At 39.7% G+C, this 286,343-nt stretch overlaps 18 protein-coding genes and 1 non-coding gene across 40 annotated transcripts in view; 7 read left to right on the top strand and 12 right to left on the bottom strand.

The window, feature by feature from the left end:
• The first annotated feature begins 7,063 nt into the window (after positions 1-7,063).
• On the top strand, positions 7,064-15,709 carry mex3a (mex-3 RNA binding family member A). Its single transcript, XM_077527412.1, has 2 exons — positions 7,064-7,645; positions 13,695-15,709. The coding sequence occupies exons 1-2, from the start codon at positions 7,138-7,140 to the stop codon at positions 14,804-14,806; spliced, it is 1,620 nt and encodes a 539-aa protein (XP_077383538.1). The 5' UTR covers positions 7,064-7,137; the 3' UTR covers positions 14,807-15,709.
• A 7,778-nt stretch (positions 15,710-23,487) lies between these two features.
• On the bottom strand, positions 23,488-31,455 carry rab11al (RAB11a, member RAS oncogene family, like). The gene is made up of 5 exons (XM_077527180.1): positions 31,178-31,455; positions 26,928-27,123; positions 26,634-26,827; positions 26,448-26,528; positions 23,488-24,971 (listed from the first exon to the last, which is right to left on the bottom strand). Exons 1-5 carry the CDS (start codon positions 31,215-31,217, stop codon positions 24,832-24,834), a joined length of 651 nt encoding a protein of 216 aa, XP_077383306.1. The 5' UTR covers positions 31,218-31,455; the 3' UTR covers positions 23,488-24,831.
• Positions 31,456-32,693: 1,238 nt separating this feature from the next.
• rab25b (RAB25, member RAS oncogene family b) lies at positions 32,694-39,528 on the bottom strand. The gene is made up of 5 exons (XM_077527181.1): positions 38,939-39,528; positions 35,853-36,048; positions 34,244-34,437; positions 33,371-33,451; positions 32,694-33,085 (listed from the first exon to the last, which is right to left on the bottom strand). Exons 1-5 carry the CDS (start codon positions 38,973-38,975, stop codon positions 32,967-32,969), a joined length of 627 nt encoding a protein of 208 aa, XP_077383307.1. The 5' UTR covers positions 38,976-39,528; the 3' UTR covers positions 32,694-32,966.
• A 765-nt stretch (positions 39,529-40,293) lies between these two features.
• On the bottom strand, positions 40,294-42,170 carry lamtor2 (late endosomal/lysosomal adaptor, MAPK and MTOR activator 2). Its single transcript, XM_077527186.1, has 4 exons — positions 41,962-42,170; positions 40,857-41,019; positions 40,698-40,787; positions 40,294-40,631 (listed from the first exon to the last, which is right to left on the bottom strand). The coding sequence occupies exons 1-4, from the start codon at positions 42,027-42,029 to the stop codon at positions 40,575-40,577; spliced, it is 378 nt and encodes a 125-aa protein (XP_077383312.1). The 5' UTR covers positions 42,030-42,170; the 3' UTR covers positions 40,294-40,574.
• A 729-nt stretch (positions 42,171-42,899) lies between these two features.
• rnf115a (ring finger protein 115a) lies at positions 42,900-50,324 on the top strand. The gene is given in 10 exon segments (XM_077527179.1): positions 42,900-42,968; positions 42,970-43,056; positions 46,599-46,657; positions 46,734-46,791; positions 46,879-47,162; positions 47,294-47,362; positions 47,438-47,510; positions 47,601-47,694; positions 49,217-49,332; positions 49,405-50,324. Coding segments are annotated over 10 exon segments (1,029 nt in total). The 3' UTR covers positions 49,525-50,324.
• Positions 44,428-57,620, bottom strand: gba1 (glucosylceramidase beta 1). Of its 6 annotated transcripts, none has more exons than XM_077527169.1 (15): positions 57,365-57,620; positions 57,100-57,291; positions 56,523-56,669; positions 56,315-56,448; positions 54,562-54,734; positions 54,399-54,488; positions 54,177-54,324; positions 52,391-52,615; positions 52,127-52,290; positions 51,939-52,055; positions 50,569-50,704; positions 48,962-49,084; positions 47,605-47,731; positions 46,859-47,496; positions 44,428-44,656 (listed from the first exon to the last, which is right to left on the bottom strand). In XM_077527169.1, the coding sequence occupies exons 1-11, from the start codon at positions 57,435-57,437 to the stop codon at positions 50,596-50,598; spliced, it is 1,572 nt and encodes a 523-aa protein (XP_077383295.1). In that variant the 5' UTR covers positions 57,438-57,620; the 3' UTR covers positions 44,428-44,656; positions 46,859-47,496; positions 47,605-47,731; positions 48,962-49,084; positions 50,569-50,595. The 6 variants fall into 6 exon arrangements, with proteins under 6 accessions (XP_077383295.1, XP_077383294.1, XP_077383293.1 ...); XM_077527168.1 differs by having other exon boundaries at positions 46,859-47,177; positions 47,267-47,496; positions 48,962-50,704; XM_077527167.1 differs by having other exon boundaries at positions 46,859-47,177; positions 47,249-47,496; positions 48,962-50,704.
• A 292-nt stretch (positions 57,621-57,912) lies between these two features.
• Positions 57,913-75,188, bottom strand: dap3 (death associated protein 3). Of its 5 annotated transcripts, XM_077527170.1 has the most exons (15): positions 74,368-75,188; positions 72,860-73,026; positions 72,567-72,680; positions 70,815-70,902; positions 63,669-63,782; positions 63,444-63,545; positions 63,236-63,344; positions 63,052-63,144; positions 62,245-62,375; positions 61,167-61,247; positions 60,034-60,198; positions 59,899-59,958; positions 59,735-59,821; positions 58,190-58,307; positions 57,913-58,108 (listed from the first exon to the last, which is right to left on the bottom strand). In XM_077527170.1, exons 4-15 carry the CDS (start codon positions 70,854-70,856, stop codon positions 58,023-58,025), a joined length of 1,188 nt encoding a protein of 395 aa, XP_077383296.1. In that variant the 5' UTR covers positions 70,857-70,902; positions 72,567-72,680; positions 72,860-73,026; positions 74,368-75,188; the 3' UTR covers positions 57,913-58,022. The 5 variants fall into 5 exon arrangements, with proteins under 5 accessions (XP_077383296.1, XP_077383297.1, XP_077383301.1 ...); XM_077527171.1 differs by lacking the exons at positions 72,860-73,026; positions 74,368-75,188 and having other exon boundaries at positions 72,567-72,688; XM_077527175.1 differs by lacking the exons at positions 70,815-70,902; positions 72,567-72,680; positions 72,860-73,026; positions 74,368-75,188 and adding exons at positions 64,312-64,353; positions 64,601-64,711.
• On the top strand, positions 68,272-95,260 carry LOC144022403 (uncharacterized). 4 transcript variants are annotated; one of them, XM_077527157.1, is made up of 14 exons: positions 68,276-68,670; positions 74,642-75,417; positions 77,283-81,006; positions 84,021-84,312; positions 84,497-84,673; positions 85,634-85,728; positions 85,811-85,884; positions 88,088-88,133; positions 88,208-88,248; positions 88,325-88,395; positions 88,498-88,673; positions 91,078-91,172; positions 91,306-91,453; positions 93,755-95,260. In XM_077527157.1, exons 2-13 carry the CDS (start codon positions 74,815-74,817, stop codon positions 91,429-91,431), a joined length of 5,520 nt encoding a protein of 1,839 aa, XP_077383283.1. In that variant the 5' UTR covers positions 68,276-68,670; positions 74,642-74,814; the 3' UTR covers positions 91,432-91,453; positions 93,755-95,260. The 4 variants fall into 4 exon arrangements, 3 of the variants coding, with proteins under 3 accessions (XP_077383286.1, XP_077383283.1, XP_077383284.1); XM_077527158.1 differs by lacking the exon at positions 68,276-68,670 and adding an exon at positions 68,737-69,098; XR_013284324.1 differs by lacking the exon at positions 93,755-95,260 and having other exon boundaries at positions 68,274-68,670; positions 88,498-88,688; positions 91,306-91,359.
• Positions 95,261-96,350: 1,090 nt separating this feature from the next.
• Positions 96,351-115,044, bottom strand: rusc1 (RUN and SH3 domain containing 1). Of its 2 annotated transcripts, XM_077527161.1 has the most exons (12): positions 114,888-115,044; positions 110,015-113,196; positions 106,406-107,149; positions 104,322-104,444; positions 104,161-104,237; positions 102,518-102,692; positions 102,205-102,310; positions 102,076-102,122; positions 100,524-100,972; positions 100,225-100,454; positions 99,995-100,156; positions 96,351-98,616 (listed from the first exon to the last, which is right to left on the bottom strand). In XM_077527161.1, the coding sequence occupies exons 2-12, from the start codon at positions 113,067-113,069 to the stop codon at positions 98,451-98,453; spliced, it is 5,334 nt and encodes a 1,777-aa protein (XP_077383287.1). In that variant the 5' UTR covers positions 113,070-113,196; positions 114,888-115,044; the 3' UTR covers positions 96,351-98,450. The 2 variants fall into 2 exon arrangements, with proteins under 2 accessions (XP_077383287.1, XP_077383288.1); XM_077527162.1 differs by lacking the exon at positions 106,406-107,149.
• A 725-nt stretch (positions 115,045-115,769) lies between these two features.
• Positions 115,770-119,498, bottom strand: fdps (farnesyl diphosphate synthase (farnesyl pyrophosphate synthetase, dimethylallyltranstransferase, geranyltranstransferase)). 2 transcript variants are annotated; one of them, XM_077527177.1, is made up of 10 exons: positions 119,332-119,498; positions 118,780-118,932; positions 118,553-118,693; positions 117,951-118,031; positions 117,726-117,848; positions 117,568-117,656; positions 117,418-117,490; positions 117,251-117,328; positions 117,042-117,176; positions 115,770-116,325 (listed from the first exon to the last, which is right to left on the bottom strand). In XM_077527177.1, exons 1-10 carry the CDS (start codon positions 119,332-119,334, stop codon positions 116,125-116,127), a joined length of 1,077 nt encoding a protein of 358 aa, XP_077383303.1. In that variant the 5' UTR covers positions 119,335-119,498; the 3' UTR covers positions 115,770-116,124. The 2 variants fall into 2 exon arrangements, with proteins under 2 accessions (XP_077383303.1, XP_077383302.1); XM_077527176.1 differs by lacking the exon at positions 119,332-119,498 and having other exon boundaries at positions 118,780-119,287.
• Positions 119,499-119,965: 467 nt separating this feature from the next.
• On the bottom strand, positions 119,966-133,827 carry fam189b (family with sequence similarity 189 member B). Its single transcript, XM_077527163.1, has 14 exons — positions 132,639-133,827; positions 131,438-131,494; positions 128,682-128,789; positions 128,449-128,565; positions 128,267-128,374; positions 126,778-126,938; positions 126,525-126,624; positions 126,365-126,437; positions 125,178-125,478; positions 123,721-124,043; positions 123,539-123,580; positions 123,198-123,373; positions 121,773-121,919; positions 119,966-121,404 (listed from the first exon to the last, which is right to left on the bottom strand). The coding sequence occupies exons 1-14, from the start codon at positions 132,870-132,872 to the stop codon at positions 121,159-121,161; spliced, it is 2,193 nt and encodes a 730-aa protein (XP_077383289.1). The 5' UTR covers positions 132,873-133,827; the 3' UTR covers positions 119,966-121,158.
• Positions 133,828-134,566: 739 nt separating this feature from the next.
• On the bottom strand, positions 134,567-140,409 carry rab13 (RAB13, member RAS oncogene family). Of its 3 annotated transcripts, none has more exons than XM_077527184.1 (9): positions 140,063-140,409; positions 139,614-139,929; positions 139,212-139,272; positions 138,335-138,395; positions 138,180-138,257; positions 136,623-136,712; positions 136,332-136,397; positions 136,184-136,234; positions 134,567-135,397 (listed from the first exon to the last, which is right to left on the bottom strand). In XM_077527184.1, exons 2-9 carry the CDS (start codon positions 139,735-139,737, stop codon positions 135,326-135,328), a joined length of 603 nt encoding a protein of 200 aa, XP_077383310.1. In that variant the 5' UTR covers positions 139,738-139,929; positions 140,063-140,409; the 3' UTR covers positions 134,567-135,325. The 3 variants fall into 3 exon arrangements, with proteins under 3 accessions (XP_077383310.1, XP_077383308.1, XP_077383309.1); XM_077527182.1 differs by having other exon boundaries at positions 139,614-139,942; XM_077527183.1 differs by having other exon boundaries at positions 139,614-139,945.
• Positions 140,410-140,517: 108 nt separating this feature from the next.
• Positions 140,518-144,066, top strand: rps27.2 (ribosomal protein S27, isoform 2). Its single transcript, XM_077527187.1, has 4 exons — positions 140,518-140,580; positions 141,050-141,158; positions 141,757-141,867; positions 143,301-144,066. Exons 1-4 carry the CDS (start codon positions 140,575-140,577, stop codon positions 143,327-143,329), a joined length of 255 nt encoding a protein of 84 aa, XP_077383313.1. The 5' UTR covers positions 140,518-140,574; the 3' UTR covers positions 143,330-144,066.
• On the top strand, positions 142,541-142,673 carry LOC144023085 (small nucleolar RNA SNORA13). Its single transcript, XR_013284494.1, has one exon. It is a non-coding gene; the product is annotated as a small nucleolar RNA SNORA13 (small nucleolar RNA).
• A 15,328-nt stretch (positions 144,067-159,394) lies between the features above and the next one.
• kcnn3 (potassium intermediate/small conductance calcium-activated channel, subfamily N, member 3) lies at positions 159,395-240,461 on the bottom strand. Of its 3 annotated transcripts, none has more exons than XM_077527097.1 (10): positions 240,192-240,461; positions 240,008-240,082; positions 209,920-210,015; positions 187,571-187,867; positions 183,131-183,252; positions 181,460-181,601; positions 174,583-174,693; positions 164,237-164,364; positions 162,380-162,449; positions 159,395-160,545 (listed from the first exon to the last, which is right to left on the bottom strand). In XM_077527097.1, the coding sequence occupies exons 3-10, from the start codon at positions 210,007-210,009 to the stop codon at positions 160,159-160,161; spliced, it is 1,347 nt and encodes a 448-aa protein (XP_077383223.1). In that variant the 5' UTR covers positions 210,010-210,015; positions 240,008-240,082; positions 240,192-240,461; the 3' UTR covers positions 159,395-160,158. The 3 variants fall into 3 exon arrangements, with proteins under 3 accessions (XP_077383223.1, XP_077383221.1, XP_077383222.1); XM_077527095.1 differs by lacking the exons at positions 240,008-240,082; positions 240,192-240,461 and adding exons at positions 228,995-230,082; positions 230,359-230,939; XM_077527096.1 differs by lacking the exons at positions 240,008-240,082; positions 240,192-240,461 and adding exons at positions 228,995-230,159; positions 230,359-230,939.
• A 1,397-nt stretch (positions 240,462-241,858) lies between these two features.
• adar (adenosine deaminase RNA specific) lies at positions 241,859-256,418 on the bottom strand. 2 transcript variants are annotated; one of them, XM_077527357.1, is made up of 16 exons: positions 256,293-256,418; positions 251,623-253,037; positions 250,492-250,820; positions 250,168-250,360; positions 249,893-250,095; positions 248,287-248,422; positions 247,976-248,205; positions 247,702-247,858; positions 246,092-246,260; positions 245,895-245,988; positions 245,702-245,818; positions 245,485-245,612; positions 245,220-245,402; positions 244,923-245,035; positions 244,542-244,669; positions 241,859-242,920 (listed from the first exon to the last, which is right to left on the bottom strand). In XM_077527357.1, the coding sequence occupies exons 2-16, from the start codon at positions 252,949-252,951 to the stop codon at positions 242,605-242,607; spliced, it is 3,825 nt and encodes a 1,274-aa protein (XP_077383483.1). In that variant the 5' UTR covers positions 252,952-253,037; positions 256,293-256,418; the 3' UTR covers positions 241,859-242,604. The 2 variants fall into 2 exon arrangements, with proteins under 2 accessions (XP_077383483.1, XP_077383484.1); XM_077527358.1 differs by lacking the exon at positions 256,293-256,418 and adding an exon at positions 255,082-255,390.
• Positions 256,419-257,448: 1,030 nt separating this feature from the next.
• On the top strand, positions 257,449-267,440 carry LOC144022905 (neuronal acetylcholine receptor subunit alpha-7-like). 2 transcript variants are annotated; one of them, XM_077528101.1, is made up of 10 exons: positions 257,449-257,588; positions 259,879-260,018; positions 261,394-261,438; positions 261,640-261,749; positions 261,890-261,969; positions 262,195-262,362; positions 263,849-264,043; positions 266,116-266,202; positions 266,278-266,387; positions 266,464-267,440. In XM_077528101.1, exons 1-10 carry the CDS (start codon positions 257,537-257,539, stop codon positions 267,277-267,279), a joined length of 1,803 nt encoding a protein of 600 aa, XP_077384227.1. In that variant the 5' UTR covers positions 257,449-257,536; the 3' UTR covers positions 267,280-267,440. The 2 variants fall into 2 exon arrangements, with proteins under 2 accessions (XP_077384227.1, XP_077384228.1); XM_077528102.1 differs by having other exon boundaries at positions 261,643-261,749.
• Positions 267,441-270,026: 2,586 nt separating this feature from the next.
• Positions 270,027-274,313, top strand: LOC144022907 (uncharacterized). Its single transcript, XM_077528103.1, has 6 exons — positions 270,027-270,555; positions 270,883-270,976; positions 271,063-271,175; positions 272,433-272,487; positions 273,450-273,551; positions 273,630-274,313. Exons 1-6 carry the CDS (start codon positions 270,533-270,535, stop codon positions 274,206-274,208), a joined length of 966 nt encoding a protein of 321 aa, XP_077384229.1. The 5' UTR covers positions 270,027-270,532; the 3' UTR covers positions 274,209-274,313.
• Positions 274,314-276,796: 2,483 nt separating this feature from the next.
• The window catches only part of snx27b (sorting nexin 27b), a 12,981-nt gene continuing 3,434 nt past the window's right edge, over positions 276,797-286,343 (bottom strand). The window contains exons 3-13 of one of the 2 annotated variants that reach the window (XM_077527691.1): positions 286,043-286,235; positions 285,804-285,868; positions 285,595-285,699; positions 285,419-285,497; positions 284,357-284,520; positions 284,196-284,285; positions 282,837-282,986; positions 281,696-281,824; positions 281,548-281,607; positions 280,376-280,424; positions 276,797-280,259 (exon numbers count right to left, since the gene is read on the bottom strand). In XM_077527691.1, coding sequence (XP_077383817.1) covers positions 280,192-280,259; positions 280,376-280,424; positions 281,548-281,607; positions 281,696-281,824; positions 282,837-282,986; positions 284,196-284,285; positions 284,357-284,520; positions 285,419-285,497; positions 285,595-285,699; positions 285,804-285,868; positions 286,043-286,235 — 1,152 coding nt within the window. In that variant the 3' untranslated portion in view covers positions 276,797-280,191. Of the gene's footprint in view, positions 280,295-280,375; positions 280,425-281,547; positions 281,608-281,695; positions 281,825-282,836; positions 282,987-284,195; positions 284,286-284,356; positions 284,521-285,418; positions 285,498-285,594; positions 285,700-285,803; positions 285,869-286,042; positions 286,236-286,343 lie in introns of both variants that reach the window. The other variant, XM_077527690.1, reaches the window with a different exon arrangement.

The following is a 286,343-nucleotide window of genomic DNA, read 5'->3' on the forward strand; positions in this document are numbered from 1 at the left end:
AAGTTATATTTTGAGTTTAATCATCCTTGACCGCTTATTCCTCACAAGGGTCGCGGGGGGTGCTGGAGCCTATTATCAGCTGGCTTTGGGCAGTAGGTGGGGGGACACCCTGGGCTGGTTGCCGGCCAATCGCAGAGTTTAATCATTTTATATAAAAAATAAATAAATCAATCAATATTATTCATTGTAGGTTTGTTGGCTATTTTTTTTTTACATTTTATAAAGTATAGATTTTGTAAAAGGTGTTTAGAGTATTTCTTTATTCACAAAGTAGTTTTTTTATTGTAAATATTAATATTTATTTAGGTTTTTATTTTTTTTTATTTTTGTACTATAGGTTGTATTCCCCACCCAAAACAAGCAAGATATTTTTATCATTGTGTGATTTTCTCTTATAGACGGAGAGTGAATACATATGTTACATCCCGTCACTTTGAAGCAGTTTGTATTGAATAATATTCTTTTTTTTTTTTTTTTTTTTTTTTTTTTTTAATAGCACATGATTCGCACTCTTCAAACTGCTGCTGTTAAAACTAGAAAGTAGAAAAGCTATTGATGGTGAACTTTTGTTAAAAAAAACATTTGTTTTTTTTTTACATTATATTACATTATTGAGAATCATAGACGGTGCATTATTTTAATGGTGTGTTGTTTTATTAGTGTTGTTCCTGTCAACTTTTCTTTTCAATTGGAATCTAATTTTGACTTTGATTTTGATGTTAATTTAAATGTGAACGATAAGGTCACCCAAGGTCATCTTGGGAGTAAAAAAAAAATGAGCATAAACAATGGTAATTTTATTTAATAGAATTTTAATTTGATTATTTTTAATGTGAAATAAAATGAAAAATGTGGGGATAATTATTTAAAATAATTATTTTGGGGATAATTATTTAAAATAATTATTTTTGGACAGTAATAAATATAATGATCATCATCAATTTCTAAAATTATCCATCATATGTCCTATCCTTCTCATGTGTTGCATACAAGCAAAAATCCCCAAAAATAATTTTGCAACCATCAAAGGGAGCATGATTTGACATTTTCACCACATTGCAAATGTGTGGGTGTACCTAATCAAATGTCCGTGGGTGTATTTCCCACACCACATCCAGCATGTCCGGCCTACTCAACTGCAGCTCGTTACCACGCAGAAAACAAACATCTGCAAAAAAAATAAAAATGTTGCAAGAAAAGCTGATCTGGAATCTTGACGACGAGCAAGCCGAGTTCTTTGTTGCAGGGATCCTGCCATGACATCATCGGCCTGTTGAGCACGTGCTGCTGGCCGGGCGAGTCCCTTTGTGCACAACACGCGCCTTTTTACAAGGAAAAAAAAAAAAAAAAAAAGAGGGGGACATCTGCTGATGGACATTCAAAAGGGACACTCGTCTGGGACTCGGCGACACGTCTTTCGATGCGGCTGGCGTCCGCGTGGACGGACGGACGGCCAACAAAAGCGTACAAAGGAAGGCCTCGCGTGTGTAAATGTGGGGAGGCACAGTAACCCAAAGATGCCTTTCATCATCAGAGAGGGGGGGAGGAAAGGACAGTGGGGACCACTCTGACGGCCAGATGGTCCCAATCAGTAACATGACCTCACTTGTACTTTCACAAGTATCCTGTAACACACACACACAAAACCCTTTGAGCATTTATTCCATATCCTTGATATAGATCGAGGATTGAGTACACTAGTACAACAACTAGAGCACACTAATAAAATCTATGACTAACATTTTCCCACCACTAATGTCACTTTTGGCCGACTAGTGCTCACTCAAAACTTACTAGGCCCAACCAGGAGGTTACTAGTAGCCACAAAAATGCCTACAAGTAGTTTTGCCTCACTAGTAATGTCGGGCTCCATTTTCATAGACAGCGCATCTGCGCCGGGGTCCATTGCCGGTGGATCATGACTTTGAATATGTGAACAGCAGGCATCAAAACTTCTAAATCACTATTATATTTTTGACATCATGTCACTTGTCTTGCTAGTATGGCAAAGTTGTCCTAGTAGTTTGCAGAAGTGACATATGGTAGTGGTAAAAACGACTAGGCTACTAGTGTATTCGGTTTGCGCTACTAGTGTGATGAATTGTCTTACTGGTGAGTACAAAGTGTAGTAGCACAAGGAAAGTTATTGAGGGAAAAAATGATTCAGTGCCTTTCTTAGTTATGCTCGCACTAGTAGCAAGAAAAATGCTCCAGAAACCCGATCATGGGTCTTCATAACGATCGGGTCCCAGTAGATACCCCCCCACTTCTAATGAGGTCACGCAACCTCTCGGACAAACGGCACTAGTACACTCACGTCCAGTCGCATAGTTTGAGGAATGGGGGCAGAACGATGGGATTTCCCCCCTCCCTGCCCTCGCGATTGCATGCATCACGCCATTCTGCTCTCCTCCTGCTACTGTTTTTTTTTTTTTTTTTGAAGGAGGGGGTCATGGGGTAAGGGGGGGGGGGGGGGGGGGTGCTTTAATCCTGGCCTCACACCAACACACGCAACACACACGCCTTCCTGGAGAAGCCTTTCCCCGATTAGCTCCGCCCACTTGGCCCCCGTCTAGACTGTGATTATACACCTGCTCCATACTGACACGTTTTCGTTTCTTGCCACAATGCAACCGCAGTTAAACATTCTTTAACTATATTTATTTTAAACTTCATTCGTGAGTTGTCCGCCATTTGACATGACCATTTTTTTCTAACATTAACTGGCACACAAGTGTAAAAAGTCATTTTCACAACAGTAGTACAGTATAAGTAGTAGGGTTGTAAATTGTATTTACACAACCGTCACTTGCCTTCGGTGCTGGTTGGCGCGGGTTCGCTCTCCGCCTGGGAGACCCATGTGGCTTACATGAAGTAAGCTTCTGTGTGGGTGTGTGAGTGGGTGGTTAAGAAAAAAAAAAAAAAAAAAGTTGCATTTACACATGCTAACTAGAACATGTTATACTGCTTGAAGTACAGTGGCCCAAAAGGGTAAAAAAGAAAAAAAGAAAAGGTACTCAAAGGTTTTATCAGTAACTGACCCAAGATTAACGAACTTTAACGACTTAATGCAGAGTTTACTAATTAGCTGATCATTTGAAACACCTGTGTTGGCTGTGGGAAACATGGAAAACAGGATGGATAGGGGTACTCGAGGACCGGGATTGAGAAACAGTGCTATAGGGTAAGTATTATTAGAGATATTCACATAAAAGAAAATGGCTGCCATGTCCGCTTGAATTCGATTTATAGAGGGAAAATAATAATAATCATAATAGTAAAAAAAATAGAGTATTCAAATGTTGTTTTTCCGAGTGAAAACCTTTATGATTAACCGTCACTCAAGAATAAAAATATGTTTACCTCTAGCAATTTCCTCTAGCAGGGCCACCAAAATGCCAACAAAAAAGCAACATGTGCAGAGCCATAAAAATAGGTGACTTATACTTTGACTCATTTCTTGAAGTATGGTGGTAGCCCAAAAGAACTTAAAGTATTTTTAAAAATGCTAACAAGAATTTTGTTAATAGTGAAAAACAGCACATTTTTAAACTGTAACTTATTTCAATTTTATTTTTGTATTATTATACAATTAAAAAAAAAATCTAAAATTTTTTTTTTTTAAAAATGTTGGTGACTTTCCAGTGTAACGTTTCTTGAAATGCAAAAAAATATATATATTAAAAATTCACAAAACTTTTGAATTCCAGCAACCACTGCACAAGAGAAGTGAACATTATTATTTTTTTTTCCTTTTGATCAGCCTAGCACAACAGCTCACAGGAGTACAAATGTGTTTACAACTAAAAAGAAATGTTTACAAAAGGGCTGTAGGGGAACTTTTTTCTCAGCTCAACTTTATTTCTAGTGCACTTTAACAACCGCAGTTGTAACAGAGTGCTCTAAATAAAATGTGATTTTGTAATTCAACTATACAAGTGCTTCCTTTATATTAACATTTTTTATAGAGGAGATGCATAGTTTTCTACCCTCTTGTTGCACTCGTGTGAAGCTGTAGATGAGAAACAAGACTGAAGTCTCCAGCAACCAGTATGAGGGTACCGGGATCATATACTGTAGCTGTCTATGGCCGAGATATAACATTTTAATCTTACAATCAGAGCATGCTTGACATCACTCACATTTAAAACATGAGTTTGAATGTAAACAAACAACTGCCGTTTTCTGACAGATGATATACTTCGAGCGTTGATGAGTTACACACATAAATAAGGTTCAATTCTAGAATCCCGTATCTCTTCCAGGGTGCATTATTTGTTGAATGGATGTTACAGTTGTACTGCTGTAGACAAGTGGCGAAAGTCCAATGGCGCTGAAATTCTCCGCCCAATAAGTCTGCAAATGGCTCAATGTGACAAGGGAGAACGGAACAGAGCTGGCACAACTAGTTCTCTGCCAAAGAATATCACGGCCAGAAATGCTGAAACAGTCCAAAACTGGTTACAAGTGCAAACTGGGGAGAAAATTAGCAGGTGCCTCGTTCCCCATTAAATCTTTCATCTTTTGACAGTTTTTTTTAAATGTACGGTGCCCGAAATTGTAGAAAAGTTTGGCTATTTCTATTTGTTTTAAATTTACGTTTTAAATGTAGGGTATATTTTTTTTTCAAGGATTACAAATAATATTGTGCGCAACTGCAGTTCCTAAATTTCCACAAGTGTTTGCCATTTCCATAGTAGGGTGGCCCAAAAGGGTCAAATAAGTTATTAAAACATGTTTAAAAAAAAAAAAAAATTGTAATTTTTTTTTTTAAAGTGTGGATTTTTTTAAACCATTTTTTGACACAGGTTTTTTTTTTTAACATGATTTTTTTTTTTTTTTAAATGTACATGAAATATGCTAAAAATCTAATTTGGGATGGCAGTTCTGAAATTTGCGCATTTTTTCCAAGATATTTTCCCTTAACATTTAGATGACTTTCCAAATTAAATGACATTTTAGGGGCTTTTTTTTTTTTTTTTTTTTAACATATTAACATGTAAACAAGCAGCAGAAGAAAAAAAAAAAAAAAAAAAGAACCCCATACAATCATCAATCAATCACAGTTTTCATGTTAAAAAGGGAGTAGGAAGAAGTTAAAAGTTTATCTACTCCTACCCCTTATACATTGTATATTTAGACTTATATCATTATTAATACAATACTAGGTTGATATTTAAAAAAAAAAAATGTTAAAAACCTGGTCATGTATACAAGTGCACATTTCTGTCTTTCTCTGAAGGGTCAACTGGAATTTTGTGTTTCGGCTGCAAAATTTCAAAAGTCAATCACCGTGTGGCAAAACAAAAGTGAAATTTAATGGCGGTGCAAAGAAAAAAAAAATCCTCCTGATGAAATTTTCTCCCAACGTGGGAACACACCATCACACATTCTCACCATGGAGAATTGTTCATCATCCTTTTTTTTTTTTTTTTTTTTTTTAAAACATCATGCTGCGCTGAGAGGAAAACCTTTTTTATTTAACGCGCGTGGAGATGGAAAACATTTTAGGGAAGAGGAGGAGGAGGAGGATGAAGAGGGAGGGAGCAAGGCTTGCTCGAGTGTCATATTCCTCATGCAGTTTGCCTTGTCATTCACATCCTTGTGCACACACATGGCCAACCTTGACTTTGACTCTGAGGAATAAAACAAAAAAAAAAGGTGGGGGAGCTAGCAAGAAAAGCACATGTGCGCCTACTTTTAATAGAAAAACTAGACGTGGAAAGTCTTGTTTGTGTGTCTATGTTAAAGGGGGGTGATGGGTGGTGGTGGTGGGGGGTCTTTTGTGTGCTCCCACTAACATGCCGTCAGGCGTGGCTTGTGTGCGAGGACATCTTGTTGGGGAGTCTGAAGCAACGGGTGCGCTTCTTTTGTTCACCGGCACGGCTGCTTCTGCTGCTGCTGCAAAGCGTTTTTTTTTTTTTTTTTTTTTTTTGAGGGAACTGGATGCACGGATGGCTGTATACGACCCCCTACTCGCCCCCGCCTCCTACATAGGGTCTGCAGTCTGCCAACTCCCTTCCCCCTCGTATATATTATATAAATATATAAATATATACAGACGCCGCCCACCCCCCTCTCTCCTCAATCCCTCCCCCTCGTCCTGTGCCAGACACCCTGTAGTCTATACATAACATCCTCATGCGGAGACGACAACGTGGTGCCGCAAAGCGTGGCTACACGAGGTGGGCGTACACCCCCATCTCCTCAACAAACCCAGCATCCATCCTCACCAATTATTCATATTAATAAAAAATAGTCCAAACGCGAGGACTAAAGTTGACGTCATCTTTTCACATGAACATGGAAGCTGACTTCGTTATTCTTCTTTAAAAAAAAAAAAAATAGTGGATTAGCCAAATTAATAGTGTGCATGGTTCTGTCAGTAATTTTATATTTACATTGTTTTTAATCCTAATATGGGGGGTGGGGGGTGGGGGTGATTTAAGTAGACGTAAAAATCAGATTACCTCTATAAGTAAATAAATAAATAAAAAAGTGGTGGGGAAATGGAATGATTACCCAAATAACACATGGTTGTTTTGGGCGTAGGCCTATACCCCCCAGCCCCCTCTCCCCCCTTTCCCCATTCATCCTCACTCATTTTTATTATTAATGAAAAATAATAATAGTCAAAACATGACGTCAGTCTGACCCAGCACCATGATTCTCTTGTTTTAGAGTACAAAACGCTGATTATCCATAAAATAATACAGTACATGGTTCTTTTGAAGCATGAGGATGAAGAGGGGAGCGGCTTGAAGGAGCCAGACTGGGTGGAGCGTCGCGCCCCCCCCCATCCTCGCATCCGCCCATCCGCCCATCCACCGGCAAGTCCAGGCCGGGAAGAGCACGCAGACGCCGGCCTTGTTTGCCTCGCGTGTGCCGGTCGCCCCTGGAGCTCTTCGGCGAGCGTACTGGAAGTAGTAGTGTGGGGTCCAAGAGGCGACGAGGGGGGAGGGTCGAGGGGGATGGGAGGAAGGGGGCGGCTGGGTGGCTGGTGGGTCGGTCCATGGGAGGGACTAGCGCAGAAAAAGAGGAGGGGGGGCCGGTGGAAGGAGGCGGCTGCGAGGAGGCTGTTTCTCTCTCCAGTCTCTTTCCCGTCGTCTTTGTCTCGCGCCACTCTTTTGTTTAGCCATGCCGAGCCTGCTGGTGCTCGCAGGGATCATGGAGAAAAACGGGGGCTACGGCGCCGATCTGGCCGGCTCCGGCTTCGGGGGCGAGGCGGGTCTGCTGGGGCCCCCCGACGACGACGAGGACGACTCCCGCGCCCTGAGGGTCGCGCTCGGCCAGCTGTCGCTCCTGGGGCTCGGCGAGGGCGAGGACGGTGGAGGAGGAGGAGGAGGTGGAGGTGGAGGAGGTGGCGGAGGTAGTGTTGTTATCGGCGGCGGCGGAGCTCCGACGAGCGGAGTGCAAGACCGGAGCAACAACAACAACAACAACCACCACAATAGTGGAGGAGGAGGAATTGGGGGAATCGGTGGAATCGGAGGCGGAGGGGACGCGTCGATCCTCCAAGGCAAGAGCAAGTTGTGCGCCCTGTACGAGAGCTCGTCCGGGGAGCCCAAAGGACGCGGCTGCAACATCACCGAATGCGTCCCGGTGCCCAGCTCCGAGCATGTGGCCGAGATAGTGGGCAGGCAAGGTAAATTCCCCCCACCGAAAAAAACAAACAAAAAAAATCAAAAAGAAGCATGCTTTCCTTTCAAACTTTTCTTGTTCCAATGTTACCTTTAACAAAGAAAAGGGAGTGGTGGTGTTTTTTTTGTTTTTTTTTGTACCCCCTCCCCTTATTCCTCCTTTTCCATGAGGCATCAGCCTCCCACTTTTCCTGCCTCACAAGTTCCATCATCACCCTGCAGGAGCTTTTTTTTTTTTTTTCTTTTTACATTATATGATAATTTGATGTGATTCCCTTTTCTAAGCACTCCTTTATTGAAGCCCCGAGTGTGATGCACGATCCCCCAATCCAACGCCATCAATGTCACCGTAGCGTTTGGCTTCCTTTGTCGTCTGGGACGCGCCAGACTGTTCAAAAGGCAACGTGCTGTTGTGAGCAAGGCGGTGGGGAGGGTGGCTGAAGGTTGGGTTGGGGGTGGGGGGGGGTCTGGGGTGAGGGGGTTCAAGTGTAATGTAGAGAAAGGAGGTCTGGCTTCCACCAGGTTCTGGCGGGGCTGATGTTTGGGGGAGCTTGTTTATCTGGCCCACTGACACATTTGGACAATGGAAGTGAGCCATGCAGTCGATTAGCCAGCGTAGACTCCCCCAACCTCACCCTTTTCTCATATTGTACTTGGAAAAGCGGCAATCACATCACATGGCATATATTAGTGCTATTTTCTAAGAGGATTTTTGACAGTTTCTGATTGGGGTACATTTATGGGATTTGGGTTTTCAGGGATGACACAATGAGCAGGACTCATTTCATTAAGTATGGGTCGCTCAAAACATAGCAAAATGTGGTTAATAGAAACAAAAATGGCAGTTGGAATTCTGAAGTTGGATGATATTCAGGCTAATGCATGCAACAAACAGACCTTAAGTGGACCTCACGAGGATGTTTTTTATAAATAATAATAATAAAAATCCGAAACTTATTTTCTCACACCCTTTTTACAATTTTGTCTGGTAGCCCAAAAGGTGAGATAAAAAAACAAAAGTGAGAATTTTGGTCTGTTTACACGGTTTAAAATTTCTATCATTTTATGACGTACAGTTACTCAAAGAGTTTTAAAAAAAGAACTGTACAACATTTTGTCAAATGACAAATTTTTTGAAGTACAGTACAGTGGTGCTAAATATATTTTTAAAAACATTAAAAATCTGGTGTGTGCTTGAAACTGTAAATCCGATGTTTTGTACAAGGAACATTTTTCCGTAATATTTTGTTGGCCTTGTACAAAATTTAGTCGAACTGAATTCCTTTAACTAATCCCACATTAGCTAACCTGACTTGGTGTTCTTCTTCAGATAGCAAACTAGTTTTCCCTCAACAGTGCCTCTTCTGGTCACGACCTTGAAGTGCACAATGCTCAGCGATTACTTATGCATTATCACATCCTCTGTCCATTCTGAAAGCAACAAAAAAAATCTCAGGAACAAATTCCCATAAAATTCCAACATGCATTGCACACATTTATAATGCTTTTAAAAAATGTTTTTTTTTCTCCACAACTTTCCCCTACACACATTTTTGGGCCTCCATACGTCAAGCAAATAGTAAAAAAAAAAAAAAAAAGTCGACAGTAGGAAAAAAAATAATCCCAATATAGTGGTAAGACAATTTGAGAATGAGTGAATAATTAGCAACATACTGTAGCCAAAGATTGTTACAATCAAAAGATGAGAGAAATAGTGTGAGCGTTTCTTTACATTGCCAACTAGTGGCCGTGCATGCACATTACATCTTCAATCGTCGTACGATGAAAAATAAAAATCACGCAATAATTGTCTCAACCAAAACAATAATGGTAGAACATACATTTTTTATTTACAACTAATTTGTTTATAGAATTGTAAACTAAGTTAAACTCAAAGTTTATTCATTGGATTTATTTACATGGCCATCTACTGGCCTGGCTTGCATATTGCAGCGTTTTCAATTATTGTTGTCATCGTCACGTGAATGTTTTGTCGTTACTAGAGTTACAAAATGGGTGGACACATTTTTGGTGAATTTCCAAAAAAGCTTGGATATTTCGGAACTATTCGAAACTGGATTTTTTTTGTGTTTTTTTTGTTTGTCAATTATGCTAAGATAGGTTTCGTCCAATGAGTGTATATGTTATTATGCGACAATATGCAAGTTGTAAATTCCTGGTTTCAAACAATTCATTCATATACATTCTTGTAATTCCCACATCAAATTTCCAAGTGAAAATTTCATACAATTTTGCAACCTTGCTAGTATGTTGCACGTACGTAGCAGTTTAGTGTACTTCCTCCTTTTTCCCAGTTGCATTGTTAGGAACGGTCCCACCGTTGCAAATGGAGCATCCCGGGCGACTGTAAATTCTTGTTGTGTGTTTGATTAATCTCTGCCCCTGTAATTGTCTAATTGGGACACTCATTTGTACTGATTAAAAGGCGGCGCGCAGGAATGTGTTGCTCCGTGATCCTCTGCGACACCGCCGCATCTATTAGCCTCGTTAAAGAACCAGCGCGGCCGGCTGGGCTGCCTCCGCGTGTGTTTGCAGATGTCGGGTTCAAATGAGCAAAAACAAACAAACAAACAAACCCCCAAAGCGTTCCCTTCCCTTCTGGCGTATGAAAAGTGCTGCCGACTCGTGCTCATGGTCCCTTTAAGAAAAGGCCTGAGCGACTGGTCAATAACCAGGGCGCTGGCTCCATTTGTTTCTCAATGGCCAGCTGAGAGGATGCATGAAAAACATCCGGCCGGCCTCACCACAGTTTCACAAAATAGGTGTGAATAGAAAAAAAAAAAAAAAAGAAGAAGCGGAGCTCGAGCAACAATTGGGCTAAAAAAGCGATCTGCGAGTAGCCGGGTTGCAAGTTCAAGGAGAGGTCAAAGCTGGGAAAGATGGGCGTGATGCTGCAAATAGATCTGCGGTGGTTCCTCCGGCCCACCACATCAGTACACAAGGAAGTGTTGGCTTTAAAAGTGCTAAAATGAACACTACCGTTTTCAATAATCATACACTAACAAGGGTTTGAGCTGGAAATCATAAAGTTGGCTTGTTTATTGACAGTAAAAGTACAAAACTGTTCAGGGCAACCTGGAGTCTATCCTAGATGAGTTTTGTGTGACAAGCAAAGAACGATACAGGGTACTGTTGAGGTGAAAATCCACAACATAGACACCAGTTTTACCCCTTCCACATATAACATTTTAGGAGACACTAACCTATTAAAAGACACTTTAAAAACTATTCCTGAGTGCCTGTTAGGAGACCATCGTATAACATCACTGAGAAAAAGAAGACTCTCGCTCACACAAACAAGAATCAATGCTTTTGTTTGTTTGTCACTCCCAGTTCAAGTTGACTGTAAAACTGACACTTAAAAGGCAATGTATATTTATGTGTTGTGTGAGGAGTAAGTGGTTATTAAGAGAATGGATGGATATTCACACACCAAAATGTTAAACGTCTAACAAAAATCGTATAGCTTAATGCTAACATAGCATGCGAACTGCCATACATCGGCTAACGGAAATTAGCATAGATGAAACATTAATTGTAAACTTTCAAAGAACTGCTTCTTAACACACACGCAGCAGCAACACACAAGAACATAAAATTAAACTGCCCAGTTAAAAACGACTAAATAAACAAACAAACAAACAAAAAACAGGGTTCCAGCCTCAAAAAAACGTACCCAACCCTCTAGGGGTGTGAATTGCCTAGTACCTGACGATTCGATTCGTATCACGATTCACAGGTCACGATTCGATTCGATACCGATTAATCCCGATAAGAATGGTCACGATTCGATACCGATTAATCCCGATACGAATTTATAAGTCGATTGTTGCGATTTTTTTTCATTCATATTTAGAAAATACTAATCAGTAAGCTTGTAGAGTGTAAGATTTATATGAAAATGTATTATTTATTTATCTGAAATGTCAGTCTTATAGAGGTTGTAATCTGTTTCATGTTTGAACAGCATTAAAATAAAAATATTAAGGCTTAATGTGCCGTTCATATAACATTCTTCCATGCTCAAGGTGTGAATCCTATTTAAAAAAAAAAAAAAAAAAAAAAAAAAAAAAAAAAATCGATTCTGCCGATTATTGAATCGATTCGAGAATCGCGCGATGTAGTATCGCGATATATCGCCGAATCGATTTTTTTTAACACCCCTACAACCCTCATAAATTGAGGACACATCACCATCGGCTACTACTTAACTCTCAAGTCATATCCAAAGTCAGGATTTTTTTTTTTTAACTTTATTTTTTGTTTCTTTTTAATGTATTCTCATGACCACATTTTTTTCCTTACACACTGGATCCTTGCTATGTGCGAAAATCTGCAAATATTGTATTTGCCATTTACCAAAAGGTGATATTTGCCTGTATCAATAGTTGACACCATAAATATACCACAAACTTGAGAGGAAGCTCACAGCATTTCAAATGCTAACAAACATACTTTAGAACAGTCTATCTCAAAGTGTGGCGCAAGTACCACTCCAAGTGGGTACGTGTGCGCCCACTAGTGGTAAGTAAAACACTCACTGAATGAAATCACATGAATTATGGTGCAATCAAAGGTATTAAAATCAAGCTTGTAACAACCACATTTTAATTGTGTGATTTAATCCGGAAAATAAAAACAGTTTGCATGGGTTTCAATTGTCCAAAAGGTGCAATTTGATGTGAAACATCTGAAGCACAAAAAAAAAAAAAAAAAATCGCAAAATCAGCTAAAAATGCCCTTGTTAAGTTTCATTGAAAAGGAAGTGAGGTGGGCACAAATTGCCAGCATAGAGTTCAGGAGGTTAACTCTGTGATGGGGTGAGTCATAAAGCATCGGGGTTTTTTCCTGTGAACAAAATACAGAGGCGGCCACCTCCACCTAATTTGCTCGCCACTCCAGCCCGAGTCACTGATAGCGCTCAAAACGGCGCTCCAGCAGTGTTGATTGAGCTCGGCAGGAATACATTTTAATTGCAGTTACAATGTTGCGCCATTATGGAGGCACTATATTGACAACAGTGTACTGGGAAGACCTGAAGTAACTGCTAAAGAAGAAACTGATTTTTTATTTTTTTATTTTATTTTTTTAAACCTTAATGTAGCGAAGAAGAAACGGATTGTGGAGCAACCGTTGTGCACGCCCATTTCCTGGTTGCGAAGCACAGGTGGTGCGCTCCAGCCATCGCCAAAGTCATAAAAACACAAATATGTACTAGTGGATGCATTTTTAATGATTGTAGTTTAAAAAATTGCAAAATATTAATAGCAACTTCGTATTCATCTAACTTCTAATTTCTAGTCCCTCATAAAATGGCTGCAGGAGGGCGGCCCATAAACGGTATCAGTCACCGCTGCGAGTAAGACTGGTATTGGGTCACCCAGTGTTATTATTGTTTGAATTTTTCATTTTAGTTTGTTTTTATTTTAGTTTTAGTAGAGTTTTGTTTTATAAATTGAGTTAGTTTTAATTAGTTTTCAGATTGGTTCTATTAGTTTCAGTATTAGTTTTAGTTTTTTTGTATGCATATTGTGGGTAGTCAAAAAACACCATGGGAGCAACGTCATCTGAAGGTGCTTTTCTATTGGCTGATGCTAGGTGACATCACTTCTGTGTGGCACACTTTCCAACGTCCTTATTCCAGTTAATATCAAAATAAATCTACTTAAATTACATATAAAATCATCCCCAAAGTCTCATGCATTAAATTCATTACCAAAGACTAGAACATTTTTGCAATAATTAGTTAGGTTTGTAAACACAAAATGTAGTTTGTTAGTTTTTGTTTTTAAAAAGCATTTTGTTTTTATTTTATTTCCTGAACAAAATTGTTTTTTGAATATTAGTTTTTTTTTGTTAGTTTTAGTTAACTAAAATAACCTTGGTCACCCATCATAGTCAGGGTGATACCACCTCTGTATAAATAAAGATGACTTGGCTTGACTTGACTTGACTTGGTTGTCTGAATAGTTGACCTCGATGAAAGAGAATATCCACAAGCAGTTTTTAACCAGTTTGTCGGTTCGTCTGCAGGTTGCAAGATAAAAGCCTTGCGGGCCAAGACCAACACCTACATCAAGACCCCCGTGCGAGGCGAGGAGCCCGTGTTCCTGATCACGGGCCGCAAGGAGGACGTGGCCCTGGCCCGCCGCGAGATCATCTCCGCCGCCGAGCACTTCTCCATGCTGCGTGCGTCGCGCAACAAACTGGGCGTGTCCTTCAGCGGCTCCCCGCCCACCCCGCTCCCAGGCCAGACCACCATCCAGGTGCGGGTGCCGTACCGCGTGGTGGGCCTGGTGGTGGGCCCCAAGGGCTCCACCATCAAGCGCATCCAGCAGCAGACCTGCACGTACATCGTCACCCCCAGCCGGGACCGGGACCCGGTCTTCGAGATCACCGGCTCGCCCGGCAACGCCGAGCGGGCCCGCGAGGAGATCGAGGCGCACATCGCCTTCCGGACGGGGGGGCTGCACGACCACAACAACGAGAACGACTGCCTGGGGGGCCCCAACGGGGGCGGCAGCCCGGCGGGGAGCGGCGGGAGCGGGGGCGGCGGCCTGGAGAGCCGACTCCAGCAAGTGTGGGGCCTCCAAGGGGGGCAGCGGAAACCTCTCACCAGCAGCTACCGCCAGAACTTCTCCGACGCGCTCGGGGGCGGCGAGGGCGTCGGGGTCTACAGCAAGGGCAACTTCGCCAGCCCCGGAGAGAAGCCCTGCCCCTTTTTCGCCTCGGAGGGCTGGGGCGAGCCCGACTACCCCAAGCAGATGGCGTTCTACGCCCAGCAGCGGTCCAAGAGCTTCGGCGGGCTGCCGCTGCCGCTCACCAGACTCTCGCCGGGGCTGCCGGAGCCGCCCGTCGGCGGCGGCCTGGCGTCGGGTTCGCCCCACGCGCAGGCCCGCCGCGCCCACAGCGAGCCCACCTCGGCGGGCGAGGGCGGCTTCCCCGGGCGGCTCCCCGTGCCGGACTCGCCGCCGGCCGTGCGGGATTGCATGACCTGCTTTGAGAGCAAAGTGACGGCCGCCCTGGTGCCGTGCGGCCACAACCTCTTCTGCATGGAGTGCGCCATCCGAATCTGTGAGCTCAACCACCCCGAGTGTCCCGTGTGCCACACGCAGGTCTCGCAGGCCATCCGAATATTCTCCTAAGGGTCCGCGCGTCCCTTTTTAGCCCCGTTTTGTGTGTTTTTTTTTTGTTTTTTTTTGGTCTCTCGTTTGTCGGCCGGCTAATTAGTTGCTATTATTATTCTTATTCTTGCGATACATTTTTCATTTTTCAGAAAAATTTTAAAACGATCAAGCAGCTATTTTACAAGGCACTGCTTGCTTTACTAAAAAGTATAAGAAATATTTTTCAGTTTTTCTTTTATATACATATATATGCATATATATTTTATAAAAGTTTTGTTTATAAGAGAAGTATAGTACCTTTTCAGGTTTTAGTTGTTTTTTTTTCTTCTGTTTTTTGTTTTTTTTACGATGGGACTGCTGCTGTTATTCCTAAACGCAGAATCACAGTGTAGGCCGACATAATGTGAACATTTTATTATGATTCCACTTTTTTTTAATATGATCACATTACCATGAAGTGGGTTTATATGGAAGGATACCATATAATCATCTCGGGTCCAAAGTAGGGTTCTCAATCACACTTTTTGATGCTTAAATGAATCATTTTATTATGCTTTGACAATAGAAAATGTGAATGGATTTTAGTCAAAGCACTTCTACTCTTGATTTATCGTTTTATTTTTTTATTATTACATGAATTATTCGCCATTTTATCGGTGCTATTCTTCAGTTCCCAAAATGAGCGAATTTCATTGGGGGTGGCCATTGATCACGCATGGCTCGCTGAAATCTGCTGAAAAGATTCGGCGATGCTTGCTTGCCTTCCCCTCGTAGCTTGAAGGCCTGATTCTATTTGCCTAATTTACCCCCCAAAAAAGCCCCCTCCAAGCTCCCTTCTTTTTTTATTCTTACTATTATATTCGTGACTAGACAATGTGAGCAAACCTCATGCAAATAAGACGAGATTTTTTTTTTTGGGGGGGGGGGGGGGGGGGGTAATCGCGTGTCTGGCTGGAGCAGGTGTGTGGATATCTTGTCTGGACCCCCAACACCCTCCCCAAACCCCCTTTCCTACAGTGTGACCCTCCCTCGGACCGTTATTGTCTGCGGGCGCTCGGACAGCGGGGCCTTGCGAGCGCTCTTTTGATAATTAGGCAAATGGGCCGGTCCAGGTGCGGAGCGGAGGGCGGAATTCAACCCCCGTTGCCCCCCACTCCCCCACCCCCAAAATACCCATCTTTTGCCCCCTTTCCTACATACAAGATTTGAAAGCCACAGCATTGATGGAAAAACGTGGCCATGTTTAAAAAAAAAAAAAAAAAAAAGGCCCTATCACATGAGATGTAGTGTGACCCCCCCCTCCCCTCCCCTCCTCACTCTCTTACACACACACCAACTGTGAAATTCAAAACAGGGTTTACGTGACAGATCCAAATAGGCCGACCCCCTCCCCGGCCAGCTACTGTAAGCGACCTCCAGCAGCTGCCCCTTCACTATGGACACTGGGGCCCCCCAACCAACGGGAGACCACCGACCTCCCTCCCCACCCTAGCTTGAATGAAATCAGAGAATTGCAATTGACAGAAAAGCGGAGGAAACGCCCCATTTAACCAGCACTCACTGAATCAAATTATCCTCAGGCCCGAGCTCGAGGGGGAGGGGCAAACGGTTAAGGGTAAGGAGGTGGGGGCTTAAGCTGTTGAATAAAGGGGAAGGTAGGGGGGGTGGGGGTGGGGTCTAGGGGTGGGAATGGTGGATTAACTCCATATTATGCCAAACCAAACAATGTATTGATAGCTACAACACAAGCTGATATTTACAGCACAATAAAGCTAATTTAAAAAAAAAAAATACTTCCAACTTTTGCTTACTATCGGTGTCCAATCAGATTGCTCGCTGTAGTACCACAATGAGTCAAAGTATCGATAACCGACGTTGGTGTCTCCATACTGTGATAATGGCGCAATGTATCATGATATCAATACGTTATCCGATCCCAAGATAACATGCATCGACTTCAAACTGTTTAACGGTATCAATGTTGACGTATCGATACTGAGATGAATGTGTTGCAATATCACTTCAGCTTGAGCCGTCAAACTGTTTTGAAAGTATCAGCTATCAATACTAAATAGTTGTCGACTGATACAGTGATAATGATGTGAAGTATCGCGATAATCGATATTTCATCTTACCCCAGAGAAGACAGTTTTAAATTGTGTCCCAGCCTCAAGAGGCCCTCCCCCCCCCTCAACCCCTCCGTGGCCCCCCTCTTAAGAGCCAAACAAAGCAAAGCACGTGGAACACTTACAAAATAAAAGTACCTTAAATTTTATGAAGACAGAGTAGAAATAAAGTATCATTCTATGGAAAAATTGCACAGCACAGTCATTAAAAAAAAAAAATCTTAGTATTTTTGTTTTATGCCTTAATACTACTTTTTTTTTTTTTTTTTTTTTAATTCCAATAATGCCATTTAAGCTGACAAGTTGGCCTTTCGTTGCACCACCCGCTTAACACAACTTTTCAAAAGTGAAAGAATGTGAATCACACATAGTTTAGGAGGGGATTCAGGAACTCACACAGTTAACCAGCCTGTTATGTCGCGGGTCAAATTGACCCGTTTTCACATGAAAGAAAAAAAAAAAACAATTAAAAGTAGTTTTGGGGTTATGAATGGTCACATATTGGCTATGAAATGTTCATAATGGAGCTAATAATGAGACTCTACCCCCCCACCCCATTTCTGACCGTTTTTTTTTTATTTATTTATTTTAGCTGAATTACGTCACGAGTCAAACTGACCCAAGAACATTGTTGAGGTTCCTGAGAAACAAACCTAACAGCAGGGTTAAAAACACTTATCTACACACACACACAAAAATAACTATCAACAGTAAAGCACCTTATTTACTAAGAACAAAAGCGCATTTGACGAATACCAAACCGACCACTGATGGTGAAATATTTGCTAGAATTTAAGACATGCACATAAGGATTCCCTATCATTTATTTTTATGTTGTATTTCTTGTTGCTATCACGACGAGAGAGGGCTGCCTCTTTATATACTGAGTATTCAAAAACTCTTTGTAAATAACAAACATTTATTTGTGCATCGGACGTCCTGCTTCCACAAAGCTTTTGAATTACTACGCCAATTTAGCACAGACAAAAAAAAAAAGAAAATCTTTTATTATTATTATGCGTGTTACCCATCACTTTTTTTTTACTTGAATAGTAGCTTTTATGAGATAGATCATACGTTTAACAAATATTATTTCAAGGGATTAACTTAGTATTTGATCTAAATATATAAATAATCAGACACTACTATATCCTTTATGAAGCCTCTACTGTATAAATCCGAAATACGTAAAAGTTCCGATGAATTGTATGTGTAATAATAATAATGATGATAATAATAACCCCTGAATGAAGACACATTTCTATGTACATTAAGGTGAAGCAATAAACGGTAATATTCTATTCAGACTACTTTGACTATTAGCATATTAGCATTTGGTAGCTCGTCGCAGCTGTTTGATTAATAAAAATAAAAATACAAAAAACCTTTCAGGATAATTGCTGTGCTCTTCAGGGTCTTTTTTTGCGTGATATGTTGAATATTAAGCACTCGTTTCAGGATTTCTGAACGGCACTGAGAAGACGAACGTGGATGCTAACAAATGCTAATGGCGCTAACGGGCGTCTTAGCTTTTAGCGTAGCTTCCAGACTTCGCCTCTGCTTTGTATTACGGTCACATGTAGCCAAAGACCAACGTACGACCAGAGCCAACTTAGTAGTGTTATAAACACGTTATCGTACATTGTGAACGCAAATCTGTGAAACATATCAGGTTTGGGACGCCCCACAGTCGGGTCATGGATGGGTCACAATCCCCAAAAGAGGGGTGATGTAAAACGAGGACAATTTTGAGAGTTGACTTTGGAGTTTTCCACTGCATGTTAGCAAGATATCGTACCGTATAGCTAAGAGTTACCCGCATACAAAAAGCTTTACGACCTCAAGGCAAATGTGGGTTTTTCCAAATGGTATAAAAGTATTTGCAGCGTAGTTTAATCGATAAACAAAAAAATAGGATTGTTAAGAAATGTGCGTAAGTTTCATTTGTGCAGCTCGGGCTGGTATGAAATACTTTGGATCGAGACACGAGCGACTTGAAAGGGGCGGCGGAGACGACTCGCTGCGACGGAGTCGTTAATTTTTTCTTAGTATTATTTTTTACGATATTGTATTACGATTTTTCTGTTTTAGTCGAAATAGAAACTGTTGGTGTTTTTTCTTGCTATGAAAATGGACTTATGCATTTATGTAGAATCTCTTTGAAGGAGTGATAGGAAATCCTTATTCTCAATGGATGTACTTAAGCAATTGTAACCAACTTTTTACGAAAATCGAGCAAGTAATGCATTTGAATGTACGGAGAAAACACTCAACCTAATGCACTCCTTATTTTTTATTTTTTTTAATTACAAGCTTTAAGTTTTTGTTGCTTTTTGGGGGTAGTTTAGGGGAAAGAATTTGTGACAAGTTTTCAATATATTTGAGTTCTTCCGCATACATTTATACAAAGTAACTTAAAATGACAAAGAAAAAAAAACATTACAGTTTTGTCAGATCTATTTTGCTAACATTGGTTTTTATTTCTTAGAACACAGAGTGGGGAGAAGGAAAAGAAGTCAGTATCTGGATGTTATTTAAGAAAACAAACCTATTTAAAGACCTTTTGTTTTTTAATTCAAATGACAAGAAGTTAATATATTTCTAAACAAGATTGGGGGAAGTCAGTTTCTACGTAATAAAAAAAAAAAAAAAAAAAAAAAAAAAGTTTTATTTATGACAGTTATGGACGCTGGACAACATGTGCCGCGTCCACAACAGAATAGACTATTTTTTAAGAATTTGGAGATATTTTAGTCACAGAGCATCAATCTTGTGCCTCGATTATATTATTATTATTATTATTACTATTATTGTTATTATTCATGTCCTGCATTAGTAAATCCCCCTTGCCGCTCCCCCCCATACACACATATGCCTTCAACTGTCAACCCATGGTACTGACTTACTGCATTACACATTTCCTCTGTGATTCCAAATCCAAAATCAAGGTCTAGGTTTTGACTGTGTACAACTTTTCATTTTGGACATCTACAACTCTGCTTTTGTTTCTTTGATCGACAGCGACAGAGCAGCTTGACGAAGACCGAATTTTAGCGGGTTAGGCGGGCCCTCGAAGGCAAAACAAAGCCTGGTGGTGTTCAAGAGGGCGCACTGCGTTAGTAGATCAATGTACTGTAACTAGATAGCACACACAACAGGCTCATTACTGTACTAGTTTGCATGTATGTCACGTGGTCACTTAGGCTAGATTTTCATAGTTGGGAGCGTTTTCGGAGGTCAAAAGGTGGCGAGTTTTGTTGCCGGTCAGTCCCCACATTGGATGGATGAACAGTGAGGAAACTTCCTTCTGGTTTGCTGAAAACTCATCACAAATAACGCTACGTTGTTAAATATCTTGAAATAATAGCTAATACATCAGACCAAAAATTGAGGGAAACTCAAAGGTTGTGATCACAAATCCAAGTCAATGCAACGCTGCCATCTACAGGCATCTATTAGTCATTACAGCGAGTTACAAACTTTAATTTCATAGACAAAAAAAATACTAGATGTATTTGTAAAAAGTGAAAAAATTGCTAAAAGTTGATTCACTTTATGTACTTGAGAAGGAAACAAAAAACTGACGTTCCCTGCCTTGTATTTTACGGTCGGAGGCCCCCTAAGGTAACATGGTAAGGAAAAAAAAAAAAATGCGTTCCCTCGTAAAAACGTTTGCGTTCCCTTGCAAAGATTGCGAGATAACGCAACCTTTGCGAGGGAACGCAAAGTTATTTTTTCCCCCCTGCCATGTCACCTACACTTAGGGGCTCCGTAAACACTTCCGGGTTATCTTCCATGTGACCAAAAGCGACGAGGATGAAGTGTGTAAACAAAGCAGTGGGAAAATACACGCTCCATCCTCGTCGCTTTTGGTCACATGGAAGATGACCCGGAAGTACATTAACTCGTATCTCGCAAAGATCTCGTAAACTTTGCGTTCTCGCAATCTTTGCGAGGGAACGCAAAGTTTTGTTTTTTTCCTACCATGTTGTCGCCTTAGGGGCTCCATGGTTATGCGCCAAGGAATTATCCTCACTGTTCCAATACTTTTGAATGGCAAGTATCCAGTATTTGCATTCGCCTCACAGCAAATCGACTTGAACTTCCTGTAGTTTGTTTATTTATTGGTCAAAACTTGACAAAATTTCCTGCTGCAACGTGACGGGGCCAAAGGTGAAAACTCGCAATCTTCCTCCGAAGACGGCCGATCGACAGTTTGTCTCTTGGTAGCGTTTTCCAATATTTGCAGCACAAAGTAGTGTGTGCGTGAGTGTTTCATGCCGGTCTAATAGTGGTGGTCGTGCGTTAGTTTACGGGCCAGCGTCATCGGGCTGGCGTTAGTTTCTGGTTTCTCTGTAAACGGTGAAAAGAGGGTCGCCCCACCCCCCCTACCCCCTCACGCGCGTGTGTGGCGCTCTGTGGCTGACCGTCAACTTTTTTTGATGGATGGGAACAAAAATGACAAAAGAAAAAAAAACAACAACTTTGAACTCTGTTACAGTGTGTCATGCCCTCGACGAGGCATGTGATATTGCAGGTTTATTTCTTATAGCACAGGTTTTTTTTTTGTGAATTACATTTTTTGGAAGACATTTTTATGATTAATTATTATTATTATTAATGTATCTGCTCCATGTTAGTTCTGGTTCTTTGTTATTTTTCCAAGATACAAAATGTATTGTAAATGTTTCTAATAAAAAGAAAATGAAAATGATTGCGGAAATGGAAATGAGTTGTGCTTTTTTTGAGAGTTGCAAAAAGTGGTACAGTATTAAAAAAAATAATAAAATAGCACGGGTTAATATGTATAACTTAATACATGTTTAATCATTAAAAAAAGATTACATTGGGGCAAATATTAGAAAATACAATAGATAAGTAAATGCATGATAAATTGGGGCAAAGTTGTGATGACAGATGAAATATAATAGGAACGGGTTTTTAAATACCCATTTTTTTCCCAGTATAATTAAAGGGGCTGTTTGCCGGTTTCATTCAGGAAAATGCACTTTTTAAATACAGGATTTAAACAAACAAACTACTTCTCAATTTACAGCTATGGGCTTCTCAATGTCTGGTGGTGATTTATTTATATTTATATATATATATATATATATATATATATATATATATATATACACACACACACACACATATATACATATATACATATATATATACACACACATACATATACATATATATATATATACATACACATATATATATATATATATATATATATATATATATATATATATATATATATATATATATATATATATATATATACACATATACATATATATATATATGTGTGTTTGTGTGTGCGTATAATTATAATAATAATAATCTGTAATTGGCTGGCAACCAGTTCAGGGTGTACCCTGCATACTGCCCGAAGCCAGCTGGGTTAGGCTCCCTCGTGACCCTTGTGAGGAGTTCGCAGTCAAGAAAATGGATGGATGGATAATAATAATAAAAAGTAAGCTGATGAGTCTTCTTCACCTGAAGACTTCCGCCCATTTCCCCGCCACTCTTATTAGGCGCTCCCCGTAGTGGCCCGCAAAATAATTGCTTAATAAGTAATGAACGATCAGGACGTTATAGTGGGTGTATATTAACGACAAATATCGCGATACTTGCGTAGATGTATCGATGATCTATCCGGAGACAAAGTATCACGATATCAATATATCGTCACACTCCTAATATATATACACTGTAACACATTAAATTATATGGCCAACATAAACAATATAATAATTTTTTCCCCTTTTAATTCATTCTCTGCTAGCAGTTTTAAAAGCAAAATTTCCTATATTGCCAGTGGTTTGAGAGCATTTTGATTGATCGATCGCCAACAACAGATTGTGTCGTCCTTTTTTTCCACCAGGAAATAGAAATAAAGGGCTTTTGATGTCAAAATAATAATTTACCAATATATCACTATGAAAAGCACCATAACTGACTTGGACTTTTCTGCACAGTGTTCCTCATTCACTACATCAATTGCGTAAACTTATGACAATCACAACAAAAACTTTCTGCTACCTACTGTGACGTGCTCATAACATACATACATTGTGAGATGCTTTAAAACGTCCTGTAAATTCCTCATAATCGACATGACGAGATTCACCACCTAAAAGCTGTTGATCTTAAATCCAAATGCTGCCATCTACTGGCATCCGTTTGCCATTACAGTTATAAGGCAACTTGGATTTCACAAACAAGTATCCGTGCCTACCCAATATTGCACCTGAAGATGATATTCGTCAATGGCAGTAAACGGTTGGATTCCACTTGAAAATATATAATACCACAGCAATGATCAGTCCATAAAAAAAAGAAAGAACAATCTTTTAAAGCTGGTCAATTTGACCCACAAGGTTAAAATTGTGTGTACGCCTCTCAGCGATCAAATTAAATTAGGAGAAGACATGAAGTGAAATTGCCTGGCTAGGAAGTTAATATTCTCTTATTAGTGTACATAAGAAATTTCATTCAATTATACCAAATGAAAGACTGTGCTTTGTTTAAAAGCTCGTCAAAAAGACATTAGAGACACTCTATTACAAATCAGATTTATTTGTACATATGTAGGCCAATATACATATTAGAATAATTGTTTGCTTTTTCTTTTTGTAAAAAAAAAAGAAAAGAAAAAAAAAGCCTTATCCTACACCACCCAGTTTAAAGGCCACACAGTAAACACACACTTGCAGATTGTGTGCAATTTAAATCAAACCCTTACTAACACACATTAAAAACCTGTCTGCCTTTATTTAAAAAACAAACAAACAAAAATCCCTCCCACAGGAAAGACATGCAAGCGAGAGGATTGACCTCCCGAAGGCAAACAAAAAACAAAAAACAAAAAAAAAAAAAGATGAATTCCTGGTCCAGTTAAAACAGAAAGCAGTTAAAAACTTCTCCAGTATTTACATGAAAATGAGACAAGGCTGTTCAACCCATTTGTCTAACGAGAAGGCGGAGCTGTCTTTGAGCCCCCAACTCCCACCAGAAGAATCTGAAAACGTCAGACCAGGATCCAGTGTGCGCATTTATGAAAATCAATGCACTTAAAAAGATAAAACCTAGTGTTCAATAAATATTTCTGGACGAAACATTTAGCAATTGATTCAAGTGTGGACAGTCTTTGGGAAGGTTTGAGCGACGGTGGCGGGAAATTCCAATGTCTTTTTAGGGGGATTATTAATCACGTAATCTTAATTTTGACAAAACTGGGATTGCGAAACTTCACGTGCACCAACATTTCCTCAACTTCTCCATTTAACCCTCCTCTTATGTCATATCAACATTGTGAAGATGAATTAATAAGTAGTAAGTGTAGTGATTATAAATATTGATGGCAACGGTGCATAATCAATCATGAGATACAAATAGGGTTGCAAAATTCTGAGAATTTTCAAACTTGGAAACTTTGAAGGTTGGCTCAAAATGGGACACTTAAACATATTCACGTAGGCAAGGAGCGATTATTTATTTTGCATGGATGTCCGTTTATGACAAAACAAAATGAGCAACATGACTTTGCCGCCATCTTGTGGAATTTTGATGCCAAGTATTGACATAAATGGAGGAGAATCATTTAGCCCCAATTTGCAATTCATTCCCATGTAAACTTTGGAAAAGTCCCCACAGAAACTTTCCGGAAATTTACCAGGAATTTTGCAACCCTAGTTTTTTTTTTTTTTTTTTTTTTTTTGTAACGCGTCAGAATGACCCAGGAACCTTTTCCTGAGAATGTAACAGGAGGGTTAAACATGGACACATGCACATACGCCGCCTCCCTACAATAGTCCTTGTGAAGAAGCGAAGTGGTTATCTACCCACCTCTTTGGTCTTCCCACCTGTCTGTCTGTCTGTCTTTCTGTATGTCTGCATCTATATTCAGTTGTTCTGGCAGCACATGCCCTTGCTGGACGCGTTCTGGGTGGGCTCCACCGTGATGGGCACCACGTTGGAGGCGGGCGAGAAGTCCGAGTCGCTACGTCCCGACATCTGCCGCTGGGACACGATGCGGTAGATGGCTGAGCGAGGACAAAGAGAGAGAGAGGGAGAGCATTATGCAATGTATGTAAAACGCTTTTGCCACTAAATAAATACACACACTTTCTTTTTTCCATCTCCTGGTGAGCCCATTAGCTGCTGCATTGATGTCATTTCTACATCCAAGACTGGATGCGGAGACATCACAAAGTTGTCTAACGGCAGGTGCAAAACCGTCAGACGGAAGTGAAGCAAGGTGGTCATTAACTCAATTGCAAATCAGCTACACGTCACATGTATCCATTGATGTGAACTAATACAAAGCAGGTGCAGGAAGGCCGACAGAGAAAATAATTGTGAGACGCTTAGAGGTAAGATGACATGGATGTTGCTGCCATCTACAGGCAGATGATAGAATTGATCCTTGAGACTTTTTCATGCATCTTATGTTCACTAGTGCTGGGTTTAAAAAAAAATAATAATAATCCATAGAATAGATTTTCCTTTACAAGCCCTATATCAATTTCTAAAACCATGAAACAATTATTTTAATATCTCCTTTTCCCATAAATCCTAAAGAAAATAGATTTTTTTTAAAGGCCAATTTTTAATGTTAATTTTCTTGAAATGTACTGTTCACATGAACTTGAAACTATTTTAGAGTATTGTATATTTCTTATATTTAGGTAAGACCTGACTTATTGCACTTTTAGACAATTCAGAATCTTTTCAAATTTATATTTATAATTATTGAATTAGAATTATGAAAATATTTTGATCTCATCCTTGCTGATTTCAACGTTTGTGTAGCACAAGTGATTATAACGTGCTAAAATGTACTTCAGAATTTAATATTTGTGGAGTTTTTATCATGTTCTTGACATTTAAGTGAATCGATGTTCTCTAATTGAAGGGAGACTTCACTCATTGAAAAATTTTCAGCTGTGAAAAGTTAATATTTTGCTCAGAATGAATTTGATAACTTCGTTATTTTTCATGTACAATTAATACTTTTAAAAAGTATTTTTTTTCTACTTGCTGTCGACTGATGATGACATCACCTGTGCTGAGGAAGTAGTTAACGGCCAATCATGGCTCACCTGTTGTCTGGGTGTAATTTTTTTTTTTTTTTTATTGCAGAAAATGGCTCAATGAGTCAATATTCCTTTAACCTATATCAGATTGAAGTGAATCAAGTTGGGGGGGGGAGGGGGGGCGGGGGGGGGGATCGAAACTGAAATGAACTCTTGTGACTCGAAATCAAATTTATTGAGGAAATTAGAATTGACATGCAGGGAAAAAAACATTGCAATTTCGACCATCTGTCTTGGATACTTGCTTCCAATCAGGGCTCATTTGTGAAAATTCCCCGGTCAGAGTTTGTCAAAATAAAAGCCCTGGAATTCACCCATAATGGCTGCATGAAGCCAAAATGGCCAACTTCTTACTCAAATTTGGGCAAAATTCCTTGGCACTTTTTTTGTGAGTTCTGTTATGATGATAGCGCCAAAAGTTACCTGTGAGGATAGTTTGGAAGGCGTTCTCCACATTGGATGAGTCTAAGGCAGACGTCTCCAGGAAAGACAGGTCATGTTTTTCTATTTACAAAAAAAAAAAAGCACATATTGCCATCAGAAGCCTGGAATAAAAAAAAAATGGAGAAGTTGAAATGGTTTGGCATGTTAATCATCTGGTGTGGTCACCTGCAAAAGCCTTGGCCTCGTCGGTGGGCACAGCTCTCAGGTGGCGCAGGTCGCTTTTGTTGCCCACCAGCATGATGACGATGTTACTGTCGGCGTGATCCTGCAGCTCCTTCAGCCAGCGCTCGGCGTTTTCGTACGTCAGGTGCTTGGCGATGTCGTAGACAAGCAGCGCTCCCACAGCGCCCCGGTAGTACCTGGACAAAAAAGCAACAGGAAGACAATCACTGAAAATGACGTCTATAACCGTCAATGGCAGTGAATGAGTGAAATATCAAATATGTGCAGCGGACTGACGCAGAAGTGATGGCCCGGTATCGCTCCTGTCCCGCAGTGTCCCAGATCTGAGCCTTGATGGTTTTGCCCTCCACTTGGATGCTGCGTGTGGCAAACTCGACGCCGATGGTGCTCTTGCTCTCCAGGTTGAACTCATTGCGGGTGAAGCGGGACAGAAGGTTGCTCTTCCCGACGCCCGAGTCGCCGATCAGCACCACTAATGGCGGGAGAAAAAAAAAAAAAAAAAAAAACAAAGGAGGAATAATAGAGTTAGTCTCTGCATCAAAATAGACCGCCATTGTTCACTGCTATGAATTCAAACAATTACATTTCTTAAAATATTCAAGAATGAATCATGATTTTATTTGGTGCTACCAAGTTCCTCATAGTCTGATTTTTTTTTCCAAGTGAGTCAGCCTGACGCCATCCCACCTTTACGAAATAGGAAGTTTAACGCTCCGGCTTACAGCAACGACATTGACAAACAAACCAAGTCATATTTCAACACCGCTGCAACGTGTTAGTTAGACCAAATATGGCGTAAAAAGTCATGGGCAGTCTGTTTTATCATACTAAGTTGAAGCAGGTTTGTAGCAATATTTCTTGCTTTGATTTGTTATACTTAGAACTGAACTTCTATAAACATTTTAATTAAACAAAAAATCATTTAGGGGATTCCATAGGGCTGGCTCTGATCTAATCTGACCAAACAGGTTCATCCTCCCAGGATTGTCTTCATACCTTATGTGAGGATCCACGTAATAAGAAATGTGGGTTGAGGTTTTGACATTAGCGCTGTCAGGAAAGCCTGATGATGTCTTTTGTCGGCAGAAATGCCAACAATGTGCTTGTGAGTAGGCGTGTATAAGTGACATTGTATCGATGACTGCTCGATTATGAAGAAAATATTAATCATGATTAATTTAGTAATTTGCAATAGCATGATTAGGAGAAGCATTTTTTGGGGGGTACACAACAAGAAAATGTTTAAAATATTAACACATAAATTTCTTTGAAACACTATAATTATGAAAGTTCCTTTTGGACCAAACAATATTTATTAAATTACTCATTTTAAAATAAGAAATGGTGCAAATATATCAATTTAAACAACTCAAAATTAGTCTTAAAGGGATACTTGACTCATTGAGCCATCTTCGGTCGTAAAAAGTTAACATTTTGTCCAGAATTAACTCATTTGCTCCCAAAAACGTATAAATATGTTCTATTTTAAATGCAATAAGTGTCCCAAAGACATATTTGTATGCTCTAGCAGCTAGAGCATACAGAAGGCTTTGATGCGGCTTCTCAACTGCAGAGAATGGATGAAAACAATGGTAGTAATTAAAAAAACGGCCAGCAGGTGGTAACAGAGTGCAATAGATCAACCAGGGCCATGGTTAAAACAAGCTTTTTCCCAACAATTCTAAGCAGATTTATGAATAATGATGAAACTTAGCTACATTCTAATGCTAATTGCTGAAAAACGGAAACAGACAGAACTATACTTTTTTTTCTGATGAAAGAAGATACTTTAATCTTTCTTTTGGCAGGTTCCACAATATTCTGTGGGCCTTGCAAAATCAGTCAAAATCCAATAAAATAGCCGGGAGAGAAGGGGATTGCTACAGTGAAAATGGCTGGGAGTGAATGAGGTATAAATGACTCAAGCAAAGGCAGCAAAATGCTGTAAATGAACAGAAGCAGTTGTACTGTACTTGTGAAGCATTTAGATGGACTTCAAGGTTCTAGTATTGAACCCTGTGGGACACCGTCATTTTTCATTGTAAAATGACTTTTTACTTTTTATGGACCTGTGCTGAGGAAGTAGTTTAGTTTATTCATTTTTTCCTTTCGGACACATTACAGCTTACATCAATCACATCACATCATTTGCAACATTGACATCCGAAAGAAGGGCTGACGGGTAGAAGCCGAAGCTTATTCGAGACCCGTCCCCATCGACCCATTACTATAACGCATCAATCATATCCATTATTTAGAATAGTCATTAATTTTTATCGTTATCCATCCCATACTATCCCAGACACTGCTCGCTCAGTTCATCTTGAATGTCCGTGGAGTAGGAGTAGGAAGCAGTGAGCCATGATTGGTCGTTACCTACTTCCTTAGCACAGGTGATGTCATCTTTAAATCGACAAGAAGTGGAAAAATGTGTTTTTAAAAGTATTAAATCTATATGGAAAAATAATGAAGTTACCAAATTCATTCTGAACAAAATATTAATAGCAAGAAATATTTTTACTAAACTGCTTCAACTGAGTATAAATGACTCAATCAAAGGCTGCAAAATGATGTAAATGAACAGATTTACAGCATTTATATTTACAGATTTATAGCTGTTGTATTGTATTTGTGAAGTATTTAGAAGATGGACTTCTCAAGGCTCTAGTATTGATCCCTGTGGGATACCGTCTTTTTATTGTCATTTAAACGCATACTTATATGCAAATAAACAAATGCTTCGGATGATATTTCTGGCTTGTAAAGTGTAAAGACGCAATGAAGGAAGCCTCGGAACGGACAGCTGTGGACGACTTCCTGTGCTGACGATGCCCAAATGGGGGGTGGAAGTGTGACTCAGTGAGTGCAGCTCGTCCGGCTTGACTTGCAGCAAACAGCAGAGGCGCAAAACAGGGGACAAAAGGAGAGGCGGAAAAAGTTCAAACGCAATAAAACCCAAGGCACCTGACTGTCAACCGCACTTTGTCACTATCATTTTTTTGCTGATGCCACCCGGCCCGGAATCAAATCTCATCTTCTCTTTGCTCTGCGACAAAGCTTTTGTATGGCTTTACGTGAACACGCACACTCACATTCACACACACTTCATGCAGGTATTTCCAGTTTGACAACGCTGCCTTGTTTAAGGCTCTAAAGTTCCTCTTATTCACGTCAAGGTACAAATATGAACGACTGTTTGCACCAGGTGATGCCAGCCTGTTCCTTTTGACAATTTGTTTTTTTGTGTGTGTCGTAAGCCACGTAGCAGCTGCAGTTGTGCTAGTGTTGAACAAAAGGCATTAAGACACCTATCTTATCTGGAAAGAAAAAAACATTCAGCTCATTCTCAATGTTCTGAGAGTGAAATAGGATAGGGGCCAAAAGTTAAAGATAGTGCTGTGTGTCGTGGTGATAGTATGACCTCCTTGTTTCAGGAGATATCGCTCAAAAGTTTGGGGGACTTAGAAATGTCATTATTTGAAAGAAAAACAGTTTGGTTTTTTTACGGCATTAACATTGTCTTAGACCAGTGATTCCCAACCAGTGTCCCTTAAGAAATCATTTGGGATGAGATTAACAAATGTATCCCAAAAAAATGTTTATTAATTTCAAATATATCTATACCGGTGACAAAGTGAAAGGCAGATTTGTTTTAACTAAATTAATAAATATGTTTTAATTACAAAAAAGAACGTTTTCTTCATTACTTTACTGGACTTCATTTTGTACAACATTTTGTTACAGCTGGTATTGTCTTTTTTTTTTAAGTGCTATGTAAATGAAGTCGAGTTATTGTCAAATAATAATAATAATAATAATAATAATAATAAAGGGGGCTTCCTTAAAATGAAATTGGACATTTCTATGCAATTCTAAACCTTTAAACATTATGTACTTTTACATCTACCTGTACATATTACTGACACGTGTTATTCTTGGGGTGAAAAAAATAAAATAAAATCGAGGCTACCCAAACTTTACAATGGTTTATACGCAGAATATGTCGATATCTGGTCCTTTCTTTTATAATAATAAATGGCCAAAATAAATCACATGTCTGCATGACCCCAAACTTTAGAACGGTACTGTTTATCATCTTGGGTCTTGAAACAGAGCACAGACGCCCTTTATGGTTGTTTTTCTGGTTGTCAAACTTGTCACATGATATTTGTCTTACCCCAGTAAATAGACCGGGCAAATTTTGGTTATATTCTTTTTCGTTGCGTTTTGGGAGCCTTACGTGACCGTCACCTTGTCCAAAGATGATGACGTCGTCACCAGCTTGTGCAAGATGACTCCTCGCCACATCATATGCCGGTTGGCTTAGCTTCACAGAAGTGAGGTTATGTTTGGAGTAATGGCCAGGGGAGTGCTTTAAAAAGTGCTTACATGTGTCGCAACAGGTGTCGTCTCCGACAGATGTAAAGTCGTCCGAGTAGACGTGTTCGTCATCATGCGAACGCAGGTAAATCTAAGCGTAGCCAAATAAAATGATGGGGGCGGGGGGACAAAATGGTGCGACTCACCTTTGAAGAGATAATCATATTCATCTTCTCGGCCCGTCATAGTTTCGCCTCACTCCACACGCTTTGTCCAAGTCGAGCGAACTTGTATCAGCACAGAAACGATGACACGGCAGCGGGAGGCGAACGTCAACACGTCGTCAGAGGGATGTCGTCTCCTCTTCCCCTTGGAAAAAGGCAAAAGTGAGCCAAAGTTTCTCGTCGTCGTCTTCCTCGTTCTGTCTCTGCTTTCTTGTCACTAGTTGCCGCAAACCGGAGCGGCGGCAGCGTCGTGACGTCACCTGATTGTCACGCCTCCACTCGGCTCCCATTGGTCGGGTGCCGGCAGACACCTGTCACGCGCCTAGACGCGATTGGTCCGTCGGCGTGTCACTTATGATTTGGGTTTCTGTGGATGACGTAGACGGCTCACAGCCTCAACAGGTGATACTAAGGGAGAAGACTCAAGTGAGCACATAAACAAGTACTCGAGCACAGTTTGCAGCTCGTGTTTGCGCTTTACTTGACTTCGGTATTTTTTTTCTGTGACTTTTTTTTTTTTTTAACTTTTACTCCCTGTAGTACATTAACTTACGAGTTTAATTAGTGCTGTGACTAACCTAAGTAGTAGTTGTATGTATGTACTTGTACATATCCCCAAAAAATACCCTCTAAAAAAAAAAACACAATTTTTTTTTTGGTACGTCTTTTTAAATAAATACTGCATTAAATAATACATTTTGTATTTAAATATAACTACAGCTGAAGCAAAGCGTTGTACATAAAATTTGACATTCAACATAAGTAGACTGAAAGTAACATAAATAAAATAAAACAAAAACAATCACATACAAAAACTAGGGCAGAGTCTCATGCTGTGTTGAAAGCCAAGGAACAAAAATTGCTTTTAAAATAATATTAATAGCAATCATACTAAATACCACCAATAAATCACAATACAAATTATATCTATTATTTAATTACAGTTTACACAATGATTGGAAAACCTAATATAAAAAATAAACCCATAAGTGACGCCCCCAAAACGGTTTATCATTACCTACATATGCCACAAGGTGGTAAATGAAGCTTCTCAACTCATTTCAACATAGTTCCTTGGCACCAGGATGCCACAAGATGGCGCCAAAGCAATACTGTACTTTTGTTTATTCACTCCCACCATAGCACCCCCTGCAGGGTCATTGCTGGCTACATGAATGGTCTGTGGCAAAAATTCTTGGTCTAATCTGCTGAAATTTTTTTAAGTCTAATATGATGCTATGCTAATTTGATTAGCTACTTTAGCATTTTTTTGTTTATCAGTTCATAATGATAGCATAAAAGTCAAGCCAATGTTAGCTAGCGCTTAAACAACATTCTACATGTGATTTTTCTTTCTATATGAGGACTATGTAATCCAATAAAATATGGAAATTATATTGTGTGCAGATGTTTTTTTTTCCAGTATGCTTAAATGGGTATAGTGTATAATTGACAGATAGATGGATAATGATGCACAGTTAACATGTCGTAGCCAACATTTTGATCACAAATCATTTATTTCAGCAAGAACACACGCACCTCACATTCGCCACCGAGCAAAGCTTCCCCTCTTAAAACGAGTACCTTAAAAAAACAGAACGCCTTCCAGTTGTGTTATTTAAATTACAGCTAACCCAGGATGTAATAATACAACAGGCGGAATATGTTATTCATTCACATTGCACCCGCCTGCGCAGGTTCGAATCAGTCAGTTTTGAAGAGGAGGCCATGCGTTTCATGACCCGGATCTGCACCGTCCCCTCGGACTCCTTCAGATGTTCTTGCAGCAAGGTTTCTTCTCCTCGGTGGGCTCCACTCTGGGGGGGCTCAAGGTGACGGCGCTGATGGAGCCTCGAGACACTTCCTTACTGCTCACCTTCTTGTGGATATCTGCATCAGTATACATATATAAGTATCAATGGATTGATTTTGTCCTTTTGCACCATCAACGTCGTCGTGATGAGATGAGATTGAAATAAGATTGCTGTGGGTGGCAATTGGCAAACACTTTTTAAAGTCAATTACCACCACCTACAGGACTGGAGTGGAACAACACTTCCCAGCAAGTCAATGATTTAGCATGCTTGGGATTTCTTCCGCCTTGGTGGAGGTAACTATTGATATAGATTAGATGTTTTACATATACCAAGATAAAATGAAAAATACTGGAATTACCTGTTAGGACAGTGTTGAACGCAGCCTCCACGTTAGTTGACGACAAAGCGGAGGTCTCCAGAAACAACAGACCATGTTTCTCTACACAAATAAGAAAAAATATATATTTTTAAACATATACAGTATCTAGCTAACTCTTTAGATTTCAGTAACGTTTTACCATTTTGAACAGGACCTTTTATTTAAAGGGTTACCCATTTAACCATTTTCAGGAGTAAGAAGTTCATATTTTTTCTACAATTAATCTCATAACTTCTTTATTTTTCATGCACAATTGCTACATTTAAAAACATATTTTGCCACTTGCTGTCAACTGAAAATTACATCACAAGTGCTCAGAGTTCAGGTAGCTACCAATCACGGCTCACCTGTTTTCTGTGATGTCATTTTCAGTCGAAAGCAAGCAGCAAAATGTGTTTTTGAAGGTATTAATTGTACATGAAAAGTAATAAAGTTGTCATATTAATTATACACAAAATATTAACTTCTTACTGCTGCAAATGGCTAAATGCGTCAAGTATTAAATACCCAAATTGGATTATTGGATAATTTCAACTACAACTAAGATGCTGATTAATAAACGTACTAGAGTATGCCGATTGCTACACATGTGTTTTGCTAGGCAAACTGACCAACTCTGGTCTGACCAACCAATCAGGACGGAAAAATTCTGCCATCATTCAGGGCCAATTTGCTTGTGCTGTGAATCTCAAAACATGATAGGTTCAAAAAATAGTTTCAATTACATCAGCCAGTATTGCTGATTCTGAAGGAGGTGGGCAGATTAGACTGACATGGCAACACAGAGGCTGAAATGTGATTGGACAAAACAAAACAAAACGAAAAAAGAAGACATCATTATGGAGAACGAACCTGCAAAGTCCTTGGCATCCTCCGTGGGCACCGACCTCTCCGACTCCAGGTCGGACTTGTTGCCCACCAGCATGACCACAATGTTGGGGTCGGCGTGGTCGAAGAGCTCCTTCAACCAGCGCTCAACGCTCTCGTAGGTCAGGTGCTTGGTGATGTCGTACACCAGGAGGGCTCCCACCGCACCTCGGTAGTATCTGTTGAAAAAGACATGCTAACGCCGAAGTCATCATTTTGTTGTGAGGGTAAGTGGAAATATTGCGGTTTATCGTTCGCTGATTTTTAGTTAATTGTTTTTCCGATAGTGCAAATCCATGAGAAAATGATAAAAAAAAAAGATTTGTAACTGCTTTTAGTTGCCACAAGATGGTAGAAAAGCATGACTTTTGTTCAAATGAACCTCCTCAACTCACTTCAACAAGGCTGCTTAGCAACACGATGCCACAAGATGGTGGGAAAACACTTCTCTAATTGAACTTTCTCAACTCACTTTAAAAATGTTCCATGGTGCCAAGATGCTACAAGATGGTGGCAAAGCACTACTTTTTTTTTCTACATAAATTTGAGCTTACTTAAGATGGTAGCAAAACACTACTTTTGTCTCAATGAAGCTTCTCAGTTCACTTAAACGTAGTTCTCTGGTACAAATGCCACAAGATGCTGGCAAAGCACTACTTTTGTCCAAATAAAGCTCCTTTACTCACTTCAACATAGTTCCTTGGCATCAAAATGGCAGCAAATCACTGCTTTTGTCTCAATGAAGCGCCTCATTTCACGTCAACAAAGTTCCTTGGTACAAAAATAGCAGAAAAACTTCTTTTTTTTTTACAAGATGGTGGCAAAGCACTACTTTTGTCTAAATGCAGCTCAACTCACTTCAGCATAGTTGCTGGATATCAAGGTGCCACACGATGACAGCAAAGCACTACTTTTGTCCAAATAAAGCTCTTTACTCACTTCAACATAGTTCCTTGGCATCAAAATGGCCGCAAATCACTACTTTTGTCTCAATGCAGCTCCTCAACTCACTTCAACATAGTTCCTGGGCACCAAGGTGCCACACGATGATAGCAAAGCACTACTTTTGTCTAAATTAATCACCTCAGCTCTCTTTAATGTAATTGTAAGCACTTAAATGCCATACAATTGTGGCAAAGCACTACTTTCTAAATGAAGCTCATCACCTCACTTCAACATAGTTCTTTGGCACAAAGATGCCACAGGATGGCGGCAAAGCACTACTTTTGTCTGAATGAAGCTCATCAACTCATTTGAGCATAGCTCTTGGACAACAAAGCACTAGTTATGTCTAAATGAATCTCCTCAGCTCTCTTCAACATAGTTCTTTTGTACCAAGATGCCAAATAATTGTGCAAAGCACTACTTTTATCCAAATGATGCTCGTCACCTCACTTCAACATAGTTCCTTGGTACAAAGACGCCACAGGATGGCAGCAAATCCCTACTTTTGTCTAAATGAGGCTCCTCGCTCGGCTCACAATAGAAAACACATCCCAGTCGCGTGGACAGCCACGGACAATGCGGGTTGTTTTGCAGGTAACGCGGTGTCCATGTTTGTGGTGCAAACACCACGATGTCAGCAGTGACTCACGCCGACGTGATGGCCCGGTAGCGCTCCAGTCCGGCCGTGTCCCAGATCTGCGCCTTGATGGTGAAGCCGTTGAGCTGCACGGTGCGCGTGCTGAACTCCACACCGATGGTGGTGCGGCTGTCGTGGTTGAACTCGTTCTTAGTGAAGCGGGACAGCAGGTTGCTCTTGCCCACGCCCGACTCGCCGATCAGGACAACTGAGGAACACCACACCAAGAGAATGGTCATGATTCGATGTATACATTATCATTTTTTGCCGCTTTTAAATCAATGTAGTATTTATACAGTTAAACATATTTTTATGATAGCATAAAAACAATTCAAGTTACATGACTTGACTTGAGTCTGATTGAAATAAAGAACAACACTGAGTTTTCCTTTTTTTTTTTTTTTTTGACACTCTTGTCTCTCAAATATTTACCCTGAGGAATAATCAACTTTATCTGGTTTGGAGGTCACTGTAGTGTTCACTCTGCGGTATCCATGTTGCCTCCCCCCCGCCTGCTGAAATGATAATAATGCCACTTTTTCCACTGGCATCCTCCACTACTCAGTAACCACTTGTACAAACAAAAGCAACAATCCCCAGTTGTGTGGGCAAGCGTGAATCTTTCAGCCACAATGGACTGTTGATTACCAGGATTTTTATTTTTTTATTTTTTTTAACACTTGACAATATTACCACACATTTTTTCCTTTGTTTTGTTGTTCTTGCAGGAAATGCAACAATTGCGCAGTTTGCCATGATCTCCGGGGTATTATTGAATAGATGAAATATCACTTTGAACGAGTGATTCATTGAGTTTTGTCTGGTTAAATATTTAAAGAATGACTTAACTCTCAGGCATTGTTGGATTTTACTACCCTTTTTGCTTGTTTTGGGCCATTGTCAGCTTGGAACATACATAATGTGTAATTTCATGTAGTTTTTAAGTTTATTATTTATGTTTTTAATTTGTAGTATTTATTTTGAGTATTTATTATTATTATTATTATTATTATTATTATTATTATTATTATGTATTTAGTTTTTAGTATTTTTTATTGCTTTTTTACTGCATAACCTTTTTAACTACAGTTAGTGCTTGTCATTAGCATACAATATTTCCATTTTATAACTATTTATATATATTGTCAGTATCACCTTTAATCAAACGCACCCTTCTAACATTCTGAATACGACGTGAAATTTTACCCTTTGTCAAAAAACGGAAAAATAATAAATGGCAATTTGGTAGAAAACAATCAATTACAATGTTTACATTATGATTTTGAAATGAAAGGCACTTTGCAAAAAGCGCAAGATGGAGCAAAATATATATATTTATATATATTTCATTATGTTTTTATCAACATGGTTAAAATGTAAAAAATAGGGTGGACACAAATGGACAGCATAGAGCCCCAGAAGATGCAAGATAAAAGCCTCTGATATGTTTACATATTTTCCAGATGATCCTATTTGTTATATTTTGTGCTATCTTAAAGCCAACGCCCTGCAGCTGGTCTGCTCCGATGGATGCAAACACTTCCTGGAGTCAGTGGGAACAATACATTTCACAAGGGCTACACCAAATGATTGCTTTCCTTTGTATGTACTTTGAACAGCCTGACATGTAACTCAATAACTGTAATAACCATTTAATGAGAATGGCATAACGCCACTAATGAATATTTTGACAAATCATACAGTGAATGAATGAAAAGTAATACGAACTAAACACTCAGTAAATAACACTACAGCAATAAATGTACTATGTAATAACTGTGTAATTATGCTAATGATTGTTTTATGTGTCAAAAAGCTAAATGCTAAAGTCTTTAGCTTACATATTTATGATGTTCTTCCAATGTGTTCAACGTTTTCCAGTCTTTCGAGTCCCACCACGCCACTTAAAACGACATAGCACACAGTATTGTTCTGTATGGGATAAGGCCTAATTACCATGCTAGTCTGGTTTCAACTGCGGTTTACCTTTTTTTAGCAAGACGCTCATACAGAATTAGATGAGGAAGTTGCTCCGTCTAATCTGAAATTTTTTATTATTGTATATTTTCATTTTAGGGTTCATTACTTTTACTTTTGTTGAAGGTTGAGTAGGGTTAGGGTGTTATGATTGGGGATAGGGTAAATCAAAGGTTTGTTACTTTTACAATGTTCCCGCTAATTTACAACTGCCTACACATGCCACAAGATGGCAGTGAAGGACTTTTGTCGTATTAGACCAGGCTATGGCCTGACGAAACGAAACTCCTCCCCTCACTTCAACATAGTTCCTTCGCATCAAGATGAGATGTCGTAAGTTGGCGCCAAAGCAACACTTTTATATTAGACATGGGACCTGAGCACCAAAAGGTAAATCAGCTCATGGGTGAACTATTGTACTTTTAGTTGAGTTAGAGTTCATTATTTTCCCTATATTTAAACCACAGTCAGTGTATGGGGATTAGAGTTCTGGTTAGTTTTATTTGAGCTAAGGTTAGGTTTAGTGTTAGTTTATTTACTCTTATTTTGACAATGTTAGCTACTTTTATTTTAGCTCAGAGTTAGAGGGATTTACATTTAATTTAAGAAGGGATATGGAGTTACATTTAGTGGATTGGTTACTATTACTTTTAGAATTTTATTGTAATACTTTTACATTGTTTTGTTAGGGTTAGCTACTTTTATTTTAGGTAGAGTTAGGATTAGTAGGTTAGGGTTAGTTTAGTTACTTTCACATTAAATTTAGGTGGAGTGAAATTGGGCATTTAATTTTAGCCAAATTGGGACCATGGTTAATAGCTTTTATGTTAGCTATAGCCAATGTTATTTAATTTGAGCTCAATTTGTTTTTTTGTGATTGACACTTTGCAGTCAATTTAAAGGTCATTTTGAGGCTAATATATGGCCTGGAGGCGCAACAATGTCCCATTTTTCAACATGGAAGGCACAGTGCAAATGTATCATGCAGATAGATGGCACCCGCCAAGCTTATCATAAACAAGGAAGTGTGCATGGACAGATACGGTTGTCCTAAAAAGTTGTACAATACAGTAATGCTTTTGGAATGCTCACTCGTGTACCAGAAGAACAAATGGACTCACCCTTGAAGACAAAATTGTACACCTCATCCGAGCCCATGTTGTGTCCATCCACCGCTTTCCAGAGTCTCCACTGAGTCAGTCGGCAACCGGCAGCCGCCTCACGACTGACAGCTCCTCGTCAGGCCCGAGAACGGAAACCATCCGGTTTTGGCACACCAACGGCCGTCCAGACTTTCTGCTTTCCTGCCTGCTGGCTTAGTTTACAGGCTCGCTGGGGTGAGACATGTTGAGCGCATATTCAGGTCAGGGAGTGGCCAGGCTGCGGTGGTGGGGGTGTGGCACTATCAGGTGGAATTCCCAGTTTCAGTCAGATGCCTCCTGCTGGGGGAGACTAGAAGCAATAATCACTATACAACTCTTTTTCAGCGCTTTTTCTCATTATATTGATTTTTTATTTTATGGGAAAAGAGTGGCAATTACATGAATTTTTGTTTTAGTTTTATGTAAAAAGTGTGGCAATATTACAAGAGGTTTTTTTTCATGAAAAAACATTGCAATCTTACAAGAAGAAGAAATAATTTGTATAACAAAAATAGAGAGAAAAAAAGTTGGAATCCTAAGACAAAATAGTGTTGTATAGATATGTATTTTTCAAGAAAGTAGTCATTTGGGGGGGATCAATCTTATGTGGGGAAAAAAAGTTTTTGCTTTTTTTTTTAGGTTAAAAAAAAAAAAAGAAGTTATTTTTTGTTAGCTAAAAATTTGTTTTTTTAGTTGACCAGTCATAATGTAAACAAAAGATTTGTTGCTAATAATTGTAATAATAATTGTATTTGTAATGGATTTTACCTGCTAATTTGCCATTCATCAAATTTCTATAGTACTTTTTTCCTCATGAGGGTCCAGGATAATCGGAGCTTATGGACTTATGTTATAAAAGATATATAAATGAAACTGATTTTTTTTTTTCTTAAGAAAAATGGTATACTCCAGAGAATAAAGTCTGTTTTTTTGTTGGTTTTTTTCACCAAGAAAAGTCAGGGGGGAATTTATTCGAAAGTAGCTGTATTTTGGGAAAATTAGATTTAGAAGCAATATTGTTAGAATAAAATTACACTTAAAAAAAAAAAAAAAAAAGTTGGAATCTTGAGAGAATATTCCCATTTATTATAATGTAAAAAGCTGTATTTTTGGATAACATTTTATTTTTTTTAATGTCAGACTTTTGCCTCCATTGTCAGAACTATATAGAGAGAGAGAGTGAGAGAGAGCGAGAGAAATTGTTTTGAGTTAAAATAAACACTGCAATGTTCAGATAAAAATATATATATGAAAGTCATACAGGACCTCAATCTGCAAGTTTTTCCTCACTGCTTTCCATCTTGACAAGTCCAAGAAAAAAAAATTACAAGATCTGTAATCAGATATTGTTTATTGTACACATTTGAACGCAAACATAAAAATTTCAACTTAATTGCATTTCAACAGGATTTAAGAAATGAACATAAATGCTTTCTTGAACCTTCCTTAATGTCATAATGAGACAAAATCTAACATAAATTCTAACCAAACAGACAAAATGATTATTAACATCAACACGTTTACATGATTACCGTAAATTAAAAAAACAAACAAAAAGGTATGATCAGTTAGGAGTTAAAAGCCACACAACAAATTGTCCTGAGCCACACTCCCACTAGGATGCAGCGACTTGGGTCAGGGGTTCTTCCAGGTATTGCACCAGCGCCTCGGCCTGCACAGAAAAGCGCACGTCAGCCACAAATTGACAAGGATGAGGAAATTGTTTCTGTTGCCTCACCTTGGCTTTGAGCATTCCGAAGCCGACCGTCTCTTTGGCGTACATGCATAGGAGCAGGTTGGCCACTCGCGTGATGGCCACTCTTCCCTCCTGTTACAAAAATGTGTTTGTGTATTTGACAACAACTGCAACACTTGCAAAGAGAAACTCATGTCTTACCATGCAGTCCATGAGTATGAATTTAAGTTTGTCCTCATTGAAGGCCTGGTGGCCATTCTTGTCATAGGCCGCCCAGATGTTGCTGGCGATAGCGGCGGTGACCCGAGCGTCCGTGTCCCCGTAGCCAGAGTAGGCCAGGAGAGAGCCTTCATTGTTTAGCAATCTGACAGCCAAACGGCAAAATACACAAGGAAGCCACGCTTGAATGGTTTGGAATCATCCAGAATCCACAGACGGTGTGTGATTCAGGGAAAAAAATGCCATGAAAGGAGTATTTGAGTGTACTGTCCTTTGCTTTTTCTTTGACTTTGTTTGGAGTAAAAGATGCAGCTTCAACAGTGTTTTATGAGAAGAATACATACTAGGAAAAAAATGAACCAAGTAGAAATCTGAAAGTAATTAAAATAAAACATTTTTTTAAAATATCATTTGCACTTACAAAATGTTAGCATATGAGTCATTATATTGGAGTACGACTTTGGCAACAACATGTATTTTCATGAAACAAATGTTATATAAAATTTGATTCATTCAATTCAACCATCATATCAAATATTTTGCTGTTTGGTGCATCTGTTACTAAATGCATTCTTTACATTTAAATTCCATTTTATTTGAGTACTTATTTAAAATTTGCATTATTCAAAATAAAGTAACTTACGACACAAACTTAAAAATGTGTTTTCTTATAACTTAAGTTACGTAATTGAGTGACACGCCATTGTTAAGACGCAATTAAATCTATGCAATAAAACATGCGTCATCAATTCCATGGAAAACATAAAGCATACAAAAAAATGCTTCCTTAAAACTTTTAAATTGGTACAATATTAAAGAGTCACTTTTATTACAGCTGTGTTTACATTTGGTCTAAGGGCAGCCATTATCTACACAAACAAATGCGCATGTTTCAAATTTCAAAAAAGTCATTTTGCGGCAGTGGCAACCATTACAAAATCCTTTGATAGGAGAACAGAAGGTTTAATAGTGGACACACTCAAAAACAATCGTTCACCAAGTCGGTATTGGCCACTTAAAGTTTTCAAAACAACTGACAGTTTAGCATCCGGTTAGGCTAAGCTAGGCTAGGCTTAGCAGTACTCACAATGTGCTCTGGACTCCGTTCGTGTTGGCTTGGCTCAAAACCTGCGTCAAAGCCTTCGGTCGTAACATGTCTACTCTCGTTCTCAGACGATAGACTGTTGTCTTAAATCAAATACGGAAGGGAAACAGTGGCAAATCACTAGTAAGCTAACGCATTTTAAGCAGTGGCATGTCGTCACACCACCTCCTGTGACAGTAAGAGATGCCGTAGGAAGGTGCGACGTGTGCTCTTTTGAGTAGCGTGCCCACGGTGAGGTTAAGCTAGTGGGGGCTAAGTGTCAGTGGTGTCAGCGCATTCAAAAAACAGACTGCAATTTAGTCTGTTTTTGTTTTACCTTTTATTTTTCATTAATCACATTTCTGTATTACTACAACTTTTACACTGACAGAAAGGAAAATCTCATGAAAATCAGTTAAGAACCAAGCAAGTTAACCCAATTTACCCAAACCCACCCAATTTAACAGAGGTGTGTAGACGTTTTATATCCACTGAACGCTTGCCTTGGTGAGCATATTGTGCCCATTAACACGTGAAAAAAATAGTTTAAGTCCATGTTTTAGTGTTGAATTTGACTTAATATATTATTTTATAAATAGTTTTGAATCGTTTATTTTATTAAAATTTCATTTATTACTGTTTCAGGTTAAGTGGTAGTCACTATTCAGTAATATCTGAATTTGCACATAAATATTTTTGTTTCTTTATTCTTATTTTTATTTTACGCTCATGCTCTGATATAAAAAGCCAATCAGAAGTTACTCACTTTATATATTTCTTAACTACACAACAAATTAATCAATTCTCTGCTCTTTAGAAAACAAATATATTTCTAAACTACACTGACCAGAAACGATGCGCTGATCTACACATGTCAACAAACAAGCATTTCCGCAATCGGGTTATACCTTGCTGTGATTGGCCGGTCCGCGACGAGGTGCATGCCGGGAAGGAGGCGGGCCCGCGTGGTGACTTTTTGGAGGACCGACGTCACTGTTTGTGTGCTCGTTTGGGGAAAAGATGGCGGAGGCTGCGGCTGTTCCCCCGCATCGGTTTTTCTGTCACTGTTGTAAGGGTGAAGTAAACCCCAAACTCCCGGTAAGACGTTTGTTTTTCCACTCTCGGCTTTATGTCGTCTTATTTGCTCCGTTGACAAGTTGGCGTCGAGGCCGATTACCGTGTGTTCTGCTTGCCTTCCTTAGCTAAAAGGCTAGCTAGCCTGCTAGCAGTCAGCGGTGTTTGTTGTTGCAGTTGTAAACGCGTTAAATACACCGGTACCAACTGTATATGTATTTGACAAATAAGGATCATTTAAAGCAGATGGATGGTATATTTTATTTGTAACGATCGTGGAAGACACTCGTGTCGAAGTTAGCCTTAAGCCTTGGTTGGTCTATTGTGATTGTGTGTTGCACTAAAATACATAAAGCTAAGTGAAATAAGGATATTTAAAATCGTATTCCAACTGCCTTCACATCTAGTTTCCCCACCCTGTTATAGTCTGATCCAAAGTCACCCTCATTTTCCAAGCAGGGGAATTTTGCATTCATATATACTTTTACTTTCCATTTGAAATGGAAACACGGGAGTAGAATGGTGAGCAATAAATGTTGACTTAAGTTTTACGGTTTACACCACGATCAGTTACACAAACAAAAACGTCAGAGGAACACTCCAAAATAGTGCAGTTTAGTTTCTTTTAATCACATTGTAATGGTCACTGTATGTTACAGTGGATTACAATATGTTTAAATAGGTTTTATTCCAGAAATTAACAACCTGTCTCGTTTTGGAAGAAGACTTAGGCCTAGTATGCTATTACATTTGAATGTAGGCAATATTGATGGTTTAACTGCTTAGTGCTTCAGACTACCAATGTGGTTGTACTATGTGTACTTGGTTTGGGGGGGATCCCGATAAGACAAAGGTTCCCCAATGGCGCTGTAACATTAATCAGTTCAGTTATCCAAAAAGTAATTTTATTAATTACTTTAATTGAATTCTCTATGACCCACTGTGAATGTCCTGTCCTTAATGCCTATATTAAAACCAGTAATAATAACTCAGTAATAATGGCATTAAAATACAATAATTTTTTTTCACAAACCTCTCATTACCAGTATTAACCACTGGGATCCTTTCTTGACATACATAAAACAAAAACAATTTTGCTCATGTTGACTAATTTTTAGCGTGAATTATTCTTATTCTTATTATTTATTTTTTAATCAGTTGCAGAAAATAATGAAAATGTGGCAACACTGCTCTTGAGACATTCTACTCTATTCATGCCTGGAAATACAGAAGCCACAAAAGAAGATTGTGATGATAAATAATTGCCACTTGATTATGACTGATTAATCGCCCAGCCACAATTCAATTTAGGTGCAAATGAATGGGGCAAGAGTGTTTATGAGTAAGCGAAGCACAGGTGAAGGCAGACCAAGGCGCTATGAAATAAAAATGCCATGCAAGTGACCGTTTTTATTGCTTTATAGAGCTTTTGATTAAATTTATATGTGGAGCAAAACACCTTCCGAATGCCGCAAGTTTCACTCATGGTGGTACTGGGGAAAGAATAGGACACCCATGTGCTCGTGTTGTTGCTCAACCAGCATCAGCTGCCGCCCCCGCCGCCTACATTTGCATAATGACTTCATTTGACTGCCGCAGAGGTATTAGGGGACTCCGCTTACACCTGGTGGGAAGAAAGAAGCTTACAAATGCAGAGCAAAAATAATTGAATCAATTCAATATAGACTCATAACAGGAATTATGTCCTCTTACTAATATGCACACATGGTTTGGCATAAAAATTCGCCTGAAATAAAATGATTTAAAGAAAACAATTCTCGCATAAAATATTTCTGCATTTATTTTTTTATTGAACAGAAGGACCTCTATTTATTTATTTATTTATTTTATCCCCAGGGCTCATTAGGTATGCTGATTAATTCTATCTAATTCTGCAGAGATTTCACTGTGTGATCGACACACAAAATCTAATCATTTGTCTTGATGGCGTTATGTATTTTGGACTGGTGGAGGCCTATAGAGCAATTCCAGCCTGCTTGCCTCACTACTGGATCCTGTGGCATTTCTTCCTTTCCGAGCCAAGTGCCATCCACATCTCCACGTCATTGTTCAATAATAGCGTAGATGGTTTTATTATGAGGACATCGTAACCATCTCGGATCCTGTAGCTGACTTTTACGTGTCAAAAAAAATAAATAAATCACATGAGCTCTGTCAGTCATTAGTGTTGAACTCGCGTTAGGTGTGGTTGGCAGACCAGCTCAACCTCTTAGGTTGCTTTCATTTATCGTAATAGTCCACCTTTTCATGTCACAACATATTTTAATGGAAGTTAAGAAAAGAAAAGAAAATGCATTTGAGGAAAATTTGCCTTTGAAAAGCAGGTGGGAACATTTTGCACTGGATTTTTAAAAGAGACAGGCCAAATTATTTGTTGATTGGGGGGGGGGGGGGGGTTAAATGATAAAAATATAAAAGGTTAAAAGTAGGGTTATTATTATTATCCTCGAATATGCATCTCCGATTAAAAAAAGAAAAATGGGGGATTTAAAAAAAAATTTAAGTCGTGTAGTGCAGTGTCTATCCGTGTTCTAAAATGCTCATGACACGCAGAGGTCACCTGACTCAGACTGGCGTCAACATCATGGCTAACAGCAACATCATGGAATCTTTGTCAGGCTCGCTGGCTAACACAAAAACTCGAGCTCTGTATGCAATACAAACACGGACTGGTCACAACAATAAGTACACCTGCACAATCCAGTGTCAGTGAGATCCAATAGCAGCAGGAAAAAACAAACAAACACTAACAATGAATGATGTCTTAATATTCCAATCTTAAGTGTTCACCTGTGAGGATCATAACAAACGTCTTACCTAGTTTCTCAATAATGACACATGCTGAAATGGTCATCAAACAGAACAAATATTAACTCATTTGCTCCCAAAAACTTATAAATACGTTCTATTTTTAATTTTTAAGTGTCCCAAAGATTTATTAATACGTTGTTTTTGTTTTTGTTTTTTTAAATGCTAGAGCATACTTTGATGCATATTTGATGTAGTCTCTCTACTGCAGAGAACGGTTGAAGCAATGGTAGTTATTACAAAAAAGGCCAGCAGGTGGCAGCAGAGTATAAGAGCTAAACCAGGGCCATGTTAAAACAAGCTGATTTCCCCACAGTTCTAAGCAGATTTGTGAATAATGAAACTTAGTTATATTCTAATGCTAATTGCTTTCTTGATGAAAGAAGAGACTAATCTTTCTTTTGATTATTGATTGAAATCCAGTAAAACAGCCGGGAGCGAAGGGGGTTGCTTCAGTGAAAATGGCTGCGAGTGAATGAGTTAAAATGTCTCTAGAGACAAACATTGACTGCTCGTGTTTTAGCATTCTTCATTGTCATAATATTGAAACTTTTTTTTTTTTTTTTAAATAATAGTTTACTTGCAATGATTATTCTGGTCATTGGTCAGCATGAATGTGTGGAGGTCTTTATGGACAGTTGCGATTCAATATCTAATTATAGTTCGCTTATTTCAATCTGGATTGTTTAGTCAATGTCTGAATGACATGTGTGCTCTCACTTTTTTTTTTTTTCAAGGAGTATATTTGTCCTCGCTGTGACTCAGGCTTCATCGAGGAAGTGACAGAAGATTCCAGGTAAGAACCGTGACTCATTTGATGGGTTTCATTTCATCTTATGACGAGGTGTAATTTCTTTTGTCTGCAATTCCAGCAGTCTCTTAGAGGGCGGCGCCAATGGACTAGATGACACAACCACTCAGTTTGCAGATGTACCTTACTTAATAATTCAGTCACAAATAAAGTCAAAGCAAAATCTAAAAATAAATAAATACTAACCTTCTGTGTTGTCCTTGCAGCTATGGCACCTGCTGCTACTGGAGCGGCCATTTTCCTTCGACGGCGACAACTCCGACTCGGAACCTCGGCTGTCCAGGGGCCGCTTGGGTGGTCTCAGTGACTTTGGGGGGTTCGGAAGCGCACCCATCGGGGGCTCGGTCCCCGCCGGCCTCGGGGGGGCCATGGCGGGTTCGCTGGGCACCGGCGACCACTGGGGACCGGCGCGCCCCCCACGCCTTCACACCCAGAGGCGGTACAGGTCCAGAGTCAGCAGCAGGCCCGACCGCTCGCCCGCTGTCGAAGGGTGGGTTGGCGGCACCTGAATATAGAAACGAATGACACCCAGTTTTTTGTTGTTTTTTTTCCATTCATACGACATATCTTTGTTACTATGTGCTTTGGCGCTACAAATGGCTTTCGATGTCCGTCAATCAGGATTGTACAACAGTTCCTCGCAGGCCTCTTCGCCAACTCTGGAGTCTCTGGCTCGCCGCCGCTGTCATGGTGAGATGCCCTCACAGAATGTCATTTGCTGTTACGATATGACCATCATCAACCGTTGCTTCGTTGTTTCCCCAGGACAGGGATGCTACATTCAAATCCAGGAGACTATGCCTGGGGACAAGGAGGCCTGGATGCTGTCATAACACAAGTAAAGCAAAAAAAACGCCAATACCTGTTAATTATTATTTTTTTTTTAAATCACCTCATTGTTGATCATTTCGTGTGCTTGTGTGTGTAGTTACTCGGTCAGCTGGAGAACACGGGGCCTCCTCCAGCTGAGAAAGAGAGGATTTCTTCTCTACCCTTTGTGAATATTTCTCAGGAACAAGCAGGTCAGAGTTGCACAGTGTTCATTGCAAATGCACAAATCTGTGGAAATTATTACAAAATGAGTAGATAATAGTAGATAGTTTAGTTGCACCTTGTTAGTTCCTAGTAAATTATAAAGAGACTCTGAAGGCACCTTGTACATTTGACACACAATTAGTAGTCTATTACCATATGATTCAATACGACTCGGACACTATTTACATTTCTGTCACTACTGATTTGCGCAACTTAATATCCACCGAATGATAGTGAAAACAAGTGCTTACGTAATTAAAAACATTGGCCGGAGTTAAATGGGAAGTCAACCCCAAAAATTATGTTGTATGCAGTGGAATATTATTAGTGGAATATGACATGAACAGCAAGATCCAGTCATTTTTATCCATCTCGGGGCGGCCATTTTGCCACTTGCTGTCGACTGAAGATGACATCAATGTTGCTTAGGTCTCAGGCAACGACCAATCACAGCTCACCTGCTTTCTGAAGCTGAGCTGTTATTGGTTGCTGCCTGAGACCTGAGCAACTGTGATGTCATCGTCAGTCGACAGGAAGTGGCAAAATGGCTGGATTTTACTTCATAGCTCATATTCTACAAATGCAATATTAATCAGAATGTCATGTTTAGATTAGTGAGGTCACATATAACATTGTCAAAAAATGTTTAAGGTTGACTTCCACTTTAAGGTTTCTATCAGAAAATTGTACCTACTTAAATGAAATGAACTCAAAACATTTCTTTACAATAATGTTCTGTGTAGCCCCACTAGTCAAAACATGGTATTCTGGTTAATATTCTGATTGCGGAATATGAATTAAGTGGCAAAATGGCACCCATATGTATCCATCTCAGGGGGCGGCCATTTTGCCACTTGCTGTTGACCTGAAGACGACCTCACAGTTGCTAAGGACTCCATTAACTACCAATCACGGCTCAGTTTGCTAATGTCACATGACCACACTCAGAACACAGGTGAGCTGTGATTGGTCGTAAGGACTCGTAACCTGAGCAACTGTGATGTAATTTTCAGTCGACAGCAAGTGGCAAAATGGTCGCCCCGAGATGTATAAAACCAAGTGCATTTTGCTGCTTGTTTCATACTCCATAAAAGCAATAGCAACTAGTGGCAGCGCATACAACATATTATAAATAGTTTTTGTTGTTGAATACCATTAACATTGCAGCTAACAAAAAAAATCATGTTAAAATCTGTTAACATAAACATAGTTTATGTTAAAAGCTTAAGTGCCAGTGGATGCTAATGAGCTCACCTTGAACAGCTGCAATATAAAAGTGAAGCTTCAAGACCCCCACTTGCTGTTGATCCACGACTGATCTTCATTTTGATGGATTATTCCAACCAGATTCAGAGGGAGGGTACTCGAATGCAAACCCTAAAGGGCCACAAGAGACATTTTTTCAATCACATTGTCACAGTTTAATCTATAATCAATCGATCATTGACTAATTGATCATGTCCATTCCAAAGTAATGAATTGAGTGTTAATTAAACTTGGTGTGCGCAGACTGTTGTATGGAATGTCCCGTGTGCAAAGAAGACTTTGAGGTGGGCGAGGCCGTCCGACAGCTCCCCTGTAACCACTTCTTCCATTCAGCCTGTATAGTACCATGGCTGGAGATGGTGAGTCACAACAACACGACACAAGCGGCCATTGTCGTCACGTTACAGCTGAGTGGCGTGTTGTCTCCGCAGCACGACACGTGTCCAGTTTGTCGGAAGAGTTTGAACGGCGAAGACAGCAGCAGCCAGCCCCCGTCAGAGCCCCCCTCCCTCTCCATGGACCCCCGCACACAGGAGCGATGGTCCTTCTGAAGACAGACCGGCGGGAAGAAAAGAAAAATAACACGGCGAGAAGACACTTCTCGCTACCCCTCGCCTCCGTTGCTGTCATAATCACTTCTTTTTTTTTTTTTGTTATTCTATGTCTATTTTTTTCCTGAACCATGTACACACATACGCATCTTAAAGGAGACATATTATACATGTTTTCACAAATTCTGTTAAGTCTAAACTCCTGGACACAGATTTGGGAGGTCTGTTGTACACGTTTGTATACAAGCAATTAGTTACTCAATTTCCATAATATGTCTCCTCTAAGGTCTCCTTTCCACTCCAGATGAGGCCCATCCATGTTTAAAACCCTTCAAGCTACTTCCCATTTTAAACACTATTTTGGCCAGATGCCCGGTTTTTTGTTTTTTTGTTTTTATCTCAGTCGCCCCCTTGCTGTAAACATACTATTGAACTCTTATTTATTGTTTGACGGCCCATGAGCGTATTTCTTTGGTTTAACGTTTAAGCATTCCTATAAGGGATATTCCAGCTTAAAACCCTCACATCAATGGAATCAAATCATGAGCGCTTACCCCGCTGGTGTACATATTATAATCTGATGTCATCCCTGTCATTTTAGTCCTCTGTGTATGACCACATTTTTACCACTTGTTTTTTTTTTAATGTAAATAATAGTAGTCCACAAACTTAAAAGGTTTGCAAAGAAAAACATTGAGAATGGAGACGCAAATGTGAATGACATACATGGTTAACAAACTGTATATTATATAAATGAAAAAATGTCTATGATGTATTAATAAAGTGACAAAAAAAATGGGTTTCCTTCTCGATTTGTCTCAGAACAGTACTCGTTTTTATTTGAAATTAAATAGCAACACATTTCATTATTTTCATTATATACAAAGTGAGTGTGTCAAATGTGAAAGAAATATTAGTCATCCATGCAAAAGTGTATTTGCATGGCAAAGAAATCCTTGTACATTCACAAATTAGGCAAAAAGCTCAAATAGCCTCAGTGCACCTCTAATATACCAACACTTCTGTAAGAACTGAACTTCTTACCTGCATGTCAACAACAAATTACAAAATTTATCCCATTGTGTGCCAAGCGAGCGTGAGTAAGGAATGTGGCGGCGCTGTGGAGGGGATGTAGCCCACCACTGGGTCCCACACCTCAAACGCCATATCTGATGATGACCTAAACAACACACACAGTTCATTAGTTCCACTCACACATGCATAGTGAAACCACCAAAGTTGAATACAAGCCGTTCCGTGACACTTGTTGACTTCCAAGTTGTTCTAGAAACCAAAACGCCAGTGCGAATGCCAAGCCACATTCCAAACATGTTAAAACAGCGTGGCTTTGTAAAAAAAGAATTACTAGATGGGCCTGCCAGCAGTCCAGACCTGTCTTCCATTGAAAACATGAGGCGCATTATGAAGCATAAAATAGGACAATGGGGACCTCAGCATTATCTTAAGGCCATCAATTACGTAAAATATACCTTTTATTGTGATATAAAACCAAAATAAAGTTACAAAAAAATACCTAACAAACTCACAATGAGAAAATGAAATGTTTGTGGGGGAATGTAACTAAGCTCTAAAATGTGCAAATAATTACACCAATGCTATCAGTTAGCCCATCTATAGCATTTTACATTGTTAGCATTGAGCTAAACATAAACAAGGCTTTTTTCATACATAATGTGTCGTTTTGTTTGTTTTATGTTTAATTCATTCACTTTGGCAGTCAAACATTAATATTTTGCCTATAATAAATTTAATATTTTCATTATTTTCCATGTCTAATTAGTACCTTTAAAAATACATTTTGCAACTTGCTATCAACTGAAAATGACATCACAAAGGCTCAGGTAACCAATCACAGCTCAGCTTATGAATGTCACATGAACAAACTTAGAAAACAGGTGAGCTGTGATTGGTTATCTGAGCCCTTGTGCCCTTGTGATGTCATTTTCAGTCAACAGCAGGTTGCAAAATGTGTTTTGAAGGTACTAATTGTACATGGAAACATTTATTACCGGCAAAATATTAACGTTTGACTGCCAAAACTGACTAAATAAGTAAAGTATCCCTTTAAAGTAATGGTAGTTATTACAAAAAAAAAAAACGGCCAGCAGGTGGCAGCAGAGTATAAGAGCTCAACCGGCGCCAATCTTATAGACAAAATATTAACTTTTTATTGCTATATTGGGCTAAATAAGTGAAGTATCTCTTTAAGTGCATTAAATTAAGTGCATTAAGTAGCATTAAAAAAAAAACAACAACAACAACAAATCGTACATGTATGTTTTTGGGACCATGGCAATATTTAAAATAGAACGTTTTTATACGTTTTTGGGATCCAATGAGTTAAACATGAATGCAAAGGTGCGAATATACGTGCGTTCACTGCATCATACAACCTGTTGAGGACGATGAGCACGGCTAAACCGTCTGGTCGGATGAAGGCGGAGAATTCCAGTTTTGTTTCCCCACTGGCGGCCACGCCGACTCTCTGAGAGCCCTCACACAGGAACTTACTATGTCCAAATAAAAATCAAAAGATGATTTTGACTACTATCTCCAAAATCTACAATGATGAAATTCCTACCTGAAGTGGGCCAATGCGTAGAAGGTCGGCTGCTTGAAGAAGACGTCACGCCCGGCGTCAACGATGACGGGGCTGTCCACAAAGTTCTTCACCCAGTTGGGCCCGCCGGTCTGATCCAGCGCCAGGTTCCAGTCGGTCCAACCCGTCACGTAATGATTTAAATCCTGAACACGAAGAAATAAAAAAAAAAAACAACTAGTCCCAGCTTGCGTTGACAGCCTACGGGTCCGCTGACTCACCCTCCCGGGACATCCGCCATCTTACCTCTAAGATATCGTGCGCGTACTGTTCGGCCCTCTGCCAGCTACCCAGTTTCACCCCCCGCTCCGGCGATGTCCAGCCTGCGCAGGCCTCAGTGCCAAATAGGTAATATTCCGGGTACAGCTCGTGGGTGGTTCCCAGGGTGAGCCCGGCGGGAATCAGGTTGTCCAGGTACCAGTGCACCGCCACCCCGTGGATGTATCGGCCGGCGTGGATGTCACCGAGCACCTGGTGGGAGTCGCATCAAGTCTTGGGATTGAAAATACATTTTGCTGTGCTAGATATACTTTTTTTTCTATACAGTACTGTATTGTATGTCAGTTTTTTTCCTCTCAATTTTAACTTCCTGAAGTTTGAATGTTACACCATGTAGGGATCGGCCTTAGGCATGAACATGCTACTCTGTAGAACTAAAATAAACATATTATTATCCATTATTATGCAATTTCCTCATACAGTGGTGCTTTCAGATCAAGTTTAAATCGCCCCATGACCAAAATCTTAACTTAAAATAATTGTATCTCAAATAAAATAATTGCAGTTTTTTCAGTCTTGCTGCATCGAGGATTTTTTTTTTTTAGTGCATACAATCTTTTTACAGTAATGTACCTATTTTTAAAAATTTATGAAGGTTTGAACATTGAGAATGTTTAAACAAAAGAGAAATGTGAGAAACTGTAAATGTGTCAATGAGAAAAAGTGTATACACTGTGTGGTAGGTGGTTTTAAAGCCTTAAAACATTTATAATAAATGTAAAACTAAAACTATAAATCTAACTACTTCGTCGATTTCATTTATTGCGGGTATTTTTTTTTAACCTAACCAGGGAACACTGTATCTCAAATTACCTTTCTCAATTAAAAGGAATGTTCCAACCTACACCAAAAAAAAAGAAAAAAAGAAAAGAAAAACTAAATTTGTGGAACCAGTAATAATAATAATAATAATAATAATAAAATAGCACTCTCTTATATTTTTATGTTATAAAAACATACAGTAATGTAATCATGTAAATAGAATGTAACGGACGAAACAATTTGTGCATCATGAGGTACACGTTGTGGCCACCAGGTGGCAGAAAATACATACATACATACATACATACATACATACATACATACTGTAACATACAAACATGGACAAAATTGTTTAAAGAAAAACCCACAATATTAACAGAAATAATTAGAATCTGACAAAATAATAATAAATTAAAATATAATGTAAATTAACCAGTGAAACTGAGACATTGCTTTTGAATTGTGGTTCAACAGAATTATTTAAAAAAACAAAAAAACAAACAAACCTTGAAACAGGCCTGAACAAAAATGAAAGCTCTTCTAGAAAAGATTAAAAATAATTTGAGACAGTAGGGTCAGCAACAATCACAGAACATAAGAGCCTCCATCATATTTATGTTTCTTTTCTTGGTATGCTTCATTCTTGAATATGTGAACGTAGAGCTGATGTGCCTTGCCAAAAAGTTCATTAGTTTGAGGACATTATCCCAGAATCTTAACAGCTTGTCAACATGCTGTTTGTCAAATTGAAGTTTCTTTTTTTATGAGTTATTATGACCATGCTTTTATGATTCACCACGTGAAATTCTGTTTCATGTTTCGTCTTCAGTAATCTTCAACTGGGAGTGGCAAGCTTGGCCCCCTTTTCGAAGGCTTGTTCTGCCAAACAGTTGCTACGACAGCTAGCACTTGTAACACAGATTTTATCACTATGCATCATAAGGAAGGGAAAAAAAAAAAAAAAAAAAAGTGTCCGCCATGTCGCACTCACCACTTTGGCCCAGTGAGGCAGCAGCAGCCGGTTGTCGTCCAGAATGAGGACATGAGTGTGCGGGAAAGATGAACCTTGGAGTGCGGGGCCCAGGTCCAACGCCACCCAGTCCCTCTGCTGCTCGGGAGTGAAACCCAGCGCCTGGAAACTGCAGGAAGACAAACGCACCGTCTCTCAATCTGCTGATATTAGAACTTTAATATCCCGTGTGCAAAAGGACACCTGTAGTTTGTTATTTGTCCTGCTGTTGGTTCATTCCCCGTCGTCACGGCCCAAAATGTCAAATTATACTTGGCGTACTCCTCAAGGAATCTGACAAAATAGCAACGACAACCACAATAAGATCAAACACGCTTTCATAACATACTGCATGTACACGAATCACCTGATGTAGTACTGAGCCCAACTTTGATGCTCCTTTCCACCAGGTTGCCCCTTCAGGGAGCCTTTTCCGATGAGTGCGTCGTTTGTCTTCATCCAGGCGGGGGCGCTCCAGGCACTGGCCAGCAGAGACAAGGGTTGAGGAGCCATGGCTTGGGCTCTCTGCAGCAGAGGGATCTGGCAAACAATACAAGTCAAAGGACATACAATATTCTGTCTGTGTGTCTCTGTCTCCGTATAGTTATAAAAAGTCTACACACCCCTGTCCAAATACCAGGTTTACGGTATTTAATAAAATAAATTAATTAATTTAAAAAAAAACTCAAAAGCTTTTCCACCATTGCTCTGACCGATAAGTTGTTAAATAAATAAATAAATAAATAAATAAATAAATAAATAAATAAATGCATCTATAAAGGAGGGGAAATAAATACTAACTAAGGTTTAATTGCATAAGTGTGCACACCCTTTTATAACTTACATATGCCTGTGTTCAGAATTGACCAGTCATATTTCTCATCTAAAATGAAGTCGGCACATACCTGCCACCATTGTAAGTGCCTCTGACAAACCCTTAAGTAAAGCTCAGATGTTCTAGGAGGCTTTTCCTGACATCTGTGTAGCCAAAACTTAAAGGCATACTTGACTCACTGAGCATATTTCAACAGTAAAAAGTAAATATTTTGTCCAGAATTAAATTGATAACATCCTTATTTTTCATGCGCAATTAATACCTTTAAAACAGGGGTGGCGAGATCCGGTCCCCGAGGGCCGCAGTCCTGCAGGTTTTGGATATTTCCCTTCTTCAATAGAGCTGATTCGTGATCAGCTGTTCAGCAAGCTCTGCATAAGCCTGATAACGATCCTGTTAATTGTAATCAGCTGCACTTCGAGTAGGGAAATCTCTAAAACCTGCAGGACTCCGGCCCTCGAGGATCGCAGTTTGCCACCCCTGCTTTAAAAACACATTTTTCCATGATTGGTCGTTAGCTAGTTCCTCAGCACAGGTGATGTCATCATCAGTCGACAGCATGTAGAATAATTACTTTAAAGGTATTAATTGTACATGAACAATAATTAAGTTACCACATTAATTATAAACAAAATATTAACATTTTAATGCTGAAAATGGCTCAATGTGTCAAGCATCCCTCTAAGTAAAGCTCAGATGTTCTTGGAGGCTTTTCCTGACATTTGTGCAGTCAAAACTTCAAGGCATACTTGACTTATTGAGCCATTTTCAACAGTAAAAAGTAAATATTTTGTACAGAATTAATTTGATAACTTCCTTATTTTTCATGTGCAATTGATTCCTTTAAAAACACATTTTTCCACGATTGGTCGTTACTTACTTCCTCAGCACAGGTGATGTCATCTTCAGGCAAAAGCAAGTTGAAAAAATGTGTTTTTAAAGATATTAATTGTACGTGAAAAATAATGAAGTTATCAAATTCGTTCTGGACAAAATATTAACTTTTTACTGCTGAAAATAGCTCAATGAGTCAAGTATCCCTTTAAAGCACAACAACACAGAGTTACCACATTATAGAGATGTCTATGTTCAAAGGCATTAGTTAGGAGAAAGGTTACAAAATTTCCAAGACATTACAGAATGAAGACAGTCACCACGTGGAGAAAATATGACACGACAGTGAGATTACCATAACTTGAAAGTCCCTCCAAAATTGATAAACAAGACAAAAATAGTTCAGAAAGGATGCCAAGTACTTTCTGTGCATGTGTCTGTGCGTCCCAACCTTCATGTGTACATCTTCAGGGGCCAGAGTGAAATTGAGCAGGCTGTAGTCGCCGCACGTATCAGCGTATGTGTACAGACGTGTGGAGAAGTCGCAACTGGCCATGGGCACACGCACCACGGTGTAACCGATACCTGAAAAATACAAAATAATCACATTAGATGTGTGCAGGGCAGGTATACCTAATAAAGAGTTATGGAGCATGTACCTTCCTTGGAGAAGTATTGTCTCAACAGTTGGTCTTGTGCTTCAGCAGAAAGAGACAGAATGTTGATTGCTGCTGCGTCTGTCATCGCGCCACCAAATCCTCTCATCTTCTGGTACTTCTTGTGTTGAAGGAGAGTCAGTCTGAGGCCTAAGGGAGACACGTGACAAGACAGTATGATCAACACAACACCTGCCTATTGTAAGATGCTGAACAGGCATTGAAAAATAATTAAAATCAGTCTCCACTTTCACTCAGGTATGTGCACATGTTAAAACATACAGTATAACATATTACATGATTATTATTTTCTGTTTTTATTTTTTAGGGCCAGATGATTAAAATTATTAGGACAAAACACTGTTTTATTTATGTATTTTTGTTTGGTGTACACACACATATTAAAAGAATTTTTATTTTTTTTTCTTTAAGGTACACCAATTTTGTACTACTTTGAAGAAGAGAGATGCATATTTACAATAAATAGTTACTTTCAGATAAAACATATATACAGAATTGTGGACACACTGTTTATGACATTTTAGAACTTAGTAACTTGCCCACACTGTATAAAACTCACCAGCACCAGTTCCGTTGGGTCGGATTGGACCTTGGCTGTCTTCTAGCCGGCTTCCAGCCATGCTGCTCAGGTAGGAGATGTACTGACCCGACGGGGGAAGAGACACAGTGCCCAAGGTGTCGCAGTACGTGGAGTTACACTCACACACCACCGAATCATGGCCGAAGCTTCTGGCGACACACTTGCTGCGTTCTTGTCGTGAAAAGACACATAATTTATTTTCATTTGTGACATTTGCCAGAGCGTAATGGAGACTGTTTGTTACCTGTTGAGAAGCTCGTTGATGTTGTGTGGAGAACTGCTGCTAGCAAAACAGCGCAGTGCAACGACAGAAACATTTTGTCGAGGGAAACTTTCTACTTCCCCTCGGGCATCAAGAGTAAGGAAATGACATTCAAGCGCGAGTATATAAGTCAATACGACAGCATATTCATTACTGTGTCATTCAGCGAACTTTAGACACGCTTGGTTCCCTTTACATGGTTTAAACTTTGCCCCGCCTACCATTCGGGTGGTTCAAAAGCAGCTTTCAGTTTGTTTTGGGGAGCAAGTCATGTGACCTTTCACGTGGTGTGCAATTACCAGGATGTGCCACTCGGGGGTGCTGTTATACACCACGTGAAGTAACAAATGTGTGCCAGTTGAGGGTGCCGTTTGACCAAGAATTAAAGTAAACCATTAGCTGGTTCTGGTGTAAAATATATGTAAATATTTTCTTTTTTCATTTTTTGTTGCGTAATAAAATATAATCACGTTCACGTTTGAAAAGCAAAAGCAACACACTTTCAATTTTTTAAAAAAGAAGGCTTTTTTTTTCAACCTTTATTAGTAAACATGGTGAATGAATAATTTACAGGTACACATTACAGACATGATGAATATTGCGCACAGATATTTGGGTGACATGATAGGTTAGTGAGACTTCAAAGGAACGCGCAAATTCTGTCCATTAACACGGGACTCCGATTAGTCATAAAGATGAGCTCTTTCTTGCCTTCTTCTGTTCGGCCTGAGGAGGAAAAGTCAGATAGGCATTACATACACATGTTTGAATTACAGAGGACACATCCAGCACAGGAGTGACTCTTACTCATTGGATGCTGCAGCCAGTTGCGGTCCATGTAGTAGAGATAGCAGCTCTCAAACTCCTTCTCGCTGTAGAAGGGCACCGACACTGGGATAAATGGGTCCATGTTGTCAAAGCCCCTCTAAATGACAAACGAGCACAATTTAGCATCACTCAGTCTTTATTTTCTATCAGCAGCTAACCCTCTTGAACTAAATGTTGAAATTTTCATATAAGTGTAAATACAAAAAGGTTTGAGACATACATCAGCATGTACAATCATTAAATGTTGGTTAAAAACACAGGACACACATTGGGACAATTACATATGTTAACGGTGTGAGGAATGTACAACTTGAAACATCCTCAACAATCCCTTTAATGCAGGTACACATTTGTGATTATAATAATGTGAGTTAATTTTGCAGCTTGTTTTTCCATATTATGACATTGTTCTTGTAAAATTTAAACTATTTTATTTTAGAATGTTTTTAACTTTCTTGTAAAATTAAATCCTTTTTCTCGTAACTTTACAAATTTAGTCTCATTATTTATTACTCCTAGAGAATAAAAACATTTCTGACTTTATACCCTTAATACCATAAAATTATCTTTTTTCTTGCAATATCTTGCAAAATTAAAACATTTTGATTATTTTCCCTGTCATACAATTTTAATCTTATAGAAATGTAACTTTTGTCTTACATTTTTCTGACTTTTTTTTTTATAGTAAAGTAAAAAAAAAAACATATATACAAATTTCCAACATTATTCTGGCATTTTTTTCCCTGTAAATTAGTAATTACTTCCCATTATCCTATATTTTATTCTCATGAATGTATACCTCTTTTTTTCCCCCCCGATATCATCACTTTTATCAAAAAATGAAAAGAACAATCTGAATAGTAGAACTAAAAATATCGTGCCTATGTTTTCAACGTAAGTTTCATAAAAATATCAACTTCACCATGTACATTATATATTCTTGGAATATAATATACAACTATTTTCACAGTATTGTTTCTCGCTCCTTTTAACTGATTCATTCCCAGCCATTTTCACCGAAGCAACCCCCTTTGCTCCCAGCTGTTTTACTGTTTAATCATTATTCACAAATTTGCTTTAAACTGTGGGGGAAAATAGCTTGTTTGCAACATGGTTCATTCCTTATACTCTGCTGCCACCCGCTGGCCGTTTTTGTAATAACTACCATTGCTTCAACCGTTCTCTGCAGTTCAGAGGCTGCATGAAAGCTTTGCCCTTCTGTAAGCTCAGCATAAAAACAAACAAAAAACAAAAAAAAACTTAAAAATACGTCTTTGCAAAACTGGTAATATTTAAAATAGAACGTATTTATACATTTTGGGACCAAATGAGCTCACTATGGCCCTAGTATTCCTTGATACTGAAAAACATGGATGTATAGTCCAAGCCCACATGTACATGTTACAGTACAGCATTTTCGCACTGCACTTAGCAAAGCATGCTAATCAACTCAATCAATAGCACAGCCAACACTGTGCTACAGAGGCTGGAAGAACATGAGGCGGGTGCCTAGTGAGCTCTGACCTCTCCCAGCAGCTCCTGGGGCAAGTAAGACTTGGGCGGGTACATAGCTCCCGTTTGAGACAGAGTGGTGATGATGGCTCCTCCCATCTGAAACCAAACGTCAGTTACATGTGGAAAAAGTGGGGAAATACAAGTAAGCAACACGTTTTGCATGTCGTTCTCACCCAGTCGTTCCTCATCATCTTCCTCAGGTTATACACCAGCGTGAGCTCATCTGGATCCACCTGGTGACAAACACAAACGCGTGAGAACGTACCCAACTGCAAAGATTGGCGTGAAAATGAGATGGATTGACTCACTGTGCTTTTGTCCTCCTTTTTCATAATGGACCTGCCCCACAGGGCGTTGACGCCGTCAACGGCGACAGCCAGGCGGAAGTCGCAGCCCGGCTGCTCGCTCTGCTGCCTCAGCTCCTTCATCAGCGCTCCCACCACGTCGCTGCTGCTTTTTACGCGAGTGATACCCTGACATGGAAACATGCAACATTTCAGTACATTTATCCCCAGCTACAGTGGATAAAAATAGTAATAAACAAATAAAACTATGCGCCCCTGTTGAACTGCAATTTTTTTCCTGATATAAACACAAGACTAGAATACAGCATTAAAAGAAATTCCACCATTAACTCTTTGACCACTGAAAACGTTTAATGACGTATGCTAAAATCCTAATGCATGCTGCCATGAACGTTAATTGATGTCATCTACGTTTTTTTTATTTTTTTTATTTTTTTAAATCAATGAGCAGTGCAATGCCTTGTGGAGCACTGCCTGGTCAATGGCGTTGTGAAATAAAAAACACCCACTAACTTTGGTCAAGCAGATGGCACCATTGTATCTCTTTTCAATGGGCTGCCGGTGTATGAAATTACAATGAAACATGAGGAATCTGATGAAATAGAACGTTTTCAAGGATGACGTGAATGATCAAAGCCTTTGTCACTAAACAAAAAATATTAGTGTCAAAGTCACTGTTGTGCAGAAAAAAGTATCTTTTCACAAAAAGCTTGTTTTCTCATCTTTTTCTATTTTCGCTTATGTCACTCAAATTACCCTATTTTCAAATGGTGATAACTAAAGAATGGAATAAGGAAGAAACATACTTTTTTTCTATTGAAAGAATGGAATTCAATCTTTCATATGGTATCAATCATGTTTACGTAGTCAATATTCTGTTTGCCTTGAAAAATGAGTGACGATGCTCAAAATCGTCTGGCACTGTCGGGGTTGTTTTTTGGATAACGTTTTGCAGTTAAAGAGTTAATTTGACCTATAAGGTCTTATCATTAATTTCCACCTATCATAAGCATGGCTGAAGCATAACTCCAGCAATTAATTGGGGTTCATCGTACTTCTTTTGTAAAAGGCTTCATGCATGAGATCAGTTCAAGCACTCATGTGACGAAAAAAATCTGAGGCTGAAAAATAACAACCTGATCCACCAGCTCGCCAAGAGGGCTTCCCTCCTCTGTGAGCTCTCGCTTCGTCCACACGTAGCGCTGCTTTGTCTTTATCTGCAGACGAAAGAGTAAAAAATTTGTTTTAATCTGACTTGCACAAGTAAGACTTTTGTGTAGTTTGTGTAGCTTTAAAAAAAAAAAAAAAAAAAAAAAAAAAAAAAAAAAAAAAAAAAAACTATGCCTGTACCATTGCTATCCCTTGAAAAGCATTTGGCTACTTTTACAAGAATTTCAGTTTCTGTTGAAAAACTAATGCCTTTTCTTTGCTTTTTAACTTAAAAAAATACATTTAAAATACAAATTTAGAGAGTTAAAGGGAACTGGAATGCCGCCTATCTTTTAGCAGCAAAAGCAGAATGTAATAAGCTATTTTCATTTTTTGGGGGGTTTGTTTGTTTGTTTGTTTTTACAGTAAAAGTCCAATGTTAAAAATGATTTGATTCCTCAAACCTAATTTAAAAAAGAAAAAAAATATGACTGTAAAACAAATGTCATGACTGTCATTTCCCGATAGAAGAAAAATGTAATTATTCATACATTAAGAAATAAAAATAATATTGTATACCATTTTAAGTCTAAACGTCAAGAATGCACTGGGCACTGTTAAATTAATACCTTAATCAAGAATGAGCATTTTAAAGGTAGAATTTTTGACACAGCTCCTACGTTGAATTCAATTAGATATCACAATTTATCTAATGAAAGTGCGTGCTGAGTATTCCTGTGCTGTCCAACTGTACATTTCATATTTCTGACAAAAAGACCTCATTGTCTGCACGTCAATGATTATATTTTAATTTAGCCAAGCAGATTATAACGTGCCAAAGCATAATGACTTGCATTAATGCCTCATTAAATAATTAAGCCCATCGTGCCTTGCAGCTGCCGGCAAGCGCCTGCTGCTTTATGAGCATCGGCATGTAACCCGACCTGCTGTGATGACATGATGAAGCCTCAATTTACTGTCTAGATGTGTCTTGTTAGTTACTGCTTGATGCGAATGCAGACTTATTTAATCACGCGGCTACTTAATGTGACATTTCGCTTCTACCTTGGACAGGAAGGGTTCGTTGGTGATCTTGAAGTTACGTAACCACTCGGTGGCTTGTAAAGGCTGGTCGAGGCGAGAGGGGTTGAAGGACGAAGGGATCAGCTCCTTGCAGTTCTTCACCCACCTGTGAGCTACGTGGAGAGAATATTTCAAAACTCTTATTTGATTGGCAATCAATAGATGACTTTGCTATACTGTATATTTTTCTCTGATATGCAATCCTGTTTTCATGCAAGGGGTCATACTGAGCAGAATATATGCTGGAGGTGTTGTGACATAGCTAGCTTTAACTACAAGGCATTATTGGTAAGGCCACCCTGAAAAGAAAAAATAATAATTACATGCCGAGGATAAAAAAAAAAAAAAAAATAATAATAATAAAAAAAATAATAATAATAATAATAATAATAATAATAATTATATATATATATATATATATATATATATATATATATATATATATATATATATATATATTTTAGCAAATTGTACATCTTCACAACTAAAGTTGTAATTTACTAGGAAAAAAAAATCATATTTTAGATAAAACTAGTATATTTTTAGAAAAATATAGTATACGATTTTAAAAAGTCTGCAAGAAAATAATAGTACATTTTTAAAAGACAGCCATCCAATTTGAGACATTTTTTACTATCTGTCCCTTTTTTTTCCCTTGTAAAATTTGTCAACAGAGTGATCAAAACTCTAATAAGGAACAATCACTATGATACTGTAAATTCCTATTGCTGGTATTTGCAACATCCTCTCTAACTCTGAATCATCTGCAATTTTTGTTTTTAATCTCACCATCAGGTATATGCAGCACCAACCATCCCTGCGTGTAGCAAAAGTGGATGGCGTGACAGAGAGACAATGTCTTGCCGCTGCCCTTTAATCCATCTGAACAAATCAATAAGGTTCATATACGGATGGAGATTGTCTTTTGCTGCGTATTGTCTTTCAGACTGTGTGACGAATTTGTCAAGGATACAGAACATATATCGCTGTGTGGGTTTGCTTCTATCCGTTTCCTTCAGGTAGGAGATGACCTCCAGGGCGGGCTGCCTCACCATCACGGCCGCTTCGTTAAACGTCTTCAGCTACACACAAGGTAAGCTCTTAGTTAAGTTATACTTTTTTTTTCTTTTTTTATTTAAAGAAATAATCAGATAATTGTGTGGATGTGTTAAAGAACCAACCTGCTTCTGATATCGTCGAGGGAGGCCATGAGGGAAGAGGGTGCGGATGTGTGCAGACGGTATAGTGTAAAACTGTCCAATGTGCTTTTCTGATTGACAAGCCTAACAAAGGGCAGAAAAGTGAACAAATCAAAATCGTGCAAATTCACAGACAACTAATGATGTTACACTTACTGTACGCCACACATTCATGTTGATTTGTGGATGAGCAGAAGCTTTACTTACTGGATCATTCTCCTGCGTTCTAAAGACCGAGAAAGGCTGAGGTTCTGGCTCAACCACCAAGGCCTCCTGCTGCTGTCCTGATCCACTTGTATGAAGCCACCGAACATGTCTGACCTTCAAAAAAATATAAATACAGAAACATTAGATACCTAGATAAGTCCTACTAACGTGTTTTAATGAGTCCAGAAGAGTACATTGTTTACTCTCATGTAGAATGGTTTTTTTATTTCTTTGCAAGTGTATTTAACTTTTGCATGTAATGATTTAAAGTTTGTTTAAACATTCATTTTCATACAATTTATGTAGCATTGTGTGTAACATATTTTAGTTTAATGTTTGGGTGCAGTTTTTACATTTCCAATATTTAAGGATAGTGTTATGCTCAAACAAACAGAAAGTACCTAACTTTACTGTGGCTTACAATGATAAATCTCCCTTTGAGGAATAAAACCGCTGCCTCTTTTTTTTTTTTTTTTTTTTGACCAACACGGGGGCCTACTATGCTACTGTATATTAATGCTGGCCATTGTGACTGAAAATAGAGATAAGGTTGGATGGATAGAGAGATCGGTGAAATTGATGGATGGATCTCTGACTGCGTAAATTGAAGATTTGTGCATTATAAAATTCCTTCCAAGCTTACCGTTTGCCGAAGCCTTAAGGACATTCTGTGAAGAGCCATCTTCTGTAATACAAAGCGTTTTACCCAAATGTGCCTAAAATGAAATGTTTTTACAGCACTGTCCTGTCACCTTATGTAAACACGTTGCAGCTAGCTAGCTAGCAGGCTAGTAAGTTACAGACGCTATTACTTCAGCAATTACAAGCATACAGATACATTTACCAACACGCCCGGTCTTGAATTATTGTTTATAAAAATGCCCTCCTCAGGTTTACATTCCAGGACAACGTGGAGGAGAACTCGCACGCACGACTGCGGCAGAAGTCAATGTGCCAGATACGTCATGGGCGCCGCCATCACGGAGCCTGCCTGACAGGAAGTGACGCTAGTACAACCGCCAATCAGGTTGCACGACTCGCACAAGGCAAAACAACAGTAAAATGGAGTTTCATGACTCTTCTCAACATGTGTAATTCAAGACAGTGTCTAGATACAGATATAAAAAAAAGAATATTTTCAGTATCTTTATTTAAAGAAGACGTGATGTTTTTGTTTTTTAACATTCTCAGCTGTCTTATGTAATAAGCTTGCTTTCGTTAAAAAAAACAACAACCTCAAGTATGAAGAATTACAGACATATTTCTACATAGCATATTTCTTGCCATGCTATAATTGCCTCGTTTTAGAGGTGGCTCTGTTTCATGCAGTGAGCCGGCCCCCATCCTGCTGCACCCAGCTGCTTCTTTCTAAATTACTAGCTGAAGCAGAACTCAGAGCATGCAAGTGAAACAAGTGAGTGCCCAAGTCAATGAAAATATTTTTGTGGTGCAAGGCAACCACAAACACCAGCCCCCACCCTCCCACAACTTCTTTGAGTAATCAAGTACAGTACCACATGCCTTAAATAAAAAATAAATAAATAAATAAATGTTATTTCATAGTCATGTGCTTTTTGTTTGCCACTACTATATATCTTCTTCTTGACCTGGATTTTCACATTCCACAATCTCACTTTCTTCTATATTTTAAATTAGCAGGGCACTACCCTTCTATGCCTGACTTAAAAATCATCTTCACTTATCACCCATCAATGCGGCCTTCATGTCCCTTTGCCTGCAGGACTGTACTTGAAACCACTCGCCCATGGCTGCTCCATATGGCCCGTATGATACTGAACATAATCTTCCCATCTTGCTACAAGACACTACTCGCTTACTTTTTTTTTTTTTGGCTTTCTTCCCAAATTCTTGTGCTTTTATGAGTCGTAATATGTCTGTCTTCCCTTATTAATTGCCCCTCTTCCTCTTTAATTTGCCTTTTTAATGTCAAATGACTTCCTGCGGTCAAATAATGCTGCATGCTCTATCATTGCGTTTATGCTTGCAAGCAGATTGTTACATCCCAAAAAAATTGGGGCGCTTAACAACCCACAAAGTTGGGTTGATTGATCCAAATCGGGGGTCTGTTGACCTAAATTGGATTATTTTGGATCCAAGTGCATCGTGGGCCTTTGGGTCAGCGTTATTGCAAACCATTCAAGCTTCTGCTTGATAGAAAAAATGTAAAGAAAGCAAACTAGAACAGCTGAAAATTAATATGGGTTAATCAGGGGTATCATTTTTTTATAGCACAAAAATATAGCATTTGAACAAGGGTGTGTAGACTTTTTATAGCACTATACTATTTATTATACACGGTTAAAGTTGAACAAATGAGCACCAATCATTTATAAAAGGTTAAAATTTCATAAGTAATTTAGACATTATTGTGTGCTGGATGTTTTGGGGTCAGTGTACGTGAACTGAAAGTGTAGCAAGCACACAAAAGATGGGAGGCGAGGCGACGGATGAAGATAAAACATTAAAAAATAAAATAAAAAAAAATGTTGCTCCAGGGCCTCCTGAAGCGTTAGTTAATCCTCTATGCAAAACTTGATTACCAACCAGGCCAAGCAGGGAAAACTGCCCCAGATACCAGAGCCCCGAGTCGGCATCTTTTGCAGTCATCAAATTAATACATATCCCCCCCACAAGAGCACAATATCACCATCAGTGATAACAGTTGAGCGATAATGTCCTTCATTGTCTGCCTGGAGGTCGGGGAGGCTTTCGGCTCTGATTACTTACTTTTATGATTATAAACAATAATTGCATCGTATTACTCTGAATGAGATAGGCTTTATTGATCCCCGAAGAAAAATTGTTGCACAGCACTAGTTAAACTGATGATTTGGGTTTTGCTTTACCGTTAGGCCTGTTCAATTTGGAATTTGACCGCAATATGAATGAAAATTAAGTATTATGCAAGCTTCACACAGGATGGCCTGAGCTTAGATTTGAACCTCTGAATTGTGAGGTAGTTTACCAATATTGTCATTACTAAAATGAATGAGTCATATTCAACTGTTGAGGTGGGAAAGCTAGCCACAACTCGAGTCAAATCATCACCATTTTAATACAATTGAAACACACATCATCCTTTTCCATCTCTTCTACATCCTCCTCACTAGCACCAACTGCCCTCATAATCCCTTGCTACAGCTATCAAGCTTCTCTTCGCTCTCCTCTCTAGCTTTGCACCATCCTCATCATCTTTTCTTCAAATATACAGTACGCGCTATCCCTCCCTCCGATGAGCTCATTTCTAATCCTATCTAAGCAAGTCACTCCGAAAGAGAATCTGAACATCTTCATTTCCGCCACCTCCAGCACTGCCTGCTGTCGTCACTTCTGTGCCGCCGTCTCTAAGCCGTACATCATGGCTGACCTCACCACGGTCGTATAAACCTTTACCTTCATCCTAGCAGAGGCTCTTTTATCACAGAATACACCTGTTTTTTTTCCATAAAAAGGGAGTTAGCAGTTTCTTTTTTCCCCTAAGAAACCTCAGTGCAAGAATCAAATCAACCTATCTAAAAATGAGCTCATACTAAAAAATAAAATAAAATCACACAATATTGTGCTTTTGTACATTACAGCACTGCATATAAACAACCTACAATCTCTCATAACACTTAATACTGAGGGACTTACTTGCTAATGCAAGCACACTTTGAGTTCCTCCACACATTGACTCGGTTCACATGCGTATTACGTGCCCCTTCAGCTGACCATTAACGTGGATTTTGAACATAGAAGGGCAAAAACATGCCTTGTGAAAATTAAACTGGACTAAAATACTAGCCACCAGAGGGTGCTAGAACTGCACAAATAGAAATGAAGCTGACCTTTTTTTAAACAGATATGCTGCTTTTAATATTGTGACATGACGACGATATATTGTGGCAGTTTTAATACAGCAGTATCACGATATTGCCGTTATTGTTAAATCCTTAATAGTAACATCAACCAACGTCGGCTTGTTTATAGCGCTAATGCTAGCTTAGTATTGATTGCCCTGCTATAGTGGTGAAAGTTGTCTCTTCCGAAACGCAGATCACGCACTATAATAGGGCCCCATCCTCTGTGAGGGGCCCATTTTGTGCAGGGGAACCCACTGCAACCTGCAAACATCTGATCAATGTGAAGGTAGGAACGATCAGACATGAACTAAAATGTGGACCAAAATTCATTGCAATCACAATAAAAAAATAAATAAATAAATAAATAAATAAATAAATAAATAAATAAATAACCTGCAGCTTGTAGCCAACTAGAGACCAGCCTGTGTAGCATCCCTTAATTATAAATAATAATAATAATAAAAAATAGAAAACACTAGTAGTAAAATTGAATACATTTCACATATTTTTTATTTGGTTTATTTACATATTTTACATACATTTGCATTTGAACCTTTTTTTTTATTTTTATTATTTTGTCCCTTTTAAAAATCCAATGAGGTTTTCCCACCCCTGAGCTAACGTGTAATAACACTCTCTCCCCCCTGTCGTCTCTTATGAAGGGCAATGCTGTTGTGTTCACTGCCTCCTTCCTTGCTCTCCCCCGCACACAAGGCAGTGATGAGTTCAGGGCCCGTGGGACACAACGCGACTCATTCTGACTGGCGGGAAACGACGCAACTTTTTCAGCCCGGGAAGTAACCATGAGAAAAAAAAATTGACATTACAGCTGAGCGCAACCAGCGCGCCCCCTAACGGCGGACGGAGAACTGCTTACTCTATGATTATGAAAACACTCCCGCCAATGTACCGAAGCTCGCTCCTTTAGGAGCTGTGTTTTTATAACCTTTTTACTCGTCTGATCCACGCCACGTCAGTTCACGCGCGAGGAGCAGTACAGTCGTCACACGGGTGGGCGGAGGTGGCGGTGCTGCACGGTACGACGGAGGCGGGAAAAGGCTCCGGACAGCAACACCTTATCCCGCGTCTTAAACGCAGTTTGCTACGGGACGCGCTCGCTGCTTTTTCGGGCTTGTTAGGTAAGTAGCCTGCGTAGCTTTTATTCCGGATTGTCACGGCCATGCCGCGTGGGCCTGTTAGCGCCACGCAGCATTGCTAGTGTGCACTTTGCGCTAATTTTATCCCTTGTTGCCGAGTATGTCCTGCGTGTGCACGCTGCTGTCTTTTCCCGCCAGTGAGAGGAGGGGGGTGAAAACAACAAGGTGGCGCATTTTAGCTTTCATTTCCGAGTGTGTGCGTGTTGGCATTAAAACTACACACGTTTGTGTGTTGTTGTTTTTGTTGTTGTTGTGCGCCAGCCAGGCGTTGATGTGTTGTGATTTTAGTGCGTGGACGTTCTCCTGTGACACTGACAGGAGTGCGGCAACACCCCCGCTGCTGCCCATACTGGAAGTAGCTCCACTGGAAATGTCAGCGAGCCTACGCAGCTGCCATCTGGGTACACAATGTACGCCTGACACACTCACGAGGATACACCGTTGTGCGTGTGTGTAACATATTCAGACAACAAGTAGAGGATGGCACTTCAACTGAGAGAGTGCCGAGACTATGTTAGGGGTTTAGAAACTGAGGCCCGGGAACCCAAACAGGTCCCAGGGCAGTTTTTGGTATGGATGTATCAACATCGATACACTTTATCTGCTTTATTCGTGCCTTAAAAAAAAAAAAAGTTTCAATACTATGTCACTGATACCACTTTACCAGCTTGACAGTGGTGCCTTGAGATATGAGCGGTGTTTGGATGATTTCTTCGCTTTGACTTACGATGCTTAAAATGCTGTATGGTGGCAGATAACACAACTCACTTGACAGTAAGCAGCAGTTCAGCAGATTGTGAACAATTCCAAAAAGAGGCTTCAAGTTGTTTAGTTAATGCCAATTACATTATAGTGGCCGTTATAGTGGCTATATATTAACTACAAATATCGCAATACTTGCATAGCCGTATCAATAATCTATCGGGAGACAAAGTATCACGATTTATCGCGATACCAATATATTGTCACACTCCTAATGTAAAACGTCATAGAAGGGCAAATAAATATGAGTATTTGAATACAACTGGTGCATTAGTACATGTAGACAGGAATATATTCTTTATCCTCTGTGAAAAATGACTAATATTAATAATGTAGCTTGAGTCACTTACACTAGTGGTGAAACTCTTCATTTGTGTTTGCATGACAGTATTATACTGCCCTATTGTGGAACGTATCCATCATGGCTATGTTTACACTTTACACACACACACAAAAAAACATTTATGCATCCAAAATAAACATAAATAACTCGGTAAATGTCAACACAGAAATAAAAAACAATACATCAAAAAAATCAAAAGCTACAGGTTACATTGTATTTAGCTGACCACAATGCTATACTGACAACTGTTGGCAATCATTATGGTTATGTCATGATGAACACACGTCAAATAAAAAAAATAAATAAAAATAGATCATATTAAATGTCGATTCAAATGTAAGCAAATTGTATTTAAACCATCTTCAATTGTCTATGCTTTCCCTGTAGTTTAGATTTACAGCTGGTGTTTTAAATTATGTGTTGTATGAGCATTCGTAGGCATTTATACGTCAAACTAGTGACCAAAAGAAAAACAGTAAGTAGGTTGCTAGCTGAATGTGCTTGTGCTTCATGAGGACGTATTCTTATGAGGCTTTGCAAACTAGTTAATAAACTTCAAAATGCTGTATGTCAGTGGAGACGTTTAGTGAGGACCCCCTGTTGATTAATGTTTTACCTTTAGGGGTAAAACGGCTTTTAAAGGTTCGGCTTTTTTAACCCCTGAAACTTGACCCTGGATTTGGGTACCTTGGGCTATAATAAACCAAATGGGGGTCAATGGGCTCGGGCCCATAAAGTCTAAAATGGGCTATTTTTAAATTTCCTTTATTCTCTATGGGAAAAATTAATGACCAAACCAGTCACTGAATCACTTTAAAAAAAATTGGTGAGTACATCAATTCCTTTCATGTCATATTGCTTAATTGTTGTTTAGTTGTTTTGTTTTTTGTACTAAATGATACTAAATATGACCGGAGATAGCAAAATGACATTGTGAAGTGTTCAAAAAACGCATTAGGTGAAAGGAACGTGCCAAAGATGTCATCTCAAAATAGTGTAAAGCAGAACAATCGGTCATTACCTTGCTGTTGTCGTAGATATTCATGCAGGGAATCCCCAACATGCAAATATTAGGAGGATTGAGCCAAAAGCTGACGCAGAATCTTACCCTAAACATAAAAAAAACTTGTTGAGAAGATGCCATGTATCCAGTTTATATTCAATACTTTTCATTTTACTGAAATGCACAACTTTCTATGTAAACTTTTTTCAGCGTGTTCTAACTTCTTATGTTGAATTTGTATACTTTTGGCAGATATTTTTATGCAGAGCAGCATATCTGAAGTTATTACCATGATACAAAGGAATTACTTTTTCCACCGTTGTCACAATGTTACGGAATACAGGTGGGCACATTAATCCATGGTTTCTATTGATTCGGTGGAATTGATTGTTGATTAGCTGCAACTTGACGCAAAATGAAGTGCATTAGTTGGCGACAACAAGCAGAGATGCCGTTGATTAAATCTTGAGTAGATTGCTTTGATGTGGAGATACGTCCAAACGTTGACAATTTCCCCTGGGCAGTTTTCATTTTTTTTCAACCTTTTTTTGTACTGGTCAATGAGACATATGTTTCACATGTTAAAAAAAAACACACACAAAAAACACTCAATTTTCAAATTAAAATGCAATGCACATTAAAGTTAAAAAATGGTATTGAAGATTAAATGTAAATATATTAAACTTTCAAGTTAAATACAACGAAACTGTACTTGGGTTGTGATTCTTTTCTGGACCACTAGAGGGACAGTAAACCCCAACCCATCACAACAATAAGTGAAATCTGTGATCGAAATAACCTAGTTAAATGCCCTTAAATCTTTCTACGGTCTTTAAACACACTTAAAAATATACCTGTAAATAAACACATATAATATATTCAGCAAGAGCGATGGATAATACAAAAATATTGGACAAATAGGAAAAAATAAAATAATTACTATCAAATTTAATTTAATCAATTAAATATTATTAAAATAATAATTACAAATAAAATTAACATGATCATTTACTGCAAATTATTTTGTGGACTCTCAAGCTACGGCTCACGGAATCTGGAGTCCTGGTGACCCCAGTTTTGAGAACCACTGTTTAAAAGCACCGCTCCTGTTCCATAAACAGTTTTACAAATTCCAGAGGAAATCGAAAAATTAGCCAAGTGCGGTGTGAAAATGAACTCTTGTCGTCTCCCCTTTTCTGCTTTTCGTAATCAACTTGCACGCGTCGGTGGCGCGCCCGAGGCTTTTTAACACTGCATCCTGACACCCAGCTGAGCTCCCGCGCCGGTGCTGTTGTCAGGCAGATGCTTGCAGTTATTGATGATGATAACGCCGCCGCCGCCATTGGACGCCGGAAAGACGGCGGGGGCCATTATCATGATTTAATCGTCGCCTCAGCGCTGCTGAGGAGCCCGAGCTCACTCTCTGTGTCAGGTCCACCCATCATCCTGTCACGGGAAATAGCTGCCGGTCCAATGTTGGGATAATTTAGAGTTATGTTTGGGCGGAATGGTCCAGGGGGTATAAAAGACTGTTAATACGCATGCAGAATGGACTTCTCTTAAGTTGTAGGACTTGTCACATTTATGTATGAGGGTAAAATGTAAAGTATGCTGTGTGGAGGTATGCTATTTTACAGTGAACCTTTTTCACAAGTTAAAGACACCATATAAAACCTACTCCCACAAGCTTAAAACACTTTGCAAACATGTTCTAAAAAAAACAAAAATGTATCGGAAATACAGTACATACTGTACTGTCTGTTTATGTACCTTTAAAAGCCGGGTGTGTGATGTTGGTAGGTCGCATCACGCATGTGAGGGTCTGGGCTTGAGTTGTGGCCAACAGCAGCAGCAGCAGTATGAGTGTGCGATATTACTTTTCTCCTGGGGTTCAATAAAAAAAAAAAAAAAAAAAAGCTGAAAAGTGCATCTGTGACTTTTTCACTTGTTAAAAAATATTGTGATATAGTAGGGGAGCATAGTGATAAACAACAATATAGCGAGGGACAGCTGTATTCACGTTTTTTCTTTCAAATCTATCACCTATTCGTGGAAAAACTCACCACAAGATGACACCAAAGCCCAGGCTACTTGGAAAGTAACAATTGGTGTCAAGGAAGTATCTTGAAGTGATGCAACTCGACTGTTCTGAGATCTTTGAACGTCAGGGAGGAGTTAAGTTTAGCCTGACTGGTAGGAGAGTCCGCCACGTGTGTTTTTCCTCAGCTGACTGGCGATTAAAAAAATCAAACGTAACAAATGAGTTAAAGTATGGTATTATTATTTTTATGGCTTTTGACAATCAGGGTTTCCCCCAGTGCATGATAGGCCAGGCGGGCCGCCAGGCTTTTTATATAAATCAAATCATCTGTAAGATATTTATTTCTAAGGGTAATGTATTAATTTAAAATGATATTGACGTGTTTAGGGATCAGAGTTTGTGGTATAGTTTTTTGTTTTTTTTCGGCAATCATAAACAAGATAAACATAGGGACCGGTGTCAGTTCCTCAGGTTTTCTTTTTGCTATTTTGGGGCAAGGCTCGGTCCCTATTGCCCTGCGAATAATGTACTTCCTTATGATTTACGAGATGGCCATTAATGAAGATGTTCAACAGCGTGCTTTATTCTAATTTCACAGAAGGGTTTGGCGGTGGAAATACTTTCCAAAGGTCTTACGTAACGTCTCTTACTGGAACTGATGTTGATTTGAGCTCCTCTGTCTGATTCGAGCGAATGGTTTTTGGGGATGTGTGTGTGTGTGTAAAAGGGGGGGGGGGGTGGTTTTAAATGAAAACATTATCTAGAATGCTCCTGAGGCACTTGAGTGGATGTCATAAGAGGCGCAAGAATGCTTCGCAAGGTGTGTTTTTTATTGTGAAATGAATGCCTCCCTTGATGCGAGGAAGGACGGTCGAAGGCTGCGTCCATTTGCTGTGCCGGGGTCCAAATTTGGGCTGAACCAAGAGCGAGTTTGTTTTGGTGGGGAGAATGTTATTTTAGGGCGTGTTACTAGCTGTAATGTCACATTAGACGTTCATTTACAATGGGGGTCAATGAAAAGCTTACTTGACTCAGAGGAAGCAATGGGAGGAGAAGGAATTTGCGCTCCTTTCCAAAAATAAGTTTCCCCCCTTTTCCCGACGCGGTGTTACCATGACTGAGAGGGAAGGGGGGGGGTGTTGTTGAGTACCGTGAATGGAGGGATTTAGGTAGAAAAGGAGGAAAAGAAAGAAGTGTAGGAAGAAATATGGTTGTCATTAACAGGAATATAATGTTTGAGTTGACCATTCAGCTGTGTGGTTGACTCAGAGCGAGAGAGCGAGCGAGAAAGAGAGAGGGGAGGGGGCTAATAGAGAATGCATGCGAAAGCTTACTGCCAAAAATGAGACGGGGAGTTTTTCGGAGAGAAAAGAAAGTACAGCCCAGCGCCAGGAAGGGAAGAAGGAGTAGCTGAGAACAGAAGGCGCAAAGATGGCGGCGAGAGGGGGGACTGGAGTGTGGAGCTTGGGTCAGAATCAGTGAGGTATCTCATATCGACGGGCTTAAAAGTGAAAGTTTTTGTAAGTTCACCGTTTTTCAATTATGTGACTAAGTCTTGCTTCCAGTCAGTTGAGTGCAGGCATTCTGGGAATCGGCCCGTGTTGATTAGCCCCCCGGGTCTTCCGTGTGATGAGATCATCTCTGTGGACACACACTGTAACGCCGCTCTGCAGCTGCCCGCTTGGAAGGGGACTTTCCTCCCCGTTCCCGTGCTGCTGCTGCTGTTGCTGCTGCTGCTCAGCATCTGTGCTCACTGACGTGACTAATCACTGGATTCTATTTTCCTCTCTCGCTGTCTTAACAGGCGTTTTGTCAGCTCAAGCCCAAAGGATAAGATCTGCCTTTGCCGGATGAGCAAGCTCAACTGAGTGTTGTTGTTTTTTTTCCATCAAAACCTCACCTCCACCTGCAGGAAAACTCCTTCAGTGGTATACTGGGAACTATTCAGTCCTCTTCTCCTCCCCCCTGACTTCTCTGATGGATCAGAGAATGAAGGGGGGCACCCCTTTACTGACAGACACACTGGATGCTACCTCTGTACCCGTGGACTTTGAGCAGGACCAAGAGAAAAGAAAGCGCGTAGAGACGGCGGATTCGGACGTGGGGAAGAAGGAAGAGAGGCGAGGGAAGAAGAGGGAAGGGGACAAGGGGGCGGTGCTGGAGTTGCTTATTGAGGGGCGCTGTGGGGGCGCGGGGCAGCAGCAGCTTCAGATATGTGGCAGAGAGACCAGCTGCCCTGACGGGAACGTGCGACTCCGCATCGGAGTGCAAGCCAAGCGCACCAAGAAGCCGCCCAAGATCTTGGAGAGCTACGTCTGCAAGCCCACCATCAGAAGCTACCAGAGGCAGCAGGGTCGAGGGGGTGCATTGCCCTCCAGGACCGCCACCGATCCGGATGACGCGAGCAGGGAGAACTGCTCGGCCACTGATGGCGTCCAGACTGCATGCAAACAAACGGCTTCTGCCACTTCGCCGTCATTATCAACACCATCATCATCAGCAGCAGCACAGTCTTTAACACCAGCAAATGCTACTGTTTCCACCATAGCCTCGGCCATCGCCAACCCGGGGACCAAACAGGTGAGTTAAACCTGCTTTAATGGTGTAAACAAACAACGAAGAAAATCTTTACTGTTTACAATATGCTGACCTTATGTGCAAACTGTTGCTTATTTACACATCCAGCATTCATGGGAAACATTCATTCATGCGTCTCCTCAGCAGTGAGACAGGGCTGTTAAAACTGCGCCATAAGAGCAGGGACAATAAAACTGTTGTCGCTAGACCAAAACAATGAGTTGTAACTCACTATTAAAGCTCCGTAAAGCTGATGGGAGCCACAGAGACGGCTGATAATTCTCTGTAGTTTCAGCTCTACGAGAGACGCTTGCTTCTGCAAGTGCACATACATACAAGCCTGGCAGCTGCTGGCATTCAAACTATTATTGTGTATGAATGCTAAGAATCAAGCCTCAAAACAACTCCCTTATATTTTAATAGAAAGTATAAAGTTGGAGTGTCATTTCTCAACTGATAGGAAAGAAAAGAACAAAATGTGCAGCTTGTTTTTTTTTTTTTTTTTTACTGGGATTAAGGATACGATTAAAAGAGCAGAGGCCCCAGAATTGAACCCTGTGGTACACCATACGTTCCGTTATACATGTGAGTTCGTATCGCACATATTCGTCTGACCACTTTCTTTTTTTGCCCGACATAGTAAGTATGAAAGAATTACAATAATAAAGAAATAAACAACATAATGCACCATCACAACTGCTGCAAGTCGACTACTGATCACACCAAATTCCCTGCAGCACCGATAGGCCAAGCAATGTAGCATGATCACCTGCAGCCAATGATGGCCAAGCGGGTCGGGTATCTGTCTTGATCTCCACCGAACCCCTTGGGTTCAATCGAAGCCAGTTTAAGAACCACCTCACTGATGATGACTACGGTGTATTCCACCGTGCGTACAAATTCGGATTACATCATTGCTGTAGCAATGGAATTCTGGTCAGGGTAAACAGAAGCCTCCCTCTATGTATTATATTTCAGCTAAATGAGGAGATCAGTCTTTTTCTGAGGGAATAGCAGTTTGTCCTTCTAAGGATAAGTGGCACAGAAAATGGATGGATGGATGGATGAATGGATTGTTAGCTGAAGCTAGTTCCAAAAGTGTACTCATACATTATTAATGGCACTTATGCACAGTAGCTGTGCATTGGTCTTTTTTGTTGCGAACCACCAGGCGTGCTCAAATCACTGAGCTGTGTGGTGCGCCATCATAAGGTCAAATGAGCAATTGTCTCAATACTTATAAGCAAGCGGCACATTTAACTAAACGGGGCCTATAAATAGGACAGTGGCACAGCAACCACTTAGCCATTACAGGCATTGGTCCATCAGTCCTTCTGACGATGGCCTGAGGGGAAGCTTATTGCTTTAGCTGCACAAATGCCACTCAAGTTGCCGCCTACCAAAATTAAAGGACAAGTACAAAATGTCAGACCTCATCATCTGTATTAGTGGCAATTTATAGCGACCAATAGCGCAGCTTTCTCTCGCTGCCCGACACTCTATATCGGTCCCTCTCTTCTATTTTTGCATCCCCTGGTTTCTCTACCTGCTCTCATTTATCTTTCACTCCCTTTCTGTCCCGCTTTACCACCCTTTTCCGCTGTCTCTAGCATTGTGTCTCTCCTTTCTGTGTCACCCCCTCCATTCTCATTTCCGTCACCTCGCTCCCTGTGCCCTCCTTTCTCTGCCTGATTGAGTCACTTTGTCCTTAGTCTGGACGTTAATGGGCGGACAAAAACAAAAGCAGTTCTGTTATTGTCTCCCCCCGCCAACGTTGTCAGTTAAACTGTTGTCAACAGCAGACGTATTGGATCTGCCTATCGTACTGGAACAGTGCATGACATATATTGCATATTTATACTTCCCAGGTTCCTCTCAAACTGGCGGGTAACACAGAAGTGACTACTGCTGGTTCGCCGGAGAGAGGGAAAAAAGAAAAGACTTCAGGCATCCATGAGCAGCAGCCCCCTGCAGTGCTCAAACCGTATTCGTCCACCTCAAACCAGGACGCTTCCGCTACACTCTCCAGGTCGTGCACTGAAACGCTGCCCGGAAGGGAAATCATCAAGAAACACAATGGTGCGGTTCAGAGCAAGAAAGGACTTTCGAACGGGAGATGCTCTGAAGACAAACTTGGAGATGCCATATCAATCAAAACTGCAAAACACAGCAGCTCCATTTCATCTGTGGATGCCACACCTCCAGGTTCTTCAAAGAAAGAGATTTGCTTGCCGCAAAAGAGTAACTCCCCCTCGGTTACCGCTAAATCAAAATCCACCCCCACTCTGGATATGTCTCCTGCCCAGTCACAAGTTCAGGAAGCTTCACTGAAGCGCTCAAATGACAAAAAGAGAGATAAAGAGCGAAAGGTAAAGAAAGACAAACGAAAAGAAAAAAAGCCAAAGGGAGATGGACTGGAAGCAGAGGGAGTAAAGAGTGATTATAGAAAGGAAGAAATCAAAAAGAAAAAGAAAGACAAAGGAAAAGATGGCAAATTGAGACAGGGTAAAGACCATAAAAGTAGTGAGGAACCGAAGACTGGAGAAAAGGCTGAGAAAAGCAAGACCAGCCTAGAAAAACACAGAAAAGAGGACACACGCTCAGGCGAAATGGCTAAATTTGATAACCCATATAAAGTTGCAGACCAAGGGAGATCTGATGAAGGGAGCATGAGAGATCATATGAAACAAGCTGAGCTACAAGCAATGACTGCTGACAGCAGTCAAAAGTCAAAAGAGAATGACATGGTCAAGTATTCAACAGTGCCTCCAAAGCATCCAGTGTCATCTTCTGTCCTACCCCTTCTTTCTCCACCATCCTCCTGCCAAGAGCAAGACAGCAGACCACTGAAGAAACGTAAAGCCCGAAGGCCCAGCTGGACGAAACTGGTACACCGGGCTCAGAGGGGGGAAAATCATGAAGCAGATCCTCAACAGAGCTTCTCTCAGAAGTTGCCTACTCACTTGAGTCCCTCTTGCTCCCCAACCTCCTCCACAGCAAAACCATCATCCCCGAAACACAACCCCACCGTAGCCGATCCTAAAGAGTCTGCTTCCAAAAGCCCTACCACCCCAGTCCGAAAACGGATCCGATCCAAATCCCGCACCATGATCTTTAATGAATCTCCTCTAAGACTTTCCCCTGAGGAGGTCGCCTTTCTGGAGTGTGATGACATTCAGAAAAGCCCCGTGCTGGACTCGAGCCCAAAGAAGCGCGGCCGTCCTCGCAAACAACCCCTAAATAAAACAGACGTCACAGATAAGAAAAGAGAACCTCCTTCTCCTCCTCCCGATAAGGGAAACAGGCAGCTAAAAATCAGGAGGCTGATTAATGAGATGAAGAAAAGGAAGAAGAAGAAACTTCACAAGGTACTGACGTCTGGCAACGCAACAAAGGAGAGTAATAACGTTAAAGACGTCGCAAATTCTCAGAAAACATACAAAAAGATTGAACCTCTGACAGTGCCCACGCTCTCCGACTTGTCCTCCTCCTTTGGGACCAAGCTGGGCCCTCAAATCAATGTGAGCAAGAGAGGAACCATCTATATGGGCAAGAGGAGAGGGCGCAAGCCCAAATCCCAAACGATTCGCCAGAATTCCCACAGCTACACTCAGTCGTCTTTGTTTAGCCAGCCCACTGAAACATCTCTCTTCATGTCCAACCAGTCCCAGCCTCCTGCCGCCCACCCGTTTCCCTCCCCGTCCCTCACACACTCCAGTGGGGCCCAAAGCCCTTACAGTGAAGGAAGTGTCACAGAACCAACGTCCACTCTGCTTTTTCCTCCCCCGTTTTCCCTCCCGTCGCCGTCGTCCTCCTGCACCTCACCCCGTCCCCCGTCCTGCTCCTCTCTCTCGCCCTTTGTGAAGAAAAGTTGTCCATGCCAGGGCAGGCAGCACTTCCCTTTTCACCAGTCGTCATGTAAGCTCTCCTCTCCCAGCGCGCCGCTCCAGCCCACGGCCAACTCCCCTGGCCAGCTCAAAGATGCCACTCCATCACCCAGGAGTGAATCGCACAGCGAAGAGACGTTACCCAGCGATAGCGGGATTGGAACGGATAACAACAGTGTCTGCGAGCGGAGGGAAATGAGGGGCGTTAGAGGCATGCTCAGGTTGGGTCAAGGGTCTGGTGGGATTCTCGGGGTTCCAAAACGTTCCTCTCTTGCAGACCCTCTTATGACCAGACACAAGAATCCGATTGGCAACTCAACTTCCATGGAGCGGCACCGACATAGGCACAGGCGGCGGGATTACAGCTGCTCCGCTTCCTGTAATTGCTTGTGTGCCTGCCCTGGACACAACAAGTGCACCCATTCAGATTACTTCCCTTGCATTGGTCACAGTGCACTGAAGAGACAGAAAAACAAACACAAAAAGAAACACCAGCAGCTACTGATGCAGGATCCAGAGTTTCTGTCTGAACTGGAAGAGCTCATCTGTCAATTCAGTGAAGTCCACATCGGTCGGCGAGGCTGGGCCAGGTCGGAGCTGGGCCAGGCTTTTGACGGGAGCAGGCGCCATCACTCCTCGCATTCTCACCGCTCCAATATCTTCAGGATCAATCTGAATGGCTTCTATTCTCCTCACCCTTCGTCTTATGCTGCTAAACCCTCCTTCTCCCCTCAGTCTTTTTACCCCTGCCAGACTTTGCATTGTAACAGAAAGCCGGAACGCAGGCAGTGTGGCTGCCCGTCAAAGTTCCAGGAGACAATTGACAACATGGGGTTCTACAGCAGCTACCCACCGGCCACAACACTTTACCATCATCTCCCCGGCTCATACCCACTTCCATCTCCACACCAGTATGCCTCGCAACAACCCCACCATGCCCACATCCTCCTGAACCCTGCCAGGTTCCATAGGCGGAGGAGCAGGCTGCTGAGGGAGGGGGCCCTCGGAGGGGAGATTGAAGGCAATGGAGGAGGCCTCAATTTAGGGTACACGTCAAGCCTCCCGTGCGACTGCGGTCACAAACATAAACACAGACAAAGGCTCTGTGAACGTGACGTGGAAGAGGATGCAGCGTTAGAGCGTGAGGAACAGGAGGACATGGTGGCGAGAGAGACCTTCTCCACTACAAAGTCAAGGTTCATTTTGGGGCAAGGCGGAGGGCGGAAGGGCACAAGAGGAATAGGGGGCGTGTTGTCTAAAGAGTCACCTTGGTTACGTGAGAATGCAAATAATTCATTCTCTGCTGCTACATCATCATCATCATTAGCAGAGAGATCAAAACATGCATCTCTCTTCTCCGTGGGGCTGGGCTCCTCTCACTTGTCTTCGTTCGGAGGGGGCTGGGGCGGCCTGGGCCAAAGTTGGACCAAACTTCGGGGTGCAGGGTTTCCAAACACCAGCTGGGGGTCCTCCGCTGGACGCGCACGTCCGGTGATCCCCTCCGACCCGGAGGATGATGACAGGGATGACGTTCATCGCCCGAGCCGGACACCGCCGTCCCCGACGCACACCAACCTGTTCACGTCGGTTGACGTGGCAGCAGGGGGGCGTGGCTTGAGGAGCGGCTTGGCCAGCAGGAATCTGGGAAGCGGAGACAGGTCATGGAGGACGGACGAGCCAGCTTGGACAGAAAGGAGAGAAGCAGGTGAGATGCTGCTAAAATAAATTCACCAGTAAACAACAGTGACCTCGATCAGGAGGTTTCTACTAGGGATGGGCATTTAATTTTGATCAGAAATTAACCTTCAATCATTTGACTAATTATTGTAACTTAACTGAGCAGAATAATGATGCTGCATGGGGGAGTTGATGTTGCATGAATGTACGTAGCTCCAACTTTCCCAAGGTGATGTCTGTCTTGTTATGACTGAAACAACAGAGCATCTACTGCAGTAGTAGTTGTGCACTCCAGTCATCAACTATCAATAAACTCAATCAACCATATTCTTAATGAACACTTAATAAATTCCAATGCTCACCTTGTTTATACCAACATTTAATCCAGATCCCTCTTTTAGAATAAGACATGACAACCTGATTTAACAAACATGCAGTATTCAAGTGTATTTTACATTTGTTGTAGCCAGCATTTGGCCATACATTTGGTAAACTTCGCTGAAAAAGCTTAAACATTAGACTTTTTTTTTTTTAATGATGTCATTAATGTATGTATTCACACCCTGATTTTAATGTGGACATCCTTGGAAAAATTAGCAGTGTATGTGAAAATCTAACCATTGTGGACAGGAAGTCACACGAAAGCAAACAAACCATTGCCAATTAAAACATAAGCAACCTTGCTGTGTTAAATTATGGGTGGGAAACCTTTTTCCAGCCGGATGCCATTTAATCCTCCGAGGGCCGTATTAACTTTAAGAGCAAGTATGATACAACAATCAAATGTATATTATATATTATACCCATTTGTGGCTTAAGTATACAGTTACAAGCATATGTGCGCTTTCTTCTCACACCTCCAGCCCATGTAATCTTCAATATTGCATTTGTTAAGGCTATTAATGGAAAATCTAGGAAATAATCCGAAAATATCACATGGCAACCATGAATGATAGGCAAACCTTTGAATTAGTTTATTTTTATTTGCTCTGTGATATAGACATTGTAATTTTGTTCCTGCATAGTTAAACTGCAAAAAAAAGTGACATTTTGTTTTTTACAAGATTTTTTTTAGCCACACATTAAAGCTTGGAGACCGATTGAGACGAGATCAGACTTGTCTTTTTATAGGCTCCTTCTGCTGAGCAGCGGATGTGTTTTACACACACACACACCACACACACACATACTCGGCAACCGCTTTCTGTTGGAATTTCTCCCCCCCCAAAAGTGTTATGGCATAAGAACAGCGTATTGATGAGAACCATCCAGAAAATCTTCCTCGGAGCTGTCGCGAACCGCATGACGTTTGAGCCCAAGGCTACCCAGAGAGCACAGTCATTAGTTAACCGCAAGATTGGCTATTTAAGGACGGGCCGCCAGCCGACAGGGCCTATTTGACTTGGAGAGATTCAATAAGCAAAGAGTGGTCGGCCTCGTCGGAGGCTGTGGAAAAATGGCAGCAAAGAGGAAAGATGAGCTCAGCAGTGATTGATGAAGGATTAGCGGGTCAGTGTGAGGTTGCTTCGACGGAACGCGTGAGTGGAACATGTTTAGGAAAGAACATGGACAGCAAAACGAAACGCATGTGTGTTTGGAGAGATAGCACGCACACCCGGCCTTTTCAGACCTTTGGGAATATGTTCCACATTAGACAAGTGTGCAAACAATGTGTGCAGTGGTGCCTTGAGAAACGTCTTTAATTGGTTCCGTGACCAAGCACGTATCTTAAAACACTCTTATCGCAAGTTAACTGTTCCCATTAAAATGAAAGGAAATGCTGTTCCAGGCAGCAAAACAAAAATATCATCGCTGCTATGTGGAAAACACTTGAGAGCATTTAAAAAAAAATTTTTTTTTACATTTTTGTGTTTTTTGAGTGAAACTGAATGCAGACATCCCAAAAAGGTAAAATGTAAAAAGAAAAAAAAAAAAAGATGAAAATAGACGTGTTTTTCACATAGCAGCGACAATATTAAATGTTTTGAAGAAAAATACTGTACCTAAAGGGATACTTTACTTATTTAGCCATTTTTGGCAGTCAAACATTAATATTTTGCCTATAATAAATTTAATTATTTTTCATGTACAATTAGTACCTTTAAAAACACATTTTGCAACTTGCTGTCGACTGAAAATGACATCACAAGGGCCCAGGTAACCAATCAAAGCTCAGCTTGTGAATGTCACGTGACCAAAGCTAGAAAACAGGTGAGCTGTGATTGGTTACCTGAGCCCCTGTGATGTCATTTTCAGTCGACAGCAAGTTGCAAAATGTGTTTATAAAGGTACTAATTGTACATGAAAAATAATTAAAGTATCAAATTAATTATAGACAAAATATTAACTTTTTATTGCTTTAATGGGCTAAATAAGTGAAGTATCCCTTTAATAAAAGCATACAATAATGACATCATTAAGTAGAATGTTAATACAGTCAGGCTACCAATAGGACTAATTGCCTTGTTTTTATAAGTAAAGATGACTTGACTTGACTTGACTTAACGATGAAGTGACTGCTGACAAAAGCAGAAGAATTCTAATACATTTCAGGCAATATTATTATTTATGTATTTCATCCAAAAGCTTCAGAAATCATTGGCCGGCGATTTTTAGTGCAGATGGACAATATCCCGAAACATACTAAAGAGTTTTTTTTTTTTTTTAGAATTGTATCAATATCATAATATATGTTGTACTTACTGACTATAAGTAAACAGTTTTTGACACATTTCTGTTTCAAAACAATTGCTAATGTGCCGCTCCAGATCTTGCCCCTACTACATGTAGACATGAAGAAAAATCGGGAGCTCGGTTTGTGAGCGTGCGTGCGTATATAAATGACTTTCCCAGAAGTAACGTGGGCCGAGGAAATGGTGTGACTCATCTAATCTGTGGCCCATCTGCATGAGTCAGCCTCGAGTGGTCTCACCTCACACCTCCTGCAGGCCTCATCACTGATCCACATCTGTCTCATTTCCTCCCTGCCACTTATGATACCCCAACACCCCTCCCCTCCCTTCTCCGTTTCACCGAGCGCAGCTTTACAAGGTGACCCAAGAAGCCGCGGGCAGCTCAAAGGTGTGCCAAAGACGCACAGCGCCGACGTGAAAAACAAAAGAAGACCCGGTCGACCCAGGAAACGTCCCCTGCCCCCCGCTTTGCCTCCCCCTCTGCCCTCGCCCGACCTCCCGCGAGGGTGCGTCCCTAATAACGGCGACAACTGCGATGGAGCGGATGTTAGCTCGGTGCGGCAGGTGACCGATTTGGAGCCGCAGGCCAAGAGGAAGCGAGGACGAAAGAGAAAACACGACGCTTCTCCCGGTCATCAGAGGTAAACGCTCCCCACTCCCAAACGTTTTTTTTTTTTTTTTCTCTCACAATTCAGCCTCTCATTGTTGTGTCACAAACTCCCATATTAACCGGCCACATTTCAGCACTGTGTGCTAAACCAGTGCCTCTTCTTTCTCTTTTTTCCTCCCTGTCGCTCTATCTCTCGCTTCATGCTTTCCCTTTAGTGTCGCCGAGGACGAGACGGGGCGCTGCGACACGCCCGCCGAATGTTTTGGCCAATCGGCTGCCGAGCAGCCCGCATCCCGACCGGCTGCTGTCCAAAGAGACAAGAGTGAAGACGGTCCTCCCAGGAAGACGTTTTTGAGGGCTGGTCTTTACTCGGATGATTACAAAACGACAGAGTAAGCCCATAACTCATCTCGGTTACGACATTTATACAGTGGAACCTCAAAGATTAAAGCGGAAGTCAACCTTAAATATTTCTTTACAATAATATGTTATATGTGACCTCCGTAGTCTAAACATGACATTATGATAAATATTACATTTGTGGAATATGAGTTATGTAGCAAAATATTCATCTCACAAGGCGGCCATTTTGCCACTTGCTGTCGACTGAAGATGACATCACAGTTGCTCAGGTCTCAGGCAACGGCCAATCAGAGCTCACCTGTTTTCTGAAGCTGAGCTGTGATTAGTTGTTACCTAAGCAACTTTAAAAAAAATGAAAACTAATACTAAAACTAAGCATTTTTGTAATAACTAAAACAAATAAAAACTAACAGAGCTGCCCTGAAAACTAATTAAAACTAACTACATTTAAAAAGAGGTGGATGAGTGGTGAGCACATCCGCCTCCCAGTACTGAGGATGCAAGTTTGAGTCCAGACTCCGGCCTTCCTGGGTGGAGTTTGCATGTTCTCCCCGTGCCAACGTGGGTCTTCTCCGGGTACTCCGGTCACATTCCAAAGACATGCATGGCAGGTTAACTGGGCGCTCCGAGGTGTGCCTGTGTGTGTGTGGATGGTTGTTCATCTCTGTGTGCCCTGCGATTGGCTGGCAACCAGTTCGGGGTGTCCCCCGCCTATTGCCCGAAGCCAGCTGGGATAGGCTCCAGACCCCCCGTGACCCTTGTGAGGAGCATGCGGTTTTAAGAAAATGGATGGATGGATACATTTAAAAAACAAAACTCCAAACGAAATAAAAACTAACTATAATGAAAATTCCAAACCTATAATAACCTTGTTGTGACAGCATGTGGTTCTGTTTCAGCGCCACCCCTCCATAATTTACTTAAATTCCAAATTGCAAGAGGTTGCACAATACATTAATTGGATACATTTGTTCAACCTTTATTTTCAGTCCTCCTTCCCAGTCACAGCTCTTCTCCAGAGGGAGCGCTGAGTTCAAAGCAGGCGAGCGGGAGTACGGCCTTTTACCAGCACCCATACATGTTGGTGAGTCTAGGACTGAAGAAGACGACGATGCTTCAATGTCAGCATGCCCATTCATCCAAATTCTCATGCTTGTGTCTGGCAGGGAAGTACTTGAGGATGAAGCGGATTCATTTCCAGTTACCTTATGATGTCATGTGGCTTTGGCAACACAACCAGGTAACAAGCATGGCTGGCCTATGACTCTTCTAAATTTAAACACTTGCCAGGACCAAAATATTGGACTCAGAGAAGCCCGCCCGACCCCCAATTCATATTCTGTCTTTGGACATAATTTGCATGACATTTCAGGGCAGAAAAGAAGTTTGGCCTTTGACGGAAAGAATTGCAGTTTGTGGTTATTCCTGTTCAAACACTCCTAATAGCCTTGTCATTTCTCATTGGCTTCTAACTGGATCCAAAGAACTAAATGTGCAGCTCGTTTGCGACTGGTGAGCTATTATATTTCCTAGTCCGAACATTTATTGGCATCAAAGTCAAAGACTTTCTTCTGTAAGACTACCAAAGGCGAGTCGAGTGACACAATTCGAGCGGATTGATTAAGATGCATCATAGTGGCCAATTTATTTTGGGGGAATTTCCACTCCGTGACAGATTTTTTTTTTCCCCCCAACATTAACGCTTGAGAAGATGGCAATTTCTGTCTATCATTTTAATGGTGCAGAATGCCATTGTCATTACTCACTGGATTTAAACTTTGATCAAAGAACATACATTTGGGGCGGTGAGTTATTACTTCTCTCCGTCCTAACGTTTCGGTTCCGAAATATATTATAGCCACTTGGGAACATATTTGTACGGTAACTGGGGATTACCAGGTTGACGGTCCAGATATGTTGGTTTGAGGTTGCGAATGCACACTCAGCTACTGCCACTTATGGTTTTTTATTTGCTTGTTCTCATATATGGTGGATGAGTGGCTAGCACATCCCGCCTCATTGTTTGTTGAGGTTGAGAATTCCAAATCTGGCATTTGGAGTTTCTTCCTCCCTCATTCTACTATCATTTAGGTTCATTGCCGACTCTAAATTGTCTATAGCTGTGATTGTGAATGGTTATCTGTCTATGTGTGCTCTGTGTGGCTGGTGATCAATAATTAAAAAAAAAAAAAAAAAAGGTAACATAACTGGATGGATAGATGGAGTGTTTTTCATACATATATTTTCTGTACTTATGACTTTACTACTGCTTTAGCATAGATTAGCATTAGCGCTGGGTATCAATTCCAATGTCCTCAATCTATTCAATTTCGATTCACAAGAGTTTTCGTTTGATTTGATTTTGATTTTTGATTTTTCTAAATTAGATTCACTTCATTTCAATAAGATATTGATTAATTATGGACCATCAATTCTTTTTAAATATCAAGGACATGATAAAAATTCCACAAACATTAAATTCCAAATAAAATTTTGCCGACGCGGTAACTGGTTAAATCATTTAGTTTATTAATGAAAATGTGTATTTCAAATTCATGTGAACAGTAAATTTCAAGAAAACTATAAGATTTAAAAAATGGCATGTAAAATTCTTTTTTTCTTATGAATTTATATGAAAAAAGATACTCTACTAAAATAATCGATGCATGGTTTTATGAATCATTTAGTTTATTAATGAAAAATGTGTGTTTTAAATTCATGTGAACTGTACATTTCAAGAAAACTCTAAGATTAAAAAAATGGCATGTATAATTCTTTTTTCTTATGAATTTATGGGAAAAAAGATACTATATTAAAATAATCGATGAATGGTTTTATGAATCATTTAGTTTATTAATGAAAAATAACGTGTATTTTAAATTCATTTGAACAGTAAATTTCAAGAAAACAGTAATATAAAAATATTGGCACGTAAAATTATTTTTTCTTATGAAGTTAGGGGGAAAAAGATACTATATTAAAATAATTGATGCATGGTTTTATGAATCATTTAGTTTATTCATGAAAAATAATGTTTATTTTAAATTCATGTGAACAGTAAATTTCAAGTAAACAGTATGATAAAAAAAAAAAAAAACAGTATGTACATTTTTTTTCTTATGAATTTAGGGGAAAAAAGATACTATATTAAAATAATCGATTGATGGTTTTATGAATCGATATCAGGGCTGGAAAAGCAAAATCGATTTGATATTGATTTTTCGATTATTTCTTTTTTACGCCAGCCCTAATTAGCATAAGACTACAGCGTGTTCCCGACTTATGTACAAATTTGGGTTACGCCCCCATGGGACCCAAACTCTGTCATCAACCGAGCCCCTCCCCCGTGCTGTGATGTCAACAATTCATTTCATCCATTGTAACCTCAGCATTCACAATTTGTGAGACAACTTGAATTTGTAACCCCGTTATTTCCCCAACAGCTTCAGAGGCAACCTGCCTTCCCTCTGAAGAGAAAGCGGCGCTACTGTGAGTCTTACATACTTGGTGTTTTCAAATGAATACACTCAGATACGATATGACTATGAATGTCTCACACGCAGGCCGACTGAAAGAGAGGACTTTTCCTTCTCAGCACACAGCGGTGAGAGTTCAATGACAAGTTTATTTACTGATGCACAGGAAGCAACCTCAATGCTTATTGGTCTTTCCTCACACAGGAAGAGAGCTCGGGAGACTTGGCCAGCCTATTCCCTCACCTCGACATGGAGCCTTTGAGCAGTGACGAGCGGTACGGGAATCAAAAACAGCGACCCACATTTTTCAGCGAGAGCGATCTGACATACTGCCATGTTAACTCACTGGCTGGCTGATGTGTTCCAATGTGGGTCAGGAGCTTCGTGGTGACACATCGCGTGTTCCTGGTGAGGAACTGGGAGCTGGTGAGGGAGCGACAGATCCGACTGAGGATGGAGGGGAGGCGAGAGGGGGACAGCGAGGCGGAGGAGAGGGACTGGCGTGCCGTGTGCGGCGACGGAGCCAGCGGGGACGATAGCTACATCAAGTCAGGTCCATGAAGCAAATGTGTGTGTTAGTTTTTGTTTCCGTAGGTGTCACACGCTAAGTACATGCTTCCTTTGCGATATTTAGATCAGGGATGGGCAATATAACCAGATGTATGACAAAAATGTTATTTCGAATATTAGATTAACTCACTCAAAATGTCATTATTACAGTTCTATGTTTGTCCTGCATTCCATTCTACTCAAGTCGGTTAGTCCGGTTTAAGTGCAACTACGCCATGTCTGCCATCTAGCGATGAATGGTGATATTACAACTTAAAACCACAGTCAATCCATGTTTGCAGTTTGGCATCAACAAATTTGCGTATTTGTTTATTTTTTATTTCACATGAAAAAAGAAATGTGTAATTTTTTTTTTCCCCCATTTTTTCCTAGTATTTTTTCGCAAATTATCCCGAGATTTTTGCGGGAGGGAAAAGCAACCAAGAAAGAAAAAAAAAATTGAGTTTTTTTTTTTTTTTTTAATTACCAGACTGCCAGTTGCCCATCCCAGATTTATACATGAATGGAACCCTAATGGTAAAACACTCGTTTAGGAATTCAGACTTGTTTATATTTCAAAACAATTTTTACCATAGGAATGGATACATAATCCCTCATAAATAAACCAGAGCTGGGCAATGTCGATTTAAAATATATATATATATTTTTTTTCTTCACAAAAATCAAATTTATGATTTTAATCTTTCACTTTTCCTTGTAGAAAAAACAAATGACAATGACACACTGAACAAGCTTTGAAACTTGAAACATTCCCCCCATGTGCATTCATTTGCACCAACTAACACAGAAATAGAACACAATCCTTCCTATATTTAGAACTTAAAATTTGAATGAATATTAATGACCCATCACGACTCAGCTGGTCCATATGCAAGAGAAAGAGTAATGTTGCAATTTTCATCACTGCAACACAGTTAGTGTACAGTGTTGGTTACATGACTATCATCACATTTCCTCTTGCATAACATCCATTGCGATGATGGAGGTTCTATACCAGTCTAGTATTTGGACGCTTTTTAATGAGAGAGTGCCTTCAAATTTTGACTGGCATATACGAGTGGTTTTGATTGATGTAGGTGTCGTGTGTCTTTCCCTTTAAAAACATATGCTTGTGTCTCTCTCATAGCCCACCATCCTCATTGTTGGCTCTCTGCAGCACAAACTTAAGTGCTTTTCCAACCACAGAATGCTTAAACGCGCAGAACCCCCCCCCAATCTCTGTCATCCATTTTGGTGTCCAAAAAGTGAGTAGGCAGCTTTCCCCTCTTTTGCACCAAAGTCTCCCTGACTGATTGCAATCAACAGCAAATATGGACCACAAGTGGCGGTACACTACTACAGAATGACATTGACTGCATTGTTTCCAAAGCAGTGCCTTCGACTGCCATTTTCCACCATGCCGACATTGACGCGTAATGGGGATTGAGGTGGGATGGCACCTGCGTGTAAGGGAATGTCCAAACGGGTGCGACATTTGACACGCGCTCCTTCAGCCGTGTTGCATTGAAATCATTCACTTCCTAAATAAGATCGTTTGGCCCCCCTGACAGTCCAGAGGTGGCAAATCCAGGTCCAGGTAGTAAAAACCCTGCCACAGTATGGCTTTAGCCTCAGGTGCTAGTTAGCTAGCTCCCTAGCGAGCTCCCATGGTGTTAGTTTACCTGCTAAGGCAGTTAACTAGCACCAGGGGCTAAAGCCAAACTGCGGCAGGGTTTTTACTTTCTGGACCTGGATTTTCCACCACTGACTGACACCTCTTTGTTGAGGTCTTCTGGACAAGTCCAACCAGCAGTTTGCAGTCTGTCAGCTAGTTAACTATCAACCTACTTAATTAGCTAGCTAGCTAGCTATCGCTGTTTCTACCCACAGTAGCTAACTATGTAGCTAGCTACGCATCTATCTATCTATCTATCTATCTATCTATCTATCCGTCCATCCGTCTATCCATCCATCCATCCAATTTTATTTATTTTTTTGTGGCGGCAAGGGACAAAGAAGCATGAGCATCCCTGGACCAGATGAATATGGATGGGGAAATATAGTGGCAAAGTGGTTAGACTGTCTGCCTCACAATTCTGAGGTTCGGGCTTCAAGAAAAGCAAAAATTGATGGATGGAGGGACAGGAGCGTAACATTTTTGATTATTGGGGAGGGGAACTGTTCTGTTGCGACATAAAGTGCATTATGAGAAAATGCTGATTTTACTCACCTAGTGTCCCCTGGCCGAATAGCCCCCATCTCACAATAAGTCGCCCGCTGCTTGGTTAACGATCACGTCACCAGTCCTTAAACTTTCCTAGGAATTGAAACCAAAATATTAGCAATTCATTCTTTCCAGGATCCCCCTGACTAAAATACTGTACAACGTCTCTCTATTCTCTTTCCAGATGTACCAGTGGGCGTGGTGGAGGTGACGATTTCCAGCAGTGACCCCCACCCGGGCAGTGATGATACCCCCCGCTCGCTCACTGCCAGCCCCCGCGTAAGTGCATACATGCATGCAAAATACTCTGGATGACTAATCCGATCAGTCTTCCAATTTGTATCCATGAGTAGTAGGGTTTTTTTTTTTTTTTTTTTTTTTTTTTTGATCTTTCTGATCTTGTTCATTGCAGCCCACGGAGGAAGGAGATGATGAAGATGAGGAGGAGGAGGGCGAAGAAGACAAAGTGGGAGAATGCAGAAGAGAGCAGAGGAGAAAGCGGCTGAACGATTTACTTCTGACCCTGCAGCATTCATAAGCTAACATACACAATGAGGCAAGTGGCAAACTTGGCAGTGCTTACACAAAGTTAACATGGCCATGTTTTTTTTGTTTTTTTTAATAAATCTTTTGAAAATCTTTTTCAAAGTAAAACTACAAATAGCTGGTTGCATAAATGACAACATTGAGTCATTTGAGTTTAGATTTGTGCACTGGTTTAGCCATTCCTTAACTTGAATTTTCAATTTTCATTTTCATTATTGGCAGTTTTTGCAAAGCATGTGGCAAGTCTCCAGTCAAGAGCTTGGTTTGAATCTCATCTCTGTCTGTAATTGCGTAGGTTTACTCCACTTACTCCCACACTCTAGAAAAATGCATGTTAGGTTCATTGAAGATTCTAAATTGCCCATAAGTAGGAATTACATTATTCTAGAGTGTACCCTAAGTCTGCTGGGATATGCTTCGGCTCACCTGGGATCCTGAATACAATCGTTACAAAATGGATGTAAAGATCCATCGATCCATCCATCCATCCATCCATCCATTTCAGCTAGCTAACTATCGACCTATTTAGCTAGCTATCACTGTTTCTAGCTACAGTAGCTAACTATGTAGCTAACTAGATAGCTGGCTACATAGCATCTATATATCTATCTATCTATCTATCTATCCATCCATCCATCCATTTCAGCTAGCTAACTATCGACCTATTTAGCTAGCTATCACTGTTTCTAGCTACAGTAGCTAACTATGTAGCTAACTAGATAGCTAGCTACATAGCATCTATCTATCCATCCATCGGAATGGTCAGCCAGAGACCATTATCAATGGAACTATCTATCTATCTAATCCTTCTGGTTTGCTTGCTTAGGCTATCATTCGGATAAATTGTAAATAGTCCCCAATCTTAAAATTAATTCACATTCTTAAAAAAAATAAAAAATAAAAACTTTCCTAAATGACTCGTTTGGCGACATTGCGCAATCATTTAAGTTGCAATCATGAATGTACTGTAGCAACTTTGGACAAGATGGGACATTAAGAACATTGTGAAGTTGTTCTTAAATGTAATTTCACAAGGAATTAAAAAGTCTTACATTTAAATTTGTCTAAAAAGGAACAGTGTGTAGAAGTTTTCAATTTTTCAATGTTCATTCATTAAAAAAACGTAATTTCAGTATTATGCAAAAAAAAAAAAAAAGTTCTATCACGTCAACATACAATTTTTTTTATATAATTGTAGGTCTTGTAATCACTAATTATTGGAGATAGAACGATATGGGTTTTTCAGGGCAGATACTGATGCCGATTATTAGTAGTTAAGGAGGCTGATATTAATTTCCTGTTAAAAAAAAAAGGTGTAATATTGGCGCCAACATTTTTAAAAAATTCTAATGCCAATCTTGACTCTGTTGTAATGTCATAAAGCATGTTTATTTTATTTCCAGACTTTTAAAAATGTTGATTTTTTTTTTTTTTTATGTAATCTTAGACAATTGAGATTCTTTTTAAATTTCTAAAAAAAAAACGTTCAGGGAGCTCTCAAGATTATTAATACTTATTCATTATTATTATTAATAAATTAATAATGATTAATACTAAAATGTTAATTATAAACTTAAGCAAGTAAATGCCATAGCTCTCTATAGTTTTCTACAGTAATTTTTTTTCCAAAATTCAAAATGACCTGAACTCTTAAACTTTCACATTTCTTTGTTTTAATGTCGAACAAAAACAAATGATTCAGAAGGTTCCCAGCGTCACTAGCATCATTTATAAAGTTAACTGAAAATTTAAATAAATAGCTCCCTGAGATTAAAATTGTCAAATAAAAAAAAGGCCAATACCGATACTCGTTAAAATGCCTAATATAATAATAATAATAATAATAATAATAATAATAATGACCAATTATTGGTCTATCCCTACTAATTATATGAGATAGGTTGTGCCGCGCCTTATAGCAAGCTGACATGTTTCGCCACCATCTTTTTTCTACGGATACCCCAAGGGGACAAATTTAGCGAATATAGTAATTGATGGTAAGCTTGCCAAGTGTGATCTCTGAGGCATTGTAATGTGTGCGCTTCAAAATGCACACGCTTTAAACCTAGGTCATTGCATTCTATTATTGCATTACCACTTGATGGCAAAAATCACCTGCACACTGTCCCTTTAAGCAGTAGGAACCCTGTTTCAAGACTCTCCAACCAGCATATTTTGACCCTCTTAGATCTAAACGTGGGATATCTGGAGTCGTAAAGTCAACTAATCGACCAGTCAACTAATCGGTTCAGCCCCTCTACTACTCACTGTACAAGCATCGATTGATTGACAGTATTTCCCCTCCGTGTAGGCAGGTGCACTCAAGAGGAAAAAGGGACCAGGCACACCGCAGGACACACAAACAGCAACACGCCAGAGCGGAGCGGGGAGAATTTCAAAACGCGAGAAAGACATCACGGCGCGCTCCGACAGCCGCTGAACCGAGCGCTATGAAGGGCATCACACCAAGGATGAAACCATGGCAACACATCTTTTGTCCGGGATGAAAAAAAAAAAAAGAGAGAGAGCGAGAGAGAGGGAGGATCAACAGAAACAGACCAGCTGAAATTAATTTGCACTAGTGCTCGAGCACGCTAAAGACACTAAACAAGTGTGTGTACGCCCACCCCCCCCAAAAAAAACACACTTGGATTGCACCTACTTGGGCACCTTAAAGCAAACTGGGAAGAACACGGAACCGAGGCGGTTCTTGGACGACAGGCTGGAAGCGCTAACTAGGTCACAAATGAAGCTTCCAAAGTCACATTGCACCTTTAGGAAAAGGGAGAAAGCGCGCCAGCTTAAAAGCACTTGTTTGGCTTTTCTTCACTTTACAAGCCAGTGAATAAGACAAAAAAAAGGAGGGGGGGGGATTAAGGGGTGGGGAGGGGTTCTTGGTGATTAGAGGAATTTTGGCACCGCTGCAAAAGAATTTCTAATAAGGTTTTAAGAAAGATGTTATTTTTGTGTGTGCTAAAGAAATCTATGAACACTAGGAATGTTTATTGTGAACTATTTTCTTCAAGTATTGCTTCCTGGGAAGAAGAGAAGGTCAAATGTGTCTTTACGTACTTCAGACTGCCTTTGAGAATGTTTTATTGACAATCAGAATGTCCCAGGGTGTTTCAAACAAAATGAGAAAAAAAAAAGAGAGAAAAAGATGGCAAACGTGAAATGCTAAGTAGAAGTGCCATGCTGTCTTGTGTCCAAGCAATATTTCTCCGAATAAGACTATATGATACATTATGTTGTTATATTAGTTATTTTTGTGTACATATTGTTCTCACTTTAGAGGCATTTGCTCAGTTAGTACCTTACATTTAGTTTTATGTACATAACAAAAACTATATGACAAGAGTTAATCATCCAATAGTGTTCTTTTACGGCTGACCAATACATTAGACAGTTGTCATTAGACTATGATTGTATATCTTTTTTTTTTTTTTTTTTGTAATGTTTTTTAGACAAGCATGTTTTTTATTGGTCAGTGATTTTTCAGTTCTCGTGGCTTCTTAAAAAAACAAAATTAACAAGCCAAGAAAGTGCAATTTCTTTGACTGTTTACATATCCTACATATATATCCCCCTTTCCTTTTTTTTTTTTTTTTTAAACAGTGCATTGCTGCAAGTTATTAACTTTATAGCAAAGGTACACTTAAGAGTTATCTAGTTTGCATGAATTGTAACCTTTGCCTGCTGCCTCTAACAATGTGCATCTGAAAAACAAGACGTCATAGAAAGTAAGATCAGAAATGTTTTTTTCTTTTTATGCTATATATATATATATATACAATAATAATAATAATAAAAAATCAAACATGTTATGTCTACCAGCTCTAAACCCTGAAAACTCTTGATGCATCTGTTTACAAGGCAAGGGAGCAGGGGGGGGCGGGGGGCGGGGGGGGTGTTAATATAAGTTGGCCTAACAGTGGCACCTAGTGGTGTTTACATTATTTGGAACGTGTTTGTCCTCCATAATGACCCATAATAGAGGACGTGTGATGATAGCTCCAAGGTGTGGGGGGAGGGCTGTGAATCACTCCGGGGAATCATTCTCCTCTTGCTGCCCTTCGAAAACAAACCAAGGCCACTATTTATAGCGCAGAAGCGTCCCGAGGACATTTCAAAGGGCAATGATAGCTTTAACAAGCGGTCTTTCGTCATCTGAAAGGCTGGTTCAGTGAAAAAGCATTCAGTGTCGTAGTTGGGTAGTGTCAAACATTTAAGAATTGGTGTATGTAGGACATTTTGAAAGAAAAACGCAAACGCAACCATTGCCGTTTAGACAGGCGGTCATGCGCATGCGCGGACTTGTCAGTCAAAACTGCACTGGCGGGAAGCGACTCGAGTACAGTACATTTTGCGCTTATATATATATATATATATATATATATATATATATATATATATATATATATATATATATATATATATATATACTGTATCACAAACTAAACTTAACAAGTAGTTAATATAAAATGGAGTCGCCTTACTCACCATTCTTAATTCACATGGCAAACTAATGCCGAATGAAGTCATTTAAATGAAGAGAACTGGTACACAAATGCTGCGTTTCTTCAATAAGTTCCTGTCCAAACTGCCTAATTAATCACTTCACTTCATATCACATACACGCACTTATATCCCCTTCTATCCCCTAATCTACTTTTAGACTCATATTTACATTTCGTCGTTTGAACAGGAGCGGAAAGAAACTTGAGCACAGGACAAGTGTAGTAAAGACAAAACGTTGTTGAACGTTTCCGGTGCTTACCTTTCAAAATAAAATACATTACGCTGTTTGGTTTCACAGTGTAAAGCAAACATTTCGGAAATATCAGATACGGCCGGATGTTAAGAATCGTCCATATTTTGCGTTTAACATTCAGTTAAAATGACACACACACGTTTGGGTCATACTGATTTATTTAGTGTATTTACAAACAAGCTCATGCAGGAAGTGGACAGTGACAGGGACACTATTACTCCGTAATTAATAATAGGGCACAGGGCAAGGCGACGGGCTACATGACACCAGAGAGGAAGGGAGGAAAATGGAGCTGCTACTACTACCTATTGTTACACTCCCACTTGCACACACACTCACTTTACACATGAGTGAAAGTCTAGGATGTGCTTTCCCTGACATGAATACGTACTCTCACACACATCAGAAAACAATGATTCAACTTAAAAAGAGCAATAAATAGTACATCCAATCAATAAAAAGCGTGCAAAAAAATGCATGGCAGTCATTACCTCACATTGGGGTAATGTGAAAATAATAAAACGTGTCAAGTGATGTTCTAGCAAGACTGATTCGTGTTAACTCGTCCATTTGATTTGATGGCAACAACTTCAGTCGTCAGTTATGAGCACCAGTCTAACGTAATGCTACTGTTGCCATGGTGACAGCAATGCTACACGGCCGTTGACACGATAACACAAGTATTCCCTGATAGCTGATTTGTAAGAGAAAAAAATCAAATAAATAAATAAATAAAATATTCCCTCATTGGTATACACGCTCGGGTTTTTGTTTGTTTTTTTTGTTTTAAACGTGAATTACTCCTTCCCTTCTCATCCCTGCTCAGGATACGGAAGGTGAAACCAAACATGGCTGGATGACGCTCTAGCAAATGAAACAACTACAGTGTACGTTTGTACATCAACCCACGTGCAATGCCTTGTCAATTCAGAAAATGAGAATAATCACTAAAATAGATGATGGCAAAGCAAAGTACTGTGTATGAACATACCACTGTCACAAACATGACCACTTTCTACTACCACTGTCGCTAATATTGATGACGAGAGAAGCTTAAACATGGCAGGGTCACGGGTTAAAGGTGGATGCAAAAGCCAACAAACATCATCATCATCATCGCCACATACATGAGAGGGTTTGCTTGCTGCATTCAGTTCAGCTACGGTTCAAACGTGAGCAAAGATTAATGAGCCCATGCTGGGTTGAATCAGTAGGAAATTAGTTAGCCTTAACTGGGTGACAATCATAGATCATATTGTATTTCCCCAAATAGTAGCCATAGGCTGAATTGTAGAGTATACTCAGGATTTATTGGATACAGTAATATTGATACTGCTCCTGTTTGCATGTTCTTTTATGCCAATAAAGCATTACAGTTCAAGACAGCATTTATTTTACCACCTGGAAAATAGGTGCCGTTTATATTTTGTGCATGATGACTGGCAGCCAGTCCAACATGTACCCAAGTTACCCAATGTGGACTAGCACTACGGAAAATGTATGTATGATTATTAATTCAAGTGCGGCGTCTATTTGAGCGGAGGCCACTATTTGAGGAAATGTGGCAAAGACAGTTTGTAAAGCATACGGGAAGGAAGATATTGGATTTCAAACACATTCAACTTGTTTGCGCATGTGTGACGTGACGACCGCTCGAGAACGAATCCACCTGCATATTTATGTTCGCTCTTTGTGTTTAATGCAATATCAATCTCACTTTATATATATATATATATAGCTATACGTATATTTATATGTTTTATATATATTTATGTATATTTATACAGCAGTAAAATGTTCAACATATAGGAACCGGAGGGGGTAAAAGGTGAGTCGGTGGGGTGAAAGGGCAATAATACACACATGTACACACAGCTACAGTTCACTACATGATCACGTATGCAACAGGAGGTTCTGGGACAGTAATCCCAACATGGCCGCCGCCATGCGTGTTGGCCAGATGGCGGCAGCTGATCTGGTAGACCTGCCAGTTGATTAAGTGTCTTTAAATTGACAGCTGCCGTGGATGGCGGACTAACGTGATATTTCACCTAAAGATCATGAAATGATGCCATTTCTCACGCCATACTAGACTCCCTTTATGGTGAAATATCCCTTAAGACTACTGGACCCTTGTGAGAACCTCTCAGTATTTGCCCAATAATATATATATACTTTTTTTTTTTTTTTTTATGTTTTGTTTTCACATCATGAATTCATGGAGTCCAGCTATTGCGGCGTCACATGATGAGCGAGGTGTAGCCAATCGGTACCAGCCCCTCTCGGTCTCCCCGACGACAGCGGATCCAGTCTTGGTCCACGCCCCCCAAGACTACGAGCTCCTCTCCCTTGCAGAAGCTGAGCTCGGGGCCCGCTCCGGCGTGGTCGCATAGTGTTCGCACAGACCTGAGGAGCGGCCCACAGTCAGGAAGGAGGCGCGCAGTGTAAGCCAAACAAACTCGGGCAATGACATCATCCCCCAATAAGTGCCACTTACATTTCATGGGAGGCTATAAAATTGAAGATAAAACATTGGGCTGGGGGAGGCAAGGATTTAGTTTGTGGAGTCAATCAAAAATATTGCAAAATATCCCAAAGTATACAAAGCGCCAGATGGGTCACTGTTTTATGTAAACAAATGTACTCTATTGCAACAGTAAAATGATTCCATGGTTTTAGTGCTGGTGTAATTTTACTGGAAGAAGTTTGATATTGAGCATAAAAGAGTGGTGGACAATATTATGCTCTATTTCTATTTGTTGTTGATTATTTTGACTTTGTTTCAATGTTTGTATTTAAGCAGTAACATATAATTTGCTTTTCCACAGGCCATAATGGAAATTTAAATAATTATTTTATGGCCATCGAGACAAACTTTATCAATTATTCACATGACATTTTAGAGAGGAAGTCGACCCCCACTCCCCCCCACCCCAAAAAAATAAATAAATAAATAAATAAATAAATAAAAAATACAAAATATATATATATATATATATATATATATATATATATATATATATATATAGACAATTATATGTTCTATGCAGCCCCACGAAGTCTAAATACTATATTCTGATTAATATTAGCATTAGTGGAATACGAGTTAAGCAGCAAATTCAAGTGTTTTTTTTTTGTTTTTTGTTTTTTATCAATATCAGAATATTTTGCCACTTGCTGTCGATTGAAAATGACAACTGTGATGTCATCTTCAGTCAACAGAGAGTTGGCCCTAAGATGGATAAAAACAGCTGGATTTTGCTGCATAACTCATATTCCATAAATGTAATTTGAATCAGAATGTCATGTTTAGACTAGTGAGGTCACATTTAAGATATTGTTGTCAAGAAATGTTTAAGGTTCTTCCCCTTTAGGTAATATTTTAACATTCTTAATGGCCAGATGTGTAACATCTAAAAAGAAAGACACTCATTTTTTTCACTACATGTAAGTTCCGGTTTACATTTTTCTCCTATGGTCATTGAGCATGCTCCTTTTTTTTTGGGGAGTGTCATAAAATAAAGACCAAAATGTAAAATAAATAAATAAATAAATAAAGCTGAAATAATAAAGCCTTTGTGCGATTTAAGATGGCTATTCTTCTTCTTCAGTTGAAACTACAATTGCTACATTGTTTCTGCAACGTAATAAAGATTCTCCACTTGTTGATGTTTTGCATGTGTACTAAATGTTTTCAAATTGGCCATTAAAAGTTATTTAAATAATAATAATAATATTATGACTGTATTTGGCTTGGTTGTTAAACCCTGGCATACCAAGGTACCTGTGTGGTTTGTCTGTTGTCTCTGTTGTGTCCGATGCTCTTTCTGACACCGTGTGATTCTCATCCATTGGTTCCGGGGTCTTCCGTAAAACCGGTGCAGAAGTGCTGCTCACCAATCGGGTCAGCGCTGTGACACCAGGGGCCAACCACTGCGAGGGACGTCTGCATGGTTGCATGCACAGATGTGGTTATATCATCCGAGGTACCCAAAACACCTACAATGGACTCACCTGCTTGGTGGCGCGTGACCCACTGGACTATTGGGGCTTTTGGAGGAGGTGGAGCCAAAGAGACGCCCCAGACTCCAGGGCACCTGCGCGACAGGGCTAACTGGGGCCAAGTCGCTTCCTGTCTGGACTTGCTGATCTGGTTGACTGGTCGTCGCCTGGTTGAGCTCAGCCAGATTCTGGCTCAGTCTGCCTCCCCACCGCATCACAGCACCCCACCCCTGTTGGATCACCTGTGATTTGGAAGACAAATGTAAGCTCTAAACAGTCATACATGACTAACATCAACAGGAAGTGAGTACCTGTCCTGCCTGCTGAGCGAGGCTTTCCTCCTCCATGTTTGGCGGCGGTAGTTCGCCGATCCGCTTGTCCTGCACCCAGCGCAGCTGTGGACTTGTGTGGTCCAGAGTGAGTGACCACCCTACGTTATTCGGAGTAGTTTTACCCTCATCAGCTGCCTGATGTGCGGGACCCGAAAAATCCACCTCCGAGAGGCTTTCCATGTATCTGCCGCCTCTGATTTCAGACCGGATGGCCTTTGTCGACAGTCCCGCATCCTGACTGGGGGGACTGCGCACGTGGGGGGCGGGGCCGTGCGGCTCCAAGTGGTGGTGCTGGAAGAGCAGGTCCAGGTTGAAGGTGAGCAGGCTGAGGGGCTGCAGCACCAGGAGCAGCTCATCAAACAGGGACTGGCAGGCGCTCAGCGACAAACGCATGAAGGAGGACGGGCGGTAGTACGCGTCCAACACATCTGTCAATCAACAAAACACACAAATTATTACTCTTTTGCAGACTTATATTATAATATTGACAATATCATCGCTTGGATAAAAAGTAACTTAGAGGACAGCAACAAAATTGCAACTCTGTAACTTAGACGAAGTCCATCGTGCGCAAATAATGTACAAAGTACATAAATAATTTACTATGTTACAGTATTCAGAAGCTGTTTGAAAACTTATGATTTGAAGGGATTCTGGTGTTCTCCAAAAACACAAGGACAAGGAAAAGGACTAACATAAAGCAAAGATATTTCTCTGTTAAAAGTAGTGTTGTTCCGATACCGTCTTTTGCCTCCCGATACCGATTCCGATACCCAGCTTTGCAGTATCGGCCGATGCCGATACCATACCGATACCTAAGGTTGTTTTTTTTCTCAACATGAAAAAGCTGCCCTGCCATTGGTTCCGAGCATTCAAGGGCCATAGGGTATAGGAAAAATCACCACCAGACATTAACAGAAGCCCAGAGGTGTAGATTGAGAAGGAGTTCATGGGTATACATCCTGTATTTATATAGTGCATTTTCCTGGGCAAAAACGGAAGACCCCGCCTTTAATGACTGGGTGGAAAATTTGTCACGTAACAATTTTGATTTTTTTTTTTTTAATTTTTTTTTTTTATGTTTTGTTTGTTTTTTTCTTTTCATGATTTACCGGTAATTGCACTCTGTGAGATTGGGTTTTTGTTTGTTTGTTTTAAGTAAGTTGATTGAGTCAATCAATAAACCAATCAAACAACAAAATAAAACACATTTCTCATTACCTTCATTTAAGTTCAACCACACAAAACAAATGTTTAAAACACTGCAGTTGTAATTAAAGGGGCGGAGCTTACTTTAATTAAATCTTTGCAGAGTTTGTTTACCTCTAACAAAATTAATTCTGTCAAACAACTCCAACACTGACCTCCATTTAAACCAATCAGTGTTAAAATATACACTTTGGGTGTTGAAATCAAATATTTTATTTTCATTCTAACAAATTGTAACACTCCAGTTTTTTCTGTGTATGTCAAAATTATTGCAACAAAACAGCAAACAATACTGTATTAACAAAAATCCAAGGGTACTTACCACTGCTAGAGTGAAGGTGAGACACCCAGAAATCAAGCTGCTTTGAACTAGTTAAAAAAAAAAAAAAAAAAGTGGATTTATAGACCTGAAGAAAGAAATAATTTGTGTCTGTGAACAAGCAGCACTTACTTGAGTAATCCAAGGACGAATGCATTGAAGCGGTGTTTGCTCTGTTTTAACTGAGGCAATTCGCCAACTCGAACTTGTAAATTGAACAGGGCTTGTGTTTTAGGACCTGCATGATTAGGAGAAGTGGATCATAAGAGACAAAAAAAAATAAAAATAAATAAAGTATAAGGAGAGAAACAGTATAACAGTCGTCGTGTGTGAAACAGAAAAGCAGACAAAAGAAGTCAGCTTCCCAGGGAGTACTTCTCGATGAATATACTGTACATCTCTCAATCAAATCTACTGCTTCGATTTCACTAATACATTCTCCGACCTGCCCGTGCTGAAGCCAAGACCAAGCTCCAGGCTGAATTTGGCCTCCTGCCTGCAATCAGGTCACTCTGGTGGGGCTTGAGACCGTCCGTCAGCAGGCTGTGGAGGGCGGGGCAGAGGCACTGCAGCACCAGACGGCCCAGCGATGGATTTACAGTGCTGTCTCCTGATAAGGCCTGGAGATGGGAGGGGAGGAGGAAAATATGTCAGTAAGATGGGAGGAGAAAGCAAGCAAGATACGGCAAATCCGATTCATTTGCTTTGAGATGGAATGCATGCGATAACGTCTAGCTTTGTTGTTTTAATGACCTTTTTTGTACAGCTGCTTTTACACATAAATCACACGAAACAGCCGCATCAGAGCTGTAAAAGAAGAACCTGACCGCTTTTTACAAGGAATGCAGCAAAAGTGAGATATTACTTCAACAGTTTTCACACAACAACACAGCAGTCCAGAAAACACTAGCGTCTGGGGTGGCGCATAAAATACTTCTGTGTCATTTATAACTGCTTTCAATGCAACAGGGCAGCTGCCTTAAGTGTAGCTTTTTAATGAGGATTTATGACCAATGGCATTCAATGAACTGTCATTTATTTTTCATGTACAATTAATACATTTCAAAAGTAATTTTTCTACTTGCTGTCGACTGATGATGACATCACATGTGCTGAGGAAGTATCATGGCTCAGCTTACTGACCCAAACCAGAAAACAGGTGATCCATGGTTGGCCTTTACCTACTTCCGCAGCACAGCTGATGTCATCATCAGTCGATTGCAAGTAGAAAAACTACTTTTTAAAGGTATTAATTGTACATGAAAAATAATTCAAATTCATTTGGGACAAAATATTAACTTTTCACTGCTGAAAATTGTTCAATGAGTCAAGTATCCCTTTAAATATGGTATTCTGGTTGATATTGTATTAGTAGAATATGAGTTAAGCAGCAAAATCCAGCCGTTTTAATCCATCTCAGGGGGCAGCCATTTTGCCACTTGCTGTCGACTGAAGATGACATCACAGTTGCTCAGGTCTCAAGGTAACAACCAATCACAGTTAAGCTTCAGAAAAAGGGTGAGCTGTGATTGGCTGTTGCCTGAGCCCTGAGTAACTGTGATGTCATCATCAGCCGGCAGCAAGTGTCAAAATGGCCGCCCCCTGAGCTCGATAAAAATGGCTGGATTTTGCTTCATAACTCATTCCACAAATGTAATATTAATCAGAATGTCATGTTTAGACTAGTGAGATCACTTATAACATTATTGTCAAGAAATTTTAAAGGTTGACTTCCCGTTTAGATTTTCAGGTATCTGTATGTACTGAACTTTTCTGGCAACTTTTTACTTCCAGCATTTGACAACAGACATCTCCCCTCTCTACTGCAAAAAAAAACAACAAACAAACAAACAAAAATAGCCTTTTTAATTTTTTCAACCTCCATGGATGATAACAAAGTAAAATAAAAATAGAAAGAGAGATATAGTGCAATCATGGTAGAGATCTTGATTGAATTTCAGATCTTGGGGTCTTTTTAAGGAGGATATAACATGGACAGCAGCAAGCACGACAAGTCTAGTATACGAGGGACGATGATATTCCCCATCTCTGGCCTTATTTCATCATCAACACAGAAACGTGACTAACCTTTTGAACCACTGTCCGAGAAGAGCTGAACTGGGCCAAGATAGCTTCCACCGCCACGCTGACCGCGCTGACGAGAGCTGAAGCGGAAACAGTAGCGCACAGTTAAAACAAAAACACATTGCTTTTGTATCACAAACGCACAAATGTGCAAACGCCAATACCTCTCTTTTCCAGCAGGTGCAGAGAGGAGAGGCGGTGTCCCCTCACCGGATGCGGCGCATCGTCGCTCATCCAGGATGCGTCACCTCTCTGCACAGCTCCAGCGAATGACACACTGCGAACAGCTGGCAGTGGCAGCAGTAAAACAAATAAATAAATAAATAAAAAAGAGGGATGACTTAGAGGAATAAAAAACTGATATTAACGAGCGCAAAAGAAGCCATGACGGAGCGAAATATTTGAACTAAACATGTTAGTAGGTGCCATCAGCGATGGGGAGAAGAAGGTAGAAGAAAGCAGATGGTACTACAGATGATTAGAAGAGGGAGTGAGTCATAGCGTAGCATATGAGAGGGAGTTTTATAGTTCTTATATTTTACTGTGTATTAGTTGATATACATTACATTCAACTCAAGCAATCTGATTTCACAAGAATTAGTATCTACTAGTGTGAAAATAAGTAGAGAAATAGTATAAACATGTTTTCCTATATTAACTTATTCTAGCCCTAATCAAACTTTTTTCTAAATCTGAGTTTAGCCTAATATAAAAGGTTCAGTAGGTTTAATTTTATGGTTAAAACTGCAAGGTTTTGGTGGCAAAATACAGTGGGGCCTTACAATTTGGAAACAAATGAACAAGAACCCCAACTTTTGGGAAATTGTACGAAAACATACTGCTCAAAGGTAAACTAATTTGACCTATTGAGCCACAACAATTATTAACTCATGTCTCAAAACACCTGCTGTGAATTCAGCTCCTTGTTGGACAGCATTTAGAGGTCATATTAAGTAAACCTGTATAGGTTACAGAGCATTTTAGGTTTGTCCTAAACAAAGCATCCAAAAGCTGAATATCCCTAACTTTTCATGAGCCGTAAAGTAATGTGTAAATATGAACGTTTAAGGTAACACGTGTTAGCTGCAAAAAGGACAGTAGAAAATTTAAGAAAAAAAAAATAGTAAAATAATGATATTATTACTTCAAATAAGCAAAATTATCTGCCAACAGAATTAAAAAAAAATACTTACATTTACCTGTAAGATTTAGAAAAATAAGTAAATAATACTATTCCCATATCAACCACAGCGGTTTAAAAACAGTATTTTTCTAAAAATAAATAAATAAATACAAAAATTATATTGACTTTTTCCAAGCTGTAATAAATAGAACTGTTTTCTTATAATACATATCTATTTTTTACTCTTGGATAACTTTGCCTGACTGTCAGACAGGGAAGTAACAGGTCACATATTTATTGTCTTTGGTAAGACCCAGGCTGGGATTGAACCCACAACCTCCAAGTGTGAGGGTAGGCACTCTACCACTAAACTACTGAATTTGGATATTGGAATATTGGAAAGATGAGCTTAGTAAATATAACAAAACACGCACTTTTGTCTGATTGTTTTCATACTTGTAATTTTTCCATTTATCTTATTTCTCGATTATGCAAAATCTTAAAATAAGAAAATTCCTCTTCTGAAACCCCAGTTCAGGGCCTTTGATGTTGGTTAATTGTCATCTTGAAATGTGGAAAATGCTAGTTTTAAGTCTCACGGTGAACACTCAAGGTTAAGACTGCTTGATCAAATAAGATAATTAAGTAAAAAGCATCTAAAAATAAGCACAATGATCTTGTCTGACAATTTCATTTTAAGTAAAAATAACTTGTCAAAGCAAAATAAGCAAATTTAGGTTAATTTTAAGAAATTATATCTTAGTTAAGATTTTGTTTTTTTTTGCAAAATCCCCATCTTTTTTTCTCGGCTGACAAAAGTCGCCTTGCCTGTGTTGGTTTAAACACAACCCTGCAACAATTTAAGAGTTTAAAAGAACAGACGAGTCACACAAGGACAGATGGACAGAAAAGGGACACAGAGTGACAAGAATCTAATCTGACAGAAGCAGATGTCACCCCACGCAAGCCTATTTTCACAGCTATGAAAGGACGAGTAGCATGAGACGACGTATTGAATTGATATCCTTTAACATTGATTTCTGGTTTCAATCATGACACAGTGGGGATTAAAGACAATACAGTCAAGTGAGACAAAAGGTGGAAGAAGAGAAAGAGAGATCTTACTGGCCACGCGCGGCTGTCGAGAAGCCTGGTAGAGTTTTGGGGGCAGAGGGGGAGCACAGAGGGAAGTTGTGGGATACAGGTGAGGGTAGTAGAGGGGGGTGGCGAGGGAGGGGAGAGTGTGCGAGCGGGGAAAAAGGGGCGAGGTGAGGCCGGAGCCCGCCGCGCCGGGAGGGAACCCTCCCGAGCGCTGGGGAGGCGAGAGGGCTCCGATGGGGGAAAGGCGAGGAGGGGAGCCCCCGTGCAGTGGGCAATGCTTGGAGCGGTGCAGGTAATAGGTGGGCAGAGGGGGCAGCTCTTTGGACGTCCTGGTGCTGTTAGCGTTACGGTCTGTTTGTTTTTTTGGACCACATGGGTGCCTCATCATGACATCTAAGTTTTTATATGGGGTGGTGCAATCAGGAGCATCCGCAGCACGGATGTCTGCAACGCTCCGCTTGTCACTGCAGTAGAGAGAGTCCAAATTACACTGAGAGCCCAACGTGTCATCAATTCTGCTACCTCTGGAAAATTGCTTTGCTGTATTTTGCTTTAATTCCTTCCCACGGTTGGGAGAAACAAAATCAGCCCTGGATTGGTTGCGAAACGCAGCATCAGCATGAGCCCACTGCGGGTCTGAGGACTCTCGGCCGACGTGGGCGTGCGGCCTGGAATTTATATGGAAGTGGCCGTGTTGATAGGAAGTAGGGGCAGCGTGGAGGAAGTAGGGCTGGGGAGGCTGGGTAAGGCACAGTGGGGGTGAGGAAACTGCTTATTGGAGAGGTTCGGTAGGCATAAGCAGAGGAATGCGGAAGCGGCGTGGACAAACAATGGCGATAGAATGGGATTGGAAAGGTAAGAAGTTAAAAAAAATGGTAAACAAACGGGAAGGAGAGAGATGTAGAGAATGTTAGTGTCTGTTGAGAGAAAAATGCACACTTATGAGGGTATCACAGCAAAAAAGACATACTACTGTACATCATTTCAACAGTTACAGTGATCATGAAAGCAGCACATTTGCATTGTAGCAGTCTGAACAAGCAAGAGATGACACAAAAAAAAGGGTGAATTAGACCATGTGGCAAAAATAAAGCTACAACTTTCATATTTTGCTCTTACAGGAAAAAAAATCCTTGGAACTTATAAACAATTTAATCTTCATGTTGTTTTAAACAGTTTAATTAAGATATATCCAATCATCTCATTACCTGCTCTTTCCCCATGTACAGGTACTTGCATTTAAATTTCCTTCAACCCTATGCCACCATCACTCACAAGCTGAGTCACCCAGATAAAAATGTTCTCGAGTCTCTTCTGCTTTTATAACAGGATCGTCCCTTTGGAGCACTTGTGAATGGCGACAGAATGTAACCATTTAATTCTACTCAATAACTAGCGGTATTAAAAATAAAAAACTAGAAGTTCAACAGTATCGCATCCACTCCGTTTGCAACTAAACACCGCTAAACACGCAAAACTTCCTGTTTTCGGGACAAGGTTGTCAGTAATTGGTTGACCTTCTAAGCCCTGCCTCTTAAAATCTCTTAAAGGTGTACACACTTAAAAATAATTTAGAGGCTGCAAAATGAGCAGTAAATTCATTACATTCTCGGTTTAAATAGCTCAGTAATGGTAGATATCACTGCTCTAACTGTTAGAATTATTGAACTGAATTGCAGTAAACCTTGTTTTATCACCACAAGCTTTATAGTTTCTATTTAGCTTCGAGCAGCTCTGCTGAGATAAGTAACCTGACCCAAGTTATCTGTCACTCTGGTGAGAGGGAGGCAGGATTCATGGGAAGATATTTCCCCGATTAAAAAAAAAAGAAAAAAAAAAGATGGATTTAAAAATCACCAAAAAAGACAGCAAACCAGCTAACACAAATTATATATTTAAAAGAGAGTTTAAAGAAATCTGGCGAGCTCAATAGAAGACTTCCTACCTTCTCCCTTGCTTGGCCGGGAGAGGCAATGAATAATTGAATGAGGCAGTGATGACATCACACTGATAACCAGGAACACTGGCTGGAGACTTTCCAACCTTCTCCTCATATTACCTCCAGTACCATCTCCCTTCCACACACACAGTCATCCCTCACAGTTTGTCCCTCATTATTCTACTTTAAGCATTGTGCATCATGCCATTTTGTGACTATGACTCATGCATGCTCATCCTCCATCTTGCCACTCCTATTCTCTCTACTGTGTCCATAACTGTTACTTGAAATTGTGTTCCACTGTTTTATTATCAGTGCATTCCCAAGTTAGTTAATAAGCTGATGTTCTCCATCACGATAAACATGAGTCACAAAATGAGGTACCATGCAAATTTGGACCATGTGGAATTCATTAAGTCAGCTGGAGTGAAATTATTGTTTTGTTTTGCTCGATGCCTTACAGTCCAGCGATCTTGGGTCAAAATCTCAGCTCACGCCCTACTGTGTGTAGTTCACAGGTTCCCTCACATCCCCAAAAAGAATGTTAGGTTAATTTAATATGTTAAACTGAGTTTTTTAACCCACAACCTTAGAACTGTGATGTAGATGTGCTAACTACACTGCCTCCTCTAATGTTTTATTTAAATATTCTACCAATTCTGACACCAAAGCCCCTCTAAATGTGTCTTTGAGGACTGTGCTTTGCACATCGTGAACAGAAAATGGCCTCATCTTGAACAGGATAAGTGGTGCTGAAAATTGATGAATGAATAACTGTTCCCATGAAATTGGAAGCATGAAATGCTCTAAAATGTCTTGTTAAGATGAAGAATTATGATTCAAAGATGAATAAAACGTTCTTGTCCAACTCCTGATTGATTAATTGCTGAGAAAGTCTGGATACTTTTGTCTATACAGGGGGTCATCAGTTTACGATGGAGGCCTGTTCTTACTGTAGTGACTATACCTGAATTGGTGCATAGGTTGGAACGTGTTGTTTAATACTACTAATACATTAGCATAGGTAAAAATAATTACAGTAAATGTATGAAGTACAATTCATTCTATGAAATGTCTTTCCAGGCCGTATATATAAAACAGCTACAGGAGTCAAAATTAGTGTGTTATTTTTGATTTAATTAATTAATTAATGCCACCTCCATGTCAAAATTTAGCAGTAATAATTTTAATAATAATGCATATATTTGTAGAGACTGGGGTCAATTTGTATTTTACAATTTTAAAATTGTGCAGAATTTAACAAGTTACTTGATGTTAATAGATCGCTCTTAATATGAAAAGAAAAATGCACTGAGCTGTCACCAACGTCTTACAAATCCAATTATGCCATCTAGTGGCAGAAAAACTACTTCAACACAAATCAATATCACACTTTTTAATTACATTTTATGTAAATATGTCAGCCATATTTCTATTAGTTTAACATTTTTTCCAACGTTTATGTTAACAAGAGTATGTAAACTTAAAAAAAATATTTTGTTGTACATTTTATTGTACATTTAGAACGGATATAAAATTAGCAATTAATCATGAGTTATTAAGATTAAAGTCATGCGATTAATTATGATTTTTATTTTTTTTTTTAAATGTAATCGCCTCACATCCCTAAAAGCAATCAAATGAAAAAAATGAAAGCACATCAATAACTGTATATCATGAAAATGGCTTCTCACCAGTGGTTCTTGACTCAAGCGTCCTTCCTCCATCGGCCTGTCCTCGCACCTCCGCCTCCTCGTCTTCCCGCCTCTCCTTGTCCTCCTTCCTCACCACATCTTCGCGCTCCCACTCTCTGCCGGTCGTCCACAGGCTGCTGTCGCTGAGCGAGCAGCCCAACTTGTCACCTCTTCCGCTCTCCTCGTCCGCCCTCTGCAGCATCTCCTTCAGCGCCGCCATGGAGGTGAGTGCTGGGGGCGGCTGCATGAACAGTGCCTGGGCCTGAGAGGTGTACTCCCACTGGCTGCCTCCACTGCCCTCTTTCTCCCGCCTCCACTTCAGGTTGTACAGTATGTCGGGGTCCGGGGTGATGACTGTGGGGTCGGGGTCCGGGTCGGTGATCACCTTCGTCGTAGGGGCGCCGCTTTTGTTGCGGTAACGCAGCTCTTTGAAGCTGGTGACCTTAGGAACTGGGGAGTTCTTCTTTGCCGCTTCCACGTGTGATTTTCTTAATGGGGTGGACTGTGGTGGAATGTCGGCCTCGGGTGTGAACGCTATGAGCCAATCAAAGCGGTCAGGACGTGCGGAGTTAGCGAGGAGGGTGCTGACTCTAAGGGGCGGCACGCTTGGTGGGATTGGGGGTAAGGGCCGAGGTGGAGGAGGAGGGGGAGGTGAATCTAGTGCCTCATAATGGTTTTTCGCTTTAGTGTCCTGCATGTGACTTAACGCGGTGCTGTAGTAAGTGTCTGATGTTTGAATGCTACTCTTCTTCCGTCTTCGAGCTATCTCCGAGAAAGATGTGGTTCTCTGGGCCTCTTTGCCCACCTCTGTCTTCCCCTCCCTTGGAATATCTGCCCTTCCATCCGCAGCTGACTTACCCCTGCTAGTACACCTGTCTTCTGCCACTATTTCATGATCACATTCCCTGTAATCTTCTTGTAGCCTAAACCCCCCATCTTCCTCCTCTAACACTCCGACGCAGTCGCCGAGTTCTGGGCTCAGTTTGAGGAGCTCAGCCTGGGTCAACCCTGCGAGCATCAGCAGTTTGCGGATCTCCACATCCAGAGCGTGGAATGAGGGCGGAGGAGGTAGTGCAGGTGGCGGTGGTGGGGGTATACTTGGAGGGGGTAGGGAGGAAGATATAACCGGTGGAGGAGGCAAAGGTGGTGGGCGTGTAGTAGGAGGTGGTAAGGACAGAGGTGTCTTTTCCTGTTCCGCTTGAAGGGCGGCGAGGCGTTGAGCCTCCTTCCTGGCCAGGTGTCTCCTCCGAGGTGGAGGAATGGGAGGAGTTGGGGTGGGGATGGATGGCGCGGAGGTGGTGTAAAGAGTAAGGTACTGAACGGGTTTGGAGGCGGGGAGGGGAGGGATTGACGGCGGAGATGGGGGCAAAGTTTTCTCGCGGCGAAAGGTGGTGAATGTGGGAGAGGAGGAGTTGGGCGAGAAGGTGGACAAGGTGGGAGAGGTGGACACGGCCATGGAGGTGGTCTCCCTGCTGATGTTGATGTAGGTGTGGAGGTCAGAGTTGACGCTGGCATGACGGGCCGGAGGCTTCGGTGGCCGAGGAGGCGGCTCGGCGGGGGAAGGGGTGAGGGAGTTCGGAGCGTGAGGATCGTCGTTGTCCGACGGAGCGGTCAGATCCACGCCGGCGTCTGAAAACTCCTGCGATTCTCCCATGAATCCGCCGCCGCTTTTGTACAGCTTCCAGCCCGTGTCGACGTTGCCCATTTCATCCATCACGTCGGAGAGGTCCTGCTCCTCCAGATCGCCGAGATCAAACCCCTTCTCGTGGAGTCGGGCAATGTAGGCCAGTTTGATTTCCCGGTTGACCTTCTCCAAACGATCCAAGTGGTCCAAGCGATCTCTCAAGACATCCCAATTCTGCTCGCCCTCCAAATCCCAACGAGCCACTTGGATCACCTGACTGAAACGTTCCATTTTCCCAAACTCTCCCACTGATTCTAGGAAGTCGAGCAAACCCAGCTTGGTCACTTCGGGATCTTCTTTGACTCCCAAGTAGTCTGGAGAAGGGGTGTCCAGGGCTGAGGGGTAGCCCTCATCTGGGGATGAAATGGGGGTGCGTGACGTCAAAGTGAAGGGAATGCGACTGATCGGTAAGGAAGGGAGTGATCGCGCAGGTGGCTGACATTGCGGAGAAGACGCTGTGATTGACACAGATTGAGGATCTTGGTATTGGGGAGTGTATTGATCTGCACAGTCAGACTCCAGATCCGAGCAGGAGCTAATGGAAGTGGAAGAAGAGGAGGTGGAGGAGGAGAGCGAGAACTCCAGCAGGGAGGGAGGACAGTCACAGCACGAGGGCACCAGGGTGTCGTCATCGTCCTCGTCATCTCGGTCACCGTCATCATCGTCCTCATCATCAATATCGATGTCTCCGCTGCTGCTCTCGTCGTCCTCTTCTTCGGATTTAACATCTTTCTTCTCATCCAGATCGTGTTTTTCTAATATGTCTTCATTGGCGGCGGGTTGAGGAGGAGGCTCCGCCTTCGCTTCAGAGGGGAATCGAGGATGATCCTTGGCCACCGTCCCGTTTTTCCTCTGGGGCGCAACTACCGGGGGCGGAGGAGGAAGCTGCAGTTGGTGCCTGAGAGAAACGGTGTTGTTGTTGTTGTGGTTATGATTGAACATGCTGTTGTTATCCTGCGGCGAGCGGCCATCACAGCACAAGCACGGCAGGCTCGGCTCGTTGCAGTTGGGGTCGAGCGGGAGAACGGAAGGAGCTGGAGGAAGAGGAGGCGAGATTTTGGTCGCCACCGCCACCGCTGTGCGTACACTCTTGGGTTTGGGCTTAGTTGATTTAAAAGGGGCGGAGATCGGTTTTTGTGCACCAAACCTGCTTTGGCTGAGCGGCACTCGAGGCTGTGCCGCTGGCCTGGTCCTGGGGGGAGCGACAGGAGCTTTAGTCACCCGTCTGGGGGAGGACGATGTGATGGTGTTCTTGTTTTTATCCTCCTTTTGAGCACCGCGAGACTTCGGTCCGGCGTAGGTCGTGGTCCGCCTGCTGACATCAAAACGCCGCAGCTTTCCGGGTTGAGTGGAGCAGCCGGAGGATTGCATTCTGATAGTTGGATTCTTTTTTTTTTTTTTTAAGATGAGATATTTTTGGTTTTATCGTAACAAACGCTGCGGCAAGCCAAATTATGATGTGGCGTGACGATCACATGTTGGAAGGAGTTCCTAGGCCCTGAAACATCAAAGGAAACACACAGTGAATATTGATGATGTGCAATATATGACTTTTTTGCATCACTCTTTTGAAGTTTAAAGCGATCATCTAGAGCAGCGGTGGGCTACTTCCAGCTTGTGAGTCATATATGGCCTGCAAGAGCATTAAATCCAGCATGCCATGTAATTTTAAAAATAAATAAAAGCTGAGAGTAACTATTATAAATATGTTTTTTGTTTTTGTTTACTGTGATTGTCTGGCCACCAATCCACAGTGTACCCAGCCTCTCGTCCAAAGTCAACTGGGTTCAGCTCCCTCGGCCCTCATGAGGACAAGCACTAGATGAAATATCAAATGGATGAATTTGTTTGATCATATTTTTGCTTACATTTAATATAGCACTTGGAAGGTTAACGCTGTTATTTATCATTTCGGGGGGAAATTGTTTATACTGAGAGCTATTTCTAAATGTTTTGGTAATGAAGCTAAAATCAAGTAAGTAATTTGGGGCCCTCCATCTTAATGCTACAAATGCAAAATGTTACTTTCTTTCATTTTTGAAATGTTCCATCCATCCACGGCTGTGCTTATGAGTTTATATGCCCTAAAGGCATGTAAAATTATGAGCACAACCGTACATGTACAAAAGCTAAACATCGCTAAAGGTCATAAAATCCCAAATTCAAATGCACATCTCTACTCCCTGAAAATATTAAAACAATTACCACAGTATTTGGGATTTTATGGCATTAAGACTTGTGCTACAAATAATACTTCACTTTAACACCTATAGACTTTTTAGAGTCTCCAATGAATCTAACTTGCAGGTTTTTGGAATGTAGAAATCACCTGAGAATATGACATAAAAAATATGGTATGGAATAATTAAGAAAATAACAAAAATATATTTTACATGCCATATATAAAAAAAGGTAAAACACTAAACAATTGATTGACTAGACAATTTACAGTTCATGATAAAGCTTGTAAGTTTAAAGTAATCCTTATTAAAATTAAATTACAATCCAATTTGTACCCTAATACTAATAATGACACTTATCATGGGCATCATCTGTTCGGCCTGCTCACTGCTGTTGTTTTCTGTCTCTAATGAATAGGAATCTTTTTTTTTTTCTTTGAAAGAAAGAAAAGAAAAGCACATCATCCCTTAAAGCTACGAAGAGCTGATTTAAGTGGAGCATGAAATAATCAGGCAGCAGCAGTGAGGCTGCATGAGAGGAAGGCTATTGCTCATTGCTGCACTGTGCCCTTTCACGTCACTGGAATATAAATCACACACACATCTCATTCTTGATTGTCATGTCGAAGAAGAAAAAAAAGAGCTGCTTGGAAAATAGGACGTGGTGACATGTAATTTGACTCTGCTGTGTACAGTATTGAGCCTGCATTTATTGATCCTATAGACATGATGGAGACTGGGAGGAGGAAGAGGATGGAGGGAGGTGGGGTACCATCCGCATCGCCCTAATATGAAAGCCCATCCGCTTGTATTGTGCATATATTCCAACTACCGTGTCAAATAATGGTATGCTATTTACATTATGACCTAAATATGATGTCAAGCGATTGTTTTAAAGCGATAGCTATTATACGTGAGAGTGGGAGGAGCCAACCTGCCGACCATCGTGATATTTCACATGCACTTGTATACAAACAACATAATAAAGATGATATAGCTGAGGACTCACCTCTAGGCACAAGGCGTCCATCTCGGGCGTTCCAGTCCGTGTCGGAGTGGCTCTTCTCCCGGACGTGAAGAGCGTCAGAGGCTCCCGATCCTCTCGCGAGCGTAAAGACTCCGCGGACCGCTACGACCGAAAGAGGCTGCGAGGAAGGAGGGAGGGCGGTCGGTCACGTGGTCGGCACAGCTCTCCCCATTGTGTCACGTGACTCCCGCAAGGGCGTAGCGGTCCGTGGAGACTCGGCACCAGCACCGACCATCACCACCCTTGCCAGACGCTGACCGCACCCCTTTACTTGCCTTGTCACAACATCTCATTCATCTGGTTCTATTTGAGATAAATGCTTTCTAACTAACCCCTTTAGCTGTCATTACAACGACTTAGATCGTGTTAATATTTAATTTGAAGGAGCAGGTTCATTTTAGGGTACAGTGGACCTAGTGGTAACCACGTCTGCCTCACAGTAAAGAGGTTTTGAGTTCAAATCTTGGCCCCGGCGTTCCTGTGTGGAGTTTGCATATTCTACACATGCTCGTGTGGGTTTTATTCTATGGAGGACCAAAACTGCCAAAATTCAAAATAAATAAATGACTAAAAGTGAAAATTAGAAGGGATATTAAAAAATATATATAATTCGAAAATTATATAAAAAAAAATATAAATTGAAATAAAAATATATATACTATATATTTTATATATTTTTCTTCATGTTTTTATGTTTACTTTAGTCATTTATTTATTTTGAATTTTGGCAGCTTTGGTCACCCATATTATTAATAACAAATTAACCTGGAAGCAATAACCTCACTCCTTGCCCAAAGTCAATCAGAATCGGCTCCAGCTGACCCACAACACTAATAAACATTTTAGGATACATTACACAGCACATAAGGGCAGAGACCAGAATAATATATCTGGTCATTTGTTATTTATTAAACAACCCAGTTTATGTCAGCCTATACTTACAGCAGCACATATGGAAAAATATTGAATTAAAAAAAGGAGGTCTGCCTGAATGTGTAGCTCTATCATACATAGTATAGAAAATGTCATGCATCTATAAATCACAACTGCACCTTTAATTATCCAGCCGAGAATTACTGGTGATGTCGCAATAAATAGATTAAGAAGCAAAATGTGAATGATAGAAACCACTGCCTCCATGGTTTATTATGCCACCCCCCTCACCACCACCACCACTTCAGCCATCTGAAGTCCTTTCACATTGTCCCATGCGCCCCTTTCACTTGTTCCTCTTGTAGATCTTCTTGGCAAAGTTGAGGAACACGGCGTGAGGAAGGTTCTGAGCGTGACACGCGATGAGCTTCTGTAAGCGCTGGTAGCTCTCGTCTTCGTACTTGCGGTAGCGGCTCGGCATCTGCAGGGTGTTGTACAGCGCTTTGACCTTTTCCACGCTGGCGTCGTCGTGGCGCCCGTAACACGCCTGAGGGGGAGAGCGGATGCAACTTTAAATCAGGGGCGGGGAGAGAATGTCATCTTAGCCCACCTCAGTCCAGAAAGGAGTCACTACTTTTTTTTTCGTAAATGACTCAATAAATTCTATATATTTTTAGTATTGAGGAGCAGACTTTTAACATTATTATTTGTATTTTTTTTTATATAGAGAGAGGGGAAGACCTTTATTTCTACCAATTTTATTTCATGTTACAATCCGGTATTTACATATATTTTGAAATGCTTAATAATTTTCAATTTTAATGTAATAGACTATCATATTTCGGAAATAGTGTTTATTGGGGACCTCATTTCCACAAATAAATATTGATGATTAAAATAAGAAAATTTCATAATATTAAATATTGGAAACAATTATCACAATGATCAGACTGTACAGAGTACCAGGCTTCTATGAGTGGTATACACACTTACCAAAAAGTAAGGAAATGTGCGTTTGTCGTAACAATGCTCCCTTTCGAATGGTGCCACATTTATAAGGAATATGCATTTGTGGAAAGAACACGCGAACTGATATTGTGATTTGCAACCACAAAGAAATTGCCACATCTTTTCTGTCAATAGCTAACATCTTTAAATTTAATAATACACAATCAGCACAGAAAATATGCCGCCAAATAATATAACGTTAGCAAAAATCATAAAAACATTGTAACTATTGACAATTACTGTCTTCAATCCCACCTCTAACTCTATTCTCTGCTCAGGGGTCAGGACCTCCATCGCCGTGACGACAAGCCAACTGCACTTGTTATCTTGGATATCTGTTCCGACCTTACCCGTCACAGCGGGGTCTCCGTAACAGTCCAGGTAGTCGTCCTGCAACAGGAGTATAGAGTTTCTTTATATCTGTAAAAAAAAAAAATACAAATTCTGACGCCAAGTAAACTCACCTGGATTTGGAAGAATTCTCCCATCTCCAGTAAGATGAGTTTGGCATTTTTATGCTCCTCTTCATCCATGATTCCAGCCTATGAAGAATTGAACATGTAAAAAGAGGTTGCATGAAGACTTTGGGTCTTCACTTGAACTGCAGACTCAACAACTGCCTTGTTTATACCATGTACATCGCTGCGGCCACCGGGAGGTAGAAGGAGTAGAAGGCAGTCTTATATTTCACGATAGCTTTGTACCTGAAAGTGGATAATATAATACCTTTGACAATCATTGCTTTACAGGGGGTATCATTCCCTTCATGTCCTCTACTTGCCTCTCAATGGTGAATCTGTTGAGGTCAATGTGACCAGGGGGCGCTGTCATGAGGTCCAGAGCTTGGCCCAGTTCTGTCTGGAAGGAGGTCTGCAATGAAAAGAGATGCCGTGAAATCCAATACTTTCAAATGTATTTCAAAATATACTCTAAAAATACCTCATTGAATAGCTCTAATAGGTGGACATAGTAGGGCTGGTTCCTGCAGTGTCTGCGTAGGAGCCTGTAAGTGCAGCCCTCCAAGAGGAAGGCATCGTTGATGGCATCCAAACCAATACCGTCCTTTAAAAAACAAGCAGACAGAAATCATGCAAAAAAAATAAAATATGGAGGAACATCACCATAAAAACTACTTTTTTTTTTTTTTCCCCTCCAAATCCTCACCTTCTTGTACCAACAGGGCTGTCCTCTGCGGGTCACAGACGCGTCCATGATATCATCGGCGACAAGGAAGAAGGCTTGAAGCTACAAACAACACCCGCAGAGCCAAAAGGTGTGAAAGCAGTGTGACACATCAGGTGTGAAATTGTGAAGCAACTTAACAGTGTTTCTTTGACATAATTGTGCACGCGTCTGTTTCTGCAATCCGCAGCAATTCACATTGTAACAATGGATTCTATTTGCATTTGTATCCGGATTTGAATAGATTCTTCTTCGCCCCATGTTAAAATCAGTTGTGCAGTTCTTGTGTAATCCTGCAATATGACAAGATGTTTTGCTATTGCTAAAGGAAATTGTTGCCATTTGTTTTATTTGAACCAGCATTTTCTCCCATCTGGTTAGCAGTCAAACGTAGGTCGATGTTGTGGGGGATGCATTGATGAAGTGCTGCTGCCACAAAGGAAAAATACAATCAACATTTTACTCTCTTATGGGCGTTATTAATTTTATTTTTTTTTGTCCACACTCCGGATTGTCGGTCGCTGCTTTCCTCGCTGTAACATAAGTTGTACCAGACAGTATGGGCCCCACAGTACAGAACTTACCAGTTCAACACACCATCCGACCACCAGAGCCCGCTGTACGTCAGCCTGGGTGAGCTTTGTTGGTGGGACGAGTTCCCGCAAGGAGCCAATCACAGACAGACCACGGTTTCTTTTGCCTCCCGGGACGTTGTACTGCAATAACTAGCAAATAAACACAACATACACGTCGTCTAAATCACTAGAGGTGCATGGCCGTTGTTGAAATTACAGCCGTGAAGTCACGTCACCTGTTTGAGCCGATTCATGGCGTCGAGCAGTACTGGGTCCGTGAAGTCCTGCTCTGTCAGCTCCCGCACCAGTTCTTCAAAGTGAGCTTCGAACAACCCCGGGTCCGAGAGCAGAGCCTTCTTGCATTGCGACCCGTTGCAGGCGCTGTCTCCCTGGACAGACGACAGTAGAGCTGCTCGATGTTGTACGTGCAGCGACGTCGCGGCTGGCCGCACGATTCGAACCATTTTCGGGACATTAACAGGCAAGCGGAGAAGGTGTCTCATCCCAACAAACTGTCCGAGTGCCCCTCCTTTCCAATGAGAAGTAAACCTAAGCCTTCGGCATTGGCTACTTTAACGCGAGCAAATGATGCGTAGCTTTTAGCAAACAAGAACAAGGATTAAGCTAAATTGCTATTATTAGCCATAATCTTCCCTTGTCATAACAAGTAGCGTTGGCTGACGTTAGCTGGCATCGTTTACCTTTAAACTGCCTGTCGGCAACGCAAACTGCGCTTATCTTTAATACAAAAAATACACTCTTATTTAGCACACACGCCCTTTACGTACCATACTTCTTTTGTCCACGTCTCCCAAACTGTATCGTAAAACAGAGCAAAGTTGCGTCCCTTTGGAATTTTCGAATTTTAATCAAACCGAGCACTGTGAACGTCTCTTGAAAACAGGATGTGCAGATTGTAGTTCCCTACGAGAATCACGCCCGTTTTATTGGGAAGCTGTAAAACTAAGATTCCCGTCACCCCTTGCGCCGGGTGGGTATGGGCGGGAATTAAGAAGGCTCGATTTGACACTCTGCGTTCTCATTGGCTACTTGTATCGAACCAGGATGGGCTTTCACGCAGACTGGCCAATAGAATGTAAAAAAAGGAAGGGTTTCAAGTGGAGTGGGAGGACTGCGAACCAATGGCTGAACCTTTATTTTTATTTTTTATTTTATTTTTTGTTTTAACTTGGAGACCAAGTAAACTAAAAGAAAAAGTACTAAAACAGGAATAAAGAAAATAATACAAGCTTAAATGTGTTTCGTTTTTTTTCAAAGATATTAGCATTTGAATATATATTTTTTTAACATTCTATGCCTAGTCATATTTAAAGACAACTTTACTATATACAGCTATTTACTATATAGTTTTTTTTTTTTTTTTACGAAGTGGACCCAGTAAAGGTGGTCAGGTGGTAGGTGTCATATTTACATACAATTTATTCAGGTTTTAAGGCTGTATCCTGCAAAAAGCCTGCCATACAGATCAACATCTCTTCAAATAAATAATGCAAGACATAATGCAATAATAATGCAAGACAAGAGGAGGTAGAAACACGTCTCGGTGGAGAGTGCCTGTATGTGTGTGTATACAGTACATGTACATCTTGAAAATGCGATTCTTATGGGTGAATACAAAATACACCTTTGCTGATGTTATCATCTTCATTTCGGTACATTTTGCAGAAAAAAAAAATCTGTCTGATGCCCTTAGTGTGAGCCTATACGGTAGTATCCTTACAAATATGTACATTAATTGCAAGAGACTCATTTAATCAGAGTCACAGTGCAATGAACACCATCTTTATCTTACAGGACTGTGAAAGCCACAATCAGATATGCTTGGTGCACAAGGACATATTGCACACCAAACTAGTGTGCTGCATATGCATATTTTATTTGCAACACTTTATTAGACACATATCTGTCTTTCAACACTTCCTGTATGTTTTGTGTGGAGGGGGGGGGGGGGGGGGGTCAGTGTCAACCCATGCAAATGAAGACATTTCAAGGACATGATATATTCTGTCTGATATTTGGGGAGGGGGTTGCAAAACATGCACAAACACCACACCATGTTTCCAAGGGGCCGGTCATAGAGAATACAAGATATGCATTCATATTATGTATACTGGCAATTGCGTTGGTGGCAGAAGGCGGGTAGAATTGCGAAAAGAAGAAAACTGTGAACAGGTTTGCTTATCTTATATCACTCAGCTAAATACACATGGCCAAGTCTCTTCATTTTTTTTTTTTTTTTTTTTTTTTTTTTTACATAGAGGACAAAATAAGTTTTTTTAATCACCATTCAACCTTGTGTTGAACAATAATATACAAAAGTCCCTCTACCATATTGTAATCCATTATGTTGAATGCTTAAGGGCCTGTCAGTCTCCAGTATTTTTCCACTGGGAAGGCTGCAGTCGAATGGAAAGAAGGTCTCGGGCCTCTCGGCTAACACTGTTTAGATGATGCCGGAAGAGGATCTAGTCTGGTATTGAGAGTGATGTACAGCACCTTAAGAATAAGGCCATAAGACGTTGGAGTTGATGGGTCTTCAAATGTCTTAATGACTGACACTCAAGCCATGATTATCTTCTCCGTTTTTCTTGTCTTCACAGCGCAGACTCTGAGTAGAGCGCTCCCGATGAGCCGCGCTGCAGATGAGGAGACACTAATCGGCGTACGGACACGGAGGACGAGGAGTTCAGATCCCCGCAGCTGCGCAGGTGGATTCCCTCCGGGACGCGGCCGGCGTGGCTGCGGTTGTGGCGGCTGTCGCTGTGTGAGTGATGGTGGGCGCGCTGGTGGGTGTGGTGGTTGGGTTGTCCTCGATTGGTGCTCCAAGGGGCTCGCCAAACCTGGATGACATTTAAAAAAAAAAAAAAAAAAAAAAAAAAAAAAAAAAACAGGGATGTAGACAAACAACATCAAATATTATTAGGATTCATCAAAACCAGAAGTTTGGCAGATAGTAAATAGAAACATAAGTAACGTTGCCTTGAAGCCTGCTAGCTTAAAACATAATAGGAAACGTCATAGACTGGCTAATGAGTTAGCTAGCAACAGAGTTCAAATGGACTCTGTGTTTAACTACCTAATGGCAATATTGTCTATGAACTGAGGGCATTATTTCCCCATGAAAAAAGGAAGGCAAACACTTGTCCGAAATGGGGTACAGTTTCCACTATTTGAGGGAATAAGGTAAGCTATAGTCGAGTGGACGTACTTGTTCCAAAGACAGATGGTTGGTGGCGGTGCCCTCAGCTCCTCCTCTCCTTTTAGGTACTTGCCCCGCGCTCCCAGCATGCTCGGAGGAGGGCGCCAGGTTACGTTTGGAGCGCTGCAGGAAGCGAGCCACCAGAACTCGAGTCACCTTGCGGGAGACAGGTTACAAGGTTGGAGTTGGCTGGTTGAAGTGGCTGGGGAGAGGGAAGTCTGGGTTTCCCTCCTGAAGCTGCTGCCCCCGCGACCCGACCCCGGATAAGCGGAAGAAGATGGATGGATGGATGGATGGATGGAGGTTACAAGGTCAGTATGGAAATATGTATATGAAAGCTCAAACCCGGACGGAATGACTTTTGTAAACAGAATGACTTACACCTATGTACTATATACACACTAAAAATACCACATTGTTTTCCTAGTTGTAAATTTAGAGCTGATTGGGTTACTCTTACCCAAACTTGGGTTAATTATTTTGATCCTAGGTTGAAGATTGGATTTGGGCAGGCTGAGCAGAACGTGGTCACCATTTTGTATATTTTTGTGTACTGAAGTTGAAGTTGACCTGGTGTAAAATAATAAGGGTTATTATAGTTTTGGAATTTTCATTTTAGTTAGTTTTGATTTTGTTTTAAGTTTATTTTTAATTTTATTTTTTTAAATTTAGTTAGTTTTAATTAGTTTTCAGGGTGGTTTTTGCTAGTTTTAGTTAAAAAAAAAAAGTGTATTACTTATGTGCAATATTTTATAAACAGCATGGTCAAATGAAAAAAGTAACACATTTCTTCCCCCAGCATTGCATTTGGGCTTAGTTAAATGGAAAAAGCATGAAAAATTGTCGCTGAGGAGTGATGTCCTCTGAAGATGCTTTTCTATTGGCTGCTGCTCGATGACGTCACTTCCGCGTGACACACTTTCAAACGTCCTTTATTCCGGTTATTATCAAAAGAAATCACATTTAAAAATCATCCCCAAAAGCTCATGCATTAAATTAATAACCAAAGACTAAAACGAAGGACATCTTCGCTATAATTATATTTAGGTTTAGTTAGTTTTGTAAAAATAAAATGTAGTTTCAGTTAGTTTTCATTTTTTTAAGAAGTGTTTTCGTTTTTATTTTATTTCGTTAACAAAATTGTTTTTTGAATTTTAGTTTTAATTTTTGTTGGTTTTTGTTTACTAAAATCACCTTGATAACAATGATAATAATAATAATAATAATAATAAGAATAATGATAATAATAATAGTAATAATAATAATAATAATAATAATAATAATCGTTTGACCTTGAAACATTTATTTTCTATGCATACTTCCAACATTTTACTATGGGTAATATCAAGTAAAAATGATCTGAGGTTCCGCTATATAAGTAGCCTATGAGGTTCAACTACGTGTATAGATATTTGAGAACCTTTTCCGACAAACCTTGAGGTCGCCAAGTGAGCGGTGGTATTCTCTGGGTAAACGCAGGGGAGACACCGGTGGAGCTTTGGAGGGAACTTGCACCCCCGGTTCTGTGGATTTCAAACCGTCTTTTCTTGGTAAAGTAGTAGCTGGCGGCAAAGACGAACGGGGCAGCAGCAGCGCGTCATTGGATGGACCTTATAGGAGAAAACAAGATCTTTACCTTCACATGTATTAATTTTTGTCATTGACTGAAAAAGACTTTTAAGTATCTTCCAGAGGTCCAGTTACATATTCTTTACACCTGAACACATTTTCAATGATCATAGCTTTCCATCTTTATAAAGTTGAGTCAATATTACCGATGCCTGGAGAAGCTTTGCTGCATCCAAAGTTCAAGTCAGCTGGAGGAGAAATGGCAAATGTTTTAAACCATTTGATAGTCTATTTAATCCAGAATTTCAAGGTACCCAATGACGCTTAACGCTAACTCATAGGGCTAATAGCAATGTTTCGTACATTAGAAGCGCCATGCCATAATTACCTGCACCTGTAGAGGAGCTGAGGCCCGGCTCACTACGTGACCTCATGATGCGTAGGAGGCCTTCGTTGTTGTTTCTGCCATCATCACATTTATTCCTCCCGGCCCGTCGTCGCAGGTACAGAGGCTGGTGCTGTGATGGCTGTCCGCCGCTCTGCCCCACACACTGCTCGCCGGCATCATGGTCACCCACTTGGCGTAAAGGAGTGGAGGGGCGAACTCGGATATCCGGTATGGCAGATTTCTGTTTTGAGGCGGACCCCACTATGGCCCCCAGCTGGGAACAGCTTCGAGCTAGCATCGCCTGGCGCCGTAACACCGGCGACCTGGAGGAGTGAAAAGTAGTCACTAGCACTGCGAGTAACACTGTAGACTGTAAACTATGGAATTTTTTTTTTCTTTTTAGCATACATTGATTTGGTCAGCCACCTTACTCTTAATATTACTAATTGTTAGCCTAATTGCACATTTTCTCAAGTCAATATCAATTTAAAAAAATACCAATGTGCTTGCAAAAAAATGTTTTTTAACGTCTGTAGATTATCAATCAACTCAGTTTATGATATTTGCAAAGGTCGACTTGAAGGAGCCAGATGGTCAAATTGATAATAGCATATTTTCTCAAGTCATACGGTCACAATATCAAGAAAAAATACAAATGTGCTTGCAAAAAAAAAAGTTTCTTAATGTCTGTAGATTATCAATCAATACAGTATATGATAATCTGCAAGGGTTGACTTGAAGGAGCCAGATGGACAAATTGGTAATAGCATATTTTCTCAAGTCATACTGCCACAATATCAATAAAAAAAAATACCAATATGCTTGCTAAAAAAAAAAGTTTCTTAATGTCTGTAGATTATCAGTCAATCCAGTTTATGATAATCTGCAAAGATCGACTCCTAGGAGTCAGATGGACAAATTGGTAATAGCATATTTTCTCAAGTCATACTGTCACAATATCAATTCAAAAAATATCAATGTGATTGCAAAAATGTTTTTTCTTCAATTAATCCAGTTTATGGTAATCTGCAAAGGTCGACTTGAAGGAGCCAGATGGACAAATTGGTAATAACATATTTTCTCAAGTCATACTGTCACAATATCAATAAAAAAAATGCTAAATGATAAAAAAATAAAAAATAAAAAATATTAATGTCTGTAGATTATCAGTCAATTGAGGTTATGATAATTTGCAGAGGTCAATTTGAAGGAGCCAGATGCGCATATTGCTCTGGGATTGGATTTCTTAGCCAAATTCCATATTTTTTCAAGTCATAGTCACATCAAAAATACCAATGTGCTTACTAAAAATGTTTCTTAATGTCTTAACGTATATTATCTGTCAGTCCAGTTCATGATAATCTGAAAAGGTCGACTCGAAGGAGCCAGATGGACATGTTTCTCTGAGATTGTATTTCATTAGCTGTCGCTGGTGTACCAAATGACCGTTCACCCACCTGTAGGTGGTGGCTACAGTACTGGGTGAAGAGCACGAGTTGGACCTCTCTCCCCTGAGGAAACGTCTGGCTCTGGGTCCTCCAGCCAGAGGACTCTCCGGCGTCTGTGACCGAGGATCACGGAGGCTAAGGCGCTCCGCTCCACCGTCCGGCCCGTCGCTCACCTCACTGACCGTTCTGCTGGCCCTGCCACCTGGATTCCTCAGTGCCACTTCCATCAGGCAGGAGTCCTCGGACGGGGACGAATCATCAGGGATGTCCACAATCTCTGACATGAGCAGAGACCCACTGTCCATGGAGACTAAATATCACCAGTAAAGGAAAATTATGTGAGCCCTTAGTGAAAAACTATGAAAACTGCAAATGTAGCTCAGTGTAAAAAAAAAAAAGAAAAGTTTTTTAAATAGTACTTTTGCTCCTGCAGAGAACCCGAATGTCAGGAAAATTGCTGCTATCACCGTTACGCTTTGCTGTTTAATTTTAACTGCTCGAGACTTTACACCACTAAGGCGTAGCTGTAAGAGAACCGGATCAATAGCTGCGTAAGAGGAACTGTTATAGCGGCAGAGAGGCTTATTTCACCGTCAACATGAATGTTTCCGATTTGTTTTGGAACATCAGAAGAAGCCAAAAAGTGCACTTGACTATTTTACCTGTCTGAGTTGTTTTAAACATATACCTTGACTAGGGATGTAACGATAACGGCAATATCACAATATTGCGATATTAAAACTGCCACAATATCCTCGTCGTCATATCAAGATATTAAAAGCAGCACATCAATTCAAAAGACCAGGTTGATTTCGATTTGTGCAGTTCCAGCAACCTCTGGTGGTTAGATTGTTAGCGCAGTTTAATTTTAATTTGGCATGTTTTGGCCACCTATGTTGAAGACCCATTACGTGTGCATTAGCAAGTGCCTCAATATTAAGTGTCATTACTTACTTGTACTTTTTGAACTACATGTGCATAATTATGACCTCAAATTGTATAGCCTTTTTAAAAATTGACCAACCAAGCTTATTTCTTTGTCACTGCTGTTATGCACAAAAACACAATATTGTTTGTTTTAAGTAACAATACCACGTGTTTTAAGAGATGATCAATTAACACTCAATTGATTGACATCTTATTGATCAATGAATTGATTGAATATTTCATACCGTACGTAATTAATCATTGCTCACCTTCTCCACTGAACGCAGTCGACGTTGCGCGCTCTCCGGACAGCTCAGCGCCGTTTTGGTCAAACATTGTACCCTTGACAGATACAAAACGACACCAGAAGCATCACCACATTGCCACTTATGTATATAAAAAATATTAATGAAAAAAAAAAATTCTTACCTGGCTGGCAGCTCTTTGTCCCATCACAACCTCATAAGGAGGAGGACAGTCAGTCGGGTAGAGCGGAATGGGGCTCTCCATGGAGCCATTGTAGGTGATACTACACATGAAAAATATTCAATTATTAATTCCATTCAGTATTTACAACCTTGATTGAGTTTTTTTTATATAATTTAAAACACAATGATAATCATATTGTTAAATTAGCACAAAGGTGTTCCTAATAAAGTGTCATTTGTTTTGCTTTTGCTACCTCTGTGCGTCCGTCTCCGAGCTGCAGGTGTACTCAGGAGGATAGTAAGGGGGCGGGGGAATGGGCGGAACAAACTCTTCAAAGTCCATGATGTTGGTCAGGAAGGCGTCCTGAGGCGTGGTACATTCCGGGTTGACGGAACGAGAACGGTGGGGCGCCAGCTAGGTGGGAGAACACGCAAGATTGTTCAACATACACTATAATGCAGGATTCATACCGTGGCCAAGTTTTGAGTCAATGTGCATTTTCGTTTGTTGAATGTGTGTATATATATATATATATATTTTTTTTTAGCTGGGTTCAATATTCTTTTTGGAGCTACTGCACATCATGCACCATCTTCCACTGTGTACTCATATAGACATTTGGAGAGCTAATAAAAACAACAGAATACAATTGATAAATATTATGAGACAAAATATTGTAAGAATTAACCATATATTTTAAATAAAGTCATAGAATGAGGGGAAAATGTTGGAATAATAACATATATTTGAAACATTTAACAATAACATGGCAAAAGAATGCAACCATTTTTAAAAAGACGTTGTCTTACATGTTGGACAAAAATGTTTAAAAATGATAAAATAGTAGCCCTAAGTGTTCATCAAAATGAGACAAAGGTTATATTGCTAAAAAGTATTGTATATTTAATATTGTTGTAAACCATTGTGACATTAGGCAGTTTGAACACTGCACTCCACTTAAATATAGGAAGATTAAAAAAACTGTAGCTGATTCAAATATAATAGCATAAATGTAAAAAAAAAAAAATGGAAAGTGTAAAAACAAAACTTTTTTTTAACTCATTCACTCCATTCACTTTATTTTCACTGAAGCAACCCCCACAGGCCCACAGAATATTGTGTTCTATTGCTATTAAAACATGGAACCTACCAAAACAAAGATTAGAGTTTATTTTTTCATCAGGAAACAAAAAGTATATTTCTATCTGTTTCCATTTTGCAGCAATTACCATTAGAATATAGCTAAGTTTCATCATTATTCACAAATACGCTGAGACTTGTGGGGAAACAGCTTGTTTTCATCATGGCCCTGGTTGATCTATTATATTCTGCTGCCACCTGCTGGCCGTTTTTGTAGTTACTATCATTTTGTCACCTGCTCTCTGCAGTTGAGAGGTTGCATCAAAGCCTTCTGTATGCTCTAGCATAAAAATAAAAAAAAAACACAAAAAAAAACCGAATAAATATGTCTTTGGGACACTTATTACATTTAAAATAGAACGTATTTATACGTTTTTGGGAGCAAATGAGTTCAAGACAAAATGCACGTCTTGCAGTAAAATGAAATACAATTGAACTATATCAAACTGAGAATCACTGATTTGAGATCATAATAGCAACCACTATCCATTAGAATGATGCAAAAGATTGCTTTTTTTCATACAAAATGTCAGAAAAAAAATCATTTTGTCATTTGATTTGTTAGTAAAAAAAAAAAAAAAAGTGCTTGTGTGTGCACTCACCAGGTGCACAAGGTCCAAGGAGAAAATGTGGATGCTGCAGGTGACCGTGGACAGAGTGCAGATGATGGTGGAAAGAATGCTCAGACCACACGCGGTGAACAAGAAGTCCTGCACAACAATGCGGACACACCTTCAGCTATTTTCGCTGAAAATGCGTAAATCGGGAGACGCGAGCTCTCTACCGTCAGTTGATGTCTAATCGCGTGGCAGTTCGAATTCAGGTGGAGGACGAGGGTTCCATCCTCTTTGCTGGAGCAGGATTCAGTGGGCGTGCAACACACGCAATGGCCATTCTCCACCTACACACGGAGCGCGAAATCAGGCAACTGCAGAACTCCAAATGTATTCCTGGAATATTCTATTGCGCATCTGTTTCCAAGGGCATTTTAGCACGAGACTTGCGTTTTGTTTGTACCTGGCAGGTGAGCATGGACTTGACCATCTGCGCGTTCTGACAGGAGAGCATGGAGCCGGCCAGACTGAGGATCACGCACACTGCAGACAGCAGCATGAAAAGAGAAACCTGTGGAGGGGTTCCGACATTCATTAACAGAACTAAAGAGCTTGAAGAACTCATATTGATGATAAACGATATGGACAAAAGTCTTGGGATATTCAATCAGGGCACCTTAATTCATCCCATATCTTAATTTGTGATCTTACCGTGATGTTTTTTCTTTGCTTGGACCCATTTGCAAGTACCATAAAAGCACAGTTAGATTAATTTGATGCAAAAGCACAATAAAATATCCTTGGAATGAACTAAAAGATTGATTATTCTCACTTCTTCTTCTACTTCTTCTTTTTTTTAGATAATGCACCAGCATAGTACCACTTTGCACCAAACAGAAACTATCATTCAAATTTCATCAACGTAACAGAAGCACATACATTCTTCCAGGACTCAGACAAACACATTTCCAGCCTGGAGTAACTTTGCAAATATGTAGCTAAGTCATATTTTACAGCAATGTATCAATAATTCACAGCTACAAGAGGATCCATCTGTGAGGGGTTGCCAGATCGATTAATAATACAAGACCCCTCGTGTGGACTGTCACGTTCAATTGCTGTTTATGGTGTCTATTAAAAAAAAAAGTGCAGTTGCATGACATCTTTTGGAAAGACTAAGTGCCTTGTTGGTTATTTCTCTTTCACGTCAAACCACAGCCCCTCTATCTCTTCCAGCTATTGTATATTTGCTAATGTAATACAAACTTCCATCCATTTTCCATACCAGTTACTCATTAGGGTCTATCCTTGTCCTAGCTGACTTTGGGAAAGAGGCGTGTGGCACATGGCCCTTTCAGGAATAGTCTTTAACACTCAAATTCACACCTTTGAACATTTTTACTCTTCAGTGAACTAACATGCATGTTTTTTGGGATGTGGGAGGAAGCTGGAGTAAAACCCACACAAGCACAGGGAGAACATGCAACATGCCGGAGCCAAAAGTTGAATCCTAGAACTGTGAAAGAGAACTGCTATTGCTAACAAGTAGGCATACTCGACTTGTAATAAAACAAATTAATTACAAAAAATGTGAGATTTTTTTTTTAAATAATTTATTTATGATTGTATGAAATCTACATCAGATGAATCCTTCTCCGATTCATGGCTACAAGAAAGGTTGGATGCAAACAGAGGAAGTAAAGTTTCTAGTGGTCCCGCTTGCTAACCGAGCTAAATAAGTACAATATACAAATCAAGTTTTATTTTGTTTTGTTTGTTTTGTTGTTTGCTACAAAGACTGCGGATAGTGTCAGCTTTATGTGATTAAAATACCCTGAAGAAACCAGATGAGACCTAGTCTAGCATTAGCACTCTTCACTATTAAAATACACTGAAGAAACCAGATGGGAGTTAGGCTAGCATTAGCACTTTTCACTATTAAAATACACTGAAGAAACCAGATGAGACCTAGGCTAGCATTAGCACTCTTCACTATTAAAATACACTGAAGAAACCAGATGGGAGTTAGGCTAGCATTAGCACTTTTCACTATTAAAATACACTGAAGAAACCAGATGAGACCTAGGCTAGCATTAGCACTCTTCACTATTAAAATACTCTGAAGAAACCAGATGGGAGCTAGGCTAGCATTAGCACTCTTCACTATTAAAATACCCTGAAGAAACCAGATGGGAGCTAGGCTAGCATGAGCACTCTTCACTATTAAAATACACTGAAGAAACCAGATGGGAGTTAGGCTAGCATTAGCACTTTTCACTATTAAAATACACTGAAGAAACCAGATGAGACCTAGGCTAGCATTAGCACTCTTCACTATTAAAATACTCTGAAGAAACCAGATGGGAGCTAGGCTAGCATTAGCACTCTTCACTATTAAAATACTATGAAGAAACCAGATGAGACCTAGTCTAGCATTAGCACTCTTCACTATTAAAATACACTGAAGAAACCAGATGGGAACTAGGCTAGCATTAGCACTCTTCACTAAGTAAACAGCCACCATGAATGTTTCATACATGAATATCCGCAGTTATTGTTTATGTTTTTGGAGTTCTTTATTCATAGCATCAAATTCATCATGCTGGATGAAGGAGAGATGGAAAATCTGTTACGTTGTCTGCCCTCAGCCTAGTTCTTCCTCCTGCCTCTGCTAACGTCATAGCATCTCGGCCAGTGTTTTTCTTTTTAAGAGTAACATTTCTTTCATCCATCCATCCATTTTCTTGACCGCTTATTCCTCACACATTTCTTTCATTTAAATATATTTAAAAATGGTTATCATGGAAATGAATACAACATTTTTATTTTCCGAACTGTGAAGTAGTGTTTCGCATGTCTGCCTCACAGTGGCAGCACAGTCAGAGTGGTTAGCACGTCTGCCTCAAATATGAGAGGTACCGGGTTTGAATTCTGGCTCAGGCCTTCCTGTGTGGAGCTTGCATGTTCTCCTGCTTGCTATTCTCCGGGTATTGTGGCTTTCTCCCACGTTCCCAAAATTTTGGGGGTCATTGAGAACTCTAAAGTCTGTATATGACTTGTGATTGCTCCACCTCACCCGTGATCACGATAAGGACAAGAGCTATACAAAATGGCTGGTTGGGTAATAATCTCCCTTTCCTTTTTTATCGTTAAGGTGTTACAGCATGTATAGTCTGATGTTACTGTAAAAAATGTTGGGGAAAGGGAAAACTGACATACCACCAGCGTTAAAGGTCTCTTCGATGAGAAAATGCCGGCCATCCCAGATGCCACCACCTACAAACAAAGACAAAGATAAACACAAGCTCTTTGACCTCACTTACAGTGGGTGTAAAAAGTCTACACACCCTTATTCAATTACCAAGTTGCTGTCGTAATTTTTTTTGGGCCAAAATGAATAATTTCAAACCTTTTTTCACCACTAATGTGACCTTTAACCAATCCCACTCATTTTTTTTTTTTTTTTTTTTTTAAATGTCCTCTTTAAAAGGTGAAGTACAGAAAACTGGGTTGCAGAAGTGCGCACGCCCTTTTATAACTAGGGATGTGATTATGTTCCGAATTCTCTGGTTAAATTGGAGTCAGCGCTCACCTGACACCATTTCAAGTGGCACCGGGTAACTCCAAATAGAGCCCAGCTGTTCAGGAGCTGTAATTAATTAATCATGATGTAAAAACTATTTAATTCTTTAAATTATATTTAATTATGATATTTTGATGTTTTTATGAAGTAGAATATTTTAGAGTGACATTTTCCTGAATAAAAACATATTAAACTCTTTTACTGCCACACCTAATTAAAAAAAAAATTAAAAATTGTAATTCTAATTCGCAGCTCTAGTTAGGGCCCGGGCAGCTACCGCTGCCATCTGCTGGCCATAGTTAGTGGGTGTTTTTGATTTCACAACTCATTGACTGTGCTGCAAAAAAAAAAGTAGTTGTCACTTAACGTTTATGGCAGCATACATCATGATTTTACTAAACGTTATAAAACGTTTTTGGCGGTCAAAGAGTTAAAAAAAAGTTTTTTTTTCTTCTTTTCAATGTGGAAAAATTATTTGATATTTGAATATTTTGATTTACAACCATAGCCAAGGAGCAAATTAAACTCGTATCTCAAGTCATGTCTGTATTTGTATGAAAAACACTTGTAGGCTATAAATACAAAAGAAACAAATGGTGGTAACAGTGTGCCGACGTATTCTTACGCTACTTCGTAAACTATTTCATTGTCGCTTGTTTGTGACTTTGAAACATCGTACGTCGGTACCTTCGTAAACTTTAAGGACCCTTGCAAAGACAGTGACAGTTTGACCCTTTGCTTCACTTTACCTAATTCATTATTTAAGGCAACCTACAGTACATCCCATGTTCATCTTTGAAGGTTTCAGTGAGCATACTGTGAGCTGCTTATACTTACAAAAAGTCCGGCCCAAAAAGGACAGGACTGCCTCACGCGAGGAGACGATGTGAAGGCCATGCTGGTGAAGGAGAAGGACAGGACCATGGAACCCAGGCACACGTGGCACAGGCCCAGATAGAGAAGCAACCTGGTCCCGCCGGGGCTTTGACCCGAAATGCCACGACGGCTGTCCGACCAACCCCGGGACCCGGAGGCGGACGCCACGCTGCTGGAGTCTGACGGTGAGGGCATGTTGGAGCAGTGATGGAAGGGGTTGGACTTAATCTGTAGTTCTTGAAGCTAAAGTTCAAGGGTGACTGAACATTGTGAGCCTGGTCAGCAGAAAGTTGAGAATGGAGCACACAAACAGCCAGCTCATTTGACTGTTTCAGCCATGACTGTAGAAGTCAATACACCTCACAGCACCTCCTCCTGCAACAAGACTCCTTCATGCGGCTCATATTGACGCTTTTGCTTGCTTATTTTTCACTTCTTTCACCTACTTCCACTCTCTCGCCCAGTGGCATTGCGGCAAGCAGCGTGTTGTCAAACATCCCAAAACAGGAAAGATGGAAAGACGCGCATCTCTCTCAGCTTGTGGCCCGCTCGTATGCGTGTGTATGTATGTGTGTTGTTCTCCCCCGACCTTCTGTTTGGACCACCGACAAGTAAAGGACGAATATCTCTCACCTAGTCAACACGAACACCTTCCATCGATTGGGAAAATGCACCAGAAGTGATGCTCCACCTAACGGGGATTGAACGCTGACAAGTCCGCCTGCTGTGCCGCCTCTTTTCCTCCCCGCAGTCACGCGGGCATCACGTCCACTCGCGTGTTAAGTGCTCCGGACGTTAGCTCACTGCATGCAACCTCCTTCACTCTTCACAAATTTAACAACACGCCACACTTCAAATCACCATCTCATGTTCGCGTTTTCAAACGCCTCTGCGTTGTTTTCCTGCGTGGATCCGCCTCAGGGATGGAAAAGCACCGTGTGATATGCAAGCCCGAACCTGCTCCAGTGCGTGATGACAAGGCACGTAAAGCGTGCGTAAGATGCGGCAGAGGAGGTGGGTGCTGATGCTGGAAAGGGAGGGCGGGAGGAAGGAATGAAGGAAAAAAAATGGAGATAGAAGGAAGGAAGGGTCCAGCAGATGGTTGCCTGGCAACAAGATGCGGCACATGTAAAGCAAAGCAAGTCAGCTATGTGAACTACTAAATTATATGATTTTTTTTTTTTTTTTTTTACTTTTGTTGGTGGTTTCGGCTAGCTTGAATTGCGGACAGTTGCCCCAAACATCAAATTTTTGTGATGCAAGCCGAAAAATTCAGAATAATTCTCACGATTTGTCTTTTCTAGCACGCTATTCGGGAGAAAGTAAGCACTTGTATTCCTCTTCGACATTTTTCACAAGAGTTATGTGAAACCTGCAAGATACTCTTTTCACTAGCCAATCAAATTGGTCAGTTACTTTCTACTCTCAGTACATTGGCCTGCTTTCTTCTTTGGTTATTTTCTACTTTCTTGGAGTTACTATCGTTTAGCACACTAGCTAATTTGTACATTTTTGCCAACAATTGGGCTGAAGTGATAAAACAAAACAAAACAACTAATATTATTTTTTGGGGCAAACCTACTGGTCATACAGACCAGACAGATTTTCTTAATTTTAAATTTTAGGTGCAGTCTGGAGCCCCTATGCTATCGCTAGCCCAATAGCATCGTTACGAAGCCATTCGTAACCTATTGGCACAATATTGTGCTAGCTAAAATTTGTGTTTTTATTTATGTCTGTGTAGATTATTAGTCATGGTAATCTACAAATGTTTAACTTTCTTAAGGCAAAGGATCTAGAAAAAAAGAAAGTGTGAAGGAACTCTGAAGCATAAGTAGTAACAGTCGCTTTTGTTAGTATAGTAGGCTACTTTCAAACAACACAAACACCACTGTCTTCAGTTTTTATTCAACACAAGTGTAGCCACAGACCAAATCCAAATATAGTGGCATGAAGCCTACTAAGATGCAGGACGTGTAGCCTATTTTGGCAGGAAGAAAATAGTGAGCTGCTATCATCACAGTACTTGCGAGTAAGCAGGAAATTGCTCAAATGGTCTCACAAATCTCAAATCTTACTCATTCACTTGCGTCATCCATCATTCATCTCCTCGATTGCACTTATGACTGCCTCAAACTTACACGTACTCAAGTCTTTTCATATATTTACTTTTCATATACCATATTTAGTTTGAGGGTGTCTTACCTTCCCTCGGTGCACTCCTGCTTGATTCTAAAATCGAACATGCTGAAACTACATTGGAAGCCCATTCAATTTGTCATCAAAACAACACAATCACATCTCACAAATTCTCACTTGTCCTCTGTTTTAGGATTTGATGATAGGTTGGTGACACATATTACCCACGCCACAAGTGTGAGAAATTAATTGAAAAAGCTTACAATAAGCCATTGAAATGATTTGTCACCAACTATGACAACCCCTTTTTCAAAATGGAATGTAATGCAGTTGTGGAGATTGTGCAAAGAACACGCAATGTGTTGGATATATTGTGAACATGTGAGCCACCAGATGGAGACATGACACTTCCTGTGTATGTGGTTCATATGTGCTTTTTTTTTTTTTTTTTTTTTTTTTTTTTAAAGTTGAGGGGCAACTGGCACAGTGTGTGGTGTGTGTTCCAATGTCTAGAGAAGAGCACATTTGGAAGTTTTTTTCTCTGTGCTGCTGGTGATCTTCACCTCTCGGCCCGTGGGACCCTTTTGACCAAAGGCAAACAGGAAGAAGACATTTAGGACCTGGTCAGAATTCTTCAAAGTATAAATCAAGGATGTAACAATATCCAAACATCCCCATACGATATCACTATATGACGCTCACGATACGATATTGTGGGGAGTTTTGCGATATTTAAAAAAAGGTCACAATATTAAACATAGAAGAGCCAAAACAACCCTAATGAAAATTAAATTGCACTAAAAAAAAAAACTAGCCACTAGAGGGTGCTGGAAGTGCACAAATGGAAATCAACCTGACTTTTTTTTCATGACGACGACTGCACTGTGGCAGTTTCAACATCACAATATCACGATACTGCCCTTTCATTACATCCCTACTCTAAACCCAACTTAACTCATTCAGTGCCATTGACGGCTATAAACGTCAAAGATCCATTTTTATTGGGCTGGCAGTGAATGAGTTAATGATGATGTTCTTACCTAGTTGTTTTACGATTTTAAACAAATGTTGACTGTCGAGAAATCAGGACAAATGTGATCATTTTTCATTCCTTATTTTCACATTATTTAACTATGTTCTCCAAAAATTGGTTAATTAAAATGTATGTATTTTTATGTATTTCTTATTTGTTTATGCAATTAAATAATTTGTTCATCAATTCATTATATGTAATGAAATATTAAAATATTTTTAAATTGACATAACAGTCCATCATTTCTAATTAAATTAATTATAAATAATGACAACAATCCGTGTGACCCTTTAGCACAAAAGTTTCGCCATCACTGCTTCAATATTTGACTTACAGATTTTTTGCTGGATTTGTGAAGTATGTCTCTTGCCAATGACAGAAAGGACTGCAAAATTAAAAATAAAAACAGACAAAGATGAATGTTAGTGTCTAAGAGGAAAAAAAACTCAATATGGTTGAAAGTTTACTGCATTGCAGCTCACCTCCTCAACGTTAATACTGGACTTGGCGCTGGTTTCAAAGAACCTGATGCCGTGATCCTTAGCCAGCTATAAACAACAAACACGGCATAATTACACAGTGCCAGGATATAGATGGCAATCACTTCCTGTTTCTTATCTCAAGTAAACAGAACGCCGAGGCACCAAATGTGTGCACCTTACGCAAACATTCCCTCCCTGTAATCATTACTGTCAGCAAGTGCTTCTATACATTGAAAAATGCTTTAAACACAATATTGCACACAGATGGCATTTCTGTCAGGCTCAGCTCACCTTTTCTCCTGTTTCCTTGGTAACCTTCCGTTTTGCCTCAATGTCGCACTTATTACCAAGCAACATTCGACTCACCCCTGCTGATGCATTCTGGGAAACAAAGGGAGAAATGGATTGATTAGGTCGGGTTGCGCTGCATTCAGATGGTGGCTGGGGGACGCATTCAATCGAGAAACAGGCAGCCAGCAAACAAACAAGATGATGGATGTTGGAAACACAATCACAGCTTCTGTTCTGAGGCCTAGATTGCTGATAGCATTGAGTGGATTTGCATCTGCTTGGACAGTCACATGTCACGTAGTGCTTAAAGTTCTTGTGACGTGAAAATTAAAATGTCTTTGACACACCAAAAAGAAGAATGGTGTAAACAACCCTGACACATAATAATAATAATAATAATAATAATAATAATAATAATAAAAGCAGCCACACTATCCTGAAGCTCCAGTCCACATTCCGGCTGTCAAGTTGCAACTATATTCTCCCTTGTTCTTCTATTTCCTCCCTGTGATGTGCATGCACTCATGGATGACAACGAGGCACTCTAAAGTAGGGGGAAGATGCAATTTGTGGGTGTAGGCATAGCTAAGCGCTAAGAGTTAAGTGCACTAGGGATAGACCGATTATCGGCCTGGGTGATATTTAGAATTTTGACAAATATCGGCATCGGCCATTTTAAAAGAACCATGTGGCCGATGATAGAGCCATTAAAAAAATAACTTCAGGGAACTAATTATTTAAATTTCCAGAGATTCTGCTAACCCTTGGGAACTCTCTGAACCTTCTGTTTTTGTTTCAAATGAACTAAAATAAGTAAAAAAAAACAACTGATATTTTGAAATTTGTGAATACTTTATTTACTGTAGAAAACAATATTTACTTGTTTAATTTTTTTATTTAATTTTTATAAACATGCTACTGCAAGAGAATAAGATTTTTTTTTTAACTCCAATATTTAACGAACCCTAAAAGCTGTTCGTTAAACATGTGCTTAAAAATTACCCAAAAATTATGAGCTGGAGTTTGTATTTTTTTTTCCCAAATTTTAATGCCAATATTTTCCCTTTCAGTGAACATGAATATCGGCTCCAAATATCGGTTATTGGCGTCCTTGACCAGTAATAAATATATCGGTCTATCTATAAAGTGCACGCCGCAATTGCGTCAGAAAACCACTGACGTGAATGGTGCTCAAACATCTCACAGTGCCGTTTTATTTGCACGCAACAAAAATCAGGAAAACTGAAATGGTAAAAAACTGCACAGTGAATGAATTAATTATGAAGTGCTTTAATGTAGACTGTTTCAATATTAAGTGAGCTCCTGATAGTTTACCTCATTCAATAGCAGACTGTAGTTTTTTTGTCCCATGTATGGTTTGCCTTACACCTCCACTTGAAGTATTTCACCAAAAGGGGCAAAAGCAGATTTGTGTAGCTGAAGAGTCTCTTTAACAGTAGCGCGGTACTTGCAGTGAGCAAAGTCAGACACTCATGACTAACATGAATGCTAGAGCGCACTATTTTTAAATGTTTGCTCGGTGGAAAATAGCCTCACTTCTTTGATGCTCTTCATCCAGTTCTGGATGTTTTCAAATGACTTCTCGTCTGTGATGTCGTACACCAGTATGATGCCCTGGCGGAGGGCGAAAGAGAGGTCAGCTACTTTACAGTATGCGGAGATCACGAAGGCCTGATCATCCCCGGGCTTACCATGGCTCCTCTGTAGTAGGCCGTGGTGATGGTCTTAAACCTCTCTTGGCCCGCCGTGTCCCTGCATGAGGCAAAAGTGGTCAAAGCAGAGTGGACAGAAGGCAGGGCTGCACTTTTCATCTGCAGGGTGCGTTATTAAAATGTTGGCAGAGAACAAAATGGCTGTCGTCGGGTTGCCAAGAATGTGTGCAGACACAAGCAATGAATCTGACTTGAAGTGACAGCAGGGATAGAGAGAGAGCTACAGGCAGGATAGGAAATAATGTCATTATCAAGCACAGTGGAACCGCAGAGGAATTCTGAATTTGACCTCTCTAAAGTCGCATTAAATGAGTTTGAACCACAGTCATAAAAGAGCATCAAAGTATTAAATCTGGGTGTTTATTTAGCTTTTTATTTTTTTTTGTGTGTGGCCTTTTTATTTCCAGTGAAGAGTCGCCACAATGGTTGACATTCAGTGGCGGTTTCTGGCATGAAAAGATCAAAAGAAGAGAAAAAGGAAGCAGTAACTTTTCTTATTAGCATATAGTGTTGTAAGTAATCTATTTTATTAGCCTCTTGCTAATTTATTAGCTTCTCCTCAAGATGCTTGATTGCTTCAGATTTTCAGGTGACGTACTGAATTTAGATGAAAATGTAAACATGTTTATTCTTACTCATTTCTTTAAATTCTAGTAACTTTTTCGGTATGTGTGTCTCGCACAGGATGCCATTCAAGCCACTGACAATGCCACATGACACCAGCATATCTCTTACGTTTACTTTCAACTGTTTAACTTTTTAAATGGATCTTACGCTTGTGCATGTGCTTACATGCAGTACACTCATCATGTGTCATGTGAGGCACAGTTCAAAACAACACAGCATCATCTCTTACCATACTTGCAGTTTCACTTTCTTCCCATCCACTTCAATGGTTTTAACTTTAAAGTCGATGCCTGGGAAGAGGGGGTTGGGGGTTGGATAGTTGCGGGGAGGGAGGGGGGGGGGGGCAAACAATCATTTAAATGCCTCAGAATTTAACCCACCCACTCATACACGCACTGCATAGTGTAGCATAATATAGGTCACAGTCTGTTGGGTGGAGACTGGTTCAAAAATCACAGGGAGATGGTTAGAAAGATTGGAATGAGTGTGGGTGGAAGAATGAGATCTGTATGTGTGTGTACGTGTTAATTCAACTTCACATATTGGCTCAAGAGAACGAAAGTGTTAAAAAGTCTAGACATGACAATAAATTAGGAGAGTGTCACTTTTAAGAGACATTTAGAAAACGTACCGATGGTTGATATGTAGGTGGAGTTGAAATTGTCCTCAGCAAAGCGAATGATCAGACATGTTTTGCCGACACCACTGTCTCCGATGAGCAGCAACTTGAACAGAAAATCATACTTTTTCGCCATAGCTCAGAGACGTTCCTTCAAATAGAAATCCTTAAAAGTTGACAAAATCCGTCCCTTTTTGTTGTTGCAAAACTTCCTTCCCTTCCTTCTCAAACTTGACACCGGTAAACTCGGATCCCCCTCAGCGCCCCTCTTCTGTCCCGTGTGGGTTGACCAGCGTTGTTGACCAGTACTTCACATCCGCATACATCACTGTAAAGTCGTCCTACTTTGAACAAAAGTACTTTTGAGGCCGTTTACAAACATACCAAAGTGTCTACGTGTTTTTTTTCTGCCTCCCCCCCCAACAACAACCAAAAAAACTTGCAGTCGGCCCAGAACTTACGTAGTGGGAGAGCTTCGTGGGAGTATCTCTTGGACATGCATTACTGGGAAGTTACACTAGATGACGCTATCTGACCGTTTTCGAACCTCGGGATGGTTTAATAAGCTTCAACAGGCGTCAAAGGCGGTTAGAGTGACCAAAAAAAAAAAAAAAAGTATTTGAGTACTGTTACTGAAGAATAATACGACTGAAGTAAAAGTAGAAAATATATAGTCCTTCAAATAATTACTCACAGTGCTAATAAGAAAAAAAATCTACTGACTGGGCAACTGGTGAGTAAATTCAGATTTAAAAAAAAAAGCATACCATTTTATTTTTACTTTTTTTTTTTTTTTTTACATTCTCTCGTTTCGTTATCGTTATGTATTGTGTTATAAAAGTGTAATGCAGAAAGCAAAAAAATAAAGAAAAGAAACGGTTGCTTCAGGGTCACGTGATGCTATTAACATCCGGTACCTCACGCGTACGTCATCCTCGCGTCTTCTTCCGGTAGAGTCCAAACAAGTCCAGACATGCCTGTAAGTACCGTTACGTTCACTCAAATAGTCGTTCGCCGTTAAAAGTGTATAAACTGCTACAATAATTTCGGGACAAATTTGTGTTTTGGTTTTGTTACGTCGACGTCGAGTGGTCGCGCGTGTAATGTGGAAATTAGAAGCCAGGAAAGGCCGCAATATGGCGAGACACGTGGACGACAAAGCTGCCCACGTTGTCGATTGGCGATGTGAGCTGTGTCGTTAGGGCTGTTATGCAGTCTATTATATATCATGATCATGACATCATTATAATAATTATGGCAGCAAAAATAAAACTTACACCTTTCGTTTGAACATTATCCATCCGAATTTAATGGAAAACGCATCTTATATGTAACGGAACAAATATATTTTCGTTATAGTTTAATCTATATTTATTTGCTTGTCATTTTCATTAATGATAGTTGTCATATAGTTATTGTCCACGTAAAATGTGTGTTTGTACTTGCAGCTTGCAAAAGATCTGTTGCTTCCCTCATTTGAGGAGGAGAAAAGGAGACACAAGAAGAAACGACTCGTCCAGAGCCCAAATTCCTATTTTATGGACGTCAAATGTCCAGGTCTGTTAACAAGTTTCTATCGTATTAAATACGGATTATATGATAAATATATACTGTAGAGCAGTGGTCTTTGATTTGTTGTTTTTGTTTTAAATAAATACTGGGTAGCACCAAAAAATAAATAAATTCTCGCCAACTGCCACCGTCAGTGAAAAGGATTATTGTAGTAAATATAATCATTGGACATTTTAAGCTGCTGTAACATGCACATTATGAACATTAAAACTGCACTACAAACAGCTAAATTAAAAGCTAATGTTAACGATTGTAAATATAAAGCGTTATAACATTAATGCAAATCTAACTACAAATTTTCAGAACTAGATAGCACTACTAGACATGTAACTCAATGATTCAATACGTTTGCTTACCTCTAGAGGGAGCCATTTCACACTTTTGCAAGAACATCTCTGTATGCATACATTGCCTTTATGTGTTGCCTACTCATTGATCTGTGTAGTGATAAGGGTGTCAAATAAGGCATACAGTGACTCTTGTGGCCACCATTGAATCACGTTTGAAATGACTGCTTTACAAGTGCTGTCGCAAGCATGCAAGCACACATACAATTGTGTAATGTGGGCTGTCATGCTTTCAGGTTGCTACAAGATCACCACCGTGTTCAGTCACGCTCAGACTGTGGTGTTGTGCGTCGGTTGCTCCACAGTCCTGTGCCAGCCTACGGGTGGGAAAGCTCGCCTTACAGAAGGTACGCAACACTTTTAAAAGTAGAGTGTTCACACAATTGCAGGTTGGAAACAAGTTAGTGTTAACGGGTTTAATATAACTTTGATGATGCACAGTTTCAATCAAGTTTTATTAGTGTAAAATAACAGTGGAACATCAGGGAAGGGGTTAGCACAATTTTTTATTTTTTTGTCCTTTTGTAGCATCTCTGCAAACTTATCAAGTTATTAATTTGAGCATAAAATCATAGCATGTCAATTTGAGAGCTATTTCCTTGCTTATGGCTAAAAATGAAATTGCGTTTGTGCACTGTAGGGGGAGCTCTTGATTTAAAAAAAAAAAAAAAGTTCTTTACCAATACATACAGTAATGACATAATCAGTTTTGGAAGGGACAGAAATGCAAATTTAATCAAGTGGATTTATGTTTGGTGTCAATGTTTATTTTTAATAAATTTTTTTTAAAATCAATTTTCTTGTATGCATTTTGTATTGTAGAATATTATACAAGTCATCATTTTAAATGTTTTTACACACTATAGGACCTCAAGCTTTGTAGTACTGTCACACATTACGGAGTCTTAAAAATGAATCAAATCTTCACTCCTGCCTGAAGCTTTCAATGCTTGACTTTTGTATTTGGGCGGTGTGACACAACCGATCTATACTGAATCCATTTTAAAAGTTTGAAATCATTGCCTTTGTGTTGCCCTTTCATCGCATCCATCGTGAACAGGGTGTCAACTAAGGCAGACATTGATTCTTGCAGCTGTGATAGAAATTCGTCATCACTGATGCATTTCAAACACATTCAGCTGCAAGCACAAACAAGGCGCAGCATTTACGAGGGTGAAAGGGGGCGGCGGTGGCAATCGAACCAGAAGGCTGATGCCATATAAAAGGTGGTCATAAAGGAATGTGAATGCACAGGAAGAAACTTTGTAGCCCTTGACATACTGCAAGACGGCAACGGGGCCCGGTTTGTTTGAACCGGAGCATCCTGGCTACTTTTGTTTTCAGTCTTTTGCTGCTATGGCAACCATGGCCTTCCCGGTGAGCTGCATTTGTAGACGTATGGGTGCACCTGACCCCCCGACCTCATTCTTTCTTCCCTCGACACTGGAGAGCGCATTTGTCTAGCTGTCACTGGGTAGAATTAGTGTCTTATTGATTTGGTCTGTGACACAATTTGCACATTAAGACAAATGTGCAAACTTGTGGAATTTAAAGTAGGCATTACGTTCATTCTCCACACAAACATTAAAACTTCAAAAGGGATCAACCCCTTTATTTTTATTTTTCACTGATCTTAGGCCATTTGAGGTCATGTTAGGGTCAGTATAATCATTCCTTTGGTGTCCTCCTCAAAATCACCTAGCAGATGTCCACCCTGTCTTTGTCCATGCTGTCAGCAAACTGTTGTAACCACAAGTCATCTGTGTCTGCATCTTTCTAGGATGTTCTTTCAGGAGGAAACAACACTAACTTGGTTCGGAACGATGCAGTTGAGAATGACTGAATCGAGTGCTGCTGCGGTGTCGAGGAATGGATCACAGGAAAGAAAATTCATGGCACAAGATAAACAGGGACGCTTGACATTTTCTGCCACCCATTAATTCTCGTCTTCAAAATAGACCCAATAGGTTAAAATCGTCATTGTCGATGTGCTTTGTATGCGCTTGCTAAGATGAGTTGAAATGATCAGAAAAGTTATCAAGCAAGATTGAGGGGATGAGACAGCTCAGAACATCCATTTTCCACAAAGGGTGGCTCCCCCTGGAAATTACAATTCCTTGCTCCAATCATCATGTCCTGTAAGCAGCTCTTTCCATGATTCATTAAAGACTGTTAATACCTGGCAAATCAATGCAACAGTTAGATCAACATTTGACAAAAGTAATGTTTCGGGTTATATTGATCTGGTTAATTCAGAGGAGGACATGGCTTGGTTTTGATTTAGTCTCGCTTCAGACTGATGTTAGGATGGCACACTGAGTGTGATATTTGTGAAAGCTTGTAAACGTGCGCAAAATTATTTGGTGAAATGTGTATTGAAAAATATTGTGGCTACCCTGTTGGCCGTTTCCATGATGTGATTTGTCTTAAGTTGTACACTAAACATTGAATTATTCACTTAGGCTGTTTTTAATGTTACTGTAATATTTTGTTGCCATCTTGTTCACTGACCAAATAAAAAAAAAAAAAATGTGGTTGATGTTGAATGTGATTGCTCCAGTTTTTCTACCTCACTTCAGATAGTCCTCATGCATATTTAAACCTCCACTGATTGATCATGACGCTCGTGCATTTGAGTTACTTTCTTGTGTGGACTGCACTCAACTGATTGGCTATCCTGTTCTTGTGCCATCAAACTTGAGCCTTACTAATCAACTGCAATCTAATTGGCCTGGATCAAGAGTATTTTTTTTTTTTTTTTTTTTTTTTTTTTAAGTAGTCTTCAAAGCTATGTAATACTGTTTTGATTTAACACTTGCCAGGGTCTCTCTTTTTTTTTTTTTTTTTAAAGCAGTTTTGCTAATGAATGACTTCATTTGAGAAGCAAAGTTTTGCAGTTTAATCCCAGAGACCTGAAGAAAGAGTTTGTTCAAAATATAACCACATCTAATATTTCAGTTTTTGAGTATCCTTTACATAAAATGCAATTAACTAATTGTCTATTTGGATGAACTATATAGTTTAATACATTTCACTTTGTACACCTTAACTTGAGCAGGTATCATTAGCATGCAGCATAATATAGTATGTCAACTTAAAATGTCAGTTAAATGTAACTGCTTTCAAAAGCGGGTAAAAGTGGCCTAAATTACATTACTCAACTTCGGTGAAAATTGTAGCAAAGTAATGGTTTAAAAAAAATGTCTAAAAGCAATTATAAAATAAATTTTCCATGTGTCCCGTTAAATGTTTTGCCTTTTTCTATTTTGTATGTTACATACGCTGTCCGGTAAGGTAAGACTGTATATTTGCGTTAACGTGATACACATTTTATAACTGCAATATTAATTTATTTTCCCAAAGATTTAAAAACCTTAATGTGCCACAAAACTCACAAGGTTTAAAACAAAAAAGAAAAGATGTGCACAATAACCCAATAGAAAAGAACAGAAAAAAATATTTAATTCATATCATAGTAATGCAATCATTCATAAAGTACAAATTATTGGTCCCACAATTTAAAAAAAAATAATAAATTTTCAGAGTTTGACTTGGGCATAGAGTATGCATCTGTCACGTAAAAATCAGCCCAGGTTACGTCAGGCGTTGTAAACCAACGTAGAAAAATGCCCAACCCCAACTGTATATACAGATTAGGGGTGTTAAAAAACAAAAACAAAATCGATTCGGCGATATATCGCGACACTACATCGCGCGATTCTCAAATCGATTCAATAATCGGCAGAATCGATTTTTTTTTTTTTTTTTTTTTTTTTTAGGATTCACACCTTGAGCATGGAAGAATGTTATATGAACGGAACATTAAGCCTTAATATTTTATTTTAATGCTGTTTAAACATGAAACAGATTACAACCTCTATAAGACTGAAATTTCAGATAAATAATAAATTTTCATATAAATCTTACACTCTACAAGCTTACTGATTAGTATTTTCTAAATTTGAATGAAAAAAAAAATCGCAACAATCGACTTATAAATTTCGTATCGGGATTAATCGGTATCGAATCGTGACACGAATCGAATCGTCAGGTACTAGGCAATTCACACTCCTAATATAGATAGTGAGTGTCTTTTTTTGCGCGTCTTGACCACCTGGGGGCAGTATAATACATTCAGTTAAAGGCCTCCTGTATATAGAGACTGTCTCGTCTCATCTCATCTGTAAGCCACAGTAATGGTTGTGTTCTTGGTAGAAGATAATAAAGAATATATGCCTGTGAGTGTTGTATTATTAATCTATGTGTGTAACTTTACCAATTGTGATTAAATAACACTGCAACATAGATTCTATAGTCTTTCCCAAATCCCATTATTTGTAACAGCTTGCAGTGTGGAGTGTAATTGGCTGTTTGTTTATATGTGGCCTGTAATTGGCCAGCGACAGAGCTGAGATAGGCTCACTATCGCTATAGAAAATGAACCAATGCATTTGTTTACACCATTTCCCGTACCTTCTATCAATCAATGACAAACAACACCGGCCGTGTAAATTCATCTAACCTTATCTGATTCCTATCTGCCTGCTTTGGAGTGCCTGCGAGCATCATGCATGCAGTCGGTGTCGGACAGCGGGTCAGTGTGGACCTTACGAGAGCGTAAAGGATGAAGGTAGACGGTCATTCATCATCAGTCCGCTGGTGTTGGGCCAAAGGAAAATAAGCTGCAGGCAGGAGGATGTAAACAATGGTGAGAATCCCTGGCCGCCATGGCAGACGGGCTAGAAAAATATAAATAATACTTTGTCAATCTCAAAATGTGGTTTGAGTACCACCAGTACTACAGAAAGAATCAGTAAATTAAGTACAGCTATTTAATGCAATAGAATCTTGTAGTTGATATGCGGCCCGTTCACACGTTAAAAAAAAAAAAGTGTACAATACATTTCAGTCCTTCAAATGTTGCTTTTTTTTGGCCAAATTTATTCCTCCCATTCCCTCCCCAACTGTTTGTGCAAACATTCAGGTGCACACAAGCACATTTCAAGTCTAAGGCTGACCTGACCTACATTCTCCTTGCAAAGGCAGCTGATGTCACAGCAGCGCACTGTCAATGACCATAGAAACTGCATACTTATCTTTTTGTGTGCGACACAAAGCATCCTATAGTATTCATTAAACGAAGCAGGTCATCAGAAAATCCTAATCGTTATCGCTTTATACAGTACATGATAATACTTTATATGGGAAAAACCCCCCAAAAGATGCTAAATAAGGTGACCCAAATATTAAAAACAACTCAGTGTGATGCAGTGCAGTCAAACACCACTGCAAACTATAACCACTGGGGATTGGATGTTTTTAAGAATACCTAAAATTAAAAATTATGAAATACATACTGTATATTGCACCCTAAAAGTTGAATTTGTAATTTAACCCAACTGTTCTGTAAAGAAATTAATCAAAAATCAAACAAAACTACAGTTCCAATTCAAACTATGACAAAGATCATGTTTCAACGCTTACAAATTCAAGCAATAACTGGAGAGTACCACTAGGTGGCGGTATCGTTCTGCAAACACTTTCCTGCGCTCACACTATCTGAGAAGTTCACAGTGTGAGTAGTTTTACTTTTTTTTTTTTGTAGTTTTATTGTGCAAATTTTATGCATGTATGCCAGGTAAGAATGTTAAAATGTTAACTAAACCTTAAATGTACAATTAACAAGCGTGTAGGAAACTGATTCATTCACTAGAACAACTTGGAACCAGCTTGATATCATGGAATGTACTGAAAATATTATTTTATAAATTTTTGTTGATTGGTACTTCCAATCACCCAATACTTTAACTACACAATCACTTGTGTGTGTGTTTTTTTTTTTTTTAACCAAACAATGTGACTGCATGACCTGTCTGTCCATTTGTGCATACAGCCACATCATTAAATTAGGATGTGTTTAAAATATATATATATTTATATTTGAGTCATATAAAATATTGCGGCGTCTAGTTGTTGCCGACGCCACAGCAAGACATGGGGAGTTAAAACCTTGCTGACGCGCTCCGTTCTCTTATAGCTTAATCAAATTTACTCGCTTCAATTTCAATCCACAACACTGCGATAATCACCAGCATGCACTTATTTTGCCAAACAAGGTACCTTCAATAAGACAGCGCAGCTCGTTCCGCCACAGCCCCGAAGCGACGTTCTCCCGATTGTACTTCACGGTTCCAAGTTGATTCTTGTGCTTATTCCAATATCGATTTATTTGGTGCGCGTTGGTGCGCTCAACAAAAAGTTCCTTCCCCAGCTGCACCCCACCAAGTGATCAATGACAGACACCCACACCACAGGTGAGTCCACTTAATAACAAGACAAACCACTCCCACTTGTGAGTTGTGACGCCGCCAATCATCGTGATAGTAAAACGTGTGGGTGGAAGTTGATTACGTGTACAACACAAACACACAAACACCCACGCCCACACAGGAAGAAGAAACCACCAAAAGGTACTATATGGCTCCTACATCCATATTCATAGAATCTAACCTCATTTCTATTTTTTTTTAAATGTTCTCTCTAATTTATTTTCTTAATTAAAATATAAAAATCCTCAAAATAATGAAAACTAAAATGTTTCGATGTGTGTGTAGTGAATATCTATATGATATATAAATTTTCCACAATATTCAAATTTATGGAAATGGCCTGTACAAGTATAAAAATAAATAAAAAATTCAGGACTGGTGTCACAAAAGCTATACTTCAAACCCAAACTATGAATTTAATACTACTACTACTACTACTACTACTACTACTAATAATAATAATAGTAATTATACTCCCAGTTCAGCACCCATGGTTCACCTTTTTGCTACCCCCCCCCCATTACTTTGTTCAATATTATTTAAGTATTAAAAATAATTATTTGTATTTTTTTTTGTGCCTAGTAGATATTTTTGGGAGAGCTACCCCCGTTTTTGTGGAAAATGCATATTGAAGGTTAATCAGCATTTTTTTGAACATTTTTTTGTGATAAAAAAAAAGGAAAAAAAAAAGAAGCAACTTTTTAATGCATATTTTTGACTGCATTTAAATAGGTTCCAACGACTGTATACGCAAATGTTCGCTTTTCGCAGGTAGGCCCTGTCCATCTTCTGTGACTTCAGTCCAAGAAACTGTGACATACCTCATACTAATTAATTCTCTGTTAACAGAGAAAGCTGGAGTCGAACATTTAGATGTGGACGTAAAGAAAAATAAAACATGAGGACTTGTGCTGTTGCAGTTATGCAATAAATGGAAACTAATGGAAGGATCACTTTGAGCCTTTGCCTCTGTTCGACACATACTAGTATCTTGGCAACCAATAGAAAAGGAGAATAAGATGCATGCACTTGTTGAGTTGCAGGAGTTACGCAATAAATAGGAATTGATCGAAGGATCAATTTGAATGCTTGTGTTGGAATATATTCGCATCTGTACAGCCTTGAAGTAGAAAAGCCCAACAAGTGGCAATGCTCCTGGGTTGTCTGTCTTCTCCTTGACCGCCTGCACAGGGCCAGGGCGAGGGGCCACACGCATGCATGCTTGCACGCATGCACACCCACACACACATTGGAGTCTTGTCTCATGCATAATAAGACGCGGCAAAGAGCTTCAGATATGGAAGGAGACAAAACATCAGACGGAGGGAAAGGAACACAGTGGGAAGGTGCTTGGCAAGTGAGTGTGTGCTGTGCTGAGGACTCCCAGGTAGTGTCGAGGAAAGTGGCAGCAGTAGGAGTCCTGCCAGGGGAGGAAACGACTCTCAACTCCCCTGCGGGATCATTAAAAAAAAAAAAGAAAGAAAGAAAATCGTCTTCTGCCTTCATGCCGATTCAACTATCTGAAAAATAGGTCAATTAAAAAACCACGCTAGCACCGGTACGTCCCCGCTGCACGAAGCCAGAGGGGGCTCTTGGGGGGGGTCCAGTGTGGGAGGCTGGCGTTGCCATGGAGATGATGTTGTAATCGTCTGCACCGATGGTAACCAAAGTATTCCCCGCTACGGTGAGCAAAGTGCCTGCGCTCAACAACTGGGCTCATTTCAAGCTACTTGTAAGCACAAACAGATGGTTTGCGCCATGAGAGAGCTCGCCTCATTGGTCGCTTACATAACGACTGGACGGTCAAAGCAGTAAAACAACAAAGTAAAGATTGGCATTTGTATTTTTTTTTGCGCTAATATCCCTCTCCCTTTTTTTTTTTTAAATAGAGTAATCAATAGATTAATCAATTCTAAAAATATTTGATAGTGAGTGCACTACTTTTTAGTACTTGCTTCATCACAACCCCCTAGCTCCGCCTCCAGTCGTCATGGCGATGAAAATCATGCTCTGCATTGTGGCTTATTTTCATGAGAACCTAACCTGGCAATTCCATCTGGTACTTCTCCACTAGGGATGTAACGCTGTCCAAACATCACGATACGATATTATCACAATATTGTGGGGGCGTTGGCGATATTTACAAAAAAATCACAATATTGTAAAAAAAAAAAAAAAAAAAGAGCTCATGCTAAAAAAAAAAAGCACAATTTTGTGCTTTTGTACATAACAGCAATGCATATAAACCATCTACAATCTCTAATAACAATAGTGAGGCAATTATTTGCTCATGCAAGCACACATTTATCGCTTCACAAGCAAATTAGGTTCCCCTTCATCTGACAATTAGCACAGATTTTAAACATAGAAGGCCAAAACATCCCTAAAGAAAATTAAATTGCAGAAATAAAACAGCCACTAGAGGGTGCTAGATCTGCACAAATGGAAATCAACCTGACTTTTTTAACAGATGTGTTCCTTTTAAATATTGTGAACATGACAACGACAATATTGTGGCAGTTTTAATATCACAATATCACGATATTGCCCTTATCGTGACATCCTTACTCTCCACAGTAATTTCGTCGGAAAAAGGCGGGACATTCTGTACAATAATTCGAGCTGATTGGATGATGCGACATTCTACATGTTTGTTTTAACCAATCACGGCCACGGGTGAAAATTTCAAAATGTCATCTCCGTTTATGTCGAATGAGGGAAAAGCAGGAACATCTTACCAGCTACAAATGCACGAAGCGCCCCTCGCTGTTCAACATTCAACAAGGAAACGGTGAGTCATTCTGAGAGAACAGAATTAATTGCAGCTTGTTAGGTTTGTTTGTTCGCTCCGGCGTCGGCGCTGGCTTCCTGGTTTCGTCACAGTTGCATATCCCGCCCACAAACACAATGTCGCTTTGTGATTGGTCCGAACCGAACGGCAGTTATCAGCAGGAGCGGTACAAGATGGTATTCTCCAGAGTTTGTGAACTCACAAATACCGTGAGAATTTATCTTGCGATAGCAAGATTAATGAGAACCGGTCCGCCCTCTCAAATCAGGCCCACCAAACATTTACATGACCGAGACTAATGTATTATTTGTGGCAATTCATTCGCTAAAAAATGTGAATTTTAAAATGCGCATCATTCTTGGTATCATCTATTTTTTTGTCCTCGACAGTGATTAATTGAGAAGACGCTGGAGGAACAGCGGTGGAGGCGTATTTACAAGGCGACATGCAGGGGGAAGCGGGAAACGAGTTACAGATAAGGCACCTTGCATGACATTTGCAGATGGAACGCCGAGCAAACGCCACGTTGACAAGCAATCCAACCTTTGATAACAAAATGATGTATAGCAGCAGCTGAAATGAAACGCGTAATTCTACAGGAAATACAGCCGCGCAGACTAAATAACCTGAACACGGTTTATGGCTTGTATGTTCAGACATCTTTATTATTTGCCTTCAGCAAGCTTTTTTTTCAAGGAATACAAACTAATTTAACGTCTCACATTTAATGCTATTATTTCCACAAACCTGTTCTTATGCTTTGCTGTTTCCCTAGCAACCACGTCAACCTCCATGTTTATGTTCAATTCTGCAAGGAAGTGATTTGTCGTGCACATTTTGGGCAAAGGCAAGGGCGGGAAGGTGGAAGCGCGGTGATGAAAGGAGTGCTCATCCGCACACACTCAACATAAATCACTGAGCGCTTGGAGCAGACAAAATCAAGACGCTGAGTGAAACCTTGTGTCACGGTGACTGAGGACCACCTTCCACCTGGAGTCCCTTTCATCATTTTAATGTACTGAGGAGAAAACTCTAAAGTCAAACACAATCTCTGCTGTGTTCAAGTTGTTCTAATTTCAAATTAAAAGCAAAGTGCAGTTTTGGTTTGAAAGTCTAAAACCTTCATTAACTGTATGCTAGGGCTGAAAAATAATGTCAGTGTGATTATTTTTTTCCTCATTATTGCGATTGCAATTTAATTTTTTTAACGCTTCCAGCTGTTTTACTGGATTTTGACTGATTTTGCAAGGTCCACAGAATATTGTGTTCCATTGCTATAAAAACATGGAACCTACCAGAAGAAAGATTAGACTCTCTTCTTTCACCAGGAAAATAAAATGTATAGTTGTATCTGTTTCCGTTTTGCAGCAATTAGCATTAGAGTATAGCTAAGTTTCATCAATATTCACATTCCTGGTGAAAACACTGACAAAAAGAGCTTGTTGCAACATGGCCCTGGCTGATCTTTTATACTCTGCTGCCACATGCTGGCCATAATAATAAGTGACCCGGAAGTGACCTGATTTCAACAGGAAGTGACCTAGAGGTGGTCTAAAATCAACAGGAAGAAAAAAAAACAGTAAGTGACCTGATTTAAACAGGAAGTGACCTAGAGATGGTCTAAAATCAACAGGAAGTGACCCGGAAGTGGTCTAAAATCAACAGGAAGTGACCCAATTTCAACAGGAAGTGACCTGAATTAAACAGGAAGTGACCCGGATGTGATCTGATTTTAACAGGAAGTGACCCGGAAGTGGCCTAATCTCAACATGAAGTGACCCAATATCAACAGGAAGTGACCTGAGTGACCCAGAGGTGGTCTAAAGTCAACAGGAAGAAAACAATAACAGGAAGTGACCTAGAGATGGTCTAAAATCAACAGGAAGTGACCCGGAAGTGGTCTAAAATCAACAGGAAGTGACCCAATTTCAACAGGAAGTGACCCGAATTAAACAGGAAGTGACCCGGATGTGAGCTGATTTTAACAGGAAGTGACCCGGAAGTGGCCTAATCGCAACATGAAGTGACCCAATATCAACAGGAAGTGACCTGAGTGACCCAGAAGTGGTCTAAAGTCAACAGGAAGAAAACAATAACAGGAAGTGACCTAGAGATGGTCTAAAATCAACAGGAAGTGACCCGGAAGTGGTCTAAAATCAACAGGAAGTGACCCAATTTCAACAGGAAGTGACCTGAATTAAACAGGAAGTGACCCGGATGTGAGCTGATTTTAACAGGAAGTGACCCGGAAGTGGCCTAATCGCAACATGAAGTGACCCAATATCAACAGGAAGTGACCTGAGTGACCCAGAGGTGGTCTAAAGTCAACAGGAAGAAAACAATAACAGGAAGTGACCTAGAGATGGTCTAAAATCAACAGGAAGTGACCTGATTTCAACAGGAAGTGTCTTAAAGTGACCTTATTTCAACAGGAAGTGACCTGATTTCAACAGGAAGTGACCCAGAAGTGGTCTAAAATCAACAAGAAGTGACCTAATCTGAACATGAAGTGACCCATTATCAACAGGAAGTGACCTGATTTCAACAGAAAGTGTTACTGCATTACTTACTCGATTTCTCACTCTCATTTCAAATCAGATTGAAATGAATCAAAAATGAGTTCACACATGACACGAAATGAAAATATTAGTGTGAATACGTCAGTTTAGCCCACAGGGTTGTTGTTCAATAACTTCGCACAGGCAGAGTGCAGCAAGTTATTGTGGCAATATTGGATTGTGTATAGAATGGAGAGAGATTAAATATTAACTACCGACTGTCCACAGCTGTTTGTTCAACACTGACTAGACATTCACCATAATGGATAGGATACATTTTATAGACCTTGTTTTTAAGGTCACATTAATGTTGCTGTGTTTGCAAAAACAAGACCGCCAGTAGTTAACTTGCTGCACTCTACCAAGGAGTAGGGTAGTAAATATAATGTTAGCACTGCTACTATAAGAAGGAAGTCACACAACTATGACAATAAAGTCTAAATGTATTTATTTTTTACAAGAATAAAGACGTATCGCTATATTTTAAGAAAAGTTATTTCTGTTTTAAGACCAAAGTTGTAACAACCATTTTCTACCTACTAGTACTTGGTATCGGTGGCTACTCAACAGTTGAGAATTTGCATTGGTCTGGGGGAAAAAAATAAATTAATAAAACTTCCATAAATATTACCATAATAAAAACATTTATAGCAGCTTAATGTCTACAAGCATTAAATAGCTGAGGACTGTTGAAGATCTTGTCAAGGTGAAATTTAAGTTGCACAACAAAATCAAGTTTTTTCAACTTGCAACCATAAATGTTTTAACAAATAAACGATTTGTTTATATGCAAGTGTTTCCACATACTGATCTTTTTTTCTATTCAGAAAAGCAGCCCTGATCGTCCTTTATAGCCTTCTGGATAAATTAAAATTCAAAATGTCCGAACTTGACAATGCTAAAGACACCAAAGATCCACAAAACGACGAGACTGTCCATTAAACATACATTCTGAAAATATATCATAAAAGCAGAGCTGTTTGGAAAAATTTGTGGTCTCCCTTTAATCGAAGCAGAACAAAACATATCTAAGCGTGGTGTTTCTGCTGAAAACAATTGAACGGCGAAAATAATGAGAAACGTCACTGGGAATATCACTGTAGGGGGTAAAAACAAAAAACATAAGCACAATTGTTCTCCATTATTGGAAGTGGGACTCAAAATGCTCTAATGTTCCTATGGAGAGAAATAAAAGACAAAAAGAGGACAATTATGGCTGGGGATGAGCAAGAGATTAATTGGCAGAAACTGAATAATTTTCCTTGTTGTAATAAATCTTCCTTAGCACATGTACGATAAATGAAAAATGATGCACCATATTTCCTCGTATGTCATGAAATTGGCCATACGTAAACACAGGCACACAGAAACGGGGGAACTTTGTCATGTTATAGATATATACTTTATTAATTCTCTCTGATAAAATAAAATTACAAAATAATTTCAAGCCCAGACGTTCCTTCAACGCATCGTTAATGTACAGTAGATATAGTTGTCATGACGAATGAGAAGAATACTATCGGAATATTAGATATCAGCTAGGACCCAGTTGAATGGTAGAAAAGACTAAGCAATACAAAGCTAGTCCAGTAATTAACAGCAGACTGTACAAATATACTCAGAGCTGATGCAAGTCAGTTTCCGGCCACAGTGTGTCGCTATAAGACACTTTTCCACATTGTCTCTGTAATGCCGAAAGTAGGCTTGTCTTTTTTTTCTTTTTTTTCTTCACCCTTTTACAAACCCTCCAGTAGACCTTCATCTCTCTTTCTGTGTGTTATTAAGGAATTATTTCAAGAGTATTTCCTTCATGGCCATGTATCCTTTATAAAGTTTATTTGTGTTCATCAAGAGTCCACCTTGGGTTGTTTTGAAACGCGGCGCCCCAAGCCAACACTGTTCAGCACTCTTAACAAGTCCATGCCTGGATTTTCACAGTTATTCCCTCGGAACAATATTGTCAAGTTGACCGCGAATGCCTCCTGCTATGTTTTGACCTCGGTGGCAGCAGCGTTCCCTGCCTTTTATTGGAGTCCATTTAGGAGAGAGCACTTTGGTTGGTGAAGCATGTGGACGTGTGTTTGTGTACGTGAGAATTTGTGTGACCAAGCAAGCTCAAGCATACATTCATCATAACAGCGAGTTGTTGTTGTTGTTTTTTTTTGTGTGGAGAGAAGTGACAGTATAGTAGTTCTGCATTACAAGGGTGGAGCGTTGGGGGGGGGGTTGGGTCCTCGGTTTACAGATACGTTGCCACGGCGGTGACGTAACCCAAATTTACTAGTTGTGGGCAACCAGGGTCAGCAAGACCTCTCCGCAGGCCTAAATATTATCAGTATTGACCTACATTTATAAACTTAAATTTGAATATTTGTCCAATGAAATTGTATGAAGTTACAGTCTATTTTCTTCATTTGGTCGCGTTTCATTTGGATGCACTCCTCAGCAAATCAATGTTTACGAATTTGTTTGATTATTCAATCCAAATCAGATACAAGTCTGCAGTATGCCAGTGCAATCTGCCTTGGGACTAGAACTATATTTGTAATAGTGCAGTAAATAAAACTGATATAGTTAAAGAACTTAAGTTAACCCTTCAACGCTTTAATGTTAACAGCCCTATAATTCGGAACTGCCCAAAATGATGTAGCCTGTCTGGCACAGTTGTATAGTTCTTTCTTTTTTCTTTTTTAAATTTATTTTTATTTTTATTTATTTAAATAGTATTGATATTGATAGTTTCTATAATTGCAACGTTGTACAACGTGATGGATTACAGTGAAGCCAAAACGACATTAGTCTTGTAGGTCATAAATATAAAGTGATCAAATTAAAAACAATAACTACGATAGGAACGACGTCACAATTATTCTTCTATACTGCATGACCTCGAAGGCAACAAATAGGTCCAATGGCTGCACTAAAGTGGATTCCAGTTTTCAGCATGACAATCAAACAAGCCTGAATCGCAGAATTGTGAGGCTGAGGTGCTTTTTGTGCAATCTGATGAGGATTTATGTTGGTTTCGTTTCCATTTCAATTTGACACAGATTGATCACTTTCTATTTCTACTGTACTTTGGAAAAAAAAAAAGGATAATCAATCAGTTTGTACTAGAGAAATGTCAATACATTACTCATCAAGAAATGGTTTTAAGTGTTTCAGGTAAAGAAAACAAAAATATTTGACCATTTTTTTGCAAGTCGTTAAGACCAATCTGGGTGGATGACATAGTTATATTCCTTTATTGTACTGTGTTTTGAAGAATTTAGTGAGATTTTGCACACAAGCATAATGCACTTTAGGGAGTGGAAAACTAACATTCATTCATTCATAATTAATGTTTTTTTTTTCAACTTACAACAAAATCAAACTTTTCGGTGTGTCATGTCTGCCATCAAATCAAATTCAGCACTGACGAGTGATGGGCATAATCGATTGATCATCATGAATTGAGTCCATGGAACTGATGTGGAATCGGTTCATCACGTCTTGAAGCGACTGAGTCAAAATGGACGACCTGCTGAGTCATTTGAGTGTGTTGTGGTCAATAAAGGGATATCAAGTCCTCATTCATAGTATTTAACTATGCACAGCTTCCTACTTAATTCTCGATATAATGACAAAACATAATTTGCATGAAAGGAACATGGCTTTTCTAATATTGTGACACGACCGTGTTGTTATTCAGGGAAACGTGTTCATCGAGTGCTCATTTCCAAAGCTAAATGTCAACCTCAAAATGTGTCATCAGCGATTGTCAGAGTAAAACGTAAGAAACAATTTTATTGGTCATCAAGCAGGCAAACTTTCTTTTCATCAGGCTCTTTAAAAAAAAAATAAAAAAAAAAAAAATTCAGGCACACAAAAAATGTTGGGTTGTTTTCCTGACCCAGTCGTTAACTTTCTGTGGATTTTGACCCAGCAGATTGGACTGAAGTGCATTTTTGACAGTTTTGTGCACTCAACTTGAATTGTAGCATTCTGAGAAAATATTGGTTGTGGCTGGATGGCTCAGTGGGTAACATAACATCACTGACTTTGAGATCAGAGTTGAAATCCCGGCCAGGGTGGGAAATGGGAAATGGGCGGGTTGCCTCAGGAAGGGCATCCGGTGTGAAACGTGCCAAACATATCATGTTGGTGACAATTGTTGCCTCTTCTTAGAAAATGTTGGTAATAAAATTTAGGGATGGGAGAGTACCGATAGCATATATCAGTATTGGTCTTATTTTAAGGTATCATGTATGCGTGGAAACTGCTGATATCAGCCATTGAAACGTAAGGGGAAAAAAAAATCTGATGTTGATTAGTCCTCCTCGGCAGTAGTTGGCGCTATAACATGGCAATTTGACAGATTGGCCAATCATCATATGTGTCACTTTTTTGTTGTTATTGTGTGAAATGAAATTTTGTACATCGAAACTCAAAAGAGGTATGGCTGTGCAATTAATCAAAATTCAATTACAATTTCAATTATTACACTCCACAATTACAAAATCAGCATAATAGTAAAAAAAAGATTGTTAATATTAATTTGAGTTTAGATTTATACATTTGCACCTTTTTAAATGTTAAAATAATTACTAATTACTAATTACTAATTTAATACATTTTGTTTCATCCAAATGAACTTGCATAAATATAGTGTTTCAATGAATTTTATTTGTCTTAATATTTTTTATTGCTTTTTTTTATGTTTAAACGTATTCTTTTGTACCAAAAAATAAATGATCGTCCTACTGCACAGTGCACATACTGCACTCCAAGGTCAATGTTGTTGTTTTTTTGCCAACATAAATAAATTAAATATATATTACTATAAATATATATTATCTACTTGGTCCAAAAGGAACTTACTTAATTATTATTATTATTATTTTTTTATTGGTCCTAATTTTAAAAAAATGTGTAAACATTTTCTTGTTTTGTACCAAAAAATAATCGTTTGAATAATCAAATCAATCAATAAGTGATTTCAATTATTGCCAAAATAATCGTGATTATTATTTTTTCCATAATTGAGCAGCGCTACTAAGAGGTATGTGTACTTGTTGTCAGTGAGTACTCAAAAAGTCTGGCAAAAATGGTATTGTTCATCCCTAATTAAATTAAATTAGTATTATTTTAACTAACCTGGTAACTATAGGGATGAAACGATACCGGCAATCTATATCTATAGCGTGATATTGTGATATTAAAACTGCCACAATATGTCATCAACGTCATGTTACGATATTAAAAGCAGCACATCTGTTAAAGTCAGTTGAAAATGCCATTTGTGCAGTTCTAGCACCCTCTGGTGGCTAGTTTTTTAGTGCAGTTTAATTTTCACAAGGCATGTTTTGGCCCTTTTACATTTAAAATCCACATTAACGGTCAATTGAAGGGGAACGTAATATGCTTGTGAACCGAGTCAATGTGTGCTTTCATTAGCAAGTAAGTGTCTCAATATTAAGTGTTATTAGAGATCATAGGTTGTTTATATGCATTGCTGTAATGTACAAAAGCACAATATTGTGTTTTATTTTTTTAGTATAAGCTCATTTTGTTTTTTTATAATATTGTGACCTTTTTTGTATCGCCCGCCTCCCCACAATATCGTGCTAATATCGTATCGTGATGTTTGGATATCGTTACATCCCTACAACCAATTCTTGGTGGCGTTAACTCATCAGTCTGGGTACTTTTGCCCCCTTGTTGGATCCAAGTCTCACCCCAATTTGCTGGGTCAAATCCTCAAACCAATACGTTGGATTAGGGTACAAATCACCGAGCACTGGGTTAGCTATTTCACCCAATTTGGGTTACTTTAAGAGCATCTAAATGGTTAAAATAATCCGTTTCTCTTAGTAGTTTATGCACAATTTCTGATGTATTTTTGAAGTTGGTGTCTTGATGTTAACTCATTCACTGCCATTGACGGAAAAAGACGTCAAATGATGCATTTTTGCTGGGCTGGCAGTGAATGTGTTAAAAATAACACATTTTGCCAGACTGCGCTGTAAACATTTATAGAAATGTATCAAATTGTGCCGCGAGCTTCGAAAGGACTTTTTGGAACGTTGCATGATGAAGTACAAAGCCATTTAAGCATGAAATGATAGCTGTCATTTGTAATCCGCCGCATGTCCTGAATATGCAAACTGTACGTCATCCATATTTGATAAGAGTATGACAACAAATCTCGAGGATGGCCGACTTGTTGGGGTTTTTAATTAAAGTCAATGCGGAAATGTGCTTTGAGCAAACTCACGCGCATGCGCTTGTCATCAGTGCATTATTAGTGTCACAACTCTGCGTTGGGAATTATATGGAAATGTTTACATCGCTTGGCAGTGCTGTGTGCAGATTGACAGTGCATTGACTACTGGCAGTAGAGGCTTATCTTAAGGGCATTGTGACAGTGTGTGTGTGTATGTGTGTGTGCGGTGCATGCCACTATTTATTTTTTTTTTCTTTTGAATAAATTCCGGTCATATTGATCTAACCTTCTGTTAAAGGGATGCTCGTTATCACACAATTAGCATTCTGATAGAAAATACATCATAAGGATAAAAAGTCATGGTCATTAATTCCTGATGAAAGGGCACGGAAAGCGGGAGAGAGCGAAAGAGAGAGAGAGAAGAAAAGAAAGAGAGATAAAGGCTTTTTCTTTTTCTTTTTTTTTCATTCAGAGTTCACATAATTAGTCCTCGTTATTTTTCCTCCTCCTCCTTTTATATACTTCCTGGCGCCATTTCTCACCCTCTTGACGTCCTTCTTCTGCCCCCGCACCTTTTAAAGTCTCCGTTTTTGCTAAATTCCTCTATCGCTCTTAAAAGGGACCCCCCACCCCAAAAAAAAACAAAAACCGAAAAGTGTCATCACTCACGCCGGCGCTCCCTTTATTCCTCCCCGTTGTCCCATCTTCATCAATTTGAGATGCTCGTTTGTCAGCGCGCCCACTCTTGGGCTCTCTCAGCAGGCGGAGGAGGTGTCGCCGTTCGGACTCGCTTCCGAGCTCCCCTCCAAAGCGGGCTCGACGGGGGCAGCAGGAGTAGGAACGGCAGGAGTCGATACCGGCGCGGCCGCAGCTGGGGCGGAGGTTAGCGAAGCGGCGGGGGAAAGCGGCACCACGGCTCCCCCGCCCCCGCCCGCCTCCCTCCCATCCCGGGAGTCTCTCTCGCGGAGGAGGTGCACCAGGGCGGCGTGCTGGGCGCCGAGGGTGGCGGAGAGGTGCCCCGGCAGGGCGTTGAAGCCGGCCGTCAGCTGCTCCACCCGTTGCTCCAGGGACAACATCTGGCGCTCCAGGTCCTCGCTGCGGTCGTTGAGCTCCGACATGAGCTCGTACATGACGCTCTGCATCTGAAAGGGTCGCGGATGAGACTCGTCATGTTTATTTATTGACTTTGTCAAGACGTGGCATTTTCAAACGTTTGTTGGGTCAATGCAAAGCGCCTTTGGCGTCCTCATTAGAATCACTCATTCGTTTATTAAAATGCAGCAGAGTAATGAAACTCGGAGCGGACAAACATTTGCAGAAACATTTTAGCAGTCTATTAAAACGTGTTGCACCCTTAAAACTGCTGTGTCAAAAATAACCCAATACGGGTTTCTAATAGCCCAGGATGTACCATTTGCTCACCACAATGAGTATAATACATGTTAAATGTGTTTTTTTTCCACATGGTTTTATTGTCCACAACAATAGATAAAAAAAAAAAGTCATTTGGATTATGTATATTCTATTTTCATGATCATGTTGGACATTTTACGTGTTTCTGAAACTGCTGTCAACCCTGTCATTAAGTGGTCACTTCCCCTGAGGAAAATGCACTATATGAACTCCCTCTCAATCTACAACTCTGGGCTTCTGTTAATGTGTGGTGTTGATTTTTTTCCCCTCTACCCCCACCCCCCAGCCTGTATTTTTGCCATTTTGTGTTGTAGCGGGATGTTTCTGTGGACAGACAGCCAATCGCAGTACTTGTACTGCAGTACTTGTACTTGTTGCATTATTATATGCTATTTCTTGACATTCTCAAAAATAAAGCTTTCATGGAAAAAAAAAATAAATCAAATTTTGACTCATTTTTGCCTTAACTCAAAAACGGCCAACAACAGAAGGAATGGAGGTCGGGGGGTTGCTTGGGGTGTCAAAATCTGTTTGAAAACCTCAAACAAAAAAATAAAAAAAATAAAAATAAATAATACAATTGATATATAAAACAAACGTAGATCATCATTACATTTACAGTAATTCCTAAACATACATTAAATAAGGAATAGTTAGGTATTTATCCTACCAAACAGAATAGCTAACCACATGGGAAAAGTAGAAGCTAAGCTAAAATAAGCTAGCATGGTGTCAGATCTTCACATCTGCAGACAACTTGGTACTTATCATTGACAATTAGCATTTAAGGCTAGTATTAGCATGACAGGCTAATTGCTAAGCTAGTAGCTAGAGTAGCGTGAAACTAACATTTGAAGATTAGAAAAATTACAAGAGTTTAGCACGATAGCATTAGCGTGGCGGCTAAGTTAAGAGCAGGTTGATATTAAGGTAGCACTTACATTATATTAAGCATTTTATGTATATCAATAGCATTCATATTTGAGAAAGCAGCACTATTGGGCACCGCCTCAGACAACACTGCCGCGATACAACTGATTCCACTAGCTGCAAAGCTAACAGAGACCACCCTTCCACTCTCTGCCATTGTTGTTGGGCCTTGGGGGAGGTCTAATCTTGTTACTAAGCGTGCAAAGGACAATATTGTGTTGCGTTTGAATGTAACGAGGAGAGACGCTGGAAGGGGTTTTTGAAGAAGCAGACGTTAAAATAGGCCGCCTGAGAAAAAGAAATGTCCGAGAGGCAGTGGATGCAGGAATAAAGAGGAGGCTTGAGGGAAGTCTCTGGAACATTGTGAGAATGCAGAGAATGAAAGGAAGGACTACACACGCGCACGCACGCACACGCTCACTCGGACACCCACACGGTCACAGAATCAAAAAGAAAAACACTCCTCTCTTTTCTCCTCACATTCCCACTCAGTCATCCCTGCTTCATAACACTTGTTCCGGTTGCCAAGGAGAGACAAACAGGCAGGTCGTCATGGCGACGGCACAATTTGCGCCGAAGGTTTAACGTTTGAAACGAGTTCATTAACCGCGGCTTTGTGGTACGCGGACTCACCTTTGACAGATCCACAAGAGTGTTGGCCTGGTCGCTGAGCTTCCTCTGCTCCATTTTCACACTGCGTAATCTACACATATACACATACAAAAAGGTTTAGGGACGGCCATACAAAGTTGCATCTCAGTGGCCGGTTCATGCCCGGCGGGCCGTGTGACGACAACGCTGGCACGGTCACCTTGCCCCGCTTCACCTTTTGTCGCTAGCTTGCGTCTGGATGGGCGAGTGTGCAAACATTTTCAGGCACACTGTGTGCTCTCCCTCTACGGCGGCATTGTAAATCACCGGACAAAATATTTCAGCTCTGTTGGAACTGAGAGCTCCGGAGGAATAAATAAAAGCGGGCATTCAATATGACGAGACCTTGGGCATAATGAGGCCTTTGGCGAAATAAACGAAAGGGAATACAATTACTTATTATCAATAATGTTGCCAGTTAATTATCAATAGGAGTCGTGGAGGTCTGGGAACAATGCAATGACTAGAATGGAAAGTTCTGATTGTCATTTTGAGAAAAAAAAATCAGGTGGCCTTTATAATCAAGTGCTGGCTGATTATATGTCACTGCACTGAAGAAATCCACCATTGGAAATGCTGTTTTAACAATGCTACTCTGGATATAAAAAGTCTACATACCGTGTTTAAATGCTATTTTTTTGTGATGTAAAAAAAATAAACCAATCTTTTTCCAGCATTAATGTCACAGAAAGCTGGTAAGCCATGTAAAGGGAGTAGAACTGTGAGGCTAACATGCTAACCGCTAGGTTAATGTGCTACCCCAATAAAATGTCTAAAATAATTGAAACTAAAAATGGCTATTTCATAGTAATCAATCAATTCTGGAATTAGTTTTCCATATTCTACTATGCAATATGATATGAGGAAAAATGACTAGTCTATAACAATGTATTTGTCCGAAAACTTGGTGAAGCAGCATGTAGCTTCAAGTTGATTTATTACAAGTAACTGTAAACATTTTTTTATTATTAATTATGATCACCAGACATCTACTGTTATTGCTATATAGTTTGCATTAAGAAGACTTTTGTACTGCTTGTTTATATGTTCAATAAATCAAATCAATTAAAAAAATCAAAGCATGTGATATTGTTAAAAAACAAAAAACAAAAAAAAAACATAGGTGACCAAAACATGCCAAATTAAAATTAAACTGCACTAACAAACTAACCACCAGAGGGTGCTGGAACTGCACAAATGCAAATCAACCTGGCCTTTTTAACTGATGTGCTGCTTTTAATATTGTGACATGATGACGACGATATTGTGGCAGTTTTAATGTCGCGATATTGCCATTATCGTTACATACCGAGTCAAGGTATATGTTTAACAGTTTCTTTTTAATTTTATTGTAATTTTGGATTTGCAAATTTTGCCATGCCAGGTACAAAATATAAATGACAGTCTCTTGAACTACCATGTGGAGTTTGGTCTGTTTTACTGCCTCTTCTCCTCTCCCTTCCCCCCCTCCTCTTCCTAGCTCTTGTATTGGATCTCATGCATTCTTGAAGACTTTTTTTTTTTTTTTTTTTTTATCACCCGCATAAATAGGACTTACTAAAATATAACCAACCATTGATGAAGTGCTTGTGGTCCGACAGTGAATTATATATGTGCTTGTATTCTAATCAATATATTAGTTCTGACGATCAAAGCGTTCGTAATAGCATGATGCATGTCGATTAGCCACAACTGCATTTGACTGGATGAACTTTTAGCTGATGATGATTCATTGAAAGTCGTGGGTGGATGCAACTGATTTCAAAGCGTGCGCACGCGCGTGTGCGTGCGTGCGTGCGTTTGTATCCGTGGGTGTGTGTTAGTTGTGAGCGCTCTCACTGGTGAATTGCCTGCAGGAACTTCCGCTGGTGTTTGCGGACTCTCGAGTGGTCGATCTTCTTCATCAGCTTGGTGTGCTTGTAGATGAGCCAGGTCTCCCGCAGCACGTTGGCCGCCGCGTTCTTTATCTGCTCCCAGACGACGCACACACAAACACACGCATCATCATTAGCAACAGGTCATCCTTGCAACAGGTTTGCTCGCCATTTGCTCATAAAAAAAAAACACTTCAGCATGCTCCTTTTCTGAAAGGATGCCCTCATTGTCAGCATCTATTAGACACGCACCACAAGCACACAATATTCAAGCACACATAAACAGCTGGTTCGGAGTCTCTGTGCCACAATACATCTTAGAGCAGCTCAAATGGGCTGCAGCAACATGGCTGGCTGCATGTAATCCAGCACAGTGGTTTATTAAAAACCAATCATCTCACACTGGATGACAACAACTGAGGGAAAATATAGTCGAGGCTGATACAGTGCTAGTGCGGAATAATTCCACGTGGTTATTTCTTCCTATTAGCTGGCTGGGAAATGCAATTATTTTATACAATCAGGATGGGAGATTGCTACCACATAAACGCAAACAAACCTGCCATGACTCTGTAATTGGAAGAAAAGAGATCAGGCATTTTTGTGGTGTTAAACTAGCTATATTTTTTTTTAACAAGTTTTATTTTTTATTTTTTTGTAACTTTCTATATACTCTATACATTTCCACCTTTCCACCAATTAAAACACTGAAATAACTTGATTTTTAATTTTTTTTTAATTTTCACCAACAAAACATAACATCATAAAAAGCCTTGTAAATACAAGTACATATTTCAACGAAGTCAAGTATTTTCTTTACAATACGTTCCATGCACCACCACTAGTCTAAATACGGCATTCTGGTTAATATTGCATTTGTGGAATAAGAATTAAGCAGCAAAACCCACCCAGGGCGGCCATTTTGCCTCTCACTGTCGACTGAAAATGACATCAACGTGTCAAAGAGGTCAGCTTGCAAATATCACATGAGCAAAACTCAGGAAACAGGCCGTGATTGGCTGCATAACTCATATTCCACAAATGTAATATTAATCAGAATGTCATGTTTAGCCTTGTGAGGTCACATATAACATTATTGTCAAGAAAAGTTTCAGGTTGACTTCCCCTTTAAAAAGCTACGGAACGCACAAAATAGAATTTTGAATCGCTACTGCCACCTGTGGCCAAAAAGTGAAACTGCATTTTCCCTACACGTACACAACACGCACATGACGTCACATCCGCAGGCAGAGGGCGGAAATTTCGAACCCGAATCCAATCTTAAAACTATTGGCCAGAGGCTTGCAGGAGTTCCCATTATGAACAGCTACGGCGTTAATCTAGTAATTACAAATGTTTCAGTCATAAATGGTCAAATAAATATATTTTGGGGCAAATTGTTACAAAGTGCAGCTTAAATCAACAACCGCTGTTTTCCTAAAATGGAACCCAGGGGTAACAGATACAAAGAAAACAGCAGAGGCCCCAGAATTGAACCCTGTGGAACACCATCTATTCCGTTATACATGTAAAGTAAGATTGTACATATTTTCCCAACTATTTTCTTTATTTCTTTTTTTTTTTTTTTGGTTGACATAGTATGAAAAGATTACACCGACCTCCTGGGGCATGATCAAACCCGGATTTGTTTTAACTCTGCCATGTAATTACACCAAAATCAAAATGGCGGTGTATCAGGGAGAAGTGACGACGACAAGGCGGGAACGTACAAGGACATAAATTCAACGAGAGACTTCAAAGAGATGCTGAGCGCCGAACAAAGAGCAATTACAGCCCCCCGCCTGAGGAGCACAAAAGACCCCCGGCAGCTCGGCTAATCAGCACCCATCCAACTGCAGTCAAGCCCGACACGCACACACATGGACGTGCGCAATACTGCCCTCCTGCGTGTACTTTTCAATGACACGCAGGAAGTCAAGCTGGCAAAGCACAAAAGAGCCGGGTGGCCTTATCAAGAGTTCAAGTTTGAAAGCCTTTTCGCCCCCGCAAAATTGGTTTATTAGAGCTGTAATAGAAGATCCACCCTCCATTTTACTATGCTGTATTGTGTTATTGGATTTGACCCAGAATCCAGCACAGCAGGAAATTGCTAGCATTGTGTGTACATTTCATCACATTTTCTTCACTGCTTCCAGATTTTAAGCTACGTGACATATACAAAAAAAAAAACTCCTTCCTACCATCATCTTACACAAAAGTGGCAACCCTCCCCTGATTCCACCTTAAAGGGTATAACATCGCTCGGTTGACAATTTCATGTCGGAATACAGAACAGAGACCCTGGAAAAATGCTGACGTTTTACAGGTCGTGTAAAAGGGGCTGTTGAGAGGCACAATCAGAGCACGTTGTCAAGGGCAACTGTATCTTTGTAGCATGTTACCTACCTACATCAAGGATACTTGGTTTTAATCATTCAGCATACATTTATGGGCAAATCATCTTGATGAATTTGAATATTGAACTGAATTTCGACGATGGAGGAAGTGTTACAAAAGTATATTTGTATCTGTTTATGTTTTGCAGCAAATTAGTATTAGAATATAGCTAAGTTTAACTATTATTTATATTCCTGGTAAAAACCAATGGCAAAAAGAGCTTGTTTCAACATGGCCCTGGCTGATCTCTTATACGCTGCTGCCATCTGCTGGCCGTTTTTTGAATAACTGTCATTGCTTTAAGTGACCTCTTCATGTCAGAAGCTGTATCAAAGCCTTCTGTATACTCTAGCATTAAAAAAACCAAAACATTAAAAACGTATAATTACGTTTTTGGGAGTGCAGGACAAAGTATTAAAACACGTATTTATACGTTTTGGGGTTTGAATGAGTTCAGCACTTTATTAAGCTATAATTTGCATTTAGTATTATCCAACTATTGTCTTTATCACCTTTACTCGTATAAAGGTCACAGGTCATCTGGAGCCAATTGCATGAGCACATGGAGATTTCCTGTCCCCCAGTTTTTTAATCAAGGGAGGGTCCCTGAAGAACGTCCTCACGTATTAACATGTTCATCAGTCATTAATGTGCCTCATCCTGTTGTATCAGGTGAGTCATTCGAGCAAGTCAAATGAGGAGTGATGAGGTCTGGAAGAACATCCCACTATCATATTCAATCAAAAAAAAAAGCTCTCAGTGGCTCATTCTCTTTACAAGTGCAACAATCCTCATGATTAATATACAAAATGGAATATTAAGACGCGTTTGTCTCATGCTTTTCAGCCTGCGAATTCCAGACGGTTTTAATCAGCGTAATACTGTGGCCTGCAACTGCTTTCTTTTTTTCAATTCCCCGAAGAGACTAAAAAGCAGCTTAACTCTATTGATAAGGTTAAATTACTTAATGAAGATTGCAGCTATTGTGGATATAAAAAGTCTACACACCCTTGTTCAAAGACCACATTTTTGTCGGGGAAAAAAAAGTGACAACTGAATTTTTTGGGGAATCATCTTCACGAGAAATAAACAATAAAAATAAAAATAAAATAATTAAGAATAATAAAAAAATAATTACAAAAAATAACAAAAATAGACAAATAAATAAATAAAATAAACAACTGATATAGTAATTGTTCCGAATGAACCATTTCCATCCATCCATCCATCCATCCATCCAATCTTCTTAATATCAAGAAAAAACTAAAACTAAAAATAAAATAAAGAATAAAGTATAAATAATAGTAAAGAATAAAAATAAAGACAAAAAAAACTTCACAAACATTAAATTCTAAATTTAATTTTGCAGAGGAAGGAACTCGTTAAATAATTTTTTAGTGTTGTAAAGTGTTACACAAACATTGGCATCAGCAAGGATGAGATGAAAATCTTTCCATAATTCAATAATTGTAAATATAAATTAAAAATATTCTGAATTATCTCAAAGTACAATAAGTCGGGTCTTTCATAAATGTAAGAAACTACTTTTAAAGTCATGTGAACAGTCAATGTCAAGAAAAGAATAAAATACAAAAAAAATAAATCTATTTTCTTATAAATTTATAGGGAAAAGGGATATTACCATAATTTATTCATGGTTTTATGAATCGATATCAGGCTTGAAAAGGAAAATCAATTCGATATCGGTTATTAATTTTTTTTTTTAAACCCAGGCCTATGTCATATAGAAAAAAAGTTGTGCAAAGATTTACCTTAGAGTATGTTTTTTTTAAAAATATATCCCATAAAAGTGGCATTTGAACAGGGCCGTGTTTGTTTGTTTTTTTCTTTTTTTTTTTTTTTAAATGTTTTTTTCTTTTCAATATCCACTTTAAATGGACTCGGGAACGTAAACAGGAGCTCAGCAGCAATAGCGGCAGCATATGGTTTGTTGGCGGGGGAGCCATCTTGTGTTGGTGCCATCTGGGTCAAAGATGTGTTCCGTTGCATCTCGCGCACGGCACACCTTATGTCAGGTACACGGGAAACGTGTTACGACAAGCGGCGTTGACCGGTTGCCATATTGGGAAGAATTTATCAATCGCTCACCACTACCACGATGGCTGCCTGCCCCTTGACGTGCGTGTGCGTGCGCGCATGTGTGGAATTGGTGATTAGGTGGAGAGGACAAAAACATAAACAAAGAGAGCGGTCACCGTGGAAACCTTGCTCCTCCATGTGCTGACTGGACACGTGGAGATTTTCAGGTCTGACCTTTCCAGGCACAGTGACAGCGAAGAGGTAAATCTTGATGTTCACTTATTTAAAAAAATGAAAAATAAATTGCGCGATGGCTTCAGGTAATGTTAATAGGGGGAGTGGGAGGTCACAGAATGCTTTGTCCGAATGTTTCTGGATCGTACAGTGATGTTGACTTATAAATCGGCTAGCGAAATTCGGCCTTGCGCAAATCATTTCTGCAAATTGAAAAAACTATGACGGTTGTTATATTCTGAAAGCAAAGACTTACTCTGTTACAGTATGTCATTATTTAAAATAAAACATTTATTATCTTATTTCTTCTTCTGTTCTTACTTTTTTTGTTTGAGGCCTGTGCAATTAATCAGAATTTAATTACAATTTCAATTATTACAACCCATAATTACTAAATCAGCATAATTGTAAAAAAAGATTATTAATACAAATTTTTGAGTTGTTTAAATGTATACATTTGCACCTTTTAAATTTTAAAATAAACTGTTTTTTTACTAAATTTTGTTTCATCCAACGGGAATTTGCAAAATTTTAGTGTTTCAAATAATTTTATTTGTCTTAATATTTTTTTACGTTTCATTAAAGATTTTCTTATTTTGTACCAAACAATAAATGATCGTCCTAATCGTGATTTCAGTTATAACCAAAATAATCATAATTAATATTTTCTTAAAGAGATACTTGACTCATTGAACAATTTTCAGCAGTGAAAAGTTATTATTTTGTCCAGAATGAATTTGATAACTTCATGATTTTTCATATACAATTAATACCTTTAAAAAATAATTTTTCAACTTGTTGTCAACTGATGTTGACATCACCTGTGCTGAGGAAGTCGGTAACGGCCAATCATGGCTCACCTGTTCTCTGGGTTTGGTCAGTAAACTGAACCATGATTGGTCGTTACCGACTTCCTCAGCACAGGTGATGTCATCATCAGTGGACAGCAAGTAGAAAAAAAATACTTTTTAAATGTATTAATTGTACATGAAAAATAAAGAACTTATCAAATTCATTCTGGACAAAAGATTAACTTTTTACTTCTGAAAATTGTTCAATGAGTCAAATATCCCTTTAAGAAAATATTAATCATGATTATTTTGGTAACTGAAATCACGATTAGGATGATAATTTTTTTTGGTACAAAATAAGAAAATCTTTAACTAAACGTAAACAAAGTATTCCTTTAATAATCAGGCAGCGATACTTTATTTTTGGTTAACTCTTGGGGGGAAAAAAAGGAAAAAATTGGGTTGTTTAAAGCTTTTCGCTATTGTGTGCATCCAACAATATTGCAGCTCTGCTTACCTTTTGGCATTGACACAATAGTGACTACATTTAGTTCACTTATCATGTGGAAAGAAAAAAATGGCCGCTCTTAACTTAGATTGCTGGTTGGCCAGCTTGTTTACCGACATAATCTGACGTCTTTAAAAAAAAAAAAAAAAAAAAACTTGCTTGCCTAATTTCACACTTGATTGGTGGGTGGCCACTCCCGAGACATCATTTGTGCATACAGGCAATTACAAAGTCAGCTTTCCATAACGTCTATTTAAATTCTCATCACCTCCGGGGCTCGAGGTGTTGGGCCTTGGCGGGCCAGCTTGGCTCAGTCGAGCGCTCTTGTTTTCTTTTGGAGCAGAAGCGAGCTGCCACCTCTGGGGAATGGGCCGTTCCCATTTGGCTAATGGCGCAAACAGTTCCGCGATATTGCAGCATATTCTCTTTGGCGAGCGGACTCGCTCTCAAAGTAATGAATTAGCCGACGCTGCAGACTGGCGGCCAAATTCCGAGTGCAAATTTTGCCCAACAAGATGTCATAAAAAAAAAAGAAGAAGAACATTATGACTTCAGAAAGTGGTGCCATTTTTTATTTTTTTTTTAAGCAGACAATTGCGTCTCGCTCAAGTGATGATGGTGCTTTTAATTGAGATTGAGGAAGAAAGTGCAAGAAATTTCCCGCCATCAACAGCGACTGTTCAGTTAGCAGAACGACTTGTAGCGTAGCGCCAAGCAGCCGTTTAGCGCAAACCTTTGATGCTCGTCCTGACATCGCACATGAGCAATTAAAACCTCACGCGCCATCCACTCAGGGGTTATGTTAACTATTAACAATTAAGATCTTGAATCCTATTACGGGGAGAGGAACGCGCCGCTGAACTGAAATTAACCCTGCGCGTTGTGTTAGCTCGTTGCTGATTAAGTCTCAGCGAGCATCGACGCTTATTGTGATGTCACGATGACTTGCAGTTGGTCAACTGGCACAAATATGACGCGTGATTATAGCTTGCCAGCAACAAGATTTGCAATATGAAAAAAAAAAAAAGAAAAAAAAAAAGACGTTTAGGTTGTGCTTCTTAACTCATTCACGCTCAGCCATTTTCACAAAAGCAACCCCTTCACACCAGGCTGTTTTGATTTTGCAAGGCCCACAGAATATTGTGCTCCATTGTTATAAAAACATGGAACCTACCAAAGGAAAGATTAAAGTCACTTCTTTCATTAGGAAAAAAAATTTACATTTCTATCTGTTTCCGTTTTGCAGCAATTAGCATTAGAATAAAACTATTCACAAATCTGTTTCGCATGTTGAGCAATTGAGCTTTTTTTTCAACATGGCCCTGGTTGATATTCTTTACTCTGCTGCCACCTGCTGGCCGTTGGTGTAATAGCTACCATTTCTTCAACCATTTTTGCAGTTGCGAGGCTGCATCAAACCCTTCTGTATGCCCTACCATAAATATATATATATATATATATATATATATATATATATATATATAAAAATAAAAAAAATAAAAAAAATATATATATATAAAAGTTAAATTGAACTCTGTAGGTGTTGAATTAACACTGTCAATTAGGGCTGCTGGATTATGGAAAAAAATCATTATTTTGGCAATAATTGAAAACACGATTATTCAAACGATTATGTTTAAGCAATTAAAAATATTACGACCAATTAAAAAAAAATAGAAACACTATAATGTAAGTTCATTGTGGACCAGACAGAATTTATAATAATATATATTTATAATAATAATATTTATTTATTTATTTATTTTAGCAAAAACTTGAAGTTGGAGTGCAGCTTGTGCACTGTGAAGTAGGAAGATCATTTATTTTTAGATAAAAAAAAATCAAACAAACAAACAAACAAGAAAATGTTTATACATTTAAAAATATTAAGACCAATTAAAAAAAATAGAAACACTAGAAATGTGTAAGTTCCTTTTGGACCCAACTGAATTTATAATGTATTTATTTATTTAAATTATAAAACTTGAAGTTGGAGTGCAGCATATGTGCATTGATGATCATTTATTTTTTGGCACAAAATAAAATAAAAAAATGTTTAAATGTAAAAAAAATAAATACAAAATATTAAGACAAATTAAATTCATTGAAACACTAAAATTATGCAAGTTACTTTCGGATGAAACAAAATGTATTAAATTAGTTATTTTAAAATTTAAAAAAGGTGCAAATGTATAAATTTAAACAAGTAAAAAATTGCGGTTATGCAGATTTTCTAATTGTAATTGTAGTTAAATTTCGCCCTACTGTGCGATTTTGCTGTGTAGTAATTCCCTTTCCAGCACTGTTCAAGATTGTTCAAGATTGACTGTTCAGATCTTATCGTGTCCACAGACCGTCCTCACCAGGATTTATGCATTAAAACAAAGCTGCGCAAGCTCACCAAGTTTTCAACAATACCCACACCAACGTGGTCCAATAGCCACCGTCTCCACTAATTGCCAATCCATTCTTGTCCATCCATTAAAAGGCGACATCAGTGTATGTCCGACGTCGGCAAGATGGACAGGATGTCAGGGGGAGTCTATTGTTGCATTATTCATCATTACAGCCTTGAGTGATTGTATTCTCGTGTTGCGCCTATAGGCCCGGCGCATGTAAATCAATGCGCGCGCAACAGCTTCAATCATTAGCCGCTCACTAATCGAGGGCAGGGGACAATTACCGCCGCGTCAACCCGGGACCCTTTGAAGGAAATGTCATCCGAGCAACCCGCACCACTCGATACAACACTCCCGCAGTGTGTTAATTGAGATCACATCACTTTTGAAATTGTATGACATTTCTACTGGGGAAACAAATGAATATCAATATGCAAACAAAATACTTCATAAGGCGGTCATTCCAGCCAAGCCAGAGAAGCACGTCCCGAGGGGGATGCATGAGCACTTGCAGGGGAGAGAAGTGGGAAAGGCTCAGCAAATTCACAATGATATATAAATATATATTTCTTAAAAAGCCCACACATGTCCATAATGCTACGATTGGATTACAAATGGCTCTGGGCGGATTTTTTTTTTTTTTCTTGTCTGTTCACTGTTTAATCTCCAGCAGCAGATGACAGCTGAGAGCTCATTCAAAGAAAAAAAAGGCATTTATTCAAGAAATATGAAAAAGTCCACAAATACTACACAAATACTCCCTTGTGAGCACCATCAAAATTGTCAAACACGTTAAAGATGCCCAGAGGACCGCCCGACAAACGTGTCACAAAGTCATTGATCATCCCCATAATGTACTCTACATATTTGATACCGGGCGCTATTTTTAAAACGTGGGTCTCTCAATTGTATGAAAAATTGAAAAGGGCCAGAAGAGTGAAGAAAGGGAGGTCAAATAGTGAAAAAAAAGCAAAGAACAGAAGATGACAGATTGAAAAGGAGAGACAGGAATTTACAGTAAAAAAGAAAAATGTCACACTTGTGGAAGCGGGAATTGGCGGGAAAAGCTCAGTGATGGAAAGACAGTAAGACATTTAGTGAGCCAAATTCGTGAAATAACACGGCGCTGTCACGGCCGCGCCGGGAGCGATGCGGTCGTTGTGGTGGGTGAAGGAGGTGTAGCAAAAGGACAAGCTGTCAATCCTCAACTGACGTGGAAAACACCCAACGAGATTGCTAACCGAGAAATCTCCCTCGAATACACCCCTCGTTTTCCCGGAAAAGTGTTGTTACCAGGGTTGGAACAAGTCCTTGAGTAATTGAAGTACCTTTATTTAAAAAAAAAGTGCTTGAGGACTTTTTTTTTGTGCCCCAGTTTATGTGGTGTACATGGTCGAGAAGACAGTCAAGCTAACATAAACATAACATAAATGATGAATGAAAAAGCTTTTATAATAAACTAAAAATCATACAAAAAAGAAAAAAACATAATAAATGAAAAAAATAGTAAAAGTAAATCTAAAAAAATTAACAAAGAATATATATAATTAACGGGATTTCTTTTAATTAACGCGGATTTCCATTATCGTGGGTAATTTTCGGAACGTAGCACCAGCGATAAATGAGAGAACACAATTATTAATCTTGCTAGCAAATTTAACACTACATATCCCCCCTTTTACAATTACAGTAAATTCTATATTTCGGAATTACTTTCAAATGCCAGTAACTAGTAACACATTTTGGAAGTAACCATCATTGCTGCTACTAGTTGTGCCGTCCATATTACTGAGTCATACTTGCACAGCTACGTGAAGGTCAGTACCTTTTCAAAAACACAACGAACTAAATGTTCCCGCCTTCACACACACACACACACACACACACATACGTCGCATTGAGCGAAACAAGCACAATGACAGCACACAAGGCCTTCACGCACCCTCTTGGTGAGCTGCGTGTCCATCATGAAGTTGTGTACGTGCTTTTCGGCCTTGGTTAGCTCCAGCTTCCTGGCTACCACGGCAACCACCAAAGCCGTGCAACCGGCACCCTGCAAGAGAGGGTGGGAGATTTTGGGAGGGGGTATAGATGGAAACAGAACAGAGTCAGTTGCTCAGTAGGAGGAATCGGCTAATTTGACTTTGAGAATTAAACCCCGAGTGAGTGACAGGGGAGCACAAACATGAGCATGACGGCGCCAAACAGAAGCGATAGGGGAGAGAGAGGAAAAAGGATTAGGTTGGAGAGTTCCGTTCCATATCCGCAGTTCTTCATGTCGACAAGCAAGCCAAGTCTATTTTAACTTCCAATCCATCTGCTGTAAGATCCTCTCCTTCCATACTTCTCAAATACGTGACTGAGACGTAACGCCGGAAAAAGCATCCGAGATTGACACTCCATAATGTCATTTAATGGGACGCCGCCGATCTTAATTACATGGTGTCAGTCGACAGGAGGCTCGGGTGGCGGGGAAACGGGCGCTGGCGGCTTTGCCGAGCGGCGGCGCTTGAGCGCTGAAGAGGAACACCGGGAGGACGACAGACTTAGTTAACTTTCAGATTAGATGCTGTTTTCAATGGGGATGCTGAGTGCTGGGAAGAGGAGGAAGGTAGGGGGGAGGTTGCATGGAGCAAAAGGAGGAGGGATGGAGTGAGGGAGGCAAAGATAAACCGAGCGTAGCGCTGCGAGTGCATACAAATGGCAAAGGCAGGATGAATCCTGGAGGAAGCGGACGACGGCGGCGAAGGAGGCCAATGTTAATGAGGTCACATATCTCCTGATAAGCAACAAATTAAGATTAAGCGCCTTTAATGAAAATGTATGGCCGCCTCCTCCGTCCTCGCAGCGGGAGAAGAAGGGGGAAAGGCATCCAATAAGCACAAGTTTGTTCCCCAAAATAACTTTGGTCGGGTTGAGTCAAATGCAGCACACAAGCAGGCATGAGTGCACGTCTATACACTCATCCACAAGCAACAGATGAATACAATATGATGTAAGATGATGGAAACCCACAAAGCGTTCATAAAGGTTGAAACTTCTCAATCTTTATCCACCAAGTGCTTCCTAAAAAAATATTCTAAACCAATACTATAAAACAGATAGATATGGAGTTTTTGAGGCCGATGTTTGACAAAATAAAATTCCGATAACTGATTAACCGGCCGATGAATTAAAAAGACTACTTTTTTGGTTACACGTACAACAATAAAGATTTTGAATTACAGGTATAACATTTGACTGGTTTACACTACTTCCGTCTTTTCGTATTTGATTAACTTTACAACAGCGATAAAAACAGATTAATCAAGAGATTAATCAGGTGGCTGATTTAATTGGCTAGTTCTTTAAAAATTGGCAGTAATCAGACAATTTTTTTTGTGTGATTTTTTTGACAAGGGGTTATTTACAAAAAAAAAAAAAAACAGGGTCTGACTAAGATGTTTGTTTATTATTATTGTTATGCCCTGTAACATTATGTGTAGTTTGAACATTAAAAATGTACTTATAGGAAAAAAAACCCCATTGCAAATGCAGTCAAACTTAAATACAAATTGCACCTAAATAAATGGTTAAAATACTAAAAGATTAAATGCAAAAAAGAAAGAGACCATTCCAGCCTCCCCCCAAAAAACATAAAATATTTTTTGTTTGTATCATAAATATCACTATAATATTCTATACTATATATTAAAAACATACATTCTTGACACAATTAAATAATGTAAATAATAACACAGTTGCTGCCACATTTTCTCATTCAATTCAATGACTAATTCAATCAATGACAATGCTGCTCCTTCTTGTATGCACACCTTGACCACCAGGGGGCGTATAAAAAATAGGCATGTAAATGGTCAATCATTCTTCACAAAGGATAAATAATACATGCCTTTGAGTATTGTGTTATCTGTCTTCACATGTTGCTCCAATGTTTGTGCTCAAATATAATTTTTAAAGGGTTATGAAACAACAACGCTGATGCTACTCATTTTGCATTATCTGTTAGCATTAAGCTAAATGGACTTTCCAAAGGCAAAGCTATGTGGTTATTTTAAATACACAACGTGATACTTCTCGTTTTGTGTAAAGGGAGTCCTTCCATTAGCAAAATGGGATGTTTATAGCCGAGTCTGTCTTCTCTGAGCACACTAACTGACATCACTCACAAGGCCACGACCCTTAAATGCACACAAACAACACTACAGCTGTTAAAGTGATTTTTTTGCTAGTCCCGACAAACAGTAATTACACTTTATAAAGCATTTTATTCCTTTACATTTGTGTTATGTTTCATATGGCACACTTTAAAAAAAAAAGCACTGCTGTAGAGGAAAAAAAGCTCTGATGAATTGCTGCAGCACAATATGTACAGCTCAGCGTGAAGCTCTGCGTGCGCAATTGTGCCCTGTGGTCCGAATCAGCACGGTGCTGATTGCTCTATGCAGACATTGCGCGTACACGCGTGTGCGCGTGCGTGCGTGCGTGCGTGGGAGTGTTTTGTGCGTACGCCCACGCGTGTTGGATTCCGGCGGGGTTCCCTGTGCAATCTCTGCAGACGGACTGACGCGAGGCGAGCCGCTGTGATTTGTTTCATACGGCCGAGTGTTTCCCCTCGCTTGCTCTGCCACGGCACAGCCGTCCGCCTCGCTGTCAGAAAACGGGGAATTACCATCTGTGCCGCTGCGCGACAATTACAAGCCGCAAGGAGACAATTGGATCATTTTAGCTTCAAGAAAAAGCTTCTGAAAAGACACAAAAAACTGCATAGAGATGTAATAATTAGACTTCTGTCCATTCCTAGCTACCTACCAACCTACTTGACTCACTAACTTATTCTGCCTACCTATCTTCTTCTAATGTCTATGTACATAATTAACTAACCAACCAATTCAACTACCAATCTGACGGTCCAAACCACTGACCTACAGTACCTACCTACTTCTGACTTTACCATCTAAACAGTCTATTACCAGTCTACCTACTGTACCTACCCACCTAAGTTATTTAGTTGACCAAACTTTTTAGTGTATACTATTTACCCATCCAATATAACCAACATTAATAGCCATTAATACTACCAACTGACTGACAACCTCCCTACCGACCTAATAAATGACATAGTAATGAATTGCTTGTACCTAACTGACTACCCAACTAGTTAACAACCCAATTACTACCAAAACTACCAACCTACCCACCTAACTCTGTCTACTAGCCAACTTAATAAAAAATACATAAATTCTACCTACCTACCTGCCTATCTACATTCTATTTCTGATTTTACCAACAGTCTACTACCAATCTATCTACCTACCCACCCACCTAAGTTATTTTGTCTACCAACCTTCTACTAAATAACTTAAATAACCGCTACATATAACCAACATGTCTGTTACACTACCAACTGACCCACCTAACTAGCATTCTACTACTAACTTTCCCGACTGAATAGTCACCTACCAACCTACCAACTACCAACCTATCTACCTCCCGACCTACACCAACTCTTTAGTCTACTACCAGTCTACCTATGTTCCTACCTACCTGTCTAAGGCATTTACTCTACCATCCTTCTGTTAATCAACTTATAGTGTATAAAACCTACCCATCCATTACAATCAATGAGCCACTTACACTACTGAAAGGCCGACCGACCAACAGCAAGATCTATCTACCCATCTACTGAATAAATGAAGTAACCAATTAGCTAAATGACTACCCAACTAGCTAACAACCAATTCCCCTACCAAACTAACCACCTAACTATTCCTGTACTAGACAATTTAATCAAAATTGCTACCTACCTACTAATTTGCACCGCCTACCAACATATTTCCCAAACCTCTTCTGCCTACCTCCCTCCTACAAACATCTAGCTACTAATCTAGTCACCCATTATTTCTGCAAGTACATGGACATAAACTAATGTAATCCCCTGTGTAGAAATATTTTTCATTGAAGCTACAAGAAAAAAAATGCCTGGACAAAGTTGCCTGTGTGACACCACTTTAAATGCACCGCAGTTTGGACAACTTTTGCTGTACAGTACTTTGTAAATCGCCTCGACTTGCGCAGTCCATCATCTCCCCGGCTCGCAAACACCTGGTGCACCCTCGCACGTTGCCATAGTAATGACGGCAAGACTTCTTTCTGTACAGACTCATTAGAATAAGTCAAAGGAATCAATTTTTTTTTTCTCCCTGAACCTGTCACCCAAAGTGTAACCTGCAATTCTTGGCAGGGCTTCACTCGCGAGCGCCGTTTTCCCTCGCGCACACCAACGCTCATCACTCCTCCTCTGATGAGCGGTGAAAATAAGCCACTCTGGAAACTGATGAGGGTGTTTGTGCGCGACAGGGGAGGAGAGCGCGTGCGCTATGTGTGTGCGCGTGTGTGTGGGGGAGTCCTCTTTAAGAGTGTGTCAAACACTGTGTCAGTACCGTGTGGAGGATGCAGCCCGCGGCGGCGAGGATGGGACGTTCAGTACCCTCCCCACTTGGTTGCCTGGTTCCCTCACTCAACGCTTGAAGAGCGCTATCAAACATTTAGCCTTCACCGAGGTAATAAGATTCCGTTTTAATTGACAAAAGCTCCCCGTTGATTCAATTACATTCTTTTAATCAGCATCTTCACATGTTCAAACTAGCAAGAAAAGATACGTTAAACTATTGTTATTCGCGCCACTTTTTCTGGATAAAATGGCAGCAACATAAAAAAACAGCAAAATATTGTAGGTTAGCTTTAAAAAAAAAAAAAAAAGGCATATTATCAGTTGAAGAAGATTGTTCGACTAGTCCAGCCATGGGAACCATGGGATACGCTACGGGCAGCTAGCATAAATCAACTAATCATGACTACGTTGATAATCAAAATTATCCACAATTCATTTCATAGTTCTGTTTTTCTTGGAACAGCTCCTGTTGGTTGTTTGCCTATCCGTGACGCACATGCGCCGTAACGGTAATCATCCGTGATATAAACAGAAGCATTGCGGCTAATGCAGCGTCATGCTAACCATGGTCGCAAGCTAGGGCACATTTCACCAAAAATACTTAATGTGGCAGCACTGATTCCATTTCTGACATAGGGGCCATTTGTTGAAGCTAGCATTAGCATTAGCACACACAGGTTACGGTGTGTAAGCATTAGTTAGCGGTCGGATTAACATTATTGTAATGTTATAGTCGTTGGCCTTTAAATTATTATTATTATTATTATTATTTTTATTTTTTTTACAAAATCATATCATTTCCATCTCGTTTTTGCTCATGAACTAAAATGTCCATAGATTTTTAGTCCAGTTTTTTATTAAGTGAAATACATTTTCACCTAGTCCTCATTAGTCGATGAAAATGCATACTGATTTAGTTCCAGTTATTGTTTATTAATGAAGGTTTTAGTCTAGTCTAGTCTAGTTTTAGTCCGGTCAAAAATGTGCATTGACGAAATTATTTTTTGATTAGTTTTCATTGATGAAATTAACACTACAAAGGAGAAGTGCTTTTGACATATATTTGTGATAAATATTTGATAGAACTTTTGTGTACACATAAGAAGTCTTCAGCAAAAACTACAGTATAGAGTTTATATTTTTGTTGAGAGCACATAAATGGATCACGATGATAAAATAAGCTTTGAAAGAAAATGTCATCTCATTTTTGTATTGTTTTTAAAAGCCAGAGCTTTTTCAGATGCACACACAAATTTGACATATTTTCTTAAGCATTTCCTGTACTGTACTTAGCACAAAATGTCTTCTCCATAAATAATAGCTTACGCTCAATAATTCCCCTCTGCAAATCCCAAAGTATAACCAAGTGGCTTCAATTACGTGCAAGTAAATGGATTTGAAAGCATCTCCACTATGAATTTGCATTTTTGGAAGAAAAAAAAAAACACTTCTGAGAAAGACAGCTGACGCGCTCTGAGAACTAAAATCATTCAGAACGTTAATACTATTAGGTAACATATTAAAAAATGCATCATCCCCAATTGAGACGCAACCCACTGTGCGGTGTCTCGCAATTAGTCTCCGTGTGTTACATCTCCTTTGAGGGAAGCGATCATAGGTAACATGTTTCATTTCAATCCTCTTCCCTTTGCCTGACCTTGCGAAATAATTCAAACCCGACAGACGTTTTTGGGAAGCATTTGCAATGACTTCAAAAACCTCACGTCGGTCTAATTGTCTCCCATCGCTCAGAAAGTAGTTGCCGAGCGAGCAGTCGGTTTGAGGGGAAATCCGAGCAAGTGAGCGTGGAAGTGGAGTGTTGAAAAGGGTCATTGACAGACAGACGGTGGGTAGAAATAAACAGCGGGCCCGGCACAGGATGGAGGAGGAGTAGATGGACAGCCAGGGAAGTGAAAATGTGATAAATCGGAAAAGATGGGACGGGAGAATGGAGCGAGAGAAGCTGAAGAGTGGGAGGATGTGACACCCTGGAAAGGTGGGACCTTCATTATGCAATCGGGACGTGTGCGCGCACATCAACATTAATGGGCTCGCTCGTGTTTGTGCACCTAGAGAAGCCGGCGAATTCATGAGGGAGATCGGGGGGCTTCCGTGTTACACGAGCAAGCAGATTTTCTAAGGCGCGGGACAAAGTGCGCTGTAATCTCTTGACCTTTTAAACGTGGCAAGGACGGCGCAGAGAGCAAGCGAGAGAGAAAGAGAGTGTACATGTGCTGCCTCTGTTGGCCTCCAGGGGGCAGTGTTGTGCACCCATGCAGATGAAAAGACGCAAAGAAGACCATGGCGACAAAGAAACAGCAATAAAACAGATTTTTATGTACAGAATGGTATCCCGAGTACCCACCATGATTCCAGTGAGCAGACACACTCCTTTGCCACAGTATGTATGAGGGACCATGTCCCCGTAGCCAATGGACAGGAAGGTGATGGAGATGAGCCACATGGCTCCCAGGAAGTTGCTGGTCACGTCCTGTGCGTCGTGATACCTGCACAACATAATGCACATGCAGCTTCAGTGTGCTCAAAGGGTAAAATAGACCAAAATGTTGTCATTTCTCGAATTTGCATGTGAATACTACAAAATATTCATGATTGTCACAATGTAAAAATGCTGACTTGTTAAAAAATATAAATAAAGGATAATAACACAAATTAAAAATAAAATAAAATAAAATAAAGTTGAAAATAAAATAAAAATTTAAATATATAAAAATAATAATAATCATAATAAAAGTATATGTTATCACAGAGCGGAAACATAACATAAAAATTAATAATAGGGATGATCAGTACCACTTTTTTTTTTTCAGACCGATACCAGTACTCATCTCTTGAATAGTCACCAATACCAAGTAACAATACCAATAGTACTTTTGATACATACAATTTCCTCTAAAAGAATGGCAGGTCATTTTAAAGACATACATAGCATTTTCCCTTAACATGAAATAAATGCCAATTTTCTATTCGCTTTATTTTTTTAATTGTTCATAAATTGCAATTTAAATAAATACACAAATCCTTAATGTGCTTTCTGTCAAATGTGTGCCTTAAGTTCCTGATTGTAAAATGGCCACGAGATGGTGGTCCCGCCTTGGCAAATATCAATACCGAAAAAATAATAATAATATATTGTACATTTTTCATACCCAAATTTGTATTTTAATAGCCTAAGCTAATATTAGAACTACAAATAATCCAACATTTCAATACTTGAATGTATAATAATAGTAAGTAGGTGTACAGAATTTCTGATTCTTGGAATTCACATGATCACAATGGCTGCAAATAAATGTAAATGTAAATGCATGTCTGAGAACTCCAACAAAAAAGTATCGGCTGAAGCCTGGCACACTTGCCTGAAACAGAACACAATTCCGAGCCGCAGCTCTTTTCGCTCCAATGTGTGTTCTCTACACGCGCACACACTCACAACACTGTTACCATAGCAACCAATCCGGTGCAAATCGGACACAATGTAGTCTTGTCAAAAAATATCCATCAGCAACACATACTGTCGATTACTGTATATGTTTGCGAACGTCGCCTGGCTCTCACTTTTTGCACCTCATTTGACGCCCTCTTTTTTTTGTCCCCTTCATTAGTTTGGCGAGCCGAGGAGAGGCAATGCCAATTAAACTTGGATGCCACCCAAACGAGGGCTTCCCACCAGCAGGGCATTTATGCATTTAAATAAGCTTATTAAGCAACGGATAATTCCACACATTGCCTTGTTTTTGTCCGGGAAGAAGTTCAAATGATGCATTAGGAAGGGCTGCAAAACTTCAACAAATCGGATCATCGATCTTGTGAAGAGTTTAAAAATCCTTTTTTTGTTCCGCGTTTGTCCTTGCGCAAACTCTTGCTGTTGTTGTTTTCTAATTTGGCAAGGGCGGGAAATACTTTCGCACTGTTTATTGAAACTCATTTGTTTGTTCTGTTGACAAGAGTGGGGCTCATTATGGTTGACCAAGCATTTTTGCATTGATTCTCGATATATTTCTATTGCACTGACCTCTCACACACTCGTACAGTCCAGGCGGCGATGATCCACAGAGAGATGCTGAAGACCAGCAGCACCGTCCCGGGGCAGATCGTCATGAGCGTTTTCATGACAAAGCGCGTGTTAAAATGCACCTGCAACGCATCCACAACAACAACAAAATGTAAAACGTATTAGTTACCGTATTTTCACGACTATAAGACGCACTTAAAAGCCTTCAATTTTTTCAAAAGCTGACCATGCGCCTTATATATGGATCAATATTGAGCCGCAACAGGTCTCGCTGTCAAGACGCTATCGGTGACCCCGCACGATCGGTGCCGCGCATGCGCAGAAGATCCCGCCATCTTGGATCGCGAGCTAATACTAATACTTTACCTCAGAGAAAATAATAAAACAGCTGTTTATTCATTTTGAGAGTGAATAGAGTTGTCAGAAAGCTGGTTTGTAATCTATTAATAAAGTTTGACTGACCTATCTGACTGTTTTGTTGACATTCCCTTTAGCGCAGCACCATCTAATGGATGCATAACGTAACCCCAGCCTCTACTGTAGCGGCTTATATATGGAAAAAGTTTTAAAATATGTCATTCATTGAAGGTGCGGCTTATAATGCGGAAAATACGGTACATGCCAACATTCTATTCTATTCTGTTTGTATTTCTTTATCACAACATCCCAACTTCATTGGAATTCGGTTTGTTGCTGACTGGCTCCATGCAAGCTATAGTTGAGTTTCAGTGCTACTGTGTACATGCAGTGTATCGCCATCGTTATGAATACAATTTGACATATACAGCTTGAAGCCTTTGTCCTTCCTGGCAGCTGACATGGATGAATTTGCTTTAATGGTGTGACTCCGTACGTCTTGGAGTGACCTTGTGAAGAATGTACTCATTTTGCTGGGGGATATAGAGACTTAATGGGAAAAACTGAGCTGGCTGAGTCCGTATCCCATGCAGCAGGGGTCTGCAACCTTCGACTCTGGAGCAACGTGTGACTCTTTAGGCCCTCACCCGTGGCTCCCTGTGGATCTCTAAAAAATTAGTAGAAAATAATATATTTATATATATATTTATTTTATTTTGATAAAATATTATAAAAAATGAATAATTAAATCTAAAAAAAAACAGTCAGAGTCCAGTTTTGTAAGTTGTAAGAAAAATAGAAGAAAGATAGATGAAAAAGTATATATTTTTTTGCTTTAAAAAAAAAAAAGCTAAAAATGTCCAAAAGGATCCAAAAAGAGCAGAAAATTACCATATAATTGCCAGAAATGCCAAAAAAGTACAAAAATGTATTTTGAAAAAGGTAGAAAATAAAATGTTCAAAAAGAAACCATAAAATGTCCAAAGACAAAAGAAGGCAGAAAATTACCATAACATGTCTTTGGAATTACAAAAAAAAAAAAAAAAAAGTCTGAAAATTCATTATATTAAAAAAAAAAAAAAAAAAAAAAAAGCAGAAAAGAAACGCGTTCAAAAATTAACTATAAAATGATCAAAAAAAAAATCCTGAAAATCATCATATAATGTACACAAACAGCAAAAAAATTCAGAACATTTATTTTTAAAAAGTCAGAAAAGAAAAGATTTAAAAATTAACAATAAAATGTCCAAAAACAAAAGAATAAATCCTGAATATTATCATATAATGTACACAAAACTGCCCAAAATTCAGAACATTTATTTTTAAAAATGCAGAAAAGAAATCATAAAAAAAAATAACTATAAAATGTCCAAAAACAAAACAAGCAATCCACAAATTTGCAAAAAATGTCAGAAAATTGATAGCAAAAAAGGCAGAAAAAATGTCAAAAACAGCCATAAAATGTCCAAAATGGAAGAAGGGAGGTCAAAAAATTACCATAATATGTCATACTGTTTTGTTCATCACAATGTTCAAAGGTTTTGCGGCTCCACATAGATTTGTTGTTATTTATTTAGTCTAAAATGGCTCTTTTGACAATAACGCTTGCTGACCCCGGCCATACACTGTCGGTACACTTTCCCTGTAATTACCTTCACCAGGGAGGTTTGCTTTGTATCTCTGTCTATTCGTTTGATAGTAAAAAGATGTAACAAATTGCTGCACCAGAGCTGGAACAGAAAATCAGACATTTTCCCGCCTTTATCGCTGACAAAGATTCTCGACACACCATCAGATAATTACGTGACTGCAATGCCAGTGCCTGCTTTCAACACAACAGGAAAGGAGAAGTGAGTTTCAGGTGTTATATTAGCAGTCGCACAACTATCTCATCATTATGTAATGCTTTTAGACAACAAACTATTTGAACATAAATTGCACAGTGTCTCATGAAAACATACAATAATGCAATACTTACAGGCCTATATTATTTATCCTCTGCGAAAAACAACAACCATTATGAAATGGGTATCCATGAATGGGCGTCATTTGGTGCCCACATAGTTTTATGTGTCAATTTAGATTAGATTGTCAATTATGGCAGTTTGTTTTGAAAGTATTAACTTTGATTGCGTCCTCACCTCTTTTTCACCTCACTAGAGGAAAAGAAAAAAAACAAACATCTTTCTATATGTGGGCTCCTCCTAAACACGACATCGTCATCATCATTTAACGTCATTAAAAAACCAGCACTGATCGTTTACTGCGCGGCTCCGCCACATCCCTCCACTGCCGCCATCTTTTCTTTTCATGGCCCATTTGAGCCGCACGTAATATCTTGTTCCCATTTCAAGCTCTCGTCTCATATTGTCTTATGAAGGATTCCGAGTGGCTTATGTCTCCAGTGCAAAGGGAAGACGTGTGATTGGGAGGACGGAGAAGAACACAGATCTCATTTGAGCTCAAGAGCTTTTTGACCTTATCGTTTTTGTGCAGGGCAGCAAGTCGGAAAAGTGGTTAGCACGTCCTAGTTGCACACTTTTGAAGTTTGGGGGGTTTGAATTTCGCCATCCTGTGTGAAGTGGAGTGTCAATTAAGGCTTAGCGATTTTCCCCTCAGTATTGTTGATTGCGATTTAACTCATTCAAGCCCAAAACGGTTTTAATATTTTGTAATTCGTTCCAAAAAACGTGTTTACACGTTTTTTTTTCTTTCTTAATGCAAGTGCATACAGAAGGTTTTGATGCAGCTTGCAGACATGAAGAGGTGGCTTAAAGCCATGGTAGTTATTAAAAACACAGCCAGCAGGTCGAAGCAGGGTATAAGAGAGCAGCCAGGGCCATGTTGCAACAAGCTCTGTTTGTCAGTGTTTTCACCAGGAATGTGAATCTTGATGAAACTTAGCTATATTCTAATGCTAATGGCTGCAAAATGGAAACAGATACAAATATACTTTTTTTTCCTGATGAAGGAAGAGACTCTAATCTTTCTTTTTTGTCGGTTCCATGTTTTATAGCAATAGAACACAATGTCCTGTGGGCCTTGCAAAATCTGTCAAAAGGTGGTTTCTTGAATGAAAATGGCTGGGAGTCAATGAGTTAATATGCGATTATTTCTGAAGGTCCCAGGTATTTTTTTTTAACAAACAATCATTTAATCTATATTACAAAAACAACAGTTCAGACTTTTGCTAAGATAAAGGAAAAATGAACCATGAACGGGTCTTCAAAGTAGGTGGCCAAAACATGACAAATTAAAATTAAACTGCACTAACAAAGTAACCACCAGAGGGTGCTGGAACTGCACAAATGGAAATCAACCTGGCCTTTTCAACTGATGTGCTGCTTTTAATATCGTGACGTGACATGACGACCAGTTTATTGTGGCAGTTTTAATTAATATCACGATATCGCAATTGTTGCTGTTATCTTTACATCCCTAGTCAAGGTATATGTTTAAAGCGAGCTGACCCAAAATGGTGTCAGTATTTTTCGATCCTCTGATTGGTTGTTTAGAGCAAGGCAACTTCAACTAGAAAAAAACATGTAGAGCAATTTGCTCACATTAACACATTTAACAATTAGCATCTCTGGTGAGTATGATACATTATGTTTACATTTTTTATATTTTTGTCTTGATAAAGATTGATTGATTGATTGTGCTCTATATTATGTACCTGCCACAGTTGTGTGCTATAATAGGCTGATTATTTTTTAACCTAAGTAGGGCACAATATGATTGGCAGAGTTGAGTAAACGAGTCACCTCTTTGAAGATAACTGCCTCCAATTAACTTTTTTTTCTGTTATGGCAGAGGAGAAGGAGCAGCAACATGAAATACGGCAAAAACAAATGCCATTTTGCTCTGATTAATGTGCCAGTGGGTAATAGTTAGCCTCAAGGACAACATGAGTAGCTCACGAGTTTGCTCTAAAAATAGAATTTCTACAAAAACCATGTAACGTAATTTGTTGATTGATTGTTTTTCACATGTTAAATGAAGTCAAAGTGGCCCTTACATCCTTCGATTTTCTGCATGCAACCCTTGAAGGAACAATTTTCCACTAAACGTCCAACCTCTGACCTTATTGAGTGCCCCTATACTCCTTGACGAGGCGTCGGTGAAGAGTTTGCTGTGCAGGAGCATGACCCTGGCGATGAGGTAGAGGCGCAGGAACATGGGCACGCTCAGCACCATGTCCAGGTCGGCCTCGGCCTGCGACGGCGCGTACGAGAAGGCCAGCCGCGCCCGCCACTGGAACTTGAAGTCGCCGGGCACCGGGTGCACGGCCGACACCAGCAGCTCCAGGGCGATGAGCAGAACCCTCTCCATCGTCATGGCGATACGCCAGTCGTCCGCCCCGTTGTCGATGACAAACAGCTGCGGAGACGCCACAAGACGAGTCCTCTTATCAGTACACGTGATGGATGTGATGATTTAAAGGCAGACATATTTCACAAGGTTGTAAACGGCTCTTGCGTCTATTCAGCATCGGTGCCGCCTCATTAGTATGGAGGACCAAAACTGCTCAAATTAAAAAATAAATAAATGACTAAATAAATAAAGAAATGACTAAAAGCGTGCCCTGCGATTTGCTGGCAACCAGTTAAGGGTGTACCCCACCTCCTGCCTAAAGCCAGCTGAGATAGGCTCCAGCACCCCCCGCGACCCTTGTGGGGAATAAGCAGGTTAAAATGGATGGATGGATGAAAGTGAAAATATATTAAAAATAAATATAATTCAAAAATTAAATTTAAAAAAATATATATAAAATATATATAAATGGAAATAAAAACAACAAAATATAAACATATCCCAAAATAAATAAATAAATAATAAATACATACATAAATAAAAATTTTTAAAAAAAAGATTCAAAATATAAAAATAAATCTTGAAATGAATAAAAAAATTAATATACATAATAAATATAAATAAATAAATATAAAAAATAAACATTGGTGAGCCAAAATTAAAACTAAATAAATGACTAAATAAATAAATGACTAAAAGTGAAAATAAAAACGGATCTAAAAATATAATTTAAAAATTAAATAAAAAAATGAATATAAATGGAAATTAAAAAAAACAAAATATTAATATATCTCTAAATAAATAAATACAAGTAAAAATAAATACAAAACTAAATAATAATAATAATAATAAATACAAAACTAAAAAACAAGATTTATTTATCCAATGCAAGCCGGCAAGACTTCCTTTTTCTCTGAGCTGCTCACTCGACCAATGAACAGCAGTTTGCAACGGCAGAGTCCAACCCAAGACACGCTTAGGACCGCCTCCTCATTTGAATAACATTTGTATCTGACAGAGTCTGCAGCATGAAATAAATAAATGTGAGAGCAGTGTTTTTATTTATCGATTGATATTTAATTGTATTTATACATTTATTTTTTTATTTATTTCAACATTTATTTTTATTTTTTGAATCTCGTTGATTAGTTTTACATTTATTTTTACTTTTATTTATTTATTTATTTAGGGATTTATTATATTATTTATATTGTTTTTATTTCCATTTATATTTTTTTGTATTTAATTTTTGATTTTTATTTTTTTTTACATCTGTTTATATTTTCACTTTTATTAATTTATTCATTTATTTATTTATAATTTTGGCAGTTTTGGTCCTCCATACATTAGCACAACACAACTCTGGCGTCGCACTCTTGCAGAGTCATCTGGCGTCGAGGCTGCTTAGCAGAAAAAACAAACAAACAAGCGCTGCTTATCTCAGTGCTCTTCGAGAAGGGAGCGGCGTGACCGTGTCTCTGTTAATTGTACTTCTCCCCCCTGCTGGATTTGGATGTTTTTGTTGCTAATTGCTGTGTTAATCTTGATGTTGTTATGAAAGACGCCTTTACAAGAGAAGCACTAAAGGAAGGTTTCATTACATGGAGTGTTGAGTGGGGTTGAGGGTGGGGGTGCTGATGAGAGGAGGAGAGAGATGGATGAAGAGGAAATGAAAAGATAAATATTGGGGCAGAAGTTGAAACTGTTCTGGGATGCTGGCTGACATCTGATTTGTTTGGATTAAGAAACAACTTTTCCATTAGAAGTAACGGAAATTAGAGTTGCCATGAGATGGGAAATGGACAGAAGTTTTCTATGGAAGTTTTCAAGGTCTTTGCAACTGTAATATAGACAAACAATATTATTTTTTTCAAAAGAAGACATCAGAGATTATGCTTATTGGCCAAACATGTAAAAACACGCAAGGAATTAATCTCTACAAGTATGAGCTACACTAGTATTAAAATCGATATTGCTCGTTAACTTTAAATAGGCAGTTAACGTTTGCCTTTGCAGGTTGCATTGCACCTAAAAAATAAAAACCAGCAGCGTCTTTGAAGTTAATTGCCTTCAATTAATGCAAAAATAACTCACCAGTGATTGGACACTGTGTCTTACTAAGAAAAATGAAAGCAGAGGAAGAATATCAACATTTATTTACTGATAAACTTAACATGGCACGTGTCTTAATGTACCAATTTTCCTATATTTTGTAAAAAAAATAAATAAATAAATAAAATGTCTTATGTGGGATACATATGTATCGCAATACGTATCGTATCGTGGCCCCTGTATCGTGATACGTGTCGTATCGTATCGTGAGGTTGGCGGCAATACCCAGCCCTAGTAATTCCGTTTATTGATCAATTAGTTTTACAGTAAACTTCAGCTGGAGTGTCAATAACTAGCTTGAAGCAAGCACAGGCTCAATATTTTAAATGTATTTTTAACTGTTTGCTACCTGCCAAATTGCACAATCGGTGTCGAAGTATTGACGTTCAGTATCGCCATTCCTGGTTTCAAATTGCGGGTAAAAAAAAATAAATAAAAAAATCATAATATGTCTCTTTTAACACACAAACACTCCTAATACATAATATTATTTCATAAATTTAGCACGGCCCTCAGAGGACTTCCCCACCTGTGCTTCTGAGCGTAAGAGTCTTGGCAACATGAGAGCTGTTATAAAAATATATGCAAACCGAGAGGGAATTGACATCCCTGTGGCAAAACATCTAAGCACACGTTTTTCTTCTTTATTTCAGAGCTTGGCTTATATCCCTGCACAGTAAATAAAAGGTTAATGATGAAAACAATGAGTAAAAACTAAAAAGCAACACTTCTGGTACTAAGAATTAGAGACCTTGTGGCGTTTTTTTTTTTTTTTTTTTTTTTTCCACATCTGGAGTGTTTTGAGCCCACGCGCGCATCTCTTCAGGAAAACAAATGAAAACGGGATTTAAACAAGTCTGTGCGGTCGCTGTGATGAAGAATGACAAATGCCCACCATGACCACCTATGGATGCGATAGTCCATCATTAAAGCTAGATGGCTCAGCAGGGACGCGTGTTTTCCGACACGTGCGCATGCCGCTAACATGTGCACAAACACGCTAGTTTGCAGCCAATGGGGGAAGCCATCAAGCCGGCCAAGGGTCAAACGGTGGTCCTGGCTTTTCCATCCGGATGTGAGTGTGCGTACTGTACTCATGTGTAGTGAGGGCGTGTGCGTGTGCGCGGACCCGGCCTCGTCATGGTGACTGTTGCCACGGCGACAACATCAAAGAGCAGCCAAGCTTAATTAGGATCCCCAGCGAGAGCGAGGGAGCAGCAGGGAGATGGCAAGGAGAGAGGGAATCAAAAAAAAAAAAAAGAAGACGGGAGGAACACGTTTAGAGACGAGGCGAGAAGAAAGGGAAAGGAGATGGAGGAAGAATGATGGAAGTGTGCGCTTGTGTGTGTGTGTGATACAGAGAGAGGGAGGAGCACATTGGCGCTCTCACATTGGAGATGTGCATGTGTCAGATTTTGGGAGGCACATCTCTTCTCTTCTTGTTGAAAAAATGACAATCTCATAAAATAAGAAACATTTGGAAGGAGAGGCGTCTTGACATTTATGTTTATGTTAATAAATGAATAAGTCAAAGCCTTATTTAAAGGGGGCTTATTATAGTTAGTTGGGCCTCTCAAGTGTCTGCCTACTCATCAAGTCCAAAATTAAACAATCAGGTAAGTGCACTAATACCATATTCACTTGTTGAATTTAAAAAAATGTTTAAAAGCAAATTTCAATATTATTATTTAAATCAGACATGAGTTAAAAAAAAAATTGTAGAAATGATTTATTTATTTACTTACTTTTCTTTGATGTATCAAGATGAGTGTAATGAGAATTGTATACATGAGTATATTGATGTATTATTATTTTGTATTTCTATTAATTTTATTTGCATACGCTACATGAGTAGGATTATATATTTTCTTTTATTAAAATGTAATCTATTGTAAATAAGTGATAGGATATGAAGAATAAGGGGTAGGACTGGATAAGTTTTCAACTTCTTCCTACTCCCTTGAACATATAAATTGACATTTGTTGGATGTTTCTTTTATTTTACTTTTAACTTTCTTTGTTATTTGTTTATGTGTTTATATTTATATATATATGTTCAATAAACTTCAAACTTCATATCAGCTAATAGTGTATATCTGTACTCGTATACTTCTCCTGGTAAAAAATAAAATAAAATGAATAAATAAATAAAAATAATAATAAAATTAAATAAAAGTCCGATTATTTTACAATGCCGATCCCTCTGCACCAGCCCAACATAATATTCTGGCCTCCATGAGTGCGCTGTGCGCAGTTTGGCAGTTCATCAAAAAGAATCCATGTTTATTGACACTCCCGGTTGACGTGTACTGTAAATGTAACACAAAATAAATAGAATTTCACATTTTCACCTTTTCCTTGTCTGCTAGCTTAAAGCATTGATGTGGCGGGATAAACCTTCACAAAGGGTGCAGATATAAAAATCTCACAGGCGTATATTCTTTCTACTTGGAAAATGTGTTGCTGTTGTCTTCTTTGTGTCTTTTTATCAAATAACTATTACTTGCATGCGACACTGCCCCCTGGGGGGAAGAACAGAAGCAGCAAGTTTAACTTGCAGGCAGGAGGAGTATGAGCCAGAGCAGATGTGTGAAAATAGTCCAAGATACAATTTTCAAATTGAATGTATATATTTCTGAAAACTTTTTATATTTGAGTATATTACACGTTCAAGAATCATTTGTGTTTTTGAACAATATTTGTTTAACACTTTTACCCCCAAGTTCTCATCGAAATTGCCAGATGTAATGACTTTAAAACAAATATTGGTACTTGGTATTGGCGAGTATTCAAATATATGTACTTGCACTGTCTTAACACATTCACTGCCAGCCCAGTAAAAATGCATCATTTGACGTCTTTTGCCGTCAATGGCAGCGAATGAGTTAAAGGGGAAGTTGTGATTGGTTACCTGAGACCTGAACAACTGTAATGTCATTTTCACTCGACAGCAAGCAGCAAAATGGCCGCCTTCTGATACTGATAAAAAAATAAATAAATAAAAAACTGCTGGATTTTGCTGCTTAACTTATACTGTATTTAGACTTGTGGGGCTGCATAGAACATATTGTTACGAAATTTTTTGGTTGACTTCCTCTTTAAGAAACGTTGTACCTGGCAACCATCTACAATTTTTGTTTCCTACTAATTCCTGTAAATGCGTCTCTGAGTGATTTATTCAAATAGTCCCGAAAGGGGTCAGTTACTAACAAAACAAAGACGCACGTGAGCTGTAAAACTTTTATCATCTGAGTATTTTGATGGAAGAATATCAGAGGCCTTTTATTAAGACACCTGTGAACACATTTAAATATTTTTCCTTTGCAGTAATCTATTTGTCAGACAGGATCCTTAGGGAAGCAGATTAATGCCGAACATCTGTCATTAGACATTTCCTGTCACCATCAGTTGGCACTGTAATTAAGGAAAGTGGCACATGAATCTCTTCGGGGCAGGACTTTTATCACACGCGACAAGTTTTGGTCAAGAGCTGACCTTGTGGCGCCGAGTTAGTCGGATTTCATCTTTTTTGGCCCGGAAAACTGGCTGGATTTATGCTGTGTGCTTCAAGTGACGCACACAATTCAGATTTTTTGATTTTTTTTTTAACCTCAAGTGGCACAATTGGGAAATTTGTCACGGCTGTGTAAACACATGGAATTGAAAATCCTCAGGTTGGTACCAGGACTCTTCAAAATCTATAAGTCAATCAACACATTGAAATCTCTCAGCTGTAAATCTGATGAACAACAATTAAATATAGTCTAAATATGCGACATTAAAATTATTAAATTAGTAAATAATTGGCAATGATGGCCCATGTGGAGGTTACTCAATAAATCAATAGGAGGAAGATTCAGCTCAGGCCAACAAAAGGCTGTATGTAGCGATGTAGCAATTAAAATTCATATTATTAATGTATTAATGTTTACTTCTCATGTCATTTAAGTAAATTCAATTTGGGTGTCTGCACTTGTTTCATGTATTCCGCCAGGGTAAACACAGCCAAATTGGATATCTGTCATTTGAAATGGGTCTAGGCATCAAATGGGAAGTTTGAGCCTGGCTTATCAATGTGATTCCATTTAAAATCAGATTTGCCAACTTATTATGTCATATGACAGAGGGATGTTTTGAGTTTATCCGCTGTGGATCGCTCTTTCGCGATATCCATGCCTGCAGGTAAGATAAGCTTCTCTCCTTCGAGCGAATAGATTTAAGACACGCTTGTGATGTCTTTAGGTCTTGAAGTTTTCTTTGAAAGTGCTTAACAGGTTTATCTTTGTGAGAAGGGTGTTTTATTTCCCCTATTCCAAATGTATCATAAATGTTGATACCTTTATGCTTTCTTGTGCTTATACTTTCTCCTTTTTTGTCCTCAACAGAAAAAAATAAATATTCATTATAGTCTATGTACTAATAGTAATTGAAAACAAACGGTAGCTTTTCTTCTAGTCAGGTGTCCATTAGCATTGCAGGGCAACATCGCCACCTACTGTTTAGGAGTGTCAATAGCCAGTATTGCGAGCCCTTCAAAATTAAAGCGCGGTCGTTTTTCTTAACTAGAAAATGGGTCCCACTTTTGTTTACGTGGTTCAAATTTGGTAGCAATCTGACAATCAATCAATCAATCAATCAATCAATCTCACTCTTTAAAGTAAATGAAATGAAAGGGGACAGAAAGAAGTAAAACTTGTTATGTCTGCTCCTAATCAACACAGACAAAAAAATTATCAACACAAATGAATGACAGTGAGTGGTCAATACGCTTTTAGTGTAACAATACTACAAAATAATTCAACTGCATGTCCTTGTGCTATATATATATATATTAAAATACAAATAGACAGAGAAGATTTTGTTTACAATCCAAATTGTTCCACAGACTGACACCTGGAGTTGAAATACATCGTTCTTTTTGTTTTATTCTATATTTAGGTTTGGAAAAAATGTCTATTCCTCTTAATTTATACTCATTTTCCCTTTTTATAAATCTGGTTTGTATATTAACTGGTAAAATTTCATGATGGGCTTTATACATTATTTTAAGGGGGTTAAACTCCACCAATTCATTACATTTGAAAGTTTTTAGTTGTATAAATAATGGATTAGTGTGGTCTCTGTATCCACAACCAAAAATGACGGATAGCACGTTTCTGCATAAGAAAAGATGTCAAAAGATTATTTCACGCAAGTTTATTTTTAAGAAAGGCCTGGAAAACTCAAACTGTAAACTTCAAACCAAAATGGCTGACCATTTTTCTGTGTTTTTGTGCCTTACATTCCTAATGCGCCACTTCATCATTCATTCTGTTTTGATAAATATGTATGTTGTATTTTGTGTTAATCGAGCATATAATGGCACATTTTTTTCCCGCACTTTCCAACCGGCACTGCTGAGTGAGTTTCAACACTTAACTTTTTGAATTGGGAATTAGACATGATGAGTTCTACAACCTTAATTGGACAGCCTCTATCCATTTATCTTTTTTTCCCCCTGCTTGACAAGAGAACAAAAAAAAAAAAGTGAGGTGGTCCAGATTTCGCCACAAGGAAATGAGCACCTCCTCCCTCCTCCTTCCCACCTTCCGGTCCTGTCCTTCCCCTGCTGCCTCCTGCCGCTGTCGGTCTTTTCCTGGCTAAACCGCCACGAGGAAGGGATAAATAATTAAATTCCATTAGGAAAGTAATCTGTCAATGTGAGTGAGTGAGTGAGTGCCACTGCCCCCTACATGACCAAAATGGGAGGGAAATGGGAGCTGGCGCGTCGACGTTGGGATGTGTGTGCGCGTGCATGCGTGGCCAAAACAAACACTCGACAAGCTTGGACGCGCTAGCCCAAAAGGGAACGTTGAGCAAAATCCTACGTGTCTTTTGTTGCTTTAACGTTAACAAAGTGTGACAGCCGAGTGCAAAGGGCGAGCGACACGAGGACACCAAATGAAGAGCGAGCCGGACAGAAGGAGGGCAAGTGCAAAAACAAAACAAGGAAAAGAAACAATGTGCAAAGTGTCACCTTTGGACGCACTCCCGCACCTCCCTGCGGTGACCTTTCACCTTTCCTCCTTCATCCCTCCATCTCTGCCTGAACTGCATCCAGGCCCTTGCGGCCATTCCAGCCAGCTAATCAGGTTAAATCCCTCATTGCGCGTGTCTCATCACGGAAGCAGATGCAGGGCTGGACACAATCTGCCAGCTCCACACACAGACACGCATGCGAACTTTACACAAACACCCAGATGGTCTCGACAAGTAGCAAGTATAAAAGAACAAGACGAATATGCGAGCAAATTAGCCACAGGGTGGTGTTTCCCAAAGGAGGTTGGTGGGGAGGTGGGAAGACGCGGCTAATCAGCGAAAGAGTAAGCGAGCGTACAAGACACACGCACACACACAGTCACACCCCTGGGGAGTGTCTGCGTCCTGCAGCTTGGAAATCCCCCAAACAGGCGTGCGGGATTGAAATGGAGCAAGACAAACACATTCATAAATAGACAGATCGGCGCGAAAAGATGAACATAACGGCCATCCATCCATCTTCTATTTCTATTCCTTTAGCGCTCATTAGTCATTTGAGTGACGGGTGAGCTTGAGTCTATCCCAGATGAGATGACTTTGGGTGATGCCCTGGTCACCAGTCAATTGCAGGGCACATAGTAAATGTCATACAGTCAATTTTACGCTTAAAAAAAAAAAAAAAAAAAAAAAAAAAAGACTATATTTGGTCCCACTCTAAAAGAGAGTCAACTTTACATTTGAAAGAGAGTAAAATACACAAAAAAAAAAAAAAAAAAAATAAAAAAAAAAAAAAAAAAAAATAAAAAGCCACTCTACCACGTGAGCTATGCCAGACTTTATTGTTAGTTAACATATTATTGGTGTGTCCAAAATGAGACCAAACAAGAGATATACAAAGATTCCACCTGACAGCTGTGATATATTGACATAGAGTAGGAGTGGCATCCGTCAGTGGTTAGATTGGCTGTCTCCCAACCTCAAGGTTGAGTTTGTTTGTTTTTGTGTTTTTTTTAATATTTTACTTTTTCCTAAAGTGTACTGTTTAAACTGAGACTGAATATAGTCTTTTTCAGAGTAAAATTTACCCTACAAAATTTACTGTGCACATTTATCTTTTTTTTTTTTTTGTTTCTCTATATTTCGTCCACAATCAACAAATTTGGTAGCAAACTACGATCATTTTTGAAACCGAGTCACAGAGGGTATAAAATCTGAAAACTCTTGAGTCTCTCCACCCTATTTTTATAGACAGGTGCCCGTGCATTCGGTGTAAAAAACGGGCACATCTTCATTTACCAAAATCAATAGTGAGCTACTTTTCAATCAGGACTGCTAGTTACTGTGGTCTATGGGGGCAACCTGTTGATGACCCCTAATATAGTGACAGTTAATCAAAATTAGCATAATAGATTAATAAACACACGAAATACCAACAGGATGTGAATATGGAAGATGGAATTTAAGAATCAGCCTAGAACAGCTTCCTTATTAGTAGAGTGTGGACTCACAAAAGCTGCATTCACTATCTGTTTGCCATGAAAGCAGCGGATACTGAAGTTACTAATTGGGCTTTAGCTGAAAAATGCATCAGTCTAACAAATGAAAAAAACACTTTGATCAAAATGGTAAATGGAGTGCACTTACATAGCGCTTTATCTACACCATATGTTGTTCAAAGAGGAGTAAAACATATCGGAGCTATCAGATTGTATGCGACTCACATGCTAACGCAGCTGCGTCAACCTAGGGAAAAGATTTTCCTTTTTAGTTTCAAATAACTTACTTTCACCTCCTGTGTCATTTGACATACACTGGACAACGTAAGAGTCCAGGGTGTTTATTCTTTTTCTTTTGGTAAATTTTAAATCCATTTGTGTTGTGTCAGTTCAGTTAGCTAGCCCTAAGCTAGCCTGGGGGATTCACCTCTCCGATGTTGATAAACTGCTACATGGGCTTTATTTTATTTTATATAAATTCTGATTTGGTGTTAGTTTTTAATGGCAATTTCACATCTTAAGTCGAGTTTACCCTCAATTTATGTACAGACCCACTTCCGGAGAAGATTTTCTTCAAAAATGTTGGAAGCCCTGTTCAAGCTCATCCCAAAGGTGTTTGGTAGGGTTCTTTCACACCACAATCATCCAAACATGCAATTATGGACCTTTCTGTGTGCACTGGAAACAGAAATTGGCCTTCCTCAAACTGGAAAAAAATGTCTGATGATCAATTAAGAGTCAGGCACACTTGACATTGGTGCAGGTAGCAGGTTCAGTTTCAGTGCTGTGTCCCAAGACTTTTGCAGCAACTGCCCCTCCAAGGAAAAACACCCAAACCTGCTTGTTCACAACCAAGAGTGTAAATGTGAAGAGGGGGAGTGAGGTGATGTGACAAAAAAAACAGAGAAAAACGTTCACACTTGCGCTATGTGCTGAATTTCACAAAGGAAAGGTCTAAAAACAGCAAGCGGGTGTTAAGATGATTCCACCAGAGACGTCTTGAGATGGGAAATTCCCTTCATTCAATGCTAATTTGCTCTGCGCCTATAAATGGCAACCAGACAAAAAAAAAAGAAAAAAAAGGCATCTATGGGAGACGGCGTGCTGCGTTGCATTATGCTCTTCCATAACAGTTCCCTGGATGCATACGCGATGCGGTGAGCATCATTAAATGCCCATTCAGATATTAAATAGCAGCCCATGCAGCACTAAGAGGACGACCCTTCATGCTTGCTTTACTTTCCGTTTGCCATCTGCTAGTTTTTGAGTGCCAAGCTGGTGTCTTGTTGATCAATGGAGCACTTGTGAAATGCACCAAAAGTAACTGAATCAACACAGTTCACTAATGCTGGAAGCGCACTAATGGACTGGAGAAATATCGCCCTTTCTCTCTCTTGAAAGACACACGCACACACACAACTCTTGTTTCTATTTGATTCATTGAAAGAGCAATTCTGTTTGTTTACCTACTGGCTTGCTTGAAGGTTTATAAGAAAGACGCCAGTGAAACTCAACAATAGTACGTCAATTCTTTTTAACAATTAACACAGCCATAATCAGAAGAAAGTTAAGGTGCTAAGCAGTTAAGAATAGGACTGAACTATTCATTAAATTCAAATCAACATTGCAATGTTGTAGAATATTCAACTATTTTTTTCTTTTATTTTGAAAGGGGATAACAAAAAAATGCTCCAATTTTTATTTTAGCATGAAATGAAGTTGACGCATAATTTTTCTAATTTACATTTTAGCTTTAGATGGATGGATGAAGTAATTTGTTTGTGAATATATAATTTTAGCTTAATACATTCCTTGTCACCTCAGGGAACTTTTTTTTTCTGTACCAGAATATTGTGCACATCCACTACAGTAGGTGGCAGTGGCGCGCTCATTGTCCGAGAGTATGCAAGAAGAATTAGCTCCTCCACAGAGGTAAAATAATTTTTAGTCATATGACACTATTTATAGACACAGCAGGAAGTTGTGGGGAAGTGAATTTTTTCCCCCCAATGTAACTAAAAATAATGGAAAAGTACTGGCTTAATAGTACTTTTAGTAAATGTACTGTTGTGGTTATGTATTTTATTATTACTCTTTTAAGGTGTAATTTACCATATGTCTAGAGACTGAGAGTCTTGTGGCTAACTCTGGTATATTTAATTAAATAAAAATAAATAAATAAATAAATAAATAAATAAATAAATAAATTTGACTTTGTGGGCCACATAAAATGTTGTGATGGGCCGGATTTGGCTCCCAGGCCTTGCGTTTGACATCTGCGCTGTAATCTGACTAATGATTTATTGTAGGAATAAATGGATGCTCAATAATTTTCAACTAGCTTCAAAAATTGACGCCTCCTGGGGTATATATCGTCGGATTCCACAATACTTGCAGCATTTGCACAATTTAACGTTTAATAACAACTTTCCCCCATTCATTTTCAATGGGACAGACATTGAACTTTTTCTAAGTACCACTTTCCACACCCACTTCCTTATGTATAACTTATCATCATTACCAGGTGTGACACTGCTTGGTGGCACAGTTGGTAAAGCACATTGTCCAGTAACCAGGAGGTTATAATTTCATAATTTATGTTTTCAATTGTTCAGCAGAATTTTGTTTGTGAAGTTGTGTGAATGCTTAAAATATATGAAATAGATAAATTAAAAAAATATTTCATATGAATTCATTCAAATGTAGCATTTGCTTTTACTTTAAGTCCAACCAATAAGACCAAAACATGTATGCATATTAAAACTGATATTGTTTATTGTAATAGAGATTATTTACTGCTTATTTTTCAGTGAAAAGAGAAGTTATGAAGTTATATTTCAGCAAGCAGTAATAGGAGTGATACGAGTCATCAAAGAGTGACACAATTGATTGTCGTAATGTTACACACTATACACTTCCTTTTTTCAACTTCTTTTCCAAACAAACGTGAGGTTATCAGAATTAGACATCTTCGGCTTTGCGTTTTTCTTTTTGCCAATTTACAGTAGAGTAATGTTGCAAAAATTGTGGCAAGGCAAGAAAGTGTTTCCGTCCCCGTTTGCATTTTTGTGTTGGTTTTAAAATCGTTGCAGCCATCACACGCTATCCACGGCAAATTTTTTTCTCAACAAGATCCGTCCTTGATAACCCACAAAGCGAAAGGCCTGCTACCATCTCCGATAAAAACACCAAACACGCAAAGCCATAGAAAGTCGATCCGGAGGGCTGCAATGGAATTCGACATCAACAAAAGCTCCATTCATCAGACGCTCAACAGAGTGTTAAAGCTTTACCCGTACCGACTTCATGTCGTTCAAATGCTTTAAGAAGAAGATTGTGATGCTCAGTAACCTGAGGCGGAAATTGTAATACACGTTGAAACAGTGTAACGGCCATAAAGCGTCTCAAACCGCCGGCGAGGGACAGAAAAACCTCTCGACGGTTGGCGATTTTGCAACGCAGCTCCCAAGTCAATCGTGGGAATGATTTGCTTAGAAAAACTGCCCAAGCTGACTTTAAGGACACCCTGTATTTTTTTTATTCTTTAAACAACTGTTAAGAATAGTTAAAGTCTGACCCTGGAACAGAATCGCTTTCCATTCGTTCTTATGGGAAACATTGTAGAGACTTGAAAGCTTTTAAACAGCCTTGAACTTCAAATACTCGCCGCTTACCACATCAAATGTCTGCATGGTGCAAGCTTTTGTAAACGTGCAATTTTCCGGCGTAACTTTCACCATTTTTATTTATTTATTTTTTGGGACGGATGAATCATTCATCCGTCTCCCGAGCCACATAACCGTTCACCGTGTTCTCAATGGGAATAATAGTTGTCTTCGGGGTGTTTTTCCTGATCCATAACTATTATATTTCAGGCCGGCTAAATCAGACGAATGGTGGCGGTGTTTGTACATAACGGCCAATCAATCACAGCACCTTTACACATCCTGAGGGAGACGTTGGCGGCGTAATGAAATCCATTTCACATTCGGCTGTCAGATCGGTCGTGTTCTTTGTTTATTATTGCGTTTCTTTTTTGTGTTTGACGGCAAGTTAGCGAGACGATTTGTGACACCACTGAAATAGAAGACGATATAAAATAAGCGAACAAAGTAAATTATTTACTGAGGTTGACACGGTAGGCGCACAGTGGAAACTTTTTTACACTTGAATGCATTACAGTTAAGAATATTAAAATGCTACTTCAAACATTCTGTGTACATTTAATAAAGGAAATGAATCCATTTCACATTGTTTACCGATGGGAATTTCTTTTAAATATTACAAAACTTTGAAGTCAAGCAGTAATGGAACATACTTTGAAAGTTCCACTGTATATTATTTTCAAGTTGAATTAACCTGACAAGGTTCTGAAAAGGAACATAAGTTGTAAGAGAAGTAATGAGGGTAAATGGAATATGTAATTAGCAATTAGCAATAGAATATTCTATAGGCAGTTAATGTTAACTCCATGATGGAAACGTCGTCTTATTTTGAATTCATCTTAATGTTTAATTCATGCTTTTCATATCAACCGTCTGGTTCGCTAAACAGAATGCTTGATCAGTGCTTAGAAATCTACCAAATGTTCTTTGCACAACAAATACTGTGCAGATCTTTTTGCAAACGTGGGAACACTCTGTTCTGCTCAGGGGGCTGAAATTATTCACTACTCATGCACTGAAATGTCATCTTTTTTTTCTTTTTTCTTTTTCCCTCCAAACCTTGCCTGAAGCTGCGAGGTCTGATGGCCACTCGCAGGGCAATTAACACTACCATAAGCACCTTCATAAACACTTTGGAATATTGCACTTTGCGAAAGGTCAAATTGAGGGAAAACACATTTCTGTCTTCGGATGAAATAACAAGAGAGAAAATATGGCGGTACAGGGGAAATCCATCCGTCTGGTTGACCTGACTGAACGAGCAATCAATGCGATTGCTGCTTTGGCCAGTTATTAATGATAACTGCACAGCTGTAATAAAAAGAATGGCTCAATGTAGGTCACAAATCAGGAAAGCTTGAATGATTGCACAAGCAAACTTTTATTCCGAACGTGATTACTTCTTTCGACAGTTATTATTAACAGAGGCGAAGAAGTCACCTAGTATGTTTCAAGTATTAACATTCAAGTTTTAAGTTACTGTGGCAAAAATCAAGCAAGTCCACTCCCTAGTAAATTTCAAGCAAGTCTGGTCAAGTCAGAAGTCTTAAAATCTTGCTCAAACACAACATATCAGCACATTAGACATTTTAGCCACTTCAATACAGTAGTTAACGTTTGACTGTTTGTGGGCTAAACTCTGAAGCTAACACCGCTTATGTGGCTTTTATAGGGGTAGAGGAAGTTACTGTAAATTCTTTTAAACCACCCTCCATCACGGATTCCAGGTTCATGGACCTTCTATTTCTTAGATTTTTGTTTGGTACAATTAATAACTGCATTTGGTCCCTAACCCTCTCATATTTGGTGCACTGTAATTCCACTTTCAACCACTAGATGGTGGCACACTTATTTAGTTTGAGGAAATTTCAAAGAAGACGAACATAACGGAAAGCTCATGTTATGTGCTATAATCCTGCTTTTTACACCTACATAAAGCGAGGAGATTATATATTAAATTGGTTATATTTAAAAAATGGGATTTGTTTACTGTAAACCAGGGGTGGCAAACTGCGGTCCTCGAGGGCCGGAGTCCTGCAGGTTTTATAGATTTCCCTACTCGAAGTGCAGCTGATTCCAATTAACAGGCTCGTTATCAGGATTCTGCAGAGCTTGCTGATGAGCTGATCATGAATCAGCTGTGTTGAAGAAGGGAAATATCCAAAACCAGCAGGAATGCGGCCCTCGAGGACCGGAACTCGCCACCCCTGCTGTAAACACATTGTGGGATCGGTACACTGTTACACTGTTTGTAGAATATGTTTGTGTTGTCTTTCTCTTTTAATAATTTAGATGTTTTTAAATGTCTTTGTATTCTATTAAAAGTGTTTTAAGACCTTAAAAATTGTTGTAAATGCTACACAAACATGGCTATGGGTTAAGAAAGGAATTTCTGTATCACAGATTTTATTTATTGCCGCAATGGAGGCGGGGTTTAATTTGAACTGGTGGGTTGCCAGGTTAGCATGCGCTGCACATTTTCTTTCAAAAACGACACAAACATTGGAAATGAGAAGTGTAAACAGGAAAGATGTGTCAAGACACGTTTTCCATTCACATCCAAGTCAGTTCCAAGTCTTAAAATTGACAACTTTAGCGTAACTCAAGTCCAACATGTCTGGTAATGACACTTATTAATGATAACTGCACAATCAAAATAAACACAAAGCTAAATAAGCCACAAAATGTGTTGCTTGTTAGATACCTGACAATCTTTCTAATTTGGCAGAGGTATGCGCTCCAGTCAAGTCAAGTCAAGTCAAGTCAAGTCAAGTCAAGTCAAGTCATATGCTTAAATACTTCGAATGGAATTTTACTGGACGGGAAAAACAATGCAACGCGTCAACGCTCAACGCTGAAAAAAAAATTCTCACTTCAAAATGAAGAATTTCTCAGGTCAGCCCTCATCTTGCCTCTGTTTCTTTTCACTTTCCACCGTAATGTCAAGTGATGCCCTACACTCACACACACACACGCACGCACACAATCCTCCATAACAAACCAATCTGTGAAAACTTAAATTCCCTCCCTTGACAAGCCGGAATAAAGCAAAGATTTGCAGTCTGCTGTGATTACTGATGAATCGTGAGGAGCGATTGCCTTTCGCTCGTTTCATGCCGAGCACGGCTGGGTCGGCCTGTCCCGCCCGCTGACAGATTAGCGGAGATGCCGGAGAGACACAAAGCGAGCAGTGCGAAGAGAGACAGATGAATTTTGGCAGAAGAGGCGTGCGAAAAGCCCCACGAGACGCGAGTCCGAAAGTTGCGACAGGGCCTTTTAGAGGGCGACGTTGGCGCTACAACGGGCACCGGGTGAATAGGTGAGATGTTGGAAGAGAGCAAGAAAGGATGTGAAGTCGACGGGCAAATTGAATTGCGTCCCGGTGGAAGAGAAAGAGAGGCAGATGTAATGTGATAACGACTGATGGAGGAAGAAAAGAAGGGAAAAAAGAGACGAAAGATTCCCAGGGAAGGTGCTAAGACGCCGGCGGAATCGTATAACATCTTTCTAGTGACGCGCTCTATAATGTGCGTGTGTGGGAATGCAATATCCTGTTAGATCCCGAGAAGAAGTCTTCAGCAGAGTGTGGCCTAATGTGAGATAGCCACCATTATTGGGCAATGCCTTCCATTTTGCATGCACCAATTCTTGTTTGCGCGCAACACTGCACAGCAGACGCCAAGCAGGATTTGCTATTCTGCTCATGAACGGAAGCAAACAGCAAACACGTTGACGCGTGTCACACAGTGTCAAGCGTCACATTCTGGGACAAGGAAAGCTGAAGTGATGCAGTGTCGGATTATGAAGTGAGAGCACACAAAAATGTGCAAAATGTTCACTTTAAAATTGGAATGAAAGCGATTGCTCCGTCCGCCCACACGGAGTGACGCGTCCAAACACAACCGAACAGGACAATCGCAAAAACAAATTACACTGGCCGTTGCTTTTTTAGCTACAGTCAGTAAATTTGAAATTATACAGTAATAGTTTTAGGTATTATTGTAAAACAAACAATACATATATTGGATGGAATGTATAGCCAGATCTCACTTTATAGTTTCTAATTAAAACTGAATAAACATTATAGTCAAATAAAAACAAAAGTCTTTAAAAAAAAAAAAACTAACTAACTGAAACAACATCTAAAAGTAACTTAATTGTCGCTAAAATGTCCTTCATTTTCGCCTTTGGCAATTAATTTCATTACACACTTTGGGAGTTATTTTAAATGTATTTATTTTGGTATGACGATACGCTCGTACGGAAGAAAAAAACATTGAACAGTTGTAAGAATTGTACTTTGCTAAATTATACTACACAAAATAGAACTAAGACTTAAACTAATGAAAAATAGACTAAAACGAACCATTTAAAAAATTAAAATAAAAACTACCAAACTTGCTCTGAAAACTAAAACGAGCCAAAATTTTCATCCATTGCCGTGATTGGTCAAAACAAACTCGCACAAGCTGCCGCATCGTCCAATCAGTAAAAGCCAAAATTATTATAACCTTGCTTTTCCAAAGCATGTTGGAATTTGTAATTCAGCCCGAAATTCACATACATTTAACCCAAGACTGTCACAAAAATATGTCAAAGGTCCAACGGCCTCATTTCGCCCAATTATACAAGACGTTATTGATTTTCCTAAAAGTTAATGTAAACCGAATTGAACTATACGGTGGCCTCTAAACAGACACGAGATACGAACTGTATATTTTGTGAAAAATTCCACCCCCAATAAATACAGTTAAATATTATTGTAAAACATAATATAATGTAATGCGTTAGCGCAGTGTTTTGGATGCACTGCTTCTTGTACGCGTGTGTGTAAATAGCAAAAATACAGAGCATACGCTAAGTGGCACTTGTTATGCTGCTCATGTACGGGAAGCAAACAACCAGCGTGTTGACGTGTGTTGTGACACGCGCAGTGTCAGGTGACACACTCTGGGATGCTGCGCACGCTTGTTTATCGTGACGTGGTTATAAACTTAAAAAAAACAAAAAAACTTTACATCTCCCGCTGAACAGGTCTGGTTATTCTGTCCCAAAAACCCGGTCATAGCGACCGAATGGAGGAATCATTCCACTGGGACAGATCCTTTCTGTCGCGTTTTTTTTTTCCAATGACAAACACTCACCAGCTAACACTGAAAATGCAGCTGAATTTGGATGACAATGCGCGCAGTGGAACACAACAAAACCCATGGCAATGTCTGTGCCACTCCTGGAACAAAAACTATCCACTTTAAAACTCATACTTCGCTGTTCATGCGAGGCTATGGAGGGGAAACCGCACCATCCGCAACGGATATGATGTTATGCGCAAAGAGCCCATTACTCCGCCCTACCTTAGCCAATTAAAAGCTCTGATATCATTGTGACATTTCACCACATAAATCCGATATCCCGGAATGAATAAAATCTTTTTTTTAATGATTATAGGGCCAATTATTGCAGATGATAGTCCTATTTTTAAAAGAAGAAAAGATGTATGATTTTTAAGAATATAGCGCTGATTATTTTGAAAATAATTGCATCTTTTCCAGAATAAATGGTGTAATATTAGGAGTTTAAAGTTGTATTTTAAATTTTGTTAGTTTAAATGTGACTTTCTTCTATTTATGCAAATGACTAACAGTTTAATACACATTAGGAGGCATAAATATCAATCTGCAACACTTCTCTGCCATCGTTTACATTATGGAATGATCACTTCTACAGCACTCCTAGAAAGTCACAATGTCCCATCACTAGTGAGAGATTTGTAGAACAGGCCCGCGGGCTACTCAAGCGGTCCTTGGGGGCTACCTGATTGTTGTTGACAAGTGCCGGAGGTGTGAATGTGAGAGTGAATGCTTGTTTGTCTGCATGTGCACAGCAAATGACTGGCAAGCAGTCTCACCAAAACTCAGCTGGGATAGAATCCAGTTCACCTAATGAGGACAAGTGGTATACAAAACGAATGCAAAACATATGTAAAAGCAAATCATTCCCGTTATCAAAAACAAAATGTATCCCTCCGTTGTTTGCGTGCGGCTAGCTGGCTTTGTGTGGACACACCCATCAAAGCCTGTCAGTCATTTTCCATATTTTTATTCCAACTCAAGTTGAACAAGTTGAACATCCCACTGCTGAATAATTCTGTGTGTTTACAGTCCATCCAGTCTACACAGAGTACCAACCAAGGAAGATACAAATAAATATACAAATACAGTCAAAAAAAAGTAGACTCCCTTGTAGCATGAATTCCCTAGTTAGCTAACATTTCAAAATCCATCCATCTTCTAATCAACGTAACAAAATGAGCTGTCAAACTTACTGGCTCAGCCGGTCAATGTGTCTGTCGAAGGGTAACATCGCATCACAACTTTTTCATACTTCTGTCTCATGTGGAGTTGTACCTTGCCTCAGATAAAATATTTGCAGCTTGGAAGGACATAACTCCAAGATTGCTTTATAAGTTAAGTAATTTGAAAGTAATTAGTTACTTTTAAAATAGTCATAAGTAATTTAAAAAGTAATTACGGTAGTTACACTTAAAAAGTGGATAAGTTTGATTCATTCCTAAGATGTAAAAATATTGGTGTGTTCCTCACTTTAAGTTATGTTGCAGGTGAATTGCTAAAATGACCCATTCATGTCTAGACTGATAAGATCCCCCAATGCAGTCACACTCTCCTGAACCCCTCCTGTGATTTCATCAAACAGAATCATATCAGGAAAGGACAGAATGTTATCTCTCCCTCTCTCTCGTCACCGCGGCTTCTTCATCCTCCCGTCTCGTGCAGCCCCCAGCGCGAGCGTGGGCGGATGTCACCAAAAAAAGCCTTCTTTTATTATTTTATCAATGAATCCCGTTCTACCCGAATGCACCACATGTACAGCACACGGCATTAATGGACTTTTTGGAAAGAGGCTACTGTATGATGTAATGTAAGCAAGTCACGGCATTAAACTAGCATGAGGCTGGATGGATGATTGTGGTTTAGCTGATGGGGAGTAATAGCTGGTCTGGGGGGCACTCACGGCTTCCCGCAAGGCTCGCATAAATAGCCGCTGTGCGATGAATGATGAAAACACGGGCCCGATGAACACGCTACTGTTGTAGCGACCGTATCACATATATGAAGCATGAAGGTACACGTGTTGGATTGTTGCGGTTCTCGCTACTGCATGCAAAACCGTGCAAAGTGTTTGGTCAATCCCGCTATGGCGGCCATTAATGGCATTAATTGGTGAGGCGGTCACACACCTGGGCCCTCGTTTGCAGGAAGGCGCCTGAAGGATGGAATGCATTAGTATGGGAATAGACCTCTATAAGAACAGCTGCACAGCGACGCAATAAGGGCCTTGCAGCTTGGTTACATCCTCTAATACTGACACTTGGCAGGGTGAGCACGTCATAACACAAGAAACCTTTTTGGACACACACAACTTTTCTATCGTCATGATGCAATTTGTATCGATCACACTGTAGCAACCACATTTGGCAGATTAAAGTCAAAATGGATGCCTTGCACCTCACGATAAGCCGGTATAATCATTTGATGGCTCCCAGCCAAAGAATATGATAAAACTGATGAAATAGCTATCATAAGACAAATCTATTTATATTTCTATAAATACACCAACAGACATTTAAACATAATCAAATAATCAAATATGCAGGTATAACAGACATGACCAAAGAAATTAACTGAGGCTCAAAACTAGAACCTCAGAAATGCAAGGCAGATGGGCTAACCTCTAATTCACCGTATAGATATGCACATAATGTAAGAGAAGTAAGAAGTGTAATGTATACTCCAGACCAACAGGGGGAAGCATATTACTCAGTTAAGTTGTTCATCGAAGACACTATGAACAGTTTTCATTAACTACAATAACCATCCTACTTTTAATATGGAGTAATTACATTATAGAAGGCGGAGATTTTTTCCCAGATTGTATGGCGCCACCTAAAGGCCACTCTTAACATTTGCTAACAATTCCTACTTAAAGAAGTGTAATGTATATTCCAGACCAAAAGGGGGAAGCATTTTACTCAGTTAGGTTGTTCGTCGAAAACACCATAAACAGTTTTCGTTAACTACAATAACCTTCATCCTACTTTTAATATGGAGTAATTACATTATAGAAGGCAGAGACTTTTTCCAGATTGTATGGCGCCCCCTAGTGATTAATAAGCAAATACTTGCTCTTTAAATTTTTTTTTTTTTTTTTGGGGGGGGGGGGGGGGGGGGGGGGGCTCTGATTTTTGCCGATTCTCATTTCTTTTTTTTTTATGAATGAATGAATTAATTAATTAAAAAGATTTTGATAAATAAATAAAAATCTGATTTTTGCACATTCTTCCTCATGCTGTGAAGTTAAACAAATACAAAATAATTTAAAACAGTCAAATGTTAATGGGCCCAATTATTATTTTTTTAATTACTTCTATATTTTTTCATGAATTAAATTAATCTTTTTTTTTATTTTTTTTTTTTTTTTTATTTAATCTGCTAAATATCAGAGTCAATCTAAAAATAAATAAATAAATAAATAAAATAATAATAATAATAATAATAATCCATAACTGTCAGGCCCTAATGGTGATTATTTCTAAATTAAGGTAAAGTCCCATTTGACTAAATAACAAGTGTATGTATTAAAACTAAGCATTATCCTGATATGTACTGTAGCGGGATTGCGCAGGTCTACCTAATGTGTTGTCCAGTGAGTGTTCCAGAGCAAACAATCTTCTGTTTGGGACGAAAGCAAATGAAGCAGCAAATGATGCAGAATCTATGACTTGCCATGAGCGAGTGAGTCATTTTACCTGAACCTCCCGGGCGTGATAGGCGATGATGAGGCCCAGCAGGATGACTGTCGACAGGCTGATCAGACACTTCAGGGCCAGAGAATACATGGAGCTCTGCGGGGGAAAGACACAAGGCTGCAGTCCGAGGAGAAAACACAACACATCACAAAGCAGGAAAGATGCTCCCTTTTTACATATTGGCTCACAATCGGGTGATCCGTTTTCCCTGCCAGAAGAAGACATTTACCAAACTGATTTTCAAAGGCTGAGCTGAAGTATTGCACCTGTCAATAACCCTCTGCCGTGGAGCTTTAAATCTTCTGCTTGTCTGCTTTCACAGGGCTTATAATCAATGCACCGGAGGAACTTTCAATCAATATGACTCATCGCACTTGTGGGGCTTCCTTAACCCTCCCTCACCTCACACATGCACACCGGACTGCTCCCCACATGTACACACGCGCACACACCACTCCAGCAAATTTACAAGCGTTAACTTTCTCTTTGACATATGTCCTAATTATAGGTAAAAATGTTTGATAACTTATTCTCATTTACAAACATGACCTGGACAAGAATACATGAACATACAAATAAAACAACAGACACAACATCACTAAAAAACAAAACAAAAAGGAGATTAGGACATGTGTGCTCATGTTAACAGGAACAGGCTTAACTTTATAGTCCGGAATCTTGTTTGAATTTGTATGCTAACATTAGCATGCTAATTATATGGACAATTCAGCGAAATCATATATGTGTGTGTATATACTAGGGGTCCTCGAGTTAAGGCGCACTCGACCTAAGGCGTTTCAACTTTAACGCCATTTTGGCCCCGTCCGCCATATAGCCCGCAGTGTTTTCCCCTCGTCCGCTATTTAGCGCTTAGCTAGTGCTAGCGCTTGTGCACTTGGGGGAGTATCTTTGGCTTTTTCGCCCTCCTATTTCCACATTAGCCTCTCCCCTTCTTTTCCATCAACCTCTATACAGTAATGGTAAGTAGTAAGTACAGCATGGTATTTGTTTTTATTTTAATGTATTTTAGTTTTTTTATGTAGGCAAATTATTTTTATGTAAATATTAACTTTAATGGGGAAATTCGACTTAAGTGGAAATTCGGGTTACATCGCTAGCATAGGAACCCTAACCAAACCTCACATATTAAATCACAATTGTAATTATTATGACACCAAAAAAATACATAAATAAATAAAATTAGGTTATTTTTCAACATTTTTCAGCCCTAATGCTAATTAAGATTACACAACCAAATATTGAAATATTGATGCAGTGCAATTCTACTAAACAGCAAACTATAACCATGTCTCATTCTATTACGTAATATCTCTCCAGAATCATCAATCAAATCTGAACATATTATGTTTGTATGGGCAGATCCCCCCCCCCCCCCACTTATCATTTTGGCTCTCCAGTTGTTTTCAAGAGTTTCTGCCAAACGTATTTCCTCCCTCAAGAAAGCGTCCTCGGCAGAAGCGGGATATCATGACTCCAATTCAATTGGATTAGAAATGAAAAATATAAGTAGTACTACGAGTACGTTTTGAAAAATTAGATTTCTACAGCGGTAAAATATAAATGACAGTGCATTTGGTGTGGTTGCCGTAGCAACAACATGAATGTTTTTCACTCCATCAGGTGGACTACAGTCAGGCTCGGTGAACCATAACAAAAGAAGTGGACATTAAAGATTTAAGGGCAAGCTCTTTTTAACAATCTACAGTGTGTAGATACATAAATGTATTGACAGAATATTAAACACGAGAGCCTAACAGTCAAAGAGGTTGTGGGCTTGAATCTCGACTGCCGCCTTCCCGTGTGAGGACACACCCGCAATCCCATTGGCCTACTAACACCTGCTCACACACACAGCTGGACATCCCATCTTAATGGTTTTTCCTTTTAATACCCAATCGTTCTTCTAAGCCCGCAGTTGTCCCGACGTCAGCACAGAGTACGATCATACTCAAAAAGTTAATTTTGAGCGATAGATTTAGCACACTCCAGGGTGACATTGTGGACGACTGTTGTTTCTCTTCATTAGTTTAACTACCGCACATTGCGCAACTACTTGGAGGCGTCTGGAGAGAGTCGTGAGATTGCGCCGGCGTGCGTGTGTGGAATTTAAAGCCCACATTAGCAGATAAACACTGAACGACTTGGGATAGTGGCAGTCAAATCCAATAATTGATAAAAAGTCTTCTCCAAAGGTTTCTATTGGGCGGAATTAGTTGTGGGGGGTCGAAGGCAACAGCAGACAGGAAAAAAAATAATGACTCCAGCATCATCTCATGCAACTCACGTTTCTCGTCCCAAAAATTTGCGCTTGAACGCATCGCACAAACAACAGCAGATGTCCTGCGACCGAGCGCTGCGGAGAGCAACGCAGGCGGGCTTGCTGTAATATTCAAACCTCTCTCACCTCACCACATACAGGAGTTGCTTCAAACTGGAGTGGAATGAAATATCCCAAAAAATATTTAGCTACATGAGAAGGTCAAAATAATAAACACGGATTCATAACAACCTAGTGGTTTAGTACGTTGGCCTCACAGTTGTGAGGTTCTGGTTTGAATTGTGGGTTCTCAATGGGGATTTTATCTTTAAAGATGACCACACAAACTCAGCAACTATTTTGTCGCCCTGCCTTACCCCTCACATCGGGATTTTGGCCTGTTTTACTGCCACTTCTCCACCTCTTTGCTCCTCCCTCTGTCCTGCTCAGAGAGAGGCTAGCTGGCATTGAGCCAAGTGAGCATTCAGTATTGAGTGACCGAAGAACTCGATGTGGACCACTTGCCTGGTGGCATCTACCTGTGGCACTTTAAAACCCTACTTTGAAACACTAGTAAACATTTAAAACCCTACTTTTAAACCCTTATAAACATTTAAAACGCTAGTTCAAAACCCTCCTTTTAAAACCTAATCATACTTTAAAACCCAACTTTGAAACCTTCATTTAAATCCGTAATTTGAAACCCCAATCTTAATTCCCGACCCTAATTCTAGTTTAAAACCCTACTTTGAAAATCTAAGGATTTAAAACCCTACTTCGAAAACCTAAGAATTTGAAACCCCACTTTTAAACCCTAAAACTAGTTTAAAATCCTGCTTTAACCAGAGTTATTGTTTAAAACCCAACTTTAAAGCCTTAACCCGACTTTAAAACCCTAACATTCATTTAAATCCCTAATTTGAAACCCCAAGCCTACTTTAAAGCCCTACTTTGAAACTGTAACCCCATTTTAAAACCCTACATTGAAACCCTAACCTTCATTTAAAACCCCAATTTGAAACTAACACAAGTTTAAAACCCTACTTTGAAATCCTAACATTAATATCAAACCCTATTTTGAAATCTTAACCTTAATATGAAACCCTACTTTGAAACGTGTGTTCTGCGTTTGAATCTTAACTAAGGCCTTCTTGTGTGGCGTTTCAGTTTTCCTTTATTATCATGGGATTTCCCTGCAACCTCCCATATGCCAAACACATGCGTGTTGAGTCAACCACAACACAACACAATAATTCTGAACATGACTAGAAGCCCACCATTGCAAAAAATGGCAGTTGGCTACCCAGTGCCCACCTCCGCACATTGGGTCATTTAATATACTGGCGCTCTGAGACTCCCCATACAATATATGTTATACTGTATCAAATGCTTCTTCTTCTTTTTTTTTTTTATCCATATAAAGATAGATTGTCAGTCAAGGAAGAGACGGGAAGAGGGCGTAGACGAAAATAAAGTGGTGCTAGTTGAATGAATATAAGTACTGAAGTAAAACACAATATACTGTATATGCGACATGTGCCACTGTAATGCGTAATGACTGCCGCATATTCTAATAAAAGTTAATAACTGTCATGACTAGGGTCATGCAAGGGTCATGCTTACTGTCATGACTAGAGTCATGCAGGGGTTATGCTTACAATCATGACTAGGGTCATGCAGGAGTTATGCTTACTGTCATGACTAGAGTGATGCAAGGGTTATGCTTACTGTCATGACTAGGGTCATGCAAGGGTTATGCTTACTGTCATGACTAGGGTCATGCAAGGTTTATGCTTACTGTCATGGCAAGGGTTATGCTTACTGTCATGACTTGGGTCATGCAAGGGTTATGCTTACTGTCATGACTAGGGTCATGCAAGGGTTATGTTTGGGTCATGCCCATGAGGTCGTGTCTGTTTTGAATTGATGTAACCAGCATCAAGTTTCAACTGGTAAGACGCTGTGTGATGTAGGAGCTATGTGATGTCAAGAATCTTTAATCTCTTTATCTGGTCAACAGTCAATCAGATAATACCATGTCAGTCCTGTTTCCCACATGTCTAGCCACAGCCAATCAGATTGATTCGCTGTCTATATAAGCCTGACTGAGAAGTGTGCGTTTTTGTTAGATTATTACCTCTGTTCCTCTGTGCGCCTCCACAGCCCAAGTTAGCTGAGCGTCTCGTGATTCTCGATACTCGATGAAAGTAATAAAAGTCAAATTTTCCTCATTATTCCACACTGCAACCGCCGATGACAGCCAAACGTCGGCGCACGTTTTTCCAAAACAACCTCGCCGCCGCGGATACTTCAGGTGTAATGTAGCGCTTACTGCCCGTGTCCAAACGTCACGCCAACGTGCACTCGGAGTCTTAATTTAGTCGCTGACTACTGAGTCTCCCTCATGAGGTGATTAAGCACAATCTGCATTGGTTCATGAATATATATTGCGAGTCAGTGTCCTGGAAAATAGAGTGTGTCAGTGTGCTATCGTGTCTATTGCGCCGCTCCCAAAATGTGTGTGCCGACCCAAATAAGTGGAAACGCATGCTGTATGTCAACACGCGCAAGCTGCCGAGCCTTCGTTTTTATGTCACTTGTAATATGGGCATCATATTTTCATTAACTGATTCAACTGATTGTGTGGGATTTATTGCCAATTAATTGAGTCTGGAAGCAAATGAGGGGAAATGGAGCGCACTCCTTGGCTGCAACCAGCAGAAATGCTGCTTACTAGCTTGCTTTCTAAAGAATTTGTCAACTGACATGTCCACATAACAATCTAAAAATAGTTGTGTCAAAAATAGCTCAAATTGGATCGAAAAGGGACGGATTTTGGGGATTTTGACCCAATTTTGGGGTTATTTACTCTTAACCCATGAAACAAGCCAATTAGGGGGCTGTATAATACAAAATAACACATTCTTTGGGTGGGATTTGTACAAAAAAAAAATTCTTTTTTGTTGTGTTATTCATTTTACCAAATTCCGAGTTAAATGAATAATGTAACAAATTTTTTTTTTTAGCCATTTTGGGTTATTTTTGACCCAACTGTTTTCAGAGTGAGGAGTTGGATTTTTCATCATAGTTAGCTTTAATTACATTTTCACTTTTGTTTATTAAATTAAGTTAGTTTTAATGAATTATTAACACAAGTTAGTTAGTTTTGATTAGTCTTTTTTTTTTGTTTTAGTATTAGATTTAGTGTTTGTTTTTGTTTTTTTTAATATATGGAATATTTGTATAGTGCAAGAAAAAAAATCAGGTCACAAAGTATTGTGTAAATAAATAAATTAAACTACAATTCCCAAACAACTATTTGATCTTCCATCTTCTTCACGGACATGCGGCAATGCTGAAATAAATACATTGAAAATGAAACCAGAAAGCTTATTTATGAAATTAATTGACAAAGTCAAAAACTAACAACATTTTTGCTGTAATTATAATTAGTTTTAAAAACATACAATCTAGTTTCAGTTTGTTATTTTTTTTCAGCACTCTCAATTTTATTTCATTTAGTAATTTATTCAAGTTTAGTTCTGGTTATTTAGTTTTGTTTTTCTAACTGTAATAACTAGGGATGGGCGAGTCCCGATACCATGTATGGGTATCGGTGCCAATACCTGCCGTATTTTAAGGTATCGGTACTTTTGTGACTGTTTTACAATCAGGAAGTAGATATGAGAAAAATAGAAAATTGACATTAATTTTATGCAATTATAAGGAAAAATGCTATATTGGGATATTTAAGTGTTTGAGTTTCTTATATGATATGGAATGGAAACCTTATTCGTAAAAAAAAATAAATAATGCAATTAATGAGAAAATAAGATCTCTCGACTGATTAAAATTCATATACTGTAACAATAAAATAAACAATTACAATTGATTGATTGAATTTTTCCAGTTGCTGCTCAAGGAAGTGCAGTCAAAGACTGCATTTTAGGACTGTACGCAGTATATAATTCACAGTGAAGTGAGTTAGTCGAGAGTGGTTGTCGTTCTGGGCCAGCGCGCAACACTTAGGCTGATTTTTGGCTCAAAGCTCAAGCTGTCGCCTGCTTTTTATTTCCCTGTTTTCCTGTCTCACTCTCCCTATTGCAAACATCTCATTTGTGCTCGCTGGAGCAAAGTGGCTGCAAAGGAAGCGCCGCTTGTCTTGTTAATGAGAAAAATACCGAGCTCAGCGGCCTGACTGTAAACACACTGTCACACCAGCGACTCGCAACCTTCTTTTATTTTATTTCCTCTCTCGCTCTGTCTCTGTTCTGTTTTTAAGGTAAAAATCCGTTTTAGGTCTGTAGGAGTCACCTGGATGCTATTTTAAGTTGAAGGTGGGTAGAAGCAGGGAAAATGAATTTATCATAAAAGCAGTAGTCAATCAGACATTTCATTTCTGCATAATATTATCAGATTCAGTACAAGAAATGCATTTTTTTTTTTTTTTACATGTCTGTGTAAAGATAATAATGCTCACTTTGATCACCAATGTCAGATTTATTTACAATTGTGTTATTGTGGTTGTAGTTTGAACTGGTGTACAACTGTGCTACAGCAATATGAGATGCATAGAAAGAGGATATAAAAAGGATACACAAACTTTATTCTACCTCAAAAAAATAAATAAAAATAAAACATCCGTCATGAGTTTCTTCTTTTTTTTTTTTTGCTTTCGCTGGAGAGCAAAACAAAAAAAAAAAAAAAAAAGTCGGAAAAAAGCCTACTGGAACATCCAAACTTTATTTGGGGTTTATCAAAGGCAGTTCAAGTCAGGCCAAGTCAAGTCAAGTCATCTTTAGTTATATAGCAAAAGATGGTGGCAGTGTGCTGTCTCCTGTTTAGCATGAATTAGAATGAGTTTGGTTAATTCTAAACAGCCACATTTATAAGAGGGTGTGCACACTTGTGCAATCACAAAATCACTTGGTTTGTTTTTTTCACTTCCCAAGTTTTCTTTTTTTTTTTCTATTTAGTTACAGGTTACAGGTTACATTAAAGGTAGGAAATGTTTTTGAAATGTTTTCCTTTGGCATTTGAACAGGGGTGTGTACACTTTTGATATTGACAGGATGTGCATACGGTGTTTTGTATATAATATTTTGGTGTATTGAGGCAAACATAAACAAATGCATAAATAAATAAATAGATTTATTATTCAGTTATTTCATTTATATTATATAAATAATGTAAACGCATACATAAATATTAGTACTAATATTTGAAATGTATTATTGTAGCGTGTAATTACAATTAATTATACCTCTTTGACAGTGTCAATCAAATGTGTGTATTAATGAAGTTTTGACACGTTTTATCCATAACATGACAACCAAAGCTACCGTGTTCTTATTACGCAACATACCATTTGTATAATTTGGAGCCTATCACTTTTAAGGTGAACCGAATCGCACACGGTTTGTGTGTTCTGAGTGCACAGAACATGAATAGCTCCGCATCATCTATTATATGAGCTTGCACCGACGGCTGAAAGTGTTTCAATAGTCTCGGTGGGGTTGCCAGGCAACCAGTCAATAAGCTTTACAGGTGTAAATCATCCGACCAAAAATAATCACAGATGAATTGAAAATGAGTTAAGTTTTTGTTTGAGGATGTTGTGACCTAACAGCAAGTGTAAGTCTATAAAGTTTTTGTTCATGGAAGTCCATTGCGCAACATGACGCTCAGAACACCCAGACAAAAGTATTGGGACGCCCATCACTCATGAAGGAAATGACAATGGGGGTCAAAGGTCACTTATATTGCACCATCTCTGTTGTAGTTCATCAAACATCGTTTAACGGGGCTTCTTCCACACCAAATGCATTCAAGTATGCCTTCTCGGACCACAAACAGGGCTACCCCAAAGCACCAAAAAGTCTTAAGATAAAGAGAGAAGATAAGATTCAGGGAGGCCGAAAGGAGGTTAGCCCAACCTGTGACTGATCAATTAATTGATTAAGAGGGGTGACCAAAGACTTTTGTCCCACAAATAAGGGTTCCCTTTACTGCTAAGCCAAGTGCGCGTAAGTGTGTATTGCTCGGCATCTTGCTGGATACCATGCGGTGATAAAAATGTTTTGTTTTTTTTACTTTCTTCTATGAGCAGTCCAACAACACACCTTTTCACTTACGACTAACAGAGTTATCTGATATCAGACCATGCCTAGCTAGCTCCACAGGTATTTAGAGTTTTTGCCTATACATCTCCGTGACGGATTTGAAATACGACATTCAACATGTGATTGTGAAGTGAAGCCTTTAACAAAATATGACATGTTCAAGTACCATATAATCGAAAGGGCAACCATTTTCAAGATAGCTAAAGTGGATGATTGCAGAATCGTTTGTGAGGAAAACCCACTTCACAACGAGCGTTGGTCAGAAATACTCTGGAGAAGGTTGTCAAAACGTACAATTTAGGGTTGCGCGCGAGAAAGTAAATAAAGAGTGTTTACAACAAGGTGAAAACCACAAATTATGTGAACAAAGAAAAATTCCACTGTTCAGATAATTTGGATAGAAAAACCAAGGTCAACGTGAATTACAATCACGGGAAGGTAAGTAAGTAAGCAAACCACATCATATGTCAAACTTGTTATGAGTCATTAGCAGCCATACATGACCGCTAATGTTTAGCGATGGTGTAACCACATGAATTGTGATGTGTTAAGGCTGCTGTATACTATCTGCTAGCATTCAACCTAATGGTGTTAAACTGATAGGACAGAATGGATACTGGCTAGTGTGAAAGCAACTCACTATTACTATCAGACAGGAGCCCTCCTAGGTTAGCTTAGCGCAAGCTAACTGCTACGACAGACACGACAGATTGAATTAAAACTTTACCAAAAGCAAAAAAATAAGTGCTTTGGACAACATATGGCGTAACTTAAGAGTTATAAGTGCACTCCATTTTCTATTTTAATCAAATTGGATTTAAAAAAAAAACAAAAAAACGATATCATGTATTTCAGAAAAAGTACATCTAGTAGCCCGCTTAAATGGACAGAAGGTGTAACATTTTAAATGTCAGTCATGTTTTATTTCAAATCTATTTTGATGACTTAGCAGTATTGCAACGTGCTGGAACAGTGAAAAAATGTCCTCATAAAAAAGCTTCACTTTTTTTTGGACATTGATATAGACAAAGGCGATAAGTGTTTGATTACATGTGCTGCTGCTGATGAATATGAATGTGAGTACGTGCGATTGCGTCGGAATGAGTTAGCCTTGAGGCTCTCTTCCTGTCAAAGTGGCGCTTTCTTACAATCAGTCTCCAGGGAAACAGGCGCGAGGCAGAGCGGCCATTGTCACCTTAGCTGGATATAATCGCGCCCCCCCCCCCCCACACACACACACAAATGTTTTCATCGCTTCGGAAAGACCAAAACTAAACCCAAACTTGACTTTCCACCACACTCCAACTCAAAGAGTTACATCACAAGCACCAATGTCAACACGCACGATTCCAAATAAAAGAAAACAAAGACAACATGCACACACGCGGCAGGTGCATTTATTAGAGCTAGCATGTCGGCGCTGAACACACAGACACAAAATCCTCCTGCATACACCTCAATTTACGTTACAGGTGGGTGATGCGAGGTCAGACGCACCCATGAGACCAACACACAGTGGTGGACGCTGAAGGTGGCGTAGCGGAGGGGTTGGAGGACGGTGGCACACAAGTACTGAAGCGTTTGATGACGTCCCCCAGAGAATATTATACGTCACCGACCGGCCGGTTTAATTTGCTGCCGGTCTTGGTTGGAGCTACTGGAAGAAAGAGCCGGAAAAGGTCGCCCGGGAAATGTCTGCTAGAAATGTCATGGACGCAAGGGTGTGGCTAAGGGAGGAAATGAGGGGAGCCTGCTGGGGTAGAAATGACACCTACACCCTTCGCCACCCCCTTGGGGAGATGGAGACATATTTAGGATCCCACAGGGGAGGAACATAAGCACCCTCTTTAAGTGTGGAGAAGAAGACTATGAGAAGACTAATCGCCATCTCCACACAGTGAAAGATCATCCTTATAGTAGTGAGTAGGGAACTAATAGGTCACATAGCTTCACAGATGATAAAAACAGACGAACACAACATTGTGGAATGACCACATGTCAATCACCATTAAACGCCATCTTTGATCAATTACAAACTGCTTGTAATGTTTGCATTTCAAAGGATAAACTTAAGCCAATTAGTGAGACATTTCACTCAGACGTGTGGTCGTTCCACAACGTTGTGTGCAATATAGGTGGGCGGATCGATCCAAATATCGACATTATCGATGCCAAGTCAGTATCGGATCGATACTGTCTAAAATATTAATCTAGTAGTTTAATTTCAGTTTGGCTCTTTTATGCACTGCTGCGGTTTGGTCAAACAGGTAACGGGCATGTCACAGTAGTGTTTCGAGCGTGTGACATCACGTGGTTTAGTATCTCATTGGATGGATGTTGTTTTATGTTTTATATTTTGTTGTTGCATGAGAATCTTTAACATCTTATTTAGGTTGAATAAGAAGTGTTGAAGAGAGCATCTTTAGTAAATGTTGGTATTTGTAGTTTCTGAACAATATATGATAAAGTATTTGTTTATTATATATTTATTTTCATAAGATCACATTATGCACTTTAAGAATGTTTAAAAAAATATTTTGTCATGGTTGGAATGTTTGTTGGGGGTGAAAAGCATTAAAAAAAGATATTATGTTACATTAACAGCAATTAGTGCTCAAGTAAATGTTGACTTGTCGCTCCACAATGTTGTGTGTTCATGTACTGGGAAGCTACACAGCTTAGTAGATCGTTTGCAGAATTAATGATGATGTTACATGAGATTGCTTTTCAACTGCAATTAGTTTTTTTGTAGACTCGCATGTAGTCGCTCCACAATGTTGTGTGCGTCCATGTTTGTGTGAAGTATCAAAAGTGATTAAAACTATGGCTTTAATCGCTTGCCAACTTGTTGACTGATGATATTGTTATTACTTGTTCTAGCAGTGTAGTCACACCTGAAAAAAATGGTATCCCCCTACCCCCTGCAATGTGCTTATGTATTGCTATTTGGTTAATTGAATGACTATTTCTATGGATGTTTAAGATGTCCTACTGTGTGAGTGGTCACTGAACGCACCTCGAGTCGACTGCAGAACGCGTTTTGATTTCTTTTGCTTCTAATCTATCGATAGTTGAATGCAAATACTTTTTTTGGTCAAATCTTGTTCATAAAATTGAAAATCAAAAATCACAACAGTCTGACTACATTTCCCATAATTCTTAGACACAAGCAGGAAGTAGTTCCTGTTCTGGTATGCAAATGTGAATGTGAACGTAAATAGAAAGGAATTTAACTGTTAAATTCCTTTTCAATTGGTTTATCGAATGAATCGCTATGACAACTGTGTGATTGTCACACACATGGGCCAAACATTTGGCTTGATGACAAATCGGGAAAATCAGGAATCATTAACGAAAAAAATAACTTTTCTGCATTTTTTGGGGGGGTCCAAAATGGGTGATTTGCATGAAACCAACCCATGTTTTACTGCTAATTACTTAAAAATGGAATAAGGTAACCTTTCATTTGATAGTTCACACGCACGCACAGCACAGCAGCAGCCATCTGTACAGTATGTGTGTATTGACAGATGATGTTGACAACAGCTGTGCATTCCCCCAGAATAGCTGCTAGTGTTTCATCAGCGGGCCTGAGACATGTCGCGGTGGGCCCGGGGGCCAGCGAGGACCCACGCGGGCCTTCTTCCAATGAAGTATCGATCTGACAGGCCTCACACGACGGTCCCGAGCGTACGCGCAGCTTCGGTTATTCTCAGATAGAGACGCGTGTCAAGTCAAACCGCCGAGCTCTCACTTTAACCTGTCGCTGGAAAATCCCATCATAGAATCTCATAAAAGATGTCTCTTATTGGTGTTTGGCTGCGTTTGAAGGTGCCAGGGTTGCTGACAGTGAAAAGTGAGCCCAGGACATTTACACTTGAAGACAACTGTAGGCTGTAGGGTGGAACACGAACTCAATAGTGGTTAGACCTCTGCCAAGTCTGAACAATCCTAATTTGGATCAACATCAAGATTAAAAATTTGACCTCAATTTACACTTATTCCAAAAGGAGAGTTTTTTTCCATTAAGAAAAAACAAAACAAAAACTGCTGTCTCTTAAAGTGTACTTGACAAAAACATAGCATTTACAAAAGGTTTGTGCATCATGACAAATTCATTGTAGCTCCTTCTGGTGTGCACATCTTGGCCACCGGGGACAGTACAATAAAGTCATGCCGACACAAATAAATAAGAACTTTACAACTACAGCAAGTGACTCAGTAAACTGCTGTAATATTACCGGTAGTCATTTTTTTCAGAGGATAAAGAATATAGGGGGCCCAATCGGTTAATCGACCTATATTAGCTATTTTATATTAGCTAATTCATACTGATATTAGTTAGCTAATATTAGCTATCATTTTACACATAACATTGAAACATTAAGCACCCCAAAAAATCTGGAAAAAAAAATTGAGTGATTTTGTTTGTTTGTTGTAAAGTTAAATAAAGAACAAAGTAATGTAAAACAATCAAATGTTCTGCCTGTAATTAATAACTTTATTCTTGTAAGCATTATGATACCAAAAAATACATTTTTTTTTCAATATATACATTTTTAAATTAATCGGCCGATTAATCGGTTATCAGAATTTTATTCCACCCAAATATTGAAATCGTCCTCAGCCTAAAAAAAATCTGTCCTAGAATATATGCCCATTATATCGTTCGTGTTCACATACTTGCTGTATGAAGTATTATTCGTAGGCGTTATATGTTAGCATTTAGCTAGCCGACTTTAAGGCAGAGTGATGTGGTTTTGTTTTGGTTTTTTTATGCAAAACGTGTAATTCTCTTTATTTTATGTTTGGTTTGATAGCAGACCTTAGCTGGGAGTGGCAATATACAGCTTGGCGTCTCTTTTGGACAAGTTGACAAAGGTCTCGCTCATGTAAATAGAAATGTAAATGCTTGTTAAAGAATCGGATGCTATATTTTGTCCAGCCAAAAGGCTTCTACAACAGATTATCCAGTTTCAATTATCAGTATTTTCTATTTGACCATCATCCAGTAACATATTTTGTTCAATCTTAGAGGTCCTACTCTATTCTGCATATGTCGGAATTAAGCAAGCTAAATAAGATTCATGCATTATTCATTCACGAACTGAAGGGAAATGACAAAAATAAATTGCCCATTGTGCAATAATGAACAAATCAAATTTCTAGAAGTTCATAAAAACGAAATGGGCCCTTCCTTGGCCCGTGCCCTCCACAAAAAGATGAATGGAAATCAGTTGTGCAGTTTTAGCGAGTGGTAATAAAGCGAGCTGCAAAGACTGCAGACGCACAAACAAATCAAGTCAAAGTATTCAAAGCCTCCTTTTTCATGAAAAGCCACAATTGTGCCAGAAGGCCACGTTTTTTTCCCCACTCATGAATTATTTCATGGTTCAATACTGCAAACTGTGCGAAGGCTCAACAAATGATTGGATAATTAGAACACAGTGTAAGTATCTGCAATCCAAACTTTCTAATTAGCTTCAACTCGTTTAGATGAAGAAGCGATATGATATGTTACAACATGTGCATACTCAAAATGAGATCAGATATTGGACAAAATATTAGAAACAGCTTTGGGTAAAAGAGCATTATTATCTTTCTAAAGACATATATTTGTATTGCACCTCATTCGATTGTGTGCTCAATTTTGTTCCCGGACCAGTCAGTGTGTGTGCAGTATTTGCCCTCTTCTAGGGACATGCACGTGTACACAAGCAAGCAACACACCCTCTTTAGTTCCATTCTTATTCTTCATCTCTATTTTTGGACTCTACACGGAGCAGCTGGACTTGCTCAACAACAATAATACAATACATACATTAAAAAAACACAATTAATACGATAATTGTGCTCAAATGAATTACACTCTTAATGGCTTTGACTGTAAACACCAACAAATCCATTCATGTCAATAAACAACCTAAAATGTAGCACCTGAAAGGCAACATCCATTTGCAGTGTGCCATTTGAGGCGACGCGTGTAATGGATGACGCATACGGGTGAGCTATTATCAATAATCAATAGTTCAATCATCACACGAAAAGATGGCTTTGAAGGGCTGCTTGAAGCTGCTCACCTCCCATCCAGTTTGCCCGTTTCCAAGCCATCTGTCACAACAACCTGCAGACTTGCGTCCGCTCATTTATCCAAGTAAGTACTACAGCAACTACAGCCTGTCAGCCATAACTAAAAAGAAAGAAAACCTCAATGGAGCTGTTATTGAACATACAAATGTGCATAATATATAGTAATTTGGGGCAAGACGTAATTAATCAGCTGGCTTATAAATAAAGTTGAGTTGAGTTGAGTAACTCCAAGAGACTATATAAGCAAACAGTAGGAGTGGCATAGCTCAGGTGATAGAGTGGCAGTCTCCCACTTTTTTTTTTTTTTTTAATAAACTAGTAAAATTTAATCAAAATCTCTCCTTGCAAAATTAACTTAGAATTTTTTTCATAGGATAAGCAATTCTCTCGTACATACTAAAAATACTTTGAGTAAAATATTAGGGCTGGGTGATATAGCCAAAATATAAAATATCATTTTTTTTTTAAGATTACGATTTTAATCGATTTTAATCAAACAAAGCTCACAAACATTTTTTCAATGTTTCCTTTCTTCAAAAATAATTCCTGTGCAATAATGTATACTGATTCTAAATCAGTTTTATCAAACTTAACATCCATAGTTTGTGCTTAAATGTCACAATGAAGTAGTTGGTAGCTATTGTAAACATCTTGCAATCCACCCATCCAGCAATCTGACAAAATTACAACTCACGATAACATTTGATGTAAGAGAACATAAGAACAACAGCTCTTAACTCATTCAAACCCAAAAACGTGTAAACAAGTTTTGTAATACTGTGTCCCTTACTCCCAAAAACGGATTTACACGTTTTTTATGGGGTTTTTTTTGTTTAGTTTTTTTTTATGCAAGAGCAGACACAAGGCTTTAATATAGCTTCTGACATGAAGAGGTGGCTTAAAGCCATTGTAGTTATTACCAAAAAACGGCCAGCAGGGGGCAGCATTTTTTTTAAAGCAATAGAACACAATATTCTGTGGACATGGCAAAATCAAGTAAAACAGCCGAGGGCAAAGGGGTTGCTTCAGTGAAAATGGCAGGGAGTGAATGAGTTAATAATCCAGAAAACACAAAACTCAATTTTACAAAATTTTACTCTGTTTAGAGTGGGACCAAATAGACTCTGTTTAGAGTAAAATTTAGTCTACAAAATTTTGCTGCTATTTTCCATGGTCTCATTAAAGTTGGTGTAAGACCAACGCCTTCCTGCACGCATACCTAATTGGGAGTAGATTTATCAATAGGAAGAAAACGCCGGTAAACATGGCACACACAGCCTTTCATTTCTCTCCTCCGATCACACCCCCCTCACTTTGACGCCCACTGGAGAAGCAAAAAAAAAAAAAAGTGAGGTCAAAGAAAGAAATCCAAATAAAGAGACAGTCAGAATAGAAAATAGACAGAAACAGAAAGATCACGAAGAGGCCGACAGAGAGGAAGAAAATTAGAGACAATGATGTATGAGGAAAAACAATCCGGACCGTGAATTTCCCTTAATGAATGCGAGTCGGGGACGGTCATAATGTAATGAACGGGGAGTAAAAGCATGAAATGTGGCGTGGTTGTGAGAATGACAGGCCGATATAATCATAACGGAGAGTCTTTGACGGAAGACGTCAGACACGCCCACTCGGCAAAATCTCGAGCGGCTACCTGTCCGCATCATCCGTCGTGCGATCGCTGATCCATACGTGATGCGCCGCGCGGCTGCGAGTCATGCTTCCACTTTATTAGCTGAGCCCCGGACGACCTTTTGTGCGATGTCACGCTAAAACAAAGGCCGGGACAAGGACACGGGGACGAGCCAAGATAAACAGACAATAGCTGCTGGGGGCCGATTCATCTTATTACACTCACCATTACACAGACAAATGAGATGCTGGCCTCCTACTGATAATCTACAATGCCCACCCCTTGTCCTCTTTATCACGGTATTACATCACTGTGCGTGCACGCCCCCAGCATCTGACCCCCGCAACTTCATCATACTTCACTCCATCTTCTTGTCATAACCAAAGAGATGCTAAAGTCGCTGGATGGGTAATTACAGGTAGAAGCATCTGCTCCTGTGATTTCAAGGGACTCACATACTGGGGACTACATTTCCCATCATGCAATTCTACAATATTTCATCGGATCCTTTGCGGAACAAATATTTTCCACAAGACTTTCCCAGAAGGGCAAAGTCAGTCGATACTGCAGTCTACACCGCTAAATATTGAAAAACAAAAAAACAAACAAACCCGTTGTTATAAAGCTTGCTGATGCCAACTGGGAGGGACTACAAACTTTTCTAAGCATGCACAAAGTCTCATGAGTATTCATTCACCCAGGTTTACACCCTCAAAAGCAACATTGTTTTTCTTTGTAAACAGCGTGTTGTCACGGCAACAGCGTGCAATGAAATAGAAAGCTTTCAATAGCTTTTCGTCTCAAACATCTTTAGATTAAATACCTAAAGTCTTAAGACGATTGGATAAATTCTCTAGGCGGAGTTTTTTAAATTATGACGTCGGTAAAAGGTAAAAAAAAATAAAATAAATGGTGCAAAATTCCAGATTTTGTTTTAGGATTAGAATATGGCTCCAAAAGACTTTTTTGTAGGTCTTCGACAGTTATATATGCCTTCCAATTTTCACAGGTGTTCACTGGAACATTGCTAATTAAACATCTTTCAAAATGCCAAAGCAACAGTTTGTTGTCTCCAAACTAGGTAAACCCTCCTTATCTCATCCAGACCACCAAAACTTGAGCCTGTACAATATTTGCTGGAACCGTTGCAAAATAAACAGCACCCCAAATCTACCAATCCCAGTTTCTAGGCTCCAAGCCATCCAGACATCAACTAGCAAGCCATAACGCGAGAGTATTTCATCCTGATAGCTTGGATTGAAGCCTGCACTTCCCCCAATAGAACTAACTTCGCAGTATTTCATTCTTTGTGAGATAAAGAGGTTTAAAAACGGCAAAGCCCAACACAGACTGTCCTGTACACTCCCAAAACTCCATCTTGATCTTCCGTCAAGTGTTCTATTGGACGCCCAGTTTCCAAGCCTGACATCTTTCAAATACTGTAACTTACTATTCCCATCACATCTTGAATCACATTTTGCCCAAGTTGACGCCACAAGTTGTGCCGACACTTCCTATAATGCAACTCTTCAGTAGTCCATTAGAACCTTTGTGAGTAAAAAGTATGTTTTACTGTAGCTTTCATGAAACTTGTGTCTTTAGCCATCCTTGAAAATCAGTGCCGTGAAGCAGCAACTTTGGAGTGCCCAGGAATGAAAGCCAGACCAGAACTGACTGGAATTTAATCAAACATACTTGTACTTTCGTTGTGGAGGAACCAGGACCATGTGGAGAAATGGCCCCAAATCCAGGTTTTCACAGCAGTCCAAGAATGAAAGCTGTGAGGCTTTTAATCACTCTTTGACTATACATAAAAACACGATTAAACCAACAGGTTTAAAAGCTGCTATCATCATTATGAAAGACAAGACAATACATCCATATGCTGCAGAGCTTGTCGTCATTAGTATAATGGTTGAGCGTTTCCTGTAAGGTGGCATGTTGACTTCCTGTAAACGCAGTGACAACATGGGAAAAGTGTCAAAACTGCAGTGTTGCCTGGAGGATCTATCTCCTCACTCATCTTTGCAAAGTCGAAACTTTTGATGCCATTTCGACCTTGAAAAATAAGAGCACTGAACCATTCAACCTACTTCTTACACAACCCCAGGTTATCATTCATTTGACACAGTATCTTGTATCATACTGACAGCAGAAACTTACTAACAATGCTGAATGCATTGCTTTGCATAAGTTCCATTGAAGGGGACAAAAAGGCAAACAATCTTTCACACTCACATTCACACTTATGAACAATTTAGAGACTTCAATGAACCTTCATGGTCTTTTCAATGTGGGAGGAGGTTGGAGTCCCGATGGATAACCCATACAAACGGTAGAAAATGCAAACTGACTGGTAGCTTAGGAGGTCATTGACCAGCCAGTTGCCAAACTGTGGCGGAGTTTTAGTCTCTGAACCTGGATTTGACACCTCTGGGTTTAAGACATGAGTGAAAGAAAATACGGGTCCAAACTTAACAACAGTTGGGGACCTCATTCCATTTGACCCTTGCACTCCAAATTCCAGAGGTGGGCGCGTCAGTGAATTTCGATTGTCCATCATTCGGCAATCGTCAACAGACGGGACACCCTCCGTCGTCGTCAATCCGTCAAAATTTCAAGCTGAACTGCCAATTCGTCATTCATCGATTGCGCAGCGTCTGTTTCAGTCATTCGAAGTGGGCATCCGTCAATGTTCCGTCAATCACCAAAATGGGACGTCCATCATTGACGGATTGACGATTACCCTGTACATTGACGGACGAAAGCCCCTTTCCGTCAATTTGTCAAAGTTTCCCATTAATCGTCAACAAAACGGGCATCTGTCATTGACGGATTGACGGACCTTCGGTCAATATTGACGGAATGCCCACCTCTGCCAAATTCTTCAAGCTACATGTTCTGGACATCATCAAGACATGACTGAACTTAACGAAAACCACATGGTCTCACCTTGGTGTAGACGCCCCAGGACAGCTCCGTCTCGATCACCATCACAACAATCCCGAACATCCCGAAGATGAGAGCGTAGTCGCTCAATCGCTTCCTCTTTTCGAACAGCGCCCTGCGATGGCCCAGTTTGTAGCCAATGTTTTGGTTCTTTCGTTTGGGGGCCTTGGTGGTGCCGGGCCTAGCCCCGGGTCCCACTACCCCGGAGCCACACTGACTGGCGCCCCTCCCTGGTTGCGCCCGGCGACTCTCCACCAGGGCGTGGTTCTGGTGGTAGATGGACATCTGGTTGGAGGTGGTGTCGCCGATGTCATATCCTGCCCTAGGGTACGGAGAGTCTTCCTTCGATGATATGATAATCTCTGGTGGGCTCTGGAGGGGCGGTTGATTCGTGGAGGACTGGGTGACCAAGGAGGTAGGCGGGGCTTCTCGCTGCCGGTCGTGACCCCCGGCCGCGGTTACCCCGGCCACAGCGGAAACCCCGCCCTCTTTGGTTTCGCTGCTGCTGTCCGATTCGATGAGGTTCCGTCGGGAGGCGCTGAGGCGGCTCAGGGGCTTCATGACGCCGCCCGTGTACTTGCAGGAGCTCATGGCGATCTCTGTGAACGGGTTGCTGTCCCTGCGGTGGACCAGGGGACTGGCCTGTCTGTGCTTGCACCCGCGCTCCCGCTCCCGGTCCCTCTCGCGATCCATGGAGGGCGAGTGGGAGGAGTAAAAGAGGGCGTTGTAGATAGGAGAGTTGTCCCCGCTCAGGCTGTGCTGCGAGCCCAAGCAGGAGGAGAGCGGGGTGCTGGTGGGGTGGAGGGCATTGGGGATGGGTGGCGGACCCGCAGTGGACAACTTGGGCAGGGACGAGGGCGTGGAGGCGGGGGACGGCGACGGGTTGCTCCCGTTGAGGCGGGCGAGGCTGGACGGCGCCGTGTGGTTGGAGTGGTTGGACCCCGGACCCTGGCCGCCGGGGACCACGGGGTGGGTGATGCCCGCCAAGGGAAGGAGGAAACGCTGGTCTTCGTCCTCGCTGCCTCCGAGGAGAGCCAGGCTCAGAGAGGGGGGAGGCTCCATGGCCACAGCTGTGACCGTGCACCTCTTGTCTGGTGGACACAAGCAAACAATTACGGCGATGCCTCTGAAGATACAAGAAGCATCAGGTGGAAGCAACCTGAGGAGACTGGATGAAGGAAATTGCCAACAATCAGGGGAGAAGCACATTACTCATGCACCAGGAAAATTTACTATAACATGTCTGTCAAGTTGTTTGTAGCTGGGAAATCGATGACTCCTGAAGAAGCTTACGTGAGATCCAAAACAATAACCTACTTTTTTAGCATGACATAACCATGCAGACACCTGCCACATTTTCTACCTACCTCTTTTCTTCCACTCCCCCAGAGCAGATGTGTTGGTTCACTTGGCTGGATGAAGACAGACCACCCCACTTTTTTTCTTTTTCATGTTGTTACAGCCATGCCATCCTCTCGCTTCCTCCCTCTCTCTGTCTCTGTCTGTCTCTGTCTCTCTTCCCCACTCTCGCCTCCGTTCATGAGGCTTCCTCCACAGGTCCACCAACCCGCCTCTCGAGCTTTGCGCACGGCGTCCCGACGCTCCGACGCCCCCTCGCCTCTCCTCTCCTCTTCTCCTCTCTCCTCTCCTCTCCTCCTCTCTCCTCTCCTCGTTCGACGCGCTTCACTCGGTGTGCTTCCCCATCCCGGGCGAGCCGTCCGCGGGGCCCACGTCGCCGTCGCCGCCGGACACGGTGGTCGCTCGCGGACGACGAGCCATGGCGAGATGTGTCACAGTCAACCTGTGGCTTGCGCGCCCGCGTCAACACACGAAAAGCAGCCCAAAATGTGCGCGCGCACGTCAGCGTGAGGCAAGTGATTGAATCCGTGCGCTTCCACTCACTCAATCACGGCTCTGCGTGGACGCGGATGAGCGTCTCTCACTCTCTCCTCCAACTTCTCTCCCCACCCTCCACTCCTCCCTCCCTCCCTCCAACTCACCCACACCCCCGCTAGCTCCCATTGGATGGAGGCAGAGACGCGCTGGAAACAGGTGGCCACGATCCGTATCCAGTGTGTGTGACATGCAATTACACGGGATGGAATATTGTATCAGCATCAATTTTGTTTCGATGGAATGGCGTCTACCATGAAGGTACATTTTAAGATGAATCATTAACGAACTGTAAAGAGGTACAAACTAGCCATGACATTTAAATTGAAAGAGGCTACAAAATTGAAGTAATGAATATTATTATTATTATTATTATTATTATATAAGATAAAAACTTTTATTTCATTGCAAGTTCGCAGATTTTTTTTTTTTAACCTTTCATAACTATTAGGTTCGGTTTCCTGTTTATTTTTGGGTGTAATTCCACCGTCAACCACTAGATGTCGGCACACTACTGGTTTGATACTAAATTTGACTAAAAAGGACAATTGAAAACAGGAAATAATGTATTTCAACAGACACTAGTTTTTGCTATCTTATTGAATGTCATTACTCTTCAATCCTTATTTTTACACCTACAGAAAGCAATCTTTGTAGGTTCATTTTATAATGTACATTTTTTGCTCTTACTCGCTCCAGTATTGTATCTAAATGTGTTTGTAATTATTTGAAAAGTGTATTTAAAGCGTCAATGTGACATCAATGCTATAAAAATCACAATAATATTTTAGCAAAATACTAGTAAAACACTTTACTCCATAATGTACATATTTATCAAATTAATTCTCTTATAATATAGAAATAAAATACAATTTAAAAATCAAATAAATTCTAAACCAGATCTGCAACACAATTTAAATGGTTATTCCTTGGCCCAGGTACAACCTCTCCAAAAAAATATTTATCACAAATCATTGTGATTTTTTTTGTTTTGTTTTTTTGTTAACCTTGCAAACAAACAAACAAACAAACAAACAAACATTGGCAATTCATTTGAACGCATGACATAATTAAATAGAATGGAAAGAAATTAATTTTTTTTGCTTCAGTTCAATGAAGTGTGTTGCTCCTTCTGGTGAAGAACTGTATAATAAAGATATGTGACTAAATGTAGGCAGTCTCAAAAGCTAAGTTAGCTGCAGTGATAGTAATTCTTTGCAGAGGATAAAAAATATATTCCAATGAGCATAGTTATATGTCTTGCTGAAACTTTTGTATTTAAATATCCATCGCTTAAAAGATTAAACATTGTAACTCCCAGAACATCGATCATTTTTGCTAGCCCGTCTATAGTGTTTCCCATTATCAGCATTATGCATTATTAAGAAAACATGTGGCTGCATAAGATATAATTCTCTTTATGTTAAGTTTGACAGTAAATTTCAGCTGTGAGTGGGAATATATGTGAAGAATTTCTCACTATCCTCCAGAAAATCGTTTGAACGATGGCTCTTATCTTAAAAAATCATGTCGCTCGTATCTCAAGGTATATTGAATTCATTAAATCCACAAAAGTGGATATAGCAAGAGTGTGTGATGCGGTCGTGTAATGACTCATTAATGTGAAATTCTGCATAATCCTGGCTAATGAGACCATTCTACCTGGCTTTAATGGTATAAATACGACGGGTGTTGAGTGCACGCTAATGTTCACCGTAATCGGATGAGCAAAGCTCTCAAATTTGTGGGGGAGCGGATTAGAGAACATACTGATCACAGGTCAGCCCGACGGGCGTCAATAATGCACATCATAGCGTCCATTTACAAGTATTACTCATGTACACAATTAAAAGACTGCACTTCTTCAATGGTGAGTCACTTTTTTTTTCCTGGTTTTAATGTTTCACATGAATCATTTCATGTGTTGTTTCAGGTGGGAGGAATTAGTTAGAGGCTTGTTTACACGCTGCATGCGTGGATTTGTAATGGGAGTGGCTCATAAAGGTCAAAGTGGGAAGAAAAGCTTTTGTATGGACAATAGGGTGCAAATGATGGAAAATGAGGGGGAGGAGAGGATGCACTAATTGCAAGGCTTGTCGGCGCTTTATTGGGGGGATATAATGCGTGCCTATGATGATATTTTGAGGATGTGTAAATTACATGCTTTCAGGTTATTAAAATGTTCCCTTAAGGCATTCAAAATCTGATTTTCAACAAGTCAGCTGTAGAATAGTTTAAAATTCTGCTACTGGTCTATAAATCCCTGAATGGTTTGGATGATGAATACGTTACAGAAATGCTGATTGAATAATAATGAAACCAGTAGGGCTCTGCGATTTGCAGATTCAGGTCAATAAATTGAGCACAGAGTTCAAAGCAAACATGGTGAAGCAGCATTTAGATGTTATGCCGTACACAAATGTGCTTTTTTTTTATTATTATTATTATTGTTAAGCACAAAAATGTCTTCAGAAAATGCAGATAAAACTTTAATATGTTTCCTGCAAAAATCGGAGTCATCAGCATCACAAAAAAGAAAAATTTGAAAATAATTTAAAATATTGGGAAAAATATATATATTGCAAATAGGTGAATCTGCTTATTTTGTAATAATAAATTGAATTACTTTACCAAAATTTTTTTTTTACATTTCCAGATATGTTCGATTGCGCTGGCAGAGAAGCAAGACCTTGAGAGCTGCACATGCATCCTTTTTAAGTATAGAAATGGCGTGAATTTAGTGGTCAGGCCGATGTTAGAAGGCAACATACACAGATGAGACTACTCAAGAAAAGGGGAAATCCTCAGTCCCGCCCCCCAGCGAGTATCCACGATAGGTTGGCGGCGCACTGTGGGAGAAAATATGTGAATAAGAAAGCGACTAATGGCGCACAATGAACAGACCGTCAAGTGGGCCATCTTGTTGCCATGGTGACGCTGGAGTACACACAAATGAACCTGTGCCTAATAGATAGTCTCTCGCCCAAAGCATAAACCTGCGCAAATGCAGAACAGTGATCAATTTTTCAAGAAAAAAGAAAAAAAATCTTCAAGCTGTTCATTGCCACTGAGGTTGACTTGCAAATTAAACATAAATCTAATAATTGAATTGAATGTATTTATTGTCATTGCACATGCACAATAAAATTGACTTCAGGCATAACCCGTCCAAGAAACATAAACAATAGTATAAAGGGGGCACAGTACGGACCTGGAAAACCCTCGGCACATACTGAAGCAACATAATCATAATGGACATATGACACATTTCAAATTCAATTTCAATGAAAAGCAATTTACTAAGTAGTAATTGAGGAAGTCTATTTTTCTTCATTTGTGTCTGCATAACTGTATTATACGGTACTGCCTCCCCGTGGCCAATGTGGGCACATCACAAGGAACACAACACTGAATTGGGTTACAGTAATAAATTAACATTTATTTTTTCCCATTACTCCACATTATTCTTAAATAAAATACAATATTGCATAATGACATATTTCCTTACTGAAAAACAAAACCAAGCCTGGATGGGCTGACCCGTAATCTCCTGCGACTGCTCGATGGATCGCTATGTTTATATACGACACAACCATCCAACATAGTGAAGGGCTTTATTATTGCTTTTCATAAATCTGTACTCGCTATGAATCTGAAGTCTCCCATCTTTTTTTTTCTTATGAAACCATCAACACAGCACCCAAGAAAATGAATAGTGGATTATGCTGCTTGCAAACATATTCAACTCCCTGCTGCCACCACACCTCGGTGAAATGAGCATATACGCAATATCACTTCCAGGTAGATTAGACATCAAATATAAACTCATAGGGTAGTCAACATCATACATCGTTATTGAGTATTCCTTATTAATCTATATTAAAATCTTGTCGCTTTCCTAAAGAAATACTGCATGTCCAAATATTGTGAGTTTTAACAAATAACGGAATCAAAGACAATTGTGGCGATACATGCTTTTTAATTGGATTACTTTTCATAATTGTTTACCTAAATGGTGAATAAGTCAAAATTTAAGTCTTATGTAGTGTAATAAATGTCAAGGAATGAGTCTTGCATATAGTACAGTATATGGTCTTCATAAAGATAAAAAACCATAAGGTTAACTAATGAAATCATTCACCAAAGTGAGGAATTGACAAGAAAAATCAATATTATCTTAAAAACAAATGTAAAAAATTGAACAATAACAACAATCAAGTCTTTAACTCCAACACCGAAGAAACCAAGTCACAAGTCGTCAAAACAAAGACTCAAGTCAATGCAAGTCCAAGTCACAATATTTCCAGTTCTCACCTCTACCCATAGCAGATGAATGCTACCGCTAATTAGCATTCTTCTCCCAAAGCTGAGTGTTGGCATGGAGCAAAGTAGACAGGAAGACAGCTGCTAGTGAATCTATTAGGACATCAAGACAGGAAACCTCCGGAGTCAACCACCCCTGTGGGTTTGTATAATTTGGAATTGAACCCAATATTTTCGTGAGAAAGATTCCTCTAATGCCGCACAGCACACCAGAGTTCGACCTCAGTTTACCTCACGAGAGCTCTGGAGTTTGTCGTCGAGAAGGTGCTAGCAAGAGTTGAAACGTAGCCTCACTCGCTTGGCGGGACACTGAGGCTGCTACATTATTAGCATGACGGAGTACTGTATTGCCCAAAATTATGTTTTTTGTTTTTGGAATGTACAATCAATTAAAACGTGACCCCATGGGGTCGGTCACGTTAGGGCTAATTGTTGCATCTGTCCATATTTCGCCATCTGCATCTCAAACACCAACTTTACTTACCTTGACATGAAGGAGACAGCTTTCAAATTTCTTCTTGTGAACTTTTGTTACTAATCATAGTTAAATGTCAGTCAAGAAACTATAACAGTCTTCGTTTTTAAGAGCATCTGTTAGCGGCTATTAGCTATAGCGATTTGAGCTAATGATTGATGTAGCCCTTGAGATCAAGCCTTCTGTCTCAGATTCAGTTTTGTTAGTTTTATTCATGCCATAACAAGCCAAGAAATAAACTATTTTTATTATATATTTAAAAATATTAAATTGCCAGACCTTTAAAATAGCTTTAACATAAATAACAAAAAGTGGGAAACCATAACTACCCGTGACAAAAATGAGTTTGACATGCAAACTTCACACAGGAAGACCAGAGCCGAGACTCAAACCCGAGTCTTAGGCAGATATACCCAACACGAAACCACCACGCCGATATGGTGAAATATATTTCAAAATACAAACAAACTGGATCCCACACGAAGGGCTTGACTGACGTAAAATATTACAGGACTGACTTTGCGAAGGCTGACTGTCGTTTTGCAGCATCAGCAAATAGACACGGATGGTGCACATTTCCACTCATACGCACTTCCTGTCACTTTAACATTCCGGTCGGATTTCTTCCAAGCCTCCTCAAGAGATGATTCAGATGTCTTACTTTTTTAACAGCACAACTGTTTGTCTCTAAACTTTCATCACCTCTCTCGATATCAGCTACGATAAGACCCTCATCGGATTTCAGGCCTCTTTTTATACAGTGTTGTAATAGTGTAATAGGGTCCTAACAGTGACTGTGCGCAGCTGTCCCTGTGCCAATATTTACAAGTGGCACACAGGCTCCTCCCAAAAAAGTCAGCGCCACGATTAAAAAAAAAATGTATGCAGGGTTGGAGATGAGAGATGACTGCACACGCTCGCCATGAGTCAGCTGGGTCCAAACCCTCAGTCAAGTGACGCCATTGGTTTGTCTGACTCACACACTGCGCCACAATTACTGGCACGTGACTGCATTTTTACAATTACTAGGGTCAATGCTGTTAAAAATTAATAATAAAATGACTTGGTCATCATGAAAATGTAGCAAAATAATGAAATTTTAAGATCTTATTATAAGGTGCTAAACATATGCACACATATCAGTAAACACAAGGCATTTAAATGATGCATATTTTATTTTCATCACTGTCATTAATGCAGTAACTGCCCCTTTAAAAAAAAATCTTGGCCATAATATGTTCCATGCAGCCCCACAAGTCTAAATACAGTATTCTGGTTAACACTGCATTTGTGGAACATAAGGTCCAGCCGGTTTTATCCATCTCAGGGGGCGGCCATTTTGTCACTTGCTGACAACTGAAGATGACATCACAGATAACAACCAATCAAAACTCAGCTTAAAAAAACAACAACAAAAAACAGGTGGGCTGGAGATTGGTCGTTGCCCGAGCCCTGAGCAACTGTGATGTCATCTTCAGTCGACAGCAAGTGGCAAAATGGCCTCCCCATGAGATGGATAAAAAATGTCTGGATTTTCCTTCATAAATCATATTCCATAAATGTAATATTAATCACAATGTCATGATTAAACCAATGAGGTCACATATAAGATACAGTATTATTGTCAAGAAATGTTTAACATTGACTTGACTGCCCCTTTAAGAAACCTTATTAGTTTTAACGACATTGTGACTAGCATTTTGGCTCTTTAATAAACTAAATATAAATATGTATTTCAATCAGCATAACAGCTATTTAACATAATATCATGAACCTGCAGTTTAATGGCAAAAGTCTGATATTTTTTATTTATTTTTTTATTATTATTTTTTTAAACACACCTTAGGTGATATCGACTCACCACTGAGTAAAGCCCAACTAGAAAAATGCATGTTTGGGATCTCTCAAAAGACATTTTCTCATCCATTAGAAATAAGAAATTATATACAATCAATGCTTCCATTTTACCACCTCTCGTAGGTGCTGAAATTACTCGCAGCTTTTGCTATCCGTGTTTCAGTCCCTATTGTACAATAGAATCCATATCACCTCCTTCTCATTTTGTGAATGACCGGTCCATGAAAGTGGCCATAAAAAAATAAATTAAAAAAAAGTCTTAAATTTGGTTCCCTTAAACCTGCAAATGCGCTGGTAAAAAGAGAGACAGATGAGGTTTTTACAATACTGATTTTATATGGATATTGCACAGACTGAGGAAATAAACGGCAAGGAGAGAAAAGAGATTTGAGAGGCTTTGGAGATTGACATGTCCTAAAACGTGCACATTATTCGCACTCCACAACGCCTAACAAGTGAGACGCCCATTTCCTGTTGCACTTGTCCTCATTAGGAAAATTCTGGGAAGATGTGGGACTAATTTGCCACTATGAGGGCAGCTACAGTTGATTGCTAGCATCACTTTTTCATGTTTATGATGAAGTACTGCCAAAAATGAAACGTTACGTATGTTTTTGCAATGTACAAATGGAGCTAAGGCACTGCTAGCTAGCAAGCATTCAGGGGAAAAAAGGGGCATAAAAAGCTCCAAATAAAACTTGTGTGACTTACAAATGGAATGTATCCCGTTGAGATGCAATAATAAAACAAACAACAGAAGGAGATACAAGGAAAGTCTAACCATGAACTTTCGATATGTAACCGTAGAGAGAGTTAAAAAGTTGTATGCAAAAATATAGATGGACAGACAGATAGATGCCTACTGATAGTCACCAAAAAAGTTTTTGGTCATGTCAAATGAAAGTGAAGTTCAGACACAAAAAACATGAACCTTGTACTTGCTGCTGTTTTGGTTAGCAAATGTGCACACCGTCTTACAACCGGGGAGGTGGCCGTGTTCAAAAACTCATGTTTGGGAGTCAGTAGCCACCATTTAAAGCCATTTGTTTTGCTTTCTAGCTGAAGCGTAAAGTGTTTTTTTGTGCTATAACTGTCTATTTCGAATTGTTCATAACTCCCTGCGGCACATATAAAAAAAAACTTCTCTCGTGTAAAGATGTCCATTAGAGGGATGGCCACTACTTGTACTCTTTTCGTCCTATTTGTAACTCTGTCAGGCTTCCTCATCCCCGCCGGCGCCGCCGCCTCGTCTTTATTAAGCGTAGATGCTCTTACAAGTTGTTGTGATCTTGTGTCTTTTCACACTTGACTCCAATGAGGCTTTTGCGCGCCATATTCCCCCTTTCCCTTTTCTCATTTATTTCCTTTGGAGACCATCGATTGGCTCCTCCGAGCACTCAGCTCGGGACTAATATTTCACTCCAAGACCCCCCCACCGCCCCTCTCCTACGTGCTTGTTGTCTCAGCCTTCATCATTAGCCTCACTCTCAAAATACTTGACTTGGAAAAAGGCTCGGGGTGGGGAGCAGTGATTGAAAGAAGCTCTCATTATTGCACATATGCATGCGTAGCTGATGACAAATTAGATGGGAGCTAATAAGTACATGGTCATGATACAAATATTAACTCCAGCGTGTTGTTGATTTTGTTTTCCACAAGTGTCTTTGGGGGAGAAGGGAATGAGGTTCTAATGAAATTATTTATGAGTGACATGACTAATTAGCTGGTAATATTGTCATCTTGTCTCCTGACAGGAACAATGATAACCATGCTATGACAATCTCTAATTTACTTTCTTCAAGATTAGGGGCGTATTTAGTCATTTGGGGGCCCAAGACAAACCCAGTCATGGGGCCCGCCACTTCTGTTTACTGCATTGACAAAAGTTTTTTCACCTCAGCACAAGGTCGTCAGTGATGAAGTCCTTAAAAAGAAAGTCACCTTTAAACATTTCTTGATCATAATATGTTATATGTGACCTCACTAGTCTAAACATGACATTCTGATTAATATTACGTTCATGGAATATGAGTTAAGCAGCAAAATCCAGTTGATTTTAATCAATATCAGAATGCGGCCATTTTGCCACTTGCTGACATCACAGTTGCTCAGATAACAACCAATCGCAGCACAGCTTCAGAAAAGAGGTGCGCTCTGATTGGTCATTGCCTGAGCAACTGGGATGTCATTTTCAGTCGACAGCAAGTGGCAAAATGGCCACCCCGACATGGACAAACGGCTGGATTTTGCTTCATAATCCATATTCTGCAAAGGTAATATTAATCAGAATATGTTTAGACTAGTGAGGTCACATATAACATTATTGTCAAGAAATGTTTATGGTTAACTTCCACTTTAAGATCCTATTTGAGGATCATTACCTAGCATGTTGATCATCTCTATGCTTTTTGTGTAATCGATAAGAAAATTAATCATCTAAGTTTAGTTTTGACCACTTTAATACTCACAATTTAATGATGAAAACATCACGTCACTCTCCTCTTCATCGCTATATTGTATCCTCAACAGCTGAGGCGGTGCCACTGCAACGTTCAAGAGTTACAGATTCAGTGTGATCATGAAAAAGGTTTAAATCTTTCATAGTTTTGATAGATAAATAAATAAATAAATAAATAAATAAATAAAACTCACCTTCTCTTCACTGGGCTAGCTTCTCTTCATTTTCCTCACAATTGTGCTAACAGGTTTGTACTGCTAACTGCTAGTCTTCCTGAATCAAGTCTGCACATGCACAGTAGGAAGATGGAATAATTCATTGCATGAGAAAAGATGGGGGAGCAGTCAAAGTGATTAGGATAGATTAAAACTAAAACTGGTTTAAGTCAAACAATACTAAATTAAGTTCTTATAAGACGTTTGGGGGCCCCTGTAAATCTTAGGGCCCCACTTGCCTAAACCCTGGTCAAGATTACAATACTAATTCAACTTATGAAGTATAAATTTAATAACACGCAATAAAATGTAGCGCTATTTGTTTGAATTGACGTCACAAGTCAAAATGACGGTTTTATGCTACGTTTGAACTCGAATTTATCCCACATAAAGTGCCCCAATTCTGCCCTCAAAGCATTTGGTACTAATGTAACAATATAGATGGCTGATTCCGACAAATTGTTTATTCGGGTTTACGCAGTCATTCATGTGAACATATGCCTTGTACTGTATTTTTATTTGTCTCGAACGCTTTGAGGGTAGAACTGACAAAATCCGAGTGGGCTAAATCTGATTTCCCACTTTCCTCGAACGCAGCATTTTTTTCCCTTGGTGAAACTGGATCGCTGTAATTTAATTTGTCACAATTATTTTGATTTAAAAATGTTGACTACTATAACATGCCTGGTTTGTATGCTAGTGATGGGCAAAATCAATACAATACGTTTTATAACTTCATAAGGATGTAAAAAAAAGTGAACATTTCCGGGCTGGTCACACTAGCATAGCATCATCAACTACGTTGCTCTTGCTTCTCTGTCTTAATAGCAGGACTTTTGCACTGACAGAAGAATCCCCCCAAATGAGTTCTTTTTAACACCCCACTAACAAAAAGGTCACTCGGACCTGATTCCACAAGGTCGAGTTGACATTCACACCTCTCAGCCATGAGCCGTTCACGTTCCCATCTGCTGATCCCAGTGAGCATTGAAGAAAAGCCACTTTGAGCCCAACTCTCCTGTTGATGTGGACGCACCCTTCAGTCATGTTCCAGCATAGAACCCCTCCAGGTTACATACACTAGAGCGCCGCTCTAAAATTCGGCCCTGGGGTAAAGAAAGCACTCCTCGCCTCAGGGCTAAGCAGCAGATGATGAATAAATTCTGTATGAAGGATGAGAGGAAACTTCCAAAGACATTCCGATGGAATATGGTTATTATGGTTTATTCTTTTCTTCTTCTTTTTTTTTTTAAATTTCCAATCATCACTTGCGTTAAAAAAAAAAAGAAAAAAAAAAAGGTTCTATACAAGATTGAACCTACACACACGTTGCGTGTCTAAAATAGAATATATTGCTAACAGGGTCCAGACAGCATTTTTTTTTCTCCCCAAGTGAATGCAAACACTGTACATTAACTGTAAAATAAAACATTGTTAAAACAGATTTTGCGCATGCACCAATCAGAGGGTTGCACCACGCTATAATAAAGGGTTTATAGGTACTATGAATCAATCAATTGAAAACAAATGCTGGGTGGATTTTAAGCGCTTTTCCACAAGCGTCAAGTGGACGAAAAAAATAAAATAAAAAGTCAAACTTACTTTCCAGTTGAAGCATGTGTGCTTAAAACAGTAGTTAGAAAAACTAATTTTACTACAGTTTATTAAGTAAATTTGGGCTATTTTTGACTGGACTCGTGTATTTGGATCACACTTGCAGTGCAGTTTGCATATTGCATCATCTAAATTAAAACTTAAAAACAAACATACACAAATCCCAAACGACAAACGTGTTCACGGTCGAGGAGCTCATTCGACTTTTTCACTGCAAAAGTGGAATGACCAAATATGGACGCAGGACAAGTTGAAAGAAATGCGGAGAACTCGTGTGCAGCCTGGAGGCCATGACATCTTTTTTGTGTGTATATAAAAGCATAGGACTGATCAAAGAGGTGCACGAAACTACGGTGTGCTCACGGTTACCACGGCGACCATGTACGAATGGATGTGGGGTTTTTTTTTTCTCTCTCGTAGCTGGTTTAAATCACTAGAGGTGCCTTTAGTCCATTCGAAGAAATGCAAAGCAAACTCGCTGCTTGGTCATCTTTCAGGTTCCCTGTTGCTTGTCAGGAGAGATTTTTGAGACTAAAAGGAAGCCACTGGCAGGTCACATGATCAAACATGGAACTTGTCAGTGACCACGACTCTACAGTACAAAATGTATAAGATAGCATAGCCTCGTCGCTCCCTCTTTCTATTGCCACTTTCGATTCCGTTCAGGCTTCTCATCATCTCATCTTAAGTTCATTTTAGCCTGGCTAAGGCTAATCGAGGTTTGATTGTCCTTTCGCCTCCCTCCCTTTCCGAGCGGAGTGTTACGACACGCCTCGCGCTACGCCTCCGCCTGGTTGTATTCCATCGTCCCTCCGTTCCGAGTGCCACCGAACGGGGCAGCGGGCGCGCTGGCCGGCTCCTCCCCCGCCTCGAAGCTCTTCTCCTCCAGCGGTTTGCCGATCCAGGCTCCGTAGCCGTGGTCGCCGAGCGCTTGGAAGAAGCGGTGCTTGGCCAGCTGGAAGGAGCTGGCCGCCAGCTTGGCCTGAGCGTACGAGTGCATGGCGAGGAGGTCGGCGCGCTCGCAGCGTTGGCACAGCGTGCGGAAGAGACAGAACAGGTTGGACTTGGACACGCGGGACACGGCCAGCTTGTTCCTGTAGGAACCACATTTGGAGGATTGTTGAGGCACGAAGTATTAAAAATAAAAATAAAAATACAAGTTGAAGTTTGTTTTTACTGTTTCAGTGAGACTTTAAGTCCCGCTGCACAGTGACCTGAAAAAACCTGAAATGTAACAGGGCGATTGATCACTGACAACAGCCTCTTAAATATCCACACGCTCTCCTTTATTGTCACCCGTTTCATCTCAATCTGTTGTTGTGGTTCAATAAAATAATAATATACAGTAGGGGTGTTAAAAAAAAATCGATTCGGCAATATATCGCGATATTACATCGTGCAATTCTCGAATCGATTCAATAGGCGGCCGAATCGATTTTTAAATATCCATTTTTGATGGGAAAATATTCACCAAAACGTCTTAGGGTTCACACCTTAAGCATGGAAGAATGTTATATTAATGGAACATTATGCCTTAATATTTTATTTTAATGCTGTTCAAACATGAAACAGATAACAACCTTTATAAGATTGGAGTTTCAGATAAATAAATGATACATTTTCATACAAATCTCACACTGTTCAAATTTACTGATTAGGATTTTCTAAATTAAAAAATTAAAAAAATCGCAACAATCGACTTATAAATTCGTATCGGGATTAATCGGTATCGAATCGAATCGTGACCTATGAATCGTGATACGAATCGAATCGTCAGGTACTAGGCAATTCACACCCCTAATATACAGTATTTTGTACGTACAGCCTCCAAACAATTCAATAGGTTAATAAAAAGTTTATATTTGTATATGTTATATCAAAGAAAAAGTATATTTTTAAAAACACTAGGAAGCTAAAAATTTTAGCAGATTGTCATAACATGTAGCGCAGGGGTGGCGAGATCCGGTCCTCGAAGGCCGCAGTCCTGCAGGTTTTTGGATATTTCCCTTCTTCAACACAGCTGATTCATGATCAGCTCATCAGCAAGCTCTGCAGAAGCCTGATAACGAGCCTGTTAATTGGAATCAGCTGCACTTCGAGTAGGGAAATCTATAAAACCTGCATGACTCCGGCACTCGAGGACCGCAGTTTGCCACCCCTGATGTAGAGGCTCAAAATGGCTTCATGCGGTAATTTCTAAATTATTGCCAATGGGAGAAGGGAATTTATACCATGTTTCTACCATATATACATGTTTATACCATATAGACAGCATAGTTAACTTGAATCATAGCATAATATTACTTTTATTGTCCATAGAAGGTATAAAAAAGGGGGTGGGGGGTGGGGGGAGATGGGATTATCATATACAGTATTTATGTATAGGTCTGATGCATCATGCCAGTGAACATTTTGAGTAGTTGGAAGTAAAAATATATTCTTAATGAACTAAGTTATCATAATTCAAAAGCTGAGGCCTAAGTTGGGCTCAAATACCACAAGTCTAGTTAAAAAACAAAAAAAAACAAAAAATACAAAAAAAAACCAAGATGCTTAAAGAGTTTAATCTTGCGTGATTTGATGATAGTCACTCTTTGCGCATGAATTTCCCCCACAAACTTTCAAACTTGATGACTTTAAGGTCATTCAACGTTACAAGTTCCACTCTTTTGGAAAGCTTGAACAAGAAACATTTCCTGTAGTTTGGTGACTTACCCATCTAGTTTGCCTTTGGTCCCATCCAGAACCTCCACACTCGTGTGGTCCGGAAGGCTCCAGTTCACGCTGGACTCCTTAGTTTTGCCCGTGTGGCGTGTGGAATCATACACGCTTACTCGGCCCACCTATGGAGCAAGGAAGCCATGCAACAGGTTGTTGCATTGGGCCTAGTTAGTATCAGAATGCTAATTCGGTCGAGTAATACATGCACGTCTTGAGATAATTAGTGCAACCGTAGTCAGATTTCCACCTCACAGTAAGAGTGAGCCGCTTGTTCGGTGCTGACAGATCAACACACGTGTGTCGTTGATAAAGAAAACGGCCGGAGGGCTTCAATTAGTGAAAAGAACACAAGGTGATTTATAACAGTGCTCTCACCTCAGGGTGGTTTAGCTGGAAGGGAGGAGGGAGACTTTGACTGAATGCGTCACCATCTCTGGCCAACCTGCAGCACACGGCCCGAGTCAGGTGACCGTGGCTGTATAGATAGCCTGAACACAACAACGGTTACAAAATGAAGGAAGCTTAAGATTTTTTTTCTCACTTGTGACATATAAACAAGTCTTTTTTTTTTAAATAATCTGTAAGCCATTTATTTTGTAGATGAGTTTGAAATGAACATAGAGACATGTTTAAATGCGATAAAGGCTAAGCACATGTAACAAAATGCTTTACCAAGCGTGATTGATTTCAGGTAGATGGGATGCAGAAAGTGAGTGAGCAGCGCCCCCTGTAGGCCCAGCACGTTCCAGCGCAGGATCTTGTCACTGCAGCTCATGGTGCGCAGCCTCTCCCCGTGCTGAATTCCATCCCAGGTGGGCACAATAGCGCTGGACTCCACCGGGATGGTTCCCTCACCTTGCAACGCACAAGCCGACAAGGTCACACGGGTCCAAAAGTGCGCGCTGAGTGTCATCTTGGCGTGTTTTGAGCGTCTCACCGTTCTCCACCTTGGTGCGCAGCTTGCCTTGCTTGGCGTTCTCAAACAGCGGCTGGTGGCAGCCCACCTCTTCGCCCGTTTCGCTGCACGACTTGTCGAAGAGGGCCCCGTCCCCGCAGGGCGCCGTGCTTCAAAGGAGAGAAAAAGGAAAGACCACTAAGATGTGATATCGTTGGTGCATGTAGCAGAGAAGGGGCAGAGGGAAATCTCGTCTCACCTAATGTAGAGATGAAAGGTGATGTCAGGTTTGATCTGCAGTTTGTTGTCCGCCGCCGTCTCAAATATACTGTTGTCTGCACCTTCAAAGTGCTTCAGCAACTCACTGTACAGAAATCTAAGAGGATGATAGATTTGTAAACAAAAATGAAACCATAGATTTTTTTTTTTTTTTTTTTTAAATCAATTTGTACCTAACAAACCCTCTCCTGGAGATGATTTCCGCATGGCCATCATTCACAGTGTCCCCTTTCAGGCTCAGCTCCTCCCCTTTCACACAACGATTGCCTGGAATTGACAAAAAAAGAAAACACAATCAATGTCACAGATCACTGAAAAGTGCTACGGAATCGATCGATAATGATTTTCTGGGAAAACAACACACACGCACCCGTTCCCAGGCTGACAACGGTTCCCAGGCCTTCCCCCCTCCTCATGACGATGGTGGCCAGGATCTTGCGTCCCAACAGGCTGTGCTGTATGCGAGTGGTCAGGGCGTTGAATCGCTGGTGGCTTAACATGGCAATCTGGTCGTGCAATGTGCTGCCACTCACAGGAAGCTTAAAAAAAAAAAAAAAAAAAGTTACAGGACTATAGCTACATTCTACGGTCGACCGTTTTACTCAAAAACAATTTCCTGAGCTATAGTATGGACACATAAAAGGTGTTTATGATGGTTGTAGCTTTAGGCCAAATGAGCAATTCTGTTGATTTATTGATGCATCTGCTAGCTAGTTAAGAATGGATATCCGTTGTGATGGTTTTTTTTTTTATAAATTAAGCACAACTGTGCTTTTTAGTACATCATCGATGGAAGAGAAATTGAAAGGTGGAAATGTATACAGAGAACATAAAAACACCACCGACTTCATTTCCTCAAATAGTTGCCACGGGCAATTACTCACTCACTCAACTATCAAGTAAGCATCAGATGTTTACTGGAGTGTCACACACTGTGTCCGATGAACCTAACATGTTTTTCAGATGTGGGAGTAAACTGGAAGCGGAAAACCCCCGTAAGCACATGTGAACATAAAAATTCCAAGCAGGAGTGCCAGAGATCTAAAAATAGGACCTCTTGACTGCGAGGCAGACGTGCTAACCACTAGGCCCAACGTGATGCTAATACCACAAATATTTTTAGTATTTCCAGACACAATGATACCAAATTTAAATGATATAAACTACGATATAATGTATTTGTTGCATTTTTAGTTAATAATACAGTTAATCGACAGTAATTTTATAGTGATTATTAGCAGTTATTTGAAGTTAAAAGTATATATTAAGATTTAGTTAAAGTAAGTGTAAGCGCATTGATTTCTTCTTGTTTTAAAATGGTGGTAGAGTCTTTTGGACATTACTGTGCATTCAAGACAGATACGAAGAAAAAGTTGCATTTAATCGAGATTGATAGAGAGAGAACGGAGAAAGACAATTACGCAGCTGTATTTTTTTGCTCACGTTGGAGTAAACAAAGGAAAGACAACTCAAGACTCCCGTCCATTTTTCTATTGCAGAAACGTACAATTAGCCCCCCACATTATTCATTACAGTATAAATAATTAAACACGGCAGTCTGATAAATATTGCATTTGTATAAATTTAATTAAGCAGCAAAGTCCACCTGTTTTTATACATCTCAAGGGGTGATCATCTTGCCACAAGCTGTTGACTGAAGCTGAGCCGTAATTGGTCGTTACCTGAGCAACTGTGATGTCATTTTCAGTTGATAGAAAATAGCAAAATGGCCGCCCCCAAAGACTGAGTTTGCTGCTTGATTCATATTCCATAAACACAATATCAATCAGAATGCTGTGTTTAGACTAGTGGGGGTGCATACGACACATTACTGTAAGGAAAATTTGGGGGTTTACTTCCTCTTTAAGTGGTATCTTCTATTGTGTCCCCTTAGCAACTGGGTCGGCCATTAATGAGTAAAACATAAGTCTGTATGGGGGAAAAAAATAGAGATATATATACACCGGTATATAGATATACCTCAGCGGGGATCAGCTCCCCAGTGCGGGCTGCCCTCTCCGCCTCCCCAATCAGAACACGTAGAGCAGCGTCGGCCGCCTCCTGTTTGCCTTGCTTCTTGTTCGAGGCGCAAACTGGCGGGAACCAGCGTCCACCCAGCTTGGCCTGATAGGTGAACCTGAAAGCCAGAAAGGAAATCAGGATGGGTTTTTTTCTCCAAAAATATTACCCAAAAATAAATAAATTAACTATGAACCATGAACTATTAAGACAGACATGTGAAGCTCGCACATACTTCGGCTCGTGCGCTGACCCAGACTGGCCCACCAGGCGGATCTCAGCAGCAAATCCTCTGGCCCTGGCGTACTCCAGTAGCCCCGACACGGCGTTGTTGTTCAGGTGGTTGATGAGATCGCCGACCCCAGCCTCGTGGGCTGCCCGCAGCTCGTCGGCTGTCAGGGGTGGCAGAGAGGGGCAAGTCCCACAGTTGTCGCTATCGCTGGAGGAGCCGAGGGGCAACTGGGGCTGATGGCAAGGAGACGAGGAGAAAACTTTACAGAACAAGCGCGGAAGGGAAGACAAAAGAACCACGAGGAGATTGCTCACCTTGTTGAGCTGCAGCCTACCATCGGCCATCAATTCTTTGACGGCCTCCTCGGCTGCCAGCTGGCGCGCTGCCTTTTTGCTTGGAGCTGAGGCCTCCGCAAACAGATTCTCGCCAACCTTTACTCTGTACATGAACCTGAGGACAAAAGAGGCAGTTGACATTGAGTTTAGTGTTTGAACTCAAAACATTTCACACTTCACTTCCCTATTTGATATTGAGGCTTCTATTTTAAATATAGTGTTACAAAGAAAGCAGCTGGTGGCGCAGTCAAGACAGATTAATACATAGCTTATGGCAAATTCAGAAAACACAAGCTTGCTGTGTGCTAGTCAGCTGATTGTGACCAAAAGTAGAAGAAGAGGTTAAAAAGACTGAATTGATACTGGCTGTGTGACAAAATACTCCCGGAAGGACAACGTGGGATGAGATAAAGAACCTTCTGACAAACATGTGAACACTCAGAAAGACCCAGATGGAAGGGGTCGTGAACAGACTTAAAGCGGAAGTCAACCTTAAACATTTCTTAACAATAATGTTATATGTGACCTCACTAGTCTAAAGATGACATTCTGGTTAATATTACATTTGTGGAATATGAGTTATGCATAAAAATCTAGCCGTTTTTATCCATCTCCTGATATTTAACAACTATCAAAAGCCAAACATGGCAAACATTAAACAAACAATAATCATCATCATCACAGATAGTACACAACAATCTCACAATAACAGTTAAAGCAGGGGTCTCAAAGTTCGGTCCTCGAGAGTCCCTATACAGCCTGTTTTCCATGTCTCCGTCCTTCAGCACAGCTGAATCTATTGATCAGCTAATCAGCAAGCTTTGCAGAAGCCTGATAACGATCCCGATCATGAATCAGGTGTGTTAGTGGAGAGAAACATGGAAAACTGGCTGGATAGGGGCTCTTGAGGACCGAACTTGGAGACCCCTGAGTTAAAGGAAAAGAGAAAGAAAAAAAATAAAATGAAAAAAAATGCCAGGGGTCTTAAACGAAGAAATATAAAAAAAATAAAATAAAAAATAAAAAAATAAAGGTCTTGACAGCCTTCTTATTTTTGGAAGTAGAGTTGGACTGTAAATATACATCTATCTCTTTCAAAAACAGAAAGAGCTGTGATTGGTCAATGCCTGAGCCCTGAGCAACTATGATGTCATCTCCAGTCGACAGCAAGTGGCAAAATGGCCGCCTCCTAAAACAGATCAAAACAGCTGGATTTTGCTGCTTAACGCATATTCCACTAACACAATATTAACCAGAATACTATATTTAGACTAGTGGGGCTGCATAGAATATATTATTGTCAAAAAAAAAAATTGTTTGGTTGACTTCCTCTTTAATGCTCGCTTTTGTTGTCTGCGCAAGAATGTTTAGCATCGTCGGAAATTATCAGGCATAATTCATGGTTTAATAGCAACATTTGGGAGCCGCTTTTGATCTGTGAGCATCATATTGTCCTTGGTTTGGTTAATTGAAACAAATAAACATGAGTTTGGTTCATTTCACCACCCCCCATAGGGGAAGTCAATATTTAAAAGGACAGTTCACAATCAAAAGCCAAAGGCTGTGGTAGTGAAGTCGTGAGTACCTTGGATCATGTGGTGGGCCAACCTGGCCTGTGATGATAAATTCAATGGGGTTCCCGCTGCGCTGGCTGTATTCCATCAGAACCGACACGGGATTCTTCCCCCCAGGCAGTGAGCGAGACAGTGGTTGACGAGGTCCCTCGGGCATCCCCATCACTTCCACAGTACCTGCTCCGAAAACACCCCCGGAGCCCTCAATGGTGCCCTGAAAAATCAACGCCATTCGTTATTGAAAGCTAAATCTGACCAATGGTGTGACTCTGGAGTCCCAACTTACATCACTGGAGATCACGTTCATTGTTTGGTTCATACCAGCAGTACTTCCTTCGTTCCCGCCACTCGCACCTCCCTGCATCTCTCCGAAGAGAATCAGCAAAGTGGCGGCGGCGGCGTCTTTTTTTGCGACCTTCTTAGCGGAGGCTTCCACGATTGGAAACAGTCTCCCATTCAGCATCACCTGCATGCGGAATCTGGCAAACACAGCGTGATGACGAGTACAAATTAGGTGCTATAAGCCAATCAATTTCATTCCGCGTGCTAGCATTAAACACATTCATTGAAAGCTAGTGATTTTCCTACAGCATAAGCTTGGGGGACTAACCTGGGGTCATGGGAGGGTCCTGACTGGTCGAGGAGTATGAACTCACAACTCTGGCCCAGATATTGAGCGTATTCCATTAGGCCGCTGACAGGATTCTTCAGACGAACCTCCTGCAGCTTTGCCCAAAGGTTCTGTGCCGGCGGAGCAGCCAGAGACACAGCAACCGTTCCAATTGGGTTGGCGTTCTCGGAGGCCACTCTATCCGCGTCCGTCTGCTTGCGAATGGAGTTTAGATATTCTGGAATATCATCGGAGGCCCACTGTCCTTCGACAGTCACTTCCTCCTGACTTGAAGGTATGGATGGTGGTTCAATCGTGGTAGGAGATAGCTGGACAGTAAAAAAATCAGATTAGGCAGTGCTGCGCTTCACACTTTTGTTGCTTATTTTACTTAAACATTTCTTGACAATAATATATTATATGTGACCTCACTAGTCTAAACATGACATTCTGATTATTACATTTGTGGAATGTGAGTTATGAAGCAAAATTCAGCCGTTTTTATCCATCTCATGGGGCGGCCATTTTGCTACTTGCTGTCCACTGAAGATGACATCACACTTGCTCAGGCAACAACCAATCAGAGGGCACCTGTTTTCTGAAGCTGCGCTATGATTGGTTGCTACCTGAGACCTGAGCAACATTGATGTCATCTTCAGTCGACAGCAAGTGGCAAAATGGCTGCCTTCAGGCATTGATAAAAAGGGCTGGATTTTGCTGCTTAACTCATATTACACTAATGCAATATTAACTACAATACCGTATTTAGAGAAGTGGGCCTGCAAAGAACATATTTAAAAAATTTGGGGGGTTCGGCTCACTTTTAAAAGAAAACATTTTAGGGAAACATTTGACTGTTTGGGTAATCATTCTGAGCGGCTTTTAGGTGCAACTTTCAAACATCTGTCTACAGTGGATTCCCCCAGTGGTTTATAAGCCTGGTGGACTGCCAGGCTAAGCGTCACTGGATTCGGCGCTAGTCGTTCATCGTCCACACCACCAGGCTTAGGGAGGAAACCATGAACATGATCTTCAAAGAATACATGATCCAAAAGTCAACAAAGTGAACTTGATTTATATTATCCAAAACGGCTTATTTTTTTATCCAAACAAATGTGAAAGCAAACGTACCGCTTCAGTCTTTGGCATCCAACTTGCGTCAAACGGCAGCAGCTCAAGTTGTGACGTTGGTTCAAGTGGTGAGAGAGGCTTCTCCTCATTTTCCATTTTCACCACCTGATCGCTCTGTGCAGCTTTTAGGGTCCTCATCATCTTCTCTTTGCGATGGGTTGAGAGCTCCCAGGTGGGAGGTTTGTCATCACGGTTCCTCACGACTTCCCCGAGCTTCTCCAGGGCATACAGGGTGGAATTGACCTGCTTGGAACTCTTCAAGCCCATGTTTTTGGCTAGCATGAGGGCACTCACTGGCGCTAAATCCAGGAGGTGCTGAAAGATGAGCTCCTTTTGATCTGCCATTGTGAAAGGTTGATGTTGTCGACTTCGTCCAGATGAGTGAAATTCTTCAGAAGCAGAAGTCTCCGAAGAAGAAGTTTCTGTGTCAGAGTCTTCTACTATTTCTGTTTTGATCTCTAACTTGACTTCAGTTTGTTGGAGGTTCCTTGAAATAGACTTTTGAGGTTCCTCGACCCTGACAGGTTTGATGTATAAAGTCCACTTCGGAGGAGTTTGACCTTGCTTGGAGACCTTCTGTAAATCTGCCAAAGAGTAGAGGGCCTGGTTGACAACCTTTTTGGGAAGATGTAGTTTTTTCGCCAAGAATTTTGCTGAGACACTTTTGACTGGTTGTAAAGCCCTGTGCACCCGGTCTTGGATTTCTGGGGTGAGAGTGATGATGCTCTGTGTTCTTTGGTAGAGGGACAAGCTCTGAAAACTGTCGCACAAGACGTCAGCATGCACGCTCGATTCACTATTGGGGATGCGGTACCTACTTTGCACCTGGTTTTGATTCGGGTGTCCGACAAGACTGGGGGCCTGGCTGTAATGACCTCGACCCCAGTTGGGCTTTGGATATCTAGTATAACCCGACTGCTGCTGGTATGAGGGATTATTTAACCTGGCGGGCTTGTGAGGACTGACTCTGAACTGCGGTGCCTCAGTGCTCTGTCCTCTCAGAAACTGGACCTGTAGGTACTGAAAGGAATTGAGAACAGGGTGGGGATCAGAACTCTGACTATGTGAGGGTGTATTTGGGATGGGAGGTTTCTTAGTAAGGCTTGGTTTGGGCGGGGCAAGGGGGCTAAGGGGAGACGGAGGTCGCGTGGATGCTACAGGATAGACATGTCTGTTGCAGTAATTTGGAAATGGTTGATGGAACCGCGGGGCGCTTCTCAGGAAGGGTGCGGGTGGACCAGATTTTTCGTAATGCTCCCTCGCCTGGAGGTAAGGTGGTGGGTACCGGTAGAATTGATCGTTGTAAGGCCCTCCTCTACCTCTGCTCATAGCGCAGGGGTCGAGAAAGAAAGGGGCCGAAGTGGCTGGATGTACAGTCAATGCAAATGTACACCTACCACAAGCAACAAGTACACCTGGAAGACAAACAAAAACAGTCACAGGACATTAGAATACAAATAGAAGAAGCAGCCATTTCCTGTTAAAATCCTTCTGGTGACCCTTCAATCTGACATGATCAAGTGTCTCTGACTCTGAATAATGCAGCACCACATAAAATATACAATATCAATACCACATCAGGGGCCTTTCTTTTCCCAACAGACATTCCTACCCTGTGATCTAAAAATTATATCAGTACCATAGGGGGAGAAAAGATAGAAATCAACACCATAGCTGCCATTGTATGCATCCAGAGAATTATAACCTTATCAGTCAACAAAAACATTGCAAGGTGACTTAGCGTCTCAGTCCCAGGCACACTGAAACTTAATCCCTGGGTGAAAGGACAGGGATGAATAATTTAGATCTTGTTGTGACTTCCATTTTATTTCAGGCCTTACAATGTTTTTGATGGATGTGAATTTAACATAAAGTAATGTGAGACTGCCGCAGACAAAAAGTCGCCCAAGCGACAACGTTAAAAACCTCACAAAGGGCATTTGGAACTCACTTTCACCTGCAACACACTACTTAACTTGACTGTATTGACTTTATAGTTATAAGTTTGCAAAAAAAATATATTGCTCTATGGCACAAGACTGATTCAGAAGTGAGCCTATTTTTTATATACATAAGACTAACAACAAAGAATCGCCAAATACTGGGTTGTTTTCTTCAGTCAGCAGATCTGACCTGTCACATAGATGTGAGCAGCCGCGTTAAGGGACAACCCTGTGATGTTCGTGCATCACGGTAATTGGGACTGACATGGACAGAAGCCTGGGGGGGAAATGGCTATAGCGCTGACAATGACACAAAGTTTTAAGATTGAAGATGGGGTATTTTTTAGAACTAATTACCATGTTTGTTTTGTAAACAAAACATTTAATTTTCTCTTGTAATAATGTGCCAGTGGGTTTGCAAACTTGGTTTGTATCCACTAGGGGTGTTAAAAAAAATCGATTCGGCGATATATCGCGATACTACGTCGCGCGATTCTCGAATCTATTCAATAATCGGCAAAATCGATTTTTTTTTTTTTTTTGGAAGAATGTAATTTCAAGACTGAAATTTCAGATAAATAAATAATACATTTTCATATAAATTTTACACTCTACCAAGCTTACTGATTAGTATTTTCTAAATTTGAATGGAAACAAATCGCAACAATCGACTTATAAATTCGTATCGGGATTAATCCGTATCGAATCGAATCGTGACCTGTGAATCGTGATACGAATCGAATCGTCAGGTACTAGGCAATTCACACCCCTAGTATCCACTCTGGTTCAGGTTTGTAAGTAATGCGCACACCTGGCAGTTTGGCAGAGTGATCAATTCTTTAAAAAATACAAACAGCCAAGTGCTTGCCTCAAGCTGCTTATTGACAGTCCCAGTTGAAATTTACTGTCACATTAAAAATAAAACAAAGAATGCCACAATGAATATTGACCTAACTTTGCACCTGACTTGACTTGACTTGTGAAAGCCTGTTAGCTTAATGCTAACACACAAAACACCATGGACGGACTAATGAAACTATCAGATGTTTTGTGGTGTGAGAATCCTTTAACAATATTTTAACACAAATGCACTAACAGCAACAACAATACTCACATCCTATATCCTCTGCAAAAACAACTAATATTGCAGTTTAGACTTGTGATGGTTTTCTTCAGTGTATCAAAATCAAAGTTTTGATATAGTACACTGTACTAAATCTGCACATATACTAAATATTGAGGAACAATGCACTACTAGACAATATTGAGTAAAGTGAATTTCCCTTTGACGGATTATAACGACGGTATCACACACACACAAAAAGTGGGAAAACAATTGTAGTGGATATATGCAAACTGGGTCTTTAATTACTAACACCTTGCGAAAACTGAATGTGCTTTTCAACTACAATTCAAATTAGGACCGGAGTAAAAGTCAAATATTTCTGTTTAATGTCCCCCCCAAGTGTCTGACGGTGATATCAGAAATTGCGTCTAAAATTCATGCAATCCTCACCTTGTTGCTGGAAGTGACTGCGATAATGAATTTATATTACCGATAGATTAAAATTGGTGGCGGTAAAAGTGGAAAATAACACGCTGGAGGTTAAATAAGCGTTGTCTGCTTCTTCCAAGTGCGGACTGGTTGTTGTGGTTTTCCACGGAGCAAAAAAAAAGAACATCAGTCGTGATCTAAGTCCGGTACATAATAAAACACACTGTCTAATCATACAACTGATTTCACCAGCGAAAAACTCCGACAACCGTGCAAAAGGACGCGTTTAGAAAAACGGCCATGAGACAAATTCAGTTTCGATTTCCCTTCTTGAAAGATGGTTAACTTTCGTTTGCGTCACGTGACCGGAAGCTAGACTGCGTGGTTGTTGCAACTGCGTGGTTGTTGCAGCATTTAAAAATAGAATAAAAATAAACTTCCAAGTGAATTTTGGAAAAGCACAATTTATGATGCGACGTTGTGGCGTTTGGGCAGAACGTGAAAGTCATCAGGAAAAAGCAGTGACAGAAAAAACACATGGTGTCAATCACAAACCAGTGAACACATGTTGGATTCAGCCATTAAAGGGGACTGCGCTAATCTCACCAAAGGAACCAAAACAGTCTCCTTTATTATTTACTGACAGGCCATAACAAACACAGAAATGCATCACGTTTCTAGTCTGGACCATAATTTTGTACCCGCGCACATGTAAACTTGTGCACGTGTTAAATGCAGCATTGAACTTACGTACACGTGAAATCGGTGCAAATTACGAGACATATATAGTTCTAAACATACATTGACAGATAGGTGTGCAAACATAAAGGCAACTCAGAAGTGCTAACATGAAAAGTTTTATTTTTGGCTTCGCGATTTTGAGCTGGCGAGACAAAGGAGCAACAACCTAACTTTCACGGCAATCGAACGAAAATTGTTTTACATTACAACAGGCGTACATTGAGCACTGTTTCAGATTGTCTTTGTTTCGAACGTCACGTTAAAAACGAAATAAAAGTACAAAGTGGCGCCAGGACCTCCGTACAAGTACAAGCTAATGGATGCTAGTCCGTTTAGCAGCGTAGCTCCATTCTGGTGGCTCGCCGCACCGCCACTGCACCATTTTAAACCTACCGCTTGCAGCACAGGCCAGTCATGGGCCACATAGCGCACATTTTCCAAAACAAACTCTCAAAATATTTGACTAAACAGCGAGGAAATCCATCCCCTACCTCTATCCGGTGTTCTGTCCCCGCTGGCTTATGGAAAAACGTACTGCGGAGATGGAAACAATCTCCGGAACATAGCGGGAATTGTGACGCAATCACCATGCGACAAAAACGCAAAGGACGTGTCACGTTAAGATTACATCACGAATTAATGAACAATATCTTCTAAAGAAATATGACTTAAATGCAAGAAAGACACACACATGTTTAGAATAACAATACTAAAGTTAACATTTTTTGTTCTCTATTTTAAATAACTTATGATAACATGTTTTAAAATATTTTCGCAATTTTTAGAATCACTAGGAAAACATTTTTAAACATAAGAGTAATTCGTATTGTCTTTTTTTCTTGTTACTATTTTCCCCCTGTTTCTTCACCCACCCTGTAGAATGTAGACTATTCTTAAAGCATATTGGAATGCCCTACATTCAGAAAATGAATGCAAAAATTCAAATAAACGGTTCTTCATAACAACGTCTGGTACATTCACTTCCTGTACATTAATAATTTACAAAAGTGTGGTGGTGGTGGTGGTGGTTTTGCTTTGTGCACAGTATAGATTTACAAATGGGGGATTTCCATTATTTTATTTTTACATTAAATAACATTGTCAGACTTATGTGAACCTCTCGGAGTCCCGCAAACCTGTAGTGCCTGCCTAGTGAAAAGTGTCTAATTATTATTTTTATTTTTTTTAACTTGCTGTAATATCCAATAGGTGTCAGTATTGCTCTACTGTGAACTGCACAGGTTAAAGATACCAGATGAATTCGAGTAGCCTACTGCACTGTAAACTGCCAGTGATTTTGTGACCTGTTGTGGTTTTGTTTCTTCATAGAATACTCTACGATTATAGCCTCTTAACGAGGGGAGAAAAAGGCTGACGGGCCTATTGAACTATTATGGGAAATGATGAACTTCCTTAACAAAGCTACAGACTAAAAAAAAAAAAAAAAAAAAAAAAAAGTGCCAAATGAATGTTGTATATTGTCAACGTAAGGCACACTACAGGTAAAATAGAACATCCCTCTAGTGTTTGTTTCACTCCATCTCTCTCTCACCCACCCTCTCTCTCTCTCTCTCTCTCTCTCTCTCTCTCTCATCTCCTCCTCCTCACCTCATCTCCTGCTTCTTCCCTCGCTCCGCTGCTGTTCATTTCACACTCAACCTCTCCTCACATCTGGATCTATCCATCATCTTCTACCACTCTTTCTCCGTGCATACAAGAGGGGAATGCACTCAGCATGTTGCAGGCTGCGGCACTTTGGCTTTTGACACTTGCCACCCAGCTGCCCGGTGAGTGACTTTGACTAGCCTGGCCTCTTAACAAGTGTGGTTTTGTTTGTATTTGTGCGAGTGTGACCGTGCATGTTTTGTTTTGCTCTTCAAGAAGCTGCTTTGTAATGACAGCTGTCATGCCTGAGATGTATTCATCTCATTATTGCTTAGCAATGCATGAGAGTAATGATGTAACCATGTTGCAATAAAGAGACAGTGATTACAGGTCATTAAATGTTACTTAAAATGGCTTGACCCATTGGACTCTTGCAGTATAGCCATAATCAACAGCTTAATACTCTGCTAAATGCTATATGCTAGTTATTAAAAAGCAAAAACAAACAATACCCATGTTTAGATGCCATTTTTCATGATAAAAAAAAAAAAGACACCAAGATGAATTGTTTCATAACATTTTCCATCATTAATGTGTGACCTGTACAACTCAAATGAGAAAAAAAAAAAAAAAAAAAAAAAAAACCTTATCAAGGGAGGAAGTAAAAATAAACAAAAGCCGACCAGAACATCTGAACTTTATTTGGGGTTAATCAGAGGTACTTTAAAGAGTGGCAGTTGTGTGCTGACTCTCATTTAATATGAATATGGTTTGTTAATACTAATCACAGCCACACCCCATTTAGAAGAGGGTGTGCACACTTTTGCAAACATATTATCTCAGTTGTTTGTTTGTTTGTTTGTTTGTTTGTTTTTTACTTCCCCAACTAAGTTGTACAGGTTAGGTCAATACAATTTTGAAATTATTTATCTTGGTATAATTTTTTTTAATCAAAAGAGGGGTGTGTAGACTTTTTATATCCACTGTATGGCCTGTTATGTTTTATAATAAACAATTCTCAAACAGTACTTGTGCTAGTTTGACTCTTCTATTGTTTTTTGTCTATACCTCACTATACTGTAACCATAGCAACAATTGGGATGTCAGGAAGTGAAGTGGATGTTTAAGTCATCCTTTACCCTCAAGGGACATTCAGCTACCAAATATGAAAATAAACATGACATCAAACAAAATGCAATACAATACCCAAAAGCCATAATAAATGTAAATTACAGCACCTGCAATGAAGATAAATAAGTATATTCATTACATTATTAAATTATTATTATTTTTTAAAAGTTCTCAACACACAGCAACAGTGTTAATTTGACACATAACTAATCTTTTGCATCATAGATTCCCAAACTGTGTGGATATGAAGTGTAATGGAATACCAATTAAACTTTTTTTTTGTGATATATTTTTTAATCACCGACACAAAATAAAAAAAATAAAAAAAATAAAAAAAAACACTTGTGTATAACTATTTAGCAACATGGGCAAAATTTGAGTTCAATTTTCAGGTTTTTATAATGGCTTTATTGGCAATAATCTGCTTTGTTTATACTTCTTTTTTTTTTTTTAAAGATTTGTGCAGATAAGAGAGTGTTTGCCAACTTTGTCATCAGGTTAAAAATGGGGTGTGTGGCTTAAAAAATTTGAGGAAGTTTGCCAGTGACCCAAGTGTGACCCATGGGCCACATACTGTACATAATCGACATTATCAAGAATATTTGTTGCTTGCTTTCACTTCACTGTTTCCCCCTAAAATTGAATGATTAAAATTTACAAGTCAAGAGGGGTAAATTTGTTTTGGTCATTTTTGCAGTGTGAGTAATTTAAAGTTTTATGACTGCAATAAAATGTAGCGGGTTTCAATCTTGGTGGTTTATAAGGCAGTGATTCCTTCTTCTGGATACTAGTTTTTTACTTTTACTTCGTGCATCTTTATTTCAACTTCTAAAGATATTCTGGGCTGCTTCTGACTTTGTGGAACGCTATGAGGTCAATCTTTTTTCTGTTCCAAGAGTTAACTGGTGCAGGGATGACATATAGTCGACCAGTTCTTTTGTCCATATGCAAAGTGTACCGTGGCTCTTAAATGATCGTTGTGTCCACATCAGTGTAATTACCCTCTTGAGAAATCACCCAATCGAAGCCTCCTCATCTGGAGTTATGGTCCGCGGAGTGAAAGCTCATATTCCAGTGAATGCTGTGTGACCCGGTTATCTCCACGTTTAACAGCCGCACTTTCCGCGCCTGAAACGAAGCGGCCATCTTTACAACAAGCAGGAACAGCTTGTGTGTCGGCCGGTGATCAATCAGGGATTGTAATTGATTAGAAGTAGCGAGGTTCTATTAGTCTTTTGCGTTCTTCTGACACAGCGTTCTCTTGTTCATGGTTCTCCTCTCCTCTTTTGTCCTTTCCAAATTCTCCATCTGTACTTGTCTCCCTTCTGTGGACCCACAAAGAGACAACGCAGGGTCCCCATCAACGTTTTTTGCTCAGGGAGCTGCTGAGAGATTATAATCCCATGGAGAGGCCCGTGGCCAATGACTCCCACAGCCTCACCGTCCACTTCTCCATCACTCTAATGCAAGTCATGGATGTGGTAGGCAAATCCACACAAACAGCACAACACAAATCATGTCCAGTTAAATACTATCCAGTTAAAGACTTCATCTGACATGCAAAAAACTTCCATGAGTGTTATTTTCCATTGTCCAGTATTGTCCAGTTCACCCAAATCACTCGGTGAGGCAGGCCTGAACTCCACTTTAAAAAACACAGACTATTGATCTAGACCAAAATCTGCATTCCTGTGAAATATGTACATATGATATGATACTGCATATGTTCATACACATGGCTCTATTTATCATCATCAGTCATTTAGGTCAAGATTGGTTCATTCAGAAATCAGGGAACCTCTGCATGGAGTGACTTGTCTGCACTGAGAGAAAAGGGGGTGAATAATTTCATACACCCTACTTTTCAATTATTTACAGTATTTGTTAAAAAAAAAAAAAAGGTTTAAAAAATACCGTATAGATCTTGTTCCACTTCACGATTGTGAGTGTTGATTCTTTTATTATAACAATTTTATGTCTTTGTTTGAAGCCTGAAATGTGGCAAAAAGCAAAAAGTTCTAGGGGCTAATACTTTCGCAAGGCACTGTATATATTCCTTATCATATCATCTACCTCAATGATAAGTAAAAATCAATAAATTAATAATAATAATAATAATAATAATAATAATAATAATAATAATAATAATAATAATAATAATAATAATAATAATTTATGTTCATTTTTTTATAATTATAGGTCTATACAGATTTTATTTAAAAAAAAACTAAGAACGAAATTAAAGTACTTATGTCATCATCATAATATTATATCATCTTTATTTTTATAGTCTAGTATTCATACTATTTATTTAAAATTAAAGAAAGTTTTAAAAGTAAAGTACACTGATACAAATAAGTGTTACAATAAAATAAACAAAGTAACTATTATTGTAATAATTTAAATTATTGTCATAATAAAATCTCCCCTATTTTGAAAAATATGATATGAGGTGACTTAGGCCCTGTTTCTTTTTTGTCAATATGCAACTTGCCATGGTTTTCCCTCTCTGGGACTTCTCTCGCAGGGACACTCCTGTCTTTTTCCTTCAAACGTTTCCTTTGATGGCATTTTCTTGTTAAGACGTGCTACCTGATGGTGACGAAATATAGAGAATTATAATTTTACAGGATGCACTCTTACTTTTAGTTCAACTTCATAATAGCTTTGTTTACACCAGCTACTCTAATTAAAGTTATCAATAACCAACAACTGTACAATGGTACCCAGTAGGCCCCACCAAGGTTGAACAATTCTTTAATAAAAGTGTCTGGAATGTGTCTATTAAATATGAATTAATCAATTCACAGATTAAATTGTTTGTTTGTTTTTCCATGTACTGTTGCATTTTTCAAGGATGAAAAGAACCAGATCCTCACCACAAATATCTGGCTGCAGATGGTGAGTGATTAATTAATAATCTGTTATTATAGCTGTTTATAAATAGACAAGCCCACATAGCAACAGATGGCAAGAATAGGTGCAACAGAAATGCAGAATTGAATAATTTAATACACATGGCTGCTGTATAATTTATGCTTGTTATGCTGAGCTGAGCACCAGATTAATCGTCAATAAAATGTATATTGGTGCCCCTCCCAGCAGTGGTATGATCACTACTTGCAGTGGAATCAGTCCGAGTACCCTGGAGTTAAAAACCTTCGCTTCACTGCGGATCAAGTATGGACGCCTGACATATTGCTTTATAATAGGTACGGTATGTCACTCACACTCACACTGCTTTGCGTTCTGTAATGTCGGTTGAGCATCAACAATGGAATCTGTTTCCATATGTCTCGAAAGTGATGAATACACACACACACACACACTCATCATTGTCACTCTACTGCAGTGCTCACGACAAGTTTGATGGCACCTTTAAGACCAACGTGCTGGTAAACTCCAGTGGTTTCTGTGAGTATTTACCTCCAGGTGAGTTGCCATTATTTATTTATTTATTATTATTTTGTTATGTTTATTTTTATATTCTATATATTTTAGATATTTTGTATTTATTTTTTTTATTTTTGTAAAGCACTTTTAATTTTTTATTTTTATTTTTTTGATAAGGTGCGATATAAATAAAGTTGACTTGACTATTTGAAAAATGCCACTGTAATGCCACTGGAACACTGACACTCCTCTTTTGTTTGTAAGGAATTTTTATCAGCACCTGTAACGTGGACGTGCGCTGGTTTCCCTTTGATATTCAGCGATGCGAGCTGAAGTTTGGCTCCTGGACATTTGACGGCTGGCTGCTGGACATCCAGATGAAGGAGGCAGATGTGTCGGGATACATGCCCAATGGAGAGTGGGACTTACTGGGTGAGGCTGACTGTTTATATCCTGGATGGATTAAAAAACAAAAAACAAAAAACAAACAAAAAACATAGAAAACAAAAAAAAACATGTTTGGTAACAGAAGTGGGTGTTCAAAATGAACCTTTCATGCCTCATTAAGAGTTGTTGTTGTGAGTTACCGTAGTGTGCAAAAGTCTTGGGGCATTAATTCCGTTGTTGTTTTTATATTATAAAACAGCAAAGAATATTTTCGCATCAGTTATCTTGATGTTAAGAAACGGATGCGGTTGGACTATGGCAGATGTGCATTGCAATATAACATCTTAGTTTGCACAGTACTGTATGATTATTAGGAAATACAATTATTATACAAACCTGGTGAAAAATATGTTTGGAACAAATAAGATATATTGCATTTGCAGTTTGAATGCATGTTAGTTAACAGCAATAAACTACTTGCATTGATCACAAATTAAAATATTACTGGAATGTGCCTCATTATTTAAATGGAATGGATAATTTGAAGTGCATGTTTGTAGAGGAAGTATCCCACTGGACATCCTCCACTTTTTCACGATACAATATATACAGTATATTTGCACCAAGAAAGTTGCTCCCCCATGAGAAATTTTTCCCCATCTAATTTATATTCTAAAATTTGTTATTAGCTCTCCTGCAGCTCATAATGTAACAACCTACACAGGAGGGCCTTGGTTTTGCTTCAGTTCCTATGGTGACGACGTAACCTGAATTTCAACATAAATCAGAACGCACCGTAGTCTATCACTTAACAACAGTGTTAAGAGAAAAATTGTTAATCCTTTGTAGGCAAAAAAAAAAGCACTCTGAGAAAACCAAGAGATACAATTGAATTAAAACTTACATGAGAGACGACAGTCAAAATGCACCTGATGGCGCTAAAGGCAGCCGCACACAAGGTGATGCTTGATGACAGATGGCCACTCACCCCCACACTTTGGGCGAATTAGCATGAGGACTCCTTGCGATGTGAACTGTGCAAGATTGTACCGTCTTCTCCTCCTCATACAATACGTATTGTATCACTTTTTTAATCCATAAAAAGATGGAGCGTCAGTAAAGGAAGACGACGGTTGCAACAGAAAGAGGAGATGGGAAAGAATAAAGGTAAACCGGTGTAACCGGTGTGGTACGTACCCATGATGCTCGCATATATATTTATCAAAAGCTTCACTATTTCATCCACAGATGAAATTATAAATACGGTTAAGTACTCTTATGACTTGGTGGCCGACTGTGTCCAGGTACTCGTTTATAACCTGGAAAAGAATTTTTCGCCTGGCTTCGATTGGCTATATTTTGTGGCATCGCCACATTGTGCAACTGTGATTTATGTTTTGAATCTTTGTTAAACCAGTGGCCAACTTCTAGAATCACATACAAGAACCATCATAAACTGAGGAGCACTTCCACAGTATTGTTTTGTTTCATTGTCCTACTCTCATCATCTGTGTCCCTATTTCTTCCTCAGAGGTGCCCGGCGCTCGCCATGAGGTTTTCTACGAGTGTTGCGCAGAACCTTACCCGGATGTGACCTTCGTGGTCACCCTACGCCGACGGACCCTCTACTACGCTCTCAACCTTCTCATTCCCTGCGTGCTCCTCTCGTCCATGACGCTGCTGGTCTTCCTGCTCCCGGCCAACTCTGGGGAGAAGATCAGCTTGGGTGAGGAGACGCGAATATGAGAAAGCGCGTTTGGGATACAAGTTGAAATACGCGCGCGCCCGTCTGCATATTCAACACTCTAGTGGTTCTTCTGCAGTCTCGCTCTGTCAACATGACGGGGAATATTTTCTGTCAAGCTTCGGAGACGCTATAGGAAGAATTGCGATGGGACTGAGTGGGAGAGCAAGAACAGACAAGAGGAAAGATGAGAGTGGGGAAAAAAGGAAGGAGTGTTGTCAGTATGTTAGCAGAATTTAAAAAATCAAGCACAGAATACCAAGTACAGTTGAGTGGTGCCTCTAAGTTCAACGCCAAGACATTGGTGTCACTTTGATTTGAATGACTCTCAAAACAGAATTTCATACATAACACATAAAACAATCTACCTTTTGATCACAAGCGATAAGCATACAGCAGCTATAGCTCATATGCCATTGTGGAGTGAACATTTTCGACACTAACGAACATTGATTTCACGTGCGGGTTCGTTCAAGGTCTCTCGTCTTCTTTCTTGTCACAAGGAAATTTTGAACATGTTAAAAATGTCAAAAGACCATTAAGACTGTTTAGAGAACCATTAAGACTGTTGAGAGAAAGTGTTTCCTAAACCTTCTTAAACAGTCTTAACGGTTTTCGACACAGAGAACAGTAAGTCTAAACAGTAAGACTGTTTAGAGAACCCTTAAGACTGTTTAGAGAAAGTGTTACCCAAACATTCTCTAAACAGTCTTAATGGTTCTCTAAACAAACTGTTTAAAGAACCATTAAGACTCTTTAGAGAAAGTGTTTCCTAAACCTTCTTAAAGAGTCTTAACAGTTCTCTACACAGAGAACAATAAGTCGAAACAGTAAGACTGTTTAGAGAAACCTTAAGACTGTTTAGAGAAAGTATTACGCAAACATTCTCTAAACAGTCTTAATGGTTCTCTAAACAAACTGTTTAAAGAACCATTAAGACTCTTTAGAGAAAGTGTTTCCTAAACCTTCTTAAACAGTCTTAACAGTTCTCTACACAGAGAACAATAAGTCGAAACAGTAAGACTGTTTAGAGAAACCTTAAGACTGTTTAGAGAAAGTATTACGCAAACATTCTCTAAACAGTCTTAATGGTTCTCTAAACAAACTATTAAAAGAACCATTAAGACTCTTTAGAGAAAGTGTTTCCTAAACCTTCTTAAACAGTCTTAACGGTTTTCTACACAGAGAACAATAAGTCGAAACAGTAAGACTGTTTAGAGAAGGTGTTATCTAAACATGCTCTAAACAGTCTTAACGGTTCTCTACACAGAGAAGGTTGAGGAAATACTTTCTCTAAACAGTCTTAATGGTTCCATGAACAGTCTTTCTGTTTAGAAAACCATTAAGACTGTTTCGAAAAAGTGTTTCCGAACGTTCTCCAAACAGTCTTAATGGTTTACTAAACAGAACATTTAGAAAACGAGTCAAGCCAGTCTTAAAAGATCCGAATCAAAAGACTTTTGTTCACGAAAAAGCTGCATTACCAGCTAAGAGTCCTATCAAGCAAATGGCAATAGAACAAAAACAGGAAGTAGAAGCTAAGCTAACTAAAAACAAACAGTAATGGTGTTTGCAGTATTAGTGCCAAAACACGTTACAAAGTCTCACATTCACATATCAATCAATGGGCAGTGCAATGCACACTGGGAGCAGACTACAGTTCACTGTCTTCACCAAGGACACTTAAGTTTCTATTCAACGGAATTGAGCCACGGCCACCCGAAAACCAGCTTAACAGAAGTGACACTTCTGCTATATTCATCCACATGACATTTGTCTCCAGAGTTTCAACTATCAGTACACAAGCAATAAAAAGCGAATTTTCCATAACATGCTCCCTTAAATACGTCAGCTTATTTCACAGAAACTGCTGCAACAAGTCAAAAATGCTGAACACATGCAGAGTTCATCCTTTGACACTTTTCTGAAATGAAGTCGAGGGAGGTGTGCTGTCAGCTCATCCGACATGATAAAGGTTTCAACTCCTACTTGAAGGAACGCGTCTACATTGACTCTTCTATTTAAAGATGATTATTTTTATCTCATTTTTCCAGGCATTACCGTTCTACTTTCTCTGACAGTCTTCATGTTGATGGTTGCTGAGATCATGCCCGCCACTTCAGATTCTATACCACTCATAGGTGAATTTCTTTATATTTTTGTGCAGTTTGGTGTTCATAGATTTTCAGGCAAGATATTCACCATGTTTGTCTCAGGTCAGTATTTTGCCAGCACCATGGTGATTGTTGGGATGTCCGTGGTGGCTACGGTCATTGTCCTTCAGTTCCATCACCACAACCCCAACAATGGACAAATTCCACATTGGGTGAGTTGGATCCTTCATGTTGTTACCTCTGCCAAGGAAGAAAGTGCTCGCTTATTCTTTTGTCGTTGTTTGACAGGTCAACCTGATTCTGCTGCAGTGGGTCCCTTGGTTTCTCCGGATGAAACGTCCAGGTGAGGGAGCCGAACAAGATCTTCACAACAGCCAAGCAGACGCTCAGAGCAAGACCCTGTCCTCACCCGCCACCACCACCACCACCACCCAGCTGACCTCCATCCTCCCCCAGAGCCTCGCCTCCCTGAGAGCCAGCCTGGCTCAGCTCCACCACTCGCCAGCAAACGGGTGCATCTCCCAAGCCATCATTCTCCCGCATCCCATCCGCAGAGATCCCGGCCCCAATCTGCATCCTCAACCCAACGGTCATCTGCCCTATATGGGGTTCCAGGCCTTTTCGTCCACAGCAGAAGTGGAAGCTCCGAGTCACAGTCAAATGAGAGGATCCTTCGGAGCAGCAGGCGAAGATGGAGAAGGATCAGACGGAGGGGGAGATATGCCGAGTCATCAACACCTTTCATCTGGCAAATCGCAGGAAACGCCATTGTTGCTAAGCCCTGAGTCGACAACAGGGCCGTGTGGATTAGAAGCTGGGACGGGCTCAGGGAGGGATGCCACCTCCAACGCCCACAGTGGTCTCAGTGGAAGCAGGGCAGTGGACAACCAGCTTCAGGCGCTTCTCACAGAAGTGCAGTTCTTGGTCGAACGGGTCCGCGAGCAGGACCGGCAGCTCAGTCTGGCCGAGCAGTGGCAGTTCGCCGCGGCCGTCATCGACCGCCTTTGTCTGGTCGGATTCAGCGTCTTCAACATCATCTGCACCATCGCCATTCTCATGGCCGCGCCCAACTTTGGAGAAGCTCTGGCCAAAGACTTCCTCTGAGAGGCAACCGGACGGACTGGAGGAAGGAATCTTTGCAAGCACAACTGCCATTCATGTTTTTTTTGTTTTGTTTTAAATGCAAAGTAAAATGTGTGTGTCCAGGTACACATCATGTTGCAGATTGTATGCATGTACATGACATCCAAGCACATCAATATTTTTTTCCCATAGCCTATTAAAACAAACTGTTCACACGATAAATTTAGAGATTGGTGGTTTTTGATAAGAATTATGTCTTGCTATAAGTGGCATATATGCTTGACTAAGTTTTTATCAGAGCTTTCTCTACATAAATTACGTTTTTAATTCATCTAACAGCTCTTTGAATGTCATCCATTTAAAAAAGGAACCCCTGAATGCGAGCCAATTTCGAGCATTCTGACTGATCTTTCAAGGTGCACATTGTTTCATGACTATGTAAACATAGAAACTATCAAATGAAATATTTGGCAGTCCACCACAAAAAAAGTTCGTTTAAATCTTATTCCTTCTTTTCTGTGCCTTTTTTTTTTTATTTATTTTTATTTTTTTTAGTAATCAGCATTTCGTGTTGGTTTCATCAAAATCACCAATTTTGAACCAAAAATAGCTGAAAACAAGCTTTTTGTGAAAATATATGTTTTATGGCAACAGTGGCTTTTATACTACTATTACTACTACTAATAACAATTCTCTTTTTTTTATGTTGCCCAGTCACAACGTGCAAGAAACGTATTTCTTAAGCTCCGCCATGTTTTTATGAGTAAGCGTTGCTTTTATAACCCAAACTCATCCAAAAAAGATAAATTGCTGCCATCTGCTCACCATAGTCAGTTTTTTTCAGCTAATTTTGAAACCACAGCTGCCCAAGACTTTTCTCCGCCCATTGCAATCCAAAATAAATAAATAAACACAATTGACGGCAATTGACAATGATGCCGCTCCTCATTAGTGTTCTCGTTGACGCCAATTGCTGTCGAAAGCTCTCAAAGAGATAACAAAACTACAAAATTAATTGTACAGCATCTATAAATTGTTTATTGAACTAATACTTTTTAATTTTATTATTCGCAATTCACACATTTTTATTGGCCATGACTGAAGTCAGCTGTGACCTCACTTTCAGTGGCGCAGCCCTCCTTCGTTAGATCCGCTGGCCTTTTACCAACATCGGGTCTAACCTGCCTCTGCGTTGCACGATGTGCACGCAGAATTTATATGCTAGTCATAAAAATAGAGCAATATGTGTCTGTGAACGCTTCAGGAGCTTCCTGGAAGAGCGAGACGAAGTGGCTGAGGACAAGGAAGTCTGGGCTTCTCTGACATAGAGAAAATAATCCCCTTATTAAGATATTTTAGATCACTTTGTAGAATAAACACAACATTGGGAAAAACATCCAACGGTTCATCTCCTCTGATGGAACAGTCAAAAAGATTCAGCAGGGAGTTGTTGAGAAGGGATAACTAGCCAGAGAGTGATGGTAGTGGAGGGAGTGATTAGTGGAGCATAGAGATAAGGGGGGTAAGGCAGAAATGAGACGGAGGGGATGATTGAAGACAGAGGAAGAGGAGGAGGAGGAGGAGGGCTATGCAGAGGATGCAAGAAAGTAACGAATATGCCTGAGAGAGAGGAAGGAGGGAAACATGCTGAGGAAGCAAACGGGCTTTTACAGTTTTAAATGATTGGCCATTAAAGCATTAAAGGCAGCTTGAGGGGAGTGACCCTGCCTTTGCCATGTAAACAACAAACTCAACATCAAAGCTATCATTGTTTTGTTCCAGTAACAGCTTCAAATCTGAGCATTTTGATTCTTGTAAAAGCAGAATTTGTTACAAAAGATCTCAAGCAGGTGTACCTTATGATGTGGCCACTGAGCATATAATACGATTACAGAGCAATGCATCGTTCGATGCATCAAGTGACAGTGCTGCTGAGCTGCAATTGAAACGCAGTGCAGGTCATAAATTGAAAAGACGTCAGGCACGTGCTCTTGTGAAAGCACCAGCGCACCAAACAAACTCACAAAAAACATGCCGGTGGTCTGCTATTGTACGACAAGTGTAACTGAAGATGGACACCTTAAGACATGTTGAATATCTGTCCCTGATTTAAATCAAGCCAGAATTAGAGCATAATTTGGACACTGACGTGTTTAAAAAATCGTATTTTATAATTCCTGGTTAGAAAACAGGCAATAAACCAACATATAACACCCTCATGTGTGGCAAAAGCACGACACAGTTGCTTATGCTCTTCTGTCGCTTTATTCCCACAAGTGGTGAGAGAATGTACATACATTTAAAACCTGCTATCGGCCACAGCTCACGCCCAGTCATTGGCTGCCTAAAAGCCAACCTTCATTTCCATCTACAAAGACTTCACACACATATTACAAAACAAAATAGTGGGTTGATGACACAATTGTTTGAAGTAAAGAAAAATAAATCTTTATGGTTGGTGTCTTATTTGTGCAAATGTTAAACCTGAATGAAACCTAAACATCGGCTATTGTCTTCTTCATAGGCTCTGTGGTGACAACTTGTTTTAAAAAAAACATTATAGACATTTCATCTTCCCAGGGTGTTATATCATTATGTATATGCCCTTCGACATTCATTCCAGTGATGAGGAAATTTGGCTTCCCGTTTTAAGCATGTGCTTTAATTTTGAAAGGGTATGCACGGAATTCAGCTATTAGCGCTAACGGTAACTTTACAAGAAAGGAAACGTTGGAACCACGCAACGTGTATTCCTTTTTACAACGAGGTACATTGGGCAGTGTTTACATTTTAATACTGTCCGATAATGTTAATGTAAATTCTGTCCTAATAAGTGTTGATCTAAAGGTGCTGTTCCACTTTTGATGCAACGTTAGTGTCGTGTTAAGATAACGATATGGCAAAAAAATATAATAGGCCTAGTGTTTTTTTGTTTTTTTTTAAATGTGAATATAGTTATAGAAAACTTCATTCATGATAACCCGCTAAAAAAAAATGTTGGAATTGTGCTTGATCTAACTTGAAATCTTCAAAAAAAAAAAAAAAAAAAATCTTCAGTTGTCGACGAAAGGAAAAGTGGCGTGTCAGTGACGTCACGTGGGCAGTTACTGTCGATGAAAGAGCGAAATGAAGATCAAAGTGATGAAAGAGCCTTCGCGGGTTATATCTTCTGACTTTATAGAGAGAGTACACATAATGGAAAGAACTTCACACTGCTTACAAACGCAAACAATTCAAAGACCAGCAGAAACGCGCGCAAATCGTGACTTCAAAAATGGGAAATCTCGCCTCGATCAGGTATGCAAACTTTTTAAAAAACAGACATTTGTCGATTTTGGGTGGGGAATATATAACATAAAAACGTCAAAAAATCAGCTAAGTTAATGATGTATTTATATGTTGAAGTTGAAGTTTGAAGTTTATTGAACATGTAAACATAACATATAAACATAAACAAATGGCAAGTAAAAATTAAGAGAAAGAAAGAAAATAAAAAATAAAAATCATAACAATCGTTAGAAATTGTTTACATGTCCAAAAGGAGTAGGACAATATATATCTCACAGGAGGCTATAATTTAATGTTTGCTACTAAATTCTAAAATCTATTTTTCTTTGTCCCAAGATCTTACATAAACGCTGATGCTTACAACCTGCTTGAAAAACTCATCGAGATCATGTTTTGGTCTGAGCATGAGCAACGCATGTACAATGCAGAGGTAAAGGATTTTTTAAATGATATATAATATTCTGTCTTGGTGTAGCTTCTCCACAGCATGTTTTGTGTTTGCGTTATACTATACAGAAGGCGTTCATGAGGCAATATGTACTCTTGGCCAAGGAAAATCGAGTTCCGCCATGTCTCTCGCTAAAAGACATGAAGATGTGGTTGCTGAAGAGAAGGAGCTTCCAACGAGAGTGAGTACAAAGTGGTCAAGGAATAGCCTATATACAGTGTGCCCTTGTTTATTGCGGGTTCATCTTTCGCAGCCTCGATGTTTCGCGGATTTCTTTTTACAGCATGAGTTTTGGTTTGTTTATTTTTTTCTCTATCGAATCCTACGTCCGACCGGGGACATCCGGGTATCTGTGGATTCGGCACGATCAACGGTGCATTCTGGAGATAGATAATATATGCTGTGCTGTATAACAAGTAAATAAATAAATAAATAAAAATAAATAAATACATAAATAAATAAATACATAAATAAATACAAACTTTTAATGGGAAAAAAATGACTGTAAATGAAAAAAAAACCCTAAATGATGAATGAAAAAGCATTCATAATAAATTAAAAATCATACCAAAACGAAAAAATATATAATAAAAAAATATATATAATGTGCTGTATGCTGTAATAAGTAAATAAAAAAATAACATACTTTTATTGGAAAAAAATAATGTAAATGTAAAAAGAACATGTGATGAATGAAAAAGCATTTATAAAAGTAAAAATCATACCAAAACGAAAAAATAAAACCATATATAACAAACAAAATATATATGTATATAATTAACAGGATTTTTTCTTTTTCTTTCTTTCTTTCTTTTTTTAATCATTAATGCAGATTTCCATTATCACAGGTAGTTTTTGGAACGTATTACCCGCGATAAATAAGACATTGCATTCTGGAGATAGATAATATATACTGTGCTGTATAACAAGTAAAAATAAATAAATAAATAAATAAAAACTTTTAATGGGAAAAAAAATGACTGTAAATGAAAAAAAACAAAAAAAAACCATAAATGATGAATGAAAAAGGCATTCATAAATAAACTAAAAATCATACCAAAACGAAAAAACATAATAAATTAAAAAATATACTGTGCTGTATACTGTAATAAGTAAATAAAAAAACAACAACAACATACCTTTAATGGAAAAAATAAATGTAAATGTAAAAAGAACATGTGATGAATGAAAAAGCATTTATAAAAGTAAAAATCATACCAAAACGAAAAAATAAAACCATATATAACAAACAAAAAAAATTATATATAATTAACAGGATTTTTTTTTTTTTTTTTTTAATCATTAATACAGATTTCCATTATCACAGGTAGTTTTTGGAACATTACTCGCGATAAATAAGGGAATACTGATATGATTTTTATTTATTTTTTTCCTAATTGGCTGCATGTGGAAATAACTATTTGTGTAAATCTGATAGGTACCAAGATATGCGCACGAACGTGGATGCCAGAATGTTTTATATCTTTTACGTGGTGAGTACGGAAGAATGTAAACAACACCTAAGCAGTATGGAACCACAACACTGACAATAAGATTTGGTATTGAAAAAAAAAAATTGTCACTGTGGAAAAAGCTGCAATTGGCATTGAAACAAGTATTGGCATTGTGAAATGTTTTATTGAAAAATAAAATACACACATTGAAAAAACACTTATTTTCTTTAACCATATTTTTTTGTATTATGTCTGTTTCAATGCTAATCTGTAGATTTTTTTTTTTTTTTTTTACGCTTTCTCTTTTTTTCCGAGTTTCACGTTTTTCAAGTTTGAACTCGCTGCGTTTCAGATTCACTTCTCTCTTTTTCAGTTTCAACTTATTGGCAGTGTTTTAACGTGGAGGGGCGGGCGCGGGGTTTGGGGCGGGGCTTTAACCAGGAGAACGCTTTCCAGCTTTTCCGGAGAGGAGAGAGGAGAGCGCGCCCTCTGTCTGCTAAAGGCAATACCTGAATTCCCTGTGGCATATATATTATACATATTTAGCTAGCATGCTAAGTGGTTTACTACAGAAACATTAACACAAGGTTATATATGTAGAAAAAAAAACACAGACTTACAGGCGGTTTAGGAGTTCCTGGTCAAGTTTTGTATCCACTACGAGTCTGTGACAATATGCCACAGGAAATTCAGGTATTGCCTTTCGCCGACAGAGGGCGCGCTCTCCTCTCCGGAAAAACTGGAAGGCGTTCTCCTGGTGAAAGCCCCGCCTCCCTTAATATGAAAGCAGGAAGTCACAATATCAAGAAATTAGGATATTTACACTGGAAACTAACATACTTTTCAGAAGGCAAATTCCTCCCCAACTTTAATGTGATTAATGTATATAACACAGTATATGACTTAAATAAGTGAACCTTTCTGTGATAGTTCAATGTATTGAGATGCTCTTTACTCTACTGCTTGAAATGTATCCATAAATGTATTTGACATGTGTCCAGATCTGGGCAATTTCAAGGATCTTACGCCTGAATAAGCTGCATAGAGAAGTCACCTGGGAAGTACACGAAGAGCAACGACTTTCGCGATTGCTCGAGAGGAAGGTAAGGGAAATATTTGCTGCGCCAAATGAACCGCGTGCAACAATTCCGTCACTCATTTACCATTTTTGTCTTCCGAAGGTAACACTGCAAGGCCTCCACAGGTACCTGTCAGCACTGTGGCCCCAAGCTGAACGCGACACTAAGACCTTCCTCTGCCAGCTGCGTAATGAGCTGCTAACATTGCTGGACGGCACCGAGATGACCGTGACACAAAAACTGTTTTTCTACCCGCTGTTAAACGGCAGTCTTGTGTCCCTGGTGCGGAAGACGGTCGAATCGGCTCTGCGCATCCTTCTGCAGGATCTGGAGCCACCTGCCAACGAGAGATCCATCAGCGCAACTTTGGCAGAAAGATCGATGGTTGCAAGCGAGGAGATCGGCAGGATGCTGATCACCGCCCTGACTTCGATCGCGTGCCTGAGTCCGGAATACGTCGCCCAAGACGAGCTCGTCCGCATCTGCTCCGCAGTCTCTTTGAAAATCACGCAGAGTTTGTTTCAGAAGTTTGTGCAGTGTTCTGCACACTTTCAACTGATGGACTCGGACGACACCTCGCTCAGTGCGCGGGACAGCGTCGTGAGTGCCATTGTGCAGATGGTCTACGCGACCAGTCGTCAAAACTCGTGCTTGTCTGCTGCTGTTGCACGCAGGAATTGAAAGACTACGGGCATTAATCACATGTAAAAAACGGTCGGAAAAAAAAAGAAGAAAGAACATAAAAAAGCATTTATAATAAAGTAAAAATCATACCAAAATGAAAAAAACATAATAAATGAATAATATATATATATATATATATATATATATATATATATATATATATATATATATATATATCCATACATCCATCCATTTTCTTAACCGCTTGCTCCACACAAGGGCCGCAGGGGATGCTGGAGCCTATCTCAGCTGGTTTTGGGCAGTAGGCGGGGGACACCCCGAACTGGTTGCCAGCCAATCGCAGGGCACACAGAGACGAACAACCATCCACACTCACACGCACACCTAGGGACAATTCGGAGCACCCAATTAACCTGCCATGGATGTCTTTGGAATGTGGGAGGAGACCGGAGTACCCGGAGAAGACCCACGCGGGCACGGGGAGAACATGCAAACTCCACCCAGGAAGGCCGGAGCCTGGACTCGATCTTGCGTCCTGGCAGATCTGGCAGGCGGACGTGCTAACCACAGAACCACCGTGCCGCCCTCAAAAATTAAATATTAACTTTATATATTAATATGCCTTGCAGATTCAGAATTAGAATACTATGATGATGACTGGATGCATGTTTGGAGGTCCATCAATAAAAAATAAAAAAAAACAGCCGGGTGAGTCACTTTATCACGCAGAAATTTTAACTACCTGCATAGAAGCAAATAAAGGTTGACTCAAGGCAAACTTTTTGGGTTGTTTTTATTTCATTTTGACTTCAGTTTTTTAAACATTCAGTTCAATCTGTTATTTTTTTTAAGTGCTTTGTTTTAGTCTAGTCTATTAGTTTTAGTATTTGCTTTAGTATTCTTGTGTTGTTTTTTTAATACAAGATTTATTTTTAAGGCATTAAAGGGACAGTGTACACAATTTTTTTCAATATTCATTAATTTTAAAAATCTATTTCAATAATATGCAAAAAGTGTTTTAAAAAAATACAAATAAAAAAAAATCACATCGGACATTTTTTTTAAATATACAGTATATATAATTATGCGACTAATATTTATATTAAAGGTTGTGCAGCGCCTTACAGAAGGCTGACATGTTTGGTCGCCATCTTTCTGCTTGGATAGTCAGAGACAAACTTAGCAAATGTACCAAATTAGTGGTAGGCTTCATTCCCTCTTTTGTATGGATGTCTTGCAATACCGAAATACTCTATAAATAGATTTAAAATGAACCCCGACAGCTGATGTAATGATACTGACATAGATGGAAATGAATGACATTTTCGCTTTAATTATAGGTTTAGTTATACTCTTAGAAATGTAAGTGAGCTTTCTTTAAAAAAAAAAAAGAATAAACATTTTGTTTTTTATTTTATTTCATTAACATAAGCATCTTCTGAATTTTAATTTTAGCTAACTTGTTGTTTGCATTACATACAATAAGCTTGGCCCAACTAAACATGATTATTAACTCATTAGCTCCCAAAAACGTATAAATACGTCATATTTTATATGTTTTAAGTGTCCCAAAGACGTATTTATACATTTTTTTGTTGGTTTTTTTTTTATGCCAGAGCATAGAGAAGGCTTTGATGCAGTCTTTCTACTGCAGAAAATGGTTGAGTGGCAGCAGAGTATAAGAGATCAACAAGGCCATGTTAAAACAAGCTGATTTCCCCACAATTCTAAGCAGAATTATGAAAAACGATTAAACTTAGCTATGTTCTATTGCTAATTGCTGCACAGCGGAAACAGATAGGAATATACTTTTTTACCTGATAAAAGAAGAGACTCTAATCTCTCTTTTGGTATGTTCCATATTTTTATAGCAATAGAACATAATATTTCGCGGGCCTTGAAAAATCAGTCAAAATCCAGGAAAACACTTCAGTGAAAATGGTTGGGAGTGAATGAGTTAATACATTCGTGGAATAAGAATTGAGCAGATTCATCCAGTAGTTTTAATCCATTTCAGTTTGCTGCCATTTTGTCCGACACCATCTTAACATGTCCTTGGGCTCGCATTGAGAACATCACATGACCCAAACGAAAATCAGGTGAGCTGTGCAATGCAGGATTGAGAGCACTTTGACGTTTAGAATTGTTATTAATTTAAAAAAAAAAAAATGATGAGGACCTGTACTATTGGGTGGATGTAGGCAATGTTGTATTCCATATTTCGACATCAAACTAGGTGTGCCCTTATTTCCAAAGGTGACACCGAAAGAGTTTTCATCACCTTTGAGATTGATCATCTCTCTTTCCACCACGTGTTTCTAAACTCACGTCCTGAGATCATATTGTGATTTGTGCACCACCACCACTCAACAGCTATTAATTACATAGCGACGGAGGAGTTGATGCGGGTCGATAAGGAACGGCCCATCCTCCGGCTTTTGGGTATTTGTCTCCCACATCTCATTAAGGGAAGTTGGAGACGAGAAGAGAGCAGGATAAGAGAAGCAAAGTGGGAGGACTGGCGGAACATCCTCCTAACAGGATCAGTCCCAATTCCAAAACAGAAAGAAAGTGTAACCAGTGCATCAATAAAATGGTTTATTTAAAAGAATACAATTTATTACAATGCGCCAACAATCTGCAGGTTGTCAGTTATCATCTCCATGTGGGTCTATTATCACAGATGCAGAAATTGATCCGTAAATAAACAATCAGGACGACAAATTATTCTCAAGCAGGACAGAGACGTGCGCGCGCAATGGAGAACATCAGACACGGTCCAGTCGGCAAACAGATTCCCGCAAAAACAGCTCCGGCAAACTCCAGCCGATCAATTTGAAGCTCATCACATTCAATTAGGCCTCCTTCACACAACTCTGTTGAAGCTCATTAATCAATTGAAGGCTTTTAGAGGAAAATCACATAACATCTTGCAAGATGCATTAACATTGCTATATCACCTGCAGGGCTCGAGAGCAGCAGATTTCAAAGTGTGAGAGGCTCAACGGCTTGAGGGAGAAAAAAAACAAAAAAAACATTCCCCTAGCAAAATAGAATTTTATTTTTTATTTTTATTTGATCGGACAGTGACGGGAGACAGTCTGGGAGAGAGCATAAAACGCCCAGAAAAGACTCTAGAAATTGTGTTTGTGAATGAGAACATCCATTAACTCATTCAAACCCAAAAACGGATAAATACACTTTTTAATACTTTGTCCTTCACTCCCCAAAACGTATTTATACGTTTTTTTTTTAATGTTTTTTTTATTTTTTTTATGCTACAGCATACAGAAGGCTTTGATACAGCTTCTGACATGAAGAGGTCGCTTAAACGAAAGGTAGTTGTTACAAAAAAGGCCAGCAAGTGGCAGCAGAGTATAAGAGATCATCCAGGGCCATGTTGCAACAAGCACTTTTTGCCAGTATTTTCAACAGGTTTGTGAACAATGATGAAACTTAACTATAATCTGATTGATTGATTGATTGATTGATTGATTGAAAATAGCTGGGAGTGACAAAAGATATATTTTTTTAAAAGCTCAACTTGACAGCCAGCGTGTGGGATGAAGTTTCTGGCTGGCAAGGCCACTTTAGAGTGCCTCGTTGTCAACCTTGACTGCGTGCAGGTCATGGAGAGAACTATGAACACTTGGCAATTTTTGTAATCATTCAAATTTGTCAGGGTTGCTAATAACGCTCATTATTGTGATGTGTGAATTACACAAGGCATTTATTTTCACTCGACAGGGATTTTAAAAGCATCGACATCGCGTCAGTGAAAATGCAAACATTCAGCACAAACTGTTGTGCAACAAAGACTTCCGAGTTACTCTCATTTTAAAAGCACTTTTCCCCCCCAAGGGGAATAATGCACAGTGAATTAATTTGTTCCAGGCTCAAACAGGTGGCATTATAAAATGTTAATTAACTCTCCAGGCAATGCTTTAATGAAAATTTTCACATTCCTAATGTGAGCCGCAATTCAAGTGTGGATGAGGAGAAATGTTGGACCAATGGCTTCATTCAAATATAAACATATCATTACATTAAAACTTTACAGAATTAATACAGTGTTCGCACCAAGCATTATTATCATCGTTAAGGCAGAATTTTTATACCGCTCTCTCATATTGGATCTCATGAGCTGTCTGATGACATCATCATTCACAACACAGGGTTCACAATAACTACCTTTTCCTCCTAAATGATTTGAAATACAAATAATAATAAATATTTACATATTATTCATACATCATGGATGTTAATGTTGCATATTTTGCTTGAATAATGGGCTAAGCTATAATTACAATCTCTTAGTACATTCCTCATTTCAGTGCCATTTGTATTCGATTACTCTGGAAACAATAACAGGATATTAAATTAGACAGTTCATCATATTAGATTGCAGCTACTGTGTGTTCACTGTTCAGCCCTTATCAAAAGTGCATGTATGTTTTTTGTTTGTTTGTTTTTTTGTGCGGTTGTAAATATGTCAAATACCGTCTGAATTGGGAGAGCGTGAGGGATTTACCCGCTGAGCGAGGAAGCATCTGAAGCGATAAATTGTCGTATGTTTGAATTAAGGCCTATTAATCACTGCCAGTGGCGGAGCCGGTAGGGGAAGAAGGACCCCTGCTGGTCAGTCTGGGTCATGCACACAGCTCAGAGTAAACAACTGTCACTTTTTTTTTCTCAGGATAATACTCCAAAAAACACTTAAATCTTTAAGCTTGTTGATGTAATACTATAAATATATGAGGGTTGAATGATGGCTTATTAACACAGCGGCTTATTAACCAGTCAGTCACAATTTTGAAGTTATAATACTGGAAAAATATATAAATATACTTCAATTAAAAAAATGCTTATAACTTAAATCCAAAAGCTGAAGCGGGCCTCACAATTTGACACATTTGGAGCATTTGCTGATATACTGCTACCCAAATATGGTATGACTGAAAGCTCCCATTGAAACTAAAAGTGCTCCAACAATTGTCCAAGTCTAATTTCACTTACTTGTGATCACCTTACTGGGCTGCTTTGTGGGCAAAAAATGTGCTGCTTTGTACAGATTTTAGATCAGTCTATTTTCTGAAAAGACGTTTTGACAGCTGCTCACTTTCTATAACATCAGCAGATGTCATCCTGTAATACATATGAGACGTCTTGCATATACAGTGGTTCCTTCACTTATAAGTCACCTGACTTGGTTTTGCTTTATGAACAAAATACGAGGTACATTTGCTATAGGTAGCGGCGGCAAATTCAACTCAACTCGCTGGAAAAGAAGCAGCAGTTTGGCACACACTGAACAATTCTTCACTCATATTCTTCACCATTTACTCCTCACAAGAGACAAAGTCATAAACATGTTAGCAATGGCTATTTGAATACAAACTGAGAACCAATAAATGAAGGCATACAATATACCAACACTCAGGCATATATTCTTTATCTTCCACAAAAAAATATTACGATTAAACAGCTTATTGACTGAGTCAGTTGTGAAATACGGTCTATCTGTATTACACTGCCCCTTTGTGATGAAGACACAACCACCAAAAACAGGACAATGTGGTCCTAGAACAGATTAATTTCCATGGGAAAAGATGACTTGAGTTGTGAGTGTTCTGAGATAAGAGCATGGCCATATTAGACTAGCAAGTAAAGGAAACACTGATCAGTTCCCGTGCGCCAAATGCCAAAAACTGAGGATCACGATTCCATATTTTCCAGTTTCCCTTTGAAAAGTTGCAAAAGATCTTGTCTGTTCATCTCAGTCTATCTTACCTCGCGTTGTCCGGATTGCAGTCAAGTTGCTCTGGATGCTCTCAATGCATGATTATGTGCTGGATTCAAAAGTTGCCCACGTTTTGCAGATGTTTGCTGGTTCGTATGTGTGGGAATTGGGGCGTCTGCTGGATGGAAGCGTAAACGCTGACCGTGTCCTAAACTGCCGAGCGTCTCTGCGGTTCAGAAGAGGGCCGGGCTGGGGCGAGTGCACGATTCCGGGGTGTAGTCAAGAGGTAACGATCCCTCTCGCTGGGTGCCTCCGTCCCTTCGGTACCTCATCAGCTGGAAAATATTCTGCAACAGCAAACAGGACGGGGTCTGAAGTAGACCTGAGAAGAAACAGGAAGGATCATGTCAGGCTTTTGCTGATTGGAACTGTTGCAGGCATAGTTTGACCTTGCCACACATACCATCGTGGGAGCAGTTCTTGTTGTCTTTGTCCGTAGCCTCCTCCTCCAACTGTGGACATTGAAAATATTTTTAATCGTCATTAATTACTTGATTTCCGTGGTAAATTCACCATAAATAGCAAATTAACATTATCTGTCCTAAATGTACAAATTACAATAAAATATTTTCTCCTTTATGTTTTTTTTTTTAATACTCGTTAAGTAGCATAAAAGTGGACAAATATGGTTACCAAATACAAATGCGGTTGTATCTTCATTCACTGATACAGTAATTTTATAGAAAGTTATATGAAGTAAAAAATTCTATACTAAACAGTTAAAGGAGTGTGAAACATTGAGTCATAGATTTGTGTTGAGGTATTTGTTTTTTCTGCCACTAGATGGCATTAGTGTTTCATGTTGCACACTGGTGACAGAAACAGTACAATTTTATTTTCAAATTCATTGCAATTGGTATTTTGAACATGAAGCAACGCTTGGAGTACAGACCATTCACTAGTCCCCACAAATTTATATCTTTTAATTTTATCAAAATTTGTCATTTTTTAATGCCATTTACGGCCCTATTTTTTCTAGCAAAATCCATTTAATGACTGAATGCTTTTTAACTCATTCACTGCCAGCCCAAATAAAATTGATCTTTGACGTGTATAACCGTCAATGGCACTGAATGAGTTAATGACTGGTGGAAATCCTATAATAAAATATGCTAAAAATCACAAATTTATTACGCTGTCATTGATGCAAGTCGGCAGCCAGCCACATTACAGTCTGCTCTCACGCTAACCCCCAAGCTAATATATCAAAAATAGCAAACGACTGTGGTTACATCATGTTCCCGAATTCTTCCTCAAAGGTCTTGAAGCCGTTAGTGATGCAGTAAAATGAGTCTGCACAGTTAACTTTGTGGCTGACCAGTTCTTTCTGTGCTGAAGCATTTCAGTGATCCATTGCTAACAAAAAAAGTCTGACCGAACCTAACTATTTTCACTTTTCATGGGTTAAACAACATTCAGGCTTTCAATCTTGAGGCGACATAACGCCGTACGGCTCCCGCAAAGAGGCAGAAATGTGAGCATTTTGAGAGTTATAGATTTGTTCCCAAGCTATTTTCAACACATTGTCAGCCAGTACAGTTCAAGGGAAAGCAGCCAAAAATGCGCAGTCCTTACCTCCTCTCTCCACTTGAGCTCGCAGAAAACTCTCTCGAAGCATTCATGCATGTAGTTAAACTGGAATGACAAGTCAGTTATGGTAGAATGCAAAATTAATCGCTTTCCTGTGATTAAAAGAGCAAAACAAACAGCTCTGTCTTCTCACGTATGGTGTGAATATCTTGACCCAGCGTGGTTTCTTCTCCCCTCGAAGGTACTCGAAGCAAAAAGCTATGCCCTCTTCGTCGGTGTCCCACCTCTGCATCTCCCCCCACTCGAAGGCAATCACCTGGTTCTGAAATCACAGTGAAGTCCATTAGCATAGAGTGTTTGTTAGCAGACACAATGGACGGTAAGAGCCACGGATCCTTGGGCCAAGGGCTGAATATTAACAGACTCACTGGCCACTTCATTAGGTACACCTGCATGAGCTCTGCATCAAAAAGCCTGCTGAAGGCATCTATGGTCGGTATATTGGGGGTAGCTTTTGAAGAGGTGGACTGCACGTCATCATACTTTGAGCTGTTTCTAACATTTTAGTTGCATTATTTAGCAAATGGATCGCTGCATCTCGAGTGTGATGTAACAATAATAAACTGCTTTTAGTTAAATCAATACCACTCTGACGTGCACACTGAATATTATGTGTGCACAGGGGACATACAAAGTTTACGTAAATCCAATTAGATAAAATTAAATATAGATATCTTCATTTTCCCCATAGATAATCTTTAATCTAAATAATCTAGATGAGTTCTTCCGACACGGAGTCTGAATTTTCTCCATGTGCTTCCTCCCATATTCCAAAAATGTGCAGGTTCATTGGAGCCTCTGAATTGTCAATATGTGTGCTATGGTTGGATAGCAGCCAGTCCATGATGTGGTCATTTAGCAACTGGGTCAAAATATGAGCTACACCTCTAGTATGCCTCAATACCAACAACCATAACAAGAAACTCTTTCTTGTTAAATACCTCTCCAACTAGCATATTGAATATAACATTTTAAAAATAGCTTTTGGTGTTGCCATTTGCTCAGATCAAGGTTAGCACCAGATATCAAAGTAAAGGCAATTACTGCTCCATAATGGTACCACTTGGAATGTTTTGCTTCGGGGCACAGAGTTTATTTCTTCAAGGGAACAACGCACACACCAACTAATAGCGGCGACGACATCTATTACAGCAGAGGTCAGTATTTTCCCGTTAACTGCCCATGTATTGGATCTCATTAGATTGTGCAAGTGTACCTGAAGAGTGTGCGTATATATAGCTAAGTGGCGCACGCTAAAAAGCAGTTGCCCTTGCCTCGAGTGTCCCCTCCTCAGTGCAGGCGTGCAGCTTGAAGTGCTGAATGCTGATGGCCGCGATGACGTGGCCTTTGCGTCTGGAGTCGCACGAGCAGTGAGGGAACAAGATTTCGTTGTAGCCCTCGCAGCCCCTCAACAAACTCAGATACTGTGAGGGGGGAAAGGGAGAGGACAGTGCAGGTTTAAGCGTGTGTGATTAAATTTTGTCTTTTGATTCGGTGAAGCAGCATCTGACTCATGACCCAAAGTTGTTTTTTTTATGTACTGTACAACACTGAACTTATCATTTAGGCAAAAATAGGCAAATGCCTCGGGTCCCAAATTTTAAACGGGCCCACAAATTTCGAATAAAAACTGATTAATAAAGTTTTCTTCATTTAAAATGAATTGCAACTAACACACCACAATGCTTATTCTATCATGAATGTTTCGGGAGCCCCCCCTTCTTTTCTCTTGCAATGGAATATTCCATCTTTTTACTGTGCAAATAATGTGTTAGTGTTATCAATTACAGGAAAAGCATTGAGATGAGTTACTGGAAGAGGATTTAACTCATTTGTTCCCACAAACGTATAAATAGGTTTGATTTTAAATATTACCATGCTCCCAAAGACGTATTTTTACGTTTTTTTATGTTTTTTTTGTTTGTTTTTTTTATTCTAGAGCGTATTGAAGGCTTTGATGCAGCCTCTGTAGTGAAGAGAATGGTAATGGCAATGGTAGTTATTACAAAAACGGCCAGCAGGTGGAAGCAGAGTTTAAGAGATCAACCAGGGTTATGTTGCAACAAAGCTGTTTTCAACACAGTTCTATTCTAATGCTAATTGTGGCAAAACGGAAACGGATAGAAATATACGTTTTTTTTCCTGATGAAAGAAAAGTCTCTTATCTTTCTTTTGGTAGGTTCCATGTTTTTATAGCAATAGAACGCAATATTCTGTGGGCCTTGCAAAATCAGTTAAAATCCAGTAAAACAGCTGGGAGAGAAGGGTGTTGCTTCAGTGAAAATGGCTGGGAGTGAATGAGTTAAACTTTAATAGTCAAAACCTTTGCAGTAAATGGCCCCAAATGACTAAATACGCCCCTAGTAACTGTAAACAATTGTACATTACAGTATGTCTGTGGTCATGGGCAGCTCATATTTAGAAAACGTATGATAGCAGCTGTTGCATTTGTACACTTTGCCCAGCACAAACATATGTCTTCTTTTTTGTAAGGAAAAAAACACAGAAAGACAACCCTACCAATGTTGATTGTCATAACATATAATTATTATAAGTGCTAAGTGCTAACCAATCTGGATTAAAAAGCTCCTATAAAACTGTCACTAGTGTGTGTCTGTTTATGAGAGACTGACCATGGACATGTTTTTTTGCTCGGCAACCTTCTGCAGCTGGTAGGATTTCTGCTCTACTTTGATGAAACCTTTCTTTACATCCTCCAAGGCCTGTAAAAAGAGAAATCAATTTAAAGAGGGGAAGAAATAAAGCTCCCATCCTTACAGCACACAACACACACCTGGTGGAAGAAGTAGCAGACAGCAAGTTGGTTGTCATTGAGCAAGGTCTCCTCTTCGGTAGTGAAGAGCCATTTGCGCATCATGAGGCAAGTTCCAGGGATGGCTGAGGTGTAGTTTTGCACGTAGAGCTTGTGGGGGAACTCGTTGGGGGCGAGCTTACGTACTGAACAAAAGAAAGGAGAGCAGCTGGAGAAAGACAACAAATCCAAAATATAGTGGGCAAATATTCCTCAAGAGACGATCAAAATGTGATCAAATCATCATTATCAAGGGTAACATTTGATTTTCAAAACAGGCAAAGTTACTCACAGACGAGGTAAAAAATAAATTACATAGTTATAAAATAAAAAATAATTCCTTGACAATGATTATATTTTTTAAATATATTTTTCTATTTATTATTTATAGACAATGTGAGTAGTTTTAGTTCCCCTCTGTTTACACGGTTTATCTCACTGTATTTCCTCAACTTTAATTTCTTTTTTCCTTTTACCCATTCAGACTTCTAATTAAGGGGAAATGTGAGTCATAACATGGTGCAAGTTTGGTGCTTAACTCATTCACTCCCAGCCATTTTCACTGAAGCAACCCCCTTCGCTCCCGGCTGTTTTCCTGGATTTTGACTGATATTGCAAGGCCCACAGAATATTCTGTTCTATTGCTATAAAAACATGGAACCTACCAAAAGAAAGATTAAAGTCCCTTCTTTCATCAGGAAAAAAAATATTTATGTTATATCTGTTTCCGTTTTGCAGCAATTAGCATTAGAATACAGCTAAGTTTTATTATGAATCACAAACCTGTTGAAAACACTGGGAAAAAGAGCTTATTGCAACATGGTCCTTGCTGATCTCTTTTACTTTGCTGTCACCTGCTGGCCATTTTTTTTGGTAATAACTACCATTGCGTCAGAAGCTGCATCATAGCCCCCCCCCAAAAAAAACAAAAAACAAAAAAACAACACACACACACAAATGTGTTTTGGGGAGTGCAGGACAAAGTATTAAAAACGTATTTATACATTTCTGGGATTGAATGAGTTAATTATAGTCTGTACTCACAGAAGGTCTGCTCAATGACCTCAAACAGTGCAAAGTAGCTGGCCGTTAAGCTGTCCATCCCTAGTTTCATGACCAAAGCCTGAAAAAATAATCAAAAAAAGAGATCAAAGGTTATAAGGAATGTAACATGACTGTTAGGATTAAGAGACATGATGAAGGATTTTTTTTTTTGGTACCTGATACACCTGGTCAGTGGTGGAATTTTTGCGAATCCGCACAGTGAGCGTGGTCATATCGGGAACGGCTATTCTCAAGTCCACATCCCACACGCCATTGTAGTTCTAGATCATGAGAGGTAAAGATGTGGTGAGGAAACATCCTGCAGTGCAACAAAAACCACATGCACATATTTGCATATCATACACAAATAGCAGTTATTTCTTACTTCATCTGACTCCGACAGGAACTCTTGCATGATGTCACTTTCGCCAATGACCCTCACAGAGCACACTGCAGATAAACGGCATAAAAAGTGGGAGGATGGATTTTATAGGAGTCCTCCCAGTTCAGTGTGCAGAAAATATTATTGGAGTTCATAAATATGTATAAATATTCAAGACTTATTTATGATGCATGCTGCAAGGTGCACTGAAAGATATTCCAAAGAACCTTCTCACTCCACACCTCGCTCCAGATATTCTTCCAGGCCTCTGCGCCGCGTATCCAGCTGCTGCTCCGACAGAGAAAAAGGCCATTTCCCGGGCAGCTTGGGGAAGGCGAAGTTGGCAAACTCTCTCTTCAGGTTTTGGTGAAGAATCACAAACTCTCGATAGCGTTTAGAGCACAGCTGCCTTCCCGCCATGTAGACATTATATACCTGGAGGGAGAGAAGGTAACATTATATAGTGTATTTGCTCATATAACCATGTACTGTTTAATCAGCATTAGACTTTAGAAGTTGGACCAAAACTCTCCAGCACTCAAA

This window comes from Festucalex cinctus, chromosome 7 (assembly GCF_051991245.1).
Source record: "Festucalex cinctus isolate MCC-2025b chromosome 7, RoL_Fcin_1.0, whole genome shotgun sequence".
NCBI lineage: Eukaryota > Metazoa > Chordata > Actinopteri > Syngnathiformes > Syngnathidae > Festucalex > Festucalex cinctus.

Coding starts and splice junctions, on each gene's coding strand:
- mex3a (XM_077527412.1), top strand. CDS start 7,138: ATGCCGAGCCTGCTGGTGCTCGCAGGGATCATGGAGAAAAACGGGGGC. Junction 7,646..13,694: donor CGAGATAGTGGGCAGGCAAG/GTAAATTCCCCC, acceptor GTTCGTCTGCAG/GTTGCAAGATAAAAGCCTTG.
- rab11al (XM_077527180.1), bottom strand. CDS start 31,217: ATGACGGGCCGAGAAGATGAATATGATTATCTCTTCAAAG. Junction 27,124..31,177: donor ATATGATTATCTCTTCAAAG/GTGAGTCGCACC, acceptor TCCCGCCATTAG/TGGTGCTGATCGGCGACTCG. Junction 26,828..26,927: donor TACCGGGCCATCACTTCTGC/GTCAGTCCGCTG, acceptor TTTTTTGTCCAG/GTACTACCGGGGCGCTGTGG.
- rab25b (XM_077527181.1), bottom strand. CDS start 38,975: ATGGGCTCGGATGAGGTGTACAATTTTGTCTTCAAGG. Junction 36,049..38,938: donor GTACAATTTTGTCTTCAAGG/GTGAGTCCATTT, acceptor GGTGTTCCTCAG/TTGTCCTGATCGGCGAGTCG. Junction 34,438..35,852: donor TACCGGGCCATCACGTCGGC/GTGAGTCACTGC, acceptor CTTTTTCAACAG/ATACTACCGAGGTGCGGTGG.
- lamtor2 (XM_077527186.1), bottom strand. CDS start 42,029: ATGTTACGACCGAAGGCTTTGACGCAGGTTTTGAGCCAAGCCAACACG. Junction 41,020..41,961: donor AACGGAGTCCAGAGCACATT/GTGAGTACTGCT, acceptor TTTGGCTGTCAG/ATTGCTAAACAATGAAGGCT. Junction 40,632..40,697: donor TCGGAATGCTCAAAGCCAAG/GTGAGGCAACAG, acceptor TTTTCTGTGCAG/GCCGAGGCGCTGGTGCAATA.
- gba1 (XM_077527169.1), bottom strand. CDS start 57,437: ATGTTTCTGTCGTTGCACTGCGCTGTTTTGCTAGCAGCAGTTCTCCAC. Junction 56,670..57,099: donor ACCCAACGGAACTGGTGCTG/GTGAGTTTTATA, acceptor TGTCTCCCTTAG/GCCTCAGACTGACTCTCCTT. Junction 54,325..54,398: donor GGACAAATAACAAACTACAG/GTGTCCTTTTGC, acceptor GTCTTCCTGCAG/TTTCCAGGCGCTGGGTTTCA.
- dap3 (XM_077527170.1), bottom strand. CDS start 70,856: ATGTTGGGGATTCCCTGCATGAATATCTACGACAACAGCAAG. Junction 63,783..70,814: donor ATATCTACGACAACAGCAAG/GTAATGACCGAT, acceptor ATTTTTTTGAAG/GTCAGACATGTTCGGTGGCT. Junction 59,959..60,033: donor AAAAGGAGGACAAAAGCACA/GTGAGTCAATCC, acceptor GTTTGTCACCAG/GTGGATCCAGATGAGCTCAC.
- LOC144022403 (XM_077527157.1), top strand. CDS start 74,815: ATGGATCAGAGAATGAAGGGGGGCACCCCTTTACTGACAGACACACTG. Junction 88,674..91,077: donor CGATAGCTACATCAAGTCAG/GTCCATGAAGCA, acceptor TTCTCTTTCCAG/ATGTACCAGTGGGCGTGGTG. Junction 91,173..91,305: donor CGCTCACTGCCAGCCCCCGC/GTAAGTGCATAC, acceptor TGTTCATTGCAG/CCCACGGAGGAAGGAGATGA.
- rusc1 (XM_077527161.1), bottom strand. CDS start 113,069: ATGCAATCCTCCGGCTGCTCCACTCAACCCGGAAAGCTGCGGCGTTTT. Junction 104,238..104,321: donor GCACCTGCTGGAAAAGAGAG/GTATTGGCGTTT, acceptor TTTCCGCTTCAG/CTCTCGTCAGCGCGGTCAGC. Junction 102,311..102,517: donor CTTGGCTTCAGCACGGGCAG/GTCGGAGAATGT, acceptor CTAATCATGCAG/GTCCTAAAACACAAGCCCTG.
- fdps (XM_077527176.1), bottom strand. CDS start 119,046: ATGAGACACCTTCTCCGCTTGCCTGTTAATGTCCCGAAAATGGTTCGA. Junction 117,657..117,725: donor TATTAGAGCTATTCAATGAG/GTATTTTTAGAG, acceptor TTTTCATTGCAG/ACCTCCTTCCAGACAGAACT. Junction 117,329..117,417: donor TGGCCGCAGCGATGTACATG/GTATAAACAAGG, acceptor AATTCTTCATAG/GCTGGAATCATGGATGAAGA.
- fam189b (XM_077527163.1), bottom strand. CDS start 132,872: ATGCCCTCACCGTCAGACTCCAGCAGCGTGGCGTCCGCCTCCGGGTCC. Junction 131,495..132,638: donor CTTTTTGGGCCGGACTTTTT/GTAAGTATAAGC, acceptor CTTTGTTTGTAG/GTGGTGGCATCTGGGATGGC. Junction 128,566..128,681: donor AGTCCATGCTCACCTGCCAG/GTACAAACAAAA, acceptor CTCCGTGTGTAG/GTGGAGAATGGCCATTGCGT.
- rab13 (XM_077527184.1), bottom strand. CDS start 139,737: ATGGCGAAAAAGTATGATTTTCTGTTCAAGTTGCTGCTCATCGGAGAC. Junction 139,273..139,613: donor CACCTACATATCAACCATCG/GTACGTTTTCTA, acceptor CCCTCTTCCCAG/GCATCGACTTTAAAGTTAAA. Junction 136,235..136,331: donor CCAGTATTAACGTTGAGGAG/GTGAGCTGCAAT, acceptor TTAATTTTGCAG/TCCTTTCTGTCATTGGCAAG.
- rps27.2 (XM_077527187.1), top strand. Junction 141,159..141,756: donor TATGGACGTCAAATGTCCAG/GTCTGTTAACAA, acceptor TCATGCTTTCAG/GTTGCTACAAGATCACCACC. Junction 141,868..143,300: donor GAAAGCTCGCCTTACAGAAG/GTACGCAACACT, acceptor GCATCTTTCTAG/GATGTTCTTTCAGGAGGAAA.
- kcnn3 (XM_077527095.1), bottom strand. CDS start 230,053: ATGGAGCCTCCCCCCTCTCTGAGCCTGGCTCTCCTCGGAGGCAGCGAG. Junction 210,016..228,994: donor CCTGGGGCGTCTACACCAAG/GTGAGACCATGT, acceptor TTTCCCCCGCAG/AGCTCCATGTATTCTCTGGC. Junction 174,694..181,459: donor GTCTGCTCACTGGAATCATG/GTGGGTACTCGG, acceptor CCTCTCTTGCAG/GGTGCCGGTTGCACGGCTTT.
- adar (XM_077527357.1), bottom strand. CDS start 252,951: ATGAGCAGAGGTAGAGGAGGGCCTTACAACGATCAATTCTACCGGTAC. Junction 250,096..250,167: donor TGAACGTGATCTCCAGTGAT/GTAAGTTGGGAC, acceptor TTGATTTTTCAG/GGCACCATTGAGGGCTCCGG. Junction 245,403..245,484: donor GCGCACCAAGGTGGAGAACG/GTGAGACGCTCA, acceptor GTGCGTTGCAAG/GTGAGGGAACCATCCCGGTG.
- LOC144022905 (XM_077528101.1), top strand. CDS start 257,537: ATGTTGCAGGCTGCGGCACTTTGGCTTTTGACACTTGCCACCCAGCTG. Junction 261,439..261,639: donor CAAATATCTGGCTGCAGATG/GTGAGTGATTAA, acceptor TGCCCCTCCCAG/CAGTGGTATGATCACTACTT. Junction 261,970..262,194: donor CTGTGAGTATTTACCTCCAG/GTGAGTTGCCAT, acceptor TTTGTTTGTAAG/GAATTTTTATCAGCACCTGT.
- LOC144022907 (XM_077528103.1), top strand. CDS start 270,533: ATGGGAAATCTCGCCTCGATCAG. Junction 270,556..270,882: donor GGAAATCTCGCCTCGATCAG/GTATGCAAACTT, acceptor CTTTGTCCCAAG/ATCTTACATAAACGCTGATG. Junction 270,977..271,062: donor AACGCATGTACAATGCAGAG/GTAAAGGATTTT, acceptor TATACTATACAG/AAGGCGTTCATGAGGCAATA.